This window comes from Poeciliopsis prolifica, unplaced genomic scaffold (assembly GCF_027474105.1).
Source record: "Poeciliopsis prolifica strain line A6 unplaced genomic scaffold, Auburn_PproV2 SCAFFOLD023, whole genome shotgun sequence".
NCBI classification, from domain to species: domain Eukaryota; kingdom Metazoa; phylum Chordata; class Actinopteri; order Cyprinodontiformes; family Poeciliidae; genus Poeciliopsis; species Poeciliopsis prolifica.
Genome location: NW_026562398.1, coordinates 2,344,210 through 2,591,053, shown reverse-complemented (window position 1 = coordinate 2,591,053; position 246,844 = coordinate 2,344,210). Strand labels below are relative to the sequence as shown.

General features: G+C 38.5%; 18 protein-coding genes and 1 long non-coding RNA gene across 31 annotated transcripts; 10 read left to right on the top strand and 9 right to left on the bottom strand.

Annotated features, from left to right (window-relative positions):
• Window positions 1-21,586: 21,586 nt before the first annotated feature.
• On the top strand, window positions 21,587-70,020 carry LOC129370232 (prickle-like protein 2). 2 transcript variants are annotated; one of them, XM_055046057.1, is made up of 9 exons: window positions 21,587-21,853; window positions 56,793-56,977; window positions 62,742-62,855; window positions 62,974-63,111; window positions 63,288-63,491; window positions 65,307-65,493; window positions 65,984-66,138; window positions 66,233-67,034; window positions 67,944-70,020. In XM_055046057.1, exons 2-9 carry the CDS (start codon window positions 56,846-56,848, stop codon window positions 68,894-68,896), a joined length of 2,685 nt encoding a protein of 894 aa, XP_054902032.1. In that variant the 5' UTR covers window positions 21,587-21,853; window positions 56,793-56,845; the 3' UTR covers window positions 68,897-70,020. The 2 variants fall into 2 exon arrangements, with proteins under 2 accessions (XP_054902032.1, XP_054902033.1); XM_055046058.1 differs by lacking the exon at window positions 21,587-21,853 and adding an exon at window positions 53,949-53,993.
• A 1,312-nt stretch (window positions 70,021-71,332) lies between these two features.
• LOC129370241 (splicing regulatory glutamine/lysine-rich protein 1-like) lies at window positions 71,333-81,116 on the bottom strand. 2 transcript variants are annotated; one of them, XM_055046070.1, is made up of 7 exons: window positions 80,662-81,082; window positions 79,817-79,858; window positions 79,621-79,724; window positions 79,233-79,519; window positions 77,315-77,373; window positions 72,527-72,664; window positions 71,333-71,738 (listed from the first exon to the last, which is right to left on the bottom strand). In XM_055046070.1, the coding sequence occupies exons 1-7, from the start codon at window positions 80,719-80,721 to the stop codon at window positions 71,556-71,558; spliced, it is 873 nt and encodes a 290-aa protein (XP_054902045.1). In that variant the 5' UTR covers window positions 80,722-81,082; the 3' UTR covers window positions 71,333-71,555. The 2 variants fall into 2 exon arrangements, with proteins under 2 accessions (XP_054902045.1, XP_054902047.1); XM_055046072.1 differs by lacking the exon at window positions 72,527-72,664 and having other exon boundaries at window positions 80,662-81,116.
• Window positions 81,117-82,597: 1,481 nt separating this feature from the next.
• On the top strand, window positions 82,598-100,283 carry LOC129370239 (receptor-type tyrosine-protein phosphatase V-like). Of its 6 annotated transcripts, none has more exons than XR_008607036.1 (11): window positions 82,598-82,849; window positions 83,112-83,177; window positions 95,276-95,375; window positions 95,463-95,556; window positions 95,661-95,737; window positions 95,851-95,985; window positions 97,486-97,608; window positions 97,692-97,849; window positions 97,952-98,087; window positions 98,904-99,529; window positions 99,631-99,692. XR_008607036.1 is itself a non-coding variant. In XM_055046068.1 (11 exons), the coding sequence occupies exons 2-11, from the start codon at window positions 83,173-83,175 to the stop codon at window positions 99,839-99,841; spliced, it is 1,101 nt and encodes a 366-aa protein (XP_054902043.1). In that variant the 5' UTR covers window positions 82,606-82,849; window positions 83,112-83,172; the 3' UTR covers window positions 99,842-100,283. The 6 variants fall into 6 exon arrangements, 3 of the variants coding, with proteins under 3 accessions (XP_054902043.1, XP_054902042.1, XP_054902041.1); XR_008607035.1 differs by having other exon boundaries at window positions 98,901-99,529; XR_008607034.1 differs by having other exon boundaries at window positions 98,901-99,529; window positions 99,628-99,689.
• LOC129370244 (uncharacterized) lies at window positions 84,471-85,577 on the bottom strand. The gene is made up of 3 exons (XR_008607038.1): window positions 85,529-85,577; window positions 85,270-85,427; window positions 84,471-84,806 (listed from the first exon to the last, which is right to left on the bottom strand). It is a non-coding gene; the product is annotated as an uncharacterized LOC129370244 (long non-coding RNA).
• Window positions 100,284-100,385: 102 nt separating the features above from the next.
• Window positions 100,386-108,443, bottom strand: LOC129370235 (transcriptional regulator QRICH1-like). The gene is made up of 12 exons (XM_055046060.1): window positions 108,222-108,443; window positions 107,330-107,620; window positions 106,095-106,187; window positions 105,859-105,999; window positions 104,792-105,568; window positions 104,524-104,701; window positions 104,235-104,389; window positions 103,815-103,929; window positions 103,547-103,655; window positions 103,240-103,388; window positions 102,319-102,409; window positions 100,386-101,565 (listed from the first exon to the last, which is right to left on the bottom strand). The coding sequence occupies exons 2-12, from the start codon at window positions 107,582-107,584 to the stop codon at window positions 101,379-101,381; spliced, it is 2,250 nt and encodes a 749-aa protein (XP_054902035.1). The 5' UTR covers window positions 107,585-107,620; window positions 108,222-108,443; the 3' UTR covers window positions 100,386-101,378.
• Window positions 108,444-109,353: 910 nt separating this feature from the next.
• On the bottom strand, window positions 109,354-117,742 carry qars1 (glutaminyl-tRNA synthetase 1). Its single transcript, XM_055046059.1, has 23 exons — window positions 117,559-117,742; window positions 117,155-117,305; window positions 116,925-117,034; window positions 115,475-115,550; window positions 115,329-115,393; window positions 115,197-115,250; window positions 115,043-115,091; window positions 114,883-114,957; window positions 114,421-114,506; window positions 114,235-114,321; window positions 114,059-114,158; window positions 113,524-113,602; window positions 113,205-113,444; window positions 113,034-113,126; window positions 112,798-112,935; window positions 112,078-112,165; window positions 111,832-111,978; window positions 111,625-111,726; window positions 111,447-111,539; window positions 110,853-110,980; window positions 110,700-110,766; window positions 110,291-110,416; window positions 109,354-110,146 (listed from the first exon to the last, which is right to left on the bottom strand). The coding sequence occupies exons 1-23, from the start codon at window positions 117,667-117,669 to the stop codon at window positions 110,096-110,098; spliced, it is 2,316 nt and encodes a 771-aa protein (XP_054902034.1). The 5' UTR covers window positions 117,670-117,742; the 3' UTR covers window positions 109,354-110,095.
• Window positions 117,743-117,971: 229 nt separating this feature from the next.
• On the top strand, window positions 117,972-122,614 carry ogg1 (8-oxoguanine DNA glycosylase). The gene is made up of 7 exons (XM_055046065.1): window positions 117,972-118,359; window positions 118,476-118,777; window positions 118,863-119,042; window positions 119,505-119,683; window positions 119,782-119,929; window positions 120,003-120,052; window positions 120,128-122,614. Exons 1-7 carry the CDS (start codon window positions 118,250-118,252, stop codon window positions 120,329-120,331), a joined length of 1,173 nt encoding a protein of 390 aa, XP_054902040.1. The 5' UTR covers window positions 117,972-118,249; the 3' UTR covers window positions 120,332-122,614.
• A 4,453-nt stretch (window positions 122,615-127,067) lies between these two features.
• LOC129370262 (proline-rich transmembrane protein 3) lies at window positions 127,068-146,975 on the top strand. The gene is made up of 5 exons (XM_055046107.1): window positions 127,068-127,381; window positions 134,871-135,011; window positions 135,806-136,593; window positions 137,233-137,532; window positions 141,161-146,975. Exons 3-5 carry the CDS (start codon window positions 135,870-135,872, stop codon window positions 143,155-143,157), a joined length of 3,021 nt encoding a protein of 1,006 aa, XP_054902082.1. The 5' UTR covers window positions 127,068-127,381; window positions 134,871-135,011; window positions 135,806-135,869; the 3' UTR covers window positions 143,158-146,975.
• On the bottom strand, window positions 146,972-152,758 carry LOC129370264 (cytosolic sulfotransferase 2-like). Its single transcript, XM_055046109.1, has 8 exons — window positions 152,671-152,758; window positions 150,258-150,465; window positions 150,027-150,155; window positions 149,838-149,938; window positions 148,635-148,761; window positions 148,455-148,552; window positions 148,209-148,383; window positions 146,972-147,142 (listed from the first exon to the last, which is right to left on the bottom strand). The coding sequence occupies exons 2-8, from the start codon at window positions 150,394-150,396 to the stop codon at window positions 147,030-147,032; spliced, it is 882 nt and encodes a 293-aa protein (XP_054902084.1). The 5' UTR covers window positions 150,397-150,465; window positions 152,671-152,758; the 3' UTR covers window positions 146,972-147,029.
• Window positions 152,759-153,276: 518 nt separating this feature from the next.
• Window positions 153,277-156,571, bottom strand: LOC129370263 (cytosolic sulfotransferase 3-like). The gene is made up of 8 exons (XM_055046108.1): window positions 156,491-156,571; window positions 155,932-156,070; window positions 155,655-155,783; window positions 155,003-155,103; window positions 154,745-154,871; window positions 154,340-154,437; window positions 154,078-154,252; window positions 153,277-153,991 (listed from the first exon to the last, which is right to left on the bottom strand). The coding sequence occupies exons 1-8, from the start codon at window positions 156,509-156,511 to the stop codon at window positions 153,879-153,881; spliced, it is 903 nt and encodes a 300-aa protein (XP_054902083.1). The 5' UTR covers window positions 156,512-156,571; the 3' UTR covers window positions 153,277-153,878.
• Window positions 156,572-157,293: 722 nt separating this feature from the next.
• Window positions 157,294-169,051, top strand: wdr46 (WD repeat domain 46). The gene is made up of 14 exons (XM_055045808.1): window positions 157,294-157,364; window positions 157,530-157,685; window positions 158,864-158,944; window positions 159,026-159,138; window positions 159,235-159,322; window positions 160,786-160,847; window positions 162,686-162,790; window positions 162,888-163,038; window positions 165,029-165,264; window positions 165,650-165,803; window positions 166,521-166,668; window positions 167,092-167,282; window positions 167,385-167,498; window positions 168,619-169,051. Exons 1-14 carry the CDS (start codon window positions 157,308-157,310, stop codon window positions 168,736-168,738), a joined length of 1,776 nt encoding a protein of 591 aa, XP_054901783.1. The 5' UTR covers window positions 157,294-157,307; the 3' UTR covers window positions 168,739-169,051.
• A 1,617-nt stretch (window positions 169,052-170,668) lies between these two features.
• On the bottom strand, window positions 170,669-173,258 carry b3galt4 (UDP-Gal:betaGlcNAc beta 1,3-galactosyltransferase, polypeptide 4). The gene has a single exon (XM_055045898.1). It carries the CDS (start codon window positions 172,586-172,588, stop codon window positions 171,470-171,472), a length of 1,119 nt encoding a protein of 372 aa, XP_054901873.1. The 5' UTR covers window positions 172,589-173,258; the 3' UTR covers window positions 170,669-171,469.
• A 2,605-nt stretch (window positions 173,259-175,863) lies between these two features.
• On the top strand, window positions 175,864-186,450 carry nr2c2 (nuclear receptor subfamily 2, group C, member 2). 4 transcript variants are annotated; one of them, XM_055046088.1, is made up of 15 exons: window positions 175,864-175,977; window positions 177,456-177,540; window positions 177,727-177,822; window positions 177,950-178,150; window positions 178,314-178,419; window positions 178,491-178,670; window positions 179,391-179,547; window positions 180,079-180,169; window positions 180,301-180,446; window positions 180,635-180,812; window positions 181,456-181,577; window positions 181,686-181,825; window positions 182,690-182,827; window positions 182,961-183,066; window positions 183,462-186,450. In XM_055046088.1, exons 2-15 carry the CDS (start codon window positions 177,475-177,477, stop codon window positions 183,634-183,636), a joined length of 1,902 nt encoding a protein of 633 aa, XP_054902063.1. In that variant the 5' UTR covers window positions 175,864-175,977; window positions 177,456-177,474; the 3' UTR covers window positions 183,637-186,450. The 4 variants fall into 4 exon arrangements, with proteins under 4 accessions (XP_054902063.1, XP_054902062.1, XP_054902065.1 ...); XM_055046087.1 differs by having other exon boundaries at window positions 181,456-181,825; XM_055046089.1 differs by lacking the exon at window positions 175,864-175,977 and having other exon boundaries at window positions 177,454-177,540; window positions 177,746-177,822.
• Window positions 186,451-187,777: 1,327 nt separating this feature from the next.
• On the top strand, window positions 187,778-190,213 carry mrps25 (mitochondrial ribosomal protein S25). Its single transcript, XM_055046086.1, has 4 exons — window positions 187,778-187,977; window positions 188,121-188,227; window positions 188,355-188,442; window positions 188,777-190,213. Exons 1-4 carry the CDS (start codon window positions 187,844-187,846, stop codon window positions 188,964-188,966), a joined length of 519 nt encoding a protein of 172 aa, XP_054902061.1. The 5' UTR covers window positions 187,778-187,843; the 3' UTR covers window positions 188,967-190,213.
• An 85-nt stretch (window positions 190,214-190,298) lies between these two features.
• On the bottom strand, window positions 190,299-197,657 carry LOC129370248 (rabenosyn-5). The gene is made up of 12 exons (XM_055046082.1): window positions 197,532-197,657; window positions 196,085-196,357; window positions 195,391-195,525; window positions 195,163-195,263; window positions 195,024-195,069; window positions 194,783-194,944; window positions 194,440-194,702; window positions 194,276-194,346; window positions 193,711-193,797; window positions 193,534-193,636; window positions 192,874-192,978; window positions 190,299-192,798 (listed from the first exon to the last, which is right to left on the bottom strand). The coding sequence occupies exons 2-12, from the start codon at window positions 196,245-196,247 to the stop codon at window positions 191,719-191,721; spliced, it is 2,316 nt and encodes a 771-aa protein (XP_054902057.1). The 5' UTR covers window positions 196,248-196,357; window positions 197,532-197,657; the 3' UTR covers window positions 190,299-191,718.
• Window positions 197,658-198,634: 977 nt separating this feature from the next.
• LOC129370249 (keratin, type II cytoskeletal 8-like) lies at window positions 198,635-202,612 on the bottom strand. 2 transcript variants are annotated; one of them, XM_055046084.1, is made up of 9 exons: window positions 202,263-202,612; window positions 201,181-201,389; window positions 201,035-201,095; window positions 200,825-200,920; window positions 200,564-200,728; window positions 200,187-200,312; window positions 199,865-200,085; window positions 199,201-199,283; window positions 198,635-199,086 (listed from the first exon to the last, which is right to left on the bottom strand). In XM_055046084.1, exons 1-9 carry the CDS (start codon window positions 202,521-202,523, stop codon window positions 199,013-199,015), a joined length of 1,296 nt encoding a protein of 431 aa, XP_054902059.1. In that variant the 5' UTR covers window positions 202,524-202,612; the 3' UTR covers window positions 198,635-199,012. The 2 variants fall into 2 exon arrangements, with proteins under 2 accessions (XP_054902059.1, XP_054902060.1); XM_055046085.1 differs by having other exon boundaries at window positions 199,207-199,283.
• A 2,761-nt stretch (window positions 202,613-205,373) lies between these two features.
• LOC129370389 (deoxyribonuclease-1-like) lies at window positions 205,374-209,367 on the top strand. Its single transcript, XM_055046345.1, has 9 exons — window positions 205,374-205,455; window positions 205,797-205,884; window positions 205,988-206,074; window positions 206,148-206,260; window positions 206,509-206,621; window positions 207,454-207,611; window positions 207,710-207,806; window positions 207,881-207,992; window positions 209,232-209,367. Exons 1-9 carry the CDS (start codon window positions 205,374-205,376, stop codon window positions 209,342-209,344), a joined length of 963 nt encoding a protein of 320 aa, XP_054902320.1. The 3' UTR covers window positions 209,345-209,367.
• A 1,080-nt stretch (window positions 209,368-210,447) lies between these two features.
• abtb1 (ankyrin repeat and BTB (POZ) domain containing 1) lies at window positions 210,448-216,519 on the top strand. Of its 2 annotated transcripts, XM_055046435.1 has the most exons (12): window positions 210,448-210,688; window positions 211,827-211,889; window positions 211,988-212,043; window positions 212,153-212,297; window positions 212,420-212,579; window positions 212,677-212,722; window positions 212,881-212,997; window positions 213,145-213,257; window positions 213,336-213,434; window positions 213,522-213,689; window positions 214,049-214,249; window positions 215,586-216,519. In XM_055046435.1, the coding sequence occupies exons 1-12, from the start codon at window positions 210,633-210,635 to the stop codon at window positions 215,790-215,792; spliced, it is 1,431 nt and encodes a 476-aa protein (XP_054902410.1). In that variant the 5' UTR covers window positions 210,448-210,632; the 3' UTR covers window positions 215,793-216,519. The 2 variants fall into 2 exon arrangements, with proteins under 2 accessions (XP_054902410.1, XP_054902411.1); XM_055046436.1 differs by lacking the exons at window positions 210,448-210,688; window positions 211,827-211,889 and having other exon boundaries at window positions 211,988-212,069.
• Window positions 216,520-227,340: 10,821 nt separating this feature from the next.
• slc6a6b (solute carrier family 6 member 6b) lies at window positions 227,341-244,864 on the top strand. Its single transcript, XM_055046140.1, has 14 exons — window positions 227,341-227,537; window positions 229,074-229,303; window positions 229,399-229,533; window positions 231,522-231,756; window positions 232,236-232,368; window positions 232,947-233,081; window positions 234,906-235,009; window positions 235,151-235,275; window positions 237,162-237,274; window positions 238,249-238,386; window positions 239,555-239,657; window positions 240,958-241,058; window positions 241,168-241,338; window positions 243,309-244,864. Exons 1-14 carry the CDS (start codon window positions 227,527-227,529, stop codon window positions 243,462-243,464), a joined length of 1,890 nt encoding a protein of 629 aa, XP_054902115.1. The 5' UTR covers window positions 227,341-227,526; the 3' UTR covers window positions 243,465-244,864.
• Window positions 244,865-246,844: the final 1,980 nt, after the last annotated feature.

Below are 246,844 nucleotides of genomic sequence, written 5' to 3'. Positions count from 1 at the left end.
AGACTCCATGAATGGGAGAAAAGGACCATGGCTTCATTAGTCACTAATTTTTAAGTCTGTCATGTTTATTGGAAAATTTTAAGTTGAGTGTTTATAATTCTCCCTTAAACAGATAGAAATAATAAAAGTAAGAAGGGAAACTGTGTATTTTTTTATTTTATTGTGTAATAATTCTGATCTACCCTGCGACCTGTCCAGGGTGTAACCCGCCTCTCGCCCGGAACGTTAGCTGGAGATATGCACCAGCACCACTCCTGACCCCACGAGAGACAACAGTGTTAGAAAATGGATGGATGGATAATTCTGAACTATAAATGTTGTCCTATATCATGTAAATAAAGTAAACAAATTATTCACACCTCAGAGTCTAGTATCTCTCCTGGTGGATGGTGCGGAGTCCAGCACCGGTGCTCCCTTCTCCAATACTCCCCGAACTAAACTGCAGATCTACAAAACTACTGATGGAAAGCTTATAGTAGAGGATTAATTTTTAAATGTTCTTGCGGTTAAAATCAAGATTATGTGTCAGAAAGAGCTTGTGCTGCTTGCATTAAACACATTCGACTTTGAGTGGATTGAGTCCTCTAGAAAAGTCCTGTTAGAACCGTGTTCCAGTTCTAAGCAGCGGTACACAGCCTTCAAAGGAAACCAGAAAGCTGCAAATGCCATTAAAAGCTGCTTAAAAGTTTTGAATGCATGCAGGGGAGCTATACCACACTTTGTGTCCCACTTCCTGGATGAGCTGCCGCCTGTGACATTCAACAGCCTGGATGTCTCCAACTTACTCACAGAGCGAGGTTTGTGCCCTAAAGCATACAGTATCACGCCAAACATCCTGGGGAGGAAATGCCATATGTGCTCTGATGAGGTAAAAATAAGCCTGTTTAAAGCTTACTGTACATCCTTGTATACAGCTTCTTTGTGGTGTAAATTCAAAAAAGCTAGTATGCAGAAGCTTAAGGTTGCTTATAATGACTCTTTGATAATTCTGATCAAGAAATCCATGTTCAGCAGTGCAGATGTTTTGTATCGCACATGTCAGAACATCTATCTATCTATCTATCTATCTATCTATCTATCTATCTATCTATCTATCTATCTATCTATCTATCTATCTATCTATCTATCTATCTATCTATCTATCTATCTATCTATCTATCTATCTATCTATCTATCTATCTATCTATCTATCTATCTATCTATCTATCTATCTATCTATCTATCTATCATATTATGATAATATTATAATAACATGACAATAAAACATCATATTATGGAAGATATTTCAGCGCCTTCTGTTGTGACCATCCAACACTATTAAGCGTCATCTTTGGACAATAGTCATATTTTGTTTTCTTTACCATTTCAAAATATGTTCATGTTGTTATTGAACTCAGCTAAACTAAACTGACTGTTGTCAGAGGTTTCCTGTGTTGCACTGAATGTAGAGCAGAGGCCAGAGTGTTGCTGAGTGCTGGAGCATCTTAGCTGTTGGTAAAGAGCTCAGCACTTTCCTAATGGGTGTTGTATTAAAGAGATTTGGAGCTTATGACTGTATTCCTTTCACAAGCCTGTAATGGATTTAATGGTGCAAAGGGTCACTCTCGCTTTGTAGGATGCAGGCTTCTCAAGACGTTATACCTTCTTTGCTTTCGTCTCCTTTTTGTGTTAGTCTTTCAGAAACAAAATTAAATATTTGTTCAATGTCTCTTTTGACTGCAAAATGTAATTATTGGATTACACACTGGGTTAACCTTCTTTGTATTTTGAAAATGATTGTTTATGTTAATTAATTGTCAAGAAACGTTGATATCTTTTGTTCATTGGTAATGTAAAGAAAATGTACTGAGAACTGTACTGGGATGTTCAATACCAACACCTAACAGGTAATATATTAAAACAGTGTGATAAGCATTTGGTACTTGATATGTCAGCTGTAACTATCATAGTAGAAAAAAGAAACTGCAATGTTTTATACTCAGATTGCTATATTAAATATGCCTCATTGAACAGCCTCTCTCCCTAAAAACATTCCAATTGCTTTTGCAAATATGACGAATTGGAGCAAACCATCTTTTATTACGTTTTTCTTCTTGGACTGTTTGACGCATTCTTTCTTTCTTTATGGGAAAGTTAGAAGGAAAGTGCTTGTGAACTTTGTAAAAGGATTAGCTGTAAATAAAGGATTTATCTTTTTTTGCTTTGCTGTTTTGCCCTCAAGGTTGAACATTATTTACCTAATGTCTCTGCTGGTCTTTAAAAATAAAACACCAAAAGAACAAGAGCACCAAACAAGAGACCAAATGTAAAATGTGCTCTGTGGTGAATATTAAGTGAAACTGATAGTCTCCAAATATATATATATATTTTTATTGTCAGGTTCTATAAAAACATTATGTGCTTAACTATAGCAAATCAAATTTAAGTCATGTCTTCATAACTCAATTCAAATTAATTCATGATGCACTTCTAAAACAATTCACTTTGAGTAAGTGCTCTGTAAGAACTTTTGGGAAGAAAACTGCTGTTGAATATTATGCAGTCAAAACAACACAGAAATATGACATAAGATAAGTATTAATCAATCTGATTTTTCTGCCACAAATACAGATATTTCAAGTATGTTACAAACAAGGGCATTGGATTGTGTTCACATGCTAAAATCACACACAAACATCTTGTTTTCACAATTAAAATCCTGGTTTTTATTTAACATTACTGGCAAAATGTGAATTCAAAATATGCAACAATGTGAGCAAATAACTCCACTTTCATCAGACATGTAAATGGTCTTTGGTCTGGAAGCCTGTACATTTGTTGGTCCAGATCCAAGATGGGCATCTTCAGTATCAGTGTTTAATCTATTCAAAGTGTGAAAGTGGCTGGAAGATTCTCAGGTGTAACTTTTCTCAGGACTGAACAGTCAGATCCAAAGGTAAACTTGCTGACTTGAATATTTTCCTCTTGAGAACCTTTTGTTTCACTGCAGAATTATGATCACTTTTAATGATTAAATGTCATATAATGCTGTTTTTATCAAATGAAAATAAGTTTGGAGTTGAGGATCACAAACGTAAACAACCCTTTTATAGTGTGATAGAAATTAGTTATGAAAATAAAACAAATCCTAATATGTTAATATTAATGGTAGTGAGAGTTACAGTTGGCTTTTGTGATTTTGTTAGAGCCACAAAGCCTTGAAGATTAACCCAGATTTTATGAGAAGGAGATGCTTTGCTGCCCCCATCTGTAAATTAAAGTAATTGCAAGAATTTAGAATTCATTACCAAACATTATCTCTGTCAACATATGTCGATAGACATATTAGTCTGAACCTAATTGTGCCAGTATGATGACAGGAAACAAGTCTTTTTAATTTGTGGAGAAATTTTGACACATTTTCTATTTTTACAAAATTGTTTTAAATTAGCAACAGCAGAGGGGTTTGCAGCATGAACAGCTTGGTTTAAGGTCATGCACTGCCTCTCAACGAGACGTTAATCTGGACTTCGACAAGGATAAAACTTAATTTACTTTTTTGTGTGTGTCTCAAAAGTGTCCAGGTCTCAGACCCTCCAAAATTCCTCTTTAGCCAGTCCACAGAATATTATCAAAGCTTTAAAGAATCATTGAGATGTTTTCTGGCAAACGTTAAGACTGGCTTTTGTGGGCTATTTGGTTTTCACCTCGGAACTCTGAAATGGATGCCATAGTTTATCTTTTACAATCTCCTGGATGAAGCGTCATGAGGCTTTTAGAGTAGTTTTGATAGAACATATATTTCACTCACCACTTTTCTGTTTTCTCCATTTGTTAATACTATGGAATACCCAAAGGTATCCTAAGTCCTGAAGCTTTGGAGATTATGTTAGATATAAAAGATGTTGAATATCTTTTGATCAGGATAAGTTTTGTTGTCTGAAGTGATTTCTAGTTTTTGCTGGTCAAGAAATAATAAACCACAATAATAAGGTGTGTGGTAAAGGAAATTTACCTTAGCTTCTTAAGTATATTGTTATTTACAGTTAGTTCGAGATAACAAGCAAATACAAACTTTTTTCCCCATAAAAAGGTAGAATAATTCTATATTTATTCTGGATACTTTTGTTAGGTTTTGAATTTATTGCAATAATTTGAAACATTGAAGTGTCACATATAACCAGAAAAGAATGAGTAAGGGGAATAATTTTTAACATCACTTAAAATTAAAAACCTGTTTTCTTCCCCGTTTTCATTATGGTCTTTTTTTTTTTTTTTTTTTGAGCATTGATTAATCTCCTGAGGACTAAACTGTTCTTTGGCATTGTGAAATTTTCAAGCAATTAGTTAATTCAGTTTTCCACTATTCTGCCCATAGTTCTTTGGATTTGCCTCTGTGTTTCTGGACTGAACATCTTGCTTAGAATTTCAGACCTTGAATTTAGGTTTTCTTTCCTTTTGAATTTAAATTGATGATTATGGTCCCACTAAAAATGCTTTAACATGCAATCTTATTACCCGTAAATTGAGAGAAGACTGCAAAAGTTGAGTTTGATCAATTGAAAACATGACAAGATCGAGAAGAAAGACGTGTAAATACTAACAATGTAGCTGACAGAAATCACAAGTTTCTCAGGTATGTCAGTATCACTTTTTTTTTTTTCATATTTGGGAAAAAACTTCAGGGTTGTCCTTCACTCAGACCTAAAATTTATCTTACCCATATTTTGCTGGAGAAACTTTGACAAACGTTGGCGCAGGCTGGCTGGCTGTTAAAGATGACTGTGGTTTTTAGAGGACAAACGAGTGGGCAGAGTGTGAAGCTCTCTCACTCTGCCCACAGGAACTCTCTTGCTGAGTGACCGGTAGAGAGGAGGGAACACTGTGACCAGGACATGGCACATTCTGCACCTCCAGCTCCCACATACAGTTCACACCGCGGACTTAGACATCATCAGGCCCGTAAGAGCAAAAATAACATCAGACAATGTCCGGCATCTTTGGATCAGTTTGATATTTGAAGGAAAATATGATTTCATCAGCATTGGTCATGATGTACATAATTTATTCTAACTTTGTTTAAATACTTTTTTAAGCAAAGACAAAAAGGCAATATGTGCACAGCCATCCAAAATTAATCAGATCTACTTTATGTAAATATTTTCATTAAGTATTTTAATTTGTTAACTGGTTTTATGAAATATAACTTATTAAGGTGTCAATAGACAGATTTTACTGCTGCTGAGTTTTAAGCGCAAGACAGCCATGTTGAGATCGGGGCCTTTGTGAGGGATGAAAAAAACTGTCATGTAAGCTGTTGTTGTATGCAGTAAATTTTTCAATAAACAAATCGTCCACAAAATTTTTCACTTGCTCCTGAGGAAATACTGATGATCAAATTTTCAGATCAGATTTTTTTTCCGCCTATGGGGAAATGAAATGAGCTGAACTTCTATTTAGCTTATGAGTAGTTTCTCAGAATCAGTAAGGAGTTTTGGAAAAGTTGAAGGACAGCGCAGAGTTTAGGCTAAATTAAACTGATTAAATTGAAGTACATTAGAAGTTCTTGTGAATCAACAACATTTTAATACACAACAATGGTATAGGAGATCTGTCTTGTATTGTCATAATGAAAACAGCTAGATAACAAGGTATGCATTTCTATTCAAGAATCTTAAACGGTTCAACACTTTCTGAAAATTGTGCAAAAAATACAAAACCGTAATTTGACATGGTGTGTATTTGGGTGGAGGACATCACACGGGGCTGCAAAAGTGTACGTGATAAGCTGACCTTATTAAACACAATGTGTTTAATGGTGACCAGAAAAAAATCCTCCAACCTGCTAGTTAATTCAGTTTTCCACTATTCTGCCCATAGTTCTTTGGATTTGCCTCTGTTTTTCTGGACTGAACATCTTGCTTAGAATTTCAGACCTTGAATTTAGGTTTTCTTTTCCTTTTGTTTTATTACTATTATTATTATTATTATTATTATTATTATTATTATTATTATTATTATTGAAATTTTGCATCCTCCTCTGCCTGTATTTAGGTATTCACAAACACACCAGAGTGACAGTGTTACTTGAACATAGGCATACCTGACCTGTGTATCTCCAAAAGAAGGATTTTATTTTTACTATTAAAATAACACACAAAAACTAATAATATATATATAGTGTGTATGAACATATTTTCCAGAAAAAAAAAAGAAAAAAAAACTACTTCCAAGTTATGGCTGGTCATAAAAGAACCAATAGTGAAAAATAATAGATGAGGCACTAAATTGGTGAACCAAACTGGGTTTAAGAGGGTTCTTCTTTACTAATTCTACAATCCAATTGCTGTGCTAATATGAAGGAATTTTTCAAAATCTGTGAAACACAGCACTGATGAGCTATTATTTTTCAGAACATATTTCTAAGTCTTGCCAAATCTATTTGAACAATTGTTACACCTGTCCCTGTTCTGCTTCAGATCTGAAAAATAAAGTCTTAAAAATCAACATATCCACTGTTGCACAGTGGATATGTTCTTCTGCATACATACCAGCAGTGGGCGCTGTTTGCCTTCAGCTCTCCCCATTACAACTCTCTGTTCACAATCCTGCTTCATTATCGATTCCACAGGAATCAACTGAGGCAATGTTTGCATCTTGTTGCTGAATTAGTACCAGCCCATCTAGGCTATGTGTGGCTGGCTCTTTTTTAATGCATTATTCACATGGTCAAGGATGCTGAGCCTCTGCTGAGCGTGGACGTGCTGTATCTGATGCATGTCTGTGTTTCTAAATAAGTATCCTTCACACCACTGCTATTACTGTGTGTTGACACTGTGTATTAAATGGATCGCTTGGGCACTCCCACTTATCAAAAAAGGCTGATCTTTCTCCATAAAAGACATGTTGGACCTCTTAGTTGTTGTAAGTAGGAAGGAGATGAGGTCAGAGGTGTTGTCAATGTTTCCTTTAGTGCAGCAAATCGCATCATTCTGCATCAGCAGCATCTGATCTCAGATGAAGCCTCCATGGTCGAACTATTCTTGGCACTTGGACCTATTTTTACATCCTTGCTGAACCTTTGTATGTAATCACATGTATAACAGCTGCATAAACCACATTTGCTGGGTTGCTCTCTGTTGCCATGTTCCTTGATTAGCCTGCCTTGACTTTTTTCCTCCTTTGTTTCTTCGTGGTTTCCCACAAAGCTGAAACACACACACAGATACACAGTGGTGTTTCTGTGGCTACTTCATACCACCTATTGTTCATGTTTGACAACTGCAAAGAAATTAGCACTCTTTGGCATGATTCATCATCTTTCAATCGACTGGTTGCTAAGGCGATGAATCCGGGGTGCATGTGCGGAGCAGTGAAATCCTGCAGAGTGTGAAGAGTAATGGCTTCGGTTTGACACGCACACACACACACGCATTTTTACACATGTGGAGGGAATGTAACTACACTGCCAAGCTGATCCTGGCTGGCCCTCCGTGTTGGAGGGTTTTTCGAGAAAGCCGTCCCAGATGCTGGTGGATGAACCTCAAACTGAGCACACAAATGTCCCCCTCATCAGCATACACTTTCAGATACACGCGCGCAGATCCACACACAAGACACCTCCCACGTTCTCATCTGCACACGTTCACACAACAACCGCTTCAAAGCCACACATATTCATTGGGCCTGTCTAAACTGCTTTTATGATTTATCATTTTTCTTAGGCTGAGCTATGGATTTTGAGAGACACTGATACTTGTTAGACAGTCATTTTGTTTAGGATTTACTTCAATTTTGCCCTGACTCCATGATCTTGAGCTTACATAGACATTGTCTCTCTTTTTTGTTTTTGTTTTTATTTTGCCATTCAATCTTAGCCAACCAATGTTTCTTTTTTTAACAAATTTGTCTCCTAAGCAAACAGGGATCTGCAGTGTTGAAGTCATGGAAATGGTGGTCAAAACCCAAACTAAGATTCATATATTATTTTATCTAAAGTGAGTAGGAGCCAGTATGAAATTCAAAAGAATGATTTGCTTGAGTAAAAATATTATAGGTTTACTGCATCAGGCTTCTAAGACATTTTTTTTAAAAACAAAAATCAAACAGCATTTCTTTCTGCTATAAAATAATAAAAGTACAGCTGAAACATTTATTTAGTTACATAGAACACACAGCCTCTAAGTTTTATTGTAGTCATTCAATTCAATTTTTAGGTTTTTCAAAATCTTCAACCAAATATTCAAAAAAAGTTAATAAAACAGTTGGACTATCTGCTCAGATACTTTTCCTACAGTTGTTAATCTCATCATTTTTTTCTGATCTGTGACGAAATGTTTTTTAGTCGTGATGAAAATGATGCTATGACAGAACCTACGCAAATAACTGGGCCACTTGAAGTTTGGCAGGAAAAACTGAGAAAACAAATCCAATGCCAACCTCAAACAACGACACATAACAACAGAAGGAGCAGAACTGACGACAATAACAAGAATGTGACAAAGAAAAACTGAAAACCTCCAACTAAATTAACACCAGGTCCAAGCAAAAGAAAGAAAGTAAAACGGACCAAAGCAAGTCTGAACATAACCTAACACAGGATCATAAGCTGACACTCATCCGGCAAAATGTTACTTATGCAGCTCTGTTCAACAGTTTGCCACAATTCAGTCCAATTTTCCACTAGAGATTAGTTTTTCATGAGCTGGCATACTTGTACATTTTGAAGCCATTAATTATCAAGTCGATATAATTCAACATGATTAGCAGAGAGGAAGAGAAGATAAAAACATTGAGCAAGGCAGCACATCAGAGGAGTTGACTCTCTAAATTTGTCAAGTGTTGTTTCTAGTTTTGAGAAGTGAAGAGGGGGTAGAATTTCAAACATGTCCCTCCTAAAGAGAAGGCGGGGCCAGGACAGAGCAGAAGATGATGGATTAGGCTCCTGAGGGATGAAACTGGGAATAGACAAGAAAGGCTTTGCACTCCATCTGCTTGGGAGTCTTGAATATTATAGAAAACTCTTCACATGACCTTGATTTATCGATCAAACCTCTTCCAACATTTTTATGTAGATATGTGGAAATTAGGTGTCAGTTCTCTGTGCCAATTAATTAAATGTAACTCAAACCGTTTATTTTTCTCTCTGTCTGTCTGTCTGCCTATGATCTTTGGACATCAAAAATATTTTAGAACATCTAATTACCTAAAACAACTTCTCTCATTTACATACTAGACTCTAAGCTCTCAAGTTATTGTGGAAAACGTGGCAGAAGCATTCACTCTTCACTTATTTTTAAAATAATTTTATAGCCAAATGTTTTAAAAACTAAATCCAGTTGGGCTTTAGAGTTGAAACCCTATTGTGCCTCCACTTCCAAAAGCAAAGATGAGACCCTGATCTTCATTTCTGATCATCAGCATCAATTTTCTTATCTTTATTTTGATTTAGTTAAAAGGTATAAAATCTGAAGAACTCACTTTGCTGCTCATAAGAACTCCTGCTTCTGTCTGTTTTTCTACCACACTTACCACAGTCTCACCTCTCCAACCTCTTTTCCTCCATTTCAGTTTCTGATAACTCAATCATCTAATAATATTTCTCAGCTTGTACATTGTGTACTTGCCATGTGTCAATAGCAAGAGACTGCTGTTATGTTACCTTTGCTTCTCTCTGACACCAGGTCCAAACATGAAGGCACTCATGGCTATAAATGATCCAGTGTTGACGCAAGACTTTCTAAATTATTCATTTCAGTAGCGTGTTGACAGAGGACAGAGTATGAAAGCACAAATATCCTGTGAACCAGTTTGTGTTAAAGTTCAAATGTGTCAATAAAAAGAGAGGCAGAAGATTTTTACTGAACCAAACTAGTGACATACAAAAACACAGAAAGCCAATGATTCTTATTATTTCTAGGATATCATGCAGCTTTCACTTCCAGGTACTCTTCACATGGGTTTGAAAGTCAAAGATGCTTTGCAGAGTGCCTCCTCTGTGAGGGTGACAACTGCTTAAAGTTAAATCTAATAAATGTTTACTGCTGTTGTTCAGGTTTGACTAGTTCACAAATTGCCTTATTTTATTCACTGATTATCCTATTTAAATATTGCTGTAATGTGATTTTTTTTCACAACTAAATTGAAGATTTCACCAACTTCAAAGTTCTTTGATATGACTTACTTCAGGTTTGATTAAGTTGCTTAAATTTTTTATCTAGATCTCAATGTGGTCTCTGCAGAAAAGCACAGCTCGGTGTGAAACAACCAATCAGAGCCAGGAGGAAAACAGGGTTATTTACATATGTGGTAAATGAGCTGCAAAGTTGGGCTGTTTTGTTCATAATTAAGTTTTTGTTTGTAAAAACATAATTATAAATAAGTCAGTGATTATGGCTTGTTGTATGAAAAGTTTCTTCTGTCTGTGATTCTTTGTTCATTCCTTCATGGGAGATTGACAAGTTTGTCTTGTGACTCCAAAGATACAAGATGGTGCCTCGATTCAAGGAAAAATCTTGAACTGTAATAATAATAAACTGTTAATTTCAATTATTAATAATTACATAACCGCAAATTTCGTGGTCAACCACACTATTAATCATTGAATGTACTTCAATGTTTTTTTTTTTTTCTCACTTTTTTCACAACCAGCTGACACAACACCTCCACAAAGTTCTTTTGATCATTCAGGAGAAGGAGCTAGTCACTGTCTGCTGTGTGTGTGTGTGCGTGTGTGTGTGTTTTTGTGCTGTTTACCCAAAAACAGCACAGATTTTTGGGCAAGTAGTGTGTTAATGTCTGCTGATCTCTTGGTCCTACAATGTGCCATTCTGCCCAGTTAAACACTCCAAAAATCCAGCATCTAAGCTCTTGGCAGCAGCACAGACTCAACTCGTGCCTTATCCTGGCTTTCAATGGGCCTTCAACTACAAACGTCGGGCTCATTCATTATGTTCAATCTGTGATGAGTCTGTGTGTATAATTTAAATGTGGTCGCCTCAACACAAAAATATGATAATATGAGAAAATAATATAAAACAGCTTGCTATTCCTTTGGTTGTGACTTTGTTCACGTTCATAAAAAATCTCATGATATAAATGATACTTTCCTTATGTTAATGTCAAAAAAAGAGAAGAAGGGATAGAGAGAAAAGATGAAAGCGGGTCTATTCTTTGATTTCTCTTCAACATAAGCTGTTACAGCCTTACCGAAGGGAACAGTATGTGTAGATATACAATTATTAAAATCTAAATTTTATAGTAGTGACGAAGGGATAGCACAATTTATTTCATTAACTGTGGTGCGGTTTAGTTTATTATCAGAAGATAGTATTGTACCTTCAGTTAGACTGCAGACTTCTACATAACAAGATAGTGGTTTGAACATTTAAAATAAATCTTACAAGAATTTATGAAACATTTTTAGATTTTAAACTAAAACAGCAGCTTAATAAAGCATCTGCATCTCAATTTGTGGCAAATTATCTCATCGTGTCATAATTACTGGCATTTAGAAACATTTAAAAAGTATTTGTCGGGGCGTAGGGGGTTAGCACGCCCCACGTTTGAAGGCCTCGGTCCTCCACTCGGATGTCGCGGGTTCAACTCCCGGACCTGGCGACCTTTGCCGCATGTCTCCCCCCCTCTCCTTGCCCTCTTTCCTGTCAGTCTACTGTCAAAAATGCGAGCCACTAGCGCTGCTAAAAACTCTTCGGAGAAAAACATGGGGAAAAAAAAGAAAAAGAAAGTATTTGTCGATAACAAAAATGTAAAAATATGAAGTGTTCTTGTAAGGTAAGAGAAATGATATGGTCAGAAACAGATTGTATGATACTGTATGTAATTTCAGGCTCTTTTTCAAGTCATTCTCAAAATAGGACGTGTTTGGTTTGACAGATATGAGCAAAGGTTTGTTCTGTTCTTTGTGGGGAAAGGAGGTGGTAACAAGATGGAGACCATGAAACAACCCGACTGAAAAGAAAATGGGCTTGTATATTGTATGTAAAATAACTCCTGAAGAATGGCTCTAACAAGGTTAGGGTAACCTGATCTGTCTGCTTGTAAAGTAACTTAGTGCTTTCATCTGTGACAGCCATAGACATGTGATAAATAGCATTCAGGTATTACAGTTTTCTTTCTCCTATTGCAAAGAAGAGTGTGAAATACTACAACTGAGCCACAGAATTAGGTTTGTTATATGGGAACAAATAAGGAACTTATTAGGTGGACAAATCGGGGTCTAAAAAGAAATTACAATTACCTATTAAATATTCCTTAAATAAATTCTGATTCTAATTTAAAGAAGTTCATGAATATTTATGGTACATTAAATATAAAAAAGAAAGAAAGAAATGAATTGGGAACAAACCAATAATCCACTTAACCTCATCACTCTCTTGAGTAAATGTTTTGAAAGTGACAAAGTGATGTCAATTAAATCTACATGTCAGAAAGAGTTCAGCGTCTGTTCTTATGACTGATTATTATTATTTTTAAATCACTCATAAAAGAGGTGTTTTAATTATATTGATATCTGAACATCCAATACTCTATAAGGAATACAATATTCTATGTTAATTAATGATCAAATGATTATTTGTTAATTACATAGGTCCTAAATCATGATTCTTCTTCTTCTAAAAAAATAAATTACTTTGTAGTAGAATTTAATAAGAAGTATATAATTTGTAATATCATAGCTTAACTGGCCGTTTACAAAATATTTATTTCATAAAAATGAAAAATGTTCCAGTCCTTAATGATTAAGGACAGATAAATTAGCTATGGTTTCTTCATTTGTTCCTTGTAAAATATCCATAAAACGATGCCAAGTTTATCAATTACATTAACAAAAAAGTCTGTAAAAGTAAATACAGACAGGTTCAGTTGCATAATGCACAAATGTGTATAGATATTTGGTTGGCCTTTCTACTCAGAATCATGCCTCGAGTGGTTTGGAGGGTTTTGAGTTGCAGTCACAGAGCTCATTCTGCATGTGAGAACCAATCAGAGAAGATTTATTGCCCTCGCTAACAACCAAATTGCTATGTTATAAAATAAGCAGTCTAATTCTCAGATGTGGCTCCTTCTATTACGGCACTCTGCTGCAGCGAAACGTTATTTAGCACTATATAGAAATATATATTATGCCTATAGAGCTCTACAGCTTACTAGAATAATTCAAACATTTACAGCTTAAGTACAGAATATTTATTTTGCCTGTGACTTTATTAGATATATAATAATCCAGCGCTTGTGGCAATTTATGGCATAGAAAACATTTGAAATTGATTAGCTTTTTTTTTAAAAATACAAGTATATTTTTACGTAAAATCAGATGTGGTTCTCATCTGTGAAATCTGTTATTTTCAATTGTCTTAAGCCATTGTGTTTAACAATAGTAAAGTAAAATAAAGATGCAGAGGCTCTCCTCAATGCTCACAAAATGGTTTTCTAAAGGTGTGTATGGACACTCAATAAATGATGTGTGGCTATTTTATGTTGAGAATTCAGCCATTGTGTTTTTCTGTTGCTTTTTTTTTGTTTTAAATCAGTAGTTATAGGAAATTTTCATGTGCAGTTATAGTTAGACTGAAATATCTAAATTACAGAATGAAAGTAGTGGTAGATTAGACAACCAGAGGGTTTGAGAGAGAAAAAAGACCTTGGAGGTTTACACAGCATTATTTGTTTCAAGTGTAGCTTCCCAGAATTATATATCTCTACCTGATATTTTTTCTGCTGAAAACAGCTTTAGCTCTTAAAATTTCAAGCTGTGGGAAACAACCTGTTTAATATCCCGAATCTGCGTTATTACACACTTTTTATTTCAAGTTACTGTATCACTATTTTTCAGAGTGTACTCATGCATAGACGAGATAGCTAAATATCCTGGAGTAGCATAAAGCATGTATCAGTAGTCAGGAGCTTTCAAGGGAATGTAAACATGGGAATGAATAAAAACAATGGACAGTAAGAAGAAACTACTAGTATCCTCTGCATTTCCAGAACCAGAACCAAACACAGAGAAGAAACATTCAGCTTCTGTGCACCACAAATCTGGAACAAACATCCAGAAAATTGTAAAACAGTTGAAACTCTGAGTTCCTTTAAATGTAAACTCTCACGTATTTATAGTTGCTAACCAAGATTTTGATGTGTAATGCAATTTCAGTTGTTGATATTTGTGTTTTTATGATGTAAAGCACTTTGACCATCCTTGTTCCTGAAATGTGCTATACTTATAACATTTAGTTGCTTGATAATATTCATAGCGCAAAAATAAATTTGTGTAATATCTATTTTTGTTTATTGGAAATGCATTCTTTATTTTACTACAAAAAGAAATCTGATTCACTTTAAGTTTTCATCCAGTGTTTCTTTTGGGCCCATAAAAGTAGATTATCTGGCCTTGGGGACTCGTCTCGTCTTCTATTGTTGCAGTGCAGTTCTGCATTTGGCCAGCAGGGATCGATGGCTCATGTCCTAATGAGCTTCAGCATCAAGAGAATTAACCCCGTAAGCTCCTTCACTTATGCTAGGTCTTTGTAAAAGAAAAGCAAAATTCTAACACTGTAAATAAATAATCTCTTCTAAAAAATATAAATAAAGTTAGAAAAATCTGAAATTTGAGGAGTGAAATGTGTCTCAAAGGGGTATCTCTGCAAACACAGTGATCTGATAATAATTTCTAACAAGTTGCCCAAGCTTTATAAAAAGTACAATCTAAACTATGAGAACATAATAAAACATGTTCACTCAATGTGAAATATTTGTGGATTAACATCTGTCCATTGTCTGTACCCAGTTGTCCATTCAGAGTTGTGGGAGAACTTGTACCTGTCTCCACCAGTCCTTGGCAGCGAGGACAGGGCCCAAGTCCATCACATGACATGTGTTTCTACCTAAAGTCTATTTATAAGAATGATTTGATTACATTACACTTTTTAAAAACATTGTATTTTTGTGAAATCCTGCATTTGAAATGTAAAATCTGCTTCATCTGTCTGTGGTTTGACAGTTGTGAAGTTGTTGGAAAAGAAATGCACTGCTGGCTATTAGCTTGAAGAAAACACCAGGCCACACACCTAGAAATGATCATGGAATAGAAAACTGGTGCGGTAATTGCAACAGGGACACTGGGACTTCACCACTTACACAGGTCCATTTTAGTTTGTAAATTTTCACACTTTCTCACCACACAATAGAGCAGGCAGGAACATACTATGTGATATTGAGGGTCATCTATTAAAAGACGAGTCAAACAAACGTATGATGAGCACAGCGTGTCTGTTGTACACAAAGGAGATGTGTATTTTTCCAGTATTTTTGTATGTGTACTGTGTTTTCCTTTTATTTTTCTGCTATAGCGATGGCAGGCCTTTCACCCTTAGAATATAGTGTGAATTACAGCTGGTCTCAGCTGAATAGAGGAAGGACATTATTTATTTATTTGACAGTTTATTTTTGTCCTCATTTTTTGTACCCAGAAATTATTATAACAATTTCAACAAACTAACTGGAAAGCTTTTTTTTTTCCAGTTACTTATAAAAGCAGGCTTTGTCATAGGTGATAAAACAAATGCTAATGTTTCTTCCATGATTGTCATCTAAGTAAATTTGCCTTAGAAAAAGAAACATTCTGTTTTATAGTTGTGGTAAAGTAGCGATGAAAAACGATCTGGACTATTTAAATTTTAGGGTTTTATATTACCTCCTTTAAAAAAGTACAACAGCAAGAATTTTTTTACAGGGTTTGAAAGTATGATTTTTCTCCTTTATAGTGAGGGTTGATGGTAGTTACAACATGCAGTGGCTGCCGGCTCTAGCAACTGTATGAAAGAAAAGTAAGTCAGATTTAAATTGTGTTTTTCTATTCATTTTGAGCAAATCCTGTATCATTTATCTTTACACGTTTCTACTTTTACACCAAACAGCTGTTTACATTGTGATTATTCTTAATACCAAACCATGTGTTTGTTGTTCTAGGATTTTGAGCACAGATGTTGCTCAGTATTTGTTCATGAGTCAGTGATGAGTCGCTGGGATAATCAAAGCTTGTCCTTGCATTTTCCAGCTAAAAGCAGCTTCCTGGTTCTTTAGGATCTGCTCGTCTCATCAGAAGAAAGAAAGTCTTCACTTGCTTTATCACTCATCTTGTTGCTGTATAACCTATGAACAACGAGGTAAGTTGTGAAAATTATGAGTCACAACTGACCAGTTTGTAAGTGCATGGAGGAGAAGCTAAGTATGTGAATGACGTTACCTCCTGGCAGTCATTCTATTGTGTCCAAAAATAGTGTTTTAGCATTCAGTTTTTAATGTCTACAGTGATTTCTATCATCAACAAAAATGCAATACAATATGGCCAGAGAGATGTTACTACTGCCTTACCTGCCAATTTGCAACAACATTAAAACATTTTACAAGTAAAACCGTAAAGGTCAGAAAAGGACAGGATCTGCAGCTGTTCACCTCTGGCTAGCATCCATCTCTATAACCTAAGGTATTCTCTTTTTTAAATGTTAGCACAAAATCAGATCTTAACATTGAAGAGTTTAAAACCTTTCCTTAAAAAGTTGCTTCATTGCCTGCAGTCGGCGGATTTGGCCAGGATTTCTTTCTGAGTTCTTATTCACATATATCAAATTTTATAACTTTTCTAATTGACGGCATAAAAAAATTATTTTGTCAACAAAGTCTTTGGGATGTGCTTTGGAACTTGAAGGCATCATAGGATTTACATGTAGTGCCTCAAATGTTGCACCAATAACCCAGTATTCGGGTTGCGAATATGATCAATATCTTCATATAGTCAATATTAGAAAAATCAATTCTCCAAAGATGCTGACTTGGATAAAAATCAAAACAACAGCTCGTCACAGTCAAAGCTTGTCCTGGAAAATACAGAGAAACTTCATTCTTTCACATTTAAAACCCACATAGCACAGGGTTTTAGAAACACCACTCTCGTCAAGATGAAAACAATTGTAACAGCAGCTTTTAAAGTAATCGGTGACAATCGCTGCCAGTAATTGGTCTGGCAGGATTCTCTTCTATTCTGTGCTACAGTATTCCTCTTTCTTTCAGATAGTTTTCATCTCCATTATTTAAACAAAAATAAAGTGGGAGGTTAGTACTGCAAAGGTATTTCTTATCAAAAAAATGGAAGTTATTTTTTCATAAACCTTTATTTTATTTCCAGTACACTTGCATATGTTCTTTTCATTTTCAATAATATTTAGTCTGTCATATGTATTGCTTCTTATTTGGAGAACATTTTATTTGTGTAACTTGCTTCCATGCTGACACAGAGTCTAGAGAATCATAGTTGTCAGACTGACAAACCATTGTTCTCAAATCAAACAGGAAGCAAGATAACATGCACTTTAGCAACATTTCACCATCATTCTCATGATATTCTTCCTCTATTGACCTCATGACCTCAGTGCTCACCTAGCAACATGGATTATTAAAATGCAAATATTTATCTGGAAACGCAGCTGAAACATACACAGTGTATACACACACATGTTGCTGGAACAGTCACCGGCACCTACAAACCCACACTCAGTTACACCTCAGACAGAAAGCCTTCTGGGGGTCCATTCCTTTCATCTATGTCATTCCTGTCACCACACACTGATCCAAGGGATAAAACCTTGTGTCACACTCCTCCAGATACACTGAGTCATTCCTCATGAGCAAAAACCAGTGATGTAGGACAGAGCTTTTCCCCTTTTAAGATGGTATCAGCCTTGGTGTTCCTCAGGGGGAGCAAAAAAAGAAAAACATCCTCTTTGGTTGAAAAAAATGAGACAAAGAGAGCAGTCCCACCTGAGGACTGAACACCTCGAAACACACACACATACACACGCACGCACCCACGCACACACTTTGGCTATGTTTTTTTTTTTTTTTAAGTCAGGTTGCTGCAAAGTAAAATTTAAAGTAATAAATCTGCTAATAATTTAATAAAGCTGCCAAAGTAACTGATACAAGTGCGCTAATTTGGGCTTTCAAATGCCACTAATTGAGACATCATTGTGAATAAGAGCATTTTAAAAGAAGAGTGCCTCTCGCTTTAATGTAGAGTGGCACAAGGATCTGCTTTAAAACACATTTCTGCCTTATGTAATGCTTTTTATTTCTCCTTACAAATAAAAATATCTTGAACATCTAAGGCTGCCTGACATTTTTCGAAGATATTTACTTGACAAAAGTTTTTTGTATGTCATAGATGTGAGAAACAATACTCCATTAATATTAGGCAATCCGGAGGGATGAGTAATGTCTTCACATCTCAGCTGATATTTTCAAGTCTCCGATGTAAATGTCAAGCACAGTTATTATGTGGTTGTCATGCCATCTTTCTCTATCTGTTGAATGGAGCTGCACTTACAAGGTCCTGTGTTGTGGTCGAATAAGCAGAGCCCTCTTGCATTTTGCATCAGACTTCAAGGCTAAAATCTTGCTCTGCATGTTTCTGAACATGCAGAGCAAGATATATATTCTGCATTAGTTTAGTATTGCTCACACTTTAAATTTCATTGAAATAATCTTCCTAATAATCTTCCTAATAATAATCTTCCTAAATATTTTCTAATGTGCACTCAAATAATTAACATTTTGCAAATGAGTATTAAACAGCAAATGTTTCTGTCTTTTCTTAATGCTTTGTAGAGTTTTGCTGAAAGAATTCACTCTGCTGTACAGTAACAAAGCTGACAACATGTGGTATTTTGCCATTGCATGCAGAGGTTTTATCACAGTACTCTGGTTCCCTACCATTCAGATGTAACATTATACACCATCATTCTATTGTGCATATCTCTAGTGTCGCAAAGACGTTTTAGACTATGGAGTTTCAAACAAATAGCATTCCACCATTGCCTTATCATGTGTTTGACATTATCTCAGTATATACCACAAACCTTTTTCATGTTGCAGCATTATTGCACCAAATGTCATAGACACTAGACAAAATGCACATACTCTACACTCTATTCTACTCAAATGACTTGATAGGAACAGCCAATTTCATGCAACACAATGCAAACATTTTCTCTGCACTGATGAAAATAAACACATCTAGAAGGGAACTAATCTGAACCACACAACTTTTGTTCACTTGCAGACTGCAGTGATGTAGTTCTACAATAGATCAAATTTGAGTCACGCAACATAGAATAATTATTAAAAAAAAAAAACATTTTGCTCGGATTTCTGTGTTCAGTTTTACCTTAAGGCTGACATTACTATTTTCTCCTGGTTTCTGCAAAACACTGCACGGAGCAGACGTGGATCTTTGTAAAGTTAATATAAACATATGACAAATAGGACATTCTGCTGCCTGCATCAACTGAGGAGAAAAAAAATATCCAAGTATGTGTATAGCTTTGCTGAACAATAGTTGACATACATCATGATTAGCATAAGATTGCAAGTCTGTTCTGAGTCTGTGACGAAAGAAACTATTTAAAATGATACAGTGCAGCTTTCCCCTGAGAGACAAACAGCCTCTGATTTTTTTCTCCTCTGATGTTTTCCATTTCCTGCGGTTCTGTTCAGAGTTATTGATCTTGTTAATATTCATTCCCACCCTCTCACTTTAGGCTGAAATTGTTTCTCATGCTGGACAGAAGACATGTGTCCCTGACAATAGGCCACCACAGCTTATAGGGTTCACAATTGTTGAAGCGTTATTTTTGGGGGATTAATGTTATTAGCTTACAGGTATTGTGTTATTTACTGCACATTCCACAGGCATACCAAAGTCCCTAAAGATTTGACTCAGAATAGATGTGTCTCAAACAGTCGTAATATTCTAACCAGTGATATGAATTATTTTTATTTCATAACATGTACAGAACATCTGCATTTGTGCATTCATTTGGATGCAACTAAGAAATGTGCCAGCCACCAAGTTTTTTTTTCTGCATTCACATTAGAAATAAGAAATTACTTATTTTACACAACATAGAGACAAAACCCAAGAGTGTAAAAAAATGTCCCTAAAGTCCTAATTAGCAGTGGCCTGCCATGATACCCAGTGTGTCTGCTCTTTATCTCAGAGAAAATGCTGAGGTTATTGAAAGATAATGAAAAAACGTCCACCAAGGTATTATCTCGGTGACCTTTTGTGAACACTGTATTCTGCTGCTTAATGCATTATGGCCAATTAAACAGCTCTATGCTTTTTCTTTGTTCCACACATCTCTATTGTGGATTGAGCATTCAATTTAACTAAAGTTGATTTTAGTGTATTTAAGGCATCATGATTAAATTACCTTTTGATTTGTTTTAATTATCTGAAATGTTCACCAAGACCACTGACTGGAATATTATTTTGTCTTCCAAAGACAGTTTTCAATGTTATTGCTTTGTGATTGTTTTATTTTTATTTTTTTAATGTTTTTTGGAAAGTTAAGACATCTATCCCCAAGTATTTATGTATTTATTTATTTTATCATTTCTACCTATGACTTTTTTATTTTTGTTATTCTTCAGATGAACCAACCAGAATGTAAATCTAACAATTGCTTCTTATAGCTGGAAAAGAACAATTGAGAACAAATTGAACTGTAATCTCATGACTGAAAAGCATTAAAAAGGTAGAAAATGGGTTTCAGACAAAGTCCCATTCATCAATCCCTATTTAAGTGGAAGCAGTAAATTTAACTTCTGGTTCTTTTTGTGCTCTAAATAATACCTCCTACTTCCCAGCACACTCAGATCTCTGTGATTTATTGCGTAGGTCTAAATTACACAGCAGCCTAAGACTACAGGCCCTAGTTTAGTCATTTACCTTCAGTTTTTAGAGCATGTATAGGGGGTTAGGCCAAGGTTTTACTCAAAAGTGGCTGAGGGTCGGATTGAATGAATCACATACCAGTGAGTCACACTTTCCAAGTCATGTAGCGATCAACGCTGCACATTTCCAAAAACATACACATGTAAAAACGAGGTTTTAAGAAATGTTTGACCAAATAAAACAATTGTTGCTCACCAGGTGTGACATTAAACTAAAATTCAATTACACTTGCAATGCAGTGCTGACACACTTAATTTAAAATTAGTCTGTTTCTGTTTGCTTCGATCACTTCACCAAGAATGTCAGGTCCTCCTGGACAATTCTCCATTTCATTTTCATCTCCTTATGGGAGTGCATAAATACTCCTGTTATTCTAATCTTCGAGCTGTGTGCCACCGTGTGATTGGCTGACGGCTGATGACTCATTTCAACAGGCTGGTGTGGGGCTGGCAAGAAGAGGGACGGGTAGGCGGTTGTGAAAAGGGGGAGCAGAAGGTGGGAGTAAAGCTCCCTCCACTCCCCCCAACATACGCCTGCATGAGCGCTGGTGCGCAGTGTTGTTGATGGAGCACGCTGTTTCTCACATCATAATACACAACATAAAAACCTGCAACTTGATATATAAAACCACTTCTAAAATCCCCACATCCCCAATACTTAATTCCCTCAGCTATTGTTGTCTTTCGCCATACTTGGGGCGAGACACTGCCTACAGGAGAGGGAGGAAAGAGACTGATCAAAGAATCTGCAGCCCCCCAACCTTTCCTTCTGCAGCCCCCCAACCTTTCCGTCTTTCCTTCCTTCACTCTGCTGCTGCTCCACAGTCTGTCTGAAAGGCAAAGGGAGGGAGAGGCAGCGGAGGAAGAGCTGCTGTTTGTCTCTGAGGCGTGGAGGGAAGAGGAGTGAACTGCGAGGTGCAGAGCAGAAACCAGTCAGTCTTCTGGTTCATGCCGGTGTGACCAACACAGCCTAGTCTCTGCGCACTTCTGCCACTGTCTGAGCAGCCTCTCTCACACACACTCTCACACACCACCAGGAGTCTGACATCAGCATCACAAGCAGGTAAGTCGGGATGAAATCAGGTTTAAACAATGAGCTGCTTCAGGCGATGATTCATTATTATTGTGTCTGTATTTTCTGATGATTTAACTGTTTGCAACAAATTCCACGATTGATTGCTGTCACTTGCTCTGAGATGAGGTGTATCTACCTTTGTTGTGTGCGTTGATGTGACAGGTGTGGGTGTTTCTTTCATTCTATCTTTTTCTTTTTTTTTGTATGTGCATGATCGCTCAGACTTGGAGGGAAGTGTTGCACCTTCCTGAGTTGAAGTGATCATATTTTGTCCTTATTTGTACTACGAGTGAATCCATGTGTGCGACTAGGTTTACAAGGAACATGTTCTAGCTCCCACACTGATCTCTCACCGGTTCTCAGAAGCAGACAAACACAAGAAAACACAATGTAAACAGTGGCGTCTCAGCCGCCGTGCTTAAGGCAGACTATAGTATCTGCTGGAATGCAGCCCGCAGTGGGTCTGCATGGAGTTCAGCGACAACTGTCAGGAGGAGCCACAGGCTTTTGTGTTTTTCACTGTTTTTCCTGAGCTTAGTGGAAGCTTTTGGTACAAACTGCGCAAGAGATTTTCTGCAGTCATTCTGAACTGGTGTGTGGCTTTGACACAGTCAGAAGACAAGGTGGCACAAGACTAAAATTATCGCTCAGACTATTACGTAATAACTATTAAATAACTAATTTCAACACAGATTGCTTTTGTGTATATGTCAAAAAGTAACATTTTTATGTGTTGTAGTACTCATTTTTGCATGCATGAGAAAAACCTGTGCTCTGATTTAGGACCTTTTCCTCCATGTTGTTTGCTGCATAATCTCAGTGGTTTTAGTGGCAGCTCTCTGTTTACTTCAGAATCCTGTGACGTACCACTTGTTGAGTCCACTTTTGCTTGAAATCTAAAAGTAAGCCCCATGCTGCCATTATTTATGGCACTTCATAATTTCTTTAAAGTGAAGATTTTAAAAAGAAGTGAACTGCTGTTTGAGATTATACAGAAAGACATTTAACCCCCCGAGCCATGGCCACGGCGTGAGCCGCCTTTGACAGGGAAAAATAAATCCCCGAGGTGTTTGTGTCTTTCACTGAATGCTGCTGTTGTTTGCCTTTGACTGTCAATCTGTCACATATTGTGATGCTGAGGACTCGACCCTAGCTCCCCACTGATCCCCCACCCTTCAATTTAATACCCCACCACCTCCACACCATCAGTCCATCCACTCCTCCATGTTTCTCCCACCAGGTTTTCAAATGTTTGTCTCCTCGATCTCGCCGCGCCTCCCTCCACCCCTCTCCGCTCCGGTCGCCACAGAAACGGCTGATTCAGGAAGGGTGGGCGGGTGTCTCTGAGCTCTTGCTGCTTGCTCTGCCCCATGCGGTGCTTTCACAGTACATTTTTGCTCCTGAGCTGCTTTTATGGTCCTAATATGCTGACAGTTCAGGTGGCTCAGTCAGATGTTACACAACTCCCATCAACAACACAAAACCTGCTTGTTCAGTTACCTCAGAGTAAGTACATCACACATTTTTTTAAAATACTATTATTATTTTACATTTCCGGAAACTGTCCTCCAACAATGTTTGAAAAGTTCAGTTGATTTTTATGATTCAGACTAATTTGGAGTACTCATACATAATGTGCTGTGAAAAGTATTTGCTTCCTTTTGCTTTTGTCACTCTCAGATATTTCAGATCTTTAAAGGTAACTGGGGTAAATACAAAACACATGATCCAAATTATGATTTCATGATATAAATATTAGAGAATCTATTATAGGCAGTAGTGATTTTGGTCTCAAATTCAACTGTTGCAAAGATTTTCTTTTTTTTTTTTTTTTTTGGAAACTTGAACAACTAAGGCAATTATCTAAGGCAAGTGCTGATCTGGACTCTTTTGAGATAAGTCATTTATTTTCTCTTGGATGTTGGTGGGCTTAAGACGGTTCATTACTGTTCCATGTTTTGTCCGTTCATGTAAAATAACTCATTAGCTGCATTTCCATTACAAATGTGTGCAAAAGGTTGTCAATATTCCACTGTCAAAAAATAATAAATTTACAATTGCAAAATTAATTACATTTTGCAATTGAATTAGTTTAAAAACATGCCATGCAATGATCCTTCAAGTACTTCCTGTTGTTTTTTTCTTTGAGGTTTGTGCCACTGGCAACATCTGGTTGCTGATCATGTGACTCGTGTAATGAGAAAAAAGTGTTTCCATTGCAATTTTGTGAGAAAAACTGACTTTGGCATGGCCCAAAAACATCTTATTGATACGTGTCGATGGGGGTTTATCAATAAACGTTTTTTTTTCATAATTGTTGCGTTTCCATTAAGCAAATTTAATTTCAAAATGTCAATTGACAATTATATGATCAATAGAAACACAGATAGTGTGATTTGTTGAAGTGCAAAAGCCTCAGCAATAACTTTATTTCTCTCTCCAGACATATGAACATTATTAATTTCTATCAGATCTGTTGTTGAGTTTCTTTTGATTGAGGCCAGTTCAACATTTAAGCAGAACTAGTCGTCCAGCGAAATGCTTTGAGAAATCTGTTGGCCTACTTCTTGTAGTCAGACAGGTTTTGTTTTAGTGATTTATTTGTTCAATAAAAACTGTAAATGAGAGATAATTCAAGATTTAACACATGTTGGAATACCTTTCACATAAAGCCTAGATGGTTTCTGACTTTTTTTTTGTCTAAATCAAAGTATCTTTTGAAAACTGCTTGTTGTATTTACGTACATCGTTTTTGTCGGCTAGTACCATTTGTTTCACAATTGAAAATAAAATTTACAAAAATGGTAAAAGCAAAAAATGAAAAAATATAAATTTTGGATGGGGGTTCTACAATACTGTACATGACAGCTTGGTCAGTGACACAGAGGGTGTTTTCAGAAGCAGCTCTGAGCTGATCAATAATGGAATATACCCAGCCAAGACATTTAATAATAGATATGCTGTGACCTTTCTTGTGGATGAGGTTGATTAAACAGAGTATATGTGACAAAGTGCCGTATTGCAGTAAAAAAAAATGGCAACTTTGTTGGTTCAGAAAAAAAAATACAAATTTGTCTTTGTGATCATATATGAATTGATCGGTAGGGGCCTTCTTGTTTTGTGTCGTATTGTTGGTTTTGTGATATTTTTATGAAGCGCTCCGGTTGCCTTGGTGATAGTTTGTACAGTAGCTTCAAGCGCTGCCTTTTAGAGATGTTGGTGAGTGGGAAATGAAACCTGTGTGGCGCTGCAGTCAATTCCAAACAGGACGCTGAGAATTCGTCCTGCTGTGCCTTTTTAAAATTAAAATGGGAGACTTGTGCTCCGGGGAGATAATAACAAGGACCGCCTTCATTTACTCAGTCGTGCTACATGGAAATTGAGCTTTTGATGTTTATATCTTCAATTTACAAGCAGTTTGTCGATCACGTAGTCACAGTCTTTCCAGTTCATTTCTATTACAGGATTACTTAACATAAACACTTCCTTCAGATATTACACTCACAATGTTGTATTAAAGCCGTCACAAGAAGAGTGTAATAACCATTATGAATCTGTACGTCTGAAAGTATTTCATTCAGTATTCCATCTCCGTAAGAATGCTCTTTGTAATTTTTGAGAACAAAAGATACAAGTCAAACGCTGTAGTTTTTTCCTGCCTGCAGCGTTCTGCCATTACAGTCAGCGGTGACGCAGCTCCAGGCTCATCCAGCACACTGCAGACCCGTCACAAGACACAGCTAGAACAAAGAGCACACGCTGTCATCTAAGAGAAGAACTCAACTCACAGGCTGCCTTCACATAACACATGATATAGAAAGGGTGACATCAAGTGTGATGCTGTACTTGATTTGCTCATAAGTAAGGAAGATCCTCTGAACATCACTGATGGAAGATGTTTCAGTCACTTCTGGCACTATAAAATTATGCAGTGATTTAAACACATTAAATGCATGTCATCTAAATAAAATTTAAAGACATAGTGCAACTGTAAAGTGTGATTCAAAACTCGTATACGACTACAAACTAGTCATCCAGGTAAATGTTATACAGAGGAAGAGGAAATATCTACCTTTTACAAAGTGGCTTCTTCTGGGGTATTTTTAGTTTTTGGTTTAGTTCTGTATATCTTCTGATGACTTAAAAGTCAAATAAAATGTTTCTGTAAGTAAGGCTATTGGGAGCCTAAAGTTAGCAACATTTAATCTGGTGCCCCTAAATAAAATCCAAGTTGCCTTCATATGTTATATATGAAGTTATATAACTAAAAGCTTCATTATGTCTTTCTTTTTAAAAAAATATATATGTACTGTAAGCATTAGTAAATTCAAAACACAAGATAAAAGTATTATTCTATATATCATTAATTGTTAAGAAGATTAGCAAGTTAGAATCTTGGTTAAAGTATTCTGGTTGGTAATAGATGGGCTATAATGATATTATAAAACTTCAGAAACTTTTGCGGGTGACCTATTTGTTATCCTCGGCAAATGAAAATGAGCCACATAACTCGTAGAAGTAAAACGGACTGCGAGGAAATTAGTTGAATCGTGTTCTGTTAAATGTCAGAGGTTGAGACGACGTGATTTCATTTCCATGTGGAGTGAAAGGTGAAATATATTTATCCTGTAACAACTTGTTACCACAATCAAGCTCTCTTTGAAGTGGATGTAGGATTGCTCCCCACAGCTCTTTCCTGTCTGATGACTAATGTCCTCCCAAGTACTAAACTAAAGCCCCCAAACTGGTAAGAATAAACCAATCATTAGCTTGCTCATTACCGCTTATTGTAGTGCTGAGATTTCAGCACTGTGATTCGATCTTACCAAACTCCTGTAATTATCCCCAAAGCTGGTCCTTTGCCTTGTTTGTGACATAATTCAGGACTTATTAACATCAGCATCTTGACTTACTTTGGTTCTTCAAAGACTGATTGACTTTAAATGTGCCACAGTTATTGTCATATAAATTTACTTTGCAGTCATCTGGATGCAGTTTTACTTTGATCTACTTTTCGACTCTGTTATTCTAAGTATGAGCAGCCTCACTGATTTATGCTGTTTCAACTTATTTGACAATTTATAATTTGAGACAATAATAATTTGAGTAAATGCAAGAGTCATTTTCAACCACTATGAGAAAGTACCGTTGTATTGAAATGGTAAATAATTATGATTAACCCCAAATTTGGCTTGGTTTCATAAGTGTCATAAGAGTTTGATTACCCCCAGATCTGAAGAATGAAGAAACTAGAATCTGTTAGCCCATCTAACATTTTCCAAAAACACTCGATGGTCTCAAAGAGTTTTGGAAAAATATTTTATGGACTGACAAGACAAAATCGGAGCTCTCTGGAAGATGCCTGTACCATAATATGGGGTACAGGCACTTTCCCACCTTCAAAAGTATTTGAAGGGGGGAAGACATCATACAGTTTAACATGCCAGTGGTAGTGTAATAGTATCTACTATGCTATTAAGGAGACTGTCAAGCTAAAGAGGCCGTATGCAGTTTATGCTGGAGGATAATTATCCAAAGTCTTGTCAAAGTTTTATCTAAACCAATTGAAATGCAGTGACATGACCTTTGACAGGCTATTCATACTTAAAGGGATCTTTTACTGTTGCTGAATTGAAAATAATTCTGCAAAATACATTGAATCAATTTCCTCCACAGCGTGGTAAAAGACTCCTTGCCAGCTGTCACAAATGCTGGATGGCAGCAGCTGCCTGCAAAGGGTTTCACAACCAGTTATTAGGATTAGGGGGGGGTAATTACTTTATAACAAAGGACTGCTTTGAACAACTTTTTTTTTCTATAAAATGAAATAATTTCAAAAACGATTTTCCATTTAACCAGGTTATTGTCTTATTTCAAAATTTGTTTGATTTTATGGCCACAAAAAACTGAAACAGAAAAAATCTGTTGGAGTCAAAAGCTTATTCACAGATCAGAACTATACATACATTGATAGAAGAAGAATAAGAAACCCCGATTAAATCACTAGTACACAGGAATACCGATTGGTTCAGACTGGGGTTTTAACTTGATTTACAGCAGCACGTCCCTTCAGTGCCATGGCAGCAGTTTCTAGCCAATCTTTCTGTCTCCCACAAAGTGCTGACTAGGTTACAACAGGGATCAGTGAGAGAAAATATCCTCAATTTACGCTTAGTCAGAGAACGATTGTTTCCCTGAAATTACTGGCCTCAGAGAGGACCAGGTACAAATGGAGGCTGCTGTCGTTTTGCAGGTGTATGGATTACTGCCAGGGGGACAGAGACAGCATGATGTAAATGCCTTGCTGCTTCTGCTGGTGGCATTGTTGGTGATGGCTGTGGTATTGGGTTGGCCTCACTGGGTGATGGATATGAGGAAAGTGAACTCAAGGGGAATCATCTGCCGTGCGCCTGAGCCCCGAGGTTCAACACTCACTCCATCTTCACTCTAATGGCATGATTACGGGACCCTCTGAGGAAAGGATTTTCATACTCTCGAATGCTTGCAAAAGTCGGCACGCTTTACATTTCAAAACGCCAAGATAGACGTGGACATATTTGATCCGTCACGATTTTTATTATAAGAGCCTGGAGGAATTGAAAGTAGAAGAAAATTGTGTTTTACTCCATTAGTGTTACAATAGCTATTACAAATGAATATGGTAACCCTGTAAACTGTAAGAAATATGATCCTTGAATGTCAAAGGATCAAAATCCTCGATGATATTTTATTTAAATTTCTGAACAGAAATCATCAACTCAGTTTTATTCTTAAAGTAATTATTGAAATTCTTTTTTTCCCCCATTTTCTTAATTGCTATTGCGCATATAATCCTCAAAGAAACATTCCATGTGAAATAACTCAATTTTTATTTATTTTTTCTTCTGTTTTTCCTTAGAAGCAAAACTAATTTGATGTGTTTATGATGCTGCACTTTATGCCTGGACATGAATGCAAAGTAAAATTCCTGAGAATGACTTAAAGAAAAAAAAAAAAAGCCATTTTTTTGTAACATTATGCGTTAGAGAACATCTCCCAAAAGTATTACTACAATTGAACATTTTACATTTAGTCATGTTAAAACCACACATTTTCTTGTAATTTTTCTGCCTTATAGACTCAAATTCATGTTGAGAAACATTATAAAGGCTTGGTCAGGGTTTAGTGGACTCATTTTCATGGCATATTAACTTGCGGCCAGAACTTAATTAGCTTATGCTTTATTATGTGGTCACAAACCAGCAATAAGAGTGTGGTTTTATACTACAGAGTTCATCATGAGCACAATAAAAATACAATATTTCTCATCCAGACTCCCATTAGAGTAAAAAGGTATGAGATGTTTTACAGTCAGATTACAGTAGAGGATACAAGCATACACCTACAATTTCTGTTTTGTTTTTTTTTTTCTTTTTTTTCCATGCTGTCTATGAAAGGCGGTGTGTTTGCCATCAAAAGTGGTCAACTTTGACCACTTGACAACAACAGTAATATTAACATGGCTAAATTTTCATTTGAAAAAGTGTGTGGGGGGAGAAGGCTCTAAAAATCATTTTAAGTCATTTAAGATTAATGTGACAATTTATGTTTATCTGTTTGGATAAGCGCTGTGTATCTGAGATTGGTGATCAGAATATATTCAGGGAACAGAACACATAACCTGGACCTAGGTCTTACAAGTGTGATAATCATAGATTTGAATGCATGTAGTTTATGGATTCCAGCCTTGATTGGGCTGGTCAAACAATGTTTTTGTTAGGAAAACAGTAAAAAACCTCTTTAAAATTTGACATATTTGTCTCATTGCACGCCATACAAGCAGGTTTCCTGCTGCAGGCCTCAGGGCTCCCTGGAAGCAAAGAGTATAGAGAGGTACACACAGCCTACACACTGACTTTTTTCACCTCTTTCCAACTCTCAGCCTGTGCATATTTCCTCTGTATTTGCACAGTATTCACTTTTTTTGCCTAAAAAACAGTCATTGGACAACTCTTCAAATTAAACTAATTGGTTTGGCATGTGAATTTAAATCTAAACAAGAAAACTCTTTCTACTATGTTCTGTTTTACTCTAAAACGTCCAATTTATTTTAATTTTTCTGCCTTAAACTGCAAGACATAAGGACTGCAAGAGGTTTAAGGGAAGTTTAAGGGAGGGAAACTTTTCAACACATCATCTCTGGTCTGATTGAAAGTTGACAGAAAACAGGTTTTGGTTTCCTGCTGGTCACTCGGGAGACAAAACAAAATGTAACCCATTTGTTTTGATCTATGATTGCTCACTTTGACCATGTGACCACTCCCTTCCAGGTTCCTGAATGATTTTCTGAGTATTTGTTGCTTTGTTGCTGGCACCTTCAGTTTCTGTCACATCTTGGTCATAAAAGCGCCAGAGAATAAGGAGTTAGACTGGTCATCGGTTTGGGAATCATAGGAGAGCTAAGAAAGTAATTGAATTTAAGTTTAAAGATAATGGTTTTCTAACTGAAAAACGTCTCTCCCATGCTAAGAACGTCCAGAGTCTCGCATGGCCTCAGCAGCGTGTCGCTCACACAAGATCTGTCATCCACTAATAGCTATAGAGACTCTACAGTAAGTACTTCCTACACTTTAACAGGCAGGATTTAATAGCACTTATTAATGCCACGGCATATACAGAGCGTGCCATTTAATGTTGAATTACAGGGTTTGCTGAACAGATGTTAGACTAGATTTACTGTCTCTGGACAAGAGCAACATGGTTAAAAAGCAATTAAGAGCTGCAGTGTCTCAGGTAAGGACTTTTCACATATTATTAGACGAGTCAATTGGTTAAATTTTGTATAAGAAAAGGCATAGATGACAGGTAATCATACGCGCTGCAGGAGAAATCATTTTATCCTCACTGTTTTTGCATTGAACCAATTTTGGTCACCCCAGGGTCAGCTGTGAATATATTCTAAGGCACCTGACTCAAACACGTCACTTCCGTTTGTGATATCATGTGAAACAAAAAATAAAAAATCAGGCAACATATATGGAAGAGTGTTGTGGATGTTCACAACTCTGGTTTCCTAAAATTACCACATTCATTTGTTCAAACAATTATACATTAACAGAAACAACATAGGAATGTTCATCCATCAAAAGGTTTAGGAAGGAGGCAACTTCTGTATCCCAGTGAGAATTTTTGATTTGGTTTGACGTTTTGAGTCAACCCTAGTACAAAAGCAAAACACCTCGTAAGGTTGAAGCTGTAGCAACATGGGCTAACAGGCCACTCAGAGAAGTAGAAGCCATTACACCAAAAGCAAGAAGCCAAGATTATGTCTTGCAAATTTATTCTTATACAAAGACAGTCCTCATTATAGTGACATTTGCTTTGATGACACTGAAATAAGAAAAAATTGGAAATCTTTCATATTTGGAGGAGCAGATGTTGTGTTGGACCGGTATACTTTATAAAATAAAGGAGCGCCCTGAACTCAGTTCTGCTGAAATTTTGTGAGCGCAGCTAAAAATTGGCCTACAAATGGACCTGACTAAAAGACGCCAATTCTGTCAGGAAGAATTCCTGCAAGTAAAAAGCTTATGGAAGGATTCCCAAAAAAATTCAACAAGTCATATGCAATTCTGCCAAATACAGAGGAAATGTATGTAAACATTTGACAGAATGAAAAATAATAGGAACAAAATCAACCTGTTATTGATTACTGCGGCAAATATAAATAAATTCGGTGAAGACAATTGAACTAAAACAGGAAAAGTGCATGATGTTCAACATTAGTATTTATTCTTTTGTGTAAATACTGGTTTCAGTATGTTGCTTCATTATACACATATACCGTAAGCTGGTTTTATCTTTGGTACATCTTTTATCCTATACAGACTGACAGCCGAGGAGCTGCTCTTACATTTCAGACCTTTGAAAGTGAAGGCTGATTAATGTTGACTTGTAATGCAGGGAAAAACTGGGACCTCTTTCCATAAGACCCTTTTTCTCGTCAAGTTTTTTTCTATCCTTTTATCTTTCGAGTGATTTTTTTTCCTATAATCTCTTACTTTATATCGTGTCTTTTACTAAGTCCTTCTCTGTTATCAACCGTCTATTAAGCTGCCGGATGACTCCATTTTTCCTTCAAGCACAGAAGCGGACTGCATAGCAAAATAACTGGGTTCCATCATTTTCTTTTCCTGATATTCAGCTGCATCTCAGACCACCACCGCTCCAACACACACGCACACGCACACGCACACACACCCACACACGCACACACACACACACACTCACTCAGCCATGCTGTTCTGTAACCCATTTAGGTGCGACATCTTGTCGTTGCCCTTCAGCTGCAGAAGCTCAGCTCTAATGGCCTCCAAGTTTTTCTCATTAACTAATTATGTTTTGCGATAATGTCTACAGCTCGAGCTATTCACTATATTAGCTTTTGGGCTCATGGAAGCTAATACATTCTCTTTGCAACCTGAAAAGGGCTTTTTTTTCATGTTTTTCCACCTTTTATTGGGATTATTATGGCCTTGTACTGAGTTTATTATAGCGCTCAGTCTTTTGGAAAAGCCGGTGTTTTTGTCTTGATGAACCCAAGTGAACTTTTCTTACATCACACTGCAGTTTTACTAAAGTCACAGAAGAATTTAAAAGATATAAATGTACTCGAAGTTACATCATCTGTACAGCAGAGTTCATGAAGAAATCTGACTTCTCGTGAAAAAATATATGAAAATTGACATGCAATGGCCAACAATCTGACATCCTTACCCATAAATTGCTGCAATTAACTGTTACATGAACACCTTTGTCTTGGACAAGGACTTTTAAACCACACATTTTTAACAGGGAAATAACTTGGGGGGAGGGGGGACAAGAAAAATAAACCTCTGTGAAAATATCAATTTTCAAGTCTGCATCATCAATAATAAACAATTCGACATCTAATTATAAAATATCAGATCATTTTAACAGACAACATGAATAAATTGTTATAATTAGGAATGGGCCAGTCATGTTGTGATAACATTGATCAAAAATATCACGGCTTTAGTGTATTTCCGTCAAAATGGACACTGGCAAATTGTTTTCTACTAAACCTAATACTAAAAAGGCAACAATTGTTCATATTGCTGTTGAAATATGATTACTGTCATCATAAAGTTGTAAATAACATTTGTTTATTTTTATGTTGATTTTGACAAATAGGCAGCCAAACATGTAAAATAAACACAAGATAAATTTGGCAGTCGTGTTGATAACTTCACTTTTTTTTCTGCGTAGAAGTACAACAAGCTGATATTGATATGAATATTTTTGGGCCTAAATATATATTTCAGTATTTTAATAGTTTATTTATGATAAAGATTAGTGTTTTTGAGGGTTTTTTTTTTCAATCTATGGAATATTCAGATGCTTGACATGTATTATGAAAGTCCAGTTTGCGATGAAGTTAACCTGCTGCAGCGTCGTACTAAAAATGATTTGTTCCTTTTCAGAATCTTTAGCTTTGACTTGTCTAAGGAGATCTGATCGATACGTCCAATCTCATTGTCTGCTCACTTTGTACTGTCACTGTCAGTTGCTATGCCTTTGTTTGCTTCTGAAACGACTCTGTCATGAGTCATTACAGGTCTATTGTTGATTCCTGTCGCCTGCCTTCACAAAAGGACTGGTTTTTGATGACAGAGGGTGTCAAATGAATCATGCCTTCGGTGGCGACTCTCTTCACTTTTTTGAACGTGGGTTGTTCTATAAACCCCAGAGTTCAGTGCCAGACAGAGAGCTTATCCAGTTCACACAAAAACACACATCCCTCCTCTTTTTCTCGTTTTAATCTCAGTGCATGTACAGAATATGAGGAACCGACATTTCAAGCGACGCAAGTTTCTTCATAAGCCTCCTTGTCCAATTCATCCCAGGCAGACAGATAATCTTTTTTGCTAACATCAGTGGGCAAAGTTTAAAAGTTTAGAGGCTATTCTGTTGGCAGCAAGGAAAGATTATAAAAAATATAGTGAGATATTGAGAGTTCTGTATAAGGGACTGAATCTCTGAAATTCACACTGTGATGCCAAGTCATCAAATACGTCAGAGCAGAAAAATCCTCTCAAACTTGCCACAGAAATAAATGACCTCTTTTTTTGTTATTTCATCACATTAGCAGTGATGCTCTTTGTATGTGAGCTTTTTACATAGTGCTAATCAGTGCATCAACTTTGAGTTCACTGTTTAAAATAAAGGAATAAAATTTGGCACTACTTTAGTGCTATTTTAGTAATACAAACTTTTACTTGCTTCCTTGTCTGTGGGTAGGAATATGTGACTTTGTGTGTTGCACAGAAACCTGAAGAGGAAGTCTTCAAGCAATGACACATTTCTGTAAGAATATTTTTTACAAAATATAAGAAATTAAACAATGGCTTTTTGGTCAAGAGGAAATTTCAGAGCAGCTTCTGGGGGGTTATTTTCCTAAATAATGAGTTCAAGAAAATCAAAAGGATTATTGAAACTTAGACTACTCTCGACAGAAGTATGATGCCACTGTGAGGGAATGTTTTTCTTATTATTCTTTGGGCAGGGTTTTTTGTTGAAGTATGTTGTCACGAAAACTCAAGATGCCAACATCTTGACCCTGTGTGGGTGCCCTTTTATATTTGAGCAACAATAAAGTGCCTGGAAGACAATAGGGAACCCATTCAGAGTAACGTTTCATACAGGGCAATGGTGGCAACGCAGTCTATGCACCAAATTGCCTTTCATTTATTTCTATGGCAGGCACTAATTAAATTAAATCAAACCAAGTCATAAAAGCACTCCTACAAACTTATAATGGATGCAAAGTGCCTGGACATGGACAAATTATGTACTCAGTCACTCTATTCCGAAAGCCTTCCTAAAACCTGCTTGAACAGCAAAACATAAATTACATTTTTATAAAGATTCATTTTCACATAGTAAAAAAAAAAAAGGTTAAATACATTTTAGTCAAATCAGTGCATAATTCACAAGTAACATAATAATCCATATAATATGACTCTTCAACACAGGTAAAATTGGGAGGCGACGTACGGCTCTGATACAACAGTAAACCACTCTGATGTCTTTCCGCAAACCCGTCTCGCCAAGCAATCCATCAAAATAATTGAGCCACAGGCCAAAATAAGAACCAATAAAGGGGCTCATGCCCTTTTTTTCCTCACTGAATCAAGGCAGCTCTGAAATGTGTCCGACCTCTTAATATTCCTCTGAAGCTTTCAGCGCATCAAAAAAAAAAAAAAGACATTTATGTGTTCAACTCCTCTCTGCCACGATGTTTCCTGTGACGAGACCAGTGGGAGGACGTCTAAAAATGCATAGCAACAGACGCTTTCTCTCTTGTTCCCTCTCTACCTCTCACATTCTCACACATGCACATTACCACAAACACACGTTTTCAGAAACAAATAAATACGCAGAGAAATAGCACACATCTACCCTGCTCTCCAGCAGTCATACAAGGCTCTCCGGAATAATAAAAAGTTGCAGTGGTGAAGAGTGAACTGCCGGGCAGTGATATAAATGGCCTCATGCAACAGGAATTAGCCTGAGTTTGTGGTTCAGGATAAGTAGAGGGAAAATGTGGAGTCCAGCTGGAAGGCACTGGCCCAGTCTGGGGATCGCTCCCCCATGTTAGCCTTTAGTTGCTCGTGTTGCATAACCTGATCTTGCACCAAGCAGAGCATTAGGTAAAATAACTGTTCTCACAAAACCAACCATCCATTTCCTTCCTCGAGCATCCAGGATGGTGCCTGCATGTGCAGCAGAGTGGAGTGCGCTTTGCTTGTTGAAACCCTGCAATTCTATTTCAGGCCATCCCACACACAGTGGGAGAGGAGCAGAAATGTGTCACCCTTTAATTGTAGCTTTTCAGGTCCTTGTGAAAATTTGTGCATCTGTAGGTAAGAGTGTCCCACTTTGGATTTCAGGAACACACCTCCAGCAATTAGCACATCAGGGATATGAATAGTAGTGTGTGTGCGTGCATGCCTGTGTGTGTGCGAGAGAGAGGAAGAAGATGAGTTTCAGAGACTGTTTGTGGTTTGTTTGGTTTAAGATTTTCATTTGGTTGAATGTACATTCCAGATCAGCACATGGAAATTATGTCCTTGCAGCTTTTCGATGAGTAATGCAGACGACCAGTTCGACTGGAACATGTTATGTTCTAAATCATATCACCGGCATTGCCACTTACTCCAAGCTTTTTCCTCAGTCTCTTCTGCCAGCTGAACTGCAGAGCTTTATTCCTATAGGGTCAACCCCCTTTCAATTAATTTCTTGTTAGTCCTGATCCAAATAAGCTGCGGTAAGAATTTAATCCTCATAACTGGATTATGAGCTGATTGGTGCTACAAGAGAGCTGTTTGTTACTGAAACGAAGAGTTGTGTAACTTGGGATGGATGGTGAAATTGACAGCCAATCAGGGCTGCTAAGTTAATGAGCAGTTGTGTTGTTAGAATCTCTAACTCGCCTTCAGCGCAGCGGCTGCTTTCATGAGTGTCCTTGATAATAATTTTTCCAAAGAGCCAACTGATCAACACCTCCTCTTCCCTGCATGTTCGGGTTAACAAACAAGATGGAGAGGAGCAGGAAGAGAATTTGCTTGAAAAACCTCCTTTCATAAGATTCAGCATGTGGAGTAATGGTTTCCAAACTGCTGTACAAGTACCACTGATCCTACGTAGGCTGTCTTTTCATGGCAAATCGGCTGAACCTATGTGGCAGCTTTTAGTCACGCCAGCCACTTAAAGAGCTTTCATGGTAGCTGCAAACGTTGATACACAAATACACAGATCATTAAGCAACTTGGCATTAAGAGCCAACATGAGGTGTTGGTGGCAGTGGATCGGACAAGTAGTCGGAAGGTATTTGCGTATTATTGTTTGCATTGTCATAGTGTACAGTAAGGGGTCAGTCTACCAAGTACCACAAATGTTGGCAGAAGAAAGTAAGAGTAGAGGAGGGAGGAGAGAAGGATTGTTACCAACCAGTCCAACAAACAGCTTGTGATACAACTCCAAACACAACAAATTATACCGCTGCTAAAAATGGGGCAACACGGCACAGTATATCTCATGCGACATTAGCACTGTGTTGTATCGATTTAATGAGATACAAATCAGAAGTATGAATAAACTGTTGCCTGTGCTTAGGGAATCTCTGAGTTTAATATGTAAAGAAGCCATTTTTGATTTTTGGGTTGGCTACAAAATCTCCTTATGGTATGTTTTCCAACTTTAACTACCAGATAAAAAGAGAACATATCCAACAATTACAGTATGATTACATGGCAAAGAGTGAATAGATTTTTTTTATTAATTTTTTTATTTTTTTGGTATTTAGGTTTTTTCTCACTATGACATAACACAATAAGCAGAAGAAGTCAAAACACTGCCGTACCACTGTTGTAAAAAGACCTTGGAGATGGAGATTGCTGAAAAACTCGGTATATACAGAGCTGTTAGCTGGATGACAGCCAAACTGACACATTTAAGCACATTTACAGTTCACTATATTGTGTTTATTGTTGCTACAGTTAGGGCCAGAAATATTTGGACAGTAACACAATATTTGTGAGTTGGGCTCTGCATGCCACCGCATTGGATTTGAAATGAAACCTCTACAACAGAATTAAAGTGCAGATTGTAACGTTTAATTTAAAGGGTTGAACAAAAATATGTGATAGAAAATGTAGGAATTGTACACATTTGTTTACAAACACTCCACATTTTAGGAGCTCAAAAGTAATTGGACATATAAACATAACCCAAACAAAAAAGTTTTTTCTCAATATTTTGTTGCGAATCCTTTGGAGGCAATCACTGCCTTAAGTCTGGAACCCATGGACATCACCAAACGCTGGGTTTCCTCCTTCTTAATGCTTTGCCAGGCCTTTACAGCCGCAGCCTTCAGGTCTTGCTTGTTAGTGGGTCTTTCCGTCTGAAGTCTGGATTTGAGCAAGTAAAATGCATGCTCAATTGGGTTAAGATCTGGTGATTGACTTGGCCATTGCAGAATATTCCACCTTTTTGCTCTCATGAACTCCTGGGTAGCTTTGGCTGTATGCTTGGGGTCATTATCCATCTGTACTGTGAAGCGCCGTCCAATCAACTTTGCAGCATTTGGCTGAATCTGGGCTGACAGTATATCCCGGTACACTTCAGAATTCATCCGGCTACTCTTGTCTGCTGTTATGTCATCAATAAACACAAGTGACCCAGTGCCATTGAAAGCCATGCATGCCCATGCCATCACGTTGCCTTCACCATGTTTTACAGAGGATGTGGTGTGCCTTGGATCATGTGCCGTTCCCTTTCTTCTCCAAACTTTTTTCTTCCCATCATTCTGGTACAGGTTGATCTTTGTCTCATCTGTCCATAGAATACTTTTCCAGAACTGGGCTGGCTTCTTGAAGTGTTTTTGGGCAAATTTAACTCTGGCCTGTCTATTTTTGGAATTGATGAATGGTTTGCATCTACATGTGAACCCTTTGTATTTGCTTTCATGGAGTCTTCTCTTTACTGTTGACTTAGAGACAGATACACCTACTTCCCTGAGAGTGTTCTGGACCTCAGTTGATGTTGTGAACTGGTTCTTCTTCACCAAAGAAAGTATGCGGCGATCATCCACCACCGTTGTCTTCCGTGGACGCCCAGGCCTTTTTGAGTTCCCAAGCTCACCAGTCAATTCCTTTTTCCTCAGAATGTACCAGACTGTTGATTTTGCTACTCCAAGCATGTCTGCTATCTCTCTGATGGATTTTTTCCTTTTTTTGAGCCTCAGGATGTTCTGCTTCACCTCAATTGAGAGCTCCTTTGACCGCATGTTGTCTGGTCACAGCAACAGCTTCCAAATGCAAAACCACACACCTGGAAACAACCCCAGACCTTTTAACTACTTACTTGATTACAGGTTAACGAGGGAAAGGCCTTTTGAGTTACTTGCAGCCTTTGGAGTCCATTGTCCAATTACTTTTGGTCCCTTGAAAAAGAGGAGGCTCTGCATTACAGAGCTATGATTCCTGAACCCTTTCTCCGATTTGGATGTGGAAACTCTCATATTGCAGCTGGGAGTGTGCACTTTCAGCCCATACTATATATAAATTGTATTTCTGAACATATTTTTGTCAACAGCTAAAATAACAAAACCTGTGTCACTGTCCAAATATTTCTGGCCCTAACTGTATATAAAACACACACACACTTTTTTGCTGCTTCTTCCAGCTGAAGTTATATTTGTTTACTCTGCTGTCAATGAGGATTCCTGTTTCAGTGCATGAATCTCAATGACTATTTGAAAGGTTGCTGCGTTTGCTCAACTAGGACAACTCCAATATGTCCACCTCTCGTGCCATTATGCGATGTAGAAGCTTAAGACACTCTGTCACAGTGGATTCTTTCTGTGTGGAATAATGTCATCCATCTCTGGAATAAACAGGATAATAGTGAAAAGAAAAAGAAAACAGAGTATGTGTTCAGGTAATGCTTGCATATTTGTGTGTATCTATTTCCCTGTATAATTAATTAGGGATAACTGCGAGGTCAGCAGGGGAGGGGAAAGAGGCCAAAGGTTGACATTTCGGGCTGCTGTTGGTCCAGCAGTGAGGCTGACACACCACCATTAGTGGAGCAGTGGGTTACTGTTTGGGTCCTGTCAACACTGCTTTATTCTGTCACCATCAGTAAGTGCAAATGCTGCTATTAAGCAATAGGTAAAGAACATGCCATTGTATTTCAACAGGAAAATCACAACTTTGATGCATATCTGCAGACATAAAGGGTTGGAGGAATGAAGTTGGACATACCCTCCCCGCAGCCCACAGTCCTTTTATTGAGAAAGTGCCTGAGTTTTCCTCTAGCCATGTGAAGCAAAGAGTAATGTAGCGCTGCTGCTCCCCCAGTTGCTAATACAATTTTTCCTCATGTACAAAAAAAAAAGATAATTTGGGTTGTTTGAAAATATTTCTGGACAGGAAAACTTAAATGAGAACCAGCAATCACTGTTGTTAGTCTACAGCAGGTTGAAAAAATTACCTGTTTTATAGTTTCATACATCCAAGTGGTGCATGATGTAAAGAAGTCATTTATTATCCATGTACTTTAAGTCGTGCATGTTGGTTTGCATTCTTTGTATTCTTATAATTATTGAGATAAGTAATCAGTCAATGGGTTAAATCTCATATGTAATACATTATGATTGCACTCACTTAACTCCTGGTGGTTCTACTTTCTAAGAGTTCAGCTAAATTATGTTTATCTTTTTTTTGTCTGTCACAAAAATTACACTCTTCCTAAGATGTCCTTTCAGAGCTTGACCATAAAAAAAACATGCATATTTGTTATGCTGTTTAGGACTTCACTGCTAATCTCACAAAGATTAACCTGTGGCTTCAGTTTATGAGCGCTAAAGATGGATTATTCCTGCAATCATTGGTTTATTTTCCACAGACGAGAAAACAAGATAAAAGTGGCTCAAGAATCTAAATTTAACACGACCACCAAAACCCCTGCAGGTGTGCTCTGAAAATCCTTGCATCACTGCTAGGAAAATGAAAAGAGATTAAAAAGATTAGCAGCAATGCTAAGAGCAGATATCAGGTTTGGTTTTAGGTTTCAGAAATAAGTAATATAGTTATGTCCTTTTATATTTGGAAATAATTCATTAATAATTTACATTGTGGTGTTTCACTCACCACCACTTTCTCAACCCACAAATGAGAATGACTCCCTTAGATAGACAAATGTACCACTAATATCCTCTCAGTGATCTAAAGGCCTATAAATTACAATAAATGAATAAATTAAGGAATGAATTAAGTTTCATCTTCAGCTCTGATCTTATCTGCATCAGTGTAGTTAAAAGATCAATTATGCTGCCATGAGTAAGCAGCCCTTCATGCTAATCTTTGAAAGATGAAGGGAGAATATTACCAATTCAGATATTAAATTTGGTGATCTCACATGTTCCTTTTTAATGTTGGCTTTTTTGTTTTTACATGTGGAAATTCTGTCCTTTGAGCCAAATGAATTTGCTCACTGGATTACTTTATATAAAAATAAATAATTTTGTGAAAATTTGATTTAAAAAAAGACCCTTTTTTCATTTATTTTGCTTCTGGACCTCATACGTCCCAATGAATCTTCTGAAAAATGACGGATCAAACCACTCTGATCTCCTGCTTGTAGGTTGTATTTATTGGAGTACTAAAATCACATTTCCTTACAGAACATTAAGGGCAGATAACAGAAAAATTACTTGGTTAGGTACAAAATGATGTTGAATTTTTTTGTTAAATAGACCACAGCAGTTAAGTTCATTTGTACCTTTAAACGCTTGGAAACAACACAACTAAAACTGCAAGAGTAGGAAATTAGAATGAGGAAAAATAACTGATACTCATCAAAATAACAATAAATGGTGAACAGCAGTGATAGGGGTTTCATTTCTGGATTAAATAATATCAATTGGGTCATTTTTTTGTAGTGCGGTGCCATAAAATTGCTTTATTTTGATTGAACGTTATGCCATCAGAATCTCACACCAACCTGTTTCTTGTTGTGTTTTGCTTGTTGCTGGGAGCGTTATCAAACACTTGCCCCTGCAGAACACTAAGGCAAACTCTCCTCGCTGACTCACTTGCATCAGAAGATCGGCCGAGGTGAAAAGGGATGATACCAGATTTCATCCGTCTGCGGTCCTGTAAAATTGATTACATCAGCCGATTATGTAAGCGAGGGAATGAGATGATGAGCCATCAAATTAGTTCCAGTGTAGCACCGGGTGCCAGCATGAAGGGTGCCAGTGTTGGCTGATGAAAGCAATATTTAAAAAAGGGTGGCAAAGCGAATTAGTTTAATTAGTAAAAGCAAAACTATAATCTAAATCCTGCCGCACTGCCACAACTCCTTTTTTCTAGACATGAAAGGGCACATGGCACTGATTACAAGTGCTCTGAGGGTGAGTTGGCTATGTCTGAATGTTTTCTAAATCTTGCATGTTGAACGAGAAGAAAGCAGCACTTCTAAGCTAACAAAAAAAAAAAAACTCAGCAATTAAAGAGCTGCTTCACTTGTATACTGCAGGCAAATTTGCTCAAGTTAAACAGATTTCCAAATGCGAAGCATAGATTTGATGTTGGTTTTGTGTTTTTGTTTTTTTTTAAATCTCAGATTCATATTTTGACTCTGATTGTTTCATAATTGGGTTGCCAAAGATTTATCCATACTCTCTTCTGGAGGTAAACATCTGTGCGCTGGGGTTTTACATGCGGGATATAGACTGCATGATTATGTCCTGAATATTTTACATATCATTGTTGTAAACAATTTTGAAAATGAAATTCACATGTCTTGTTTTCTCATAAGAATTAGACTTTGAAATAGTCTCATTCTAAACTATAGTAGAATGAGACTACTATAGTTTTGTTGACATAAATAGTATAATAACTAATCACATGGCAGCACCACAATGGAGAAGAAAGGGGACTGAAGTGACTTCAACTTTGAATAGTTGTTGTCAAACTGCTGATCTACTGGGGTTTTAATAGAAAATCATCCCTCTGGTTTACAGAGAGTAGTCCGAAGTAGACACTATTTTCAGTGAGAAGCTCTAGTGTGGACAAAAAAAAGCCTGGTTGATTTCAGAGGTCAGAGGATAATGGACAAACTGGAATGAGATGATAGAGAAGAAGAAAAATGGGTTGATTTTACACAGTCACCAGATTTCAGTCCAGTAGAGCACCTTCAGGATGTGATACAACAGGATATTCGAGCCATGGACGCACATCTGACAAATCTGCAGCAGCTGCATGATGCTTTGATGTCAATATTGACCCAGAAAATGTTTCTGGAACTTTGCTGAATCTGAAACATGAAGGATAAAGGCAGCTCTGGGTCTATCTTGGTACAAGCAAGATGTGTCTAATAAAGTGGCCTTAGAGGATGTTCTTGGCCAAAATTAGATTGACTAAAGCAATACTCTGCCTTTTTTTTTTTCTTTTTTTTTGAAGTGGCTGTTGTTAAAACAGGCAAACTAAACCAACCTGTGGTTCACTCACAGATATAGAAACAGTTTTAGCTGAAACCTTTAGACCTCCTACTGTGCTACTGGACGTTCTGGTTCTTTACGGGAGCGAGGCTGTTGAAATTTGTGAAGAGCTTCCATTGTCTCCGGAGGAGTGGATGAGAGGAACACGTTGCATCTGCTCTCAGCTTCCTTGCGCAGAATGATAAATGATCCGACAGCCTTCACAATCACAGGAAAAGCAACACTGGCGAAAAATCCTGCTGCCAAGTTCGTAAAAGGCGGTGGCTGATTAATGACTCTATGTTGGACTAATAACTTCGCTCAGTGTTTGTTTACTGTTACATAATTGCCTACATACAGCACTGACAGTGGCTGACAACTCCGAACCTGCTGAGACAATTAGAGTCCTCCTTTTGTTTGGCGTTTGTGTGTAAAGGGAGTCAATTTGAGACCTCCAGTGACTTAGATTGCAGCTCTCTAATTACATAAATAATATTCTACAGTAATCTCCATCTCCCTGTTGTTTTAAAGTGAGATCATATTGGAAGGGACTTTTTCAGTGAGTAGAAAATTTAAAAACTAAAGACACGCTTTATGGAGGAAACATGCTGTGCCTCCAGAAAATATTCACACTCCTTTCCATTTTCTTACATCCGTCCATCCATTTTCTAATCACCCTTCTCCCTAACGGGGTCAGGAGTTGCTGGTGCCTATCTCCAGCTGCGTTCCAGGCGGGAGGCGGGGTTCACCCTGGACAGGTCGCCAGTCTGTCGACAAAAAATGGTTGTCTCTGTGTTTGCAACACAGAGACAAACAACCATGCACACACACCTAGGGAGAATTTGGAAAGACCATGTTTTTGGAACGTGGGAGGAAGTTGGAGAACCCAGAGCAAACCCACAGAGAGAACATGCAAACTTCCTGTGGAAAGACCCCACCCGGGAATCGAACCCAGGACCTTCTTGCTGCAAGGCAACAGTGTTACCAACTGCACCACTGTATAGCCCCATTTTCTTACATTACTGTCTCAATTTGAGGAGTTTCTTTTTCTTTCAGAGATCTCCATAATAACAAAGCTAAAACATGTTTTAGACATATCTCCACATTTGTTAGTATCTTGTTTTCTAAACAGTCAAATCCCTGACTTTATATTTTGTTGAACCACTTTTGACAGCAAAAGCAACCTCCGGTATTCCCACTTTTGTGTCTGTAAGCTTTGTTTTGGTATGTTCTCCATTTTCTTCTCTGTGGATCCTCTCAAACTCAGTCAGCTTGAATGAGCAGTTTAGAGATGTTCAGTTGGGTTTGAGTAATCTCTCACTGGACCACCACTCCGTTCTAGTTCTGGCTCTGTTCATTAGGTCAACCTTAGGCTTGAAGATGTTGGACTGGCTAGACGGACGGATGGACTGACGGAAAGACAGACAGATAGACAGATTGATAGATTTTTTTAAGTAAAAACCAGGGAATTTTTCTTCTAATCATCTTATCTAAGATTTGTTTAGGCAAAATTCAAGCAAGGAACCATTAGAGTTCTGCCTGTACATACCCTGAAAAGAGAAAGAACCGAGTTTCGTCTTCCAAGGGTTCAAGAACAAAATTACATAAAACTGTCCTTTTTTCAATGCTTGGGAGAGTTTGCAGCTTATTTTTCCAACATATTTTCTCGGTAGGAATGTTTTATGCCTTGTGAGTGAGAAATGAGATTCTGGTCATGTAAAGAATCACGTGTCTTTGCCAGAAAGAACTATGTTCTTATTCTGGCAGCCATGGAGGAGAGAAAACATTTTAATGTTTTTGCTGAGAATGTATTACCCTTAATGGACCATTCTGTTTTCACTTTCCTCAGTTTGGTCAGATCCCAGGAGGATCCTTGTGGTTCCAGGCTTCAGCTTGTGAATAATGGCGACTGCAAACCCTTTCTACATTTGTTTCTTTCCCAAATACAATTTGGCCTCTGAATTCCCGTTATTGCTTTGAGACCTTATATAGACTAGAGTGCTTCATTTCAAATCAGTTCATTCCATTGAATTTACAACAGCTGGACTCCAGTCAAGATGCAGAAACACCTTAAGGCTGATCAGTGAAGATCAAATACACCTGGACTCTGTTTGGAGTGTCAAAACCAGAGGTCCGATCACATATGTATCTATTCCATTTAAATCTTTGTATTGTTCAAAGATAAACAAAACCGGCAGTCATCTTGTCATTATTGTCTGGTTATTGTAGAATTATCTAAAAGATAACAAAACCCAACCATATTCAGAAGAAGAAAAGAAGTGTGAATACTTAATGCGCTGCCCAAAGAGAATAAATATTGGTTTGGCATTACTTTTTCATAGTGTTTACTGGTTGCGTTCTGCATGTTAAGAGTTAATAAAGCCTCGGTCCAGCTCTGTGCTTCAGCTGAGCACCTTCTCTCATGTCAGCTTTTACATAAATAAGAGCTTTTTCTCTCCATCATTCGCTCTCCTTCTCTTTCTCTTATGCACACCCACACAGAGCCTGTCAGAGGCACATGAGGATGGGTGGAGGAAGGAGAGAGGTGGGTGAAGCATGACACGTGAAAAAAGAAGCAGCGTTGCTCTTAACACTGAATCCGCAGCCCTTTATCTGTCGTTTCGCAGTATTTCTTGTTCTGTCCCTCTCTCTCACAAAAAACCATAAGTTTCCAAGTGTATTCCCTCTGAGGAATTCTAGCTATCGGAAATTTTTTTCTCTTCTCTTTGCTCTTAAAATTAGATTATACTTGTGAATATCTGCCCTCTTCTGGATTTTGAATAATCTAATTTAATTTGTGTGTAAATGGAGGCTCAGCTAATTGGTCTGAATGGAAGGAGATCAAAGTAATGGTAAAAATATCAGGTTCAGTAACAATTTGGGTTCTGTGAGCCGTACAAAACGGTTACAGCAGGTACATTATGCTTTGTTTAACCCTGTCCTTGTACACGCGAGGAGAAAAGCTCAGAAGAAAATTCCCCTCAGTGGAGATGATGGCTAGAAATAAGAGCTATTACTTTCAGGTTTGTTTCCTTGCTTGTACTTTCGTGTTACATCAATAAAGTCACACATTTCTGCAGATACTCGTGGATGACTGTTGTTCAAGACTTTGCACACCAATCGGTTGCCATGGTAGCTCACGGGGTTTTTTTTTTCTTCAGCTGACCCGCAGTTAGATGGTTAGAGGGCTGCTGCCTCACTAAGAACACTTCAGATGAGCTGTCTCCTCTTCCATGTGCAAGTCGCTGCACCTGACTGAAATCGCTTTCATCTGTGTCAGATATAAGGAAACAAAATTGTATTTTTCCTCAAATTAAATGCATCTTTAAAGGTATCAGGAACTTTTTGTAAAGTGAACAAAAAGAGATTTCTTTTTCATTTTTACTTTTAACAATGAGAGGCTTTGCTGAAACAGTGTTTTCTCCTTTGAACGTACAAAGTTAATTTTAAGTCATATAATTATGATGCGTAGTCAAGGTATTCAGGAGCCTCAACTCTAGTAAAACATACTCACAGCCCTTCAACTTTTTCATATTTTATCATAATCACAATTATAATATTTTTCATTTGATTTTATGATAGTCCAACACCCAGTAGTTCATAATTATGAAATAAAAGGAACACAATAGACCAGAAAAAGCATAATATGTGTGCAGTAGAGCAATCCAAAAACAGGGCTTATGCAATGTATAAATTATGAGGCTTAAGAGTTTGTGTTTATATGTATATTTGAGAATGTTTCATACACCTTTTATTATAGCACCATTAATGTGTGAGAGCTGGGCTCTGAACTGACCCATTAAAACATTGAGATTCGATCCCAACTTACTATTCATTCTGAAATAAAATGCATGAAAGAAAGAGATTCGAGTATCAGTTTTCTTGAAAGTTATGCTAATGTTAAACTAGACTGCTCAGGTAGGATATTTTAGTACCTTTAACGATCTATTTTTTCTGCAATCATCTTCTCCACTACGAGCTCTGTAGGCCAGTGTTTCCCAACCCTGGTCATCAAGGCACACTGTCTTGCATGTTTTAGGTATTTCCTTGCTTCAGTCCAGCTGATTTCAATTGATGACTGATTAACAGACGTTTGTTGATCTGCAATCAGGCACATTTAAGCAGGGAAACCTCTAAAACATGTAGGACAATGTTCCTTGAGGACCAGGGTTGGGAAACGCTGCTGTAGGCAACATTTATTAAAAGATTATGTTTTTTAAGACCTCTAGTTTATGTATTAATCTGCCTGACAAACCAGTAAAACAGGACAAAGAGTCAAAATTACATTATATTAGTGCAAACACAAACAACTTCTTGATCTTGATATGATTAACAATGTTCTAGTTTTACAATATAAAAGCTTTAATTTATCAGCAATCTTTACCTTCTGACTGTTTACCTTCTTCCGAGAGCAGCCTTCTTCTTGCAAATGCATACGTATAGATTTTCCAAAGCTGAGCTGTGGTTCTCTGCAACTTACCCAAAATTACCCCGGCCGTTTGTGCTGGGGATAATGTCAGAATTCATCATACAGCATTTAACAAAAGGACAGCTTGTCCCGTTTTTGACCTTTCAAGAAGAGCAGTTATGGGAGGATACCAGGAGAGCAGAAGGATGTTGCCCCAACACATCACCAATCGCAACATGAATGTCAAACAGGGACACTTCAGGGTATTGAGATGTTTCTCTTTTTTTTTTCCTGGAGCTCCCTTGCAGTGGGATGGCACCTTCCCTATTGTTTACACTGCAGTATTTCCAAAGAAGCTCCTTTTAAACAAAAGGACTTTTAACATTTTCAGTCATTATCCTTTGAGCTTATGCAGAGGGAAACAAGTTTAGTTGTTTGCATTCTACAACTTGGCCACTAGATTTCATTAAGTCCCACATGTTCCTCCTTTCACATTAAAATTGTCAGTTTCACATTATCTCTTTTTCTGCTTCATTGTCTCTTCTGCTTTCTGTCTCGCCTGATACCTGGAGATTAATATGAGTGTAACACCTTAAAATGGCTTTGTTAGAGAAGAAGAGGGGGGTGAATGAAGACCTACTGTGTTGAAATCTTCTTGGCAGCTGTGACAAATAAAAAGGCCTTGACGCATCATTTCATGCTTTAAATGAAATTAAAAGTACATAAATAAGTTGTCACCATTAGCGTTACTGCACATCTGACAGATCATAAAATACAGCAGTGGGCTGGCAATGCAGCTGTGCCACTTGTCAGGTCTATTTGATGCTCTCATTTTGTTAAATGCCTGCTGTTGTTTTTTATGAACTCTCTTCATGCATCTTCTTGCCTTCTTCCACCCCTACTAAGGAGGACGACAGAAGAGGAGGTGACAGTAAAAGATCATTTCCTGGTCAGCATGCAAATCCAAATTAAACACTACTGATTTTGTGCACTAAGCCAATAAACATGAACAGAAGCATGACACTAACTTCTAAATAGTATCAAAATTTATTGTAGTCCTTTGAGTATCCATTGCTGTATCGATTTAGTTGCTCATCATGTTCACATAGGGTAAAATCTGTTGATGATGATGTGTTATAGTTGTAAGTTACAATCAAAATGCCTTTAATTTACACTGGTTCCATTTTGCAGATAAGTTAAAATTGTTTCAAACTGACAGGAAATTCGTATCATTCAGAGAAATGTAAAAATTTAAAATTGAGATGTGTTCTGAGGAAACCACAATGTAACCGTGCAGCTGCTTGGTTACTATTAAATGTGTTTTTAATCAATTGGAAAAAAAGATACATTGGAAATATTACCAATAGTATATATTATCAACTTACATTGTTAGACTTATCATCTCCCATTTTACAGATTCTGAAATCAGAAGTCCGAACTTTACATTGTTCATTTAATTAAAGTTTCAAGTATGGATAACTATTTAGATTTTTCTTTCTTTCTTTGACAAAAACACTCAAAACTGCTGGTTTTGAACAGGAGTGGCTGGATTTAAACATTGAGAGTGGGGGGGGGGGGGGTGAGTTTATACACAGGGGTGGCTAAATCAAAATATTTGGAATATTCGTTGAGAAAAAAAAAGCAATCAATACCCTTCCATCACAGAACTTCATCCTTGGTTCAGGATCCTATCAGAAAGTATTCCTTCCCAACTGGGGCAGCCGGGTAACTTTCAACCCTAGTTATGTGATTTGCCTTTGGTTCCTACTGTAGAAGCAACAAAGGGAGAAAGTCCCAGAAAAAAACAGAATCCTGAAAAATGTTACTCACTTGAACAAAAATCCTAAAGTCTTAAGCTTTTCATTTCATTAGATCTCATAAAGTGATTTATTAACTTGTGTGAATTAATGTAAAACTGTACTGATAAGTCATGAAATCACTGAACGGCTTAGCACCACAATACATCAAAGATCTGCTGTTGTTGTATCAACCTTCCAGACCTCTCAGGTCTTCTGGTTCTGGTCTGCTCTGCATCCCCAGAACCAGAACCAAGAGAGGTGAAGCAGCTTTCAGCATCTATGCACCAAAACTTTGGAACAAACTTCCAGACAACTGTAAAACAGCGGAAACCCTGACTTCTTTTAAATCGCAATTAAAAACACACCTGTTTAGAACTGTTTTTGAAATGTAATATGTAACAATGTATTGTCTATTATATGTTGCATGATTTTGTGTTCTTGTGTTTATGATGTAAAGCACTTTGAAATCCCTTGCTGAAATGTGCTATACAAATAAAATTTGATTGATTGATTGATTGGATGCTGTCCGGCTTTTTCAGTTTCTGTATACGGCAATAAACCCTTTTTTTTTCCTTAAATATAAAACTGTAGTTACTTTCATACAATGAACTAAAACAAACAGGAAACCAAACAACATCTCACTCCAACTCCATGAACAACACCACAAATAAACCTTTACAAGTGCAATATTGTTCTTTTCCCCTCAGCGTTATAATCCATCTGTCAAAAAAAATGTCCCAAAATTAGCCCCCTCCAGGAAGTAGAACTTCACAACTTGCCTCCCTCTGCGTGAGTTGCTGGGTAAGAACAGAGGAGTGTGTTTGTGACAAACCGGTCGTGCTTGTGAGTGTGTATTACGTCAAAAAGTCACACTCATCAGCGGCCTTCTGTACAATGTGACTGTTCAGTCAAAAGTTTGAGTGTGAGGATGACACGTTGCTTTGGAGCTGCCGGGCACGGAAGCTGTCTCTGTTTAACAATGCACAGCGGAGACTTACAGTACATCTTAATAGGCAGAATGCAAGGGGACCATTAATCTGAGCACTGGTGCAAACAGTGACGCTGTCATTTCCTCAAAGTGTTTGCAGAGAACATGCCACAGCCGTCTCTGCGAATTTTCTACGGCTATGCAAGAGAGAAAGAGGATGAATATTGCATTCATTTCAATCCATTAACCACTCTACACTTGGATTGTGTTTGGAGTTTCATTAAATTCAGATTAATGGAAGCACTAAAGTGTTTTGCTGGTGGCACACATAGCTAGTGTAAACCATGTCACAAAGTATAACTCCACTTTTTATGATTCAAGACTTTTGATGGCTTGGACAGTATGTGCTAAATACGCTTTGTGGCTTGAAGTTAGAGTGAGAAGATCATTTCTGAAGTTCAAAGCACAATTGTGAGATCTTAATTGTAGCTTAATTGTAGCTTCATAACCCAGCTGAGTTCCTCTGTAAACAAATATTAAAATCTCACCCAAAATATTGAGTAAACCTTGCTTTACAATTCCTTCAAGGCAATATATTTTCCAACCACATTTTTACTTTCATTAAACATTCTATTAATAGGTTTGGAGATGTACACATGTTCCAAATTATTATGCACAGCAAATTTTCTAAACATGTCATGGATTATAAAGAGCTCCAAACAGTCATTCTTTGAATGTGCAGCATTAAGTGTTCACATGTACTAAAATCAAAAGCTCTTTCAATCAAAAACATCTTAACAGACCAAGTTACATGTTGACATAGGACCCCTTCTTTGGTATCACCTGCACAATTCTTGCATCCATTGAACTTGTGAGTTTGTGGATCATTTCTGCTTGAATTTCTTTGCAGAATGTCAGAGTACCTCCCCAGAGCTGCTGTTTTGATATTACCTTTGTTCCACGCTCAGATCTTTTGCTTGAGGAAACTCCAAAGGTTTAATTGAATTCAGTCCTACTTCAATGCGGTCAAACTTATATTTTTATGTAATTTTCTTCAAGTTATAATAATAAAATAAGCCCAGCAGATTGAATGAGATCATTTATTTAGCAGTAACCTTCTTCCCTAGAAAGCATGTGGAGGCAGTGGAAAGAAACAACTTCTACTTAAAAGTAAGCAAAAATTTGCTTATTGTTAAGCAAATTCTTCCCAGAACATCCAATTTAATAATATCATTTGAACTATCAGATTTTGTCAATTAGAATTTATTATTTTCCAAGGATTGTTACTTCTTCTTTTTTTCTTGTAGTGATGAGTGACACAATATATGTAGATAAATATAATTTTTAGGAGCTCAGATAATAAAATAAGTGAAAGGCCATTATAGTAACAAGTTACCTTCATGCTTCTTGTTTAACTAGATAGGCGTGCGATATATATATATATAAAATAAAATAAAAATTCCCTTCTCACCCACCGCGGGTGGTTCTTATCCTCTGAGCTCGGGTCCTCTACCAGAGGCCTGGGAGCTTGAGGGTCCTGCAGTATCTTGGCTGTGCCAAGGACTGCACATTTCTGGACTGAGATGTCTGATGTTGTTCCTGGGATCTGTTGTAGCCACTGCTCCAGTTTGGGGGTTACTGCCCCGAGGGCCCGATGACCACAGGCACCACTGTGGTCTTCACCTTCCAGGCCCTCTCCAGTTCTTCCCTGAGGCCCTGGTATTTCTCCAGTTTCTCGTGCTCCTTTTTCCTGATGTTGCAATCACTTGGTATTGCTACATCTACCACAACGGCTTTCCTCTGTTGTTTATCCACTACGACAATGTCTGGTTGGTTCGCCATTACCATTTTGTCTGTCTGGATCTGGAAGTCCCACAGGATCTTAGCTCTGGCGTTCTCCACCACCTTTGGGGGTGTTTCCCACTTTGATCTCGGGGTTTCCAGTCCATATTCTGCACAGATGTTTCTGTACACTATGCCTGCCACTTGGTTATGTCGCTCCATGTACGCTTTCCCTGCCAGTATCTTGCACCCTGCTGTGATGTGCTGGACTGTCTCAGGGGCCTCCTTGCACAACCTACACCTTGGGTCTTGTCTGGTGTGGTAGATCTGGGCCTCTATTGCTCTGGTGTTTAGGGCCTGTTCCTGGGCGGCCAGGATGAGGGCCTCTGTGCTGTCCTTGAGTCCAGCTTTTTCCAGCCATTGGTAGGATTTACTGATATCAGCCACTTGGGTTATTTGCTGGTGGTACATCCCATGTAGGGGCTTGTCCTCCCATGATGGTATCTCTGGCACCTCAACCTCTGTTCCCTGTTGTCTGAGACATTCACTGAGCACATTGTCTGTTGAGGCTTTGTCCCTGATGTATTTATGGATCTTAGTTGTTTCGTCCTGGACAGTGGTTCTCACACTCACTAGTCCTCTGCCTCCTTCCTTGCGGCTCGTGTACAGTCTCAGGGTGCTGGATTTTGGATGGAACCCTCCATGCATGGTTAGTAGCTTTCTAGTCTTAATATCTGTGGCTTTTATCTCCTCCTTTGGCCAGCTGATTATTCCAGCAGGGTATCTGATTACTGGCAGGGCATAGCTGTTTATCGCACGGATTTTGTTCTTGCCATTGAGCTGGCTTTTCAGGACTTGCCTTATTCGTTGGAGGTATTTAGCTGTGGCTCCTTTCCTTGTGGCCTCATCGAGGTTGCCATTTGCTTGTGGTATACCTAGGTACTTGTAACTGTCCTCTATGTCTGCTATTGTTCCTTGTGGGAGTGAGACTCCTTCTGTGCGGATCACCTTCCCCCTCTTTGTGATCAGCCGACCACACTTCTCTAGTCCGAATGACATCCCAATGTCAGTGCTGTAGATCCTGGTGGTGTGAATCAGTAAGTCGATGACTCGTCACACTTGGCATACAGCTTGATGTCATCCATGTAGAGGAGGTGACTGATGTTGGCCCCATTTTTGAGTCGGTATCCGTAGCCAGTCTTGTTGATAATTTGGCTGAGGGGGTTCAGGCCTATGCAGAACAGTAGCATCTCCTTGGTATATGCCACATTTGATGGACACTTGTGCAAGTGGTTTGCAGTTGGCTTCAAGGGTGGTTTTCGACAGCTTCATCGAGTTTGCAATGAAGGCTCTCAGAATTCTGTTGATGTTATACATCTCTAGGCATTCAATGATCCAAGTATGCGGCATTGAGTCATAGGCTTTCTTGTAATCGATCCAAGCCATGCACAGGTTGGTGTGTCGGGTTTTGCAGTCTCGGGCAACTGTGTGGTCTACGAGGAGTTGGTGTTTGGCTCCTCTGGTATTTATGCCGATACCCTTCTGTGCCGTGCTTATGTGTTTATCCATGTGTTTGCTTATCTTGGCCGCTATGATGCCTGACATGAGCTTCCAGGTTGTGGAGAGGCAGGTTATTGGTCGGTAGTTGGGTGGGACTGGACCCTTTGATGGATCCTTCTGGATTAGGATTGTTCGCCCTTCAGTTAACCATTCAGGGTGAGTCCCACTTTGTAGCAGCTGGTTCATTTGGGCTGCCAGTCGCTCATGGAGAGCAGTGAGTTTCTTTAGCCAGTAGGCATGGATCATGTCAGGCCCTGGTGCTGTCCAGTTTTTCATACCTGAGACTCTTTCTTGAACATCTGTCACAGTGATGGTTACCGGGGCTTGCTCAGGGAGGTTGCTGTGGTCCTCTCGTAGAGAGATCAACCACTGTGCATTGCTGTTGTGGGACGCCTCCCTTTCCCATATGCCTTTCCAGTATTGTTCAGTCTCCAGCCTTGGTGGGTCTGCTCTGTTGTTATTACCCTGCCATTGAGAGTACACCTTAGCTGGTTGAGTGGAGAAGAGCCGGTTAATCCTTCTGGATTCATTCTCCCTTGTGTATCTCTTTAGGCGGCTGGACAAGGCTTGGAGCCTCTGTTTGGCAGTTTCAAGTGCTTCAGGTATGGGCATATATATATATATATATATATATATATATATATATATATATATATATATATATATATATATATATATATATATTTCACAAAGAAATATATATATACATGTGTGTGCGTGTGTGTGTGTGTGTGTGTGTGCGTGGGGGGGTGTGTGTGGGTGTGTGTGGGTGTGTGTGTGTGTGTGTGTGTGTGTGTGTGTGTGTGTGTGTGTGTGTGTGTGTGTGTGTGTGTGTGTGTGTGTGTATTTTTCTCTATTCCTCCATTGGGTCTTTTGTGGGCTCTTGTGTCCCTTATGTGAAAGTAGGCTGACAGGAAAGGAGGAAGACATGCAGCAAATATCATCAGGTACGGGAATCAAATCCGTGACGGCCGCGTCGAGGACTCAAGGCCTCCAAACGTGGGTCGCACTATCCCCTACCCCACCACAGCGCGCCGGCTTGTGATAAAGATAAAGATAAAAAGGGCTGAGAATTTGTTGGCCTCAGAAGCACACCATAATGCAAAACAAATGCCATTTTCACCCTGATATTGTCAGTGCCAGAGTGTAGTTTCAGGCTTTCCAGTATTGTACCGCTGATCTCATTCCATGCCATCACAGTAAGTCATGTTTGAACTGATGTCTACTCACTCAGTCTCTGTGCACTAATGACAAAGAGCCTCAGGCCAGGCTAGACGCTGAAGGTTACTTTCCTGCGATCCATCTTCACAAAGAAATCAGCAACCCTCATCTTAGAAAAATAAAGAAAATCTAGATCCGCTGAGATAGAGGCTGACTCACTGGCTCAGTCTGTTCAGATGTCTTCTGTTTCTTGGCCACAGCTTAAGCAGCTCTCCCCTACAAGCCCCCACTCTGATTTCTAATATTTAGGACATAGTGTTGTTGCCTGAAACTATAACAGAGAGGAGCTGTCTGCTAGTTTTGAGAGAAATCCTTTTGATTCACGGATGTCAAGCCCTGTTCACAGTTTCTCACCTGCCATCATCTGCTGTTGTTTCAGTCAGTGAACTGCAAAGACCTCGATACGTGACCTGCAGACATAACAAAGGCCTCGTCTGCTGCTGGGTTTTCTGTGCTGACTTGTCTGATCGCGCTCTCCGATGACATTCAGCAACCTGAAGTTAAACGATTTCTTTCAAATGTTAAATCATATATAATTCTGATGATGCTACGTTTTCATTCCAATGATCTTTTAATATCTATCCACTCAGAGGCTATTAAATTAACAACCAACAAGATGTAAACACGGCTCAATCTCGTGTTCCATCTTGGTTCGCTAAACATTCCTGTTGCCTGGAAAATGAGCTGCATGTCATTTTCATACTTTGGTGGTGGAGGCAATGCCTATTCCTGTTAATTATTCATAAGTCAGTAATGTGTGCATCTGTTCTCCTCTCAGACAGAAAGAAGGAGGAGGAGAAAAGCAAACTGATCATCTAAAGACAAATTAGACTGTGCTGCAAGCTTTACGCTTATCTTTTGGGGTGATATCGCACGTCTTTTTTGTGGGAACTCAATGGAAACCAGGAAAATGTTACTCCTTATCTGTGTTGGAAAGCTTAAAATATATTTCCAAATAACAATCCAGATTGAATCATGCCCTTTCTGACTGGATGTGTTTATATCTGGGACCTGACATTGTGATTCTGATCTCAAGGGTGCAGAGAGAAGCATTTTTAAGGTAATATTTTCAAACTTAAGGGCTTTGAGCTGAATAGGTGTCTTTCTTTGAATCTTGAGAGATCACTATGGTAACACATGGTGAACACCTAATCTGTTTCAGCTGAGGAAAAGAAATCTGCAACCTTTCCACTGATTCTTTTCCTGATGATATCCATGTATCCATTCTCGCAGAATATATTATGTCTGCGGGTTAATTACGGCACCAATTAAAGCCGACTTACAGACTATAACACAATCAGAATGTCTCATGTTGCCACATATTGTGCACATTTAGTGAGGGAGGCAGAAATTGCATAGTGAATGACAAGGCATTTTTCATTTGATACTCTTCCGCATATAAGTGTATTTTTACCAGTCTGCAACATCTTAACCAAAAATCAATTATCACAGCATTACAGTCCACAACTCTGTCATTTGTATAGGAGTGACAAGAAAAAATAGCATTGTTGAAAAATGTCCTGTCAGTAAATTGCCAGAACATTTATTTATTTTACATGGAAAACCCTACATATGTTAGGAAATGAACCCTGTAACTCGTCCTGAACACGTTGAACATGGAGGGAAAACATAATATTGTGCTGATGCTTTGACACGGACAGGAGGCCCGATCAGAGTTGATGGTTAGATAAACGGAGCTAGACACAACTTTACGTTTCACAATTATGTCCCTACCACCAGAGATACTAGAATAAATAAATAAAGGCAATCACAAAAAGAAGAGAGAAGTCAAGTTAGGAGCCCTTTTCTGAAGGGAAACATTTTAGAGCCATTCAGTTTAAAACAGCTCATGTAAACTTTTTTTTTCTTTTTAATACAGTAAAATGCCAGTTTTACATGATGAAAAGGGTTTCCCAAGAAGCTGTTGAAATCTTTGTGAGCTGGTGTCCTCTCTTCCTGATCCTCCTTCAGGAGTAATTTATGTTCTGAGATTAGACGGTGAAAGAACTATGTGATCACAGATGGGAGAATAGATGAAACAATGAGGCACAAATAATATTGACAGTGAGATTTCTCAGTGAGGAGAGCAGAAGCGCTTTAGATCCTTCACTTTATTTCTCATGCTGGTGCATTTATCTTGTAAGTTTTGAGTGACACTCTCCTGTCCATTGCCTCCACAGGAACACCTGTGTACACTAAACGGTTGTGTGTGAAAGAGCATGTTGTGACAGCCATGTCTCTGGAGATGGAAAAGACCATCACCAAGCTGATGTACGACTTCCAGAGGAACTCCACCTCCGACGATGACTCTGGTTGTGCCCTGGAAGAGTACGCCTGGGTTCCCCCGGGCCTCAATCCGGAGCAGGTATGAGCTCCATGATGTTCAAGCTGCATTTTATGCTCAATGCTTCATTACTCATTGCTGTTTTTTATTCTGAACACACAGACCATATGAATTAAGCCAAAGCAATGAAAATTATTTATTTATCTGGTTTATCTAATTTGCAAAACTTTCCTCATAATCTGAAGATGTAAACAGGATTGTTTGACCAAAAGAGGAAAAAACACATCCTGATGGTTTTATTTCACTTTGGTTGTATTATATCTTCTTTAGGTTAGAAAAGGAAGAAGAGAAAGGGCTGGGATGACCTCCAGTACAATCACTGGGACTGAAATATCAGACATTTTATTGAAATATAATTGAAGGGACATTTTTCAGCTAAAAAGTTTAAAATCAAATTTATATGTTGGAAAAGTTTGTGCCAGAGTGATAATCTGAAGGGAAAAATGTGGATAAAATGGGCCATTTCACACATTGTTAAGAACAGTGAACTTTGATTTAAAAAAATATTGAAGAGGGGGGGTGGGAAATGATGGGTAGCTCAGTGAAAATGATCTATAATGTTTCATCATGGAAACCCAACCAGAAATAGGTGGAAAAGCACTACAATGGATCAAAGGATAGCCTGAAATGACAAAATCTCTGTAATGATCAAAAAAGGTCCATTGCGAGTTCTGTAATATAGGCAACTCTTTCAGAAGCCAAGCGATCTGCAAGAAGTGCCCACAAAGTTCCACTATTGGAAAAATCATTTCCTCAAGATGTTCCAGATTCTCAAAGAACACACTCAATGGCCAAGAGAAATATTGCTAAACATAGAAATAACTATATTGTCATATGCTCAGAAAAAGAAAATCTGGCAATGAAATTCATACTCCACAAGCTCCCTTCAACATCATTTTGAAAAGTTACTTAAATTAAGAATAAGAAATCACAAGTAATTATTAAGAATAATAAGCCTAGGTTGAGGGACAGAAACTGAATTGAAGCCACAGTTCAATATAAAGCTGTACTGATCAGGCATCATCCTTTAAGGACTTTCATCAACATGTCCTTCCATCCATCCATTTATCCATTATATTTTGACTATGTGAGATCCAATCAACTTTTTCCGGCTCTGATCAGTTTTATTGTCTGAACGTGGTTGTAGGAATGAAACAAGTAATAGTGATGTTTCATTAGTGGGTAAATTTTAATTATGCTTTTGCTCGCCAGAGCTCGGCTTATTTTAGTGAAATTAAAGTAATTGGAGTCAGTGAATGTTGGTTTGAATCTTATTGGAAATGCAATTTGGTTTATCTAAGCTTGCAGTCTCCACAGCTCCATGTTTGTATCTATTTGCATTTTAACAGCATTTTAATGCCATGCCTTACTAAGGTAATTGAATGAGTAGACGCTATCTCTGCAGCTTCAGTTTCTTTTTATTTTTGTCTGTATTTTTTGCTTTGTGTGACATTAACATGCATACATTTCTTCAACAGCTTCAGCTATAAACCATATTGTCTTTGTTATGTAAGAGAAAGACACTAATACAACGGGCCACCTAGGGCTCTGTTAACAGTTGACAGGAAGCCTGATAACAGTGATTTTCTCTAGTCAGCCATCTTTTGACAGGATGCTGAAAGAGGCTACAGCCTCTGTCATCCAGCAGGAGGTGGAGGCAATTGACGCTGCCTGTTTCTCTTTTAATGCACTTGAATGTAATGATTCTTAAGCCTGTCACTTCTGGTGTCTCTCCATACAATGCCATTAAAAAAAAGGAAATAATCATGTGCTAAGGCTCATTGAGCTGTCAGGAATCAAAATACCGAAATTTGTCTACTCTGAATCTATCATTAGGTTTCAGCTGTGTTCCGATTGTCTTTCTAAAAGGTTTTGTTTCCCAAGTTTGGACTTTTGCTCAAGCATAACTTTTAGGTTAATAACAGTTTAATTACTAAAAGACACAGAAGCTTGCCTGAGATGATTTAGGTTTATTGAGTTTCTTAAAGTAATCTATCTCACAGTCCGTCAAAAGTCTATCAAATTGACATTCTCTAAAATCAATCCATCTTAAGATTGTTTCTTGGCCTTTGCATTAAGTGATAATTGTCAAACATTTAAAGAAGAATCAGGGATTGTTTTATTTTTATAGAACAGTTTGTGTAGTTTTCTGGCTTAAGATTTATTTAGGATAAATTAATAATAATAATGATTCAGCAAAAGTTACAAAAACAAATTTACATGAATTAGTAAAGAATCCATCCATCCATCCATCCATCCATCCATCCATCCATCCATCCATCCATCCATCCATCCATCCATCCATCCATCCATCCATCCATCCATCCATCCATCCATCCATCCATTAGAATTGCAGGAAGCTGGTGCTTTTCTTCAACAAGCAATTTTATTATAAAATTTATTATAGCCATACTAAAATCTGTTAACTATTGATTTCACTAAACAGAAGGCATAAAAAAATTTGACTTACTGTTCTACTATCGATACGTTTAGTTCAAGTTTCTCAAGGTTTATGTTCTTATGATTGAAAGCTACAGTCTTTTATTCATTTCTTTCTGATTCTCATCCAGAAACCACTGTCACAGTGGTTAATTTCTTCTTAGTTTAGTTTGCGATACATCCCCTTGTCCTGTCTGCTATGTTCTTGAGCCCTTATATTTCCATTGTATGTAAGCATTCACTCTTTCATTTTAAGAAAGATTTTTAAACATGATTTTGCCTTCTTCCTGCTTGTGTTTGGGTCTTCCATCACCAGCATTGGGTTTTCAGTCAAAAAAAGGCCGGACTTGCTCTCAGGTCAACTTTATAACAGCTGTTGATTCACTTTGTGATTCACAGATTAGTTCTTATGCAGGCTTTTGGATGTCTTAGTGCTTCCTCATTTTAGCTTCAGGATTGCTCCTAAATAAAGGTACTGAGTGACGTGGCACACACGTCTGACGTGGGTGGAGGGGAAGTGGCTTCTTTAACAGCTTTGCACCAAAGTAGTCACACACCGTACAGCATGAAATCCAAACAAAGGTTCATTAGTTGATTGTTTTTTCTCTGATGGAATCAGAACTCACTTGCTTTTTGATGAGTAGACATCAGGAAGAGCTGATTAGCCAATCAGGAGTGAAGTTGGGGTAATGTAAGTGCAACATCTTGGTACAAAGGCCATAAACATTGAAATGTGCTATACAAATAAAATTTGATTGATTGATTGATTGATAAATTGGAGAACTGTGTTGTGCTAAACTACATTATCTTATTCTAAAATGAAAATTACTGTTGTCAAAAAATATCTCAAAATTCAGTCTGTAATCTCACCTTTTAAATTTTTATATTTAATATTGTAACTGATGCAGTATTTCTAAATTCTAAATTTTAAATATTTTAAAAGATCATTCATATTTTAAAAGATCATTCATATTTTGACCAACACTTTAAAGTCACCTTTAAATTACCTGGAGTAAAGTAGTCAGTGCAGGTGAAAGGTCAACCTGAGATGTCCATTACAATTTTTTAAATCAAAAAAGGCATTCTGATTTTTCATGTTTTTTTGTGTTTTTTTTTTCAAATAACATCTACAATTTATCTTCAATACTTGAAGATGATTTGATTAATCTTCAAATCATTCAGCTAAGATTTGAAGATGAATCCAGAGAAAAAAAAATGTGCAGATCCCCTGAAAGTTTGTTCTAACGCAAAAATATTTATTTTTTCCTGATCCATGTTTTAGTGCACTAAATCTAATTATTTTCTGAGTGTCACAAGCAAGCAGATCAGATCTGAAATGAACACTATTCATTATTACTATAGCTTTATTTATAAACATTAAATTAGGGAGATCAATCATGAACTGCTCGGAGAATAAATTAAGCTAATTTAGAATTGATTTTGCTAAGAAAAATACATGAGGCATTTTTACGATGATAAATTATTTATGAAACTAATCACTAAATGATGCACAAGAGAAAGATTTAATTTAGTTATGTATGTGTATCACCTGTTCTCCAGCATTACAACAGAGGTTTTGCGGGGAAAAAATTCATCATTACCTCTTAAACCTTACTTTTTCATTATAGCACAGCATAGCATAGTATAGTTGAGTATAGTATAGCATAACAGGGTATAGTTTTGCACAGTATAGTATTGCACAGTATAGTATAGCATAGCATATTACAGCATAGCATAGTATAGTATAGCACAATATAGTGTAGTGTAGTGTAGCGTAACATAGTATAGTATAGCATAGTAGCCTACAGTATAGTATAGTGTGGTATAGTGTGGTATAGTATAGTATAGTATAGTATAGTATAGTATAGTATAGTATAGTATAGTATAGTATAGTATAGTATAGTATAGTATAGTATAGTATAGTATAGTATAGTATAGTATAGTATAGTATAGTATAGTATAGTATAGTATAGTATTGTACAGTATTGTACAGTATTGTATTAGTGCCTTTTTGCACCTTGCAGGGGAAAGAAAGGCACCTTCATTTTACAGTAATTTTCCACCCCAGTGATTATGTAAACTTAATATGAAAAACTTGACTGAGCACAAACAATTTTGATCCGGAAGCCGGTTTGCTTAAAATCAGACAAGCGACAAGATTGCTTTCCATCCCAAAATTGTTTACCTCTTGAGTACCAATCAGCGTTTTCTTTATTTCACCAACTCACATGCAAATACAAGGGGAGGTTCAGGACAAGGACACTGAGTCCTGCATGATGAATTCAAACTGCAGAGGATATGCTGAGGGTATGGGTATGCTGAGATTTCCTTTAAGCAATGTGAATATTAGCTGTTAAAAGTTTAAAGAAGCTCATTCTGTTCTAGGGTGCGTCTGCAGCTGCAGGAGCACAGAGCTCATTGTGCAATCACTTTTAACTCGAGACGCTGACCTCCAAGGACAACAGTCGTTGAGGGAGAAACATAAATGGGTCCTGTTGGCATGAAGGGCATGCTAAATTCTTTTAAATCTAATTTCAGATTTGTTGCATGCATTAATGAAATAAAGCAGAACATGTAAACTACTTTGCATTCAATTCAAAGCAATGGAACCTCACACAACATATTCAGTGCCCTTGAACTTTAATGTCCTTTATCAAGGGTTTGTATAATAGACCATTGATAAATGGTAGATAATTATAAAATAGGAGAAAAAGGATTTCATTTTCTACAAATACAATTTATTTATGTTTAACATTTAGAAAATACATTGTAAAAGCATATAGAGGCTGTTATCTGTTTTACATTTTCTTATTCTCTTCTAAATAGCTCAGTTAGGTTGTTTTAAGTTTTGCTACAGATTCTCAATTAGATTTCAGCCAGCATTTTGACGCATATATATCTGGCTGTGTGGGACAATGTTACAAAAAAACCTAAATCCTTTTGCATAACATTGTACGCAAAAGAATATTTGTCATTAAGCCTCTTTTTGTGATAGCTATTATGATTCGAAACACTTAAAATTTACACTAGAAATTTATGTAAATTGGCCACTATGGAGTGTCCTTCACTCACAGTTCTGTCTCTTTCCTGCAGCTAAGTTTTTCTCTTCTGTTATCCGTGAGCCTCCTAGCTAATAAATAACTTATGCTGTGAGAGATAATCAAGGAGGATAACTTTGACTCTGACTTCATTGGGGGTTGAAGGATAAAATAAAAAATTGTAGCATATATTGCTTTGTATCAGTGGACAGACATCTTACAAAATGATTAAAAACAATACATATTAGTCTTGTCTTTCACACAAGATTGAATTAGGAATTTAAATGTTTTTGCTTTGTCTGTTTAAGGTGCATCAGTATTATAATTCTTTACCAGAGGAGAAAGTGCCATACATAAACAGCCCAGGAGAGAAATACCGCATCAAGCAGCTGCTTCACCAGTTGCCCCCACATGACAATGAGGTGAAATACACTTTCAACTGTTAAATGACAGATTTTCTGTTTTAATGTGTGAACGTTGAAGATGTCTAGTATTTGCAGTTTTCATGTTGCCTAATGATGATGAGCTGTGATGTTTCAGGTACGTTACTGCAACGCACTGGACGAGGAAGAGAAACGAGAACTTAAGATCTTCAGCAACCAGCGGAAAAAAGACAGCTTAGGCAGAGGGAACGTCCGTCCATTCCCCCTCACCGTGACTGGGATGGTCTGTGAGAAGGTAAACAGAAGAACTCGCCTTCATTTTGACTTTTAAATCAAAAAAGTTGTAAGACTTTCATTATTTTTACCTAAATGTATATTTTTGAGACAACTTCCTGATTTCTATTTTCCTTCTCTTACCATCTCCCTTTTTTCTACCTGTTCCACTCTCCTCATCCTCTTCCTCACCAACAGTGCGGAGGTCAGATAAATGGAGGGGAAATTGTAGTTTTTGCTGCCAGGGCGGGACATGGAAAATGTTGGCACCCTGCTTGCTTCGTCTGCTGCACATGTGAGGAGCTGCTGGTGGATCTCATCTACTTCCTTCAGGACGGGAAGATCTACTGCGGCCGACACCACTCCGAGAGGCTGAAACCCCGCTGCTGTGCCTGTGATGAGGTGCGCCTGTCTGGGCCTGAAGCCCTTTGGGATTGGAAAGCCTAAACAACACAGAATCTAAAAGGTTTTCTCTGTACCAGTTTACAGAGAAAAGATGGCTCTGTTAAATATGCCAAATAGGCATGGAGTTTCCCCTAGCCAGAGTCTGGTGAAGTCCTCTTGTGTTAATTATCTGAACATATTTCGACCCAGATGATTTATTAAGAGGACAGCATTTGTAGTTTTCATAGCAAAGATTTGTTTTCAAATATGTTGTTTAAGAAAATCTGTAGGACAGAAAGCAGGCTACAGTTGAGTAGTGCATTGCAGCAAGAAGGTCTCTGGTTAAATCCTGGCATGGCAGAATTAAATGCCATGCAGAGAAGGTCATGACCTCCTCTGCAGAAGCTGGGAAAGCATCTACAACACATAGAATAGCAGGGTTTCAAAACCAGGGTTGGGAGCCACTGGTCAATAAAATACTTAAAAATTCAAGGGGTGTGAATACCTTTGTATGGTAATATATCAAATCTAAGCATTTTAGATGAAGAATAATGTACATGCAATCAATGTATATGGTTTTGCGTGTTATATGTCTAATACATATATACATGAGCAGATGGGCATTCTCAGTCTTCAGAGAGTAGACCATCTGGCCATTGATTCGGTTGCAGTGAGCACAAGACACAACACACAGCAGTCCTTTATGCTTTTTGCTCTTTAAACTTCTTGACCTTGTTAATTTTCTTTTCCACTCTGATTGAATGATATTAGTCATCATCATTTTTCAGAACAGACAGGATGCCTGTTTTTAACAGTCCCACCCACAGATGGTATGTCATTTTTTTCATTAAAAAAGCCTGTTAAAATATATCTGATTGCCACGACTTATTCTTTTTAAAAAAGAGGCGTTCAAGTGTGTATGAGGTGCTTTTCTTAAACCCTCAAAAAAGAAAAATGCAGAAAAAAATGTGGATTACGACAAGAGATTATTGTACAACACAGTGTACAGGTCCCTCACACATTATTTTTACACTGAAATTTTTCAGATAATGTCACAAATCTTTATATCAAATAAAGAAAGCATAAGTAGTTTATGTCACAAACTTGAGACAGGTCATCATCTTCTTTTTGGTCAGCTGAGTTTTTTTTTTATTATTTTTATTATTTACCTTAGAAATCTCCCAAAATTCCAAATTTGCAAATGTCTTTCTAATTGTTTAATTCTGAACGCTGACTTTTAAATGAGCAAAGTAAGGTCTACAGCGCTTTCGGTTTTGTTTTGGTCTCTTAATGACCTTCTGGACAAGTTGGTGATGTGCACAACCTATTTCCACAAATAGGTGAAGACTGCACACCTGAAGCTGCAGTCTACAGCAGAGCATCACAGAGCATCCATCCCTTGTGCCTGGTTAACTATGTGTAAAATTCGTAATACCACATCTTTAATGACGAAAATATTTATCTTAATTCAGCTTTTTGCAGCCTCTTCTGGGCATCATAATTTAACCATGGAACAATGAAATGTGTGATTAGTCAGCCTAAAACCTAATCCTGCATTTTCTATTTCGACAAGTCACCTTTGTTTGTTTGATGGTCCAAAACATATAAGTGTGACAAAGATTAAAAAGACTATTTTGAGGTGCCTTTGTAGAAAAAATACTGAACAAAAACAACAGCCTGTTGGTTAAATCCTAGATTACCCCAAACATGGGCCTAGCTCTCAATGGTATTTTAGGAAATATTAGCATCTGTTCTGACCAAGTTTTTTTTTTTTTTTTTTCAGTGTTCTTACCGCATGTGTTTGCTGACTATTGTAATATCTGAACCACACAGTTAATCTTTGCTGATGAATGCACTGAGGCAGAGGGAAGGCACTGGCACATGAAGCACTTCTGCTGCTACGAATGCGAGACCACCCTCGGGGGCCAGCGCTACATCATGAAGGATGGCCGGCCACACTGCTGCAACTGCTTCGAGTCTCTTTATGCAGAGTACTGCGATGCCTGTGGAGAACACATAGGTACAGCACGCCTACAATAACACATATGTACAGCTGACAAAACACACTGACATGTTTTACTTTCTACACTGTAATACAGCAGCTCAAAGAGTCTCATAATGAATATATGTGTGGCTGGTATCAGCTCCGAGCCTCCTGGGTCACAGCTGCAGAGAGGCGGATCCAGTGCGGCAAGATGTGGATGGTTATTATCATCCCCAGATAACAGTGAAGGAGTGGGTTTCAGAGAGTGCCCCCAAACTGTAACCAGATGGGAGCTGTGAAGGATGATTAGTTCTTCCAGTCTGAGAGCAGCGCTTGTGAAATTTATTCATGCTATCTTAGAAATCAAGCAATCATGTAAGGGCACAGAATCACAAATGTTTGACTCCAGGAAAGAAAAATAAGAAGGAAGAGGTTAATCTGCTGGTTAAATCGGAATCGTTGATCATGTAGTTCTGCTTATTTCTGGAATGTGGTCAAAAGGAATTTTTTTCCTATGTGATTAAAGGAATTGACCAAGGTCAGATGACATATGATGGGCAGCACTGGCATGCCACTGAGGAATGTTTTTGCTGTGCTCGTTGTAAACGTTCCCTGCTGGGCCGTCCATTCCTCCCAAAGCAGGGGCAGATCTTCTGCTCACGGTCCTGCAGTGCTGGACAGGTATAAAAAACTGGAAGCAATTGCACTTTGATTAAATACATTCCTTTAAAGCATTTTTATAATCTAACAATTCTGGTTTCTTTCCATGTATCAGGATCCAGAGGAGTCTGACTCCTCTGACTCTGCTTTCCAAAGTGCTCGCTCTCGAGAATCCCGCCACAGCACTAAGATTGGCAAGAAGGAGCGTAGGAATGCTGAGCAGGATCGCCGGAGCACAGAGCCCCGCCAGTCAGCTCCTCCACCCATGCCCGACCGCCTGTCTGCTGAAATTGATCCCCTTTCTGTTCCAATGGACCGACTAAGCCTTTCATCCAGTCAGACTCCGAGTAGGACACCTAACCGTACACCGAGCCGCACGCCGAGCCGAGCCCCAAGCCTTAACCAAGTGTGGATGAGTAGGGACGAACCCTACATCCCAGCTTCATATGAGGGCCCGAAAAGGGATCCCTCCCCGACCCCTGCATCCATACACCTGCTGGGTCAGTGTAATGCCAGGCAGGGATACAATCCCAACACAAACGCTCATCCACCTGCCCAGAGTCCTGCCAATCCAGGCAAGAGGCCTGATTCCTGGGGGAAGGAGCAGGGCAATGCCAAGAGGACCCCTATGGCTGCCCTTAGGGGCCACTCTTTCAATGAGAACTGGATCCATCACAGCCAGGATGAGTTCAGACCCAACAAGCTCCGTACCCAGATGAGCTTCAATGAGATGTCCAGCCAGAATCAGGGTTTCTCTGACAAGAGGAGTACCAGTCTTCATGGATTCCAGAGAGATGGCAGACCCCCGCTGACAAGGAGAAACCACATCACTGCCATGAGCTTCAATGAGCCCCTAACCCCACTAGAACAGACGCCTCGTGGATCTATGGACTCACTAACTATGTCCAATACTGCAGGTAATGAATCATACAATGTGACTTAGTCCTATGTAGATGCATCACAGTACAATAAAACATCACTGACAATGCAATTTAATTAACATAGTTTTGCTGCACAGACAGAAAAGCACATTTCACATGCTTACTTCTCAAAACAAAGAGTTACTTAGAAGTGAGTTTCTCTGAAAATGTTAATATTACATAAGAATAATACAAATGTATTTATCATTATCTATCAATGCAGGTAAGTAAAAACTGGTAAAGGAGAAGTTTGTAAATGTACTGCTCTACATTAAAGCAAAATTCTGGAAATGTTTGTGAAAGAAAAACAAGTGGTTGAAAACAAGTGGTTGAATATAGTGCAGATAAGATTACTGCAGTTTTGACAGGATTGTAAAATAAATCCTATTTAAGAGTTTGGATGAGACTTACAGGGCATTGACGTTGTCTGGAGTCATCTACGTTCCTTTATTTTAAGCCATTGTTATTTGTCAGAAACAGCTTCAGGAGGTTTGAAGAAAAGGGACTGGACTGTCCCTCAGTAGTCAAAAGTCCTATTTGAAGTTTAAAGTAAATTTAGCATTGTATTTGGTCAGAGTCAGGAGGTCCAGTGGGGATCCTGAGAATCCAAATAATGCAGATTAGGAAAAGATTGTTGTTTAAGCAGCCTATGCTTCCTTATCACCTCAGCAGAGTTACAGGCTGATCATCTCCGTGCTCAGAGAAGAGCATCATGGCATCATGGCCATGCTGCCATGATGTCATTGATTCATAATACTTTGTCACTCTGCATGTAATGACACTATATGATATATAAATTTCACTTTTGCGCTAAAATAAATGAACTCTTAGATATTGCTCTTTGTTATTGAAAATATATTCATATGGTGACTGGAAAATATAATGTTTGATGTCCTGTCCTAACAGGTAACTCTCTGGATGGGGCCACTAAGCGCCAGGAGCATCTGTCCAGGTTCTCCATGCCTGACCTGAGTAAGGATTCAGGCGTAAACGTGTCGGAGAAGAGCAACATGGGAACCCTCAGCTCCTCAGTCCAATTCCATAGTACAGAGTCGCTGTCCTCTTCCCGCCCTTATAACAACAACATGTACACTCCCCTGAGAGTCGGGTACCCACTCCAGTACTGGGATGGCCCGCAAGACACTGGCTTTGATGGCAAAGGTCGTGTTGGATTGATGAGCAGCAGTGGGAACCTGCGGATGGCTCCTATGAGTGACAGGATGCCACGCCGCCGCATAAACGCCCAGGAGTCAATTTCACAGCAACAGCAGCCACAACCGAGACCCCACAAACACCACCGTGGGACTAACGGTAATGGTCACCACCGCAGTGGTCGCCATCACAAACGCTCCCGCCGCTCGCGCTCTGACAATGCCTTGCACCTAGTGGCAGACCGACCCACTCAAATGGTGGAGCTTCCCTATCGTCGCGTACAAGAGGATTACGACCGCTTTCCCTCTGGTCAAGCTGCTCGGGAGTTGTATGGTGTGGACTCAGGCGGGCACAGGCAGATGCCCCACCGGCCGTGCCCACGCACCACTTCTGACCTTACTCTGCAAAATGCTGGCTGGCAACCAGTGGGACTGGGAGGGCCATGCTGGAACGATGGCTACATGGAGGCTGCTGACCCGTGGTGCTCCAGCTGCTCCTCTTCTTCTGAATCTGAGGCTGATGAGGGGTATTACCTGAGCGATCCAATTCCTCGGCCTGTGCAGCTGTGCTACATCAACAATGAGGAGCTGCGCCACCGCTACAGCCCATCTGGGATAGGGGCCCATCATGGGCCTCTGCACGGACCGATTCATGGCCAGCTCCACAGCCGCCAGAGGAGGAAGAGCAAAAACTGTATAATTTCCTAGATGTAGAGCAAGGAAATGAGAAGGGAAGGGAAGAAGAGCGAAGGGAATTAGAAAGGTAAGAAGACAGAAGAAAGTGCTTGAGAGGAGGAACAGAATGAGTGGGAAGGTGAGAGTAAGACAGCTGAGAGTGTGTTCGGGGTGTGTGTGTGTTTCTGTGTTTGGCAGGGTTTGAGGGATAAAAAAGCCAATTTCTTTGGGCTTGTGAGCTTACACAACTCTACACTGTATGGTTGTGTACACCTACACAGAATGATCTAATCATAAGAGGAAGCTCAGCTGGCTTACACAACAAGAATGTTTACAGTGACTGAGACCAATTCAAAGATGGCACCAGGAAGCACTAATGAATTGGACTGCTTAAAATGCCGTGGTCAAGGTATATAACATGGTGTACGTGCGTGTCTGTCTGTGAGTGTATTCATGTTACAGAGAATCTGAACAATTTCTATAGTCTGAAACGGAAAGCAAAGCTGCAGCGACCTGCAAGCTCAGAGAACCGAGCCCTGAGCAGCCGACGTCTTCTACACGGACCGACAAGAAATTGTGCTGGGATAGTGAAAGCTATGTGCTAGATTCCAAGCTACGTCATTGTTTACCTCTGTGGAATCAAAATGCTGCTGGAATATAGTGTTGGCTTCCTAGCCCTGTTATCAGCTTGTACAAAAATAAAAATAAAAGTCTATTGAAACTTGTGCTCTACATAGCCAGCTCTCCATGCTTTACCAAGGACAGAGCGCCAGGCAGCCTCTGCTCCTTGCCCATTCAGGCACAGTAACGTCAGGTATGGTCCTGTTTTCTTTTCTGCAACATGCTTTGTTTTACTTACAGATGGTTAAGAATAATTAAATAGTAATATTAATAATAATGATATTAACAATAATAATACTAATGCAAACAATAATTATAATGATATTACAAACAATACCTGCTAAATGTTTATATAGTAATACACCTTAATAATAGATGAAGTACTGTAAATGTCTTGTACATATTGTCTTAAATATTTATATATTTTGTAACAAAAGAATCATTATTTGTATAACATCATAGAAATGGGGAGGCTTGCATGTGAATTTTGTTGTTGTTGTCTCATACTGAAAATAAAGTGTACTTTAACCAGGAAACTTTAAAGTGAGTTGGACTGTACTACTTTTTTCTCAAAGCAAGGTTTCTGTTTGTGCTCTGTTTGTTCCAGAGTACTATTGGCCTACAAGCCTGACGTGGTTTTGTTTTATTTTGTTTTTTCCTAATGTTTAGCTACTCATCCCATAGAACTGAATTGCTCATAAGAAGGAAAGTCCCAATCAAAATGTCTTTGTCCTCGATACTGATCCAAGTAATTTAAGATAAGGTGTCAACTGAACACCGATAAATAAAAAATAAAATAAAAAATCATTGCCATGTACACACTTGAAAACAGTTTCTTCAGTATTACATGGTCCACCCACTCCTGACGAGTCTGTTTTTCTAAACTATAGATTTAGCACCGATACAACTTTAATTTGGTAATACAAAGATTGAACTCTTTGGTATGAATGCCAGACATCATGTTAGGAGGAAACCAAGCACAGATCATCCCCCGATCAATACCATCACTTCAGTGAAGCATGGTAGTGGCAACATCATAATATGGGGATATTTTGCTGCAACAAGAACTGATAAGCTAGTCAGGATAGAGGGAAAGATGAATGCAGCAATGTGCAGACATATTCTGGATAAAAACCTGCTGCAGTGTGGTCTTGATCTCAAGCTGGGGTGACATTTTTCGGCAGGAAAACAACCAAGATGACCGAGATGTCAAAAAAGTGGCTTCAGAACCACTTTGTGAATGTTCGGAAGAGGACAAGCCAGAATCCAGACTTGTAGCTTATTAAACCTTTCTGGAAAGATCTGGAAATGGCTTCACTGACAGCTTCTATCCAAACTGATGAAGTACTGAAGAGCATGGGCTAAACTGTGTGTACTAAATTTGTGGCATCATATTAAAAAATATATATATAAAAACTTGCTGCCAAAGGTGGATGAACAAAGTACCAAGTAAAAGATGTCATGACTTATGTAAATTTGATAAATTGGTTTTCTATTTTTTTTTAATCAAATTTAGATAAATCTGAAACTTCTTTTTCACACTGGGAAAAAAATGGGATATTTGAAATTTTGAGTAAAGAGATTAACTTAATGCGATTTGGAATAAGGCTGTAACATGGCAAAATGTGGTAAAATCGTTGTGAATACTTTCTGAATGCACCGTATCTTATCTAAGAGCTGCATGTGTCCTGGTCATCATTTGACCCATTTGCCTGCTTTTAGATATGACCTAAAAAGTTTCTAAAAATATTTGACCCCATGCAACAGTTTAAACGGTGCACATAAAATATGAAAGTATTTAGAAAATAGAGAAGTGAGAATAAACTACATCAGACGTCAATACACAGTTCTCCAGTTTTAATTCATTTCAAGCAAAATTACCAGTGTAGTTATTTTACAATCACATTAAAATGGTCAGCATTAAATCTTAATTTTTTAATAGAATTAGACTGGAAACATAAAAAAATAATAAAATAAAATAAAAAAAGATGTACTCCGTCAGACAAAATGTTTTTAAAAAGTCTCACTGAGAATCTCTGTCACTAAACGACACATAAATCCGGATGTGTGATTAGTGCAAAAGTTTCCTGGAGTCATAGTCTTCAATAAATTTCTCCATGGCATCCACACAGCGTTTGCCAATGTCCCGGAGGTTCTCCTGCAGCGACGATTGGATGGGACGCTCCAGGGATGGATCCTTTGCAATTAGCATCTTTGCTACAAGGCCGAACATTTCACACTCCTGGTAGTAAACCTGAAAGGCAAAAATATTCACTGCTTTAGGGCAAAGGAACCAGTGTTAGAGGACACACAGAAACAGAGAGGAGAAAAAAACTAAATTATTTTCCAAAAAAAAAAAATCTCTTCTTCATGTATTATTACTGAAAGTATAATCCCGCAGACTGTTCACAAGAATAGTCTTTGAAGCAACTATTGTGGACATTTTTGCATCAGCATCCATCGCCAGCCTCACATTTTATCGCTGCAGTGCTTCTATATCCCTGCAACCATGGAGATATGAAAAAAAGGAACCAAAGCATCTTCTCCATCAAGTGGGTGGAAACACAAGTACAGTCTCTGACATAAACAGAGAGCTGATGAGCAACAGCCTCATGTGATGTCTGTCACATTGAAGGCAACATTAAAGCACGTGCAGAGTCTCTTGTGAGACAGGTGAGCCTGTCATGCTTCTTTTTGACTGATTTGAAAACAAAGAGCATGAAAGAAAAACACTCTCAGTCATGTTAAACTGTGAACGAGGCCTTCATTGCCAGGCTTGGCAAAAAAAAACAACAAAAAAAAAAAACAGTAATGACACTTCTGTTGCCTCGGGCTTGGCACTACAAAGTTAATGTTTATACTACAGCAAACAAATCTTTTGTTGCCTGTCTCATGTCTCCCAGCGCTTCCTAAGATCTGAACTCTGACATTCTTCCTCTAATCCCCGCTTCTCTTATCTTTGCTCTTTCTCGATCACTTTATAACCATTCCTCTCCCAAGACATGTGGGTGAATTGTTTGTGTAATTACACTCTCCCCCCACCTCATCTATCTCTCTCCTCTTCTGTTGGATGGCTCTGTCTCGTGCTGCCGTCTGGCTCGCAGTTAAAGGGAGCTCCCCATCTCTGCTTCGCTCTCTCTGATCTCTCTCTCTGCTTTGGTTTCGTTCGTTTTGAAAAACCTGTAAAGAAAGAGGCCAAACAGGACCAAAGCTTTAGGTATTTCACTGTTAGCCAAAATTGTGCTTGTAAACACAGTTTATGATTGATGTGCTAATGAGCATCCTGAAACATTGCAGCAAAATAAAGTGCAGGTTTCACCTGACATAATGTAAATTACAAAGATTTTCACACCCCTTTTCCCTTTTCACATTTTGTCTCAGGACAAACATTTGTGTATTTTGCTGAGATTTTCATTGCCCTCTTTACTTTTGATACTTTAAAATTCAGTGCAGCCAGTTATCTTCAAAAGTCATCTGATTTCTAAATGCAGTAAATCTATGTGTAATTTAGTCTCAACATAAATCCAGGTCCTCTGGGAAGGTTTCAGAGTTCGGTTAGAAAACATTACTGAACAAACAATGTCACAGGACATAAAGGAACACTGCAGACATGTCTAGAGGTAAAACTGTGGAGAAGTTTAGGGCAGGTTAGTCTTTAAGAGAATGCCCTAGGGTTAGAAAATCTCATGGAGCATATTCAGTTCATCTTCTGAAAATAGAACAACTGCAAACCTACCAAGAGCTGACTACACACAGGGTACACTGCAAGATTTGTTCAAGGTTTGAGACTGGCATGGTTCACTCAACTACCATGGAATATTTTAGAGCTTAGCTTAGAGTCATATATTAGAGCGGTCCAGTCAAACTCCAGACCAAAAACAACAGCAATCTGTTGCTAAATCAAATCTTGCTCCCCTTTTCTTTCAACTCAGCATTTTTGACAACTTTGTGTTGATGTCTATCATAAAATCCTAACAAACGCAGATTTTTCTGGTTGTAATGCATGACAAGGAAACGAATATGTCTTCAAGGCATAGATGCAACAAAGTGATGCAGTAAAGTGTAGTATTTATTTATTGGGATTGTCAAGAAATGTACAAGATAATTAGGGATTACACTGGGGTGTATGGTGGTGGTTTCGGCAGCTGAAATTCAGATTTTTTAACACAACCAGAACCTCAACTACACGTACGCGATAATGCCCTTTTTGCTGCTTTTTTTTGCAAGGTGATCTTAGATTGGTGTGAAGTTAGCTGGATGTTTCCATAACTTTCAAGTAAATCAAACAACCCGTTAATCCAGATATAATGAGCCGCACTCTTTCAACTTCCAAATAAGATCAGGTTGGCAGTTGTCTCCCTAATTACAAAAAAAAACATGTATAACAAACAATAATTAAACATTTATAAATATAATAATGTTGCAAAGATTGGCAGCCAGAGAAGAGAGTTTCATAACACACAAATGTATTTATTGACTTATTCTTTGAGGCAATACAATAACTTTAAGGACAGTATTAAGACAGGGAGGTAATATTTTGCAATTATGTATGTAATTATGCTATTGTGCACGAGAACAAAAGATTTTTAAATTAGGCAATCAGCTTAAGTGTAGTATCTGGCAGAAATACTGAGGAAACATATTTGCTTTACATAATGCATCAAATTTTATGCATTCCAGACTAATTGGATAAAGTTAAATAATTGTAAAAACTGTTTTTTTTATGATTTGGCTGCAAATCCTGTACAGTCACTAAAAGTTGATTGGCAGCTAACGGTGGTTCAACAATGAGACACTCCCCCCCACAGCCTCCATCTTCCTCTTTTCCTCATTCCTCTAAGCACTGCAGGCATTCAGCCTTTTTGCTGTGCCTCTCATTCAAAATTGATGATTATTGTTTCCCTTTTGCATCTCATCTCACTCTAAAAAACAAACCAATTCTGAGAACACAGGCCTCCTCAAAATAATGCACTAAAAGATCTACCTGCAGATTGATGTTCTAGCATCAATATTCACATATGATTCTGTTTTACATTTAAACCTGTACAATTATCCAAATTGGGCTTGATGTCAATCAACCTCTTAGTTTTGCAGCACTTTCCTGAATCTGAGCTGAAAATAAATTCTGATGCTTTACCTAACAGATAAATCATCTGTAAACACAGATCATCTAACTCCACTGTCAGCTCTTTCAAGTCCCGAGCATTTCTCAGTATTCACCATGTTAAACAGATGATGTACTATATCCTTGGATCGTAATCTCTCGTTTCAGTCCTCCTTACTGTTCATCTCACATGGTTCTGGTCCAGGTTTCATCTTGGATCCATCTGTCCAGAGAATCTTGTTCCAGTACTGCACACCATATTCATAAAGGCCTGCTTTGATTGCAGGCCTTTATAAAACGCCTCCTCATGAATGTTGAGATAGCATGATGCTTCAAAGCAGATTTCTTTTACCAAGAAAGCAGTTCACTAGTTGATCAACACATCCTCGTATTCACAAAGTTGCACACCATACAAGGAACTGCAATATGCAAATTCAATATCCAGAATCTTGATCTTAATAATTTGTCAAGAATAGCAACAGAAAAGATGAATCAAGAGAAAAAGATTCTCGTGGGTGTACAAGAGAAAAGAGGAAAAATGTAAAATAATGAAAACTAAACCAATGACACAAGTCTATCTCAGTCTGAACTGAGACAGACATCCGTGTGTTTATTTAGCTTCATGTTAGATTCTAAACTGCTATAGTGTTGTGAAAAATGGGGTGCACCAATAAATCAGTCAGCAAATAAAATGGCCCTAATTTCCTAAGTTTTGAGAAATTTGTGATCAGCCAATACTTACGTGGGAAGCCGATCTTATCCACTCACCCACCAGGTCATGTCTTCACGTTTGCAGTTAGCAATAGTCACCCCACAGTTGCCAACTCAGCAATATTCTTGCTACGTTTCATTGTCAGTCAAATCAAAATCAGACCCATTTCAGATGGCTAATCGGTAATCGGCCAGGAAACTGTAACCAGTCGAGTTATATAAATTTAATTTAAATCTGCAAAAGCAATTAAAAGATCAATCAGTGCATCACTGGATTTCTAAATGCAAGTTTGATAAAAACCTTCTTTTTAAACCAAATGTCTATATTTTACCCAGATTTTAGAACGTAATTCACAATAAGCTGTGACGGCAGATTGTATCATCTGCATCAATAACAGGCTAAATGAATCCAGATGAACAGTAACATATGTAGGCGCAAACATAAGCACAATGCAGTAAGCAATAAAAAAGAAAATCACAATAATAAATATAAAAATAGGAAACATATTCTCCAACTGGAAGCAGCATTTGTTGCATCTAAATTTTAATTTTCCATTAAAATCTTCTAAGCGTGTCACATATGATTATGAAAACAGAAAAAAATCTAATTTGAGGACTACTAACCACCAAACCAATGAGAACTTGATTACAGATGCCTTTCAAGATCTGCATGTTTAATTGAATCAGTCAGATGTTGTGTGTATAATTCCAATCCTGATTTGCCAGTGAAGCAATCTCATTGACTTTGTCACCAGGTGACCATTAACCATCTCAGCTCATGTGCATTTTCTCTAAAAAGAGACATTTTAGAAAAAGAGAAACAATATCTTCAAAAATATACATTATCAAATATCTTCGTAGTTTAAAAAAAGCCTTGGCTCTCATCATTTCAGCCTCACTGTAGCAGCAACCAGCCGCTACAGGGAGCCACTGTGCTCACATCAGCAAAGATAACCATGCAATCCTTTGATTTCAGCCACCTAAGCCACTTCAATTAAAGCTAAAGAAAAACCCTCCACACTCTTGTCTGGAGAACAAAAAATAAAAATCTGTTAATACTGTCTGGATGCCTGCTGGATGCATAAATTAACAACCATATGGAAGAATAAATATTTAACAATTACAAAATGTAAAGACTTTTTAGCTTAAAGAAAAGGGAATTTTTCAGAGCAGGCTGATGATGATAACAACAATCAGAAATCATATTTATCAGTTAAGGGCATAATTTGCTACAACATGAATAAATATTAATTTGCTGAATATTTATTCAGCAAATGTTAATTTGCTGAATAAATGTTAATTGGTTCAATTTTCTTGGTCAAAAAAGTAAGAATCTTTTTTATATTTCTGATCTGATAAAGTAAAAACAAATAAAGTATTTGGGATTGCTGCTATTAGGGAATGTCCTTCAAATACTTTCTAAAGGTTATATTGTAAAATAAAACTTTCACTAACCTTAACAGAAACTTTATGGACTCTTCTCTAAATGTTCACCAATAGGTGATCTGCAAGTTTCAAAATGAAGCTCTTTGCGAAGCCTTACTTTCCAGTTATGTGTAACTTTTAAGAAACTTTTTCTGCTGTAATTTTAAACAGTTTTAACCATGAAGATTTAATTTAGTGACCATAATAAACAATTTAGTGACCATAATAACCACTGTTCACATCCTGTGAACAGTGTTTTTTTTTTATACAGTTCCAAGGACCAGAGGATAATTCCCCAGACATTACAAGAATGTTTGCTGAAAACATTCAATGTCACAGACCTTCTCAAGTTGACTCTTTAGATGGGCTTCAGCTTTTAAGCTTTTAATTTACCTTTTTTTGTATCAACATTAAATTAGTAGAAGTTATAACAAATAAATCAATAACAACTGTGGTAAAAAAAACATTCTTTAGATAAACATCTAGCAGAGAAAAACTGACAATAATTAAAGATGGGTTTCTAAAGGTTTTAATATCGATTTTTAATTGAATGTGTAAGAATGGAGCATATTTTTTGCCTGTGAACTTACAGTGATCTGCATGTCCTTGTCTCTGCTGGAAGTGGACCTTGGTAAGACAGGCCTAGAAGCTGGAAGACACACAAACCGCAAGGTCAGCTCAGCAGCACAGCGAGAGATTTCACTACACTAAATAAGATAAAACACCTTGCATATTTACAAGTATTTTTTATTGAACCGATGTTCCACTTCTTGTTAATTTTTTCCACCGTTGAGATCTGAGATCAATACAGATTTTTGCATGACCTGCCAGCCTTTGCAGTGCTGGAATGCAGTATTCCCATGTAAAGCCGTAGCTTTGTTATGGTTCATTATGTTCTGCTGGTAAATCTCTCTCTCTTCATCTTTCACACTCTCATATACACACAAATCAGCGATGAGTCACCATCATCGCACCATCACTCAGGAACACAAAAAAAAACTGCTCCACACTCACACATGCACAAACACACACCTCCACAGTGCTGCAGTATGCGCACAAATAAAATGGCTGTGTGCAAGGAAAGATAAAGATACTCGGCACCAGTTTATACCAGCAAAAATCTGATATGTGGATTTTCAGTGTTACAACCATGGATACATACCACCTTCCTACTGATAAATTGTGAACTCCTATCACTAACACACCACAAAGACATTGTTAAGAATCTAACAGATGTGTCTCAGAAAAAAAAAGCAGCACCACACTGTTCAAACGGGGGAAACAAGCTGGCCAGTAAGCAGCTCATTGATGGCATAATCCATACACTGAGAGCAGTGTATGGATCTTTCTTTCTGATCAGCTTTATGTAACTCTGGTTTGTTGCTACTAGAATTTCTACCTACCTACCAACAGATACAACAAGCAACTGCCTCCAAAGGTTTGTTGCGCAAAATGCTGAAGAAAACAAGTTCCTTAACTTGAATACACTTCCATCTAGTGGCAACCTATCATACTGCAATTAGTCACATTGGCCTGTTTTAGTGAACAATGTTTTTTCATCCAATGTAAGTTACTAAATAATGGTTTGTAAAATAGGCCAAGAGTACCACAATTTAATACATTGCAATTGCTATAATATATCCTACTAGAGCATTTGATGAAAGGACATATATTTCAGCTATATTGTAAATATATTTACATATGGTCCCTATCTCCAGCAAATGTTTGAGGTGAGAGGCGGGGTACACCCTGGACAGGTTGCCAGTCCATCGCAGGGCAACATAGAGACAGACAGGATATACAACCATGCACACACACACTCACACACACTAAAGAGAATTTAGAGAAACCAATAAACTGACAGTCATGTTTTTCGACTGTGGGTGGAAGATAGAGTACCCAGAGAGAACACACGCATGCACAGGGAGAACATGCAAATTCAGACCCCATGCAGAAAGACCCCAGACTGGGGGAACCAGGACCTTCTTGCTGCACAGGCACCAGCAGTTGGCCTCTCTTTCTATCAACTGCAACACTCTGCCACCCAGTTTTATTACTTTGTTATAAAAGTAATAAAACTTTTATAACAAAATAATTTGTGAATCGTTGACATGATTAACAAATTATTAACTGTAAATAACAGCTTCTTCATGCATTTGCTGCAAAATAAGAAAACTTACAATAACTATGAAGTTTAAACGTTTCTAAAATGTCTAAAACAGTGGAAGATAAAACACAGAAACCATTCTGCAACATGATCAGCCTTCCTGTTATTTGCTGACGTCTTCTTCCTACTTCAGTTAGTGTTACAAATGCTAAAAAAGATAATGGTAAAATAAGATCATTAGAGTCACTGGGAAATTTGTTTGTGAATCTCTTGTATAAACTAATGAATAGGCCTATTATGGGCTGTTTTATAAACACAAAAAATACATTTGGATTTGCAGTGATGTATAATGTATGAGATGTGTGTGACTTTGATTGTTTCTGCTTCAAACATTAACCTACTGTTTTGTTTTGAAGGTGAACTTCTTTCAGTGCTCTCTCTCTGCTCGTGATGCTGCTTTTCTCTCTCTTTCTCCTTCGGCCTCTCTTTCTCCTTCGGCTTCTCTTTCTCCTTCGGCCTCTCTTTCTCCCTCTGCTGCTGCTGCTGCTTCTCCTTTTCCTTCATTGCGAGCAGCCAAACTTTAGGTGGAGGGTTATCCTTGCAATGGACGTAAGCCCGATGCTTCAGGTAGTGGTGGTGTTGACTGCTGAAACCAGCTTTGTGAAATGAATGGTGGTCTCCTGGAAAACTGCATTATGGAAGATATTTAAATAAAATTATGTAGAATTAGTTACAAACGTATACTTTATGGATTATGTAATAGTTTAATAAGTATATTTTGAGCCTCACCGAGGCTTGTGGACATGCCCTCCAAACTTTGGTTTGTAAGACCTGGATAGCCATGCTCTTGGTGCAGATGGACTTCTCACTCTTCTGATTGGCCTCTTTTTAATCTGTATTGAGGCATAAAATAATTCCTCACACATACTAAAATTACAGAATCGTTTATAGAGTAAAAAGGTCATTTTGGGTCAACGGGCTGTACCTCGGCAGGAGAAGCAGTGCTGCCAGTCAGCCTCTTGTCAGCCTGCGAGGGGAGAAAATGATATTATTAGAACTGGTAGGAAACATTTTGATAGCAAACAGATTAAAATGTTTTCACATTTAAACTTCTTTAACATTCAACTTTAAAGATTAAAAACTTTTAATTTTGTTTTCTGACACTAAAATAACATTCATAGTTCAATAAAAAAGTGAGGAGGTACATAAATCAGTAAATGTTAGTAGATGAAGAACTGGGGAAACACAATCCTGTGAGAAAACACTGGATTAAAAATAAATATATAAATAAATAGCTTAAAAATACATATATATTTATTTTATCATTTCTGGGAATTATAAAAAATAAATAAATAGATTAATATTGTATAGTTTTTTTTAATCTAACAACTACGAACCAAAATGCTAAAAATTATGCAAACAATGGCACCAATTTAAAATAAATACCTTGTCCTATTATGTATTAATCTAAATGCTTAAACCAGTACCAAAGAGAAAATATCTCACACATGTCATTTATGTGAATTTTGTCTGCGACTTCAAATGTAGCCTATTTCTACAAATGTATTTAATCACAAAATCACCCCACGTTTATTAATTAATGCGTATGAAGCTCACTGGCGCCCTCTTGTGATCCTTATTGCGCTGAACTTACGACCATAAAGAGTTTTTGACGTCCTGACCTGACAGAGCCATTAACCACCGTTTTTATTTTTACTTTAAAGAGGAAAGGCAGGTCCACAACCTGAAACGCTTCATCACTGTGTACACCCAACAAAGCTAAGCGTTAAATGCGTACCCGTCACTGTATTGACGTATTCATTTAGTTACCTTGCTGTCCTGTGTTTCTGGCGCTCGCGCGTGGTCCATTTCCGCGGGCTCGCGGCTCATTAGGCGTAAGTCCAAACTTATTTATGTATTTATTTCCCCCCCTGGAGTCGAGCCGAGCAGGAAGAAAGAGTGACCTTTCATATTAATCCGTCGCAAAAGTGAAACTAATCTATCTCTGCCTTCCACTCGCCATAACATAACCAAAGGAGGGCGTTTCTTTCACCTGAACAATTTAAAAATAAAAAAGTGCCCCTTCGTGTCCCGCACCTCGCTTTTTCTATGGCTTTATATGCAGGAAAATAACTCGACGCTCGTTACTTCCTTTTTCACCTCTTGCCCAATCAGAGCAACGCTTCGGTGACACGAGCTTATCAAAATCGAAACAAGAACTCAGGAACGGCGCAGAGGGCACGCCACCATGTCCACTATCATCAGCATGTCGTTTGACTTGATTAATGTGCTTTTGTTCCGTTGTCACAGCGTGGCCGTGAGGCTGAGAATGAGGGTTTCAAAAGCTGTGGGTGGTGTGGTTTGCTTCCTGAATGCTGTTGGACCCGTTTGTGTTTCTCTGTAGTAACGTCTGGAAAGGAGCTCCCAGCACCGCAGCTGTTTTTCATGAACCGGCCAGCATTTCCAGAAAGCACATGTCTGCAGAATAATTAAAAGTGTATTTGATCGGCAGTAGAAACTAGAAAAACGCTCGCCAATACATTACGCATTGCGTAATGTACTCAATCTTTTTTTTTTTTTTTTTTTTTTTTGCATAACTTCAAGACCAAACCTGCCGAAGTCCTGACTGTGAAGTGGGAGTGCCCCGGTGTCAGGTGTTGACTGGGAATTGTCAGGCTCGGTGTTCCGGGTATTTTTAAGCAGAGCCCAAGATCTTAATGTAGGAAGCAGCCCTCAGATTGTGCCTAGGCCTGTGCATTTTGTATTTTGGTTTATGTTTTATGCCATACAACAGTATCCCATTTCACAAACATCCACAAAGTACACTACTGGCTTACAAGTGTGCATATTTATTTTTTTTGATGTAACTAAATTTTGTTTGATTGACTACTAAAACTGATATGTCCCTTCTTTTTTTTTTTTTTTTTTTTTTTTTTTTTTGTCATGACCTTCAGGGCCAGGATGTCAAAAATGGAAAATAGCTAACAACTCGCTCTGCTGCATATTCATGCCTTCATCAAGAAGACAAGTGAAGGGGACAAAATGATCTGTCCCTTTACAATTCCCACTGATTTGTGCTTTTTAGGCTTCCACTGATCCTTTGTCAAAAATCTGATAACCGGTTCTGGCATCCTTGGAGCAGAATTTGGATTCAAATTAAACAAAATAGTTTGAATACACCAAATTACAGAACTGGTAATATATATATATATATATATATAATATATATATATATATATATATTATATATATATATATAATATATATATATATATATGTATATAAATGCATGCACTTACTTATAAAAGGGGAATAAAGGACAATTGGTTAACTTATAGACAATGATAGACAAAGTCTTTACACCCATTAAAACACATCACAGGAAAAATTTCCGATTGTTCGTCTGAAAGATTTTAGGCCTCACTTCATGAATTGCATAGTCAGGCATGGTGATAGCAGCATGATGAAGAGGGTATCTTTTACACTGGATTGTTCTGAAATGGTGCAGGAAAATATTCTATATATCTGTAATGATTCATTTGACTGCAACACATTTCTTTTTTTAACATCGGTGATGTTTCTATTCTTAAATTTGTCACATATCTTCCATACAAATTGTCCAGAACAAAGGAATCTGAAGTCTAGGGATTTCCTAGAACTGATGAGAATCCTTTCTGTCTTTGTTAGACAGAAAGGATTGACTTTACATGTGCTAATAAGAGCAAAGGCTTTTGTAAACCTCCTTCCCTCCCCTGATGTTTTGTGCTCCTCTCTCCGCCTACCATCCCCACCCATGTTTTGTTTAATCGTGCCTCAGACAGCATTACCACCACCTGGGAACTTTGAGACAGCCTTGGGAAGAGCGGAGGACTCAGATCGCTGTCCTCTCCTTGTGCACGACTATTTTTGGGGCCCATTGACTGACACAAACCTGATGCAGCCACACCACACTCACGCTGCCCTGCTGGTTGATGTCTGGGGTTAAGAACTTGATCGAGCAGGTTTTCTTTCTTGTCAGGTGAGTTGTCAGCTAATTGTCCTCTTTCAATGTTTGGTTTTGCTCCTCCTGCAAAAAAAGGTTTCTGTGAAAATGGAGCTCCCAGAAGGGTATTACCTTGGACTGGATTATTCATTTTAACATAGAAAAATAATGTTTTATTATCTGGTGTACTTCTGGTTAGTGGCTAAATGACTCATAATTGGAAAAAATAACCAGTTTTTACTCTTTTCATTTCAAATTTTGGGATTTTTCACACAATCAACACTGATGACATATCCAGAGCTTTAAACTCTCCCCACTGAGTTTATACTTAAAGGACAGGACTGTGTTCGGAAAAAGACATGAGGTAAGCTTGACAACAATCTTACTAAAGTTCTAAATGTTTTCTTAAAATGTTAGGTTTGGGGTATTTCATTTATTTATTTATTTATGTATTTGTATTATTAATAAAAGTAAAATGTAAAAGTTCCATTTTAAACAAAATTATGTTGGAACTGTGGTTTAGTCATAAATTTGGTGCAGATCCCAGCCAGCACACCTAGGTGGGCCCCATATGGGATATAAGTGGGCAGGCAATATGGGTCCCAAAAGGGTTTGTCCACGGTTTCCATGGTGGCCCCACATGGGTTTGCCCAAGTAAATTTTTATGGGTGCTAACTGGGTTTTCAGTGGGGCCCATGTGGTTAACTCACATGAGGCCCATCTGTGGCCCACTAGGGTGCTGTCAGGAATATTTACCTGGGTCCAATTGGGTCTGAACTGGGCTAGAATATGGGTACCAAGTGGGTTTGTCCACGGTTTCCATGGTGGCCCCACATGGGTTTGCCCAAGTAGATTTTAATGGGTGCTGACTGGGTTTTCAGTGGGTCCCACATGGTTAACTCACATGAGGCTCATCTGTGGCCCACTAGGGTGCTGTCAAGAATATTTACGTGGGTCCCAATTGGGTCTGAACTGGGCTAGAATATGGGTACCAAGTGGGTTTGTCCACGGTTTCCATGGTGGCCCCACATGGGTTTGCCCAAGTAAATCTTTATGGGTGCTGACTGGGTTTTCAGTGGGTCCCACATGGTTAACTCACATGAGGCCCATCTGTGGCCCACTAGGGTGCTGTCAAGAATATTTCGTGGGTCCCAATTGGGTCTGAACTGGGCTAGAATGGGTACCAAGTGGGTTTGTCCACGGTTTCCATGGTGGCCCCACATGGGTTTGCCCAGGTTGATTTCAATGGGTGCTGACTGGGTTTTCAGTGGGACCCAGATGCCTTAATCCTGTAGGAACAATTCTCATCTAACCTGGATGTGAATTCATAGATATGCAATCTTGATCAACAATCCAAAGTCTAGCTTAAAACGTGTTCAAATAAAAAATAAAAAAAAAGAGATGAAAAATTTATTTTGCTCAAGGCTTTTATTTAGTAATTTAAAATATTGTCAGGAGTTATTTTTTACCTCACTACAGCAATTATTAGAACTTCATTAATACTCAGGGAATGGTGCCACAAAAAGAAATCTGCAATTATTCACGACATCTTTGAAAATAACAGAAGCTAGTTTACTATAACAAACTTATAAACAGATCTATAAATATATATCTATAGATGCACACAAATAAAGACACCTACATATTTCCTACAGGTCTATAAATGTATACATCTAAATACTATCTATATAACTTTATACACGTATATTCACATTGATACACACAATGTGAATATACACACCTATATAGATCTTTCACAATACATTTTTGTTAAACATTTTTAAAAATAACCTACATGCCATATGCATGCTTAAATTTGAAATCTCTCATACTTTACTGAAACTGTCCATCTTGAAAGACCTCCCCAACCTGAGTTTGAACTGGCAGTCTCTCTAGTCTATTTCCACTTCCACTCGGGCTCCAGTAAACCACTTCGAGAGTCTTTGCTGTATGCTTGTGTGATTCTGTAGATGGATAATTTCTTTTAAGTCCCCTGAAATAACAAGCAAAGGTAGAAATTGTATTAGTGTTTCATTTTAGCACAATGTAACATTCATGATTTGCATCTCCCCCTTCATGGGGCAAAAATGCTTGCAGAGATATGCCATAATCAAAAGGACTCTTGAGTCATCATTATTATGTACAGAAACTATATTCTTACTGTAAATTTAAAATATATCCATCTATATAAATCAACTAATAGGTTCTATCGTGGTTTTGTGGTTATTTTAATATTGTTTGAAATGCAAACAATATTACCTTCAAATTTTTAAGTTCTTAACAACAGTGAAAGAATACTGTTCAAATAAAACCAAAAATTGAAGACTCAATTTTTAACCTAAAAACATTACTAAAAATAACAAACAAAAGCATAAAACAACCAAATAAATTAACATATGTTTAAGAAAGAAAAGTGAAAAAAAAAAGTTACTCTGACAATAAAAACTGATATTTACCATACAAAACATCAAAGAGACGCAGGTCCAAGAGCTTGTTTCCAATGTTGGCCAAAAAGGTTGAACTGGACTTCCAGTTCATGGGACATGAGGAATCGCACAGCTGGTTGTATTGTGTCATCTAAGGATGCTCCTCCAATTTCTGTAGCCATGGCAACCTTAAGTACAATGACAATAACAGGACAACATTTTGTTTTTGTTCATCAGTTTGTTATTATATCACTCTTATGTGCTTAATTTCACTAACATATTAATCTACCTTTTTCAAATCATTATAAAGTGATCTTCACACGCTGATCCTCTTGAAGTCTGCAAAGAAATACATTTTATTAATGCAACATTTGGGCTTTTCCAAAAAATAATATTAAGGCAAAACAGCCTTTGTATCAAGTAATCACTGTAGCCATATATTGTAAACACTGAACAGTTTCATTAATGCAATTATACTCATTTATATGGTACTGTGACAGGACTAAAACAGTAGTATTAATCCTAAGAACAGTTTAGAAAATCACTATAAATGTAACTAATAAAGCCTAAAACATTTCACATATAAAAAAATTAGAGCTACAATTAAATATAAGTACATTTCACATAACTGCTAGCTAAATATTGCAAAAATATCAAAAAGAATTTCTTCATCTTTCAATATTTGTTTCAGGCTTGGCCACTGATTGACATGATGGGTTTCAATTTACGGACCCACATGCAGTAACCACACGTTGGATAGGGATGAGTGAGTGATTTATTTACAACAGGACAAAATAAAATCTATTTCCCGGACATCAGCGGAAGGGTGAGGACCACTCGACCAGGTTGGCCTGAAACGAGAACTTAGTTTGACGGGCTTAGAATGAGTGATCGGAGGGGAAACAGGAACAGGCTTACTTCGGTGCGGGTCTTTCGAGGCGTGGGTGTGAGATGCCAGGTTCCTGAGAGAGGGTGTGCAGCGGTTCCGAAGGTAAATGCGAGGTGGGAATGGAAGAGAGCTGGAAGCTCGAAGGGTGGAGTGGAGGCAGTGGAATCGGCGGAGCGAGCACGCAGGTATTCACTGGTGAGTTCTCGAATGAGGCGACAAAACCCCTAGGATCGAACAAACACAGAGACCAGGTGACTTCTAGTAGACACAGAAACGTTCTCAGAAAACTGTTCACAACAGGAGAGGCCAGAGTGACTACCGGTGTATGCAACCATCTAGCATACACACAGTAGAATCTTCAGTCAATCTAGCGTAGACTGAAGATTCTGCTGCTCCTCCACCTGTGCCAAGCTCCACGGGCTCCTCACAAAGATCCTCGCTGAAATAAGATGCGACACTCACATACACACACAGGAACCCTGACACTGATGACTACTCTAGACCAACACAATAGCGGCAGATTGAAATAAACTATGACATAACAAAACGCTTTAAAGTGTCACACAACAATTAAAAAAAGAATTTAAAAATATGAACTACAATGCCTTCATCCTATTTACAAAAAACCTTTTAGGCCCAATATACTGAAACCACTTGGGCCCCATATAGTGTTCCCATTTCTGTCCCATGCCCAGTTAGCCCACGTTAATGCTGAATTGGGCCCATACATTTAACCCAATTGAGCCAACAATATGAGTCCCATTTTTTCGGTTAACCTTTTGAGCCTCACGCAGTTGGCCCAGATAAAACCCATGCCCTCTTATCATTACCTATATAGCCCAAAGCTAAACGATTCAATGCAGTTTTATTGAAAAAAACGACAATAATAATCTTGCATGGGTCCCAGCCAAACCAGCCTGAATCCATACATGAACCCACCCATGCATGCTGATGTGACTGTGAGAAAGATTATTAAAAGCCCAAGTACATAGAATGAAAGCACAATAGTTACTCTTTTTAAATCATACAAATGGTTTTATTGTGTCCAGACACTTTGTAACAACCTCTGCTAGCAACATAGATTCTTCAGTGAACCGATTTCATTCTGCCTCGTTGGCGCTCAAATGAACCAATGGCAGCTCAACAAATAGAATGGCGGCGGTATTTGAAAATGGTTTGGCCCACAACGCTGCGTTTGAAATCGGTCTGCACTAAAATCTGCTTATTGTGTGTAGCTGTGTGTGTTAGCAATATCAGAAAAAGTATCACCCTAAAGAAAAGCAAAAATAACAATAACAATTAAGTCTCTTTTGGGATACTGTCGTCCGATTTGTTACGAGCAACAATTTTTTAACAAGCGATTTAAAATCTCTCCCTAAAATTTGGTACTAGGTAAAACAGAAGAAATGTACTTACAGATTCTTTCGTAGATCAGCCAACAGGCAGACTCCGCGCCAACGGACTGATGAAGAGAACAGGCTTGATTTTGAAACCGCATATCCATCCGCGGGTCATTTTACGTTTTCCAAGAAACACAAGATTAATTTTTGAGAGTGCTACATCGGTTTAACAAATGTAAAACCGATGTAGCAAAAGTTCTCAATGTAAATAAATACATTTCGTTGTCCTCCTTATTCAAATATGTTTTGGAACTATTTTCTTCAGTGGATGTGTAAAGTGCCTACCGGTACTTCAATTCACCAACCTTTATTGGCAACGGTGCCTCAGAGCAAACAATGAACAAAAAGGTAATTGGAACCAAATGAATCATTAACAGAAATGTTACGTTTTTTTATTTTTTATTTTTATTTATACTGATGACTTGGAAAATGTTTGCAAATATATGAAAAAACAGATGCTCAAAATTTTACTCTTGTCTCTCACTTACTAATGAGTTTTTGTTTATTTTCTAAACATTTTGTGATATTTTTCACAATGGTCTGATCTGAACTATTTGTCCAAATAAAAATTTAAATCTTGCTGCGAACAGGCTGCAGTAAACTCTATGGATGTCTAAACATCCAATTGATAAAAATAATAAAATAAAATAAAAAGTTATTATTATTAAAAATAAAACAAGGACTAAAGCTCAACCATGACCACTCTGTGCTTAATTTTGAGTAAGCACCCAGAATATGAGTTTACGTATATATTTCAAACAGATTATTTCAAAAAAATGTTTTAAGACATTCAGACTGCAATAATAAAATGAAAAAAAAGTTAGGGGTTCAAAGTGTAGCAAGAGCAATACTGAACTGGCTTTTGCTTTGACATACAGTGAAAAGTTTGAAAGTGACAGGGTAACCACATTGTCGATTAAAATGTTCTACAATTTTGTCCCATTTAGACCATGAAAAAAAGTACTAGGGGCTACATTTTCCTGCCCAGGTCCAACCCATGTATGGGTTAGCCCATGCTCATGTCATGTTAGTTTAATGTGGACAGCCCACATTGGGCTTCTCATGTGGGGCCCATGATACTGAAACCACATGGGCCCCAAATAGTGTTGCCCATTTCTGTCCCATTTCCAGTTAGCCCACATTGTTGCTGAATAGGGCCCATACATTTAGCCCAAATGGGCCAGCCCATACGGGTCCCATTTTAGTTAACCATATGTGTCCCATGAGGTTTGCCCAGATAAAACCCATGACCACTCATTACCCATATGGCCTACTACAAACCCAAGGGGGGCCCACTCATGCGTACTGGCTTGGAGACTGGACTGGACTGTTCTAGCATAAAATAATAACATGAAAAAATGTTAAGGGTTCAAAGTGTGGCTAGAGCAATACTGAACTGGTTTAAAAAATAAAGCATTGTAGAATTATTTTTAATGTTTTAATATCCTGGTCCTCTGGATGCCTAGTGTTTGTAAATGAGCCAGGCATAGATATCACACAGTGAACATGTTTTAGGTTCAAACATTAGGAAGACATGGATGTTCTGTTCTATCAGCAAAATATATCCTTGGGTGATCTCCAAGACGAGGTCACCTTCGTCCTGGAGACCTCGACAATGGTCAAGGTCACCAACCTTTACTATCGTCGAGGTTTCCTACAAGGAAAAAATTAAATTCTACAATTTACCTTACATCAACTCCATTAGAGGCCAGCTGAGTAACAATTGCCTTGGCAAAGACTATAAAGCTGACATCTCGGGTAATTCTTTCCAAGTTTTGAGAATCTTGCTCTTGCAGCTTTTGCTTTGACATACAGTCAAAATTTTGAAAGTGACAGGTTAACTACAGGGGTTGGACAATGAAACTGAAACACCTGGTTTTAGACCACAATAACTTATTAGCGTGGTGTAGGGCCTCCTTTTGAGGCCAATACAGCATCAATTCGTCTTGGACAAGTATGGGGCCAAGGGAATGCCATGATATGGCAGCCCACACCATCAATGATCCACCCCCATGCTTCACTCTGGCATACAACACTCTGGCTGGAATGCATCTTTGGGGCTTCTCCACACCGTAACTCTCCCGGATGTGGGGAAAACAGTAAAGGTAGACTCATCAGAGAACAATACATGTTTCACATTGTCCACAGCACAAGATTTTCGCTCCTTGCACCATTGAAACCGACGTTTGGCATTGATACGAGTGACCAAAAGTTTGGCTATAGCAGCCCGGCTGTGTATATTGACCATGTGGAGCTCCCGACGGACAGTTTTAGTGGAAACAGGAGAGTTGAGGTGCACATTTAATTCTACCGTGATTTGGGCACCGTGGTTTTATGTTTTTGGGATACAATCCGGGTTAGCACCCAAACATCTCTTTAAGACAGCTTCGTCTTGCATCCACAGTTAATCCTGTTAGATGTGGTTCGTCATTCTTGGTGGTATGCTGACATTACCCTGGATACTGTGGCTCTTGATAATCACAAAGACTTGCTGTCTTGGTGAACAATTTGCCCTCTTTTGAACTCCAGTATGTCCCAAATAATGTTATGTGCATTGCAATATTTTGAGCAAAACTGTGCTCTTACCCTGCTAATTGGACCTTCACACTCTGCTCTTACTGTTGCAATGTGCAATTCATGAAGATTGGCCACCAGGCTAGTCCAATTCAGGCATGAAACCTCCCACACTAAAATGAGAGGTGTTTCAGTTTCATTGTCCAACCCCTGTACATTGTTCTACAATTTTGTCTCATTTAGCCCACTTAAAAAGGACTGGGGTCTACATATCCACACCCAGGTCCAACCTGGGCGTGGATATGTACTGACCACACTGAACCCACAGTGGGTTCAGTGTGGTCAGCCCACATGGTCTCCCCATGTTGGGCCCATGATACTGAAACCACATGGGCCCCACATAGTTTTGCCCAGTTCTATCCCATTCCCAGTTAGCCCACTTATAAAAGGACTGGGGCCTACATATCCACACCCAGGTCTAACCCATATATGGTCAGCCCATGCTGATGTCATGTGGGTTCAATGTGGTCAGCCCACATGGGCTTCCCATGTTGGGCCCATGATACTAGAACCACATGGGCCCCACATACTGTTGCCCAGTACTATCCCATTCCCAGATAGCCCACTTAAAAAAGGACTGGGCCCACATATCCACACCCAGGTCTAACCCATATATGGTCAGCCCATGCTGATGTCATGTGGGTTCAATGTGGTCAGCCCACATGGGCTTCCCATGTTGGGCCCATGAAACTAGAACCACATGGGCCCCACATACTGTTGCCCAGTACTATCCCATTCCCAGATAGCCCACTTAAAAAAGGACTGGGGCCCACATATCCACACCCAGGTCTAACCCATATATGGTCAGCCCATGCTGATGTCATGTGGGTTCAATGTGGTCAGCCCACATGGGCTTCCCATGTTGGGCCCATGAAACTAGAGCCACATGGGCCCCACATACTGTTGCCCAGTACTATCCCATTCCCAGATAGCCCACTTAAAAAAGGACTGGGGCCCACATATCCACACCCAGGTCTAACCCATATATGGTCAGCCCATGCTGATGTCATGTGGGTTCAATGTGGTCTGCCCACATGGGCTTCCCATGTTGGGCCCATGAAACTAGAACCACATGGGCCCCACATACTGTTGCCCAGTACTATCCCATTCCCAGATAGCCCACTTAAAAAAGGACTGGGGCCCACATATCCACACCCAGGTCTAACCCATATATGGTCAGCCCATGCTGATGTCATGTGGGTTCAATGTGGTCAGCCCACATGGGCTTCCCATGTTGGGCCCATGATACTAGAACCACATGGGCCCCACATACTGTTGCCCAGTACTATCCCATTCCCAGATAGCCCACTTAAAAAAGGACTGGGGCCTCCATATCCACACCCAGGTCTAACCCATATAAGGTCAGCCCATGCTGATGTCATGTGGGTTCCATGTGGTCTGCCCACATGGGCTTCCCATGTTGGGCCCATAATACTGAAACCACATGGGCCCCATATAGTGTTGCCCGTTTCTATCCCATTCCCAGATAGCCCACTTAAAAAAGGACTGGGGCCCACATATCCACACCCATGTCTAACCCATATATGGTCAGCCCATGCTGATGTCATGTGGGTTCCATGTGGTCTGCCCACATGGGCTTCCCATGTTGGGCCCATAATACTGAAACCACATGGGCCCCATATAGTGTTGCCCGTTTCTATCCCATTCCCAGATAGCCCACTTAAAAAAGGACTGGGGCCTACATATCCACACCCAGGTCTAACCCATATATGGTCAGCCCATGCTGATGTCATGTGGGTTCAATGTGGTCAGCCCACATGGGCTTCCCATGTTGGGCCCATGATACTGAAACCACATGGGCCCCATATAGTGTTGCCCAGTACTATCCCATTCCCAGATAGCCCACCTAGTTGCTGAATAGGGCCCATGCATTTAGCCCATATGGGCCAGCCCATATGGGTCTCATTTTAGGTTAACCATATGTGTCCCATGCAGTTCGCCCAGATAAAACCCATGCCCACTCATTACCCATGTAGCCCACATCAAACACAAGTGGGGCCCACTCATGCGTGCTGGCTGGGACATGGGCTTCCCATGTTGGGCCCATGATACTAGAACCACATGGGCCCCACATACTGTTGCCCAGTACTATCCCATTCCCAGATAGCCCACTTAAAAAAGGACTGGGGCCTCCATATCCACACCCAGGTCTAACCCATATAAGGTCAGCCCATGCTGATGTCATGTGGGTTCAATGTGGTCTGCCCACATGGGCTTCCCATGTTGGGCCCATGATACTGAAACCACATGGGCCCCATATACTGTTGCCCAGTACTATCCCATTCCCAGATAGCCCACTTAAAAAAGGACTGGGGCCTACATATCCACACCCAGGTCTAACCCATATATGGTCAGCCCATGCTGATGTCATGTGGGTTCAATGTGGTCTGCCCACATGGGCTTCCCATGTTGGGCCCATGATACTAGAACCACATGGGCCCCACATACTGTTGCCCAGTACTATCCCATTCCCAGATAGCCCACTTAAAAAAGGACTGGGGCCCACATATCCACACCCAGGTCTAACCCATATATGGTCAGCGCATGCTGATGTCATGTGGGTTCAATGTGGTCAGCCCACATGGGCTTCCCATGTTGGGCCCATGATACTAGAACCACATGGGCCCCACATACTGTTGCCCAGTACTATCCCATTCCCAGATAGCCCACTTAAAAAAGGACTGGGGCCCACATATCCACACCCAGGTCTAACCCATATATGGTCAGCCCATGCTGATGTCATGTGGGTTCAATGTGGTCAGCCCACATGGGCTTCCCATGTTGGGCCCATGAAACTAGAACCACATGGGCCCCACATACTGTTGCCCAGTACTATCCCATTCCCAGATAGCCCACTTAAAAAGGACTGGGGCCCACATATCCACACCCAGGTCTAACCCATATATGGTCAGCCCATGCTGATGTCATGTGGGTTCAATGTGGTCAGCCCACATGGGCTTCCCATGTTGGGCCCATGAAACTAGAGCCACATGGGCCCCACATACTGTTGCCCAGTACTATCCCATTCCCAGATAGCCCACTTAAAAAAGGACTGGGGCCCACATATCCACACCCAGGTCTAACCCATATATGGTCAGCCCATGCTGATGTCATGTGGGTTCAATGTGGTCTGCCCACATGGGCTTCCCATGTTGGGCCCATGAAACTAGAACCACATGGGCCCCACATACTGTTGCCCAGTACTATCCCATTCCCAGATAGCCCACTTAAAAAAGGACTGGGGCCCACATATCCACACCCAGGTCTAACCCATATATGGTCAGCCCATGCTGATGTCATGTGGGTTCAATGTGGTCATCCCACATGGGCTTCCCATGTTGGGCCCATGATACTAGAACCACATGGGCCCCACATACTGTTGCCCAGTACTATCCCATTCCCAGATAGCCCACTTAAAAAAGGACTGGGGCCTCCATATCCACACCCAGGTCTAACCCATATAAGGTCAGCCCATGCTGATGTCATGTGGGTTCCATGTGGTCTGCCCACATGGGCTTCCCATGTTGGGCCCATAATACTGAAACCACATGGGCCCCATATAGTGTTGCCCGTTTCTATCCCATTCCCAGATAGCCCACTTAAAAAAGGACTGGGGCCCACATATCCACACCCAGGTCTAACCCATATATGGTCAGCCCATGCTGATGTCATGTGGGTTCAATGTGGTCTGCCCACATGGGCTTCCCATGTTGGGCCCATGATACTGAAACCACATGGGCCCCATATAGTGTTGCCCAGTACTATCCCATTCCCAGATAGCCCACCTAGTTGCTGAATAGGGCCCATGCATTTAGCCCATATGGGCCAGCCCATATGGGTCTCATTTTAGGTTAACCATATGTGTCCCATGCAGTTCGCCCAGATAAAACCCATGCCCACTCATTACCCATGTAGCCCACATCAAACACAAGTGGGGCCCACTCATGCGTGCTGGCTGGGACATGGGCTTCCCATGTTGGGCCCATGATACTAGAACCACATGGGCCCCACATACTGTTGCCCAGTACTATCCCATTCCCAGATAGCCCACTTAAAAAAGGACTGGGGCCCACATATCCACACCCAGGTCTAACCCATATATGGTCAGCCCATGCTGATGTCATGTGGGTTCAATGTGGTCAGCCCACATGGGCTTCCCATGTTGGGCCCATGAAACTAGAACCACATGGGCCCCACATACTGTTGCCCAGTACTATCCCATTCCCAGATAGCCCACTTAAAAAAGGACTGGGGCCCACATATCCACACCCAGGTCTAACCCATATATGGTCAGCCCATGCTGATGTCATGTGGGTTCAATGTGGTCATCCCACATGGGCTTCCCATGTTGGGCCCATGATACTAGAACCACATGGGCCCCACATACTGTTGCCCAGTACTATCCCATTCCCAGATAGCCCACTTAAAAAAGGACTGGGGCCTCCATATCCACACCCAGGTCTAACCCATATAAGGTCAGCCCATGCTGATGTCATGTGGGTTCCATGTGGTCTGCCCACATGGGCTTCCCATGTTGGGCCCATAATACTGAAACCACATGGGCCCCATATAGTGTTGCCCGTTTCTATCCCATTCCCAGATAGCCCACTTAAAAAAGGACTGGGGCCCACATATCCACACCCAGGTCTAACCCATATATGGTCAGCCCATGCTGATGTCATGTGGTTCAATGTGGTCTGCCCACATGGGCTTCCCATGTTGGGCCCATGATACTGAAACCACATGGGCCCCATATAGTGTTGCCCAGTACTATCCCATTCCCAGATAGCCCACCTAGTTGCTGAATAGGGCCCATGCATTTAGCCCATATGGGCCAGCCCATATGGGTCTCATTTTAGGTTAACCATATGTGTCCCATGCAGTTCGCCCAGATAAAACCCATGCCCACTCATTACCCATGTAGCCCACATCAAACACAAGTGGGGCCCACTCATGCGTGCTGGCTGGGATGTAGCAGCAGTAGGGAGTAAGCAGGTTTAAGAACAGAAAAGAACAAAATAAAGCACTCAAGGGAAAAGATGTTCAGTATTATAAAAATGAATGATGTATGAATTTTATTTTTCATTCTTGCACCTGGATTGGAGGAAACACAGGCAGACTTAATTGAACGCAATAAAATTGTTTCTTGAAGGATGGAGACTTTCTCAAGATCACAGATTCTGCAGGACTTTAATTTTCAATGCAGCAAACTGGCATCCAACAACAACCGAGGGTTCAAGCAGGCCTTTAGGGTAATCACTACAATGATAAACAACACTTACATCAGAGTTATGGTTTATAAAACGTGCATTATCTGTTTCAATGGTGCTGACTCTCAGCAGGAGCTGAATGATGTTGGGAAAGATCTCCCCAGTATAGCCGGCAGCTTGGAGGCCAACAGAGAAAAAAACCGATACCCTTGCATTTTGCCATGTGAGTGGACAGCATTTCACGTTACTTCCAGTTACAATAAGCGTGTCTGTAAATATTTGATATGTTCTTTGTTGTTTTGTTTTTTTTGTCCCATCTTATTGCAGATGATCACTGTCGGGTGAGGCTTTCAGTTCAAAACCAAAACCCATATTCTGATTACATCAACGCAAATTTTGTCCCCGTAAGAGCTCTGTCTCGTTTTCATTCTTTGTTTGAGGTTGTGTCACTTTTCCCATATCTTCATCTTCACTGGGGTTCCGTCATCACTTTACATATATGTTTGTCTGCATTTAGGGTGGGGGATCAGAAAGAGACTTCATATGCACCCAAGGTCCAATATCCAACACTTTAGCCGACTTCTGGAGGATGATCTGGGAGCAAAATGTCAGGATAATCATCATGGTGACTGCTCTCAGAGAAAAGAACACAGTGAGATGCTTGTTTGCTTCTACCTCAGGGACATGCTAACTGGTTAACTTAACCATGGCCAAATTCAAAAAGCACAAGGAAAACCACAATTTGTTCGTCAAAAACAAAAAGGAAATCAACAAAAACATGGTTTTAGGTATTTTAGCAGAAATTCAAACCTGAAACAATCTGTTGGGGGCAGTAATTATGTGATGAAGTGATGCAGCAGCATCACTTCAGGAAACACTCGCTTGTGTTTTCTGGTTGCCTGCCTCTGTCCTAACTCAATCTCCCGAGGCTAACAAGTTGCACCATCATCATGATTGCAAAGTCCTGCAACCATGAAAGGAGCAAAAGAAAAGACCCAGACAAAAACAATCTGTGATCCACATTTGAATCTGTAAATGTATCCCATTTTGATCATCCTAGGCACAAAAAAAAGGAACACCGTTTGCACCTTAAAAATATTACGAATCAGTTTGTGTTCCTCAAATTATTTAAATCTCATTTGAACTAAACATGTACTCTGTTAATGAGGAAATAAAGCCAAAATTCAAAGGCTGTTAAAAAGTGTCCCTTAATGCAATAGCATGTGTATCAATGACCTGAAATTGGTGTTTTATTAAAGACATATTCAGTCTCAATCTTTCTCATCTTGATGCTGTACTATTTTAGTCATTCTGGTGTAGATTTGCTGCAGTCTTTGAAATGATTGCCAGTTTGGGGAAATATCTAGTTATCAGTCAGATTTGACTCTATCACATATTTACTATACAGAGGAGATCATGGTCAACTCAAAGCACCCAGCCAATGCCTGTGGGTACAAAACAAGACCAAATCATCACCCCTCACATGTGCTTCCCAGGTTTAAGCTGTACGTTTATACTAGGCTTAATTACAAACTTGAGCCAAATTCATTTCTACATGGAAGAGTTTTCCATGTAAAAACAGCCTGTTGCAACTATTTTAAGCAAGCCATACTTGTCTGTTTCCAATTTTATCTTTATTAACTTTAACATGTAGCATGGAAACTTAAGCAGTGGTCTGCAACCTGCAACTCTGGAGTTGTGTGTGGCTCTTAATCAATAAGAATAAAAAATGTAATTAAGAATTTTGGACAAAAATGCAAAAGAATTGAATGTTTTGAAATGTAAATGTAATTTAAAAAAAAGATGCTTTCCAGACATTTCATAAAATGAAAATGTTATGGAACATTTAAATAGAAAAGTAAAAGTTTGTTTGCTTCTTTATTTATTTATTTTGCAAAATGTACTTTTCTAAATTAATTTTCTTTAAAAACTGAATCTCTGAAGAAAAATGTTTTAAACCTAAAACCTAAAGTAAACTTGTTATTCTGACAATTGAAGATCTGTTATCCATTATTAAAAGAAGCTATTCGGTTCATTGAGTTATGTTCCTTTTTTTTGGCTTTAAAATTGCCTTCATTGAACCTTAAAAAGGGTGCACATAATTTTTGCTCCAACTGTGCTACGTGATTGACTGCGCCTCCTGTGTGTGCAGGTACTGTGTGAGAAGTACTGGCCTCTGGAAGAAGGGACAGTTTATCATGGGCTGTTCCAAATCACGACAGTGACTCGGAAACAGGGTCCAGATTATTTTGTTACTACCATTAACCTGCGACAGGTAAGAAAAATGCCTGCTCTTCCTTTTCCCTTTAAACTGACTTCTTTTTACTTTATAGGCAGATCAAATGTTTGTTTTTTCAGAGGGACCTGCCAAACAACAGAATAATCACTCATTACTACTACCCGTCGTGGCCGGATCAGAGAGTCCCAAACCCATTTTCTCTGTGTGCCTTCACTGAGCATGTGCGGCAGCATTTGGAGGCTCTACCCTGCCTGGGGCCAGCTGTGGTGCACTGCAGGTGTGATTTCCGGATTTAACATCTTCTACTTCAATAAATGTAAGGTCTGGAATCAATTTTGTTTCACTCTGACAGTTTTGTTGCGCGACTTTTGTGGTTCAGTGCAGGCATTGGCCGGTCGGGGACGTTTGTGACTTTGTTGTGGCTGATGCAGCTGAGCATGAGAGGGATCCCACCTGACATCAAAGGTGCTGTGAGGGACCTGCGGCTGCATCGGATGTCGATGGTCCAGACACTTGTAAGTCTTCACTGAACGTCACTTAAATACACAGCTAAAATAATATTTTAAAGCAATAATAACTCAGTTTATTTATATAGCACCAATTCACAACAAATATTCTGTCTAGACACTTTAAAAGGCAAGCAGGTCTGATTTATATCCAGTTAAACAGATTCTAGTTAGGTCCAAACTCAAATAGATATCCAAGGAAACCAAGGCAATCGAGTCAAACTGGTGCTTTAGCAACAGTCCCTCAACTTAGCAAGCAAGAGGCGAGCGACTGTCAAGAGAAACCTTTGGCTGAATAGTAAACATGTCAAAATCTTAATACCACAGAATACTTTCTATAAATATTGTGAACAAGCTTTCAATGTAAGGTGTTCAGCAAATAGAAAGCATCATTCAGATTAGGTTTGACCGAGCGCCGCACACCTTTATTATTCACTTACCAGCTATTTCGCTGAAGATGTGCCTGATGCAACAACTACAACCTTGAACAGATGCGAATTCAATCAAAGAGTGAGCTTCACAAGGCATCACAGATTATATCCGAGACACAAATCGCTACTTTTGCATTTCTTGTGTTAAACCAATCCTGAGCCAAAGACAATGAGAGAGGTCTTACCTGGCCTTAGGAGATAAAGAATCGGACAGTTTAGAGGAAGAGTGCAGAGAGACAGAATCCAAGATGCTTTGGGCACATCGCAAAATTTCCAAAGTTGGGGAATATTTACGGAGCTACATGACATGCAATGCAATCACCTCCCACAGACTTTTGGAAAGAATGCCTCTTTGCAGACAAGTTTTATGGATATCGATTTTATTTTCCAGCAGGACTTCACATCTGCCCCCAACTACCAAAGACCATGTGCTCAATTGGCCAGTTTTTCTATTCTTACCTGAATCCCACAGTAAATCTGTTGAGTATTGTCAAGAAGAGAAACAAACACTTGACCAAACGACAGAGATAGGCTGAAGGCTAGAAGCTGGACTTACTTACGACCTCAGCAATGACACAGGCTGAGTCCATGCCACACTTCACAATTTATGCAAACAGTTCCCCGATTAAGTACTATGCATAAATCTGATTGTATGTAGATACTTTTTGGTAGGCAGACATTTATGCATCAAAAAATTGTTTTTAATTTATTTATGTCCTATTCATGTTGTTAGAAACGGAATATTTCATTAACTATAAGTTCTAATCATCAAAATGAGTAAATGATCACCAGAAATATAGCAGAAACTAATCAACATAGTTTAAAAAAAATTGGATGACTAACCTTACCGGGAGGCATAATGGAGCTACTTACTATAGACTGTGTACTTCACTGACTCATGCCATCCAAACAAAACAAAGCCATTTCGTAACCTGTTCATTTCTTTGTGTGTATTCAGGACCAGTACATATTTATTCATCACTGTCTGCTGCAATGGCTCAGTGGAGGAGCATCAGCAAGGTAGGGATGCAGAAATAAGTTACCACTGCACACAGGAAGACAGTAGCCTACTATGAGGCAACCCATAAAGACAGAATGAGACATCTCCTCTTTCTCAGCAGGCAACAGATGCAGGTACCGGGTTTGAATTCTAACCATCACAAGAAGGATCAACCTCAGAGCTCACGGAGGAGGAGGCGACACAGCTCTCAACAGAAACCTCCAGCAGATCAACCCCAGAACACACTGCAACAGATTTTTAAACCTGGGAACCTACTGAGGAGGTTAATACCCTCCTTATCACAGATGAATCCGGACTCACAAAATGCCTGAAGATATCCTCTGAAAAAAGGCATGGAGGAACTGATAACCATCTCATTGGATGTAAAAAGGGGGTTCTTGATGCTGAGTTATACAAGCGTAGGCAATGACTGCAACGCTGTGTATGCAGTGTGAGGAGAGGCCCCGGAGGCACAGAACTGCCCTGGCAACATGCAGATAAATGCTTTTAACAAAGACACAGCAGTTTGTACTGTAACCAGGAGGAAGAACTGAGGGAATAATTCATCAGGTTAAACCTGTTATTCTGCAAATCACTTCTGATTCATGAGAAAAGGAGGCTGCGTGAAGTAAAAATACTGCAGGCAGAGGCTTTTTATCAGCTCACCAACAAAAAACCTTTTATGATGAGCAAAGAGTCCAGGTGGGAGCGGCGAGAGAGCTAATTATTTACCTTAACTGGTGACAAAGACTGCTGAGATGTATTTTATTAACAACTGTTGGGAAAAAAAATGTCCACTGTGTATTTCTTCCATGATACACAATCAAGTCTATCAGGGTGCAGAGGTGACAACAGAAAAGCAGACACACAATGTAGTGGCTGTACAAAAAAGGTCATGTTTGAAAAACACACAGGCACTGCCATTCTCCTTAAATGACTGAATCCCATTACAGTTCATGGAGAAACTACTGGAACTATACATTATAGAACATGTAGGACTAACCCACTTTAAGTCTTTTATGGAGTACAGTGGACATGATACATTAGATCCCTTTTTAGTCTTTGTGTTTGATGTCCTCAAGAGAAAAAGGATTCAGCAGACGTCAGCGTCCAAGTCCTCCCTTTGCCACACTTTCACCCTGTGGCAAATGCTATTAGCTGGATTGGGCGGTGCCAGCATGTTGCAATCAAATCCATGGAAGATTTAACTACTAATGTGATTCAATACCGCCAAGCTCCAACAGAGGGTGCTCTTAAGCAGGTAACCTCAAAAGCTCAGTATCTCCAAATAAGTAGGCTCAACCCAAACAAAATGATATCAGAAAAGAAAATGTATATAACTTAAAAGACTTTTTCATACCTAGTTTGTCTTTTTTAATACAGACATTCACTGTGAGACTCAACAGTGACCAAGGCAGACAAAGGAATATAACAACAAATAGGAAAAGGAAAAGCAGCATAGTGTAGGCCAACCATGGTGACAATTGGAAATATATTACAGATTAAAACGGGTAAGAAAATTAACATTTATATCAGACTGTTGGTGAAGTGAACCAACAGTTAAAATAACTTTTAAATTAGCGTTTAGGTCCACTAAAAGATTATTAGACTCTGTATCCTTTGGCCATAACAAAGACAAAAAAGGAGACTGTCTCAATGAAACAAATCTCCCTATATATTGATTTTTTAAGTGTATTTACAGTTCATGTCCACGGTAGGCCAGCATGTGATATAAACAGATACATGCCACCCCAAAAGAAAAGAAAATGAGGAGAGTGAGAAGAGCAAACTACTCATGACGAGCTATCAAAGGCTGGGTGATGAAAACAGGAGGAGTCCCTTCTGTTTTTACTTCTCTTTCAAGTCCAACTAGTGCACGCTCTCCGACATGTTAAGCGCTTCCTGGATTTCACGGACAACAAGGATTCGGGCGAGCATCTGCTCCAAGTGCTCCCGGGGGATTGGTTGTGTTGAGTACCAAATGGGACTGTTTGGAGCCACCACGGGCTCCGGGGTCAAGTAGAAGGTGTCGTTACGGCCTTTAGCACTCTGAGGACTGTACAAAGACACAACGGATACAGGAGTGAGGATATTTTATGGGTGTACTTATTAAATGTCAAAAATTTCAGTCTCCCAACACAAATTGAAAAAAAGAAAAAAACGGTTCGTAGTAGGAACAGAAAGACATGAGGAGGGAGGCCTTGATTTCATAGATTAGTATCCATCTTTCAGCTACTGCAGATATGTCTTAAATCTCTCAACGACATTTATATGAATCAAACTAAGCACAATCAATCTGCTATGTACGAGAAACAGGTGATTTTCCCTCTGATCGGTGATATGCATGTAAAATCCTTAGTGACAAAACAATTTTTCTTCCCATTCATCAAATATCAAAACTAAAAACACTCATCTTACACTTCTAAATATACAATATAATTGGATGCACTGTTTGAATGCAATTAGATTAAAGGTTATAGTTATTTATACTTTAGAGCAGTGGCCCCCAACCGTTTTATTACCGCAGACTGGTCAAGACTTGGGAAGTCCTAACCGAATAAGGTTCAGATTTTTAGGGTCCAAAAAATATTCATTCTAAAAGATGGAGACGCTAGATTATTCAGCATCAATGTTTTTTTTGTTTGTTTTTTTTTCAGATTCTCAACAGCAATAATGTTGCAAATGAAGACCACTTCAGCACAGAGTGCAGCATCTTCACACTCTTTCAATTACACCAACCAGTAATTTTACTTAATCATAGCAGCTCCTCTAAGAGAAATTATATCTTAAGAAGTTGCTTCCTATTTACCATTTGAAGAGGTAGAAATCATAAAGCTTGATAGGGCAGCGCAGCGGGTTCTCAGGGTCCTCCAGCTGTTCCGAGTACATGTCATCTGTCACTAAACAAGATGAAAAACAATCATCGTTACTCTCAATGGAGAACTGCAACTCGTCATTTTGGATGTGATCCAAAAGCACAAGATATGTGCAGCTTTTTGAGGTTGTACCTCGGCAAATGAGACTAGTCAAAAACAATCAACAGTTGTGGGGGATGATGTTTGTGTGAATGCATAACAAATCTGACAAAATTCACAAATAACAGATTTATCCTTTGGGTTTAGAGCGCACATATATCTGATTACATGTGTGAGCTCTATACACATGTTCATCACAAAAGTTATTACAATAAACAATAATATTGTTTTGAGACCATTTTTAAGTGATATAATGTTAATGGCATTATGATGCAAGAACACACTTTCATTTCTAATGAATATGTAACACTAGAACTTGAAGATATCTCATATAATCAAACTGAGCAAATCAGCAACAAAAAAATTGAAATATGAAGTCTCTAAACAAAATTGTCCTTCAAGAAAAGTTGAGACCAAAGCACCAAACTGAAGACATTTTGGATTTAATCAGAAACCACAAGTACAAGTGTTTCTAGCAAAACCCTCTACCAGAAAGAGAAAACGATAAATCATGCAAATGGAAATTATTGAGCTTGCTTTAATTTATTATGCATTTTATTATTGTGCTATTCCTTATTGTGACAGGCCTACTGATTATGAGTAAACATAATAAGCAGGATTTTTACACAGTCTACAAGAGAGTACTACTGCACTTTCAAAAAGAGTGAAAATGTTTTTCTAAGGCCACTGGTCAATAGTTTGAATTGAATCATATGTAATTATAAAAGGACTTTAACATCTGTTTATCCTCTTACCTTTCTGTCCTATGAACCTCTCCGCTGACTTTAGATACCGTATGCTGGTGCTCTTGTCTTTGGGATTGTTGGGACTCTTCCTGGTATGTCTCAACACCTTTGAAAAAGCCAGTTTTAGATGCTGATCCACTGTTTTTAGGTGAAAATATCTGGAAAACAGCACAACATCAACCAATGAGGCAGACTATTAAAGACATACAGTAGACAAATGCAGACCAATCGGCATTTGATTATACATGAAGAAAATCCTTTATGTTAATGAAATGTCTGCAGAACCATCAGAATACTGGAGGGCTTTGAAACTCACTTTGTGTTGAAGAACATGAGAGTTGTGAGCAGTGTTGATGGAGAGTGAGCTCCCAGCTGTTTACACTCCCACAGCATCTCCTCTGTTACATGACTGGGAATAACATACCCTGAGGAAAGAAGTAAAGAACAGAATATGAAGAGCTGGTAGGTCTAGAAAACTGTTGCACATGCAGCTGGAACTCTTTGTCAAGGTTTGCAGGTGATTTGTAGGGAATTCATGCAGAGCAACACAGCAAATTCAAAAAATAATAAATATATGGGTATACCAAGAGGATGAACTGACGGCCTCCAGGGCTCCAAGATTAGATGAAGACAATGAGCAAAACGAGTATAGTACTGATCTGAGAAAATGTCATCAACTCGACCGTTATCAAACAGGTACTGCAGGAAGAGAGAGAAGCAGATCATCAGGGGTGCCATTAACTTCTAGTCTATTGGGTGCAGCAATGCTTAGCAGGACAAATAACCAAGCCCTAGAGTTCTATCAAAATGTCAAAATTTACTTTAGAAACTTTCATTTAGTTCTTGTATGGAAGGGAGTAAAATTTCATTTTAAGATTATTGGAACAAAATAATTATTTTTCCAACTTCAATTGTAAATTAAAAGTTTTTTTAAAAAATTTTGTGTCAACTAAAACCTGCTACAGATCAACAGAGAGTTTTGGGGATGAAAGACTGTAACTAACCTTTTGTATGCAGAGAAATACATAATAAAGAACATCTGCCTCGTATGATTCTCCTTCAAGCCCCCGAGCCTCTGCTGTCATCAGAGACAGACCCATGCAGAGCTCAGCCACGGCACACGACACCAGATCCTCCTGGAAACGAAGCGCCTGGCGTCCTGACGCAATACATAAGGAAAAATGCCAATTGAGAAAGGAACAGAAAATTCTTTACCATCCCACAATGAGAAAAGTTGTTCAGACCAGTTATTGTTTGTTAGTTTAATGCTAAGTAAAATGCATGGTCTCTCACGGCCTATTGGAGCAAGTTTGTTCTGATCCGATTTGTCCAGCTCTGCATTTTTCCTCTGAGCCCAGAGTCGCCACACGTCCAGTCCCTCCTCTGGCTTCAGGGTTGCGGGCAGCAGCAGCTCCTGCACCTGCACTTGCTGCTGACCTTGACCATCTACTTCTGCGACCACCGTCTGACCCTGACAACAGCCAATCAAAATAAATAAATAAATAATTTTCACTGAGCTGAAATGTAACACCTGCAGGATGAAAGGATGTTGTGTTCTTACCTGTAGCGGCTGTCCATCCTGCCCTGTCAGTCCCTGTGTGTGCAGCACCTGCTGCTGGGGGTCCCAGATGATGGATTGTGTGGCGTTGGAGTAGCCCTGCACAGCCACGGGAATGTGGATGTTTCCATTCATCAGCTGGGCGGGGAAGAGCGTGTTTGCGGCCAGCGTGTGAACCACTTCCTCTTGGTTGCTCATCCCGGTGGAGCTCGTTATGCTGGAAACCGCCTGCACAGTTTGACTTTGACTAGTAGGGCTCTTTAGCTTGTCGCTTTCAATAGTGACCTGGGTCGGCATTGTGGTCAATGTTGTAGTGTTTGTCCCTGCCACCTGCATCGTCCCGTAAGCTTCCTGGGGGATGGCAATGTGTGTGACCTGCTCACGGCCCCCAGACCCAGCAGGAGCAGAGTACACAGGAATGGTCCAGGTCTCCCCTGTGGGACTGGTGATCGTACCAGTAGCACTGTAAAGGTGGGAACTGTCTACAGTTAGGAGGTCTGGCCGCAGCGACACGTAGCTTTGCTGCTGCCCCTGACCCTGTGGGATCGCCAAGACTGTGGCTACCTGCTGACCAGGCAGGGCATATGACACAGTGATGGGCATGTCCACCTTACGCTTTTTAGCTGGCTGCAGGACCCCTGCTGCTTGGGATGTAGCAACTGCGGTTCCCATCACCCTCCGCTCCACACCGTCCTGCTGCTGAGTGGGTGACAGGGCCCCCACCGTCTGGATCTGGATCTGCTGCCCACCTGCCACAGCTGCCACCAGCTGGGCTTGCAGCTGAAACACACAAGGTCAAAAGTAATAGTAAGTAAAAAAATAAATAAAAATTCTAGTACACTACTGTGTTTTACACAGCTGTGCTATTTCAAGATCTCATTTCAATAGTTCTAGCTATTGTTTTAAAATATATACTACTAATACTAATACTCAGATTTCATTAAAAAAAATAAAATAAAGAAAACATTTGAATTGAGAATCAAAACTTGCTGTATGAGTGAAGTCCCAACCTGTTTACTACCTCATCTTGCTATATGGATCATTCCAGTACCAATACTTTATGGACAAACCTGTTGCTGTTGTTCCTCTGTCAGTTCCCCAGGCTGAATCAGCTGTGCAGTGGTAACACCCTGCAGCTGCTGATGAGAACCAGCGGGCACCTGGAGAACCTGGCCAAGCATCTGACCCTGTTGCTGGCCTTGAATTTGCACCTGTGCATTATTATAAATAGGACATCAAGCAGAAACATGATATTATCTAACTGGATAAGATTACAATATGTTTTCCTGAAAATTCAGATTCTGACCTGCACAATCTGTTGTTCTGCATTCTGTTGGACAGTCTGCTGCGATGCAGAGTCCTGTATCTGCTGCTGCTGTGGCTGGACCTGCACCTGAACCTGCAACAAAGGATAAGGTTTTCATTTTTAAAAGAAGCACTCTCAAAGCAAAATTACATGTGTATATATTGCAGTCATTTTGGTTAAGGTTGTATTCCACATTAGAAATCAGAGTGAACAAAAACTGGGCTAGTTGACTGCTTCATCACACCTGAATCAAATATGGATGTCATCAGCAGAAATCTGTATAATCTGACATAGCAAGAAATTGCAGACAGTTTTCAGCTATATAATTCAGATGTGCTGGACAAGAAAGGCATCTAAAAGTTTCAAATGACTTGCCCCTTCATGTGAAGACACTGAACTAAACAAAAAGTCATAGAGAATTTCTGCACTTCAGTAATTAAACAACAAACGCCACTAAAATACTTCAAAGTAAGAAGTGATCAGGAATAATAAATTAAACTGCAAAGTCAGGAGCACACACACACAACATAATTCACTAGTAGAGATTAAAATAAAATTCACATAAAACAGATACAAAACAACCTCCACCTGAGAAAAGGAGAGTCTGACATTTCCGTATAAGAACTGTTCTGATACAGAACTGAACAGTTCTTATAAAAGAAAGAATACTGTTCTATAAAATGGAAAAAGCTACTGCGCACACACATTTACCTCTACTTAGATTAGAGCTCCAAACATTTAAAAACATCTTATTTTTCAAGGAATATCTTTTCTTGATTAAATTTGGTAAAAGACCTCCAAGACTAGACCAGGTGAGACTTAAGTACTTCAAAAGTCAAAAATAAAATCTAACAATCAGTCCTTTAGTAGCTAGGAAGTCAGGGGAAGCAAACAAATGTTGCAGGGTATTATCTGTGTCAAGTGTGTGCATCTATTGCCATGAAGCCAAGCATGCAACCAATTCACAATTTGCATGCTTGTGTATTCATAATGAATCCACTCTGAATCCACAACACTATATAACATACAGCATATACTGCATTTTAACCATATGCAATAAATATATCAGTTGTATACACAGATATCAAAATGAAAATACGTAGTTGACACACTATCCCTACATAATCTGGTTTGAAGTTTAATCATGTGCATTCCTTATGTGCCTGCAATTTATATGTATATTAAAAACAAATTTATGTCTGCATTGGGGGGTGTAACACACAGACTTCATTTACCGGACATGCCAGCTCCAACAGCGACCCAGCCACTTCTGTACTGTCTGTATAGATGCAGTTGGTCTCTTGTTGGTAAACCATAGTCGTAGTGGTGGTTGTAGTGTCTCCACTTTGTTGGCTGAACTCCTGCAAAGCATCGGGACCTTTACTGGCCAAAGACTCCAGGAATTCCTTCATACGATGTTGAGGAATGCTCCGAGCTTTCTGTCTCACTAGCTCCTCATATGAGCTGCTGCTATCCATGGCATTATTCATAGCTGCAGAGTGTTATCACTCAGATGGGATGGAAACCTGGAGCAAAAGACATAAAGCGAAATTTTGAATTTCAATAAAAACTATAATAAATAAAAACAAATAGAAAACTGATGACTACATTAAAATCATTCAACACCGGCTTCAGTCGGACGCAGTCAGAGCTAAATGACTGTTGATAGCACAGAGAGCGATTGTAATAGGAAAGGGTTAATTCCGGCTGAGTGTAAGCGAGCTGGGACAAAAGCGCGGTCACTTTCCAAATCGAATGCAGCAGTCTTGGGTTGGTAACATATTCAGGATGAAGCGGGCACGCTTAAAATTGGATTTATGTTACTGTCATGTTTACGGTTATCTGTCTGAACAGTCCCGAACCAAGCTGTTGATTACACAACGCGCTAGGTTAGCCAGGTGCATTGCTAACTAGCCGCGTGTTGTTTGCAAAATAAAGCCAATCACTGTATCGTTGGAAACAAGCGTTAAATCCAATAATTCATATGACAATTGTCGCTTCGCAATCGATTAAAGGGGTGTTCAAACCATCAGCTCTTGACAAACCATCCTTCGTCAGTTGCGCTTTACTGTTTTTCTCTGATTATCTTAAAGCTAACAGGCTAGTATTAGCATGGATTTCGGCTACCTGTCTCTAACAGCTCGACGTTTAAGTCGTCCGCAACGGTTTTCCTCCAACAAGCTGGTCGGCGCAATACCGTTGATGTTTTTAGCAGCTACCTAACGGGTTGCTTTTTTCCGTTAGCTGTAGTTTTTTTTCTTTTTTTCCCACCAGACTCATATTCCGCTGGGCGCCATCTTACAACAGCGTACTTAAACCAATAGGCTACCGATTTGTAACTCTGGGGTGTTATCGCGATACGTCCGACGGGTAACATCGCGATAATCTTCAGTTGCTTTGTAATCTGTTAAAGGCGACTTGTACAAGCAGAAAAGCAATGCAGGATGGCGCAGATATCGTTCCACCTTAAAACATAGTTCTTCCAGAGACACGCTCCTAGTGGCTCACTGGCATCTAAATCTTTTAAGGTGGTGCCAGAGAGATGCACTGATTATTTAGTTGGGACTCCCGAAGCTCTGGGCAGGTGAGAGTTAATTCCCATGCACTTCAGTTTGGCATGGTGTTATCCCACGTTGTTTAATGTTTATGGTTTAATGTGCTTTTATTGTGGTCGTATAAATCTTTTCTTAAAAGTATCCTTGACCATACAACTGTTATTCTGATGCCAAATGTGTTGAATCATTGTTTACATCAGTATTATCACTACTGATGTAATATAACCAGTAGTGGTTTTATGTTATCTATACAAGAGTAGAGTTTATGAGCTGCCTGAAATGGTCTTGAGTTAAAAGTATTATCCTGATTCAGATAAGCTTGGAAGAAGTGGCGATGTAAAGCAGGTGTCATCATGTCCACTGCCTCATTGAATCTATTCCATTTATAAGCTTAAAGTTTCAAAACTGTTTTAAAGCAAACACTAAACACTGTACAACTCCATTAAAAATTAGGTGCACTTAAAAAATGTCAGGCGCACCAGTAGAAGTTACTCTACGGGCCTAAATGACATTATCATCTGGGTTTTAGATTTTACTGTTTATTCTAGTAATCACTTCTGATTTTGAAGACGACTAAATTAATCACTGGCACAATAATGTCATTTGTGCTGCAGCAGGCAAAGTTCTTATTCACTCAAACTGTTCATAATGTTTCTAAGTCTGACTTCACACTCAAAAACTTTTTTCCTGAAAGAATTTATAAGTTCACGGTCTGAAGTTTACTTTTATTGTGAAAAAAGGCTCACCCTACCTAAGCATTAGTAAACAATGTCTCTCATTGTACCTTGAGCAATAAAGTGTGCAAAGGTAACCCATTTTTAACAAATCTTTTTGTAAGTATAAATATTCAAGAACCATCAGTGTATTACTGGCCATTTACATGGATATGGAAACATGCTCACTATATCATAAATGCAGACAGTTTTATCATATTAATTTTATTTTTTGCCGTACAAAGAACCCCTGTGAGTCTTAAAAACCACAAGATGGGATGGTACCACCTCAGTTAGAAAAATCAAATATGGCATCTGAGCGCATCCCCTTAACGTAAAACATCAGAGTCATCATAAAATTTGCTCAGGAAGTCCTTTTTTTCCTGTTTTATCAAAGTTGCTTACATGTACCCACATAACAGGTAGTCATTTCTGCAGCAAAAACAGGACACACATCTTGAAGAGGCTCTTAACACTGATTGGTAAAGCCGTAAGACAGACCAAAGAGCAGCCTCAGAGTTTGCTGCTTCCCTTATGAACCAGTCACATGAGCCATACATGAGAAGAGCAGATTAGAAATGTTGCAGGAAACAAGAAAAGGCATATATCATTTAGAGAGGTCTCAGTCAGATGTATCTGTGTTCTTGCTGATGTTCTAACATAAGTGATACACACAGTGGTCAAGTATCTGAAGGCTCTGGGGAATAAGCACAGTATCTTTTTTTTTAATCTATCAGATCTTCCCTGGGTCTTCTTTGAGTGTGACAGTTCTGTTAAAAACCAGCTGAAATGAAAAGAAAAACCACATTACAGCATGTCTTACCACTAGAGTGTGTATGTATTTAATATAGATCTAAAAGACCTTCATAAATACAGCGACAAAAAAAAAAAGAAAAGCATTTCAAAATTGATTTGAGTCTTATTGTACCTTATCAGCTGAGCTGTCGGGGTCCAGAGAGAAGTAACCAACTCTCTCAAACTGGAATTTATCCAAAACTTTTGCTCCCTTCACTGAGGTATCCACTAAGGCACTGCTGATCACCTGCAGGGAATTCTGGAGAAGACAATATGAGAAGATAAGACAGTAAACCCCCTGAAACTTGGAAAATTATTCATATCCCTGGAACTACAACAAATATCATCTTATGCACAACATTTATTGAATTTCAGTAGGATTTTATGTGAAAGACCAACACAAAGTAGCATATTTGTGAAGAAGAAAGACAATTATACATGGTTTGGAATAAATAAAAAAGGGCCTATTGTATTTCCCTGAATCAAAGCTTAACCACTGAATGATAAATTAAAAAAAATTTTAAGTCTTGCCAAAAACTTACAGGGTTGATGTCACTCAGGAAGCCACCTGGCACTTCCGACGGATCCTCTGGGTGCTTGTGCAAGAAGCTACAAAGCAGGCAAGAGTTCTCCCTTAGTTGAGTTTTTAATCACAGGTTGCTAGTTGTGAATGGCAGCCGTTGTTTCTGACTTACAGTCTTTCATAGAGACGTACTTCACACACCAGCGGCTGGCTGACCCAGTGAATGAAAGCCTTTGGTTTCTCTGCAGTCTCTGAGCTGCAGCAGGTCACTTCCAGCTCCACCACTTTACCTTGAGAGTCCTGAGAAGCAGAGAGGAATCGGATGACTTATTGCCATGTGGTAATTTAACAGTTTATCCAAAACTAATGTTTGCACTGAACAACTTTGGAAGCTAAAAATAATGGTAAAAACCAGAAATATGTGTAGATGTATTTGCTTTTTCCTACTTTTTAATTTTACACTTAATTATTTCATGTTAAACTTAATGCATACTTAATTGAGACAAATTGTGCCTTAAATAAAATTATTCCACATGATTTATAACATAGGTAAAGATATCTCATCTTAAAAAAATGCATTGAAAGCATGCATTAGTGCATGCTTTGAACTGGCTATGGCAGCCATAGCCAGCACTCTATGGTTGGTTTATCACGAATGGATTCACCTCGTTCTTACAAATTTAACTCCCTAAAAATGGTTATGACTCAATGTTTATTGAATTTCTTGTATTACAGTGATATTAAATGAAATAACTTAGACATTTACCTTGATGACTTTCTGGACAGAGATGACATACCCAGCATGTCTCAAGCCAACAGGCTGCTCTGGAGTAAGACGCTTATAACCTTTCTCCATTACCTGACAAAAAACAAAATCAATAAGTCCACAATGAAAGACTTCCACAAAAATATTGTCGGAGCTCTTTGTTTATCATCTTTCTAACCTCTCTGAAGTCGCCCTGTTCGATGAATATTGTGCATGTAAATGGAACGGTGTGGGCGCCTTTGGCCTCATTGGCAGGAAAGTCTGGTACCCTTACATCCATCTGTGAGTGAAGACAAAAGCAGTCTGATTACTTAATGAGGTTACACTTAATAAAAAAATAAATCTTTATCACATGTATTCTTTATTTGAAAGTAATTTAACAAACCTTTGTGGTTTTGGGGAGGTTTGTTATGGTGACCTTGAGGGGTTCCAGCACTGCCATGACACGAGGAGCGGTGTCATTCAGGACGTCTCTCACACACGACTCCAGCAAATGAGGTTCTGTTGTCGTCTGGGAAACGGTGACACCAACCTGAAACAGAGGCAGTTACAATTACACAACAACATATTCCTTTACATTGAAATCATTGCCGATCTGTGCAGTAAATCAAAATCCCTCCACTCTACATACGTGTGCACAGAAGTTATTGATGGCCTCAGGGGGGAAACCTCTTCTTCTCAAAGCAGTCAGAGTGAAGAGTCTGGGGTCGTCCCAGTCTCTGCATAAGGAAAAATAAGATCAACAAGGTGGATGTGGAACAAAAATCAAACACATGTAATGCAGAGTTTGCTGTATTCATCCAGAATAAAATAGTTTGAAGTGATTCAAACTCAAAACTCTCAATAACATAAGCCTCTAGTCTTAAATAATTCAACAAATTACACACCAAGCAGATTTTTATTAAGAAGAATGTTTGTTGACATTTTGTCATTTACAGCACATCCTAAATAATGAAGAGTAACTTTCAGAAAAGACCAACTGATTTTCTCAAGGCAGGTTTCTTAAGGTTTTAGAAACCATCTGCTATTTTGTATTTTGTTCAAAGACAACTTGTGTAAAAGCTTCTCTTTTCTGCAAAATATTTTATTAAATGTCTAAGTCATGCAGGTTTTTTTTATATATAAAATCCTGCCTTGCCTTCTTTCACAATAAGTTTGCAATTTTAACTGATATTGTTTTTTATCCCTGTGACTATACACAAAATCCCCTGAAGGTGTATGAGCAAATGGATTGCGAAAGGATGCAAAGAAAAAGAAATCGCTTTGTTCCCCTGAGAGGCTCAGTAAGAACCAGAGTGAAAATAAAACCCATAGATTTAATCTTAACATAAATAAAAATTTGTTTTGTCACCTGACCACACCAGTCTCAACAAGTTTGATAATTTTCCTCTTCGACACAACGGTGTAGGTGAGGTTCAAGCGGCCATATTCCCACTGAACGGGGCAGTACAAATCCAGAGCGTTACACAGCCAGTAATACGAGGAACGCCTAAAAACATTTATCAAAAAGCAGAAAAACATGATCAAACCGATGCCTTCAAACCAAAGCCAAAAGAGGTTACATACAGATCAAACACCTTGATTTACCTGGCTTGAAACTCTTTGGTACACAGAGAATGGGTGATGTTTTCAATAGAGTCACACAGACAGTGTGTGTAGTCATAGGTAGGGTAAATACACCTGAAAAGGAAGATGGACCAAAAAGTTAATTGATTGAAACTAAGTTAAAGAAATAAAAACTAAAACATGTTTTCTTACCATTCGTCTCCTGTTCGGTGATGAGGTGTGTACTTGATTCGATATGCCACAGGATCCATCTTCCCATCTTCCATGACCATCTTCATGCGGAGCGTTGCCTCGCCCTCGGCGAACAAGCCCTTCTTCATCCTCTCAAACAACACCAGAGACTCTTCGACCGGTCGGTCCCTCCATGGAGATGGGGGAACGTTGTGGCCTTTCAGCTCCTCACCCTTCTGATGGCACACATACGCATGGCCCCTGATGACAGACAGGATGATCAGAAATCCAGCTGTCCGTCAAAGTAAACTCCCTACCTACATTCTCGACCCCCGCTTACCTGCGGATCAGATCAACGGCGAGGTCGTAGAGTTTCTGGAAGTTGTCTGATGCGTGTGTGACATCGTATGGTGTGTAACCTGTGAGGTACAGCTGCACTGATGAGGAGCTGGTTTATAATACAAGGATCGCACATAATATTCATTTAAAAATCTCCTGCTTTTCCAGATCTCAACTTCACATAGTCTGAGTCACTTTTAGCAATTAAAAAAATACAAAATACAAAGATGACTGTGGTCAGGACTTTAAGTATGGAACATGGAAAAAACATGGAGTGGTGAACAGGAGAAAAGGCAAAACAGCAAGGCCTACAAACAAGGATGAAAGGAAGGTTTGACACAACAAAGAGTTGTAATAAGATAAGGAATGAAGTCTTAAAAGTCTAAAGTTTTTCCATACACTAATTTTCTTTTATCATACTTATTTAGACCTAGAAAATACTTAAACCACATTTCAAACTTTTTAGGATGGTGGAGGAATCCTGATACATGCATCATGCTTACATTATAATCAAATAAAACATTAATTAAACACACCCAGCCACTCCACCATGTCCTTGATGGCAGTGAAGTACTTCTCCTCCTCTTTTTCAGGATTGGTGTCATCATACCTTAGGAAACAAATCCCATTGTTTGCCTACAGAAAGAGTTCAGATTCAGAAAAAATGTCTTCACAGAAAATAGCAAATTGATTTTAAATTAGGCAAATGTACCTTGGCGTAACCAAAGTTGAAATTAATGGCTTTAGCATGTCCAATATGAAGAATACCGTTGGGCTCGGGTGGAAAACGGGTACGGATCTGAAGCAGTTAAAGCAGGCAAAACTCAAGTCACTCAGATCATTTAATATGAACTCTTTTCATTTTATGTTGACATTTTAACTGTTTTACAGTCTGTACCTGTCCACCTGTGAACTCAATGTGTTTCTGAAGGAGATCCATTGTTTTTGGAGTCACAACATAACCCTCGGTTTTGTAGTTTTCTCCTAAAAACAACAAAAGTAAAAGGTCAGACTATAAATAAATCACCCAGTGTTACATCGTCTAATGTTACCAATATGCAGAAAATACCTTAATGCACCAGAAAGAGATTTAACTGGTTTCTAAGAAATATAATCTATGAATGTGTAAGATGTGACTTTTCTGTGCAGATCAATTATTATCAACCAAAGAACATAAAATAGTTTTTCAATCTCAACCTGGTGCAGTTTGTTGTATTGCAGTGTGTCCAGACTACTACAGTAAAATATTACAGTGTTAGCTTGAAAAAAAGAGACATGCTAATGCTAATGTTGACAACAAGAACAACAATAGAAAAAAAAAGATGCTACTTCATCTAAATGCTAAAAATTTTCTTCTCACCTGCTTTGTGAAACTTCAATGCCTCTCCTCTCAGCTGCTCCATTAAAGATCTTCCTTCCACAAAATTTCCATCACCTTAATAAATAAACAAACAAAAATAAAACACACGCTCAATTAAGAAATAGTTCAGCGCACTTTTGTCTGCTTTGCTGCAGCTCACCATTCAATGTCACCTCCTCTTTCTTCTCTGCCACCTTTGCTTTCGGTGCCTGCATAATAAAGCATGCAGCAGTTACAGAGCCATAAAATATAGCAAGAAGCAGCACAGGTGAGATCAGTTTAAACTACCTTCACATATGTAATAGCTCTCCTACCTTGGGTTTCTTCTCCAGATCTGCCTCCGTCTTGGGGCCGAGCAGGTGCAGAACCTTTAAGACCAAAGGTAATGTGTGACGTCACCTGTTTGTATTTAATTAAAAGCAAACCCACTCCTCCTCCATGTTTACCTGCACATCCACCTCGTTTTTGATCACCTTCCCGTCGGCCCACTTTAGAGCTGAGCGTGCTTCTCCTGCAACAGATAAAAAGACATTCTGACTGTCTGTTCTGCTGTAATGGCTGTGATAATATTCAACCAAATGTGAGATCATACCCATTAGCAATCCCATGTTGAAGCGATACCTCTCCTTTAGCAGCTGCTCCTTGTACTTCTTGATGACAGACTCAACCTGCACAACATTCCACTGTCACTCAACAAACCAAGCACCAGGTTGCATGATTCTTTTCTATTTGTTATTCTTGTCAGAATAAATCAAGGAATCATCCTTTTAAAGGCGTACCACGGCCTGATCATTTAAAACCAGCACAACGCAGATCGGATCCGGTTACACACATAGTGAGAGGTTTACACAACTTTGCGATAGTAATGTATACCTCTCAGTGTTTTTCACATTTTGTTACATTTGAATCACAAATTGTAGTGTATTAAGTGGGAGTTTATGTGACCAACCAACACAAACTACTGTGTTTGTAAATTGTCTATCATGTAAATCTAAAGTGAAAGTATTGAGAGACAGTTTTCAAACGTTTTTGCAAGTAAAAATATTCAATGTGTTGAATGCATTTTTATTCAGTCCTCAGTCAAAAACTTTGTAAAAATCCCTTTTTGCTCAAATTATAGCTTATTTAAATTATTAGCTAAGTCGTGTCTCTTCCAGCTTCACACAGAGATTTAAGTTTTAGACCATTTCTCTTTGTGAATCAGCTCAGGCTTTTGAGGCTGGATGGAAAGTATCTAAGCATTACGTCTCCTACCAGATTATCAGTTGGACTTTAACTAGGACATTTTAATAAATGCAATAAAACTATTACAATAGCCTACTGAGGAACAGGAAATGACAACGGCAGGCTTTGGAAGTCAATAACACAATAAATGTGGCCTGTAAACAGCATGTGTTGCCACTATGATTTAATCAATTTTACGAGATGGATCAGAGATTAGTATTATATTGCTAGTTAAGGTTGAATTTTTATTAGCTTACTTATAATACATTACATACAAACTATGCTTCTGAGAATTTTGTGTTTAATTCCAGTTTCTATATCCTACCTTAGAAACTGAAATGGTCATTTCTAAACTACATTATGATAATTCATTTAAATAATTTTTTTGTTTTTCTTGTCCAGACAGTCAGGACTTCTTGCTTTAAATCACTAAAATTCTTTTAGTGACTCTGGCTGCATCTTTAGGGTTTTTGTAATGCTGCAAGATTAAACGTAACCATTGTGTCACTTGATTAAAATACACAAGTCATTTAATTAGAAAATGACTCTAATTAAATTAATTAGAGTCATTTTCTAATTAAATGACTCTTTGAGGTAATTGATCTTGCCAATGTATTTAAAAGTATTGGTAAATGAGGTTCAACACAAATACACACTACAAATGTCAAGTGTTTATTTGTAAAAACCTTTGAAAACATTTTTTACTTCCACTTCCAAGCAGTGGTTTGTGTCGGGTGTAACGTGATGATGTGTCAAAAAAGCTAAGACTGCATTTGTGAGGCATTTTGCTTCAGATCAGTGGGAGATTATGCACTTACTGCATCCTCAATCTGCTCCGGTGTTGTGACTACACCTACACCACATGCTTCATCAAACTCCTTCTGACTGATGGGATCCTCAGGATGACTTTTGACAAAGTCTAAAGCAGCTGCAAAAAAAACAACAACAAAAAAACAACAAATAACATAATTGAGAGAGCAGTCAACAACTACCGAAGGTTTACTATTCAGTTTTGCTTTCATCGTACATATCAAATGTAAGAAATTACCTGCCAGCTGTAGTTCTGTACAGATTTTCCTCTGAGCGATGCAGTCTGACAGAAATACCAGGCGTTTGTTGTCTTTAAGACGAGAAGCCATACTGTACAGCAAAGTGCCCATGGCTTTGTCCACTCCAGATGCCCCATTGACGCGCTGAGCCTGCAAAAACAGTTTGAAAAAAAATTATCGAATTTGTTTCCTTTTCTCCAGCTGTTGCAGTTAAAAATAGCAGTCGAATAAGAGAAAGGACTCAACCCAAAGTAAAAACACGTGACAAATATAAGCTTAACGAGAGAAAATGTAAAGCGAAGTGGTATTTAAGCTTGATGTCTGTTGTTTAGTTAGTTTCAAAATGAGTTAAGTTGATATGGGGAGCAGCGAAATACCCCCAGCTGCACCGGTGAGATCCTACCTGAATAATTCCCTCTTTTAGTGCCAAACTCAAAGCTTCATTTTTCAGTGTCTCTTTCGCTTTCTGCTCGCTGAGCCCAATCGAGGTGAAAAGTGTCAAAGTATCAGCCATTAGTCCACTTTAGAAATCGGAAACACCACAGACACAACGCCGCCGCGCACCGTCTACTCAGAGGAAGAGCGAAAGAGAGACTTCCTGTCCAACGCAAACCAAAAATATTACGCTAGAAAATTATTAGCCAATAGGACGCACACCCCACACACGGAATTGCCCAATTACGAATGAGCTTTGCTTACAGTGTGAGCCTATTAACCAATCAGATGCTTGTTGACATCAGCAAGGGCGGGACTTTCAGAATTAGAGTATCGTTGCATCAGATTTATAGTTCAGTCACTATTTAGCAGACATCTGTAACATAATCAAATGTTATTTACGTGAGATCATTTTAAAACAGAAAAGCGCTCTTTATTTTCTTCATTTTTTTTTACATGTGTGAATATTTCCATCGCAGGGTAACTCATTTCTGTCCGTCATTTTCCGTGTTAACTCTGTGAAAGTTTTGATGGCTCTTTCAGCTGGCGTCACAGTCGCTTTCAATTTCTCTGCAGGTTGCATGCCGAGAAATCGATGCGTTTTTACTACCGATCGTTTATCGGTCAGTAAAGGCATCTTTTAGCTCCAAATAGTAAGTATGGCCAAACATGCGGTGTTGTCTTCAGGGGCCAAATTGTGGCGATCTTTGCCATGCTCAAAGTCGGAGCTGCGACTGGATCTCACCCTTGCTTGTGGACAAACTTTCCGGTGAGTGTTTACAGACTACTCATAAACATTAAATGAACCGGAAGTTGTGCGTGCTCCTATGTTTTTTTGTTTTGTTTTGTTTTTTTCCATTTAAGCCTCATTTAATTAATTCACAGCTGGAGAGAAACTGCTGATGGGCACTGGACTGGAGTCATAGGGGGGCGTGTTTGGACCCTGACTCAAACCGAAGACACTCTTTGGTACTACGTGTACACAAACCAGAGTGGAGCTGGTGGAGAAAACAGCTCGGAAGACTCCCTGAGGGCAGAGTCTGTCACTGCCTCACATCACCATCACTCTGAGATGGAAGCAGAGATGCTGAGAGACTACTTCCAGTTGCATGTGAAGCTGGGGGATCTATACAAAGAGTGGGGTGCAGCAGACTCTCACTTCAAGAAGATTTCTGACATCTTTACAGGTTAGTGTGTTTGTTCATGTATGCATGTCACTGTTTCACAGTGAATTGAACCAGATTTAAAATGTACCGCTTGGTGTTTCTGCAGGTGTGCGGATGTTGCGTCAGGACCCCACAGAATGCCTTTTTTCCTTCATTTGCACTTCCAACAACCACATCTCGCGTATTCAGGGCATGGTGGAGAGATTGTGTCAGGCTCTGGGGAGCCCTCTCTGTCAGCTGGATCAAACCTCCTACCATGACTTTCCGACACTGTCTGCACTGGCAGGTGCATAAAACTTTGCATTAGGATTTGCACGCCCTTCACAGGATTGACCAAGTCTCTTTACACCCGTATAAATACTATTATTTTGAAACACTTGTCATTTTGTAGATGAAACAGAAATGTTCCTCATTAGAGTGGAACATTTCCATATTAATCACAAACTTCAAGATATCAAATAAAAAGGAAAATTGTATGATTTAATTTTTTTTTTTGTTTTCCCCAAAAACGAAATTAGGTATAGGTTTTAAGTTTTGTTGTGTAAAAGTACATGGTTTGTAACAAAATTTTCAAGCCACTGTTGAACTATGCCATATTTTATTTTTCATAAAAAGGCTATTGTTGGTTCTTTCATTGTGGTGCTTCTTGTCTGACGTACCCACATTTAGTACTTCATAATGTCCTTTTCAGCAACTTTTTCTTTTTCACAGTTTCTTATTTCATATATGCTGCTCTTGTGATCTGCAGACAGCGGTGTAGAGGAACGTCTCAGGGATCTGGGCTTTGGCTACAGGGCGCGGTTCCTTCAGCAGAGTGCTAAGCAGATCCTGAACACACACGGGTCCCAGTGGCTCATTGGTTTACGAAACGTCCCGTATCTGGAGGCCCGTGATTCTCTCCGAACCCTCCCTGGAGTTGGCACCAAAGTAAGTCAGAACGCAAACATGTTAGATCCTTACATTTTATTGATGTTAATTTGAAGAGCAGATATTAAGACATGAAGTAATAAGAGTATTTGTTGTAGGTGGCAGACTGTGTTTGTCTAATGTGTCTGGATAAGTGTGAAGCAGTTCCTGTGGACACACATGTTTGGCAGATCGCTAAGCGGGACTATAAGTACACTTCTGATAACGGACAGAAGACCCTCACAGAAAAAGTTCACAGAGATATAGGTTGGCTTTTCCACACTTTGTTGAAGTTCTCCTCCTACAAAAACAAATTATCCAATGAACCTTTTCTCTGCAGGGGATTTTTTCAGAAAGCTGTGGGGGCCATTTGCAGGTTGGGCCCATTCAGTAAGTATCATCATCCGCTATGTTTCCATCTCTTTCACTGTGGATCTGCTGCTACCACTTATTTGCCTGTTTTAGGTTTTATTCTGTGCCGACCTCAAGAAGTTTCAGAACCTCAAAGAAATGACAAGTTTAAAGCAGCCAAAGAATGAAGAAGAGCGTGAAGGAGAGAGCAAGGGACTAAAAATAAAGAGAGCGTTTGATTTACATCAAAAAAAGAAGAAACCCAAGTTGGAACGTCAGAAGAAGGCAAAGATGTCCATCAAGACAGAGGAGGTGTGAAACCACAGGTCTTTGATCAGATCAGACAAACATGCACTGGAATTATTTTACAAACTTCCTGGAAATTGGTTCAGGATTATATGATCCCTTTTTTTTTTAAAGCTGAGGGTTAGTACTATAAAATTACTTTGTGCTCTTTTATGACTTTAGAACTATAAAACGGAGAGTACAGCGTGGATTGTTTTACAATATAGTTATTCTAAAAATGATGTTTTAACATTAAAACTGTGGTCATTATGAACCGCAAACTCAGTTAAATGAGTTCATTTTCCACTCATTTATGCTACAGATAATGTACAAAAAGCACTGAAAAAATATGGCATTTTCTTTAATCATTGTGTGTGGGACTATGTTGGTGTTTTCTATTAAATGAATTTCATATTTCTATGTGTTAAGACATGAACTGGATGCTTTGAGATGTAAAGTGCCTTAATTTTTTCTATAAAGAGAAACTATATAAATAAACAGAATTGAATTTAATGAAGTTTTCTCAACTCAAATGTTCAAAACGTTTTTGAAACAGACTTTAAAGAGAATTAAATCATTTTTAAATGTGGCCAATTTTAAATGTCCTAAAATTGGCCTCTAGATGGCAGCACAGATTGATCTCTGTTATTACGGAGAGTCCATGTGGTTTATTCAGCTTTTTGACACTTTCATTGGATGAATTGTCTCTGCCAGCTTCCTTGGCTAATTGCTTTAAGAACAAACTATGGTGTTTGAAGGCATGTTGGAGATGCCCACAGCATGCCAGCAGTGGGTGTTTCAGAGCATTCACTGGAGCAGAGCAGTACTTCCCTGGATCAGAGTGTGCTGGCTCAAAAAAAAAAAGATCCTCGCTGAGTGTTCTGATGTCCATATGTTTATCTATAGGCACTTTCAGACTGTGTCAGCTGATCTTTTTATAGCAGGGGTTGCAGTTATCTGCTGTCAGGGCTGCTGTGACTGTCTGGTGACAGCATGACCGTCTAGGAGGTTTGATGTTCCATGTGAAGGAATGACAGAGCCACTTTTTAGTTTCCTTCTTATAAGGACTCTTTTTAGATCTGCACGGCCATCAGGCTCTAATGTGAGAAATGTTTTTTGACGTGTCTTCGAGCGAGCGGAGGCCCGTGTGTGTGTGTGGCTGCGGATGTGCGTGTTGTACATCCATAGGACTGTTTTATTTTTGTCGAGCAGAGTGCAGCCATGCGAGTTAATGAGAATGTGACTCAGCTTTCATCCCCGCTCCACTTCAGCCGGGCAGAAGCTGTGTCTCTGCTTCAGGCAGAGTCACTGTGAAGATAAAAATAAAGAAAAGAGAAGGGGGATAGGTCGGCGTCTGCAGAAGGTAGGGACAGTGATGTTGGTGAGGGCACAAAGGACAGCAAAACAACAGTGGCCTGTGCATTATGTAAGACATGTGTCTTGACTTTTGCTGTACCCTCAGGAGTAATTCAGTTAAAAAGACATTTTACTGCGCCTACTTTCTCTAACATGAGTGTTGTTGCTGCCTACAAACTCTTAGAGGCACTACAATCAGAGCTTCCATGAAACAGAAAGATCTCCATTGATTTCCAGAAGTTCATAATAGCTTGGATGGGAATATTTTGTTGTAGTGGACCTTAAAGTGGATGGGACCTTTACCCATACACTGTTCAGAGGGAAGCTCTCTTGAAAGTGGGTTATATGCAAAAATTGACCTTACAAAAAGATTATTTTTTTAGATTTATTTTTGTTGGCAGTATGCATAAAGGGTAGGCTTCAGTGAAAATATACTTTAGCTTGGTGAACAATAAAAGTGTCTAAGTTTTAAATTGATAAAAAAAAAACATTTTGTTGCATCTTTCCTAACACTAGAAATATTTTAGCACTAATATCAAATGTTTGTTTAGTGTTTGTGTTTGTGTTTTAGCTATTCTAAATACATTAGGAAATTTCTGATATTATTATTGTTATTGTTATCATTATTATAGCTAAAACTGTATTTTCAGTACATAAGTGAAATGTACAATTGTGTGGGAAGAAGTTTAAAATTATTAAATTATGTTCTGTCTTTTTTTTATCACTAAGATTAATATTAGGATGTATTATGAGGCCTCAAGATGTTAAAGTACTCTGTTCATACTACAAATTCACACTACATTGAAGTGCAAATGAAAGTTGTTTCTTTTCTTTAAGGAAAGCTAATCTTAATTTTTAGTCTGACACAGTAGTTATCAATAAGATGGAAAAAAAATGTCACAATTAATGATATGTGAATAATCTGTGACCTCATTCTACCAATAAAAGGACCCGTCTCTGTTTTCTGTCTCCTGTTTACACAGCAGTGCCAGATGTTTTCATAAGACAGTAAGACAGACAAACACCTTAAGAGTGATATCAGTTCATCTTAGATGTGGTGAAATTTAACACTTCCACACGCAGCTGTGATGAAGTCCAACAGAACAGGGAGGTGGTCCCCACATGGAGGTCTCATTGGGGCCCAAAGATGGGGTGCTTTGTTCCGTAGGATGAAGGGAAACCACAAAGTGAAAGACTGAGAGCACAGAGCTGCCAAAGATCTTTCAGATCTCAAACTGTTCTGACTCTGAAGTGTGTAAATGGTCGCTCACAAAGCTGTTCTTAATAAAAGCAGCTTATTTAGTCAAAAAAAGAAAATAATATGCGTCATCTGAAGGGGCCCTCGCTTTTGAGCAAAGGATTAAGACTCAGTGGCTCATATTTTTAAGGAGGATGGTTGAGTTTGAACCAGCTGAAATTCAGTTCAAATTAACTCTTTGAGCCCAAAAAGTAAAAGGGCCTCAGGCCAAACCACAGCAAACAGAATGACTAAAGAGTTGTGACCAAAAAGGTGTAAAATGATTTGAAATAGAATAAACTGTGGAAAAAATATTACTGAGACCAAGATCTGAAACGTAACTGTTACACGTGTACAGTTGAAACCAGATGCACACATCAAATAAAAAGGCATATATATAAATTTTGGCCTCGCTCTCTGAAGATAAATCAGACTAAACTTCTTTTGTTCTATGTCAGCTGAAATAACCAAAATTAGTTCTGTAAATTAAGTGCCACAAAAATGAGTGAACATGTCAAAGATTTATCAATGTTATTAAAAACAGAAATGTACATGCATTTTCTCTGTATTCACCTTTTCAGAGGGAAGTTGTTTACTTGCGTCAAACATTTTGCATTTCCTTCCACAAACTTCCCATAAAACTTTGTTGGAAAAATATTTGATATATATAAACTCATTTTCTCGTCACCAACAATGGATTCATGAAATCAATGAAATCATAGGTATACCTCTAAAGTTTGGACTCTAAAATACAAAGCTGAACTTTACCATGATGTACATTTTGTGAAACACAAGTTATGCCTAATTTAATTTGAGAAAAATTACATTGAAAAGATTGTCTTTTTCTCCAATATATGCACATGGTTTCTGTAGTAAATCCCTCCCGATTCGTTTGATTTCAGAAGAATGTGGACTTTTCCTTTTTTCTAACGCAGTATCTCTTATTAGGTAATTCTTCAAATATTTAGGATCGCAAGAGAAAGAAAATCATGCCAAGAGGAAAGGTCAGTATGCTGGAGGCTCAATAATATCAATTACTTATGGATGAAGAAAAATACAAATTTATAAACTTGAAATCAAAACTTGAACACACAATAAAAGACGAGACAACAATCTTATCAGCATTTTATTAGTCATGATTAAAGGTTTATGCAAAAGCAAATGGAGGCATTAAACAAAGCATGTCTTTAAATAAACCATATTTTTGGTCTTTCATGTATCTAGGATTTTATTTTTCTTACAATATAACTCATGCTTTATATTGTGACATAGGGCGATTATTCCTCAAATTATACATTTTGAAATGTAATTTTTAAAACAAATGTTTCTTAATGGTATTGAAAATCCTTAAAACTCTCCTGTAAGTAAGCTCTTCTAAACTATTCCCTTCTGATTAGAACCAGCCCCCTCTTTGTCACCCTACTACTCTAATCTTGTTACAGCTGTCAACACTCCTCTCATGTTACGGTTTCTCTTAAAGAAAAAGTGAAGTGAAAATGTATTTTTCATCTTTTTAAATTAACAGTAATTTCTGGCATTAAATCCATTGCCAACGTGTTGTTAATCAAGAAGCTACAATGTTAATCATAATCTATGAACAACAATGTGATTACCACCCAAGTGTTCCTGATCCACCTGTTCAAAGCCTCCAGTGACCCCTGCAGGCTCAGTAGTAATTTAATGGCCTTAAGACAATCGTCTGAGCCACGCAGGTTATTTTAGGACTCAGCTCAATTGTCCAGTTGGTTCGATGCAAGTGAAGAATAGAAGAGAGAACTTTAGTCTGGTTTGTAGTCTGGTTCTGAATCTACGCCCACGGCCATTGTTAGATGGTGTCTGTGTTTAGGATTAATCAGGGCAAAGCTGCTACCTTCAGCGTGTCCAGGCAAGAAAATGTAGAAGTTATTGTAAAAACAGAAACACTCTGACGAAGCATGACCGAGTGGCTCTGAGCCAAGGTGCAGCATGAGGAAACTCTATCAGTTTGGCTCAAGGTGGCTTGTTCTCGCTCTACACACCCAGAATGGGGTGTAGGACAGCAGAGTGAGAGTATTGTTTCATGCACAGCTCTGGACTCATCTTACTGTCCTTGCGGCTGTGGCACAAACAATCCCTCATTCAAGGTACTGGCTGGACTTTTCAGTTAAATCAAGCAAAATTTTAACAAAATGCCAATCTACGTCTTTCTATATGCTTTGATATTTCATAGTACATCTTCACAATAACAACAACAACAACAACAATAATAATAATATTCATTGTGATGGACTATAACAAAATTAGGTGCCTTCCCTAACAAACATTAATTCACACAACATCACATATCACCATGGCATTAGAATTAAGACGAGCTCTACTGGATATAAATTGTTCTTATTTACTGAAGATAAAAGTTTCCAACCAAAAAACAAGCTGTCATATTGACACACCGCTGGTGACATTTACCACCTGGTGACTTTTACTTCCTCTAGATAGATGAACAGAGTTTGTTTTCTCATCGTTTTTGGTAACAGCAAGTTTGAGCTGAAAATACTGCATGGATTTCAAGTTAGTTTGGTGACAATAAAGTCCTCTATAGTGGTTTGAGAGGAGAATTAGGGCAAACTGGAACTGTCATAATATCATTTTCACAGATCTTCAGTCATGTTCAGACAATAGTCTTGATCCATTGAACTTTTAATTTGTATTTTGTTTCATTCTGTTTGTTCTATTTGTATTTTGGATTCTAAAGTTCTTTGTTTAGTTATTTTACTCTGTCCAGAGGGCCTTTTTCCTCAGATCCTCAGGCCACATAACCACAACACATTTAGCTATTTAGGCCTACTTGCTCTTTATCCACACTCGCCATGCTCTGTATTTGTACTGCTACTTCTTTGCTATTAAATGCATATTTGGAATCCAAGAAATGGTGCATCTGGTCAATTAACATGTATCAGTTGTTGTCTTTGACAAACTTTGGATAAGTCCTGATAAAGCAGAGAAAACTTGACTCCAGCCATGCACAGTTTTATCAGAAAATCCTCAATACAGCATGTTCAAAAGGGATCATTGGGTGCTGCACCTTGGACTGTTGACTGCTAACCACAGTCGATTGGTTAATAAAAAATAAAGGCTGTATACTTTTTGACACACTACCATCACTCATGTGTATTGCATTTTAGAGTGACCAATATGCAAACATACACGTGTTTCTTTTTTATTTCTTTTTTTGACAAAGTTGGATGCACAGGGAGAACATGCAAACTCCATGCAGAGAAGCCCTGGGCGGGATTTGAACCCATAACCTTTATGTTGCAGTGTCACAATAAGTGATATACGATTAAATTATAAGGGACTTGTGAGTGGACTGCACAGTGGTGCAGTTGGTAGCACTGTTGACCTGCAGCAAGAAGGTCCTGGGTTTGATTCCCAGCCAAGCATCTTTCTGCACAGTTTGCAGGTATGTTCTCCCCGTGGATATGTGGGTTCAGTCCAAAAACTTGACTGTTAGGTTAAATGGTCTGTATAAATTCTCCTTAGGTGTGGGTATACATGATTTTTGTCTTGTGTTGCCTTGTGATGGACCTGTCCAGGTTGTACTCCGCCTCTCGCCCGTTGACAGCTGGCGATGGGCACCAGCAGCCCTCCTGACCCCAGTGGGATAAGGGTGTAAGAAAATGGATGAATGGGAAATGTAGGCCTTTTATTATTATCCAACCATATGAGTTGTTAAAATATGTAAATATCAAGAGAACTCCATTATAACACAACTGTTAATTGCAATGGTACAAAATTTATTGTGCACTAACAGCATAAAAGGGCAAGGTGTGGGCATAAAGATGGGTACAAACTAGCAAGATTTAAACTGACCTGCAGCAACTTTGTTGAACCTCTGATGACATCAAGGACCCGATTAAAAAGAGAGGTGAATCTACCTTTTTCTTTATTTTAGTTTTTAATTACCATGTTCTTTTCTAAAGTGCTATTTTTTTAATTCGTTGCACAAATGTGCTTTTGTTGTCAGAGCATATTTTTCCTAACCCTACTTACGCAAGTTTAATATTCATAACACGAGTTTAATTTAGAGTCCAAGAAAAAAAAATCTGGACTCTCATGTGCATCCTCGGTTCTACTGTATGAACAGGTAGATATGAAATGACAGTCAAGAAGTATCCGCCCGCTGTTGCGTAAGAGCCGTGTCAGGCGACCGGTTGGTAGATAAAGCAGTCCCGTTTATCCGCTTCTGAGGAAAACCAGTGAGAGGGAGGGAACGATGTGGAGAGAGATGATGAAGAGGACAGAGGGGGCGTATATCCCGTCAGTAGCTCGTGGTTAGGGGAAGAGATATCGATAGTGGAAGATAGCTGGACGCAGAGGAAGCCCCTGGTGGTTACATTCTTCGGATAAAACGAGGAAGGGCTACGCTTTTCTGCCATTAACACAGAATGCCTTAGTCACCACCAGCCTGCCGCAACAAGACGCCGCCTCAAAGGACCCGGACCGAGCTGCAGGTACGTCTTCCAGGCACCGACAGTTGCGTAGCAGCCGCTATGCGGGGATACATTGCGCATTGATACTGTAGTGACGCTGCCTTTACCTGTGCCGGGCCGACTCACCGTTCAGGTTCAGGTTCCCACGCGACTAACCCGGGTTTCATTCAGTGGTGGTTGATAAAGGTTTCAGCTTTTTATTGATGTTATGATTTCCTGATTAGTAGTCGCACAATCTGCATCCTAAAGGGCGCCAGGGAAAGGTTGGACAAGACAAATTAACCCCCGGTGTTGTGCCGCAAAAAGCGCCTCCACCGATGTTAGGACAGTAACGGCATTGCTACTCTCATTAATAGTGTACAACGGCACCCTGATACTACTTTGTTATTCGCAGAGTGTAATAAAAGCTGCAAAGTCACATTGTTAGGTAAGTTAGTGTTTATTTTTAGCTGCACTGGCTTGGAATTTATTGGCTAATAAAACTGAGCAGTGGAAGATCATGGAGGATCAAAAGTGTCACAATTCACACTTTTGATACGACGAATCAATCATTGTATATTTACTTATGTATAGCATAAAGCACACACATCAGCCAATAAATAGAAAATCGCCAAGTAGTTTCTTAATTTAATTATTTCAATGCAGAGTTTACTGTGGCAATATTACCAAACAATATTAGCAATATTATTGTAGTTCAGATCAAATTAACTCATTTGAAGCACACTATTGAGTTACATATATTGGGCTTATTTAAGTGCTAGAGGCTGACACCTTTTTGGGCATTTCTGAATTTGACTCATTCCAATAAAGGAATGAAATCACAAGCATGCTCAAGAAACTTGAGTTTGAAAAATGAATCAGATCACAGAAATATAGCCCTATCAAAGCACAATTGAAGCACAGATATGGATAAAGATTTCCCATTTAAAACATGTCATTTGAATGCATTCCTTCATTAACAATAACCCAAAATAGAACAAAAGGAAAATGTATGTGCCCATCTCTTCTCAGATGAAAAGGGTTTAAGTAGGAGTCCAAGGAACTCCCTTTCAGACGCCTGAAGGATTAAACTAAGTCATTGTGCATTGCCAAAGAAGAACCGTAAAATACATAACTGAACTGGGCTTGTCATTTACCTTTGCACTTGCAGATAAATGAAAAGAAATTGTTGCCACATTTCTTAATTTCTTTATTTGATTAGTTTGTTTTCTTTTTTTTTTCTTGAAATTGTGAAAAATAAAAAGTATTTTTTAAATATCCTATGTTGAATTGTGAGGCTGTTAATATTTGATAGATGCCTATAATAATTTTATTGTCAATTTAAGTTTTATAGACTACTGGAATCTGGGAGAGTTCTGACAGATTACCTTAATTTTAAAGAAAACCACCACACCCCAAACCCAATAGTAAAGCTTTTAGAAGTGCTTGAGTAAAATTTTACATCTATTTTGGTAAAGTCATAATGAGAAAGTCAACTCAAGAAGTACCGAAAAGGGAGTAAGAAGACAAAAGATGACTTATGACTATGACTATGACTATCAAATAAATGATTAATTTCACTGTCTTCTACTGTTTCAAAGGCTTTTGTTCTGTCAAGATAAACAGAAAGTACTTTTTGTCACAGGAACAAACTCTAAAAATGAAAACCTAAAGCAGACAGTGGAAAATAAAAGAATTGAATAGAAATATATTTGATTTCAAGTTCTATTATTTATAATATATTTTAAAGTTGCTCTTTACTTCTCTTAATCGGCCAACAGTTCATTTACTGACAAGTTGTTTGCAACCTCAACATAATTTTATTGCATCCAGCTGCAACAATATGAGAGTCTTGGGTTCACGCAGAGCTGTGGTTAACTCTCTGTAGTCTGCAAGGTTTATGACTTGTGATGCCTGTAATTTATTTTTCTGAAAGTGTCTTTGTGGCTTAGTCAACAAACTTGCTATCTTTCAGGGTGTGTTTTTAGCAATGCGCAGGAGCTAATTAAAACATCAGAGTCCTAACAAGGTTGAAAACATTGTAAAATTTCTGCTGAACTTTCTTTCCATGGTTCTCCAGTCACGTGATTTCACTGACAACTTTGACATATAAAACAGAAAGAAATTTTCTGCAGACCTCCTGTTTGAAAGAAGACAATTTGTTAAGCAGAAAATTAAAGCACTACAATTAACAGTCATTTAATTTGTATGAAGATAAAAACAATTTTCTATTAAAGTGAAGTGTTTGGATCCAATAATGGCAGATCAAGGGAAAATTGGCTGATTCTGGTCTTTGGTTGATCAATTGATGCATCTGTTATATCCTGGCCTGTTATATCGAAGGCTTGCAGTCGCAGCCTTCGATCAGTGACTCACTTTCCTGATGAGCTTTCGAGATATTCTGGGGTCCATCTCCTTTAACTGGAACATCCTCGCCGTTAATGATCAAAAACATCCGGAACTGTTTCTGGAGCCTCTTTTCAACATCTCCTGTGTGGTTTTGACTCCCCCCAACCTTCCCCACACACACACACACACATGCACTCTGGGAGGCCTTCTTAACAACCTTCCTTCTCTGGGGGCAGATGGATCAGTTTGGTCTGATGCTTATATTCTGTGACCTCACCTGGAAAGCTTTCTGGAAAATCAATTTTCCAGGTTAGGAGCTCAAATGTCTCGAGATCTAACAGTAAAACTTGAACAAAATAGTGAAGGGGATGTTTTTTTTTTTTTTTTTTTTAAATTGTACTGGTAGTAAGGCGATACAGTGGGAGCTATTTGGAAACCGTGTGTTATTTCAAGGTGTGGAATTTTGTAACGGTTAATGGAAGGACCTCCCCCGTGGTTCACATTCCAACACAACCACACATGCTCCTTCTTTTCCTTTTCTTCCTGTTTCTCACCCACCCACGTATGCACATACATTCACTTCCTAACACACCCACAGTCAGAATGAAGTACAAACAAGTTATACATCTGCACAGCTAGCTGATGGCTGAGCAGTAATGCTTTACAGTTATACACCACAGAGGACAGTGACCCTTTACATTTAGCTCCATATATGTTTATGTCTTTGTATTCACAATATAGTTATTTACACCTTTTACAGACCCTCAACTTCTGCCTATCTGCCCCGTTTCTGCAGAAAGTCTTTCTGTAGTCTGATTCTCTTTTGTAATATTTATATATGCTCTTTGGACACTTTCTCCTTTAATTAACATCGCAAATTTTCCTCCTCATTAAGCTTGTTAGAACCACCTTTACAACAAATAAGAAAACTAGTCCAAGTAATCATAGCCATGGTTCAAGTTATTTCACTAAAAGGTTACAATTCTTTAATTTTCAGTTTTATACAAAATCAAAATCTTCAAATCGAGTTTTATTTTACTATTTGCTTCTTTTTGGTGTATCCTGCTAAACCCCAGCTGGCACCTAAAAGAATACCAGAAATCAGCATCAGCAAAGAAAAGCTTGACTAGCACATCTCTATTCTTCACTGATGAGTGAGACCATTAAACTAACAGAACTGTTGGAAAATTACCTACTTATGAAAATTGCATCTTTGGGCTTGCCTTTTTTAATGTATAAATTTTCATTTCTTTTCGTCGTTATTGCACCCCACGTTTTTGACAATTTAGCTGAAAAAAAGTTATATTTCAATAAACCCAAGACATGTGTTTTTAGTTTAAAAAGTTCCAATCTACCCAATTTCACAAGCAGAACCAAAACACTGCTGGTCTTTGACACATAAAATCAAGTCTGAACCTTTAATAGAAGGAGACAGAAAGTCGTAGCGGTCTAAGTACCAGCAGCTGTGCAAGGCAATTGCCAAATTGCTGTCTGCAATTGTCAAAATTGTGATTTTAATCAGGAGCCATCCAATCAATTACTACGTAAACAAGATTCCAGCCATGACTCGGCTTTCTGTCCTTCGTGTTGGTACTTCACGTACTCTGCCAAGAAAGCTATGTTGTCCTCAAACCTTCACTAAAAATCTAAACCAAATTGTTGATGAGAAGTTAAGAAGACTGATAGAATCACTCAAACCAATGGAAACTTCAGAGTCTGTCATCCTGCCTGAAATCTGGTAAAAAGAAAATGAATGTTTGCAAGTAAGAGAGAGTCTCTGCAGAAGCATGACTGTGTGTGCCCCACCCACATACATGCACACACACACACACACACCTCCCAGGTTTCTCATGGAAAGTTTGTGCATTCACTCATGATATTACAACATGAGTGTGTAGACATGACATCAGTGCTGCGACGATTAACTGATTAGTAGCAGCTGCTGCAGCACTTACTCATGTGGTTGTATAACAGCCAGGATATACCGTGGGCTAGAAGTTTATAGTAATCTCCAGATTGCTGCCTGCTACTGTACAGTTGGATTTTATCCACGTGCATTTCCTGCATCAAACAAGGCATGCATTGTGCAAGTGAGAGTGACGGCATGCAGACGACATGCTCACCATGTTGCATTTTAAATTCAGAGTGAAGCGTCTCAGAGAACCCCCTGGGCTTTGCAAAGATAAAAATACTCAGGCCGCTCACCCATCTGCCGTTCCCCCCTTTGAACAGTCTCAGAGGAACGTAATTTCTATTTGTGAGCCTCGTCGCTGTTTGAGGGATTCTGGCTGCAGTATGCACAGATGTGTCAGGGTCAAGAGAATGAATGACGTTTTCTCAACAACGTAATGAAGCAGACAGCAGAAAGGATGATTAGTTGTGTGTGACTGAAATGATTTGTCTTTTTTCCCCCCAAATTCAAACTGTTTGGATGAGCTGAAACTAAATTCACTCTTATTTGTGGTCTCAGTCCAGTGGACCAGAACATTCTGCTCTGTTTTTCGCTTCTGGAAAAGAGATTGATTAATTGTGACATTTCAAAAATAGCAACCAAGAGTTTCTCTCAATAATCTCTGCTTTGTTTCAGCATATTCTTGTATTTCTGACCATAGGTTTACACTCAACTCCTTTTTTATCTAGGTAGACATAGTGTAACGTACTCCATTACCAAAGAAGTAAGTTGAGAATGCACCCCTGCATGTGAAACTGTGACGCAGTTTCTCTCTTTTTGGATAACTTCCTGGACTGATTGCCACATTTGATCAAACCAGTTTCCCCTGCTGCATACTTTCTATGTATCCATGTCTTTCTTTTATGAAATATCATCTGCCTTCATTTCTGTCACTTTGTATCAACGAGCTTCTCCGACTCCCCCATCATCTGTTCTATATTTGCATCCCTCCATACTTCTCTCCGTCTTAATTTTATTGCCAGTCTCCTCACTTTCATCAGCTTGCCTCATTGTGCCCTCTGTTATCAGCTACATCAAGCCTCTTTCACCTTCTGTGCTTCTCTATCTGTATTTCCAAAATATTTTATTTTCAAAATACCACTTCTACATCAGCAGATCCTGGCATTGCATCCCAGTTATTTTGCTTCTGTCTCTTTCATTTGGACATTATCTACCATACAGAGCTATGCAGCTGAAAAACAAGGTAGAAGTAGAAAGAGGAAGAGAGTGACATTATTTTTGAAAATGGAGAGACAGAAAACGAGTTTGCTGAAAGAGGAAAAAAAAACAAAACACTGAGGGTACTGTGAGTGGGTGGAGAGTGAGATGTTCTAACAGTTGTATTCCTGTACACACTGATGTTTACAGGAATACCTGTGCACTATTCTACAGAGTCGCTAAACACAAGATTTAGATTTCCTGAGCATGCATTGAGATTTTTTTTGCACGTATAAACTGCATGCTCACTCGGACATTGCCAGACACATTTTCCATGTACTCACACAGATTACCTTAAGCATGTTTGGATCTGCCAGAATACACAAGCAAACCCTGGTGTGTGACTACAGTAACTTTTCTGAGGTCTAATCATCATGGATGTGAATGGATTCAGGGATTCTCAGTCACAGAAATATAAAATCTCCCATAGCCATTGATTTCTATTTTCTGAGCTTCTCCTTCCCTTTCAGCTGAAGTTTGACTTTGTTGGCGACACTGTTCCCAGAGGTTATCGCCCACTCTGAGTCATAGGCAGAAACTGATGTGAAAGAGAAAGATTTATGCAAGTTGGAGAACAAAAGAATGGGTGTTGCAGGATTTTACTGGCAGCTGTTTGGTTCGATCACTTGTAAGAATGCACAGTCCTCAAGGGCCTGGGGGAGTTGCATGTCACCTGGCTCTCTGAAATACGACAGTTAGCTTCACAGCCTCTGGCATCACGACTCAGATAGCTTGTAAATAAGCCCTCCTACTTAGAAGCAACTACAAATAAGACATGTGGAGGAGATAATCTTGATATTTTCCCAAAGATCCTTTTAAGGCACAGATAGGACAAAAAAAATTATTGTACCCATCTGTCACTGACTGAAATCATCTGTGACTCCCTTCATTTTGATTCGGTCTGCCTTTTTGATTTACCACAGAAAGTTGAAACCAGATAGTCACAAACACAAAAGATACATGACCTTATTTTTTGCTCCTGGTTTGACCAGTTTGGTCTTTTTCCGTTTTAAGACAGAAATAATTGAAGATGGCAAAATTATCAACACTCCAGATCTATCTTCTCCACAGCACTTGTTTGAGCAGGCTACCATCAGGCAAGCTCAGAACATCTTGTCTGATGGGTCACATGAGCTCACCTCAGAATATGTTCTTATAAACTCTAGAAGAAGGTGCAAATATAACCATCTGAAACATTCATTTATATCACTTTCCATTGACCTGATAAATGACAGACAAGCAGGGCCTGGACAGAGTAACAGGAGGTCCAGACAATGACCAAGAGTAGTATGTAGGATGTATTGTATGCGAATGGAAATGGTTATATGCACAGGTGTCAAACCCCAGTCCTGGAGAGCCACTTCCTTGCAACTTTTAGAGGTGCCTCTGCTCCGCCACTCCTAAATAGAATAATTAGGTCATTAGCAGGCCTCTATACAATAAGGAGATAATTAAGCCATTGCATTCCAGTGTTTTATACCTGTGGCACATCTAAAAACTGCAGGACAGTGGCCCTTGAAGACTGGAGTTTGACACCCCTAGGTTATGGGGTTGTACTGCTGATCTGACATTTGTGCTTTTCTGTTTTTTTTGTTTTGTTTTGTTTTTATGTATTTATTATTTATTGTTACTGTCTGTCCCTTTGGATGGGCTTTTTTTGTTGTATTGCAGTTTTGCCCCTGCTTCCAAGATACATTTTTCCTATGGGAGACTAATAAAATGATCTTATCTTAATTGCCAAGATTTTTTTCTGTCTTGCTAAATATCAGAATAATGAGAGAGAATTTTAAGAATTACATCCTAACCTTGTGGATGTACTTTGAAGCAACACCCCAGACACCATGCTTTCATTTTGGAAAGAAAAGCAATTAGGAACAGATATCAAGAAAAACATTTTGGACCTTCACAAGACTGTCTCATTCTTGAGTATAAGTTTCACTGGAGCTGCCATTTTCACCTGTTCAAACAAACTTACACAAGTATAAAAACCATGGAAATGTTTGGTCTTTACAGGTTTCACTGGAGAGACGTATTGTGTATCCCAGAGGTCAACATATTTTATCGTAAAATGTTTGTGTCAGCCCAAGAACCAAAACCTCGGCTGATGCTTTGATGAAATGAATCCTGTTCCAACAGGGCCTGAAAGGAAACTCAGTAAGTAGGAACCATCACTCCTAAAGCATCATAGAAAACCATGTTACAATTTGCAAATGCTCTCAGAAACAAAGAACAGAGTTATGTTTGGCCAAAGTGACCAGTCATATTTAAAGGAAGTTAAAGGAGAATTCTACAAACCTGCAAAGTCAAAATTTATAAATTTTAACTTTTAAAATACTTTTAGCAACGTACATAAGGAACATAGTGAGCACTGCAAAACTGGACTGGTATCCTGCATGTTTTAGTTCTCTTTCTGGATTAGTTCACAGCTGGATTCAATGATGGCTCATTAGAAGGCCTTAGAAGAACATTGACATGCTGAAAAGGTTGTTACACCAGGAAGAGAACTAAAACATGCAGGATGATAGCCCTTGAGGACCGATTTTGGACACCACTGCTCTAGAGATTGTAAGTTTTTATCTTAACTCCAAAAGGCTACCAACATATCCAAATCCATTGTGTACCATGGAAGAGTAAAAGCTCAAAAAGATAAAACAGAGTGACATTACTGTCCTTTCTTCAGGTTTGCTGGCACCTACTGAAAATTATGCCCTCAGAAGAAGATCTGTTTGTCTTTTAAACAACCGATCATCAATCGTGGCTTACCGTACTGAATTTATCCAATTCGACTTGCACAATGGACAGTGGAATTGGGCACAATTTCTTTGTGTGCATTTCCAAGGTTCAGATTACTCTAACAAAATAAATTAAAAACTGATCAGTTTTTTTTTAACCTTACTCTGTACTGACTTCTGTTTAGTTATTATGTATTTTCTCCCTTTTCCCAACAGTGGAAGAATGGTGTGACAATTAAGCCCCAATTCCCTCAAGGTCCACTTTGCTTCCTTGCTGAATATGGCTCTCAAGCTGCTCCTGTTCCATACCTTGAACCTATTCTTCTTCCATTTATCCGGTGCACAGACCATCATTGGTTCCTCCTCTTCCTTCACAACTCTGAACTTGCCACCTTCACCTACCAAACAGACAATTAGATTCTGGCCTTCTTTTCCTCCTAGAGGACGCACCGATCTTCCCATCAGAGTAACGACCCGGGAAAGGCTTACAGCTTTGAATGCAGTGGAGCAGGGGCATCGGATGATCCATCCAATGACACAGCTCAACCCATCTTTAATTTTTACGCAGTCTCCACAGAATTCTTCAAGGGGGCAAATTGCAACCCAACCAACCATTTCAAGACCCAGGACTGACACAGGCAGTTTGACATTCATCAAGGCTTTAAAAAGGGAAGAAGCTGCCACAACTCCACTTTTCCCCTCTTTGCCATCCCATTTAAGTCTTGCAGAAGAGAGCTCAATCGAAGGCTCAGAGGATGTTGATTCCCAAGGGTTGGGATCAGGCAGAGCTCTGGCAGTGGAGAAATCAACTGGTCATCAGCCAACAGCTGCTGAGGAGATGGCTCAGTATCGACCACAGGCGCAGACCATGACCTCCAAAGTTACGGACGAAGAAACGGCATCACTGGATTATCAGAATGATGAGACTCACCTGTTTTGGTTGACAACAGTCAGTGCAACCTCTACAATAACACAACAAACGCCGAAGGCTGCGGAATTAACAGGTAAGATATTTTATTATGAAGCATATCTTTATCATCACCTGTCTAATGGTTATCCCCCATTTGGTGCCAAAGCATCTCTGACCTGTTGAGGCATCAAATTCACAAAATCCTTTTAAGGTCAGAGGTGGCGCTTATATATTAGCAATGGATCCTTTAACTCCTTCAAGTTACGAGGTGGGAGTTCCATGAATCATACTTGTTTTCCCACCTCAGGATGGATTGGATTAAATTGGGATTTGGGGAATTTCACCTTATTGATTCACAGCAGAGGTCTGAGTCATTAAATAAGACTAATTTCACCCCTACTGGTTTGTGAGGTGGAATTGCAGTATCACATGAAGCAAAATGTGATGCACAGTGTATTCTGACACTTTTCTCTGTACCAGATTTTGCAGCTCAGCAATTTAAGCTACAGTAGTTCATCTGCTGGCTAACCTTAACTCGACATAAGTGAGCATTGGCTGCCCATGCTGCAGACTCGGTAAACACCTGAAGATCTTCAGTTAAACACCGAATTTTTTACTTCACCTTTCACTAGTCCTAATGTTATGCGCTATCACCGTATGCATGTAACAGTTTCATAGCTTTTTGAAGTTGATATTAAATGTCACTTGAATATATATTACCTTCCATTTTTAGGTACACTTGCAGCAAATCACCCTTCCAGTGACCGACTTCAGCCAAAGCAGGGCTCCTCTGCTGTAACATCTCCCAAACCCACGTCAAGCTCCGCTGCTAAACAGCCACAGACTACAGGACAACCTGTCACAAAAAGAAGCCCAGCCGGTCCGAATCCAAGCAGTTCAACAGAACAAGAAACCCACACATCTACAACTGGTCTTCCACCTACTCCAGAGGCAAGTTGGACAGTTACAACTCAAAGTGTCAAAACAGCAGAAATGGGAAAAAATACATTGAGAACTACGATACCGTCGAGAGGTAAGAAACAACAATCAATGTGTTCTGCAGTTACAACCACTTTCAGGGTTTCCTTTGTCTTCTGATCATTCAGAAAATAATTATTTATACAGCTGGAACCTTTTTTTTTTTTTTTTTACTGGAAAAGGCTTCAAAGGAAGGGAAAAAGGAGACAAATTTTTCCATGAAAAGGTGGGCTGTAGTTGGGGTCAACAAAGCAAAAGACTAAAGAATGAGCAGGAGGTTAGAGGAAGTGGGTGGGTAGGACTGAAGAAAAAGGGCAAAAGGGAAGCAAATGGGGTCTGAGAGGAAGTAATGCAATGGAGAAAGTCGACAGAGAGGGGGAAGGTGTGGGAGAAGAAAGGTATATGGCGAACAGAGTGGGGATGAAAGCCAAATGCAGAGAGAAAAAGATGAAGGCAGGCGAGACAGTGGAAAATAAATAAAGGAAAAATTACACATGGAGCTCAAGAGACAGTCACAGCACATTTAAAGGGAGGCATTACTGGTAACATAACCATGCTTTTCTTAGCCGATCATTTTCACAGCTGTTTTTTTGCTTGAAGTTCAGTCAGTGTCTCCCTTTTAAACCCATATTAGGAAGTAAGGGCAGCAGTACTTAGTGTGGAAAGAACAACATACAGGTTAGTTCAAGGCACTCGGGTTGTCTGAGCATGAAATGGCTAAACAGTATAGGAGATTTATTATGTTTTACTCGGTAACCACAATACATGGATGACAAACAGTGCAATGCCATAACTTTGACGAAGAGCATGCCCTCATCTTTTTACTTCAGGGCAGTTTTTCCCAAAACATTTCAGCTTCCAACTCCCCAAGTACCAGTGAAAGGGCTTTGTGATCCCAACTAACCAATGAAAGATGGTTATGAAGCAACACAAGCAATATCAACTACCAGTGAATTTAATTTTGCTGCAAGAATTTTTAAGAGTACATTATTTTTAGATTTATAAATTTATGGCATTAAAAAAATTCTTATTTATCCAAAAGGCGAATTATTGGACACCTCTGTATTTTCAAAGACTTGCTGTGATTATTGGTGATGCTGTGGGCAGGATGAATCTCCAGAAGCAGTCAGTCTTGCAACAAATTCGAGGAGGCCTCTGACTGAGGAATGTTGGTATATAACTGTCTCAATGCACACAGTGATGACACTATCTGGGCAGCAGAGACAGTATTCCACAGTAACATATCCTGGATGACTTGATCAGTTCTTGAGAATCCACCTCATGTGTTTTTCTGCTTCTTAACAGTTGTGCTTGTCAAGGAGCTGTGATGGGTGACACTCCTTTAGTTTTCACACAATGTGTTTATATCTGTTTTTTTTTTGGGGGGGGGTTGTGAAGTTGAGAGAGGGGCACTGCTGTGTTAGTTTTATTTCATTTAAAGGACTTTACATGGGAGGAACAATTAAACAGCAGCTCTAACTTTGTTAGAAGAGCTTACGCTAATGTGACTTGTACCAATACCAATGCTTTGGTATGATAGCAGTATTAGTTTTTGTCTTAATTTTTATACCTGTAACTAGTTTTTTAACCAGGTCATTTGATATTTTATTTCTTTCCTGTCATATGATGAAGTGCCAGTTTTAAAGAGAAAACAGAAGGGTTAAAGTAAGCCTAAGTGTGCCCACATTCCAGATGATTGGTACATCTGGAATGTGTCTAAATCTCATCCCAGTTCGGGGAAAAAATGTTGAAGGAAGGGAAACATACCCTTATGTAAATAAAGAAGTGTGTTTAATATGTGTATACAAACCGCTTTTACTTTGTGAGGGCCAGGAGTGCATCAATGAAAGGAGGGAGGGAACAAAAGGGTGAAACCAATGTGAGTGTCATTTATCACTCAGTTTTATGGAGGTCTTCTGGCGGGCAAAGAGTACTTCAAGTGAATAGAGGTTTGAAAGTTTTACCTCTGATCATGTCGTTAAAAATGGGTGAAGATGATTTACAATAAAGCCATCAAGACGAATATCCTATTTCTTAAAATTCTTAAGATCACCTTTCTCATGGTTACATTTTCTGTTTTTTGGTTTTCCTTAAAATGAAAACTAGATCACACCATTCTTCCACTGTTGGAAAAAGGGAGTATTATGAGTATAATCATAATACAACTGGGTGTTTCCAGGGTCTTCTTCCAGTTGCATAAAGTTATGAGCTCTGTGCAAACAGAAGCCTGAGTCATAATGAGCAAATTATAAACAGAGAGATGCAAATTTGTCCCATGTGGCATCCTGGTAATCTCTGAATGTGTGCAGAGCTTGCCTGATGTAAATTTATTGTGACGCTGTGCCGAATAATAAAGATGTTCTTGTTAATTATATAATCTCAATTAAGCTGAATTTCTGAATTTCAGATGTGTTTATTGTTGATATTCTTACTAGCAAGAATGACCAAATGAATTCTGAAAGAAATTTTATTCATCAGTGATTCCAGCTGCCCACCTTTGTGGGCAGCTGTTTTTAGTGCATCATACAAGCCCTAAAGGTTATTTACTCAGAGTGACAACCTGTGGTCTAGATTTGCAATTTTCTTATTTGACCAAATATAGTTTTCTGATAGGAATACAATATTCAACAAGAAGGATGAAGAAGTTAGCTGATGAAAATTTATTTAGATGGTTTTTACAGTATGATGTTTTGGCTTTCTTTTCAGAGCTCTCGGTACATACTACAACCCCAATCTATTGAGATAATGGTCAACTAATTTAGTAATCAATTAATCATTAAATGGAGTATAGATTTAAAATGGCCAATTAGCTGAACAAACATACTGAGAGCAGTAATTTAGCCAAAACTGTACAAAACGTTTATGCATTTCACTCTTTAAAAAAAAAAAAAAAACCTTCATCTCTAAATATATTCTACCCAAAACTTCTCAAGGGCCAAAGTTTTGCCTTCACCTGGTTCAAATTCTGTAAAATTATGTGCATTTATATTATTGTATAAAAAAGGCTTAAAGAAAAATCTGCAAAATTTGCCAATTTTTAAAATCCAATTAAGCAATTAACCATCTGAATAATCGATAAAATAATTACTAAAACAATCATTTACTGTCCTACTTCTATACATTTAGTTAAACTTCTCCACAGGATTATCTTTTCGTTTTACCTGTTCAGTGTGTTTCTTGGTCTTCATAACGGCTGGATTTACTCTGCGATTAAATTACCCACATCTGCAGTATTTGCAGATGTGGGTTCTTCAGCTAGTTGCTTAGACTGGGGTGCATTTATGGATATTATTATAACATGCATATTTTAGCCCCATTCAGAGTTTTAACTAATTTGGAAAAAAAAAAATGTTTTCCTGTTTTTATTTTTTTACTACTTTGGTCTTTCACATAAAAATTTTAAAACACACTGAAATTTGTGGTTGGAATATGACAAAATGTAAAAACTAATGGATTTGAATACTTTCTGAAAGCACTGCATTTCAGACGTTTTGCAGTGCATCTTGGTTTCTATTCACTAAATAGCTCTTGCAGATGTATTCTATGATGGTGAGTTGCACCCCTCTAGTGGATCTCAGTGGTACTTCATGCTCTTTCACTGATTTCTTCTACTTTTAGATAGTTGAACATCTGTCTGTTGTGATTGAAAAAAATACTAACCAAAGGCATGTTCTATCTTTCAGGGGACTCTTCACTTCTTACAACCAGTGTTGTTCCTGTGATCCGACCCAGATTTGGACCGACGTATCAGGAAGAGAGGAACCGCTCTGTTCTGTTGGGATATCCACAGCAAGCCCCACACTCCACTTTTAATCCAGCCCCATCTCCAAGTGCCATTCCCTCTACAAATGGCACACTTCTTTATTGGGGTGATTTGAGCCGCACGTTGGCTTATGCCTGGGAACTACATGTCTACGGCACAGCAAGCCTCTTCCTGCTCCTGTTTGCTGGAGCTGCCCTTGGCCTGACTCTGTCCCCCGGAGCAAACTGTCCTCATCGTGGGGCCCTTGGACTTGCCAATGCTCTGTTGTTTCTGGCTGGAGGCCTCAGGGCAGTTCTGTTTTTCATCGACCCTTATGGGACACGAGGCATCTTCCCTCGCACAGCAGTTACGGCCCTCTACAACCTGCCTCTTCACCTCTTGGTGTGGGCCCAGGCGTCGATAGTACTTATTGCACTGAGGGTGGCAGGAGTCAGTGTGTTACCGCCAACCTTAGAGCACCCCCCACTGTTGGCTGTGCTTACTGTGTTGCAGTGTACACTACTGTTAGCTGCTGATCTGTTGTCTCCAGCTCTGTCTCCTGTAGTACCAGTAACCCTACAGGTCCTGTCCTTATGTTGGGGCCTGGGTATCTGTTTGGGCTATCTTTGCTATGTATTTCCACGTATACGCTCCCCTGCTCTTCCCCATCACAGTGTTCCTGTCGAGGCCAGGAGGAAGACTTGGACAGGGAGCCAAAAAACAGCAGTGATTCTGGGAAGAGTGTTGGCAGTCTGTGCAGTTTTTGGAGCATTATGCTGTGGTTTGCATGTCCACGCAACCTTGTGGCTCTATGGATTGTTAGGAGACTGGACGCGTTTCAACTGGGGATGGTGGTTGGTGCATTTCTGGGCTCGGCTGATGGAACTAACATGGGGTTTTTTCTTACTACTAATGGGATCCTGGGTGTTCTGGAGGCCTGTCACATGCCGGGCAAGGGAGGAAGTAGGGCATGACGGCAGCACAGTGGATCTCCCAACTCCTGGTCAGTCGGTTGGTTCCCCTCAAAGACATACATGCTGGTCTAAGATAGTACAAAGTCTGAGAGGTAAACCCTGTAGGAAGTCTGAAAGTAATGGTGTGGGAGGCGGAACAGGGGGAGCAGGAGGACCAGGAGAGGTGCCGAACAACTGGGCTGGACAAGAGCGACCTGGAGCTGATATCAGCAAGAGTCTCATTAGGAACCAGAGCCATGAGCAGAATATGCCCCAGCCGCGCCTGGTCAAAGACAGTAACTATGGACGTAACCACGGGGGCCACCCTGAGGACCGAGGCATATCAGAGGATTCCACTAGCTCCCTGCTGAGACTGCAGACTTTGGGTCAACCTCCACATCGCTCAGTTAGTGGCAGCCTGGATCAGGATAGAGATACATCTCTGTCTTTCTATGAATTTGACCTGCGGCCACCCTCCCCCATTGACCTGACTCGCAGCATTGATGAGGCTCTGCACAGAGAACATTTGGTCACAGGAGGGAGTCTGTTTCATCCTGTAATCCAGACTCCTTCTCCGGGCTCTGGGATCAGCCAGGAGCATTGGCTTCGCAGGAACAGTGATCCTCAGCTGCTTTCTGAGAGCAGCGAAGCCCCAACAGAGTCCTCCATGCCTCTAGGGGGTAGCGTTCTCAGCAGCGTACCCAGCAGGCAGGTGACTGCTCCACCTACACCATCCCACCAGGGTCACCGGAATGCTATGGTCAGTGTTCCCTCATCAGTGTCTTGCCCAGTCTCACTTCGCCCCTCCAGAACATCTACAGGAAATTTGGGTGAGGATGGCGTGGATGACACTCGGCCATTTATCACCCCAGATTCTGAAAGGGCGCGAACAAGAGCTGGAAGACCTGTTGGTTCACGCAGTTACCTGGAAGTAAGTCGACATGATGATTCTGCCAGTGCCAGCAGTGAAATTATAGACCTTTGAACCACACAATGGACATAAAGACCAGTGACTGCACTTCAGATATTCACACATTTGTTTCAGATTAATGCAGGGGAGATCTGATCAGACGCCCTCAAGTTGGCTTAGAAATAGGAACCAGTTTAATAGAAACTTTGGGTGATTGGTATTAAGCTCACCATCTTTATCTTCAAAGTCCTTTTGTTTCAAGGCTTTACCAGGTGAATGCATTTTACTGTTACTGGGAGATACATTTTTAACACACCACTCACATAGCTTTTTCCATTTTTTTCACTCACATAATTTTATTCTACACTGTGTTTCCACTGCAAGAACATTTTCCAGGAACCAGGACAGTTTTTTTTTTTTTTACCCCATTATTTCCACTGCAAGAGCCAGAACATTATCAGCAGCGTACAAAAGTAGAAAGAAATCTTCTTGTAAAAAAAAATAACTAAATAATATCTCATTGTTTAGTAGTGCTTATATTGAAATACAATAATAGAATCAACCAATCTTAATGGAAAGATAAATTAGATGACTTATACTAAAAGCTGACTGCATTTGTTCATCTGTAAAGACAAAGCTGGTTGGAGACAAACACTTGAATCTTTGTGTGTTTTACAAATTAATTTTAGGTTTCATAGAAATGAGGCATGATATTGCTGTTATAACAATGTGTTATTCCAACTCTTTCAATTACTTAATTGTAAAAAATATGGATTACAGTCTTTAATATTGAATTCTTTTTCTTTTGTTAGTGTAGCCACTGTGAGATAACTACATAGAACACCGGCCTATATCCTGGTGTTCTAGCTGACTCTGAAGCTGGAACTCAGAGCAGAAAATAATAACCAGGTTCAGAGCTTTCTGATCGCAAGTTGGACAACAAAAGTTAAGTATTTGTTTTGGTGTCATCTACCACTAGCAAAGCAAGCTGATAATATATTTATATTTTAACACAATACTAACATTTTAAAAAGTAGATAAAATGAAGCACTTTTTGTTCCGCTGGTTTAACAAGAAACATACATCCAGAAGTGCTCAGTTCAAAGTTTGTACCAGTAACTTTCTCTACAATGTGGATGCACATAGAAGGTTTGTTCTTTGCCTTTATGACTTGCAGTGTTAGAATTCTGACTTTAGGAGACATTCTTGTTATTCTGTCTCACCTTGAAATCTTGTGGTCGGATCCAAATATGGGTAAAATTTGAGTAGGCAAAACCTGTTTAGTTTGACACCGTTGCACTTTCTGACAAAGTTTAGAGCAGCTTTCATGAGTTATAATTTGTAGTGGCTGTGACTAAATGTATTGCAGAACATTCCAGCTTTTTTTTGTGACCTAAGCCTCTCTCCCAAATACTGGATGAAAAAGATTTCAGTCAGCGTTTTCCATTGATCCTGTCAGCATCAGAATAAACAACATGGTTTCATACACTGCGGTAGAAACACATGCAACACACATGTGGAGTAAAACAGGAGGGTCCGACAAAATAGGATCTGGATTGCAAAGTGAGTTTAACTTTTGTGGGACCAGACATGTATTAAACGAGGAAACATTTTAGCAGCTATGTGATGTGTTCAAGATTAGTGATGAATCTTCTCCTTTTATTGTATGAAATTAATAAAATGATTAACTTCCTGTAATGTGACTAAGTGTTAAAAGTCCCATTTGTTTCCATGAAAGAATTTCTAAGCATATCATTGGTTGTAAATTTTTTTTAGTGCTTGTTTTTTTTTTTTCCATGTGCTTTTGTTATGTAAAGATGTGCCAAACATAATCATGACTGCTGTTCTCTCTCTAGGGTCTTAGCATTTGTATCATGGTGACTCAGCAGCAGATTATGTGTAAGCTCTTATCTTGCTGTCGCTGTTGTACTTTTGTCTTATAAGTTAAAGCTGGTTACATAAAGATACAGGCACTCAACAACAACCAGAGAAGCCTCCCGTACTGCTGAGTATAGTAGTTGTTTAAGATATCACATTGAATTCCCATGAGTTTGATGCATTTTATTATCTTAGCCACTGCAGAACAATGCTTGTGGGATAACACCCATTAATAATCAATGCCTTTGAGTGCACTTTTGCAGAATCTGAATCAGATTATTAAACAGATCGGTTGTATTGAATTAATTATATGCTGCACAGCTTTGCAGGGCTGCAACACACAGGACTGGCTTGGCTTGAACTTCAAAACACTTAATAGACCTGAGTCAGCGACAAAGCACTTACCTGTTTAGACTGAAGTATTTTACTATCTTTTAGGGATTAAAATGTTCAAGTCACAATGTAAATACTGTCCTTTCTAGTTTCCATGAATAAAGTTTTGTTTGAAACATAGTTGCTACTGTGAAGGACAATCTTAAGTGGCATTTCTAAAAGCTCAGGTTGGAGTCGATCAGATTTTTGGTTTTTAAATTTAGTTCATGGATATTGGTAAAATAAATTTTAGTCAAATTTGCCTTAAAAGTAATACTTTTTCAAGTTTAGACAAACTCTGGATCGATAGAAAGTATTTATGTTTCACGAGTGTCAATTCTGAGCCTGGTTTTAGGAATTCATTTATAAAGAACCAATTCCCATCAAAGGTCATAAAAAGGATTTCCAATTTCTATCAAAGTATATTAAATCAAGTTTCTTTCAGTTTATAATCAGATTGGTGCAAATTACCATATGTAAACAAGTTTTAAATTTAGCTTCAGATGCAATTCCTTACAGACCAATTCAATCTGGATTACTATAAAATGCAGCCAAGTGTAATTGATTACATAATAGCAGCTAATAAAGTCACTTATGGAAAATGTTGTCACTAGTTTTGTCATTTATACAAGTGAAGTGTACTAAAAAACATTTTATACAGTCTACCTGAAAATGTGTGGTACTTTTAATGCACCCCTGTTCTGTGATCAGGTTGCAACGGTCTGGTCACATTTGGAGTACAAATAACACCAGACTTAAAAATTAAAAGTTTAATTTTGGCTCACAATTGAACATTTATAGATTTAATGTTCTTAACTTTCTGAACAAAATGAAATCTTTTGTAGACATAAATTATTTTCTCCAGCATTCTCCAGTTAAATGTCTTGAACGAAACTTACAGGGTAAAGAAGTTTGATTTATACTTTCAAGCTATGTGAACTTGAACTAACAAGACTCCAACCTGAGCCCAAATATTGCTCATGAGCTGTGCAGATGATTTTACCTGTTGAGATGAACAGGAAGTTGTGAAGTCATACTTAATATAGAAAAGACTGTTATATTATTGCAAGTTTTATAAAGTGTCTAGATCGTCTAAATTTGTTGGATGTAGATTTTTGCTTTGTTTCTGTCCATACAAGATATGTTTATTGAGCCATGTGTAGTCCGTTTATTCTTTTGAATCAGCTTTTGCTCTCATTGCATTTTGAGTATGTATTGTTAGACAAATAAGAATTTAGAGATATTGTCATTAAGTCTAGTTACTGATGCCTTTTTCCACTTTGCAGATGGTCCATCACTCGTTTTCTGATTACTTTTGTCTGACCTGCAGTACCTCCTACTGATTGATGTAAGATGCTTGTTGAGTTTTTTTTTGTTTTTTTTTTTTTACAGTGCGGTGCGTCTTTTTTTGTTGCTGTCGACATTCCAATGAGCCGATATTATTTCACTGTACGAGGACTTGTCTAAATGGCCACTGTGGTTCCTCCAGCTCCCTCAGGGTTGTCCCGTGAAGCAGTATGTGCCATAGAAAATACATATAATATTCCCTGTGCAGTCTGTTTACTTTGCTCATTGAAATCCTTGTTCATGTATTTCCTGCTGCTTTTCACATATGAACTGAAATAAAGATCTAAATTCCTTAAGCTCTTATGCATGTTTTTATTTGTGTTCAGTGGTAATACTGTTACTGTGGGCGGCTACAGAACTGTTCGAAAGTGGAGATCAGTATTTCCCATCTTCCTTTGATAGTCTTCATCAAACTGCTCATTCTGTTTAACAGTGAAATGATTCTTCCAGTCACCAACCTTTCCTAAAAAGAAAAATGGAGAAATAATGATTATAATATTAATCTCTACTTCACTGATTACTTTATTACTGCTAGCAGTGGGCATCAAAATGCACACAAGCCCCCATTATGCCACGTTAAATATACATTTACCAAATAAGGAGAACATGATAAATAGTTTTATAACATTTATCCTGTACAAAAATTTAAAATGAGTTTAAATAGTCTGTTTTTATTTTTGGGTGTAGATCCTTCAATTATTTTTGCTGTAATGCATTCTGGTTCAGCTGTAGTTGAAACAAATCTGATTAACCTGAACAAAAGTTCAGGTAATAACAGAACAGGTTCACATTTGGCAAAACCCACAATCTTATGATTTTCCTGTTTTTGCCATATCCCATTCTGCTCTCTTCCTTTGCCCCTCCCTCTCCTGCTGGCTGATGATATTTCCACCTTTTTCGCAGCTTCTACAAACTCCCGCTTTGTACTCAGTGTGAGATCTTCTGTCAGCAACCTTTTCACAGACTTCAAGCGTCCTTTTCCCCTGTTTTTGTACCTGACCATGTTCCTACCTGTTTAATGTTCTCTTCTCCATGCAGTCCTGTTGGCAAAACGATCCTTGGTAAAAGGACACACTGAACAGTTGCAACCCCAAGGAGACAAGACTGAGTCTTAAAAGAGAACCTCTAGGGAAACCACCTCTGCTAGGATCTTTACCATTTCCTGTTTCTGCAAAACATCCAGTGTGTTTTACTGATCGTTCACTTTAACCATCTTTTTGAGAGTCTGACCTAAAATCTGAACCTGTGAAAAAGTTACTGACCATTGTGCACATTTTCTATTCTGTTACTAAAACTCATTGAGCATTTACTTGGTAGGAGTCTGTGTTCTAGCTAAAGTTCCCAAAGACTTTATTGAGGATCATGAAATCGTCTGAACAATACAAACAGAATGATTGGCTAAGAACATTTGAATCACCAAATGAACTGCCTTAAAACTACAAAGCATTGCAAATACCTGGCAGTTCAACCCAATAGAATAGAGAACACTTCGATGTAATTATAGGGGTCAGGAGGAAAATACAGCTGACCTTTGCGCAAGAAAGGTGAGATCTTGGAATCAAAGAATTCATCAGATGAGCCGTTGGCCATCTTGTTGTGCTTCATGTTGTTAAAGAGAGATTTTTCTATCACTTCTTTCTTCAGGTCCATGGTGGGTGACAGTTCCAGAAAGGAGCAGATCCGACTGACTTCTCGTTCAGTATCCTACCAGAGAAAGTCCCTCTTATACTGTGCTTGCATTTTCAGACTGACAAAATGAAACATAGACCACCCACCTCAACGAGATCCTCATAGAACAAGTACAGAATGTTAGATCTGGTCTTTGTCTCCTCCCACCAGCCTCCCACATGGTTATTCCAGGAACCAAAGACCACTGAAAGGAGTCAAAGTCATGTCACAAGCAATAAAATTATATTGGTGTTTTCAGTTATTCCTCCCATTAGTTTGTGACTCACTTTTTCCATCCACAAATCTCTGCAGAAAACTGTTCCAGTCTCCAGGCTCTGGCTGGGCCTTATTCATGCGGTCAAAATGAAAATAAGATACAACTGTGTCCTTCGCATTGCGGGCTACATAGATGATCTGCAATCAGACAAACATGATGAAGAATTGTTTTTTTTTTTTTTAATTCAGGTTTAAGAGAGATTATATGCAGGGGAATCTGCCAATAAATTTAGATTGTGGTAGCATAATATCACTAAAAATCACAGAAGATTTTTAATTTCCAGGTACTGTAATGTGAGTACATTTGAGAAGGAAGCAGTATAAAACTCACTGCAGCAATAAGTAGCACCTTAGGAAAACCAAATCTAAATTGCATGTGTACGTACCGACTGGTTATTTGGCAAGTGTGGATGGAAAAACCTATTTTCTGTTCCGTTATCAAAATGTAAGATAATTTTTTACCTCTGCTGCAATGTTTGCTTTAATTAGATTAACTTTTTTTAAACTTTTAAGCAACAAGCAGTCCTTGCATGATAGTAAAGATCATTAGAGAGAAGTGTCAATTTATTGACAGCAGCAGGAGTACCAACATATTGCCTTAAGTGGGTCCTATCACCTTCTGACCAGTTAAAATGAAAAAATGAGATTCTGTGTTACGTTAAAGTGCAGCACTGCTCCTCAAAATTCTCAGCAACAAGCAGGAAGAGCCTGTGCTCAACCAATGGGAACATTAACCCCTTAATTAACTGAAGAACATTTGTTCTGGCAAAGCAAGCAAGTTATATTTTTGATTTTCTGCTATTGGATTTGCCCTTTCTGATTTTGAGAAACTACCTATAAGCCCATTAAAAAAATTTTTTTGATTAGGAGAACCAACTTATCACAATGCTACTGGAAGAGCATTGTGAACATTGTTAGATGCATCAAGACTTATTTGACATATCCAATATTTATTTTCATGAAAAAGAAAGCTATCACAAAGGCCAAATTAACTCAGAAAAGATAAGTCATAGGAAAAAGCTATAGCTATGATTAACAGAAGCTAAAATAGGACAGGAATCAGGACTTTGGACGATCTGAAAGAGATTGTGCAAAGTGAAATGGTCAAAGATTATTCTTCCTGTTTGCTCCAATCATGTGAAATGGTAAAGGAAAAGACTAAGTGTCCTTTTTTTCCAGAATTATGGAGGGTTCTGTATTTTGAAAAAACAAACCTTGGAATTCTGTTCCCAGAAGGACTGGGGAAGAAACTGGACTGGTAGGTGTGTCTTGATAATGCGTGGAAAGCTGTTTATTGAATTCAGTTCATCCACTCCTGGTAAAGGAATGTATTTTTTTTTTTTAAAAAACCAAATAATTTAGAATTTTATTCATCTATTAAGTCACTTTTTAGAGAAATATACCAGAGGGAAACCCCGGAATGCTGATCTCCAGAAATGGCACTCTTTCATGAAGTGGTACAGAGTTCTGTCGTTCAGGCGATGTTTGGCTGAAGTACAAAAGGTCCAGGATGTAGGAGACCCATGTGTTTCCTTAGGGCCATAAAACACATAACATTTAGATAAAATGTTGCGAAATTAGGGAAAAAAGCAAAGGGACTTTGAAACAAAGATTAAACTATTTCTAATACCTACCTGCTTTTGGATAGCTCACCAACACAATATCATCTGGCCTTGCTTTGAAGCTCTGTATGTTAACCCAGTTGTCAGTGAAGTATTTGGTCATGGAGACTCCATTGAAGTCGAACAGTGTAGGTCGAGGTGGTAACTCCATCTGCTTGATGTGTCTTAAACCGTTTAGGAACAAACTTTGTTCTTGCACTGGATAAGATCAGACCAAGCCCTGAAAACAGAAACAAAAAAAGTTAAGACATTTGATTCACCGGGTGAAGTAAAATGCTGGAAAACTGCCTGAAATGAAATGCTTCAAAACTTGTGAAATAAAGTAGATTGTATTGCAATATGACTAATTTCAGTTTTATAAATACATTCTGAGTTTTAAACGACACAGCACATATTCTATAATACGAATACAAATGAAGTCCATGCAAACTGAATGTTTTGAACAAACATGAACCTGCAAAGCCGTTGTTGCTCCGACAAAAGGCAAAAAGAACCAAAGTAAAGCTTTTCACAAGTTTTGAATATCTAGAAATCTCTAGTCACATTCCTGCTTACATTCCTTCTAAGAAAATAAAATGTTGAAAGACAATAGACTAAGAAAAATTATACTAGCACATTGTGCAAAAAACTAAATAATAAAAATGACAGGAGAAAAAAAACAATTTTGCTTCCTGCTTTAAGTGGAGGGCTTTGAAAAGAATAAAGCAAAAGTATAATAAAAGTAATAAAATGTTTTGGCCAGAAAGGTTCTGCATCAATAAACAGTGACAGACACACGAGGCTTTATGGAAATTGATTTAAATTATATACACAACACTTCTGACACTATGACAGTTAAGACTACACATTCACACTTTCCAGCAGCAGCAAATTGTGACAATCAAAATACAGATAAATTACTAAAAACATTTTTATAACCTGGTAGTGCTTACAAATCATCTAAACTCCTTGAAAAATGGATTTTAAATTTGTTAGCGCACCTTAATGTTTCATCCTTGTGTGGCTCCTAAGCAGAGCAAAGTTAGGTTCTTATCCAGGACCGCTCCTTATTAGTTCAGGTGGTGACATCACTGTCCAAAGGTGTCCCGCCTTCAATAATCATTTGCCATAAAGATGTGAAAGATTTGACACAAGTATCTATTTTTCAATGGTTGACAAAGATTAATCTTTCACATTCCAAACTGTTAAATATGAACACACTTTTTCTTAAAGTGTGTTCACCAGGTGAAGTAAAATACTGGAAAACTGCCTGAAATGAAATGCTTCAAAATTTGTGAAATTTATTTCTCGGTGGTACAACTAATTTTAACCAAAAGGAAACATAATCTAAAAGGTAATCAGATATCCACAATAAGCCAATAAAGAATTAATGTGCAAGTCTATTGTTAAAATGGTTCATTTTTTATTATTAAAATAAAATAAAAAAGGAGACTAAGAATCACAAGTAACTTTTGTGCTAAGAGTTGAAACTTAAATTAATGTGCAGCAATGTGAATATTCATGTCAGACTGAGGGATTTTTGTAACATTAAATTCTGTGAGACATTGTATAAAAATGTCTCCAGTTTATCAGATGTTTATTTGGCTCACAGGAGAAACAGGGAAAGAACGGAAATTGTCTTTCATATTCATTTTACCCAGATCTAAAGTGCGACTGCTGAGAAGGACAGCAACTTGGCAGTAATAAAACAGAGAGAACTGAAATTGACATAAAGAAAAAGTGACACTAAACTAAGGAAACAAGGTCAAAGCACACTCAATCAGAATAAATGAACCAACACAAGGAATAAACTAAAATGGAAAAACATAAACAAATAACCAAAACCTGAACACACAAGTAACAGTTTCAGATGATTGCATATTAAGATTAGACCAAAAAATTATTTTAAACAAAGATTAGGCAAAATTATTATTTTTAATTATTTTTATTTTGAGCCATTCAGATATTGACTTGCTGTCGTGCTTTGAATTATTGCTCTGCTGCACCAACAAATGGAAGCACATCGCCCATAATGTAGAGAGCAGCATTCATAGCAGCATTCATAGTGATATGAATGATATGACAAATGACAAAGATTCTCACTAGTGGTCTCTAAAGTCCCAAAGTCTGCCTGTATTTGTAATCTTTAGACAGTCTTTATAAACAAGCGTATTTGATCACCTTGTCACATGTAATGTCTCTTTAATCGCACTTTCTTAGTCTTTCAAGACTCAGTACTATGTTATAAAAACAAATGTCCTCCCAAGGACAAAGAAGCCTAAGTCTAAAGCTTAAATGTTCTCATTTAGACTGTTTTTAAATCACACTGTATTACAGTATTGTAAACTGATGGTTTACAATACTGTTAGTCGACATTCTTGTTCATCAGTTCATTTACACCATGACGTTAGAAGTTCATCTTTAAGTAGAATAAAGCCAAATTTACCTTGTTAAAACGTCGATTTCTCACTGTGCAGTCATGTGAGGATCTTCTGAACTAAAGTGAGTAGTTTGTTATGAAATATTCAGGGTGGTGTCTTGCGCAACTTCCTCAGTTTCAGTGGAGCATTTGTTGTCTTGGTGACTCAAACAAAATCTGATGTTCTTGCGTAAGAAATACTTCTGCCATGAATTTTCAGACTTTCATTCACGCGATGGTTTTGTATTATTCTTTCATGAATTTATTTTGGTTTTTGCTTTATGTTTCTTTACAGATTACACTTTATTTTGGCAATTTGTCTTCCCCTTTGCTTGATTTGCTTCTCATTTTCCTGTCATCCTCTTTTCTGAGGCTCATTGTCATCTTTTTGTTCACTGTTAGACACGTTCTTCCACCCTGTCATGCTCTTTGTAGTTACTGTTCTCTCATGTTTACTTGTTGGCATTTTTCCACCTTTCTTTTATGTTTGGATTTCGAAATGTGGTCTCTCCAGCTTCTTGTTTCTCCCAAAGTAGCGTTTTTTTCAAACCTTTCATCATCAGTTTCCTTACTTAGCATTCCGTGGGGAGGGGTTTCCTCCTTGTAAATGAACTGAATAAACAGTCACAGCACTTCCCACTGCAGCCAAGTTCATCCATTTACACTCACAGACCCCACACATCCATTTACCAAGCGGTAACCTAGGGTACTGTGATGTGATAGGAAGAACTGACCATTGAAGATATTTTTAATTTCATATTTTTAATTTCATATTCAGATCAGAGGGTCTTCAACTTGTGGCTCCCAAGCCAGAAGTGGCTCTTAGGTAAAATGATCAAGAGTCAAGTAATATTTTGAAAAACAGACTTAATAAGAACTACAAGTTTCATCACTTTTTTTGATGGAATTATTGTACATAATTTCCTGAACAGTATGATATTGAGAGTCCCAGTGATTGTTATAGGATCTGTTTAAAGTTCATTTCAAATATTAACATAACATAGAAAATTTTTTTTAGCCATCATCTCTTTAGAAAAGATAAGATTTCTCTTCATTCTAAAATCTAACACAATTAAATGTGATGGTTGATATTTAAATATTACAAAAGAATTTGCATATTGTTTAAAATTAGTACAAAATAGGCTCATGACTATTTGTTTCTCTACACTTCTAAGTTATATTACTACTCCTCTTTGATAATAAAAGTCTTGTTTTTCATTGCAGTGATGTTTTCTTCAGAGTTCACAGCGGAAATGCAGGGAAGAGTCCTTCATCTTTCTCTTGTAGTCTTCATCAAACTCTTCGTTCTGTGCCACAGTGAAGTAATTCTTCCAGTCACCAACTTTTCCTGAATAAATACAGGCATAAGTTGACTGCACTAGTGTTTGGAAGTTGATTTTGACATCTGATGCAACATGAAGTTATTCATCAAACCTTTTCTCATGAAGGGAGACACCTTGAAATCCATGACTGGCAGTGTGGAATAGTTGGCCATCTTGTTCTTTTTCATGTTGTCAAACTGCACTCCAGTTTTGATCATTTCCTTCTCCTCAGCAGAGGGAGACAAACCAATAAAGGAGCAAAGTTTCTCTATTTCCCGTCCAGTGTCCTGTAACCATGATCAGAGGTCATCTGTGCTTCATCACCACTTTGGCGTAAAATAAGGAGAAATCTGTGAAAGATTAAAACAAATTACCTCAATCATGTCTTCATAGAACATGTAGTGGATGTTTGAATGGGTTTGCTTTTTCTTCCACCAACCGTTCACATGGTCATACCAGGAGCCAAACACCACTGAATGGTAGATTAACAATAAAAGAAAGGTTTATGGTGGAGGAATTGTGTATATCTAGAAGAAAATGCACTTTCTTTAAATTAAAGTTTTTACAAACTTATAAAACCATCTTAAAGTAAAAAAAAAAAAAGTTATTTATTTATTGAACAAACATAAGCCAAATTCAGACAAAACTTGTGGAAAAAATGTATAGAATTACAAGGTTTGGTGTCTCTTTTGCAAGTACATAGAATGCATGGACAGAAGGCTTGCAATATGGACATTATTACTCTATGAACACTTAGAAGGAGATGATTTCATGCTTACTGTCTCCCTCCATAAATCTTTGGAAAAAGCTGTTCCAGTCTCCAGGTGCAGGTTGGACATTGTTCATGCAGTCGAAGTGGTAATAAGACACCATGTTGTCTTTTGCATTGCGGGCTACATAGATCAACTACCAAAGAAACAGATGTTTGTAAAAAAAAAATAAAAATAAAATACCGTTGCTGTGCGAAAATAAATATGTTCGGTATTTCAACTTGTTCTGGTCATGTTAAGAAAATGCAAACAGAGAAGGCTCGTTACCCGGCAGTTCTGCTCCCAAAATGACTTTGGCACAAATTGCACTGGAAAATGGGTTTTGATGAGTCGAGGGGTGGTAGGAAGCTTATCTGCCTGGTCTTTTCCTGAATAAGTATGCAAACAAAAAGTGCATAAATACAGAGATCCTCTTGTGTTGCTTTGCCTTTTACCCTAATTTGTGGGCTGCTCAAACCTTTCTGCCAAGTTTATATTGAGAAGTACCAAATCACTGACACTGGGGGTAAAAAAAAAGCCTATTCAATAAGAACAAGATTGTGAGGGTAAAAGAATAAAATCTGTTCTGAAACAGCATAGTGCATACCAGATTGATCTGACAAAACTGGCAAAATCAGAAGGGCTACTTATGATTGGGAGGATATTACTGGGAGGTCAGAGGTCAATGACCCAAAATAGGAAGACATTGCAAAGAAACACCTGGGAAACAAGTAATGAACGCAGCAAAACATCAATATAAATAAAAGCATCACTAAATAGGAAGCACTACTAAGCTAAAAAAAGAAGACGTACAAAAAGTAGTCCACAAAAGCGACAAACACAAGTCCTACAGATTACGATGTTTTATGATCTGCAGCTGAAAGTCTATTAAAATTTAAAGTGAGGCTGTTATAAATGAAGAATGCATCTTTTCGAGGACCTGATACCAAGTTTGGGATGGTCATCTCCAAAAAAGGAACTCTCTCATAGATAGGTAGTGAAGTCAGACGCTCCGGAGACGTCTTGCCAAAATACAGCAAGTCAAGCATTTGGGAGACCCATGTGGTCCCTGAGGAGATGAAGACAGATGGATATGATTAAAGATCCCAGCTGTTAAATTCATCTCACACACACATACATGAACACACACACACAGAGAGAGAGAGAGAAAGAGATCTGTGATCAATGAAACACATTGAAAGATTATGTAGACTTACCTGCTTTTGGATATGTCGCTATTAGTATGTCATCTGGTCTGGCCTGAAAATTTTGGACATTTTCCCAGTTTGTTGTGAAAATAGGAATCATTGCGACTCCATGGAAATCAAACAACTTTGGCCGGGAAGACAGATCCATCTTTTGATAAAGGAAAGTAAAAACTGATGTCAAACCATAAAGGTTTATGATGAGGAAGTGTCAGATTTGCAACATGAGCTGGAAACTCATAAGCTAAAGATTTTATAAAAAAATATATATATATATATCAAAACAAAACAAACACACACTTTTAAGGAAGCAATTGGAGAAAATGTTAATATTCAGCCTGAATAGTTATTCAAGCTATATAGTTTAGTGAAAGCTCTGGAGGCAAGGAGAAAAGAATGGAGTGGGATTTGCAACTCACAGTCCTGTGTGCATTTAAAGCAAAATCCTCAAATAAGCATTCTTTTCACTTGAGCACCAAGAGCTTAAAAGAGTTGAACTCCAGAAAATTGCAATGTTCAAAGAGGAAGTTGCAGAAGGAAAAACTAAGAAAACCAGCAAGAAATCACATACCTTGCTAAAGTCGAGAGACATGTTGCAGCTGGAGATAGTCCGCCTTTCCCTCCTGGAGTTTCCTGTTTGTACTGGAGAGCTGATCTGTTCTCTGCTTTGCAAATTGCATAACTCTTCCCTGTTAGCACAATCGCTCTTCCTGTTAGCACAATCGCTCTTCCTGGATAGATTTCAACTTTCAGCTACTCCTTATTGCAACATGCTTGAACTTTTGCCTTTGTTTTCTCGGTTACATATGAAGTTCACAAACTGAAAAAGCCATTTAGAACTCCAAAGCTTAATGTCTTCTGAAGACATTTGACCAATAAGATGTTTTAATTTTATGGTCGATAAATATGTGCTCAGATTTAGAAGAATGCATGATTTTGGGCTTTCTTCAACAACACATTTCATTTAAGAATGAAATAATTATATTATATTATTCTATTGATATTATTTTTAAATATTTTAAATACTTTACATTTAAAATATTAGTATTTTACAGTGTAGAAGATTTGTTGTTTACAACAACAAAAACATTACGACAATCATGTGAAATATAAGTAAAATTAATTTGTGAATAGTGGAATGTGAGTAAAGCAATAGCAATGGCAAAGATCTAATGCAAAAAAATAAAGAAATATTATTTATTTATAATGTTATCTTTTATTTCTAAGGATTATATATTACACGATGAAATATTACATTATTGGCGAAAATGTGTCAAAAAGAAAAGACAAAAAAAAATCAAGAAATAGAAAAAAATAATTAACAAGAAATCCGGAAGTGATGAAGCAGAAGTGACGCAACAGGAACTTCAAAAACGTACACAACAAACATGGCGTCTCTCGGCGAGGCAGATGCGAATGTTTCACACGTGGAAAAAAAGAAAAAGGTATGAATGAATTTGGATTCTTTGGTTGTTTTTTTTAATGAAACCCCATAAAAGCTGCCAATTACACCCTGCCAGTCATATTTCAGTGTTGAAATGGATGCTTTAAACTTTATGTCGTTTTAATTTAATGGTGTTGAACTGCCGCTCTCTGGTCATTTCCATCAGCCTCCAGTTCGTTACTGGCAGAAGACACAAGGTAAAACGAAAGATGACAACAAAGCTGAAGGACAACCTGAGCAGCAGAAGGAGAAACAGACTCGGATAAAAAAGAAAAGGAAGCGAGATGAACAGCCAAACGGTGGAAAGAAAGTCATTTCGGGGGTAAGAGTCTTATGTGACTGAGATCCACCACAAATGTTCCTGGATATTTGGCAAGATTTGTCTTAGAACTTCTTCAGGATGGACATTACACTGGATATCTGCCTTTGCTTCTCCAGACAAGCCTTTCTCTATATGCCCCCAAACAGTCTGAAGGGGATTAATTAGAGAAAAAATATCTGTTGCATTCCAGTCTGGTTCTTCCTGCAGAATATAAGTTAGTATTTAATATTTTCTTAGAATGAAGTGGCTTCTTTGTGTGGCTTCTTTATGTCAGTGAAGTTTACGAGGAACATTTTCAAGCGCCATTCCTTTCTGGAGGAAACATTCTGCTTTTCTAATCAAATCAGACTGACATGATTGATGGCTAAAATGATGCCTGCAGATCATTTTTGACATGAGCTAAAATCTATTGCATATTAGGTTTGTGTTATTAAGTTAGCCTTCATTAACTTCACAACTTATTGCCTGCCTTGTGATGTCTCTTTCTAGCAACTTAGAATAAATGCAAACCCTAACAACCTAATCTCTAAAGTTTCCTTTAAAAAAATAACAGTCAACAATCTCTGCTGGTCCTACTCTATGTGTTGTTTGTCCATATTTGTTATTTATTTATTTATTGTTTTAATGGACTTCAGTTGAAGGACAAAATCTGTTTAAAATGGTTATTATAAATCTGCTCCTGAGAGATTTAGTAACATTTCTATTTCTTAAATGGCTTCTAGCCGATGTCTGCTGTAGTTTCTTAATGATTTGACCACTTTATCATCTCTTGTCTTTTATGTCACATTAAACAAGAGTATCCTGCAGACATAGACTGTCTGAGTGTACAGTATCTCTGTAATTAGCTAATACTTACCCAGGCAATTTTTTTTGCAATTCGCATAATGCATACAATAATATTACAGTAACAATATATTTGCAATATATGTGTAGCCGAAGTACATGCAAAGTATTAAAGTAATTTATTATAATCTATAATCATCAGTTTATTATATAACTGTCCCATGAATATGGAAAAAGCTGCCGGGGATTGAAATTTACAATAAAGATTATGCCTAACTGAACGTGTTGAAACGTTATTGTAGCAAAAAGGCTCTTGCGTACAATATTTGTGCACCCCATTTTGTCTTAATTCATAAAGACATCATTTTATAACTTTGTAAATAATTGTCTTTCAGAAATCCGACCCTTTCCCCGGGCCTGCTCCTATCCCGAAAGACAAGGTGGAGAAATTCAAGAGAAAAGGCAAAATTAAGAAGGCAAGCAACTTTGTGCATAAACTGATTCCTCTTTGTGCAGTCCTTGTACCTCATCCCTGTACGTCTCTGGTGTCATTTCAGCCTCGTCGGCAGCATTACAAGCTGAAGGACATCATCACTCGCTCAGAGGAAGCTTCGGAAATGGCCCAGAAACAAGCTGCTCGATTTGACGTCTTGCTGCCAGAAGACGCAGGGTAATTTTTTCAGAAAAATAATATGCACCACTTTGGAGAGAAAAAATGCTGTTTTGAAGCCATTTCACTTTAAAACATTTCTTTGTCTGATGTCAGCTTTTTAGAAGGAGATGAAGATGAGGATACGTGCATGATCTCACAGGAGGATATCGCTGATGCTGTGGACATTACATCTGGAGCAAAGGTACAAATACTTTACATGAACTATTACTCTGACAAAAACTCACTGCAGAAGTAAAGTTCTTTTTTACATATAGAAGTTTGTAGTAGATAATCATAATATTTTATACCATAAGTCATCAAACCATTACGCTTGTTATTAAAAGATTATTTAACTTTATTCAATGAGAGGAAATGATTTCATAAATGGGTAAAATATAAGTAAAAATTTGAAATCACAAATAGCCATCATGCCAGAATATATTGTACAAATTTAATCCGAGGAGCACTTGTATTAGAAGTCTAAAATAAATAAATAAATAAAATTCTGGATTATAGATAGTTTGATTCTTTGTTTCTAAATGTTTCAGTGTAGGTGTCACTAGGGGGCACTGGAGAGCTGGACACTAAATGACAAAAGAGACTTTTTGCACACAAACAAAACACCTACAAAACATTCCACTGAGTATCTGGTTTTAGTCACACAGTTAAAAACCAGATATTGGCATATTCTGCATAAGAAAAGCACAATCTTTTTATCTCACAGTCTAAGCTAAATGTTTCCTGTTTTAGGTCAGTTATGATTAATATTATTTCTGTTTGTTAAAAATCAAAAAGACAAGTGAGTAATTTCTACTTCCTTCATATTCAGAAATGAACATGATTTAAGATTGCAATGCATTTAAAAAATAAAATTTAGCCATATGAGAATATAATGGATTTTTATGCTTCTTCACAACTTTCACGCTAATTAGAGGTACACGTGTGATTTCCAATATTCTTAGAGAAGCAAGTATTCCTTGCTCTCACCTAAGGTCCAAAGGAACAGAAATTGTAGTGGTTGGTACTAATGAGCATCATTAAATTTGGAGGAGAAAGTTAAAAGCTTTCAAGTCCAAAAACACGTGTTCGCCACAACATTTATGTTGTGAATTTCACAACATAAATGGCATCATGAGAGGAGGAGTGGAAGTCATCAGTGGAAATGCTAATGCACCAACTCATGTTAACCAGTGAGTTGGACACTGACTCAAAGCGTAGTCCCAAAATGTGTCACAAAGTAGCTTGTGGTTGATAAAGTCAGTGTTTGGAGCAGTAAACCAAAACCCCTGACCTAGAAAATCTTTTAAGAGAGCTGAAAAGGCTTGTGAGCAAACTTGTTTCACCAGTTATGTCAGCTGTGAGAAATACGTGGACGGACACCCAACATGTCTAGGTTACTTTCTGGAGATCTACCTAAATATCTAAATTTGAAAAAATATTGAAATAATTTGAACAATCTTGACTGGCCTAAAACCATGAGGAAGAAACCCATTTGCTGTTTATTTTTTACATTTATTTCTTCTCTTCAGTCTAATCAAACTGTTTCAATGCCATTTGCATTGTAAAATACATTTTATCGCACCAAACCATATATGCAAAAAGGATTGTTCTCATTACATTTTTTTCTAGTCCTGCTAACATAATTTTTTTTTACTCTCTTTACAGTATTTTAATCTAAAACTATGTCAGTTTGGTCCATATCGTCTGGATTACAGCAGAACAGGACGGTGAGTATCGACATGCATACTCGATGTTGGGCTTATGATATATGAGATGTGATTTATGTTGCCTGAAAAGGAACAGTAACAACAGAGCTTCTGTTATCATCTTAATTGTTAGGCCTGGAGGTATTTATGATTCATATACACTTTTTTTTTCTTACAGTCACCACCAAGAGATTTTAAACTAAACCGCTCAACATATTTTTAAATCACAAGCATACTAATCATGAAACACAGATGGTGCGTGCTTTAAAAGCTCAAGCATGTTTGTCTTTGAAATTTTGTTTGCTGTATTCATCACCTCACAGCTCTTACAAGAAAAACAAATGTAATTTATGTTTGGGAAAATGCAATTTTTGCATATAGAATTATGGCATACCTGTCCAGTGTTGCGGAAATTCTTTCATAAAGGTTAGAGAAAACTGTTCAGAAATATCCTTTATTCAAAGACAGAAGCAGATGAGCTGCAAAGGAGAAGCAGGACCCTGAAACGAAAGTTACACACATCCTTTATACACTTCACAATTAACTACATCTTGTTTTTACACACCCACAGACGGGTAAAAATTACTTCCCCCAGGAACTTGATGCATAGAAATAGTGTACAAACTGATGTCTGCTTGAACCCTTCTTGTTCTTTGTGGTTTTCACCCATGTTGCCTGTCCTTTCGGGTGCATGTGCTTTTTACACTATGTGTTATCATTCTGCTTGCACGCAAACATTTACAAAGGAAATAGAACAGATATGTCAATATATGAGTTATAAATAAGAATACAGACATATGAATCAATTCAGCTATTTCACCAGTCATACAGTAATAAATGGTTCTAAGTAGGATAAAATAGCATGTGATTATGTTTCAGGGCAAATTTTATTTCTGTCTGTTATTTGGTCCTTTCATCAAAAATACATATATAGGTAATGTCTGCTGATGCTGTAAGGGGTTTTTAAGACTGGCTGTTTGGACTTTCTGTGTCATGTTTCAGAGAAAATAAACATGTTCCACTTAAACTCTGTGATATTCAGACATAACGTTTAATGGGAGCAAAACTTAAAGTGAGTGTGAGTGAATCGTGGTAAACCTCCTGCATGAAGCATCCCAATATGAACTGTTTTTATACATTTTAATTCAAAGGTAACAAAGAAATGACATTAATAACTGCTGATGATCTTGGGCACATCCTTATGAACCAGTACACTTTAGAATGCTTGAACTATGGGAGGCTTAATGTCAGATGAGACTGATAAGATACAATGTTTTTTTAATTGAACATCAAGTGTGAAATAATGTTACAATGTGTAAAATAATAAAAATAACACTGCATTTCTCTCTGTTAATGACATCAATTTTGGAAATCCTTCCAGGCATAAGTTGACTCCCACCACAATCCCCAATAAGCCTAAAGTACTTTCTGGAACCAAATAATAAAAAAAAATGCCCAAAATCGTTTTGCCCTTATAAAAGTGTTTTTGTTCCGTTTATGTTTACTGTTAATAATTAAATGTTTTCGCTGTAGTTTTCTATAACCCATTATAACCAAATGTGACTTTTTAGTTTTGAAGTATGTCGTGATGCATTAAATTCAAGATGCATTAAATTCAAAACACACTGTCCTTTATTTAAAAATGCTGAGAAACATCTTTACAAAAAATGTGTTTGCTTAGGGGGGGTGTTTACATCAAATTTAGCATCTTTTTTTTTTTTTTGTTTTTGTTTTTGTTGTTGTTGTTGTTTGTTTGTTTGTTTGTTTTTTTCCCGGACAGCGATTTCGGGAGTTGAAAGTCAAAATGCTTCCTTCATCCCAATTACGTCCTGATCAGTGTCATGTTGTTTTTGCTTCAGCGAGCTGCTGCTGGGTGGAAGGAGAGGCCATGTAGCTTGTGTAGACTGGCAGTCCAAGCAGCTCATGTGTGAGCTAAACGTCATGGAGTCTGTCAATGATGTCAAGTAAGTTTAAAGAAAAGGACAAAAACATTTGCACTGTGCTCAAATATTCACATTGTGGGTTTCCGAGTCTTACAGAGTTTGGTCTGTGTTTCTTTAGGTGGCTCCACACTGAACACATGTTTGCTGTGGCTCAGAAGAAGTGGCTCTACATCTATGACTCTAATGGGATAGAGCTGCACTGCATTCGTAAGTTTAACGACGTCTTACGAATGCAGTTCCTCCCGTACCATTTTCTCCTAGCTACTGCGGTGAGTTTAACCTCCTGCCCATCATTTATTCAGGCTTTATATATTGGTTTTTCTCTGGATTGGTGTAGATTTTTTTTCCTTTTTCTATTTTCTAAAGGAAAAATCTAATAATGCTTCATAAATCTATTTATTATTAAGCTATCATGTTGGTTTGTATTACATTCACCTACTTTATTTTTAATTTGCCAGAACAAACTTTTATCTTATAGGTGACTTATTTTCTTTCCTCAAAATTTTAATCAAAGAAATCATTCCTAGATAATGAGAGTATTGCCTATTTTGAGTCCTATTCAGACTGAGCTGTTTTTGGGCCTCTTGTCACTTTAAATCCTAATGTGCTGCAAGCGATGGCCCCCAACTCAACATTCAAACTTGGCACATGAAAGTGGCTGCAAGCAGATGCACAATTATACAACCTTACATGTTTGAAAAGTAGAAGTTGAGCCTTCTGCAAAACAGCAAAAATGCAGCTAGTGGTTTCTGGGTGATGGTCAACAACCCTCCTGCATGCATTGTACATCACATAAAACGGTAAAATCAGCTGACCAAACATGCTGGAGCTCAGCAGACACCAAAAACATTAACTGACTGGAGTGGGTTTTTTAAAAAAATACTTGGGCTGGTTTTAGAAGCAGTGGAGGTCCAATTGGGAATATAAAGAAATATACAAAATATGAATTTTGTATATTACATTCACCCTAAATATTTACCCATTAGGATTTATTTTGTCACTAGATACCAAAGTTAACCAAGTGTAACTAACACCCCTCTAAAATAAGCTCTGACCCTGGCTAATTTTGGAAAATTCCAGCAAAGTGGGCGGAGCCAAGAAACATGGCTGAATTGATGACTGAGTGGAGGGTGTGTGTGTAGCTGTGATCAGGACGAAGGAAGCACTGTTTTGTTGTTTTGTTTATACACTTTGTTGCTATATTTATGACTATGCACATTAGAATGCTTAGAATAAAAAAATAAATCAGCCTGAAAATGTATGGAGTTTTTGTTATAGAAAATGTGTAGGAACATCGTAAATTTCCATTTATTCCATTAAGACAGTTTCCTAATCACGGTCTAAACAAAGCCAGAGTTTTGAATATAATGTTGAAAAAAGTAATCAGAGTCTTTGAATATTGACTGAAGAGTTTCATTGACTCAAAGCAGGCATTTGTGGTCAGAAGACTCCTTCTGACTTTTGAATGTGTGCTTCATATTTTCATGCAGGGATCTGCATGTGTTCTTTACGGTTTAAGCTGATTGGTTTCACCACTAAATGGTGTGGTTGAAATTAAACCGCCATTTTTACATCTTTTATCCATCTTGAGGGAAGTGACAGAGCCACATAAACCATGAAAGGACAGCAGAAAAATGGGATTACAGAACAAGTATAGTAATGAGCATCATTAAATTTGGTATACAAAGATACTGTATCACTGTATACAGTGATACAGTATAATATAATATCAGTAAATTGACAGAAAAAGGATGAATGGTTGCCTTGAAATTCTCTATCTCTTTAGGAACCTCCTAACCCTTTCTTACACTAGTTCCAAGTGTAGTGAGAAATATTTTCTCCCTACACTACTACAGTTTTACTGTGTATAAAACTGGCACCTGAGCATGTGACTTTATGCTCTGTGGAGCTTTCCTGCAGCAAATTACTCACACTTGACATTACTTATCGTCCCAAATGTGCAACATATTGCAAGCCTATTCATGTTCTCCTCAACTTTCTCACCTTCAGCTTAGAAACGTGCTGTTGCATTAAATCACAACAAATGTCATGCTAAGACACTTTGCAAGTGCCTTAGAACTTGTAAAGTGGCGTCAAATTACGAAGTCAAATTTCTTTTAAGTCATACTTGATGTATACATATACATATGTGTCATCATGCATCCCTTATTATACCAGAATTGGTCTCTAATGAATGTTTTTATTGGTTAGAACCCATTTATCCCCAAATTATTCTAGTTTGCTCATTCTTGCCTGCAGAGTGCAACAGGCTTCCTCCAGTACTTGGATGTGTCCATTGGAAAGGAGGTGGCAGCCATCTGTACCAAGACCGGCCGGCTTGATGTGATGTGCCAGAACCCTCACAATGCTGTCATCCACCTCGGCCACCCCAACGGCACAGTCACGCTTTGGTCACCCAATCAGAAAGAAGCCCTGGTCAAAATGCTCTGTCACCAGGGTGGCGTCCGTTCAGTTACTGTGGATAAAACTGGCACGTGAGTCACATGCAAGATGCTCGATTTCTTATTGAAAACATTTTGAAGTAAAAGTTTGTAAATGCTTGTAAAAAATAGCTGCAGTAGAGATTGCATTTAAATGCCTTCTTTTTGTCTTTAATACTTGTTGTGTTTATTCCTCCATCATTTATATTTGACACCTCTCTTGACAGAAAAATAAGTATTTTGCTTTATCTTTATTGCTCCAACAGTTTGATGTGAAAATTGTTCAGCAAAAACACTAAAAACTGACGTGACAATCAAGTGCTGTCTGACTTTTTCATTGCACCATGAGCATGTTAATCTGCACTGTAATTTGATAACTTTGTTTTGATAAGCAGCCTTTCATAATGACCTTCAGGGCTTTTTTTGTGTCTTCTGGCAGATATATGATTACATCTGGAATGGATAAAAAAATGAAAGTGTTTGACATCAGAGCTTTCAAGCCCCTCAGGTCCTACTTCCTTCCCACTGGAGCTTCATGTTTGTCTCTGAGCCAGAGAGGACTGTTGTCTGCAGCCACCGGGGACATTGTTCAGGTGACTGTCTGCAAATCACTTATCACAGATATAGTGATCTGATTGCAAGGAAATGGGTTTTCACTATCTTGATGTGGGTGGGAAACTGCAGCGTTTTAAGAAGTGATTTGCGAAAGCTGCAGTGTGTGATTTTTATAAGTAATATACTTTCAAATATTTGTCAAAACCGCCACTATTTTGTGTCAGCATAGAATGAGACAAATGATCTGTGATTAAATGACACTCCTTTTCCTCCTCCAAGTGCTCCTACTGCCATCTGCAGAAATACATTGCAGATGGCAACCACACAACCAATCAGAGCCAAGAGGAGGGTTTTTTTCTTTGATGCTTTGTAACTGTTTTTACAGGATTAAAATGTTTTTGCCAACTGCGACAATAATTTCTTAAAACAAGAATTTGGTGTACAAGTTTTAATATTTTTTCTGTTCCACATCTGGTCAATATTCATACCTCCTCTTGGTTTATACATCTCTTTACATGTTGCAGGACAACTGCATTGCTATAGTTATTATTAATCTCCTGGTATAATTTTTGCTAGATATCTGAGGATTCCTCTTCTCACAGTTGATGGAGTTGATTTAAATATTTCTGTTCCCTGTTGGAGGAACAGGATTATTTAGCAGGAAGGTTTCAGAACTTGAATTTTGTTTTGGTTTAGAAAGTAATCTATAAATCCTTTCAGTGAATGTTGGTAACTTTTTTAGTCTCTCCCTCCAGGTTTACAGGGATGTGTGGAGCACACCAGTCACTAAACCCTACATGGCTCACCGGGTGCGAGGGTCAGTTTGGGGACTTGGCTTTTGTCCCTTTGAGGATGTCCTTGGAGTTGGACATGGAGAGGGTTTCACCAGCATGCTCGTACCAGGTCAGCTCGTCTTTGTAGCTTTCAGTTAAACATAACCTCTCCGGTATTTGAGCTTTCATGCACAAATACAGCATTGCAATGGGGTTTTGCATAAACTCTGTGGTCAAACGACATAACATTATTGCTCATGCCTCTAGGTTCTTATGAGCAAGGATGGATGTTTGCCTTCATGTATGCAGTTTTCTAGTATAAAGCTTCAATGTCGATAAGAAAATGTAAAAACCAAACTTTGCACTTGTTTCTTTAATTATTTGGTGTCTGGTGAAGCACAAAACACTTTTGCAGCACAAAATAACTATAATTTTTTTTACCATTTTTAACATTTATTCATTTTGTATATGAATAGAAATATTGCTCTATTTTAAGAAAAAGCTTTTCTAAAGATGTTTGTTCACTATACTTTGGCCCTTTTTACAATCACAGGAGCTGGGGAGCCTAACTTTGATGCCCTGGATGCAAATCCATACCGCAGTACAAAGCAGAGGCAGGAGTGGGAGGTCAAGGCTCTGCTGGAGAAGATTCAGCCTGAACTCATTACGTTGGACCCCTCAGAGCTGGGTCATGTTGATCGTACCACCTTTGAACAGAGGCATCAAGACAGAGTTGAAGCTCTGGTCAGTTGTTAGACTTCTTTCATAGATGCAACTCTAGACATGATTTACTGCACTGAAGGTGTAAAATGTGCAGTTTGTTAAAGGATAAGCCTTCTCTTTCAGGGCTTTGATCCTCTTGCCAAAGAGAAATTTGTTCCGAGACATAAGAAAAAAGGTCGCAGTTCCACTGCTGGTATTGAAAGGCGGAAGAGGCAAGTGGCCCATGAGGACCAGAGGGTAAGCATTTCCTTAAAGTTGGCCCTGTAATATTTCCTCATTTTTCAGTTAAAAAGAAGCATTTATGTGGGGATTTTGTGATAGGCTGACAAAGTAGTGGATAGTTGTGTAGTGGAAGGGAAAAAAGGCATTGTTTTGCACAAATAACATCTGAACAAAGCGATGATGAATTTTTATACATCGAGTCAAAATTATTGTAATGTCACAAGTTTCTGCAATTACTGCTGGTTTGTCTCTACCAGCTTTGAGCATCAAAAAGCCAAAAGCTTTGCTTATTCCACATATTCTCTGTTAGAATTTGGTCTGGACTTTGACTAGGTCATTCTATGAAGTATGAAGGTGATTTGATCGAAGCTATTTCTTTCCAGCTCTGGCTGTTATGTTATCCCTCTATCTTTCTACCCTGTCAGTCATTCAATATTTGGTTCCATTGTCTGTTGTATCTGCTGTTGTCTTTCTCCTCCCTTTACATTTACTGGTATTTTATACTTTTATCAACCTATGTACACAAATGGTCAGACAGTGGAAAACAAAATCTGTAACCGTGTGAAAAGTTTTTATTGAGACTTTCCCAGAATAACTAGATTTAAATGACCTGCAGGTCAACTTCTGACTGCAGCTGGTTGCACCTACTTTTAATTGTGCTATATTGGAGCTAAGGGGTAGAATACAAATGCATGCCACACGTTTCAGATTTTTATATATTGGAAATTAATAAAATATTTATTTCCTACCACTTCACAATTATGCATTACTTTGTGTTGATCACAATGAAAGACATTGAAATTTGTGATTGCAATTCAACACATGTAGAAAAAGATAAAGAGGTGGATATATTTTTAAAGCTGCTATATGTGTCCCAAGTCCTTTTTTACTGTATTACATGGTGCTGAAGGAAGGCCTCACATCTATTTCTTTAGGTATGGAAGCTAAAGTATATGAATCTTAAGAGGTTTATTCCTCTTAATCTAACAACCATTCAAACAATATTAAATTTCTTATTCATTATCAAATGATGATTTTTGTGATCACCTTTTTTGTTGATGTTTTTCATGTCATTAAAACCGCCTACTTGTTCTCCAGAATGTCTATAATCCATTTTGCTTGCTGGCTGTTGCAGGACGTCATCAGAAAATCTGTGGAGGACAGAATGAAACTGGAGGAAGAACGAAACAGGATGAAGGAGAAGAAAGCAGCACTGTCTGGAAAAAAATCTGCTCTAGACAGATTCAAAAAATAGAAAAGGACTCTTTGTGCAGCTCAAACGCAGTGGGCGGGATCTTTGACCTTCACGTTGAAACTTTTTTAGGACTCGGTGGTCTGCTGGGACATCGAAAGCAGAAGTTCATGGTGTTGTGCGCAGCCACAGGATGCAACATCCGGCCTGGATTCTGATGGGAAACAGTTCATAAAATCAATGTTGAGAGCACCGGTTGGTCTGCTCTACTTCCTGACTGTAGCCTGGAGCAGATTCTGTTTGTGATCATGTGGTGGATGACAGCAGTCACCCAGATTCTTCTTTTAGTACTAATAAAAACTTTCCCTGCATGTTTGACCTTGTCAATTGTGTTTTTCTTTTGCTGAGATAATTTCTTTCATATTTTTATAGAAACAAAATGAGCAGACTGCTATGCAGTGTTGCTTCACAACAATTTAAAGGGATAAATGCAAGAAAATAACGACATTCAAGGAAATGACACTAAATCCATTTAAGTTCACAGGTGTCATTTGGATTCTGTTTAAATATTATGAAACTTCTTTTAGATTCATGACAGAAAATTATCTTCTTCAGTTAAGTCCAACATGATTCACACCTCTGGAAGATTTAGAAAAACTTTGTCTATTAGAAAATGAGACAGCCATGTTAAAAAATAGCATAACTGTTTGTATTCAAGTTTTGCTAAAAAAAAAATGCGTGTCAAAAAACATTTCTACCCTCATCAGTGGCAAATTGAAAACTTTTTTTGTCTTTAGTAATACAAACCTTATAACGGCTGCCGTTTTTTTTTTTTTTTTTTTTTTTTTTTGCATATCCATGCAAAAAAGGCACCATGCCTTTCTTTAACATCATTCAAAAAATATATATTTGCATGGATGTTGTTTGTATCCATGCAAAAAACAGAAGACAAGTATTTTGAACTTCTGCCTATGGTGATGAATTACAAGTCCACAGATTCTCCATCAGATATGATTTCTCTCTGGGCCACTCAATAATGGTAATACTTCCAGAACAAAGAGTTAAATTATAAATATTTTAATCTAAACCTGCCAGGGGTATAAATAACCCTGGGCAAGTTACTGTGGTTGCTTTCATTACTGAAGCGTCTCTGACAGGTTTCACCACATTGCTCAAATGCTTTGAAAGCAATAGCTGTGCAGTTGTCTGCTTAGGACAGTGGAAGTGACTAACCTTTTGTCTGGCTCTGAGGAGTCATACGTTTTGTATATTCCAGTATGGCTCTGATCCAGAACCACGCCTGCAAGTTCATAGAAAGGAAACCTTTTAAACATATGTTGTATAAATTGTAGTTTCTCATAATCTATGTCCTTTTAGGAAATTGCTGATTTTTTTTGTTGTTTTTGTTTTATATTGACAGATAATTCTTCCTCTCATTGAAGCCTACAAGTACGTCCTGGTAAACCACTTGACAGTTTCAACATAGTGGGGATTTTGAAGGTGGAAGAAACTCTTGAAATAAAAAAACTTTCCTTCTCAATTAATACTTTAATTTCATTGGAGAAAAGCTGTCCAAATCTGCCTGGCTCCATGTCGAAAAAATAAGCAAACCAAGAAAAAGAAGCTGAGGAAATAGATCAATAAAAGCCCAAACTGATATTAATCTGTTTATATAACTTTTGACCACAACTACATGAAAGACATGAAATTAATAATAAATTAGTAGAGGTAACCTCACCACAATAAAATGTTTGATAAAGAACTGTTTATTCTGAGCACAAAGAAGCATTTATAGCCAATTATTTACAAAAGGGCTTATGCTTTTGGTTAATCATGGGTTTATGCAGCATGGAGCAATTTTTCTAAGCTGGACTGTTGCCATCCACACTCCGGTCATGGTTAAGTTGTGTTATTGGAGCTTCATTTTCAGAATCACTCAGGATTATTTGATCCTGTTGATTTGTAGAAACTGAAAGGAAAACACGCAGAGCAGTTTCATCTCACATGTGATTGTTTATTGATGCAAGAATTCGATTCATACATTTCCCGAGTGAGAAAAAGAAGAAACAAAAAACACTCAGGAAATGTAAACATCATGTTCATAATAAACATTTATTTTTATTAACAAGGCACACCAAAATGGTAGCGCATCCTTGGTGACATTATTTCACCATTAACAGTATAGTGCCACTCTTCATTTGTGAGACAGCTATCAGATGAATCACTTTCAGTCACTGGATCTGATAATTTAAACCTCACTTTTTATCATTCTTCTAAGTGCCACCATTTAAATGTCATACAGACAATACAGGTTATAAATTTAATTTATTTTTGGAGTATTTTTCCAGTGGACTTCATTTGTGCTGTTTTATGGAACTGAATCTAATGCTATTATTTTGCAATACATGCATTTAGGCTTTTAGACTAAGTTCTAAATTAAAGAAGTTTGCAACAAACTCCTTATCTTGACGTTTTGATATTGGACTCAGATGTCAGAGTCTGAAAGCATTTCTCCATATGTCCATTCATCATGAGCAATTGTATAAGCAGCATGCTTATATTTGTTTCTCAGCTGCATGTTGTCAAAGGTAGATGCTGTGAGACAAACTTAGAAAACCTGAAATTATTCTGTTTTCTGAGGGGGGAAAAAATAAATCGACGTTCTTATAAAAATAAAGCTCTAATGATGACAATTAGCCTAAATGCTATCAGTGCAGGTAGATTCACAGCTTGTAGAACAGTTGTGCGAGGCAGAGCGCCAGTGAGTCCTATAACCTCCTAATAGCAGTCACGGTCATTTCTCCAGGCCCAGGGCTGAGCCCAGCATCGCCCTGACTTTGCACATCCCCAGAGAAGCTCGCTGACTCAGCCAGGAGCAGGTGGGGGATGAATGGACATCTTTCCAGTAGTCCAGCATCTCCTTGGGTGTGATTTGGTGGACGGACACCATAGCTTGATAGCAGCAGCGTCCGTATGGCACAGGTGGACCCCCGGCGAAGAGAGGGCAATGTGAGGGCCGCACTCCAGCAGCGTAGGCGCAGAGGCCGACAAACACATCCTCGGGGGGTAGAGGAGTGGACAGAGGCGATGCCGATGCTGCAAGGGCAACTTTGAGCAATGCAGAGCGAGAAAAGACGTAGGCTGTGCCGCTGCAATAGTCGGGGAACACAGACAAAGGATAGGCCCCTGATGGGAGGTAGTGCTTGCTGTCTGGGTCGCGGTTTGGGGCCACACGGAGATGGACTCTACCCAGGTACAAGTCCCCTTGCTCGTAAGGGTTCCGGCTTTTGTTTAGGAAATGCAGAAGAACGCTGGGATTGAAGAAGACGTCATCGTCCACCTTGGCCATGAAGTGAGCTTGAGGGCAGAACCTGCGGGCCCAGCCCAGCATGGCCAGGGTCTTCAGGGTAAGGTTGGAGTAGGAGTCCAAGAACCGGCCCTGAATCACGTCCCCTTTCTCCCTGGCTTCTTCTATCAGCAGCTTTCCCAGGCCGGGGTCAGAGGCCACGCCCACCATGAACAGGGTCATGACCCGCAGGCCCCGCACCTCCACCTGTCCACCCCAGGTGTCTCTGATGGCCTGACGAGCCCGCTGATTGGCAGGGGCCGAGGTCACTATGGTGATGAGGTAAGGCTTGGCGCGCTGGCACACGAGCGGGCTGGGCATGAGCAGGAACTCCTCGGGTCTGGAGGGGGGTAGGCTCTGGGGCGAGACGATGGCGACATGCGGCTCCACCGCCCTGCTCATGCCCATCGAGGTGACCCACGTCTCAATGATGTCCAAGAAGAGCAGCGCGAGCACCGCGGCGCACGCCAGGATCCCGCACAGGGACGGGAAGATCCCCGTCCTGTTTCCGCGCTTTCCTAACCTGGGCTTGCAACATCCCCTTCCGACCATGATCACCATCATCATCCCCTTCTCTGCTGCTGCTGCTACTGTTGCAAGCAACGACAAAAAAAATAAATAAATAAAATAATAATAATAATAATATCCTTGTCTTCTGGCAGCTTTTCCTCCCCCTCCGCTCCTATCGTTGCTTCACGTGAAGACGCATTCCTCTGGGTCCGCTGCGCTCTCCTCCACCTTTCTCTGCGGCAGCTTTTCGTGCCTGCTGCAGCCTTCTGTCTTTGATTTGGAGGGATGTGCAGTTGCGCAGATTGAGCTCTGTCGACCTGGCAGCGGCTCGCAGCAGTTTTTACTGCTTTTAAAAAATAAATAAATAAATTTATTGCTATTGCTGTGAAGAGGTCAGGCACCGCGGCCGACGGCAAATCTGTGCCCCGGTCCCTCAAATCGATGGGACGTCCGATATCCCGCTGCGGCGCACTGACCCAGTTGTTAATAATATGTTAATAAACATCCGATCATGAACTGAGGGTTCAGAAAACGTCCATCCAACGCTTACTGAAGATCCGCAGCGAGCGTTTGCTGGTGGTTTTTGGAGTCCGGTAAAGACAACACTTAGAATTAAGCGGATCAAACAGCGACGATAAGATGAAAAGGAAATAAAAAATGGATTGAAAAAGCATGTGGATATTCCTCATTAAAGTTATGTGGCTGAAGCTCTCGTGTACGCCTATTGTCGTCCTTACACCTGAACTTTGTGCGACACCTACTGGCTATTTGTGAGTATGAAACACAGAGATTGGTTGTCAGCTTTTTCTTGTTTCCAAACATCCTTCAAGGTCAACTCCTTGGTTACACGTCCATTCCAATAAATTATTAAAGTTGATAAAAAAAATATTTAAAAAATCCGTTAAGGATCCATCGCACACAGTGTGATACATTCTATTTGGTTATTTCTATTAATTAATGACAGCCAAGCAGTTTAAAAAAATAATCTAACCTTTGTGTGATGTTTATATTTTGGGGACTCGGCCATTGTAGGTTTTTGGACCCACTGCATTGTATTGTTTGAAAATTCAACTCAAACAAAATCTTCTTCCATTATAAGATTAAAAAAGACGTTCACTCAAATTGCATTGGTGAAAACTGCATACATGGTTGATTTCTAATTTTGAAAGAAAATATTTTATGTTAAAAAAAAAAGTACTCAGTCATATTTGCAGTCGCCCTACATTTAAATGTCTATTCAATAAGTAAGCATTTATGTTTATCTTTAAATCTACCTGTAAGGCTTTTATAACTTACTTCTTATCTTTTCTTTTTAACTTTCTATTAGGGTTAAACACCTACAAAACACATATTAACAAAGACAGGAAAGACAAAAGAGTTCGATTCTTGCTCACTCTTGAGGAGAACAGACAGAGATGTGCTTTCAGTTACAATCTCCTACCGCTCTGAAACACATTTGGCTGCTCCTCTCTTTTTATTGTTTTCAGGATCCCTAATCACAAGGACGCTGTAGCTCTAAAGGGAGGGGAAACAACTCATCACACAGCTACAGCGTCAAATGTCATTCACTAACACACAATTATTCTGCACTAGATAATCTCCTTCCAGGCACAAAGTTAAACAGAATATGTAGTCAATCTTCACAGTGACAGTTTTGTAGCAATCCAGCAACTCAAACGAAGCAGAGCTCTTCCACCAAGAGATAACCCTGCAGGAAGACTGTTGTCTCTGCTTTTTCGTCAGTGAGGCCTTCTGAGAAAGGAATCAGAGTAAATCAATAATACTGGAAACATTCTTAATTCTATAATGAGATCAATTAATAAAGGCAGAAGAAAGATAATACTATAAGATAATATGAGAATAACAAATATTTGATTAATAATATTACAATTTCTTCAATACTTTCACTACACACATAAGGACACACGTTGAATGTCAATCTAATCCTGTCACCCTAAAAATGTATTGATGTCAGCTGTGACAGATCTGACACATTAATAAAAAATAAATAAATACAGACTTTATACCTAATGCAGGGGGGCTAAAGTCTGTCCTCGACTGCCTGCATCCTGCACGTTTTAGTTCTCTCCAACAACCTTTTCAACAAGTCAGTGTTCTTCTTAGGCCTTCTGACATGTGCAAAACTCATGTTTTGCACATGTTTTGTATACGTGTGCAAAACATGGGTATGTTTTTTCAGGAAACAGGATGTTTTTTTTCTTTCTTACTGACCTGGTATAATATTTCAATCATTTGTGTATCTCAAGTCAAAATTCAAAGGGGAAAAAAAAACTGAGTATATTTGATCACGATAATGCAGTGATCAAATAACAGCATAAAATTAGAATCTTTTCTGCAAAAATTGCAGTCAGTTGCATATATCAGACTGTTTTTGAAAAGAGGGAGCCGTGCAGTTACATATATCAGACTGTTTTTGAAAAGAGGGAGCCGTGCAGTTACGATGGCGTCAATCCAGCTTCACCGTTGGCAGGCTGGTTTGTCTTGTGGAAAGGAATTTCTTTGTATATAAACCAACAATTTCCTCCCCACATATATGTATAAAGATACACATTTTGAAGTTGAATCAGAACAAATTCCTATGGTGTTAGGTTGTTTAGAATGACCAAAAAATCATTAATATTTGCTAAATGCCAGCCAGAAAACCTAGCAAGAAAATGTTGTTAGATTGTTCAGGTTTCCTTCCACAAACTTCTCACAGTTTGCTGGAGTTCTGGTGCATTCCTCCTGACAGAACTGGAGTAACTCAGTTAACTTCACAGGCCACCTTCGTCACACACACCTTTTTAGATCTACCAACAGCGTCTCCACTGGAGAAACATCAGGGCTTTGTGATGGCCATTGTCCTCCAACCCAGAAGGGAATACGGACTGAGTTTTAAAGCGTGCAAGACAATACAGAAATTATAAAGAACTATAACTCACGTCATCATAGTTTATCAGAATCAGGAAGACATGTCAGAGTGAAATACAAACATTTTACAGAAAACAAATGAAGTGTCATTAGATTTATATAGACACTCAAGACACTCAGAGACACTTTACAATATAATCAGTCATTGCCATTCACGCACACAGACATGCAAAAACCTAAATAACACCAAGCTATTTAAGCTAAATAACACCAAAAATTTTTTATGTCTTTTTTTAAATTTTTTATTACGCATAATTTGATAAGTCCCCAGACATTATGACGTCAACGCTGTCTGGCTCGCGCTAAGGTTGGAGTGGGGATGGGGGGGGGTTGAGGCACGCGGACAGAGAGGGAGGAGGAAGAAGAAGAGGGGGGAAAAACCATCATCATCATCATCATCAATGCGCTATCGGTGCGGGGGTCACGAACTATGACCTTTAACAGAAGAAAATAACAATTCTTATTTTTTATAAAACAACCGAGCGCCTTAAAGCTGAGAGCGGCGTCCCTCTGAGGTGAGTGTCAGTCCCGGACAGGCAGCATTAAAGCCCGATGAAGAAGCAGCGCTGGGTCACAAAACAGCGGCTAGCCGCTTAGCTTCCTGTCCGGCTGCGGGTGCTTTACCTCCGGGGATGAACAGAAACAAGCTGCGTGCGGTCTGGCAGTCGGCACAGGACACATTAGCCGATTATTAACTACATGTCAACGCTGTTGATTTGTTGTGCTCCCTCCATTGTGATTCTCAGAGGCAGACCACGCTAGCTGTTGCTCCATAGCCTACCATAGGTTTATTTGCGTCTAGCTAGCAGCGGGAGCTAGCACCGGATGAACTCGACCCTTTTACCTTTGCCATCCAGCTGACACGACTGGATAGAAATGTTTGTGTCAGAGATTTATTTGGAAAAGCTAATTTTTTTTTGCATCTCCAATCAGAATATTAGATGTCACCCTCTTCACTGCCTATTAAGAAAATTGTTTCATTATACCAATTATCATAACATCTGCTGTTATGTTGGCCAAACGCCAGAGTCTCCATTTTGTTCTGTGTTGTGTTTGGAGTGAAGTTACTGATGGACAAACTGTTCAGCCAATCTGTAAACAACGTGAAGCCTCACGCTCCTCCCTGTGGACCTCTGCAGGTACCTTAATCAGCTGCAGCTGGAGTCTTTGTTAAAGGAACTCTGGCTAATAAAGGTTATGTAAAGGTGTAATCATGGAAAAAAATATGTGATTACAGAAAGGCGGAAATGATGAACGATTTTGTACTTAATAAGATGTGAAAATGGGTTGTGAACCTTGCATTGGTTTTTGAGGATTAAGTGCAAAGTAAAGGAAAAGCTTTGCACTTTGCAGATCATAATGTCATAATATGTTCTCTGTAATAATAACTATTTGAGTATTTATTCTTGGTGACATGCATCCTATGCAGTTTTTCCCCCCAACTTTGAGGTTGTGATGTGACCAAATGAGGATAAATTAAAAGGGGAATGAAAATTAATTACACAAAGATATTCTTTGAGTTGTTCCATTGGCCCCTGATATTAAAAGGCAACATCAGGAATGTCTGCAAAGGCAGTAGTGGTTACTTTTAAACTGATGTATTTTCATCAGTTCATACCAAGACATATGAGGGTAAAATAATGAAACAAAATGTCTGACATTGGTCTCTTGATGCAGAGTGATATTGCTGTAGGTTCATGATCCAATAGATTCAAACCTGGCCACCTTGAGCGCTAGTACTGAATGTGTTCAAAATAGCCACAAAGTAGGTCAGTATCTTTAAAAATACAGCTGCAGTTTCACATTTGACCTTATTTAGGGGAACTCATAGCTGGTGTAATTTGGTCTAAGTGATTGCTCAGAAACAAGTTCAAAACAAAACTATTATCAGCCGTTATGAAAGAAAACACCCATATGTCACACCCCGGTTTAGTTTGGACTATCTAAAAAAATAAACCTGTTGATGAACAAAGTCTCTTGCATTCCTCTGCAGACCTCACTAATGACTCCACATGATCATGGCGACCAACCTGAACCTGCTCTCTCAGCAGAAATCAGACTCTGAGCATGAGGCAGAGGTCAGTGTGCAGAGAAAGGCTTTCTTCCTGTTTTGTTTCACATCACAGTCAAATTCATAAAGTATTATGAATCCATAATACTTTTAATAATACTTCCATATAAATAATGTTTCTATGGATTCCAGATTTAAGAACTATTTTTGTGTTTGCTAGCTGACAAAAATCATTTGTGCTTAACTGGGTTAGGGGTCATGCTCTCCATCAGATCCAGTGATGGGTGAGTCTCCCCAGCGCTTTCGGGTCATCTCTGCAGAGCCTGCCACAACACCACAGCGAATACAGGTAATCGAATCAACAGTGCAATACCATGCAGATACTGCATGGAACATATCGCTATGCTTTTATTACTTATTTACATTAATAATCACACATTTTTTTTGTCTCCCTCTTCTGTAACTGGGCTATTCAGATTGTAACCGACCAGCAGACGGGTCAGAAGATCCAGATCGTGACTGCGATGAACCCGTCCAGTGCTTCAAAGCAGCAGTTCATCCTGACAACGGCTGACAGCTCGGGGGCAAGCAAGGTTATCCTGGCCTCACCGGAGACTCACAACTCGAAGCAGGTCATCTTCACAGCTGCAGACAGCCTGATGCCAGGAAGGATACAGGTACATTTGTGCCAACATGTACCTTCCTGCTCCATAATGTTGAGAAATCTGCTGGGGCATCCTTTGTTTTAATAATTTTACTGTTTTTCTGAATGTATTTTTGACGTTATTTGGACCATTGAAAGGGGAAACTTGTGAAATATGAGTTTGCTTTTCCTTTCAGATTGTCACAGATCCAGTGTCAATGGAGCGTTTGTTGGGACAGTCAGGAGATCTAAGTCGATCTCAGCCTGTGGAATATTGCGTGGTGTGTGGCGACAAAGCTTCAGGTACTCAACCTTTCAGCTGTTCAGCTTCACTCTGTCGGCAAAAGGACTCAAACACCTTTGTGTGCTTTCAGGGCGTCACTATGGAGCTGTCAGCTGTGAGGGATGCAAAGGTTTCTTTAAGCGGAGTGTGAGGAAAAATCTCACCTACAGCTGTCGCAGTAAGCAGGACTGTGTCATCAACAAGCATCACCGCAACCGCTGCCAGTTCTGCCGGCTGAGAAAATGCCTTAAGATGGGGATGAAAACTGATTGTGAGTTTGCATCCAGATTGAGCCCTTAAATGTCGTTCCAGTTAAACAAATGTAATTAGTTGGATTAAGGAAGCCTGAACAACATTGTTTTCCTTTTACTTATACTTTCTAAGAGAGTGGTTCTGAGACAGTACAAGTAGGGATGCCCTGGTGCATCCCCAGTTGGTAAGGTATCAACAGGACATTTTAAAGCAGGAGCCCAGCCGGTCTTTTGCCTTTTTGCTTATAAAAGCACTAACTTTCTTTTTTCTTGGCACTAAATGACTAATTTTTTGTTTGTTTTATTTTGATCTAAAAATTTTAATTTCCAATTTCAAAGTTGGAAAAAAATGCTTGAAATGCTACTCTTTTTTTTGGAGACTGTTTTGGTGAAAGAAGAGGCACTGATCTTTTCAAACTATTTATACTATATGTGCCACAATAATTTCTCAGTACTACTGAACATTAAACCAAGTACCAATAGTCATGCAATGGCTGAAACTGATGTTGATCTTAACGTATTGTGAAACCGTAAGTACCAACTTGAAGCAGGCCTTGTATCTTGAAGCCTCTGATATTTGTTTCTCCTGCTAAATTGTCTTCACTTTATTTATGCCTTGAAAATATCTGAGGATCAATTTCTTCTCGACTTCTTATGTGTCTTTTTTATTATCAGAAGTAGTAGTTGTTGTATTACTCCAAAATAATATTAACAACATTCTGCCTGTTGTCGTTGTTTAGCTGTCCAGAGTGAGAGGAAACCCATCGATGTTGTTCCCAGAGAGAGACACTCCAACTGTGCTGCCTCCACCCAGAAGATCTACATCCGCAAGGATCTCAACAGCCCACTCATTGCTACACCAACCTTTATCTCTGACACGGATACAGATGGTTCCAGGTCAGGAGTAATGAGAGCTGTTCATGTGTTCGACTGTGGCTGTGTGGCAGAGTAGTCGTCTTGCAGTCAGAAGGTTGTAGGTTCGATTTCAGCTTCCTCCTGCCCCATGTCGATGTGCCTCTGGGCAATGCACTTAATTCCAAATTGCCTACCGGTCTGCGTATCGGTGTACGAATGTGTGTGCGTTTGTGAGTGCGAATGGGTGAATGTGACTAGTGTAAAGCGCTTTGAGTGGTCAAAAATGACTGGAAAAGCGCTATATAAGTTCAGTCCATTTATAGTGCAGTAAACAAGTATTTTGTTATCAATGACTCTTTTTTATGTCTTGTTTAAACAACTATTAATGCCAGGCAATGATAACCTAAGAGATACTTCTATTTTTATGGAAACATAAGCTATCCAAATCCTCCATGCTATTACTTTTTTACATAAAGCCATGTTGGTTTGGATTCGATTCTTTACAATAAATTAAGTCATAATATGAAAACTGCCTTTTGTATTAAGTCAGGTTATGGTTGTATTATTGTACAGATCCAGCCTGCTGGACCAGGGAATGCTGGTTAATATCCAGCAGCCGGTTATTCAGACTGATGGGACGTTGCTGTTGGCAACAGACTCCAAGGTACATCTGATCATAAAGACTCACCGTGCTCTGCTGTCTCACGCTGTTCTCTGCTTTGTTGAATAACTTCTAGCATCAATGTCTTTGGCTGAAGTTGATGGCATAATGTGATAATTATGTGTTTGCTTTAGATGGATTCTGAGCACGGAAACCTGGGGACGCTAGCCAATGTTGTGACATCACTTGCCAACCTTAGTGACTCCCTGAAAGAAAGCCTGAACAATGGTGATACCTCAGACAGCCAGCAGGAGGAGCAGTCTGCAAGCGAGATAACACGGTCAGTTAGTCATATTCCAAGTATTTCATCGCCACATTCATCTCAGGTCCTTCAGGAAATATTTGTATGATTTAGTAGTTTAAAAATGATGGAAATCTCTTTTATGTGTTGCTGTAGATTATGTTCTTAACTGAGTTAAAAAACGTGCGCGTGCGTGCCTTTGTGTGTTTGTATGTACTTCAATGCAGTGCCTTTGACACTCTGGCCAAAGTCTTCAACCCTCCTGAAGCAGGGGCAGAACAGAACCTGGCTGAGAAGTCACAGTGTGTCAGTGGGACTACCATCCAGCTGATTGGACGGGACCAAGAGACGCCCATCATTGAGGTGGAGGGACCGCTGCTCACTGACAGCCATGTTGGTTTCAAGGTGAGTGGAGGGAGTCTTCACTGAGATGGAAAAGAGGACGCATGCAAATCTTTAATAAACTCTTGAGAATATGTCAAATGTCTTCTTCTGTGGGCTGGCAATGTTGTGTTTTTTTTTGCTGATGTAGACACCAGGCAAGAGTCAAACCATATGCATGGTTTTTGAAATGATTCTTAATGGTTAATTGTTTATATCAGAACAAAACATATTTTTTTTGCTTTTTATTAGGACTGAACTGGTCAATCGAGATGAATCGATTACTGAGATAATCATTAACTAATTTAGTAATCAATTAGTTGTTAACTGCAATGTAAAGACTCCAAAAAAAAAACTTTTGCTGAAAGAACAAAATATTCACTGCAAGATTTAAGTCAAAATGGTACAAAAAATATTATTTTGCCCTTAAAATATTAAACCCTAAATATTTTTCAGTTGATCTTTTAGTAATGTCATAAAAAAGGCTTAAGTGGTTAATGAAAAATTTGCAGAATGTGCCAATTTTTAAGAATACGATTAATCAATTGATCGCCAAAATAATCAACAGAATAATCGATTGCAAAGATAATCAAGCAGCCATACTTTTTATGTTATTTTAATATAACTCCGGTTGTGATGTTCTTGTTCCTGTTTCTGTTTGCTCCAGCTGACCATGCCCAGCCCCATGCCCGAGTATCTGAATGTGCACTACATCTGTGAGTCGGCGTCCAGACTCCTCTTCCTCTCCATGCACTGGGCACGCTCCATTCCTGCCTTTTCAGCACTTGGGTGGGGGAGAAAAAGAAATCGGCACAACAAAAGTTTTCCTGTCGTGTTTGCAATGCTGCCATCTCCTGTTTGTTTGCAGTATGTCTTACATGTTTATGTATTTCCCAGTCAGGAGGCAAACACAAGCTTGGTGCGAGCTTGCTGGAACGAGCTGTTCATCTTGGGTCTTGCTCAGTGCGCTCACGTGATGAACTTGTCAACCATCCTCGCTGCCATCATTAACCATCTGCAAAGCAGCGTCCAGGACGGTATGGACCAAAGACGCCGTCATCATCTCACAGTAGGACACAAACATGAAAACAGGAGCAAAGAAATGTCATTTTTATTAGATTGTAGCTGTTGTTGCTTGCACTAAATGCTAACATATTGCATGTCTTAGCCTCTGAGTTGTGTGGTGTGCCCCATTCCCCAGGTATGAACATGACAGTATGTGCCCCTAATTATCAGCCAGCTTAAAACATTAATGTTTGGGGAAGTTTGTTTCTGTGACGACAAACCTGAAAGACGCAATATTTTCTGTAACATTGATCTCCAGCCCAGCTGCAAAAGCCCAGCTGTCCTGCATGTCGTAGATGTTTCCCTGCTGCTACATGCCTTATTTAAATAAAAAAAAAATGTCAATAACATGGGTCTTTGGAAGTTGAGTATTTCTTAAGTATGCTTAAGAGATAATGCAATAATTTCTACCAGATGAGTGTGGACCAAAGGACTGTATTTTTTAGGCTCTTGTGAAGATGCATAAGTCTTGCATCACTCTGTTTATTTTTTATTTTGGTGACCATTTCCAGAAACCAATTTCTGTAAATATTTGACAGCTTGTTTCTTCTTGGGCATTTTAAAAAAAAGTCAAATTTATCAGAATATCACAGTATAAAATCAAGTCATTTAGACCTTTTATTTTTTTTAAATCTGCATAATTGTCTAACTTTACAATACCTTAACGTGGCTTCATACAAAAAGCTTAGCCATGTACCTCAGTTTTTGCTCATCAAAAGACTTACATAATAAGATTAAATCTAGAAATCCAAGCCCAGGAGCCTGCTGAACTCCCTGACTACATTTGTTTAATGGGATCTGTACAGAAATGTTAGACGTTTCTTCTTTTTTTCCAGACAAACTTTCTGGAGAGAGGGTGAAGCAGGTGATGGAGCACATCTGGAAGTTCCAGGAGTTTTGTAACAGCATGACACGGCTGGAGACCGACAGCTACGAATACGCCTACCTAAAGGCTATTGTGTTGTTCAGTCCTGGTGAGAACTATCTTTAATTAAAAAAGAACTTATTTTAAACAATATGTTTACATTCAATATAAAAAACCCCTACAGAATTGGTTTTTATAGATTTCAGTTTTTTTTTTGTGTTGTTGTTTTTCCTGATGATCAGATCACCCAGGAGTGGAGAGCAGCGGCCAGGTTGAGAAGTTCCAAGAGAAAGCCCTGATGGAGCTGCAAGACTATGTGCAAAAAACATATCCTGAAGACACATACAGGTCAGTTAGTGATAATTCATGGCATTAATTCATAAACAAACTAAAAGTGAATCTTGTCACTCAGAACAAACAAGAATCATTCATCAGAACCAGATTTATGCTGGCTTCTTCATACCTTAACTTTCAAATAAATATATAAAATATAGAAATTTGACAAAAAAAAAAAAACACCTCACTGCAATCATTGTTATTGCTCCCATTTTAAAATAAGAGAGTCAGCATGAGGGAATAAATAATGTTACCTCAGACATGGTTTCAGGTGTAGTGTATGTATACTTGTATATGGTTTTGACCTAAACTTTCATGAATATAAGCAGAAATTGTATTTTTGACTGAAATAAATCATCAGGGATGATTTTGGACAAAATCTGACTAAAATAATCTTTTCCCCTAAGACTAACACGCATCCTGACACGTCTGCCTGCCCTTCGTCTAATGAACTCAAGTATCACAGAGGAACTCTTCTTCACTGGTTTGATAGGCAACGTCTCTATTGACAGCATCATTCCCTACATCCTCAAGATGGAGACGGCAGAGTATAACAGCCAGGACTCGGACACGACAGAATGACAACACACCAAGGACTTAAAAACTGTCAGTTAAGTTTGTAAAATCTCATTTTCAGGTACACGGTCTCTAGAGGGCTGTAGTGGAACTACAAATCTTTGTTTTCTAACATCACTTGCCGGATTTGGCGTAACATGGCATTGGAAAACCAGGATGACCAGGAATGTTTTCTGCACTTCATGCTGTGAGTCACTCTTTAACTACATGAAAAAAAAAAAAAATCAGTCAGCTGTAACTCCTCAACTGTCTCTTTTAATATTTTCTTCACATTTGATCCTCATTGTCAAATAGTTTGAAGTTTAAATAAGCCATACATTCAGTGATGTTGATCAAACAGATGTAATATTGAGTACCAGCCTTTGACCCCAAAATCTCAAATAAAATACCAAACACAGCCTGAAATGTAAACATCAGATTATGTAAACCTGCAGGAGGATCATATTGTTTTGGTTTCTTCTGCTGCCAGGACTTCTGCAGTCCGTACGTTTCATGTTTGTGTCAAAAGTCTCAGACTCAAACACAGACGTCTCTAATAGCCAAGAAATTTAAAGTCACTTTTACATCAGAATATATATAAATTGGATTTGTATGTTTTTTTTTTTTACTTTGATGTTTTTGTCCAAGTATTTTAACAAAAGCTAATTAACAAGCCTCACAATTGTTACATATTACCTAAATGGAAGCCTTTCACTTATTCTGTTTATTTTACGACACTTACACCCAGATCCACTGGCCTGAACTATGAAGCAGGTTCATCAAGGTAAATTTAATTTCAGGTTCAGTTTAAGATGAAGCTGATTCACTTCTTACTTTGATCTATCACTATGATAACTCATAGAAGAAACTCGGATATTAGAAAAACTGAAAATAAAGCAGTATTATTGCTCAATATTGAGAAAGATTGTAGATGTTAAGATTAACCCTTATTTCTTTAATTGTTCACGTTCTTGTTCCATCATTGTAGTACAATTACAATTATGCTTTGATCATTTGAATATAGGATTGAAATGCATTCTAGTCTTCTCATCCTCAACAATTATTTTTGGGATTTTTTTCTATGTACTATCACTGGTATGTGCCAACATTAGTAATTTGATTAGCATTGATCTGACTAAAAAATAAAAAACAAATGGCAACAAGATTTATTTTCATCTTGTTGCCATTTGCTTCTGGATGAGGAGGGGAGGAACTTTGTTATAGCGATGCAACGTAGCAATTGTGATGAGCAGAGAAGCTATGCTGAAATCAGCGGTGTGGTTGTTTCTTTTTATGGTGTTGAAAGAATAGTGAAATATATATATGTAATGTATGTAATATCTGCAAATATATGAGTTATTGGCCATAACAGCTGTATTAAGATTGGATTTTGATATTAGCTAAATTGTTCATATCAGAGGATCCCTAGTTTTTTTTTTTTTTTTTTTTGCCATCTTCCATCCTTCCTTTCTCCGTCTTCTTCTTCTTTAATTACCGCTCCATCTCTTTTATATGAACACTCTTGTATTCTGGGTCACTCAGGCTTGCTGAGTTGATAATAAGCTTCCTTCCGAGTCACAAAGATGTAATCTTCAAATCGATTTTTAGTGAAACTGGTCCTCTAAGAGAAAATGTGTTTGAACCTGCTTCCTAGCAGAAGGCCTTGGTCTGAGTAGTGCTGTTGTCTTTTATTACCATAAAGGACATTTCTTGGTGTATTTGAATGTGGATGCATTTATCAAGGTACGCTTGGGCTTTTAAAATCTGTGCAATCACTCCACTTATTTTTCCTTATTGACAATCAGTTACGTTTTGTCCTTCTGTCCCATCAGTGTTACAGCTCAGTAGACATATGTCTTTCTTTGTCTCCAATCAATTTAGAATGTTGTAAAGACAATTATTTAAAAGCTTTGGGTTTAAAACTCATTATAAAGTGTAGTTATGCTGCACTTCATGTTTGCATTGGTATTTTGTTGCACAATGATCAGCTTATGTGATGTTCCACTGCATTTAGGCTGACTAAAACTGTATATTTTGTATGTTTTTTGAAAACATTCGTTTGTTTTGAACAAATTTGCTTGTTGCATACTAAGTGTACTTAAAGTACTTTTGGGCAGGTATCCCTGATTGGAAAACAATGAGATTCTGCGGAAAGCCAGCCTTGAATCCATTCACGTCTTGAGGACAGCATTGAGATATGCATTGGCTTTACCCTCTTGTATATATGTTTAAATAAACATCCACAGCAACATGAATGGTAACGGGGATGTACATAAGTCAGCTAGGTTTGTGTCTCATGAACATCAATTGTAATATTTTGGTTTTAAACCTGAAAAGACTCTTTCTAAAAAGGCACTGGTGATGAAGTGGCATTTGTACATGTAACGGACATTAAAATGAGCGCATGTTGTTTTTAAACAGGGTTTTATAATCTTTCTGTGAGCCCTAATTGTTGTCATTTTTATAGTGCATTGCCATGCATGAAGAAATTGCTTAAGCACATTTTAATAAATGCAGTATGTGAAATATTGATTTAAATGTTGTGGCTTTCGCAGCTATTCCAGGCGCATAGATCATCCTCTTTTGTGGTATCATTTGGGGAACAATTTTTTTGATACTATGTGAATCTACTCTGTTCTTCTTTCTGTCTCCAGACGTTTGAATGATGAATTTTAAACATTTGTTTCCCAAGATGGTTACAACCCTACATTTCTACCTCACTGATATAAATCAAATGTATTAACAACTGAACTCTTGTTTCTGCATTCCAGTAGGAGGCTAGCTTCTCTGAAGCAATGTGTCTTATTTCAACTAAAATAAACATCTATTCATTTAATGTAACAGATCTGATGTTGTTCATGATCCAGATTAGAATCAGCTGAAATGTCAGAAAAGCTCGACTGAAACAAGGAGGGAAAAAAAATTACTTACAAATTTTGTTGGGGAAAAAAATAACATGACTCTTGCCACCTTTATGCACACCCTCACATCTGCATGAGTTGCAGATTGCTGGTGTGTATTTCCAGCTGTCATTTGCGAAAGACAGGGAACACCCTGGACAGGACATCACTGGTCAGCACAGAAGCACACAGGACAAACAACTGCAGATACACACACACTCATAAGGGCAATTTAGAGACCATTCAGCCTAACAAATATTTTTGGGCTGTGAGAGGAAGCTGGAGTCCCACTGGGAGAACCCTTGCATGCAGAAAAAACCCAGGTTGGGATTCAAAGGCATACAACAAAACAGTCTGTGTAAACCTTTTGCATATTGCTAAGTTGGTATAAAGTTTGATATTCTAATGTGGTGCAAAATTAAAGTAATATTTTACATTTTAAGGACTAAGCATTTAATCGGGTCTAGTTGAAAACGTAAAATATTTAAGTGGTCAACATGAACTAGATTTTTTTACTTTGAGAAAATATTATTTCAAGAAGTTTGAGATTTGTGGGTTTTTTTTACTTTTTATTTTCAAGATGCTTTTTTGTCACAGGGACAAAAATCATCCAAATTTCCTATTTTAGATGGACAAAAGAATTAAAGCTGCAATAATAGAAACAGCTAATCTAGACTGACTGGGTGGTGTTTTGATTTTTTTTATTTTTTTTACACATTCTTTCAAAGGGAGATTGTAACTGCGGAAGTCATATGTAGTAAAAAGTCGTTTTTTTTAAAGTAAGTATAAACAATCTTACATCGGGTTTTATTTAGAGGTGTAAGAGTAAAGGGTTTTTTTTTGTCAGGATTTTGTGTAAAGAACAAAAAAAAAAAAACTTCTATTTTGCAGCCATAGAAAGTTGGATATGTTGAAGTTTGCAGCAAGATGTGTTAATTGAAAGTTCCATAAGTATGAATAATTTGGCAAAAGTGTCCATAAGCCAGGAGTCTGCAACTTAAGCCATATGCCACTGTCCTGCAACCTTTGGATGCTTACCTCCAATACACCTGTGCAAAACCTGCTGATATGCTAAGGAGGCAGTTTAGCATTTTGATTCGAGTATGTTGGAACAGTGATGAAAACATAAGTTGAAGAACGGTGGCAAAATGTCTGACAATCAGGAGAAAAGGAGAAAACAAGCACTGGCGTAACTGCGAATTGATCAAAACTACAAGTACCGTCAGCTCGTGGCGTTTACCCCGACGTAGCTAAACGTCATCAAATTGCGTCACGCACCGCGTACGTGTGCTTGTGTGACTTCCCAGTAAGATTGATTTGGAAAGAGGATAAACATGCCCATGAAAGGGAGGTATCCGATCAGAAGGACGCTGGAGTATCTCCAGAAGGGCGACATCATATTTAAGAAGAGGGTGAAGATCATGACGGTGAATTACAACACACATGGAGAGCTGAGCGAAGGAGCAAGGTCAGAGCTACCGGCTTAGCATCACACAAGCACCGGGTTCACGCCGCAGCGGTCACATATGGCTTAATCCCTTACAAATATCACAGTTTACATCAGTGCCTGCATAGTTTCAAGATGTCTGTTCCTTGTTTCATGTCTTCCAGGAAGTTTGTGTTCTTCAACATCCCGCAGATTCAGTACAAGAACCCGTGGGTCCAAATAATGATGTTCAAGAACATGACACCATCGCCCTTCCTGAAGTTTTACCTGGGTGTGTGTGTGTGTGTGTGTGTGTGTGTGTGTGTGAGAGAGAGAGAGAGAGATTTCTCACATGATCTTTGGTGAAGGATCGCTTTCGATGCTGTCTTAACTTTGAGATCGACTCCGTCTCTGTTTAGATGATGGTGAACAAGTCCTGGTGGACGTGGAGGGAAAAGACTTCAAACAAATTTCACAGCATGTTAAGAAGATTCTGGGTAAATCAGAGTAAGTATTGATGGTGTTTCATGGCACTTAGATGTGTTCATGCAGTTGCTATGAGTTTGTATTTATTTACAGATGTGAACAAGCGCTGAAGATGAGATGAAAGGCTTCATATAAATATGTATTTGATTACGGTAGCCTAATATTAAAGGGAAGATTTGGAGAAGTGGGTGATAACCTTATGTTTCTTTACTTTTTAAAATGGGAAAGACAAGAGCACATGTCACTCAATTTATCAGCCTTGATAAAAGCTAATATCCACCTCTGAGATGTCAAAAAAAGCCAACTCATATTGAGGCAGCCTGTTAATGCAGCTGTTCTGCTCTCTTCTCTCTAGTGAAGTGTTGCAAGCTGAAGCTCAAGCCAAGTTGCAGGAGTCTCACCCTTCCAACTTCGGCCCAAAGAAGTACTGTCTGAGGGAGTGCATCTGTGAGGTGGAGGGCCAAGTGCCGTGTCCCAGCACCACTCCGCTGCCAAAAGAGATGACGGGCAAATACAGAGCCAAGATGGCAGAGTCACAGGACTGAGAGGCCGAGCAGCTCGCTTTTCCATCTCCTCTTGACATTCATCTGGCTGTGATGGCTGTATTAATGGACATATGCTCCAGCCAGAAGCTGCAGGATTGCACTGACACGTGATGAGCTGCTCCACCATTCTCACACAGACTTTTAACATTCATCAATGCAGATGTTAGCGTCCAACTCTCAATGTCTCATCGATGTGAAATTCTGTGCAGGTTAACGTGTGTGCTTGAGTTACTGCTGGGATAAAGTTTTACACTCAAAAATTCTCAGTCTCGTGCATGTGAGTGATGGCGTAAAACATGCATAATCCATATTGACTCATCCTGCCAAAATGATGCCATTCCTGGAAACAAAGAAACCTCCATCTGCTCTTCTGTTGTACTAATTGATGTCAGTTAGTTTTCCACTGCTCTAAAAGAATTCCTACAATCTAATCTAATCATAATGTGGCTGACACAAGTACGTATTTGTAATTTAGGTTATCATAAGAGAATTTATTTCAGTAATTCAAAGAAGTTATCACCAACATAAGTTTGCCGCACACTGATATAATTTGTGTCAAGTTAGAGTAATGGCCTTCTGCTGGTCAGCATTGTTGGTTCTAGTGTTTCCTGCAGAGACTCCATACAGCTTGTCAGCAGAGGGAAGCATGAAGCGTTGCAACATTTCCTGGTACTTTCTAGTTTTTGGACTAGAAAAAGCATAACGGACCAACGTGATTGTGAAATCATCGCCGAGTTTGGAAATTTCACACTGAATCTCAGGCAACTTGAGTCTCTGTGCCTCTCCATGTGTTCTCTAGATTTTTAATTTAAGTTTAAAGAGAAGTTTGTACCACTCCATCTCACTTTTCTCAAATTCTCTGGTACAGGTATGACTCCATAAAGACAGATGTGCCTCCGACTGACTCCAGCTGAAGTTCTCACCTTTCTAATCTCCCCAACTCTTGACTTTCATTTACATCACAATTCTCTCTAGACTTTAATTATTCCTGTGAAAGTTAATTCTACTTCCGGCAACATAGAGGATGTCTATTTACATCCTCTACTGCAATCCCGATGGTTGGGTTAGCTTTAATATTTCTCTATTTTTATTGTTTGTAAACGATTTCTGTTTTAAGAGAATTAATCTTGTGTTACTGCAGGTCAAAATTGGCAGGAATGTTTAAAACACAGGTTGGGTTGTGCGGGGTCTATACCAGGTTCATGTTGAAACCTAATTTTTCTGAAATAAAACTCCCACAAATGTAATTCCAGTTAATTGCATATGTATTTTTTTTTTACCTGCCAGGTGATTAGAAACAAAGTTAGGAACAAAAAAAAAACCATCACAAAATATTGTTACAGATGAATTTATTTATGTTGAAGAAACTTCCTCTTATTAAAGTGATGGCTGTGAATCATTGTGCAGTTCCTTGTTTTAATGCAGGGATGTTGCAATGACCTCAAAACTAAAATCAACCGCTAAACACACATGTAAGAAATTCACAACGTCACAAAAATATCTGCCACAGTTTTGTGATGATCTGCAGATGTTACAGTTTAGCAGATAAACTCGAAGAAAATGGAAGAAATGACGGAAAGCACAACAAATTCAAGTTGGAGCAAACATAGCAGCTCTGGATCATAATACTGCTGGCATTCATGTAGTGTTAGCAAACATCTAACAAGTGTCTTTTAAGGTTTCTATAATCATTTCTAGACGCACAGATTTGAGCGTCCTACGATTTAGTAACGGCTGTCTACAGTGTTCTTTGATAAACAGTGTTGTGTTAAGTTCACACAGGACGGGTGAGCCGTTCAGACAAACTCTGGATTGAAGATCGAAAGCGATAACATGCACCAGGAGAGGGGGAAGACGAGTCCAGCCACGAGGTCAACATCAAAGAGCCACACGAGGCTCACCGGAAACGAAACAAAACAACACCTCACCCCGTCGCTCACAGTAGCACATTCATTTATTTATTATTATTTTTGTCTTTGTTGGCTTTTGGTGGAATCACGAATGACTTTTTGTTTCTCAAAGCAAAGTGCATAAAAAGCAGTTTATCTAATTCATTTGATCAACACTTTCAGACAAAGTTGGAGTTTAGATTAACAGAAAAAAATCATTAGTGCAGATTTTAATGTCCAAGTATTTTTGTCACTGTCAGTGTAGGAAAAAAAACAGTTCTAAGCTTAAATTTCTTAGCATGTAGAGTAAAAATGACTTTATGATGTAATGCTCCTTTAACTCTTAATACAAACCTATTGTTTTACGTCAACAATTAGTTAGTTTTCTGCAATAGAAGTTATTCTAATTTTAAGATGTTTACAGTTGCAGACCTAAAAGTTAACCCTTCACTCCCAGTGTTGTTCTTGGCCCTGTTGGAAATGCACAGAACAGAGTTAAATGTTTTGGACTTTGTTCACAGCTTCAGCTGAAGAACTAAACCACATCATCCAACTCATTCAAATAACATTATGCTGTCTTCCTTTGTTCGTTTTTGCATTGTTTGAACTTCATAAGTGTGCCTATACAAATACATTTTTACTCTGTGCTTTAAACTCATGCATGGGTTTGAGCTCAGCCCTATGCAATCTTAAATGATCTAAATAGATGTTAGAAAATCAGGGACTGTAAATCTAGGTACACATTCAATTAATGTGTGATGGATCAGACTTCTTCCAAACTGCGGTAAACTGGGTTGACCATTCCTAAACTGTGCGAGCCCCGGACAACTTGGTAAATAGCAGGTGATTGGAGCCAGGGTGTGTTAGTGCCTCTTCTTCTTCTGTTCCTGTAGAGTGTACTGTAGCTCTTTGAGATTCTCCGACAAGAGCTCAACCTCGTCGAGCCGCCCGCTGAGTTTGGCATCAAAGATGTATGCCCTGATGTTGTCGATCTGCTGGAGCAGCAGCTCTTCCTCTATCATGTCCACATCTGGCAGCGCTTCGTCGTCGACGTCCCCGTCAAAGGGGTTGGTAGAGGCCTCGGGTGAGTTCCCAGCACCGTCAATAAATGGGTTACCTGCGTCGTCCTCCTCGAACGGGTTGCTTGGTGCAGTTTCAGCCTGTTGGTCCTCTCTGTCTGCGTCTTCATCAAAGGGGTTGCATTCCTTCTTCCCGTTGGAAACTTCCTTCTTGATGTCCTCGAAGAAGGGATTGGATGGATCCTCCTCAATGGGAGTGGAGTCCTCCTCTTCGAAAGGGTTAAGGGAGGTGCTGCTCTGTCCTTCACCACTAGGCGGGGTTATGTGCCCCCCTAAGCTCCTTAGTCTTGGAGGAGAATCCTCTAGAGGTGTGAGCGAGGAGAGGGCTCTGACAGCCGATGGACTGGCCTCGGTTTTCAGAGTCGGGATTTCTGCAGTAGTTTCTACCCCCGAGTCCACCTGGTGGTCTCCTGCTGGGTTGATATCCAGGGACGGCTCCCAGATGAAGGGCGGCTGCGTGGAGACAAAAGTGGAGCCCCACTGCTCCCTTCCCTCCCTTTCCTGAGCCTCCAGGCGCTGCAGCTCCCCTTGCTGCAAGCTCTCCTCCTGCGCCAATTTTTGGGAGAGAGCGATGGCCATGCTGGTCTGCTGCTGGTCGTATTCGTCCTGCAGCTGCCGCAGGTTCTCCTCCAGCATGGCGACCTCGTCTGTCCGTTGCGCTTCACGCGCCTGACGGAGGAATGACTGGATGTTTTCAATCTGCTGCAAGAGGGGATCTTCCAGCTCGCTGCGAGCGTGGGCAGAGTCAGCAGAGGGCAGCCACCCGCCAGCCTTGGTCATGCGGGGGGCCTGTGGCAGCTCTCCATTGGCCGGTGGGCGGTTTTTCTCATACTCCTGCCTCCTTTTCAGATTCTCCTGGGCCCCCTATTGTCGATATTTAATATTTAGCGACTTGTTATCCCTGAGAAAGAAAATATAGGTGTAGGTGGAGAGTCTTACCTGTCTCTCTTGTTGGAGTCGTCTCTCTTGGTCCTGTTTCCTCTTCTCTTTCAGCTCTTCATATTTGTCCTTCGTGGGCAAAGACATCAGCCCCAAAAGCTTCTCCTGGGAAACCAACAACCAAAAAATAAATGGAAATGAATGTTTTCAATTCATAAAGAGTCTTCACTATGGCGATAGTCTGGCAGACTGTTCAATTAGGGACCAAAACAAACAAACAAACAAACCAAAACCTTTGAAAAATCTGTTCCCCCTCTTGCCTTTGGTGGCGCTGCACCAAGAAACCCTAAAGAAACCTCTAAAAAAAAGTGAAACAAGAACTTCCTTCTTCACAAAATGTAAACAAAAATGTATCTTTTAGGATTTCTCTTTTGTCATCAGTAAGGCCATAAGCCAATTCTCCCGCTAAAGCAAAACATACAAGTTAATTTAGGTTACATTTACCCAGAATGCCCTGCACTGTGCTTTACTTCCTGCTTTTGGAGGTTCCATTTGGCATTCGCATATGCATCTGAACTGCACCAGAGTTCAGTTTAACTGAAGAGAGACCTATGTGTGTAGGCACATCAGAGTTCAACTGTGCATTCACATGTTCTAGGTAAGCATGTGTGAATGCACATGTTTACTAAACACAGCTGGTGTGAATCCACCCCATATCACCTGGACAAACAGCGTGGCTGTGTAGCGTATCATCCTCTGTAGCTGGAGCGCCTTCGGGTGTGGCTGCGGCTCACTTTTCACCCCCAGAGTTAAAATCTTCTTACTGAGAAGAAAATAATTCATTTTAATCTCTCAGTTCCTTCAGCTGTAAAACCTTCTGTCAGGACCAGCACGGACCTTAGAGCATCAATGAGTTCGTAGTATTTCTGCACTTCCAGCCTCAGTCCTCCAGCAGTGTCCAGGTTGTATGTGGTTTCTCCGGCGCTTTGAAATGAGGAAGTAGATCATCATCATTTCAGAATGAAATTAAGCCACAAATGTATGGAAGAAAAAGTAAATGTCACAGAATGTTTATCCTGTGCCATAATTTGTGATTTTTTTTTTGTACTTTAAACTTACCAGAAAAAAACAATTGGCTTGCATATATTCACCATCAAAAACTTGTCTTCAAATGCTGTGATGTTTTAGTGACTTTAAGCCAAAACAATCAGTCCAGCTGCTTTTAGCCAATTAAATTATGCTACTTTGATTATGCGACAAAGACATAGCTGGTTGCTGTAGCTATTAAGAGTAGCACCTCTGACTGAGGCAAATTTGATAATTAATTTTTCACAAGAAATTTTGGCAAAATTTTTGCCGGCAAATTTAAAGTAAAAGGAAAAAATACACAAATAATTGCATAGGGTGATAATTCAGTTAGACTACATTTCTTTCATACACATTTTTTTTTATTAATGCTTACTTGAGTGATTCAGCCATTCGAATATACTCTGGAGCCTTTTCCTCCACTTTCTCCATGCACATTCTCAGCCTCTGACAGGAAAACAAGGTTTGTGAGCAGGAAGCCTCGAAGGAAAACGATGAATGACAGGAAGGAACTCAGAGAGAATCAGTTGTTCCACCTACCTCATAAAGTTTCACTATGTCTGGAACGTGATCCTTCTCCTCTAACTTCTGCTGCCTCTTCAGCAGAGTGTCCATGCAGTGGTGACAGCAGCGGATCTTCTCATCATCCTTTTCTTCCAAAATGGACGCTACGCTGCTCAAGCTGGTAATGCTGCCCCTCCGGGAGCCCATCCCACTGCTTCCGCCCCCTACTGGTGGAGACTGGGACTGACTGGGGCTTCCAGGCACACACAGAGCTTCTCGAGTGCCATTGATGAGCTTCTCTGTTTAAATGTGTAAAGAAAATTAGCAAAAACAAAGAACAAAAGACATGACTTCAGATTTTCAACGTGTCACTACATACGGGCCAACGGCAGGGGAACGAATTCCATGCACCTCCTGCACATGATGGATCCACAGAGCCGACAATGGTGGCGTCTGTTTCGGATGTTGAACTTGTTTCCACAATCAGGACAGAAGGGGACATCGGAGTCACTCACCCAGGACACCACGGATTTCTCAATGGCTGCACAAGAGGAGGAAAATCCTTAGTTTGCTAAACTGACAGAAAGCCCAAAGCAATTTGGAGTATTAAAGAAACAAACCTCTAATTTTAGCAGCATCTGCGTTGGCTCGGTCAAACGCAGTCAACTGAAACATAATTTTGTGGAGTTAATAGTTGGATTATTAAATTGAAAAGAGCAGAAAGAAAAATATGCAAATTGTAATAATTATTAGGCAAACCTTTTCCAGTCTTATGATGAGCTTATTGACCTCAATAACATAATGATCGATGCGCGCTGCCCGGTGTTTCTTAAACAGGTCCAGGTGACTTCTAGTTGCTCCTGTAGAGGAAAATAAAAGCAGAAAAACTTGATAAATGTAACAAATTGAAACAATTGTGTATTGTTCCTTTATTTTTCGCTTTATTTGCACTTTTATACATTAAATGTTCCAGAAGTAGAGTATTACCCAGTTCCTGAGGTTCCCACATGTATGGGTCGACCCCACCATAGTAGAAGGACTCATAACTACCGGTGTCTGGTCGGTCATCTCCATCCCTCTTCAACAGTTTGTCTTTGGCTTTCTTTGCCTTATGAACCAAATCTAAATATAACAATAAAAAAGGAGAAAAAAAATCAATCTGAATGGGACAGAAATAATCATATTTCAGCATTTTTACCTCCTCGTCATATAGAAAACAGTAAAGAAAGAACAAAAATAAAGACAAAACGACTGAAATTATTCTGGACTCAAAAGCGTTGCTGTCAGAGAATAATAGAGCAAGATCAGTATAAATGAAATTCAAACTGACCTGGAACTATAATGAAATGACAGCACAGGCTGATTATTATAGAAATCTTACTGTGAATAAAAACATGTAAATCTTTCTTTCTAATTGGATTAGATTATCATTTCTAAAGTACTTAAGCTGTTATAAAAATAAATCTTTTCTACAGCTGCATTCTTCTAATGATGTTACACCAGCCATTCCAGAATGATTCCTTTCGATGAAAAAGCATATAGAGCAACTACTTTGCTTCAATAAATTACAGTTTTGTTCTTATAGCCTGTCTGAAGGTAAACTGGTTCTGATAATTCACAGTTATATGGAATATAAATTGACCCAAATTCCACTAGGAGGATTTTCTGCTACTGTACATACTCTTGAGCTGTCCTCGAACGTGCCGGTCGTCTCCTGAATGCTCCTCCTCATAGTGGCCCTGGAGTTGGTAGAAAGACTGGAGGTCCTTCAGGCACAGAGGGCAGAGAAAGCCCTCCTTTACTTCACCTGTGCCCTCAAACGGCGGTGCATAGCTGGAGGCCATGACGACAGTCGGAGCTTGTGATGTTTAGGAGGAGGTCCGGTGTGCCATGATCCTGCTTGGGCCAACATGTCACAGGGTGGGTACTCTGCCTTCAGTTAGCTCCATAACACCTGAAGCAGGAGAACGACATTAGCGGAGAAAATACAGACGCTGCAGAGAAACAAAGCAAACTGAGGCGCCAAACAGAAACACCTAGGTGTTGACTTCCCGAAAAGTCCAGTCTGAGATTTTGAGGAAATAGGCGACGCTTTGTGAGGGCAAATGTTTTTAGGCACCCCAAATGAGACTCAATGATTCCTCAAACATGCATGAAAGAATCAAAGCAACACTCCAGGAATGTTTTTGGTGAGGGAATAATAACATAGCATGTAAAAAGTACATTTTACATAACACCCCCCTTTAAAAGACCAGAATTTTATCATTCTTTTCTGTCTGATGATATAATGATTTAAATATGAAATCAGATGTTCTGATCCGATAGTACTTAAGTAACCTTTTTACAGAACACTTTTCTTTACTCTTATTTGAGTGATTTCTTGAATACCGTTTTACTTTTACTTGAGTAAAAATATAATGAAGTAGTGCTCCTCTTACATTTCTGTAAGTATTGGTTCTTCTCTGCTGTTTCAATGTGCATTTTAGGTCAAAGCAAGCATGTTAATCCTTAAGGAACTTTACTCACATTGTGTAATGAAGGCAGAAGTTTGACTCAATTAAGAGTAGCTACACTTCATTATGCTATTACTCTAGTAAAAGTTAAACAATACAGTGCCGCAAGCTTCTTTTCCCACAATGTAGCTAATTGCCCACCTCTGCTAAACAAAAGTACAACAAAGTGTCCAGATTTAAAACTGTCTCAAATGTAGCATAATTTAAGTCTCCTGATAATTATAACAGCTTTATGAATGAGGCTTAAGAATTTAAATGATACCAATTTAAAAAGGCATGCATGCATTTAACACAGAAGATTTTATTGTATTTTCATCTATCAGTTAGCTAAATGTAGCTCCATCTCCCCATTACTCCTCACGGTAACAGTATCTCTTAGCTTATGCTAATCCAACATACAATACCTGGGTATCCAAGTCACTTTTAAAGCAACCCATTTGTCCCTTTTCAAACTGGTGTTGCGTCTAACTTCAATGTTCCATCATTACAGAAAGACAGCAGTAAAATGTTAGCACAATAGGGCTAATATTCCTTTGCTTTGCTTTGGTTTCTCCCACAGCGCAGCGAGAGGCACGAAAGCGAACAACTTCAACTCGCACATAAACACGTACTGACCCGCTAGTCACCGGGGGAGATCATTTATTATCACAAATGTGTCCGAGAACGACAGGTTGTTGACAGGTTGGATTTTTCTTCACAGCTCGACTCCAACAGCCTCGGCTGCCCCACCTGGTCATGTGATTAGCCTTCCGTTGCTAAGGGAGGAGAAGAAGGACAAACGATGCGGAACGCGTAAATCGATTTCAGGAGTTGAGTTTTTAGACTGAAAGAAAGATGAAAGTGTGTTTTAGTGCTACTTTCGGGTGGGGGCAGCAAAGAGGGATTAATTTGAATGAAACTGATGTCTTACTTCTTTCTACTTGTGGAAGAATGAGAATCAGCTTTATTTGCCAAGTTTGTGCACACAAACAAGGAATTTGACTTGGCTCTGAATTAGAATAGTTAAAATATAAACACATACTTATATATATTTAATCTCCTATTGCTTAAATTTGTTTTGTGTATTTATTATTTTGTTTGTTAAAGCATTTGTAAATTTTATTTTGAAAGGTGCTAAAGTTTTAGTAACTAACTGAGAAGTCTATTAATGCATTATGTTCAGGATGAGAGGCGTCTGCAGAGATTTAATCCTCCATTTCCCAGACCCTAGACCTCCTGGATGGAGGTCAGGCCTGATGACCCTCTCTGTAGATCGTTCTACACAGTTTGGAGCTGTCTTGTTGGTGGATGTTCTTCTACTGTCCCTCAATCCAAAACAGTAAGCGTTTGTAATGGGCTGCTCGCTCACAAGCAAAGAAGACCTTTGCAGAATCTCTGTCACTTCTGCCATTGCTAACATCAAAACCAAATACACCATCCAGTTTGCGAACTGGTGTCCTACTGGTTTCAAGGTGGACATCAAATAACAACCTCTCATTGTGGTTCCTGGTGGAGATGAGCCCAAGATCCAGAGGACGCTTTCAAGGGAAGTCAATTTTGGGGGGAATGCTTCTGATCTGCTTTAATTCTATGCAGTACTTATAGTGTTGACGTGGTGATTTGATGTATTTCATTCAACAATAACATCTGAAAACTGAATATTTGAGTTGGTTTGCTTCATTTTCATCAGGTTGAACTGAGCAAATAAAATATAACAATCTACTTCAGACAAAAAAAAATGTTTTTAATTTGTTTAATGTTTTCCATACACAGTAAGCATTGAAAAGGAAACAGTGGGAGTGTACCTTATCATGGGCAAGTTGTCACTAACTAATGAAATTATTATATTTATTAGGTTAAGGTAACCTTCAGATATGTTGAAGATTAATGACCCTAATATCAAAACAGATTCAGTTATGAAAGCATTAAATATTTTTTCGTTATTTTAGACGGAAAATTCAGCGTAAACATTTTCCAAGGCTGTGAAGGTTGATCAGAGTTTCGACACACAATGAGACACAAACAAATACAGACAACTCTTTCCACTGATTGTATTATCAGTGTGGATTCTGAAGACTGGGGATCCAGGAGGCCTGCGTGCTGCAGTCTGTTCTGCTTTAGTTGTATGAGGTGGCATGGGTCTCCACCATTTTGATGAGAATCGGCCCTGACCTCTGCCGCTGGTGAGTAGCTGCCAGGAAAGAGGATGAAATAGGTGAAACACACATAACTTGCTGTTGCTTTGAGGGACTTTGGGTTTATTTATTAGGTCAAAAATGGTCAAAAAATAGCAACATTATAATACCCTCACATTCACTTTTCGTGGGTTCTGAGCTCACAGGTCTGATGGGTGCTGAGTGGATATTAACAAGAGTCTGCTGTCCAAATCTGGTGATGAAAAAGCAGATAGGCATGAAATTGATGGGCATTAAAGATTAAATGCATTTTTACTCATCTTGTTCTAAATCTCCTAATGTGCCAATATTCCTGAATTCACCATACAGCAAACAGAACTGCAATCTTTAACTGGTTCAGAGGGAAATGACTTGATCTAGCAAGTATTATTGTGCTATCACGACACAGTTTTCTTACATTTGTTCATACATAAACATGTTTTGTATTATTTTTAATTATGATAGGGATTGTTAAAAATAATGACAATACATCACTGATGACGTTTTCCAAATTTCCCCACGAAATAACATGATTTGATATGCCAACTTGCGATGATCTTTGCCACAAGAGGGCAGTATTACATTACACGTTAATCTAAGGCAAATCTAGAAGTATGTTTCTGACATTCATGTTTTCATGGGAATAATAAGTCAATCAACAAAATATATATATATTTTTCTGGCTTAGCTATGATCTTGTGCAAAGAAAACCCTCCATAAAAGTAGTTCCAAAATTAAATGAAAGAGAAATAATTGATGTGAATCATAAATGGATAGATTTTTAGCAGCTCTCACCTGTCCTCCTCGCCTTCCAACAATTTCTTATAAGTGGAAATCTCGATATCCAGGGCCAGCTTGATGTTCATAAGTTCCTGGTATTCCCTGACCTGTTTTGCCATGGCATGTTTTGCATCCATCAAAGATTTCTCCAAGTCCTTGATGCGGTCTTTGGCGTTCAGCACAGCTTGTTCCCCCCTTGATTCCATCTCAGTAATGCTGTTTCGAATGCTGTCACACTGTACAACATAGAAAAGCGGTGTAAACAGGTGTCTTTTCAGTCTCTTTGAATTAGTTACATCCTTAAATTTAAGACAGAGAGCAGTCCTCTCTTCCTCACCTGGTGTTTTATAAGATTAATTTCTTGCTGCAGGCGATTGATCATTCGGTTCATTTCTGCGATTTCCACTTTGGTGGAATGCAGGTCAGCACCATACTGGTTTGTTTGGGTTAACATCAGGTCAAACTGGTATCCATGGGGTGTAGATTGAAGAGAAGAAAACAGTAATTATCATATCAGTGGAAAAAGATGCATCTAATAAACTTTAGAAATCATGCCACACTGATAAAAAAATGTACTGGAGTTAAAGATAGTTATTATCCGACATACACAGTCCCATTTTTAATGGTACAAATTCTAAAATTATCTTGATTTATTTTATTTTATTTCAAATATTTACCAGTAAATCCGAGAAGAAAAAAAAGTGTCTTAGTCACCTTTGTCTTGTACCAGCGTTCTGTTTCTTCGCGGCTCTGAGCAGCAATTTCCTCATAGTGAGCTTTAACATCAGACACAATGTGATCCATGTCAAGGCTGCGGGAGTTGTCCATCTCCACAACCACGCAGGTGTCCTTCACGCTATCCTGTAGCTCTCTCATCTCCTTTTATTTAAAAAAGACAAACAAACAAATGAAACAGAATCCCACTAAAAATCACATCCCTATAAATTTCACTTGATAAGAAGTGAGGTTACATACAGCATCATAAACGGCTCTGAGGAAGTTGAATTTGTCAGTAAGATCATACAATCTGGTTTCTAGTTCCACCTTAGAGTTGAAACTTGCATCCACATCCTGGTGACCCAAGAAACATAAACTTTTTAGTCAGCAATATGTTTTAAATGTTTTGCAATTTCCAAAAATGTTATCATTTTTACAAATGTAAAAATTAAAAATTTCATTTTTTACCTTTTTGAGTTCTACAAAGTGAATCTCTGTCTCAATCTTCTGGCTGGTCTCTTTTTCATACCTGAAACAACCACAAATATCTTGTGACTTGTGCTGATCTTATCTCTCTTCAAATGAAATCTGTTTCACAGACAAAAATGTCCCACTTTGATTTGTATTTGTCCAGTTGACCACTCCAGGAATTTTTCTCCGCCTCGAGACGCTTGCCATCATTGTTGATGGCTTCCAGCTGTTTTTGCAGGTTGGCGATGTAGGCTTTATACATGAACTCAGTACTGGAGGAAGAGGCAACCTGACTCTGCATGAGCTGCCACTTGGTTTCCAGCATCTTGTTCTGTTGCTCCAACAATTGGACCTGGAACAGAAGTACAAAGCAGATCCATCCAGTTAGGAAGATTGTTCTTGAACTCAAAAATATCCGCCATGAGGCTGGGAATATTAATTTTTCACACATCCTCCACCAGCAACAGTGTCTACCGGTGATCTTTGGAGATCTTGTTCTTTCTTCCATCCTCCTCACTGCATAATTCCAAGTCAGACATTCAAAGATTCGCTTTAAACTTTTAGATAACGATCTGCCTGTATGTTTGCTGACTATAAAGTAATGCACTTGAACGCATGCAGTGAAGTTTCTGAAAGGGCAATGTGACTCACCTGTCAGGGCCTCCTTCTCTCAAGAGGACGACACAAGCAGGTAGTGGGAAAAAAATATCTGTAAGTTCAGCTAGAATTTTTTTGTTGCGTCCATTCCACAGGGATTGGAGATTATTTTAAAACATGGTCAAGCTGATTGATGATGAAGTTTGCCATGATTTTAAGGGTAATTTTTCTGAGTACTTGGACCATGTATGCTGAACAGAATATAATTGTGAAAAAGGCTATGAAACCTTTAAGCATTTTAATGGTTTTGGCATCAAGGGAATTTTATATTAAGAGCTGCATAAAAAACTCCTTCAGAGACTAGTGACACTGGGGCTAAGTTATTCTTACAGATTAGTAAAAATGAAAAATCAAGGCTACTTATTTTTATAATTAATTGCAACCATCACTGATGGCATGTTCTCTCATCTTTCCCATTTTGAAGAGTAGCTAAGAGAAATGGCCTCATGGTCATAACCCCGAGGGAACAGTCATTGATTGCATATTTTCTTAGAGTGAAACAGATTTTTTAAAATCTGTAAACAAGTTTTGATAGGAGACATTTTTTTAGCAGAATTTCCCTCCTTACCTTTTTGATGTGTGATGCAAAGCGATTATTCAGACCTTTAATTTGCTCCTTTTCCTGGGTCCGCAGAACCTGGATTTCAGGATCTATGTCTGTCTTCAGAGGAGCAAGGAGGCTCTTGTTTACGGTGACAGGTTTAATGGGAACCACATTGCTTGTGGTGCTGGATCTGCGAACCGGGTCGGATCCCATGGACTTGCTGGAGAAGCCATCAGAGGAGAAATAAAGTCCAGATCGCCTGTTCTTCTTGATCCTCACACTCATGGTGGGGTTTGTGCAATGAGGTTTCTGCTGGAAGTTGTGCTGAGTTCAAATGGTGCTGGAGCTCTCTTGTGCACATTTATTTGTTTTCGCAACTTTATACAGCAATGACCTGGGTGTGGTGTGGCTGTGAAGTTGTATGAATGCAGATTTACCAGTCTGCCACTGGTTTTGCTCCCACCTACCCCAGCTGTAAAAATGCTTCCTTCTAATTGTTCCTCTGTAATCTAATCTTGCTCATCAGCTCTGGTTTTGAATCTTAGACGCATTCAATGAGTATTTTGGATGCAAGGACTGGGTGTGTTAAGAACTTTCAAAAGGGTGTGTTAAACTTTAGAAAGATAAGAAAATATGAAACCATCTGTCGGAAGAAAAAAGATTAAGAAGGCTGTATTATTATAAACATCAGGTGGTAAACAGCAAACTGCATAAACAGTGAAAGTATGAATAAATAATATTATTATGAATCATCTAACATATTTCTTTTGAACAAAAAGGGAATTTGATAGCAGGTCATGTTCCTGCTCTTGACATACCCATTTCAACAAATACAGTTATGGTTCAAAGATAAAAGACACAGAGCCACATTATCTTTCAGACACACCTTTCAGTTTTGACGGCTTAAATGGGGCAAAACAAAACCCGAACGCACGCCTCCCAAAACCTGCTAGGAATTCTGGTATCTTAACATCTTCAAGCTTTTTCTCTTCACTATAGATTTGTTTGGTGTTTTCTTTACAAAATACTTAGTTATAATATTGAATCTGAATATACATCAGATACATTTTTTGTCATTTATTTTGATACCCCTAAATAAAATCCACTAACTTAGAAGGTCCTGGAGGCAGATATAATTACAATTACTTACCATTTTTACTTGGTGTGAATCTTAATGTCAACATACGTACACCTGTGAAGAAAGGCCTCAGGGGTCAGTTGGACAATCTTTTTGAAAAACAACTTCATAGGGACAAAAATACATGGCAAATGGATAAAATTGAGGAGAAAACTAAAGAAGGGGTAAGTAGTTAAAGATGATCTCAAGTTGTTTTTCAAAAGACTTGCAGATACCCTACTAAAAGTGGTTCCACAAAGTATTGACAAAAAAGGAGGCACCACTTCAAAAATAATAGTGTATTAAAACTATATTGTATTTTCCTTCCACTTCATATGCACTACTTTATGTTGGTTTTGAACACAATTCCTCCCAAAATGTGATGACATTTGTGGGTTTGACCTGCTTTGTGAAAAAGTTCATTGTTGATCTTTGTTTTTGTTACAGTTTGTGTTTGTTTTTCTCAGCAGGTTTTGCTTCCTGCTCTCCTCCCCCCTGCTCTCAGATACTTATACCGTGTTATTATCTCCCTCACTATACATCCATATTTTTTGCTACATTGTGTCAGATCCCCTTTGTTTGTGTTCCTGCCATGGCAGTCGGGTAGCATTATTTGTTGTTTCTTAGTTATTTTACTTCCATTTGTTTATCTTTCAAAATGAAAGTATTTAGCTCCACTATGTGGCTGTTGAGCCCAGGATTTGAGTCTTTTCTGAACATGGATTATGGGTGAATAGAAAGAAGCCTTGGGAGGATTTTCCACACCACCACTGTCTAGAATTTGAAGGCCATGTGTTGTTTGAAATAATTTGACTGGTTCCAGTTTGATTGTGGATACGAGTGCACACACACAAACTTGTGTGTTACAAACATGTAAGGTGCAGGGAAAACCAAACAGAAGGCAAACTACCTTAAAAATATGGAGAGATTCATTGCAATTCAGAAACAAGGAGCAAATCATGAGTTGCTCCTTGTTTAACTAGATGCATTAATGAGGTTGTGGTTGTAACTGAGAGATACTGTGATTTCTTTTGTTACACTAGAATGTTTCAAATGGTTCCATTCAACCAACCAATCCACGTGGCTCTCATTATGATTCAATGAAACCCAAAAGCTTTAGAAATAACGTTGTAATCCTACTGAAGGATCTCAATGACTTCTGTGTTTTTTTTTAATTCAGGACATAATGTGGTGGGTTTTGAGATGTGGTCAGAGCTCTTCAAATAATATCTTACTATATTTGATATTTGATAATCTGAAATATTTAAGTGAAATGGAAAAGAAAAACAAAATAAATATGTAAAGGGACAAAGGCTGTTTGGCAGCACTGTATGTTGTCAAAAATAAAAAGTTGTAGGACAGCTTTACGTAGGAAGTTGTAACCAAGTAATATCAGTCAAATACAGATGAGTAAATTAACAAAAGGAAGCATGAGCATCTCTCTAAAAACTGAGGTTTTGTCAGTTTTCTATATGGCATATAGACTCAATACCAGAGAGGAAGTATGGTGGTGAATGGTTGATGATTTGCTCAAAGTACTCTAATGTCAAATTGTGAAGATGTGTGACCTGTTTGCTGTCTTGCCTAGACTTAGTTTGATAGCACTGAGAAACTTTTAAGGTGGAAGGTGAGGTTATTTTCTTTCTTTTTAACATTTATTCTTCGCACAGTAACTTTGAAGTTAACCAACCTATGATCACCATCAACTGAATAATCGAACCTGTCTGACCACTTGCTGTTAAAACGTACTGGCTCTCTACAAATGATCCCTCTTGTCCTCATGATGGCAACAAACCAATCATTTGTCTACCTTTGAAAAAAAAAAAAAAAACGGTAGAGACATAGGTTTCTCATAGGACTGGATACAAATTAATGCTAAAGACCAATACTGCCAGCTGCTGAGAAGAAGACATTTATATAGTGTGTGTACATTACCAGAGGTAATTCAAGCTAAGGATTCAAAAAGTATAATTTGAAATGTATGTTTTAGAAACCTGTTTTTCCTTCTCTTGTCAGGCATGAAGATCGCTTCATTCAATGCACAGAGGTTTGGAGTGACTAAAGTCTCAGACCCAGATGTCCTGTCAACTCTTGTTAAGGGAAAAAAATAAAATAAAATCAGACACGGCTGCTTTGAGAAGCTCCATGTGTTTTACCAGGCAGCAGGGACCCTGTGATCAAGTCATCACATTATCACAATTATATTTACAAAGGGCCTTTTAAAACTTGCCACTGATATATTTTTGGAGAGCAGCCAGGATTAGTTTTAAATCTGAAAATGAAAATCCTTCAAACCAATTAAGTGATAGCATTCAATTGTTTTATAGAGAGCTTCAAAGAAAGAAATAGAAACCATCAATGTCACACATTAGTCAGAAACTGGGTGGGTTTTATTCCACTGTAGATCCTGTATTGTAACAGAAGCCTTTGCGTTTTATAGTTTGTGTCTCAATATGACATCATAGTTATTCTGGAGGTGGTGGATGTGAGTGGGCCCTCCGTCAAGCTGTTTCTGGCAGAACTTAACAGGTGACTGTATATTTTTATTTTTGCACGTTAAGCCAAACTGAAAAAAAATGTCACTGCCTTTGTGAATAGAAAAATAACAGGCCATCCTTTGAGGGTGTTTCAGGGTGAACACGTCCCACCACTACGCCCTGCAGCTCAGCGCCCATCTGGGAAGGACCAGATACAAGGAGCAGTTTATGTTTCTCTACAGGTATCTCTGCCTCGACTGTGTCAGTGCTGCAACACAGAGCTGTTTAAGCAAAACATTTTTATTCAATTTTCAGGGATGACATGGTGGATCTGATTGACTCCTATCAATATGAAGACAATCAGGTGAACGATGTGGATGCATTTTCAAGGGAGCCTTACATTCTCTACTTCAAACCTCACAACACGGGTTAGCATCTACCGCTCATCTTTTAACACAAACAGGCAGAGTTGTGTGTCAGAGTTTCAAGATTTAATGCTCCTGGTGTGGTGTCTGCTGTTTGGTTGAGTCATGTCTGCATGACCGTGTCTGTTTCTCCTGTGTGAATAAAGGAGATTTATTTTGACGTGTCAGCAGAAGAAATAGCAGGTTTGTCAGGTCTGTGCTCTCTCCTGCCACACACATGCAGTTTCATGGATGTTACGTACTTGTTGCAGTGCTAAAGGACTTGGTGCTGATCCCAGTTCGTGCCACACCGCAGGACTCAGAGAAAGAACTGGATGAGCTGTATGATGTCTTCCTAGTGGTCAGAGACAAATGGAAAACTGATGTAAGCATATCAACTCATTTGACACAAACTCTGCCACGGCACGGCGCTATCAGTGCTAACTGATGTAAGATTTACCTCACATGAGGGAACCACAATGTTTTGGGAATTCTATCGTCTAATCATACAAGACAAAGTAGCACAACCCTCTGAAACTCAAGAAAATGTAACTTAAAAAAAGAAGAAGAAGAAATAAATTAGAAAAGTGTGAAGAATTTCAGCAATGTTTACTTTCATACATACAATCTAAAAATTGTAAGAATGACAGAGATCCAGCTTCTGTAGCGTATTTTTAATGAGTCTTCAATAAATAAGAAAGCACTATATGAATTTATGTTGATCCACTTGTTTTACTCTAAATTGAGCAGGAAGTAGTTTTGTTAAGTATCAACATTAAGCTGTGGGGAAATGTCCCGTGAACATGAATGGGGGAGATGGTTTGAGTTGATACAAAAGTGAATGGAACTAAACCTGGTAAAATCTGAAAATAATCTGGAGGCGAAGGCAGCAAAAGCTTTTAAAATGAGTCAGATGTTTGCCTTCCACCAGGACAAAAACCTTAAACCAAAATGCACCAAGGGATGGTGCTGATGTGTCAAATTCTCTGAAGTCATCAGAGCAGAGGTGGTTGATCACCATTGCAATCCACACTTTTCATCTTTGAGTTGCATGTCTCACTTTTCTTCCACTTCACAATGCACTACTTTGGATTGACCTATTACCAAAAACAACCAATAAGCACACTGAAATTTGCGTTTGTAATATGACAAAATGTAAATTTCATAGAGCTCTGCAATAAATGGTTTTATTTGCTTTTATTTCCCTATCTTTCTAGAATGTAATGATCCTGGGGGACTTCAGAGCAGATGGTGCCTCTGTCAGCGACAAACAAATGCGAAACATTCGAATACGCAGTGACAGAAATTTCCACTGGCTAATTGGTGATGATGTGGATACAACTTCAGCTACAACAAATAATCACACCTACGACAGGTAAGGTTTATTTTTATAGAGCTTATGACAGGCATTGTGCCTTTAGTCCACAAGCTTAAATCCACAAGTTTAAATAAGAAATCTTTTTTCTTATGCAGGATTGTTGTGTATGGAGATGACCTGCTGGCAACCATAGTGCCAAACTCTGCCAAGGCCTTTAATTTCCAGAAAGAGCTCAACCTGACAAATGAAATGGTGAGATATCATGCTAAGCTTAAGACTTTTCCTTTTAAATATTTCCCTGACTTAATGCAGACATGCTCCAATAGGCGCTCAGATTCAGCGACCATTATCCGGTTGAGGTCGAATTAATCAGTGCATCTCCTTTCTGGCTGGCAAGATGTGGGAACGCTACAGTATCAGTTAGCAGAGCTGCAACAGGTAATCATTCAATTGTAATTTATTCCATGTGCTAAGTGTGGAAAGAAAGTTAAATTAATATTTACTTAATAATTGCTGCCTCTAAACTTCTGCAGTTGTGCTTGAGGGTGAGGCTGCAGTTCAAATATGCATGGAATTTGGGAGTGTCTCTTACCTTGGAAAATATTTATATTTGTGATGTGTTCAGTTAAAAGTTGCTGTTGCATTAATTAATTTGAGGATTGACTCCACAGGTCCAAAGTGATTGCAAAAACCAGTTCCTTCTGGTTCTGAATCTGTGCACTAAAAATACAAAGGTTAAGTAAAATATATCCCCTAAAACAAAAATATTTATTAAGGAAAATATTTTTGCCTTACTTAACTTGACTACACAGAAAATGAGAGGGCAATAAAGACACATTATGTGCTATGAACTCAAAGCTACGGCTTGAGATTCTTGAATAGGACACCGTAAAATAAGCAGAGTATCGGAAGATAAAATTAGTTTAGATTAGGTCCATGTTTGAATGATTTTAGTCAAAGAAACATGATTTATCAAAGAATTGAAAGTCTCAGGGAATGATCTCCTTGCTCAAAGCTCAGGCCTTATCTTGTTTGAAGACCTTTCATAAAAGAAGCACATTATTTTGGGTGCAAAATGTCATAAAGAAATTAAAAGTTGAGCAGAACAGGACATTGCTCATAATAAGAACTGTCAACAAACTTTACATTTTTTTGCACTGCAGTAAAAATCTGCTTATTGTTTATTTTTGCTCTGTATGTTTTCTGTACTGAAGTGGGACCTTTCATACCAGGCTCTTATGTGTGCTGATTCATTCAGCTTGTTGTGAAAATGCTGTAGTTGTCAATCAAGTTGCTGCCGCAGGTTATTACGTAGAAATAATAATAAAAAAAACTTATTGTAAATGTGAGGTGTTTTTCTACATTCCTGGAAGACTGCCAGTCCTTCCACGCAACTAAATGAACTGCCTGACAAGCTTCTATTTCTTTGTAGTACAACAGCATGCCTTTGTGTTCAGTCAGATCTGAAAGAACTTCACTATTTTCATATTTTCTGATCATGACTAACCCAGAAGTTAAAATAAATTAAACTGATTGTACTTTTGGTAACTTTGACTTATTAGTATAAATAATAATAAAAGCCAATAAAAACAGTAAATACATTTGAACTTAAAAGAAAAAAATAAAAACACAATTTTTTTGTTTTAAAATGAATTTCCCTGTATTCTCTGTTCTCAGGGAATTTGCAGGATGAAGTGATGAGCTTGCAGAAAGAAATCCTGCTGCTGCAGAGAGAAAAGCTTCAGCTTCAGATTTCCTATTTGAAAAAGATACTTGTCTCAGTTGAATGAATGAAGTGACTAGTAGATTTCAAATGCCACTGTTTCATTTAGTATGTAGCCAGAATATATGAATTCAAATGGTTTGTGCAAATTATTTGTAATTTTGTTTGGTTATTCAGTGTATTTTATTCTGCTTCTTTATTGTTTTTATTCAGATGTTTTACTTTTATATTCTGTGTTTGCTTGCTGTCTGTTCAGTTCTTTATAGAGAATACTCCCCTGGCTTTACAGTGGTACTTCCCAGAGTGCCTTTGAATAAAATGATACATATTATGTGGTTTTTGATTTAAAGCATTAAAACCATGAACTGGCTTGCAAAGTTGAAATATACAGTTAATCCCAAAATTATTCCCACGTCTGGCAGATTTGGATTTAAATTTATTATTAAACCAAAATAAATAAATAAATGAATAAATAAGTAAATAAATATGTATAACACCAGGTGTTTTGAACTGTTTAGCTAATAAAAATGAGTGCTATTATTCAGGTAATTAGAATGTGTAATCAGTGTGGACTACCGGTAATTTTATGATTTTGAAAACTTCAACATTCCCACACACTCAAACTTTCCAATGACCGTGAATTATTTCAAATATTCTTCTTTACTGTAAGTAAAACATACAAATAATTCATTTTTTTCTGGGACATCTGTATTGAGTACATGAAACATGCTGAAGTTAACACTTTGCTGTAAGCCACCAACCAAAATGCTGAGCATAATGTTCTAATCACGTTCAGTTATAATTGTTTACAAAACAGCTAGAAAAAAGGAAAATATATTTAAACTATAAATAACCAATATTTTATGCCTATATCTTCTTGTCTTTGCACAATTGTGTTTAAATTTTTTTTTTTTACATGTGCTGCATTCAAGCTTCACAAGTTGGCTCGAATATTTCCAAATTAGGGAGAAAAAAAACTCGGTCAGTTAAATTAACTCTTGAAAAAAAATTATGTTAATATTTAAATAAAATGGGAAAAATAATCTAGATAATTTGATTTAGATTTTTTTCAATCAACTACATATCCCACATTTGTTCTTGTCTCGGCTTGTCGGGAAACCACATTTCCGTGAATCAACTGAAGTAAGCTTACAAGTCACGTGACTGGCCCCTTTAACGAAAACACAGAGGCTTCGAAGAGGCTACAGCGGCGATTTGTCAACAAGGTGTGAGGCGCTGTCAACTTTCTGTTCGTCCTTCGAGCTCCACCTGCAGCCACACCAAACCATCACCCACCTGTCCGGCAGGCAGGCCGTCTCAATGCATTTCAGAGGACCGAGAACTCCGAGGCGGCCATGGACGTGTACGACTTGTTTAGTAGTTGCAGAAAGGGCGACATTTGTAGAGTCAGGTAACCAGCGGCTCTGTTCACGTCGTTTTGGTGCATAAACACTGTTTCACAAGCATCCGCTTCACCAGGCTGACGTCCTGACATAGATGTGCGATTAAACAAAACAGACAAACAAAAACATAATAATAATTAGGCCTCTCCTGTCCCGCTAACTGCTGTTAAACGGCGTTTCGCTCGGAAGCGGAAGATTGCTAACGTTAGCGCCGATGACCCAGCTTGTCAGGCTAACGTTTGTAAGTCAGAGTTTGTGTGTGCAATATTCAACATTAAAGTATTTAATATTGCGATTGCTGTATTTTGCAGCGATATATAGAGTTTATAGTTTTTCTATAAGATACATTTTCGGTTTTTGTCTTAAAACATTTATTTGCTGAAGCTTTTTGCACGTTCTAGTCTGATTTAGCTATCTTACTATGTCTATTTCAACTGTGTTTAACTTATTGATTGTTTAATATTATGTTTGTACAGCACTTTGTGGACCTTTGGTTATTTTAAGATGCTTTTACAAAGTACTAGAAAGACATTTTTACCCATCAGCTAAGTCACTATAAATGCATATTTATTTGTAGACATTTTATTATAATACACTTTAAAACATTACCATTTTATTCGATATGCAATTTTACTTTATGGGTAAAATAAGAGTGAAATATGGATTTGGTACTACTTTACTGTCAAGTGTTGTTTGGAAAAGACTTTATTTTTGACCATTTTAAAAGAATCCACACAAAATAAACAAAATGACATACAACTGAATAATGAACCCTTCTCCTGATAAAATTAGTTCATAGTCTAAAACATACAGGAAGACAATCATTAAAAAAATAGTGTGACCATTAACTGTAATAATAATAATAATAATAATGCAGAAATTACATTTATAGAAATGAATTTCAGATTAGTGGTACAAATAAAAATAGACATTTCCAACAAAGTATTTAGATTTTTCTTTCCTTGTAAAGAAACCTTATGTTTTTACATTTATTGTTTTATTTGTCTCAGATTAATATTTTTCATAAATTCTTTTGTTTTATTGCCTGTAAATAAAACTTCCCTCCCTTTTAAGGTCATTATCCTCCTTAAAAGGGAGGATAATGGATAATATGCTCACAGATCAGGCCTTATGGTTCTCTTTAAGGTACCTTGTTGAACAAAGGGATGTGGACCTCAATGTGAGAGATAAATGGGACAGCACACCTTTGTAAGTATATTGTTTGCAGACCTGCGTTTATTCTAAAGCTATTTACTACAAAGCATTATCATAAAAGTTCCCTAAAAAAAGAGATGGTTTTCCTACAGGTATTATGCGTGCCTCTGTGGCCACGAGGAGCTAGTCCAGTACCTGTTGGCTAGTGGTAAAATTACATTTTCACTGGATAATGTGAGATTTTCATAATAAAAGGATGTTTGCCGAAGAATTCTACATTTTGATTCTGTTTTTTCTTCATGTGGATTCCCTTCCAGGGGCCAAGTGTGAAGCCAACACATTCGATGGTGAAAGATGTGTGTATGGCTCCCTGAATGACTCAATCCGACGCCTGCTCAAAGATTACAAGTGTGTCAGCGTCCGTGCCATGCAGCGCAATGATTTTAACTATTTTCTACACATGTAAGTGTGCGGATTTTCTCTTTTTTAGGGTATTAAGTTTGGGAAAAAAAACTAATATATTGTAAAAGCTTGCACAGGTAAAAGAGTTTAGTATAAAACATATCCTTGCTTTTTCTCTTCAGGTTGTTAGAGCAGGGTCAGCACAGTGATGTCAAGTTTCTGGTTCATGGACAGATGTTTGCAGCTCACCGATGTGTTCTCACTGCACGTTCAGAGTACTTCACTGAAATGTTTGAGACAAAATGGAAAGGGAAGAACCTTATAACCCTCAAACATCCCTTGGTAATTTAGAATTTTACTTTAATAAATAAATTTGTGTCATTCAAGTTTAGTGGAATAAACTTTATGTTATTGGAACAAAAACTGTTTTTGATTTTAGATCAACCCTGCTGCCTTTGGAGCAATTCTTCAATATTTTTATACTGGTGAGTGGTTTTCTTTTTCATATGTGCTATGTTTTGATGCAAAAGAAAATAGAAACTGAAATACATATATTAAAAAAACCCTAACTAAATCTGATTAGACTAATGTAAAAAATGCGTAACAAAAAAGTGTGAACTTTATTAGCTTCATAACGTTACAGGACGAATGGATATTGATATAAGTCTGGTGGAAGACTGCAGGCGACTTGCTAAGCAGTGCAAGATGGCAGACCTTATGGAAGAACTGGAGAATAAATGCAAACAGGTCTATGAATTTGGTAAGACTGCTAGTTAATATGTACATTGTGTAGTTCATAATTCATATTGCTAGTTTATCTATTTTTCTCCTCTGGAGGCTTTGATTGTTTTGATCCACCATGAATTATAATCTGAAATGATCTTTTTCTTCTCCTGTCATTTTGAAGTGTCCAACAAGCCTGGAACATGTGTCAAAGTTCTCAGCCTTGAGCCTCACGCCTGTCAGCTCCAAGAGGAGATGGCCCAGTTAGCAGACTGTGCACTGCCCACTGAACTAAGAGTGAGACACTAAACCCAGTGAAATCCTGATGCTAAACACAGAACAACTGCTACTCCATATTCTTCTTTCTTGCCCCAGGTTGGATTTGGTGAACTTCCCTTTAACAGGGTTGATCTGTTCCCTACTTACCCTGATATCTGCTTCAGAGTGGAGGGGTTTGATTTCTTATGTCACAAGGTAGGAATTTCAAAGCCCACGAACATCAATCCAAACCCTAAAATTATCACTCTGTTAATGTCAGATTTTAATAATGTGTGTTTTCAGGCTTTTTTCTGTGGACGCAGTGATTATTTTAAGGCCTTACTGGAGGACCACTTCAGTGAGGGCGAGCAGCTGCAGTCGCAGCCCAGTACCCCAGTGATAACGTTGCACAACATCTCCCATGAAGTCTTTATTCACGTCATGTATTACATCTACACTGATGACACAGAGGTGTGTGAACACTGTCAGAAGCTTTTAAAGTGCTGTAAAAAAGTATGATCCTTTTATTTCGGTTTAAATTTTTCAAATCATCAACCCAATTTTATAATCAGACAAATTTAAGTGTAGTTATTCTGTTTTCTACGTAGGATTTTATTTTTCAGGAAATTTATTTGTTTGTTTGTTTTAGGTCATTAATATAATATTCCAAAGTTTAAAAATCATTTATTAAATTACCACCAAAATAAACATCAAGAGCTCATTGAGTTTTTTTCTTTAAACAACAGTGATGTTTTGTATTCAGCAAGATTGTCAACACGTTTTTCAATGCACTCATCTTTGACGCTGATTGGTCCTTCTTCCCCATCCAGTTGGCGATGGACAGCGTGTTTGATGTGCTGTGTGTGGCTGACATGTACCTGCTGCCGGGGCTGAAGCGTCTATGTGGGAAGACGCTCGCCAAGGCGATTTGTGAGGACAACGTCCTGCACATGTGGAAGACGGCCAAGCTCTTCCGTCTTTCTCGGCTGGAAGATCAGTGCACAGAGTTCATGGCAAAGATCATTGAGCGGGTAGGTGTCTTTGGGTGAACCTCATCATGCCTCAATTACCTGTGATTTAAACCTTGATGTTACTGACTGGTTTCTACACCATGTTCCAAATTATTATACAAATTAGATTTGAGTGTCATAAAGATGACATTTTTTGTTACGGTATTAAATTTTATAGATGGTATTGTGTGTCAGGGCTCTTTGAATCACTATAATTAATTTCAGAGAGCTGGGTTGATTAGTTTGTCTGGTGAGCTCAATTAAAGGAAATCTACTTAAGGATGTTCCACATTATTAAGCAGAGAAAGGATCTCTCTGCTGCCGAAAATCATTAGATAGTGTAATGCCGTATGACAAGGTATGAAAACATTAGATATTTAATAAAAACTGAAACGCACCATGATGGTGCGTGAACCTACTGTTCGACCACCCCTAACCAGAGTTTACATGAAGATTAATTTCAGAGTGGGCCCAGCCGTACATGAAGATTCATTTTCAAACAGACTTGTTCGCAGAAGACTGCTGTGCAACCCTGGATGGTCCAGATGAACGCAGTAGTGGTGGATGGCCACCACATCCCACACATGGCTGTGACGTCAGCAAGAAGGTGGTGGAGTTATTGTTTGGCCTGAAATCATGGGGAGAGAGCTGGTTGGCCCCTTCAGAGTCCCTGAAGGTGTGAAAATGACCTCAGCAAAGTATATGGACTTTCTGACTGATCGCTTTCTTTCATGGTTCAGAAAGAAGAGCCATACCTTCAGTAGCAAAATCATCCTCATGCATGACAATGTACCATCTCGTGCTGCATGGAATACCATTGGCGGCTATGGGCATAAAAGGGGAGAAACTCATGGTGTGGTCACCATCCTCCTCTGACCTCAACCGTATTGAGAACCTTTGGAATTTCCTCAAGCAGAAGATCTGAGGGTGGAATAAAGTTCATATCAAAACAGCAGCTCTGGGAAGGTACTCTTGACATTCTGCAAAGAAATTCAAGCAGAAATGATCCACAAACTCACAAGTTCAATGGTTGCAAGAATTGTGCAGGTGATATCAAAGAAGGGGTTGTACTGCATTCAACCTTTTTGGGAATGAAAGCTTTGGGAAGTTTCATGTCTGTTTTGAATGGAAATGACAGAGACAAATTCTCCAAAATATTCAGGAGTTTTACAATCAACAAATGTGCTATGCTAGCAACACACAACCATAGAAAATGAGAAAAAAATAAATGATGAATCTAAAATGACTTAAGGTAAAACAGAAAAATAAAAAAATAGAACCATGATGGTGCAGTTCTAGATGAACATGTCCAGTTCTTCCTCCAGATAATTTCACACCTATGCACCTCTGTCCACAGCTGGTGGAGCAGGACGAGTTTGCCGAGATGATAAAGGAGGACGCCGCTTCGCTGGAGGCGCGACAGGAGACGGACTCTGTCCCTCTGGTGGACGACATCCGCTTCCACATCGCCAGCAACGTACAGACATACAGCGCCATCGAGGAGGCCAATCAGAAGCTGGAGGCTCTGGAGGAGCTGCTTTCCAGCATCAATATTGACTGCTGAGCAGAGTCATCAGATTCCCCTGTCTGGTGCAGAAATGTTAAGGTCATGTTTGGTGGGAATCTTTTGTGAGGTGAGAAGAGAAACATAAGCATCTTTATGTTTATAGGTTCTATTTTATTTACAGCTTATGGCACAACTTTCATATGTGAACGGAGATGGTTGTTGGGGCGTTTAACTCTTTTAATAGGAAGTCCATACCAAACAAGAGGAAAGTGATCTGGTTTGTACTGATATTAATATCCGAGATTGGTTGTGAAGAAGAAAAAGGACGACATGTTAATAACATAATACTTTTGCATTATTCACGCATGAAATTAAAATGATCTGCAGCAGCTAGATTTAATTGAACGATTTTCATGTGTATCATGTAAAACGTCAAGAAATTGTATTTTAATGCTTTAAAAGGGCAATGTAGAGAGGATGTAATGCTCTAATTCTCACATTTCAGAACAATGTGATTCGAGAAATATATTTCCTCCCTTTACTAGTTCAGATAACGTCCTGTTAGTCTTTGGTTTTATTAAATTGTGTTTTGTGGTTACTTGAAAGTATTTTGTGGCTCTCCTTCACCTCACTGTGTGAACTGTGTAATTCCCTCTGGTATCTTAACACATATGACCCTCTGATCTTGCACTTTGCTTCAGCTGAACATGGAGCTTATTTTTCCAGAAAACCCATTTTGCCTTATGTGTGTAGCAAATAAATGAAATAAAAGTTGTGAACAGTGCTGTTCATTTTTTTCTAATCTCTTGTAAATATATTTTCTCGAGGTGTTGCATTGGAACTTGCATCACACACAGAAGTATTATTTGGCTTCATAAATGACTAAATCACATTTTTCAGTAGTCTCTTAGACATTCATCTTACTATACAGGCTAGAAGTTTATTTACAAGTGTCAGCATGAATGTCACATTAAATTTAAGCTTTCAATTATTTGTACTAATTCTTTCAGGGAGGAATTACGCAATAAACTGAATCAGTTTTAAAAACAAGAACTAGATGCTAAAGTTGCTATTTATTTGTGTTGGCCGTTCTTTGCAGTGTCAAAATAGTAGATATGGCTCAAAATTTATATACAGCCCAACTTTAACTAATGACCCATACAAATATTATGAGAAATAACAGTGCTCTTTTAAATGAATTTTTAGAGCATATTTCCACAGTTGCTCTAAACATTTTGTCACAAGAGCTAAAACCACCAAATTACTAAACAAATAAATAAATATGACAAAAAAATGTATACTATAATTTACTAATTTAGTAGTTAGTAAATTCTTTTGGGCATCATGGAAAAAAGCAAAGAGATTTGGGCTACTGATGATTTAAAAACAACTTACTTGATAATAAGCATTTGTATGCACCAAACTCTGCTAATGATTAAACGTAACTTAACACATGTGAGCTTATCTGCTATTAAATAAAAGCAATGCAAACATCCTGGGTATTAAAGAGCAAATTAAAATTCTCAAACTGGATCAACCACATTTGTATTATTCTTTAAATGCATATGAATTACAATAGCTCCTAGGCCTCACTTTGGACATACCTGACCATTCAGCACCTATTTCATATTAGACAAGTCTCACATGTAGAAAAAGATTAGAGCAACTAAAAAAAAAAAAAAAAATCACTTTTGAAAGTACAACTCTTACTCAGAATTCTTATGTCAATTTATGTCATAATCCAAATAAATAACTCCATATGTACATTAATTAAATTAATATTCTTCAATTATGTTAGTGTGTAAAAATAATCACATAGTAGTGCTAAGATTTGTGAAGCTGACCTTTATTTCAACTTAAATCCTGTCCCAAATTAGTTTGGTTGATCTGAGTTTTAAGACCAGATTTGTCTGATGGTGCATAAACAATTTAAGCAATTCTGATTCAAAGAAAAAAGCCAAAATTTTGAGTTCGGTGTATTTCTCTGAATAATAATAAGAGATTTGATGCAACGTAGTCACCCTCAGGGAGGAGTTCCACAGGCAGCCTGAAGATGGCAGCATTTCTTATTTTATCTCCAAGCGCAGTCTGTCAAAGCTTGTGGGCTTCCTCTCAGTAGAATGGCTGCATTTAAGACTTCACCATGTTCTGTGAACCAGGGTTTTCTCCAGCCAGGACTCTGATCTCATAATAACGTTGTCTAAAAGGAGTCGTTTCGCAGTCATTCAATCTTCACAAGTTCCCAGCACATGAAGGATGGGATGTAAATAAGTCACACTGCATGCATGTCTTTGCAGTCGCTCAGATCTTTATGGTTGCTGGCCTGTGAATTTGCTCTAGATTTTGAATCTTGCACCCATGTAGTCTCCATCACGCTCATTCCAAAGACTCCAGGAGGTAATAGAAAAGCTGTACATCAGCTTAATGGAGCCCCTTGTGTTATGAGATCAAATCACAGCAGTGCAGCGGAGCAGCTGTTGGGACAAATTACGGTGAAGTTCAAAACTGTCGCCATCCTTTCAAAAACAAAACTGCTGGCTTACAGCCTGGCCTGCTGAATGCTTACAAGAAATAAACAATCCAATTAGTTTTCACTCTGAGATTCCTCCCCAAATGTTTTACAGTTGTTGCTAAGCCACTCACTTTGTTTTTACTCTTGGATGGAAAAATCTGGACTGTTGCATCCTGCTTCAGACAAACAAAGATGTTGTTCAGTTTCCCTGGGAGAATCTGTTTTTAAGTCAATGCCGAAAGACTTCACAACTTCAAAAGAAACCACAAGGCTGAGGGGAACCAAGCGAGTTGTGAAAATTAATTGCTGACAGAATCATTTGAGTTGTTTTAGACTTGAACTGTGGCCTTTATCACTGCAAGTGATAAAAAAAAATAACAGTAATACATTTGTTCTGCACATTATGTGTTTGCATCACACACATATAAAGGTGAATGACTTCCCATTCTTAATCCATGGGCTTTCAAATGATGTCACTTAAACCTTTGTAGCTATAACAGCTGCACCTCTTCTAAGAAGGCTTTCCACAAAGCTTAAGAGTGTTTATAGGAATATCTGAGCTTTCTTTCAGAAATGCATTCATGAGATCAGACACTGATGCTGGACAAGAGGAGCTGACTTTCTGTCTCCAGTTCAACTCATCCCAGAGATGCTTTATAGAGTTGAAAGTAGGACAATGTGCAGGCCTGTTCTCCCACACCATACTTTCTCATACTGGACTTTGCTTTGTGCTCTGGTTACAAACTTCAAACGGTTCACAGAAAATCACCCAGTGTTCTTGAGCCAATGTGACAATGCATAGTGCTGGTTGGTCCTTTCATTCATTGACCACACTCTGTAATTTTACACAGCTACTTAAATTGTACCATTTAATGGCTGACCAAGTACATTTTTCCATTCATTTTGAATTTAGTATTCTTATTTATTTGTCTTTTCTTCTCTGTATTAAGGCACTGTGAAGGAAGGTAAACTGTTCTTGCACTTCATACTGGTATCTCTCTGACCTAAGTTATGTTTTGCTTTTGCTTGCTGCAGATGTGGACATATTCCAGTGCATCTGGTATTGTTGTCAACAATAACCCTGATTTGAACTGTCTATGCATGGGATATCCACCACACACTTTCTACATCATGTACAGAATTCTTTGTACTCTTCCCAGATGTTCCAGTTTCCAGCTGTGAGACCACATTTTCAGCACCAAATCACCTGCTGGTAAGTGCATGTGTGAACAGCAGCTGCAGAAATAGTACAGAACGAAATGGCATATTCTTCTAAGGATCTGCAATGATCCAATGTAAAAATAATTTGAACAGGACGATGTCTTAAGGTTTATTTTGTGTGTGAATTTTTAACAACCATAAACATCTAAAGCATGCCATTGAAGGTGTTATTTTCTCTCACAGGGAGTTGTGCACTTTCAATGCAACAGTGTTCAAACATCAGCAATCGATGGTCTTATGTTCTGCACCCCCAAGCACAATTTCACATTTTCACATTTTACTGCACTGCCATTATTATACTTCTCAATCTATATGGTGGCAAAACAAACTTGGTCAAAATTTATTCCTTCATGATTATTTGTAGTCAGAGCCTGTGTACACTCCCAATTCATTTGGAAAGTTTTCACAACTTTGTCCACACCCTTATTCCAAATTGTATTAATCTCTTTCCTTCGTGTTCTTCAAACAAATACCCAGTCAAACCATGTTTCTAATGTAGTGGTGAAACTATGTTTTTGTCATGATTTAGGGGTTTGATGTTCAATTCCTGAAGGTAATCACAGGATATTTACCACTGATTATTCATTCTTGAATAAGCAGTGGCCCTAATGAAGAACATTTGAGTGTTGGATGACTCCTCTCAACCCTAATTAATATAATCTTTATGACTTTAGTAGTATTTGAAGCTTAACCTCTAACCCCGTCATCAGCTCATCTTTACGTAAGGTCAAATGCCCTGTAGTGATATGTAGCTGGGTTGTTTTGGTTAACATATTAGCATTACTAATATGCTAAACTGAGCTGAAGGCAGGGTTGTACATATGAGCACTGCTCTGGGGTAGTATGTTTTTCATTCTTTGGCCAACTCATTCAGATGGCACTATGCTTTCCATTGACATGACTGACTCAATAGTCAGCACGGCACCAAAACTAGTCCTCGAACAGGCGATTAGTCAAATTCTCCTTTTTGCCCTTTATAATTGTATTATCCACAACACAGTGATGTGTAAAGGTTTAGCTTCACAGACAATTTAAAACAGTAATGATGGTATGACAAAAGAAGATGTGTTCTTAATGGCCCGTTGTGTTTTGAAATACGATCTTAATCCAAGCAGTAATTTTCTTTTTAAATGCCCTTTCTTCATGGAGAACAATGGCCTGTATTTATCGCTCTTGTAATGCAGCTAATACATCACCTTGAGAGGAAAACAAAGGGAATGATCTCTTGGCTTTGGGTCATAACCCTCTGACTCACTACAGTAAACTTCAGAGGGAAGAGTATTAGAGTTAAAGACAGAAAAAGTCATTAAAAAAAGTAAGGATTTGGGTTTGTATTTGTTCCATTATTTCTTTTTATAACAATGTTTCAAGGCAGCAAAATCTTACAGAATTGGAAATTGTGCCCTATTTCAGCAGCAACTGCAGCAGTCAGGGCAGCAGTTGCAAAGAAAATATGTGTTTTATTGTGGGTTATGCAGCAGAGTTGAGGACGTGGGTTTTATCTGTGGAAAACTTTCCAAATCCCCATAATACCTCACTGGAAAAACAAGGCTTGTCGTTACTGGAGGGAATGTTGCATCAAGATAAGATTCTTCATCCATTTAAGTGCATAGTGACTCAATACTTAAAGACTAAACTCCCAAAGAGGTGAACACCTGCTCCTTGCGCACAGAGGTCTTATCAGAGTCTACGTCCAGAATTCAGTGACGGAAACAATGAAATAACCTGCTTGTTGTCCTGAATGATCAGCTTGGGCATCCTTCTTGATGAAGAGGAAGCAGCACAGTGATGTATCTATCAATGAATTGTTAAACTGCCAATATGCTTTGTTTCTTTAATCATCCGGTCCACTAAACAAAACCAAACCAGAGTTAAACAGCACAATTAATTATTTGGAATTGTCCGAGAACTGTGCTTTTCAACTTAAAAAAAAAATCATGCTTCAGAATTAATGGAGCAAACACTTTTAATTTTAGTTTCCTAGTTTCCATTAGGGGAGCTTTTTCTTTTGAGTGATTTTTTTCCCCTCACAAGTTTCTTCCGTCTGACTTGGTTTTAGTCTCCCAACCACATATAGGTCCCTGATGACGTGCACACATCATGCAGAGTTGTGTCATTCACACCATCTGTTCTCCTGCACAACAACATGTTCATCTCAGTGACCCTCTCCATGCAGTTCACACGTAGAGTTCATCAGATACCAGAGCAGATGGAAATGACTACATGAGGCCAGACAGAAAGTTGATAACCTGAGCTCTGCTGCAAGAATACAGTGGATGTCTGTACGTATATATAGAATACCAGTTTCTTTTTGTTCATCTTCAGGTGCTTCATATTTACTTTTCAGTTTTTTAAATGTAACTGTTTTTGTTTCTCCTAATAGTTATTGGGGACCACGAGTTAAGAAAATACTAACTTCTCAATAAAATATTGTTCTGAAAACCATGTTGATATGTGAGAGTTATTTGATATTTGTTGATTTAATGTATGTAGAATTAAATTATAAATTGTATTTTTTTTTTTTGCCAAAAATTTGAATTCATGTAAGAATATTGATAAGGAAAAATGTCAAATAAAATATCCCTTTTGGAGAGAACTGTTGCAAATAATGTCCTAAACAATGCCTATTGTTTAAATAAATATGTATATTCTTAAAAATCCTGTTTAAAAATTGTGATTTTATTCAGATGATGCACAACTTAAAAGAACATATTTTGTTTTGTAAAGTCTACTTTTACTTCATTTCACTTAATTTTTTAAGTTAAAGCCTAATAATAATCATAATCAAAATGCAGCAACTCACAAATTCTACCTGAGAAGATTAAATTCAGTACTAACATTCATGGAAATGTTATAGTGTAATGTATGTTTTTCACCTCGTAAGGATGTAACGGTATATTTAAAAGCGAGGGTCCCATCATGTTGCTGCCACATCCTTTCAGCACCAGAACCCTGTGAGATTTCCTTAACCCTGACTCAAGCTAATGTTTATTAAGCTGGTATGCAATTTATCTCTCTGCTTTCCTCTAGGTTCTGCTTTGGAAGTGTCACTGTCAGTGCCTTACACTTAACATAGCCACGGTAATATGGGATTAAGCCTTACATGCTCTCTTGAGCATTAGCGGCCAGGGCAAAGACGAGCAAGCGAGCAGTGGTCGCATTAGTCAGCTTTGTCCAAGACAGTTGCTTCTCTGACAAAGCTCGGTAAATATAACCTACATTACGTCACAGAAACACGACGTTCCGGGATCTTCCGGATGCTTTAAAAGTTGTGTCCAGCAGATGTGGATCTGATATATTTTTACGTCTTCAACCACCCCTTTTTTCCTCCTTTAGTGTTTGTGGATGGTTTGATATCATGCTTACCAGCATGTTTGGCATTGAACATTGTCAGCTCTGAAGAGATAACAACGGCGTCTGCATGTGAGACAGGATTACAGAGTCACCATGTGACTGTTCTGCCCTTAGACAGACCTCTAAGAACAGACGGGCTAAATCTGCTCAAGACAACCTCTGGTCTCGAACTCTTCAGATGTAAACAAAAAGGTAGACTGCCGAAAAATCTACAAATACATCCTTTAACTTGATCTGCTGAGGATGAAAAGTACAATGTTAACTTTGGTCTGATTTTGGTACGCTAAAATGAAAACCATTGAACCAATGTCTATTTGCAAGATTTTTGAAAAAGTTTTACATAAATTACTTTAATTCAACATGTGCTAACCACAAATATTCATATAAAGGAATAATTGAGTTGTGAAACTCAGTCTGAAGTTTCCAGTGAAAATCTTGTTGAGACACATACACAGTGACTCAGAGTGCATGGGATTCGGTGAGTTACACTATGACCTTCTTTAATAGGCTCAGACTCTAAGTAGACTCCGAACACTTTCTTTAATTTTAGTTCATGAACTTCCATCCTAATGTTTGTCTAATAATCAGAGCTTTCGTATCTCTAAGACACTTCTGGGTCGACATTCTGTCTGGTTTCAGACATAATAGACTCTTTATAAGTGGACTGTTTCGATTTGGGTTTTCTCTGAATATTATTATTTAAACAAACAAAACTGGGGATAAAACTTAACGTAATCCCTTAGATCTTTTTGATTACGTGAACACATTGACATGAATCAGTGCTTTAGATCCTACAGGACAGGTGCCAGCTTTAATGAATTGTAAATCTCCACTTTTTTTGTTGCAATAAACATAAATAAAGCTTTTTGCTGTTGAACAATGTCCACAATGTTGTATATGTCTGCTTGATAACTAAAGACTGGGTCCTGGTAAATCCACCATTGGTATATAAGCTGTTAAGGTTAACACCTGTTGAACACACTTAATAAAGACAGAAAAGACAAACAGTCGGTATTCTTGCTTACTTGCGAGGAGAACGGACAGAGATGTTCTTCAGTTACAGTCTCCTACCGCTCTGAAGCACATTTGTCCGCTCCTCTCTTTTTATTGTTTCAGGATCCCTAATCACAAGGACGCTGCAGCTCCAAAGGGAGGGGAAACAACTCATCACACAGCTACAGCGCCAGTTGTCATTTACTAACTAATACACAAATTATCCTGGACAACATAATCTCGTTCCTGACACAAAGTCTAGCAGAATATACTGTGATTCTTCACAGTGATAGTTTTATAGCATTCCAGCAACTCAGCGAACCAAAGCTCTTCACCAAAAGATAACCCTTCAGGAAAACACTATCTCTGCTTTCCATCAGTGAGGCCTTCTAAGAAAGGAATCAGAGCAAATCAACAATACAAGAAACATTCTTAATTCTATACTGAGATTAACTTAAAGGAAAGCATACAATAAAGATACATTATAAAGATCAATGAGAATAACAAATATTTGATTAATTATATCACAATTTCTCCAACATAAGCACATCTGACTTCTTGGATATATGTGTTTCTTTTATAATTTATTATAATTTATTGTTTCCTCCTAATGTCAGAAGGCAGTTGCCGTGCTGACAGGTCTTTTGTTCCCTGCAAACATTCACTCCCAATTGGAAACAATAGATGTTTCTGCTGAGTTCAGAAAGAAATTTAACATAGTTACTCAAATTAAAGCAGGTTTTAGAAAATGTGAAGTCAGAGTACTCTTAGCAGGCATTGATCCAAGGTCAAAGATTACTCAGTGTTTCCTATGTCCGAAATGCTCACAAGATGGCATGTGCCGGAAAGACCATGTTGTTTCCACAACACAAAATCACCTGTAATCACGAATCAGTGAGCCGTGTGAAAGTGATTCACAAACTTTGATGGCTTAATGGATGTCTGTTTTATGTCACAACATAAAACACTGAATCATTTTTATGACGCTTGAATGTTTCAATTGGGATTTGTGTCAAATTTTAGGTTGAGAAACAAAAAACTAAAAAAATCCAATACTTTGCTAAAGTTATGTAACATTGTTAAGCAGAGGTCAAGTGGACCTTACATTTGTCTTTGGAACTTAATATAAATGTCTTCATCATGTAAGGTTTTTTGTTGATCTACCTGCTCTTCTAACTTGCTGTAAGTTAAATAAACTTTCACACATTGCCCAACTACTTTAGATTCAAGATTCGTTGCGCAAACAAACCTTGAGCTTGCATTTTTCACCTCCTAGTCACTTTCCTGTTTCCTCCTAACGTCAGAAGGCAGTTGTCGTGCTGACAGGTCTTTTGTTCCCTGGGGTGAAACCACTGAAACTCCTGGCGATTGGTTGGCCACTTTATAAAAACACTGTTGAGACCGTTGAAATGTACAATGCAGGTTTACATTGTAAGACAGGCAGAGCATGTTTGTGGATCTGAAGAGTGTGAGATGTCTTCACTTCAAAATGAATATGAAAGTTTATGTGTCACTTTGCGTGTCTTAATTATTTAAATTTTACTAATTTTAATAAATAACGCCTGTATTTTCTCCTCCTTCTTGTCCTGTCTCATGTACAAACTATGAAACATCATATGAACAGTGGGGTATAATTTACATATAAAAAATAACTTTAAAAATTGCTTAATGTTTTAAAATATCTTTGAACCTTTGCTGTGTGACATTCCGACCGGATCTGTACATTGCTGTGGCTGTAGGCGGACATGTGTTTATGTGCTGACAGCAACAGTTGTGTTGTCTTTTACTGGACCCTCATTTTCATTTCTGCCAGACTTCCGCTGAGCGACTAACATGTTTCAACCTGTCAGAAAGCCCAGCTTAAGTAAACGTTTCGGCAATATAAAAAAGAAAAAAAAAAAAGAAAACGTCAGTTTGGCCTTTGAACCAGGCTTCTCTGTGTTTATACCTGATAAGACAGCAGTCCTTGAATTTGTTTGATCCTTTTGAAATATTTGCTGTGACCGTTTTAGAGTTTTCAGACTTCAAACCATGATGTGGAGGAAATACACAAATAGCATGTATTTATGTATATTTATAGTAATTTCACGACCAAAAGTGATAAATACAGAGATAGATGTTTGTTTTGTTCGCTTTAGAATAAAACAAATCAGACTCTCAGGTCTGATGAAGTAAGACATTTACCGGCTTATATGTGATGATGAGTGGTGGACGCTTAACCTACTTCTTCGGCCTCTGTTTGGTCTCATGTGTTCATTGTATGATTGACAGGCAGGTAACCCAAATCCTCTCCCCCAGCAGGTAAACCCTTCAAGGCTTGTTGGATTTTTTTCAGCTGGAGGTGTGTCACAAATAGTCCCCGGCAGCCAGCCTCTGAAGCTTGAGTCTTTGAGAGGAATTATAATTTTAATGTTACGAAATGATTTTATTTACTGAAGGAATAAATATATTGAAACCAACCTGGCTCTGGATGGAGAAGCAATAGTCCCATAAACCTTGGTGGAAGCAGTTCTGTGCCAAGTTTTCTCCATTTGTAGATAATTGATAATGGTGCACTGCCTTAAAAATGGCCTTGTAACCCTCTCTAAATTGATAGAGGTCAAGGTCCATTTCTTTTCATCTGTCCTTGGATTTCTTATAACTCCTCACATGATGTGTTGCATCTTAAGATCTTCATCCTATTTCATGGTGAAAACATTCAGGTCTGGATTGACTTCGAAAGCTTTCCTGAGTTTTCTAATTCATTCATGATGTCTAAGCACATTTTTTGGTTCTTCTTGTTGTTGTTGCTAAATAGTCAAATCATAATTTGAAAACCACATCTTGTGTTTACTCGTGTTTTCTGAGTTTAATCTTGCTTGATCATCTGAAGCTAAAGAAAAAAACAAAAAAAATCAGAAAAGCTCAAAGGCGGTAAATACTTTTCCACTACAGATCTGCAGATTTTTTGCTGCCTGCTTAACCTTTCCTGCAGAGGAATCCCTCAGCTGTTAACTGATTGCTACATGCCAGCAAATTGTAGACAGTCATTGTGAACTCACTGAGCAGTAACCATGGACAAACAGAGAGGACACATTACCGTATTAGGTTTTGTTATAAGTTGATACAGTCTTTGTTTATATTTCTTAGATAACACATGTCGCAAGAGCACGGATAAAGAAGAAAAAGAACTGGTATTGCTATAACTGTGCCTTGTAAAGGAAGGGTTTAATATGAAAGTTTAGTTTGGGTCTTTTTTCACAGAAAAGACTCAAACTCTCAAGGTTTTTTTATTTTTTTTATGTTTTACAGCAGATCATAAACCAAAGCCCACCCACAGTAAAGGAGCAGCTCGGCCCTTCTTCTCCTCTGAAATGTCCTCTGTCTTCAACATGAATAAGAAGTGTGTGTGCGTCTGTTTGTGAGACATTCACTCACCCAGCCTCCACACCACCACGCCGCACTGTGTGTATGTGTGTGTGTGTGTGGGGGGGGGGTGTGTGTATGCTTGAGGGTAGAGAGTAGTGGAAATTTACAGTCTCCTACGTTGGTACCTGGGTTGACTGTCACAGTTCGGCTGCATCCAATCTCTACTTTGGATTTAATTGTCTTTAGCCAAGGGGCGGGCAGTGCTGTCAGCTCCACTTCTTGTGACCCGTGTGTGCATAAAGGCATTCAGTACAGAGGAATGGTGACAGCTGAGAGAGAGGATCACTATACATAGTCGCAGCCATGAAGGAAATGTAAGTTTTTGCATTTTTATTGAGTTTGCATGTGCTCAGTTTCCTATTTGTCTAACTTAAAACTAGCCTAAATTAAAAGCAGTTCAATTACATTTTTGATGCTGCTTGTTAAATGGCTAGTTTGTCTTTGACTGAAAGAAGGAATTAAAGCTTTATAATGTTTTTCTGTTGGTACAGTCAAAAAATAAAAAATAAATCAGCTTCTAAAATCAAATCTGAGTTGAGTCACAGAGATGGCCTTTACCAAGTCTTCACTGACAGCTTCCAAATGGCAAGCAGGCAGATGAAGGCGCACACACTAAGCAGGCGAGTGGAAACAGAGAGAAAGGGATAAGAAGGAAAGCAAACAGGATGAGAAACACTGTGTGCAAGAACTGATCCAGTTACGTAAGCAGGTTTGAGAATGCAAAGCGGTTCGAGTTGACTTGCCCTGCACAACAAAAAGGGAGAAATCCCTGAAAATGACGGGACACTGATTGCAAAGCAATGCCAATTAACCAAGGAGGCAAAAGGACCCCAGTGGGAATGTGAGAGCTGGTTTTCTGGTCAAAGTGTCCATTCATGAGTGAGGGAATAATTGCTTTTTGACTGAATGATTGTTTTTTTTTTTGTGCTATTTACAGAAATGCAGTTTCAAGTTATCATTAGTTTGTGGTTGGATCATCTCCTTCTTTGCTTTTCTCTTCTGAATGTGCTCTTTTGTCCGAGTTTCCGGAGTTGACATTCATTTGGTGGTAAACATTGAGTTAAGAGGAAGCACTTAGTGTTGCTCCGCTGACTTCTGTATTTGTGACAAAAGAGAAGGAAGTCTCCCTTGCTTCGTTTTTCTCTAAAGAAACCTTGAATATAACCTTTGCAACTTTTTTTCATTCCTGACTCGAACTGAGAACTTTGGTTATTTTCAGTGTTGCCTTTTCTTGTTGAGGTTTCTTTCCCTCGTCAGGATCATGTGGGGAAATCCGACACACTCGTCAGGAATAACGAAGCTCATCTTTCTTGGAAAGCCGGTTTACAGTGTAAACACTACAGAGAACTTAAGATGTAGTGACTTCCTGAAAGCAATCACTGGATGTGGGAGGAATATTTTACAGCTAATAAATTGGCCTTAGTCATTGCGAGCAGGAGATATTTTCCCCACAGGTTCAGGCTAGATTATTAAAAGCTTTGCTATTTCCCCCTCATTTACAGCATCCTGACTTGAATATCTGAAGTAATGTTCTAGAAAATACTTTGGATCAATTCACTGTGAGATGATGTTATTAGTGAGGGATGGCCAAATATTATTCTGCTGATTCTCTTTGGTTCTTTCTCAAACTTCCCAATGTTCTGTCTGAATGACCTTCATACATTGGTTTCTCAGATTAGAGAGATTACCAGCATTGCTCTGCATCTCGTGCTCACACAGCATGCTGCAAGGCATTCAGGGAACAGTATTATCTGTGTTAATGCAGCTTCCTGTCTGCTGTTATCCCGCTCACCTCTGAGTCTCCTTTCATTGACTCCTTGTCTGGCATGTTTTCCTTTCGTTTTCCCCAGCATGGCATCAAAAGAAAAGCTCCAATGCCTAAAGGACTTCCATAAGGACACCCTCAAACCTTCACCCGGGAAGAGCCCAGGCACCCGACCTGAGGATGAGGCTGAAGGAAAGGTTCCTCAGAGGGAGAAGTGGGCCAGTAAGCTCGACTTTGTCCTGTCCGTGGCCGGTGGCTTTGTTGGATTAGGAAACGTGTGGCGATTTCCTTATCTTTGTTATAAAAATGGTGGAGGTAGGTTCAGATACAAATTGCACTTCACAGGGTTTCATCGGAAGTAGTAAAGTGGATGGCTTACGTTGACATTATTGCCCTATTTTTTTTCCAAGGTGCATTCCTCATCCCCTACTTCATCTTCCTTTTCGGAGGTGGGCTGCCTGTGTTTTTCTTGGAGGTGGCGCTCGGTCAATACACCTCTGAGGGGGGGATAACGTGCTGGGCCAAACTCTGCCCCATCTTTACTGGTTGGTCCAAATACACAAACGAACACATCCGCACCTACAGAACACTCACTCATTGAACATATGTCCCTTTAGCTGGGTATCTAACGTGTATTCAAAAAATTGGTTCAGAACATCCATTATCTAAATAGTTCAAACTTTTTACCTGGCTTGAGGCCATATCATGTGGATAATCTCATATTGCGCTCATTCGTCATCCTTTTTCTCATGCTGGTCCATATTGCTCAAAGCATTGTGTTAAATTCGGTTTGTTGACCATGAGGAATCTTGTTTATAGTTACCTTTCAAATGAACTGTGAACAAAATTAATCACATTTCTTTGCAGTGCTGTCATCTCATATCTTGCACCTTTTGGCTCAATTTGCCTTGTTCCTCAGTTAGTCAGTTATGGAAAATCATAAATACTGCATGTTGTGAAACGCAGCTGAAACAATTAATCAAATTATTCGGCATAGAAATGAATAGAATAATCAATTACTAAAAACAGCAATATTCATCATAAAATAATAATTTGTTTCAGCCCTTTTCTGAAGTTGTTGTTAGTGTGTCGAAGTAAACCAAAGATTTTAAAGGTAATAGTTTCACATTGCTTCTAAGGTGTAAACTTCTTTTAATGTCAGAAAAGGACAATTTCATCCAGCGGCCCCTCTCCCACCTGCTGTTGAGTCAGCTGGCTGAAAGAAGACTTTGATTTCAAGGAACACTGTTTTAAAATGACTTTTCACTAACTAACAGCAAACTGCCTGTTAAACAGCTCAATGCAGGTCAGCTACATGATACGATGACCCAACTAATTAACCAGTCACTATCAAATTGTTTTACTTGAGTTTCTGTACAAAGATCATGAACAGAAAATGGTATATTGCAGTATTTTTACTCAAGGGTGTCACACTATGAGAATTTCACATGGGCATGTGCCTTGTGCACACTGTTTGTCTTCTTGCTGTGTTTATGTGGCCCCTTTTAACTTTGAGGGACAGCTGTAGAGAAGCAGTAGCACACCACGCCCCAATAGCTGCTGTGACACTGTTAGTCATGCTCACATGAGAGACATTGCATAAAAAGACAACAACAAAAAAAAAAGCTTCACAGCACTGTGTCTTACGGATGTAGAAAGACTGAAGAAAGAAATGAGATGTTTCCCGTTTTTATTGTTCAAAGCACAGGGAATCCAGGATTTTCCCCATTGCTCCTCAAGTGCAGGCACACCTGCCACGGCACAGACTTATTCATCAGTTTGCAATCGGTATGCAGGAATGAGGAGGTGGGTGTGGGGATGACGGAGAAGATAAGTTTAAAAATACTCCAGAGTGGTGGATGAGTACAGACAGAGTGGGGGGTTGGTTGGGGAGGTCAGTGTTCAGGTTGGAAGCAAAGTCATCTAAAAATAAAAGAAATACACCAAGGACTGTACAGTTGAAAGTCCATTCAAGCTGAGGACATTTACCTCCGTTTTTAGTGAGCAATTACAGCCAGCTGCTAGAGTTTAAATAAAGCTCATCCTGCACCTCTTGATATCACAAGATTGTTGTTTAGAGAAGTGTTCAGTCTTTGGATCAGCATTATAAATAAATACTCTCCAGCAACATTCCACAAATTGTGAAGTTGGCTTTAGGTCAAAAAAAAAAAGAAAAAAGTAACTTCTTGGAAAGGGAAGTTCCTTCTTAGAGAGTTATGCTCCTTCTTCTAAGTATTTGCTTTATTTTATGACCAACAAAGCATGTGATAAATGACAATCTGTCAATAGTTCATGGTGAAAAATCTGAAGGTGTTTATCTCATTAGAAGTTTGTGACCAAAGTTATTATTTCCTATCTTCTCTGAAATACCGCCTGAAGTAACTGTATCTATATTTATTTCACACTTTTCACATTTTTGATGCTAATATTAAAATACTAAAAATGCTGCTTGAAAACACAGATTTATCCTGTGCCATTTTTTCCAGCAGATGTTTTTTTTTAATAAGGAAATGCTTCTTTGAAAATCCTGCAGGTATCGGCTACGCTTCTATCGTGATCGTCTCTCTTCTGAACATCTACTACATCGTGATCTTGGCCTGGGGACTCTACTACCTCTTTCAGTGCTTTCAGCCCGAGCTTCCTTGGGCGAAATGCAAGCAGCCGTGGAACACTGAACACTGTGTGGAGGACACGATCCGCAAGAACAAGACCCTCTGGCTGGTGGCCAATATTACTAACTTTACTTCCCCAGTCACTGAGTTCTGGGAGTGAGTATTCACTGACAGAGTGCACATGCACGCACGCACACGCACGTGAATAAACTGAAGTAACACTGCCTCTGAATCTTTGTTGCGTAAACATGTTTGACCACGCTCTTTTCTTGCACAATATAGTTCTACAATGTTCTCAGTTTTCAGCCATATATTGTCATAAATTAAGATTTAAGCTGCAAGAAATTACTCTAAATTTCCACCATGAAATATGATTTTGTATTTCCTTCCTCACACCTTTAAATATGATAGGAGTTTCAGCTTTAAAGGCTTTTACACTCTGTTGTTCCCTACGCTAGAGCAGGAAAACCAGGGCATGTGCCTGTTTGATATCCTTTCCTCTACTTTTAATTAGCTTCTAGTGATATCCCTCTAACTCTAACCTACATACTTGAGTGTTTATTAAAAATAACACCTGCTGTGTCGCATCTCCTGCATTGCTGCTAACCTGTCCTGCACCCTTGTTTCCTCAACAGACGCAACGTCCTCAGTCTCTCCACTGGCATTGAGGACATTGGGCCGCTAAAGTGGGACTTAGCCCTGTGTCTCCTGGCAGTGTGGGTTATCTGCTTCTTCTGTATCTGGAAAGGGGTCAAGTCCACTGGGAAAGTAAGTGCTGAAGCAAGTGAATGCAGATCCTGTAGTTATTGTGTTGCCTAGATGCCGTTTGGCTTTGTTTTTTGTACCCTTGCCAGCAAGAAAACACTGTTGCTTAGAAAAAGGGAAAAGACCACATGCTGGGGAACAAGAATCAATCAGACACCAACCCTTAGGTTGTCCTGAAAGCTACTTCTTCATCAGTCAGGCTGCAGTGTAAACAGATGTGTGTTTACACTGTGTTGTTTGGATGAGAGAAATACATTTATGGTGGAAAGGAAGAATATTATTAACTTTAGGTGCAAACAAGTATTAATTTGTTTGCACCTCTAAATCCTCTATTGCACAGCCATAAAAATGATTAACAAAACACTAGTTGAGGAAGTGTAGAGTTTCATAAGAGCTAAAAGAGCTAATTAAAGGACACAGAGGCATAGGTTAAAAAAACAACAACAAAAAAAAAGTCAAATAGTGGATCAGGGAACTTGAAATGAGATATTTGAATGGTCTGTGCCCCGGTATGCTAAAATAGTTTACCAGACTGTCTTTTGGAGAGATTTTTCAGCAAAAAATGCCTCTGTCCTGTGCAGGTGGTGTACGTCACAGCAACTTTCCCATTTGTGATGCTCATCATCCTGCTTGTGCGTGGAGTGACCCTACCAGGAGCAGCTGAGGGCATAAAGTTTTATCTTTACCCAGACCTGACCCGTCTCCAGGATCCAGAGGTAGGTTCCAATCACGTCCCATTATAATCAGAGATGGATATTAATGCAACCTTTCATACATTTGCACATCATTTTACACCTTATTTTTCCACAATCCCTCTTACATCCTAGCAGAAAACCTGGAAACAAATAGAAATATATTTTAACAAAATTATAAGACATTTTCTAGTCTGACTTGTCCTCAGAGGTACATATATCTCTTTTTTAGGACTAATCTCCTAATTTAGATTTGATCAGCGGCTTATTTTCCAAGGACTTTGACAAATAAAGACAAAAAAATAGAAAATAAAAATATATAAATTTATTGATCAAAGCTCTAAGCTCCTATTGATTTTCATTAAACTCACAAAGTGTGTCACGGTGCATGCTGTAAGTCAATGTTCATCAGCCAATATGGAGGAAGTTTTCAGTTTTTTGTATTTTAAAAAGTGAAAAATAATTATACACATAGCTAAATAAAGAGAAGATTCAGATTTTCTGATCTACTATCCATCAGAATCCATCTGATTCTATTAGTGCATTTCTTGGTTTAATGCACCGTTTGATTCCTCTGAAATAAAGCTGATATCGCATGATATCATCCCCGAGTAGAGTTGGTTATGTAAACAGTTTACTCCCGCAGTGATCAGCACAGCAGCTGTATTCAATCTGAACTAGAGGCTGGTGAGGGCGCAGCCACTTTCTATGTTGAAATTCTGTCTTTCTGGGGTTTTTTCTGGATTGGATCTCGTAAATTTAATATTCAGGGAAGTGCTTGTGCCCATGGCGGCATTAACAGGAGCAGCGCACATACACCACTCAATTAGCTGTCAGCAGTCACAATAGACATAGACATAGGCACATCTGACAACACTGCAGTTATGAAACTTAAGAAATGCACAAACAAGCAAAGAATTCAAAGTCCAAACAAACCAATGTTCAAAATGTTCAAACCAGTGTTAAAGGTTTTCAGCACACAACTTTCTAACAAAACAGCATAGAAAAGGAACAATATAGAGGCAAATTCTCAGTAGAACAAAATTATACGATAAGACGTAAACGAGAATAGAAACCAGCTGAAAAAAAGCGGGAAGTGAAAGTAACAGAATAACAAACAGAACTGTGCTAAAATGTTTTCTTTGGATTATCTATTAAAGGAGCCAGAATCTCTTATGATTTTTTTAAAGTAACATTTATCAGTAGTTCCAAGGCTTTCTAAAGCTCATCATGTTTTCTTTGAATTGTGCTATTTTATGTAAACACAACTGCCTATTTTGTGCCAGGCATGTTTAAAAATGACCAAAGTGAAGTGCAAAAAGTAAAAGTGGAAATGTTTGATAAACTTTATCCTGTAGGAGAACAGTTTTTTTTTTTGAGAAACAGAAAAAATACATCTATTAAATACTGGACACAGGAGAGGCATCGTCATTTTGTTGAATAAACTGGCTTGAAATATAACACGAATACTCCTAAAATCTTAATTTTGACTCAAGAAGTCAGAGGCATAGGTATCCAGTGTTTGAAATGATTTTGTGTGACCTCCAACTGCAATTCAAGAAGCACAGATGATTGATGCAGATTGACAATTGCACTGGACTCAACTTATCACGGCTGAGATTTTCACCGACAAATTAAGGTCTTCTCTGAATAGAAATCGTTACCCTGATAAAGACAACAGATACTACTAAAGAGCATTTTAAAATCACCAAATTGGCTGCTCAGGAGCAGAGCATTGCACACAAGTCTATATTAAAATCTTCCAGGGGAATCATATCTTGAAACTCAAGAGAACTTCATTATACTCTCCCGTCGCATTAATGATGTACATCTCTTCTGTCCCATCAGGTGTGGATTGATGCGGGAACCCAGATCTTTTTCTCCTACGCGATCTGCCTGGGTGCCATGACATCCCTGGGAAGCTACAACAAATACAGATACAACTGCTACAGGTGAGCTGGGTTTCTACTGGGTGGAGCAGGACTGTAATAGTGACAGCGACGCTCTGTCAGAGTCGGTTGCGTGAAAGGAAAATGGGAACTTCGGTTCCACCTGTGTTCATTAACAACCTCCATGACATATGTGTGACATAGGGACTGTTTGCTGCTGGGAGGCCTCAACAGCGGTACCAGTTTTGTGTCTGGCTTCGCAATATTTTCCGTCCTGGGCTTCATGGCACAAGAGCAAGGGGTGGACATTGCCGATGTGGCAGAGTCAGGTACGAGGGTCCAGTGTGATGGCAGCAGTGATGGTGGGCGCTGCTGCCGAAAGAAAAACAATTAGATGATTGGAAATGTAAAATTCTTTGGCGAATTTAAAGGAGAGAGAGAAAAAAAGAGAGCAATCCGTAGTGTTTTGTCACAGTTTCGGACACAATGACGCTAGAAAGTACAGGTATCGGCAATTGCACACTCCTTGAATAAAACCCTCAAAGATAAAATGGCTTGTCCCCCGTTTACTAAGGACAAACAACATCGCATTGGTCAATTGCTGTGTGTTCAAGCTACATAATGAACTGCTGCAATAAGGAGCGCCATCATCAGCTTGTCCCACAATAATCCTGCTTGTGCAGTTTAGTAACTCCATATCCTTCTGACCAGTGGACACTGCTAAGAAGATTGGCTCTGTACTGAATGAATCTGGCTGTTCATGGGAACATGCAACCTGTGGTTGATATTTTGGACCAGCAGCACTACCACGTAAACCTATTTCTTTCACTGTGCCTTGGGTCTACTGAGGTGGATGCCACTGGATCTGTTGCTGTCTTTCTGTATTTTCTACAGTGCCTCGCAAAACAGTCCAAACAGTTTGAACTTTTTCACAACTTGTGGCTTTCCAACAATGAATTTTTACATGTTTTGTTGGTATTTTTCGTGACAGACCAACACAAAATAGCACTTAACTGTGAAGTGGAAGGAAAAGGATCCATTGTCTTTAAAATTTTTGCAAACTGGAAGAGTGGCCTGCATCATTATTATGTACATTTTAGTGCGATACACCTAAATAAAAATCGGTGGAATCAATGCAGTACAATTACAGCTTTAACAGTCTCAAAATGATGCTCACTGATCTTGAGCTATTTCACAAAGTTCCAGTTTCAATACGTATTGACAGAGAGAGGCCTACAACAAATCAACACCACACTTTTCAGATTTACATGACAAAACACGCATCCTTCCAATTTACTTTGTACTTAAGATACCAATAAAATACTTTTTAGTTTGTGATGATAACATGACAAAATGTGAAGAATTCAAGTTGTCTAAGTACTTTTGCGAGGCACAGTACATGAGCTGTAAAGGTAATGTGTTAAAGTATGCTTGATGTTGTTTACGTATACACTGGCTTTGAGATTCAACCAAATTTTGCCAATGATATAATAATTTTGTGATTTCATTGTAATCTACACATCAAAGCACATGAACAAAATCATTGAAGAAAGCAAATATATGTGCTTTTTTGCTTGTCTGTTCAAATGAGGTTCAATTGCTGACTCTGTATCTGATGCTTTAAATACAATATGCTGTGGAAGTGGTATATTTAAGCTGTGCTTTATCAGATTCTTCCCATTCCCTTTGCTCACAGTAAGTACCGGCATGCAGCATAGAAAATGACAAATGGCAAATGCAATAAAGGTGAACTACTGTTCAGAGTGATTAGCAGCGATGTCACCCTGAAGGAGAGACCATGTTGCATAGAAATTGTTAACATAAATGTCAATAATTGATGTGCCAGATTATGAGAAGAGTTTAAAATAAGCATGGTCTTATTGGATAATTGTTGCATAATATCAGTGTTGAAAATTATGCAGAATGTAAGACATAAAACACAAAACGGACTTGTGTTGCTGATGTACATTAACATGTCAGGGACACTTTAACATGAAGAGCCCCTGCAAGCACTGTCTTGTTTTGCATATATTTTTTCTTAATTATTGATTAATAATTCTTCTAGAAGCAGGCCATGTTTTTTATGCTTTTGGTCAAAGAAAATGCATATTTTCAGAGAAAAATATCATTTAATTAGTCCATCCTGTAATCAGATAGAAGAGTTAATCCTGTTCTTTGCCTCCTTCTCCCCGTCCCCACTCTGCTCTCCTTCCAGGTCCTGGCTTGGCCTTCATTGCCTACCCTAAGGCTGTGTCCATGATGCCACTGCCAACCCTGTGGGCCATCCTGTTCTTCATCATGCTGCTGCTGCTGGGCCTCGACAGCCAGGTCAGAGTGCTTACAATCATTGAGACAGTGAGCAGAATAATTATGTTAACTAGTTTGATGCCCAGAGTTTAATGCCTGCCCCTCCTAGGTCCCGTAGGTTGTTTCATCTGGGACCGAAGTGTGAATCGCATACAGTGATTCATATCTAACATGCTAAGGTTTCAGATATCTGATCCTCCAACAAATGCACTTTACTGTCCTGCTTTACTTCACCGTGGAAGGATTAAAACAGCTTTAACGCCCTGATGTGATCGCATAAAAACTGAATACCTACGCCCATTTGACAAACCTTTTCCACCACACAGATTGTTTGTAAAGCTCCTCCCAATGGCAAGGATTTGAATCTTCCACATTTGATGCAAAGGCAGGGCTTTGATCAGGACAAGATAATCCAAGTTGACAAAACACAAATGCGTGCTTGAGGGCTTCTCAAGCTGTATCACATTTCCTGCCTCCAAGTGCAATTCTACCCCCTGTACTAAGTCAGTCCTGCACATGGTCAGCCAAGAGCGAGATCAGACCGACGCTCTAAATTTGAGCACATGTAAATGCTCATGCAAGTGCAGCTATTTTCATAAGAGAATTGGGGCCAGTGTGTGTTTGTGTGTGACTGTCTGTGGGTGGATGTCATGCAAATTTGCAGTTCTGAATGCTGCATATTGTGTTTTCATGCCACTGTTGCAAACAAGGTTTTGTTTGGTATTTTACACCGAATTAATGTTTTTCTGTGCATCAAGACCCGCTGGGAATTTTTGTTTAGATAATAAGTAGTTTAAAACACATTGGAGCAGAAATGTAAGCAGTCAAGTGGTCTGAGACACTGATTCATTGTCCTTATCTGCTGACATGCTTCTAGCAAACCATGTTTGCAGGGGGGAGTTTGTTTAAACTGTCTTTACAGCTCAACAAAAACAGCTTTGTTTCTCTAATCTGTGTGTTTACTGAAAACCTCACAGCAGTCTTTGTCCCAACAGTTTGTTGAAGTGGAAGGACAGATCACATCCATCGTGGATCTCTATCCATCTGTTCTTAGAAAAGGTTACCGCAGAGAGATCTTCATCGCAGGGATGTGTCTCATAAGCTATGTCCTTGGACTCGCAATGGTAACGAAAGTAAGTGTCCACCCAAAGACTATAACCTCGAGTTTCAGACTTGGAGTTGAACGGCATTTTGATCCGAAAATCCAAAACCTCAGACTTGACTTAGGCTTGTAAACAGTCTCAAAACTCAGATTCATGCTCTCAAGACTCAAGTCTTACTCAGATTTTTAATGAGACGTGTTCACAAATATTGCACTCTTGTAATCAGGAGTAGAGGATAGTTGCAGTGTATTTTTCAGTGACATTAGCAGACTGTGATCTGTTATCACAGTCTTTTTCCCGAAAAAATCTGTAGCATGGTAATATTGCTGTAGCATGATAATATTGACCACACAAAACACTGAACAAGGTATAAAATGGCTTTGGGTAATTTCAGAACAAAAACTTAATTTATACCTGACACCTTACTTCCTCACTACTCAGATACTTATGTTGATGCAAAAAACTTATCAGTTTGTTTCTTATCAGAAAGAGCTGATCATCATGAAAGCAGTTCCTGCTCTGTTCATCCAGACATGAAATTGTCTTTCACTTATGAAACTCGCTCACTGTGTATTTCATGTGAGATAATAGAACATGTTTACTGGTTAGACTTTACATGAAAGATTTTACATTTATTATTAGAAAAAGATTTTGTAAAGTTTTTTAAAGTGAGGGAGTGCATAATAAATAAATCATAGCTAAGTAATTAAAAGACAAGATAAAAAGTACACTTTTTGATTCATACAGAAATGTAACTTTACATTAAATTGTATTTCTACTGGCAGACGAGATGAGATGATCTGTATTTCAGCCTTAATATGATCAGACTTGAACTTCAGGTTCCTAATTTTATTAACTTGTCATGTACAGAATATGTGTATCTCAATCCTTACTTATTCACTGCATCGTTGCAGCCAAATATGGCCTCCCCCTATGTTGATGATTCACAAGCTTCATGGGTGAATGGAAAAATTTGGAGGACTGTTTTCCCCGTACTGGTTTACTGGCTTCAATGACATCCCAGCACCTGTTGAACTCTCCCTCTATTGATTAGGTGCCAAAGTGCCTATGTCCTACTTTTACCACCACCTCCCCCCTTCTCTCTCAATATGGTTTTACATCCCTTTTTATCTCTGTGACTTTTTGCCCCATTGCATATATCAAAGAGGTAATTAAAGCTGCTTTTTGTCTCTTTCAGGGCGGCATGTATGTGTTTCAGCTCTTTGACTACTATGCAGCCAGTGGTGTGTGCCTTTTGTGGGTTGCATTCTTTGAATGCATCGCTGTAGCCTGGGTTTATGGTAAGTGGAAGTGACTGTATCAGCATCATTTCATGTAATGATTTACAGGAGTTGGATAAGAAGCCCGGAAGAAGCTCCATAATGGCTAACAAAGGTTGAGGGAGTTTTACATGTCTGCAATAAATAAGACTAACTGCAGGACTGGGGAAATGAATATAAAGATGGACCCCTTCTAGGCTGGGGCTAGCTCCTCAGTTTCTTCTCTGTTAACAAAAACAAAATCTCACACACATTGTCTCTAAGATCTGTACTAGGTACAGAAAAATCATTTTTAAAAAATCAAAGAACACAATAACAAAAGATGTTTGTATGATATTCAAAAAAGTGCATGAAACATCAAAATACAATCATGCCCCCCTTGGGATTTAAATAAAGAATTTCTCATGCTAATTAAACACACAAATGCCAAACTAAATAAATTTCCAGTAACATTGGAGGAAAAATTATGATTCTTTTTTTTCAAAGTTAATTGCTTCCAACTTCGGAGGTCTAACATTCAAATTCCAACTTCACCAATCACATTCTAATTCACATCTTAAAATGTCTGCCATTCAAAGATAAGTTGCTTTAATCTTTACTTTTACAAACAAACAAGACTATTTATATTGAGTAAACAAAGAGTCAAACAAATAATTATAAAAAAATCAATGACTGATTAATTTATGGCTCAGAAGCTCCTCAGTTATAGGAATCAGCCTAACTGGCAATGTGCTCTATGTTTTATTAACTTACAAAATATGCTATGTTTTATTAGCATAAATGCTTTTGAAGTCATTATTGTGTTTTTGGTGTATTTGTTCACTGACCTGTATGCTTTGTCTAACAAAACGGGTTGAATTATGAAATTTAGAGTTAATTATTTGATTACATTTAATAGTAAGTTGCATGCAAATATTCACAAATTTAATAAAATTAACAAATGAAAGTAATTAAAATTTTACCTAACAAAAGTTAAACACAACCAAGAACATTTAGCTCACTGATAAATGACTGTCAGTTCATCCCAGGTGACTTCATCACTTCATTATAAGTTCACCCGGAGAAGGTAACTGATACCTTCCTGAGATAAGCCTATGACTGTTTGTGGCTTATATATTCAAAACATGACCTAGTGGAAAAATTATGCTGCAGTTTATAGTAAACAGCGGAGATAAGGGTCCATAAATGTGCTAATCTCTGCATGCGGATATGAAGGTCACTTTGTGATCAGAAACAATGGACATCGATGTCAGATGTTTTGTTATTTAGCAGAAACATACAGCATGTTCAGAACTTATTACATTTTCTTTGCACCATTTAGGAGCTGATAATTTCTACGATGCAGTCGAAGACATGATTGGCTACAGACCAAATCCGTGGATGAAATGGAGCTGGACCATCATCACTCCTGTCCTTTGCATGGTGAGACAGACATATATTACTTCATTAGAACCCTGTGGATTCATCTACAGATGTTGACAGGCTGCTGAGCTTCTGCTTAATGCAACATGTTTTTTTCCCCTTCTTTTAGGGTTGCTTTGTTTTCTCCCTAGTAAAGTACAAACCACTGACCTATAACAAGGTGTATGAGTATCCCGAGTGGGCCATTGGCCTGGGCTGGTGTTTGGCTTTGGCCTCTATGATCTGCATCCCAATGGTGATGGTCATCAAGATCCTGCAGTCAGAGGGACCTCTCATAGAGGTGAGCTGATTGAGTTTCTAAGCAACACTTTAAAGAAATAGTGTTAAAGTATGTCATTTAAAATTTCTCATAAGGCAATCACTGTAGCTTCTATTAAGTTTATTTACAAATATTTTTAGTTTCTAAACATTGGCCCCAGCACATTTTGTAGTAATAATTAGAATATAAAGCAATGTTTTGATTCTTAACTGGAAATTTCCATGGTGAATTTTGAAATGATTAACCCACATTATGAGCAAGCTTGATTAGAGAAGTTTATATGCTACAGAGCAATTTGCCATTATCCCTTCACAACATTACATATTTTGCTGCTAAAAAAAAGTATTGCTCTGTTTAATTTTGATCACAGGTAGACTTCAGGCTTTCCATGGAGATTGTTCCATTTTTTTTTTCATTTTTTTTTTTTCAAGCAATACTTTGTGAAGTTATAAGCATTGAAAATTCTCTTAATTTATGTGAAAAGATGTCACCTAGATGTAGAAAGTGGAAAATTTTCCAGGATGGTAAAAGGCTAACAGCTAATCAGTTAGAAACTCCACAGATTAGATGATTCCAATCATTTAAAACTGTTCATTTCTGTTCACAGTGACATATTAACATCCATAGAATGCAACTCCATATTAACAGATATTAACCATTTGCTATTTTGTGAGAGATATTATAGGACACTGGATGCAAGAGTCTGTCAGATTAGCTGTCACTCATTAGTCTGCTTGAATAATTTTCAAGCAACTCCTATACAGTATCTGCAAAGAACATGTCATCTGCAGTGGTTTTGAACAGATTCCAAAATTCTAAAGTTTCCTCAACTCAACTGAAAACTAATGGAGAGCTTAGTGGAAGGAAAGCCCAATTCAGAATCTGGGTATAAAATGCAGTGGAATAGAATCCAAACAGACAAGAAAATGGTGGTCTAATATTGGCTTAAAAAATGTTAAATGGGCAACAAAAAAAATCCAAAATTTACTGGCACACAATTTAGACAAAGAAGGAAAATAAAAGTCATGCAACAAGGAAATCATAGACAACAGAATTTTAAAAAAAATGCATGAAGAGGAAATGGAAGGATCTTGCAAAGAGAGGGATCAAAACTGACAGGCTTTTAACTCCTGTTAACTCCTTTCAACTCCTTAGGTGATCAGGTTCAACTAATTAGTAGCATGTAGTGCAGTTGGGTACATGACCTAAACAAAGGAAGTTCGGGGAAATTACTAATAATCAGAGAAATTAACACAGAGTTTGAAACAAGACAGACAAAAAGTTCTAACATAGCTAAAAGCTAAAGAGAAAGCCAAACATGGAAGGCTGTAAGTGGCAGAATCCCACAGTAATCACAAACCGCAAAATATTCAAAAAGCAAAACTAAACAAATGAAATAAATAAGTAAAATACTAAGGCTTCTTATATATATTGTGATGACTGAAAGAAAGAGTTGAGAATCACTAACCAGCTAAAAACAGACCTATTTTCACACCCTTTTTTCAAGTGACCAAACTGGAAAAATAAAATCTGAGTCACATCTTAGGGAACAAATGATTGTGTTTTCTTCTTTTTTTTTCCAACTTTCTAAATAAATGTTTTATCAAAATTTCAAATGTTACGCTCAAGACTGATTGATTGGCTTCAATAGTTAATCAATCATAATTACGCATATAATTTTAAAGTGTTTTAACCAACATCTTTTGCATCTCTGGCTCTTTGGTTTTGGAAGAGAACCAGTCAAATATCAATAGACAAGAAAGGCCTGAAGTCACATTCTGTTGTTAGATGTTCATCTCAGACGGACCTTCTTAGACATGTGCATCGTTGTCTGGGTAAATTAAAATGTCTTGATCAGTGTTGAACTAAGAAATCTTTAATTTCCAAAAACGTTTGACGTCTCAAACTCAGTGTCTGTCTCTTTGAGCCTTGAAGGAGCCCTTGTTTCTGATGATCATTAGCCTAATGTTTCGTTTCCTTCCCCCACCCAGAGGATCAAGGCAGTGGCAGCCCCAGCAAAGTCAGGCGTGAGCTCTCGCCCGAAAGAGTACAATTTGAAGAGCAACGAGCTGACACAGCCTCTGGACCCGAACGGGAACAATGGCTTGATCAAGCCCACCCACACCATTGTAGAAACAATGATGTGAGCGCTCTCTGTGAGAGGAATAAGATTGATGTGCTTACTGTGTTATTATATTTTGCTAACTTTGATAAGGGTAGGTTTACATTGTCCAATATATTCATATTAGAGATACCATGGATTGATTTCTATTAAAAGAGATATATTTTATTGTTATAATTGTTTTCTCTTGTAATTTTTTTTTACTCTACTGATATTGTTGATGTTACAAATGTTGTTGCTGTAGTTCGCACTGATCTCAGTTAAAGCAGTATTTTTAAATAGAACCTGTTCAATGTTTACTACTTTTCTGCTGATTCCGAGGAGATGAGGAATTTGAAGAAGGCACAGGAAATACTGTAACTCACTTCTCATGAATTCAAGTAACAAAGTGGGCAATTAGCTGGAAAATGACAGAAAACATCTACATTTTTCACGTGGGATTGTGATTTCTTACACAAAATGCTCTGAGACTTCATTTGTTCAGATCATAATAGAGCCAATATGGCACATAAACTCCTTCAGTTACATGATAAACAAGGCCTAGGCTTATTCAAAGATCCAGCCTAAAAAACAGTCATTTATATAAAAAAAGAAAGAGTAAAAGAGTTGATAAAAAAAAAAGTGAAGAGAAAAGGGAAGAGGCGTTTTTAGAGTACGTGTATCCTGCCTCTGTGACTACTTAGTCAGCCCCAGTGCATTTATTGAAACCTTTCTTTGCACTTTATGTCATATCACCTTTAATGTAGAATTCACTCTTATTTAAGAGGAAATGTTTTTAGCTTTTAACTTTTTGATATTAACTTTGACACAGAGCATCTAGTTTTCTGCCCGTTAAAAATAATGACAGGACGGAGTAGGACTATATCAAAATTAAAACCATTAGCGAGCTCTGTGAAGATGTCGTTTTGTCATGTTACTTTTATTCTGAAATACCTGACAGTTATCTCCATTTTGCTGATTTCAATAGCGGGTTTGCTCTGAAGGACATCTGGATTGTAAGCCTGTAATACTAAACTTTGTTTGTGTTTTAGAATTGAAACTGTTAAAAATTCACATATGCCTTTTTCTGACAATTTTTCACTGTGCATCACCTGAACATCATCACAGAATCTACTGAACTGTGTTTCTCCAGGATAGACTATCTAGAATCTTTACTGCACCGCTTCAGTGTGCAACGACATATGAATTGCATCCTTTGCCCATTGAAACTACATAATTATGACTGATTGGCTGATGCAACTGGATACAAAGCTTAAAAAAAAATGTTTTCCTCAAATGTGTGCAAGAGCCACTGGATCACCTTGCTGCTTTTGCTACTTGGAAACTCTGATGTACCAAAGCATTTCTTTTTGTCTCAAAGTTATCCCCTTCAAGATGCATATTGCATCATGTCTATATAAATAAAATAAACATATTTTCCTTGGATTGCTTGTGTGCAGTTTTCTTTACTCTATTACATATTGTTTGAAAAGTAGACACTGTTACTTATAGAGCTACAATCAGTCATCTCAAGCAGCCTACAGCATCTAAAACGTCTGTGTTGGTATTTCTGGAGTTCAGAAATACAGTTGGCAATGACATTCTGGAATAGGTGATGAGGTTGTTGATTATTCTCTTAAATTTGTTCTGATTTTACTTGATAAACTAAAACTGTTTTAAATCTGGGCAAACAAAGATCACATGTAGGGTACTTCAAAGCTCCAGCTTTGGACCACTTTTATTCAACATCTATACATGCTCACCCTAGCTCTGATGATCAAATTTCGCAACATTTCTTCCCACACGCAAACTAACACAACTATATATATTTGTTAGTATTATTACATAGCTACAGACAGTTACGGTCAAAATGTGTATCCATAATTTTAAGAAGCCGATAAGTCAGACTTGTCTCTGTTTTAAAGCAGAACAGGCAAGTGGTTTGCTTCTTCCTTTCCTGCTTTAAAACAAAATCTCGACATCCGTACTTGAATGGAGTTAATAAGGGTGAACAAATAAGTAGCATTCTGAATCCATGTCAGACAGTACATCGGTCTACTAATATTAAAAACACCACCAGAGCATAGGGTTCCCATCAAAAGACACAGAAAAGTCTATGGGTGTGTTCACCTTCATTACTATTAAATTATATTATTGTGTCTCAAATGGTTTCTGCAAAATTAATAAAATAAAAAGAAAAACTCCTTCCAGAAGCTACTGCTCATCCAAATGCTGCAACCAGAGTCCTAACCACCACTAGATTAATGGGTCATGTTACACCAGTGTCACTGCATTTAGACATCTGTTCTCAACATAAACCTGCTTAACGTTTCTATGACAAGAAAAAGCGATGACAGTCTTTAGCTTCTATACTCTTCAGCTGTGATTGAAATCCCCAAATACCTGAGCTGTGCAGAAACCTTTTTGTCTCATTTAACAGTTTACTAGTAGGGCAGTTGTACTATGAAGGCTAAAGATTTTCTAAGTTCACTTCAATCATGCCATAACTGTTTGTATGAAATGTGCATTTGTTTTGTGCGTGATTATTAAATCCTTAATTCGTTGAGTGTATTTCTTGTCTTGTTTACTGTTTTCTCTTTAGTCTCCTGACTAAAGGGCGTTGTGGTGCTCGGCAAATTAATCACTCGTGTTCATTCAAATTTGTTGTGAACATGAATCGTAACGTACTGGAGTCATCCTGCAAGCTTCATCTTGCGAAACCACGTGTTGGTGCGCCTGTTGCTTTCAGCAAGTCACGTGACCGATACAGGAAAGACACCGGCGCGCCAAACTGTGTCAACGGAATGCATTTACCAAAAGAAATGTTGGTCTTTTTACGGTACAGCATTGATGTGGAGCCTCAAGGCAAACGAAAGGTTTCGTACTTTGGGACCAATTTGATCTTACATCAGAAAATAAGGTCTTGGTGCTCACTTCGTTGTTGTTTCATCCGGTTCTTTTCAATTTCTACTTGATCTATCCGAATCATATGATACACCTAGCATAAACTCGGGCATTCGACAAATCGTTAATGAGGCAATGGGGCCTTCTGTCCATAAGCGAGATGGGACCGTCTCGTTACAGAGAAACGAGCTCAGGGCTCCCATTACTCGTTATCGCGAGTTAAAATTTTCACGAAAGTAAAATGTTGGTTTTTGTGGCGCGTCTGTATCTTATTTTGAAAGGATGCGTAAACGTTATCATGGCGACCAGAGTCGAGGCGTTAGGGCGGCGGTCGAGACGAGATGAGCGGAGCTTGTGAGTTTTAGGTCTAATTCACGCGATTGAAGGGTTGTTGGCCGATTTTCAAAACTTCTGTGACCGCACACGACACGAGCCGTTGAAGGTCCAACAGGTTCACACGGCAGGAGCAACACGCCACAAGAACCGATTCGCGTTTGATAAAAGAGAGCAGCCGCTCCGTTT

Coding starts and splice junctions, on each gene's coding strand:
- ogg1 (XM_055046065.1), top strand. CDS start 118,250: ATGGCCAAACATGCGGTGTTGTCTTCAGGGGCCAAATTGTGGCGATCT. Junction 118,360..118,475: donor GCTTGTGGACAAACTTTCCG/GTGAGTGTTTAC, acceptor ATTAATTCACAG/CTGGAGAGAAACTGCTGATG. Junction 118,778..118,862: donor GATTTCTGACATCTTTACAG/GTTAGTGTGTTT, acceptor GTGTTTCTGCAG/GTGTGCGGATGTTGCGTCAG.
- b3galt4 (XM_055045898.1), bottom strand. CDS start 172,588: ATGATGATGGTGATCATGGTCGGAAGGGGATGTTGCAAGCCCAGGTTA.
- wdr46 (XM_055045808.1), top strand. CDS start 157,308: ATGGCGTCTCTCGGCGAGGCAGATGCGAATGTTTCACACGTGGAAAAA. Junction 165,265..165,649: donor ACTGTGGATAAAACTGGCAC/GTGAGTCACATG, acceptor GTCTTCTGGCAG/ATATATGATTACATCTGGAA. Junction 165,804..166,520: donor CCACCGGGGACATTGTTCAG/GTGACTGTCTGC, acceptor CTCTCCCTCCAG/GTTTACAGGGATGTGTGGAG.
- LOC129370263 (XM_055046108.1), bottom strand. CDS start 156,511: ATGTCTCTCGACTTTAGCAAG. Junction 155,784..155,931: donor AGCGACATATCCAAAAGCAG/GTAAGTCTACAT, acceptor TCATCTCCTCAG/GGACCACATGGGTCTCCCAA. Junction 153,992..154,077: donor GTCTCCCTTCATGAGAAAAG/GTTTGATGAATA, acceptor GTATTTATTCAG/GAAAAGTTGGTGACTGGAAG.
- LOC129370241 (XM_055046070.1), bottom strand. CDS start 80,721: ATGAGCCGCGAGCCCGCGGAAATGGACCACGCGCGAGCGCCAGAAACA. Junction 79,725..79,816: donor GCACTGCTTCTCCTGCCGAG/GTACAGCCCGTT, acceptor GCCTCAATACAG/ATTAAAAAGAGGCCAATCAG. Junction 79,520..79,620: donor GGGCATGTCCACAAGCCTCG/GTGAGGCTCAAA, acceptor TCCATAATGCAG/TTTTCCAGGAGACCACCATT.
- LOC129370248 (XM_055046082.1), bottom strand. CDS start 196,247: ATGGCCTCCAGCTATGCACCGCCGTTTGAGGGCACAGGTGAAGTAAAG. Junction 194,945..195,023: donor AGATGCTGCTAAAATTAGAG/GTTTGTTTCTTT, acceptor CCTCTTGTGCAG/CCATTGAGAAATCCGTGGTG. Junction 194,703..194,782: donor CGTTCCCCTGCCGTTGGCCC/GTATGTAGTGAC, acceptor ACATTTAAACAG/AGAAGCTCATCAATGGCACT.
- abtb1 (XM_055046435.1), top strand. CDS start 210,633: ATGGACGTGTACGACTTGTTTAGTAGTTGCAGAAAGGGCGACATTTGT. Junction 212,044..212,152: donor CCAGTACCTGTTGGCTAGTG/GTAAAATTACAT, acceptor ATTCCCTTCCAG/GGGCCAAGTGTGAAGCCAAC. Junction 212,998..213,144: donor CAAACAGGTCTATGAATTTG/GTAAGACTGCTA, acceptor GTCATTTTGAAG/TGTCCAACAAGCCTGGAACA.
- nr2c2 (XM_055046087.1), top strand. CDS start 177,475: ATGATCATGGCGACCAACCTGAACCTGCTCTCTCAGCAGAAATCAGAC. Junction 177,541..177,726: donor ACTCTGAGCATGAGGCAGAG/GTCAGTGTGCAG, acceptor TAACTGGGTTAG/GGGTCATGCTCTCCATCAGA. Junction 180,170..180,300: donor TGTTGGCAACAGACTCCAAG/GTACATCTGATC, acceptor TGTTTGCTTTAG/ATGGATTCTGAGCACGGAAA.
- LOC129370389 (XM_055046345.1), top strand. CDS start 205,374: ATGAAGATCGCTTCATTCAATGCACAGAGGTTTGGAGTGACTAAAGTC. Junction 205,885..205,987: donor TTTCTGGCAGAACTTAACAG/GTGACTGTATAT, acceptor AGGGTGTTTCAG/GGTGAACACGTCCCACCACT. Junction 206,261..206,508: donor CTTCAAACCTCACAACACGG/GTTAGCATCTAC, acceptor TACTTGTTGCAG/TGCTAAAGGACTTGGTGCTG.
- mrps25 (XM_055046086.1), top strand. CDS start 187,844: ATGCCCATGAAAGGGAGGTATCCGATCAGAAGGACGCTGGAGTATCTC. Junction 187,978..188,120: donor GAGCTGAGCGAAGGAGCAAG/GTCAGAGCTACC, acceptor CATGTCTTCCAG/GAAGTTTGTGTTCTTCAACA. Junction 188,228..188,354: donor CTTCCTGAAGTTTTACCTGG/GTGTGTGTGTGT, acceptor GTCTCTGTTTAG/ATGATGGTGAACAAGTCCTG.
- LOC129370249 (XM_055046084.1), bottom strand. CDS start 202,523: ATGAGTGTGAGGATCAAGAAGAACAGGCGATCTGGACTTTATTTCTCC. Junction 201,390..202,262: donor TTGCATCACACATCAAAAAG/GTAAGGAGGGAA, acceptor CTTCTGTTCCAG/GTCCAATTGTTGGAGCAACA. Junction 199,087..199,200: donor CACGAAAAGTGAATGTGAGG/GTATTATAATGT, acceptor CTTTCCTGGCAG/CTACTCACCAGCGGCAGAGG.
- slc6a6b (XM_055046140.1), top strand. Junction 231,757..232,235: donor CCAGTCACTGAGTTCTGGGA/GTGAGTATTCAC, acceptor TTTCCTCAACAG/ACGCAACGTCCTCAGTCTCT. Junction 239,658..240,957: donor CGCTGTAGCCTGGGTTTATG/GTAAGTGGAAGT, acceptor TGCACCATTTAG/GAGCTGATAATTTCTACGAT.
- qars1 (XM_055046059.1), bottom strand. CDS start 117,669: ATGGCTGATACTTTGACACTTTTCACCTCGATTGGGCTCAGCGAGCAG. Junction 111,979..112,077: donor TCAATAACTTCTGTGCACAC/GTATGTAGAGTG, acceptor CCTCTGTTTCAG/GTTGGTGTCACCGTTTCCCA. Junction 110,417..110,699: donor TCCTGAGTGACATCAACCCT/GTAAGTTTTTGG, acceptor TGTCTTCTCCAG/AATTCCCTGCAGGTGATCAG.
- LOC129370239 (XM_055046066.1), top strand. Junction 98,088..99,467: donor TGTCGATGGTCCAGACACTT/GTAAGTCTTCAC, acceptor GTGTGTATTCAG/GACCAGTACATATTTATTCA. Junction 99,530..99,627: donor AGTGGAGGAGCATCAGCAAG/GTAGGGATGCAG, acceptor CCTCTTTCTCAG/CAGGCAACAGATGCAGGTAC.
- LOC129370264 (XM_055046109.1), bottom strand. CDS start 150,396: ATGGAGTTACCACCTCGACCTACACTGTTCGACTTCAATGGAGTCTCC. Junction 149,939..150,026: donor CATTCCGGGGTTTCCCTCTG/GTATATTTCTCT, acceptor TTCCTTTACCAG/GAGTGGATGAACTGAATTCA. Junction 148,553..148,634: donor GAGATTTGTGGATGGAAAAA/GTGAGTCACAAA, acceptor GACTCCTTTCAG/TGGTCTTTGGTTCCTGGAAT.
- LOC129370235 (XM_055046060.1), bottom strand. CDS start 107,584: ATGAATAATGCCATGGATAGCAGCAGCTCATATGAGGAGCTAGTGAGA. Junction 106,000..106,094: donor CAGAACAACAGATTGTGCAG/GTCAGAATCTGA, acceptor AATAATGCACAG/GTGCAAATTCAAGGCCAGCA. Junction 104,390..104,523: donor CAAACTTGCTCCAATAGGCC/GTGAGAGACCAT, acceptor GTATTGCGTCAG/GACGCCAGGCGCTTCGTTTC.
- LOC129370262 (XM_055046107.1), top strand. CDS start 135,870: ATGGCTCTCAAGCTGCTCCTGTTCCATACCTTGAACCTATTCTTCTTC. Junction 136,594..137,232: donor GAAGGCTGCGGAATTAACAG/GTAAGATATTTT, acceptor TTCCATTTTTAG/GTACACTTGCAGCAAATCAC. Junction 137,533..141,160: donor AACTACGATACCGTCGAGAG/GTAAGAAACAAC, acceptor TCTATCTTTCAG/GGGACTCTTCACTTCTTACA.
- LOC129370232 (XM_055046057.1), top strand. CDS start 56,846: ATGTCTCTGGAGATGGAAAAGACCATCACCAAGCTGATGTACGACTTC. Junction 63,492..65,306: donor GCTGCTGTGCCTGTGATGAG/GTGCGCCTGTCT, acceptor TGAACCACACAG/TTAATCTTTGCTGATGAATG. Junction 67,035..67,943: donor AACTATGTCCAATACTGCAG/GTAATGAATCAT, acceptor CTGTCCTAACAG/GTAACTCTCTGGATGGGGCC.